At 43.8% G+C, this 269,277-nt stretch overlaps 3 protein-coding genes and 1 long non-coding RNA gene across 15 annotated transcripts; 1 reads left to right on the top strand and 3 right to left on the bottom strand.

Annotated features, from left to right (window-relative positions):
- The first annotated feature begins 18,802 nt into the window (after positions 1 to 18,802).
- Positions 18,803 to 23,449, top strand: LOC737732 (zinc finger protein 532-like). The gene is given in 6 exon segments (XM_054677588.2): positions 18,803 to 19,898; positions 19,900 to 20,179; positions 20,182 to 20,679; positions 20,682 to 20,806; positions 20,808 to 21,403; positions 21,405 to 23,449. Coding segments are annotated over 6 exon segments (2,772 nt in total). The 5' UTR covers positions 18,803 to 18,890; the 3' UTR covers positions 21,670 to 23,449.
- Positions 23,450 to 68,955: 45,506 nt separating this feature from the next.
- MALL (mal, T cell differentiation protein like) lies at positions 68,956 to 102,436 on the bottom strand. Of its 2 annotated transcripts, none has more exons than XM_515683.6 (4): positions 102,279 to 102,436; positions 76,676 to 76,843; positions 72,673 to 72,798; positions 68,956 to 70,852 (listed from the first exon to the last, which is right to left on the bottom strand). In XM_515683.6, exons 1-4 carry the CDS (start codon positions 102,381 to 102,383, stop codon positions 70,790 to 70,792), a joined length of 462 nt encoding a protein of 153 aa, XP_515683.1. In that variant the 5' UTR covers positions 102,384 to 102,436; the 3' UTR covers positions 68,956 to 70,789. The 2 variants fall into 2 exon arrangements, with proteins under 2 accessions (XP_515683.1, XP_054534127.1); XM_054678152.2 differs by lacking the exon at positions 102,279 to 102,436 and adding an exon at positions 90,071 to 90,475.
- A 7,808-nt stretch (positions 102,437 to 110,244) lies between these two features.
- Positions 110,245 to 191,524, bottom strand: NPHP1 (nephrocystin 1). Of its 11 annotated transcripts, none has more exons than XM_003309183.4 (20): positions 191,358 to 191,524; positions 187,886 to 187,959; positions 165,962 to 166,022; positions 164,761 to 164,885; positions 156,152 to 156,344; positions 154,802 to 154,903; positions 151,402 to 151,505; positions 151,038 to 151,080; positions 149,391 to 149,478; positions 147,946 to 148,040; positions 146,471 to 146,599; positions 136,514 to 136,588; positions 134,252 to 134,362; positions 133,089 to 133,171; positions 130,828 to 130,904; positions 129,877 to 129,976; positions 118,240 to 118,352; positions 115,745 to 115,818; positions 112,187 to 112,231; positions 110,245 to 110,617 (listed from the first exon to the last, which is right to left on the bottom strand). In XM_003309183.4, exons 1-20 carry the CDS (start codon positions 191,424 to 191,426, stop codon positions 110,345 to 110,347), a joined length of 2,034 nt encoding a protein of 677 aa, XP_003309231.2. In that variant the 5' UTR covers positions 191,427 to 191,524; the 3' UTR covers positions 110,245 to 110,344. The 11 variants fall into 11 exon arrangements, with proteins under 11 accessions (XP_003309231.2, XP_009441358.2, XP_003949927.2 ...); XM_009443083.5 differs by having other exon boundaries at positions 149,391 to 149,475; XM_054678158.2 differs by lacking the exon at positions 110,245 to 110,617 and adding an exon at positions 111,664 to 111,875.
- Positions 191,525 to 197,992: 6,468 nt separating this feature from the next.
- Positions 197,993 to 199,342, bottom strand: MTLN (mitoregulin). The gene is made up of 2 exons (NR_132745.2): positions 198,679 to 199,342; positions 197,993 to 198,086 (listed from the first exon to the last, which is right to left on the bottom strand). It is a non-coding gene; the product is annotated as a mitoregulin (long non-coding RNA).
- Positions 199,343 to 269,277: the final 69,935 nt, after the last annotated feature.

Here is a 269,277-nt window from a genome sequence, read left to right as displayed (position 1 = left end):
ACACCATATTTTATCTATCTCTTCTGCAGTTTATGGGATTTAGGTCGTTTCCACGTTTTGGCTGTTCTAAATAATGCTGCTCTGAGCATTCACATACAAGCTTTTCACATGATTTCATTTCTCCAGATCTAGGAGTGCAATTGCTGTATTATATGGCAACTCCGTGTTTCACTTTTTGACAAAGTGCCAGACTGCTTTTCAAAGGACAGCATCATTTTATATTCCTGCCAGCAATGTCGAGGGGTCCAGTTTCCACACATTCTCACAAACACTTACTGTTATCTGTCTCTCTAGGTATTGCCTTCCTGATGGATGTGGAGTGCTTTCTCATTGGTTTTGATTTGCATTGTTTAAATGAGTTATAAGATTGAGCATGTTTTCATGTTTATTGGCTGCTTGTATATCTTCTTTGGAGAAATGTCTATTCAGATTGTCTCCCCATTTTAAAATTGTGTTATTTTCTTTTTTACTATTGACTTGTGAATGTTCAAACATGTATATATATATATATATATATATATATTTTTTTTTTTTTTTTTTTTTTTTTTTTTTGAGACGGAGTCTTACTCTGTTGCCAGGCTGGAGTGCAGTGGCACGATCTTGGCTCACTGCAATCTCTGCGTCACGGGTTTAAGTGATTCTCCTGCCTCAGCCTCCTGAGTAGCTGGGACTACAGGCGTGCACCACCACGCCCGGCTAATTTTTGTATTTTTAGTAGAGACGGGGTTTCACCATGTTGGCCAAGATGGTCTCAATCTCCTGACCTCGTAATCCACCCACGTTGTTCTCCCAAAGTGCTGGGATTACAAGGTGTGAGCCACCGCGCCCGGCCCAAACATTCTTATACAATTCTCTTCTTAGATATAGGGTTTGCAAACATTTTATCTCACATTGTAATTATTTTTTCATTTTCTTGAAAGTCTACTTTGATACAGGAATATTTGTGAATTTTATAAAGTACAGCTTATCTATATTTTCTATTATACTTGTGGTTTTGGTATGATATCTATAAAATCATTGCCTAACCCAAGGTCACAAAGCCTCAGTCCCATATTTTCTCCTACGTGTACTAAACTTTTGGCTCTTATATTTAGGTCTTTGATCCATTTAGGGTTAACTTTTGTAAATGGTGTGAGGGAGGGGACTAACTTCAGTCTGTACATGTGAACATCAATCTGTCCCAGGACATTTTTGAAAAGACTATTCACTCCCCATTGAATTGCCTTGTCTCCCTTGTCAAAGTCACAACAATTACTGTCCTCATTTTTGTATCTGGTCACATGTTCCTAGTTAGTAACTATAACTACCTTCTTCTACTACCCATTCTGTATTCCCTTAGCTTTCAGCAAGCAACTCAGTTGGTCTTGATTCTTTATATGGGGCAATGACCCAAACTTTCCTTCCTGAAGGAATTGGGCCATTGGCAGCTGTGCCTGAATTGGGTTGTTGTAGTTTTCCATTAACTTAATCACAGGGCATGGTAGTAGGTAGCACTGAAGACACCCAGGAGATCCCATGTATTCCAGAAGTATTATTTCTTAGTTCTGTGGAGTAGAAGCAATTAACCCTTGGTAGTCAGGATCAACCACCTCTGCCAGCACGGTAGCTCCCTTCTTTGCCTGTCTATTCAGAGGCATGAGGAGCTCAGAGTGGACAGGGACTATCTTAACTTCCAGTTCAGTAGAATCATTTCTTTGTATCGTGGGGGATGCATTCCTCCTTTTGGGACCAAGACTTCTAGACTAGCAGAGCATAAGATTGAGGGACAGGAAATGAAAATTTTGCTGGTGTGTCACTAGGGGTAATAGTGATGATGAGAACCAATTGGTGTGGGAGACCATGAGGTGGATAAGGCGCTCTGTAAGTCCAGACAGTAGTGTGATTTTTATGAAGTACAATTTATCAGTCGTGATAGGAACATTGAGGGTAGGAGGGGAAATTCTCATACATAGTGTCTGTTTCAGTGAGAACAAGACACTGCCTCTTCTATGATGGAGGTGGTTCAGAGTCACAGCCAGGTTACCTTGGGAGTGGAAGTCCATGTTGCAGAGCCCAGGCATCACCTCCACCCCTGCCACCATGGCCACTGTATTCATGAGCCCATTGAGCAATGACAGGGGTGGCTGGGGAAAGAGGCTGAGTGGTGTCCACAGAACAGGTCATCCTATCTGCTTGATTATTGAAATCCTTCTCTACCAAGGCCACCCTTTGGAGAGCATTTACATAGCACTCAATGCACTCTTGCTTTTGGTTTACTCTTTTACTAGGCGAAACCAGTCCTAGTGGCTCATAATTGGGTTTTCCTATCATACTTGTCCTCAGTCCATAGGTGAAACAACAAATGTAGGGATGCTGAAAGTTGCTGAGTATGTGTCTGTTCCAACCACAGGGTGGGTTCAGGGACACATTGGATCCACTGTGAAACAGACATGAGCTCACACTCCATCCACCAGCTAACCTCCATAAGTCCCTACTCTGGTGGACCACAGTGATGTTTTTGGTCTCTGGGAATTCCTGTCAAATCAGAGCCAGTGTCCAGTAATTCCCCAAATATCTGAGAATTTTCTTTTCTCTAAGTCACAGTCATCCTGGCAGAAGGCTGTAGGCCCCTTTGGGGAAGACTGGGAAAAAGATTAACTATGTAAGTTTTTGGCAATGTAGCAGCATATTTCCCCAAGATCACCCAGCCTCCCCTTCACTTAGGGGTTGTGGGCCTGTGAACTGGCTCAAGTCTGGGAATTGATTGAGGGTTTAGATCTGTGTTTCATTAATTTGAGTTAGTCTTTTATTCAGTTGACCTAGAATTCTTCATTTTTTAAACAACAACTAAGACTTTGGTACAGCTCATTAGCTCTCCCTGTGGATACCATGGACTACACAATGCCGTGGGTGTCTGTGAGTCAAACCATTCTGACTGCTGCTTTGACACTGCTTTCCACTGTAGTGACCACACCCACCTCATCTTTGGTGATTAAGGACAGCCCATGTTCCCTGCCACCCCAGGATTCAATTATCCTCATTTTACTTAAAGATCCCAGTCCAGTGGCTGCAGTTCCTGCTGTAACATTTTGCCTACTGAGAGCACAAGCTCAAAGCTCTTCCAGGATACTGGGCTCCTCTCACAATATTCTTTCTCATGATCGTTGTGAGGAGTATGTTCTGTAGACCCTCCAGTGTGAGTGAGCAGGTCTGACATAATAAATCCAGTCTCCCTGAGTTTTTGCATACCTTCCTGTACACATAAACCAAGGAAGTTGTGACATCTCAACTTTATGTACTTTAGGTAAACTCTGATTCTGTTTCAGCCAACCAACCAAGTAACAAAACAAATAAGCAAACAGCCAACCAATCAACCAACAAGCAAGCAAGCAACAAACCAACCAAACAAGCAAGCAAGCAAGCAAGCACCAACCAACCAAGCAAGCAACCAACCAAGTAACCGATCAAACCAACCCTTGGAGCCCTTTCTAAAGCTTTGACCTACAACCCTGAATCCAGAATCTCTGTTTAGTGGGCCAACATTAATAAATTTAGCCTAATCCAACTTTATGTTACTTCCACCATGGTGCCACACACTTAATATCCATTCCCACGTATATTCTCCAGATTTCTTTCTGTATAAATTGTGTGTGTGTGTGTGTGTGTGTGTAGAAAGAGAGCATCAACTGAAAAATCACACAATTTTATAAATTTAGAAAAGAGAGCTTTATTTCTTATAAAGGTTTGCAGCCTGCAAGGTGGCCATTATGACAGGCTGGGAAGTGTGGCCTACAGCCAAGGCCAGAGGCAGGCCCTTCCAGGGAGGGAAGGAGAGGACAGGAATTTGAGCCGAATGAGTTGACTACATATACATACTCAATAGGATATCAGAGGAGCTATATCATTTTATGAGAATACTCATAAAAGAGGTCCTAACACATGCATATTGAATAAACATGCATGTTCATTCTGGGGTGGAGACTTGACATTTAAATGTGTTATAATTAGGCCCTACACATCAAAAAGTGAAGCAGGGAATGAAGGTACTCAGCCTCTGTAAAGGCACAGCCTCTAAAACTGGCCAGAACCAGTCCATGGAGGATGGTCTCTTATCAGGAGAAAGTTACTGAAATCAGTCCCTTGTCCAGTGAAAGCTGTCGTTAAGGTCGGTGGGGCAGGAGATCAGTTACTCAGTGTCTGTGAACTGGGTGAGTTGTAATTGTTTTAATCTTGCTTCTCTCATAGCCAGTGCTTGCTTGGCTGCTAGAGAAAAATAAAAACTATGTGGTAGTTAGAATCTAGTTTATTCTTTAAGAGTAGGGTACAAGACTTAACCCTTGCCTGGCATGGCCCTAGGTCCTGTTTATAATTTGGGGTCTTATTGCCACAAAGAATCTGTTCTGTCAGTCTCATGATCTCTATTTTAATGTTAATGCTGTTCAGTTGTTGGGTCTAAACCATAAGAGGGAGGGAGGTACAGGGAGGTATGTCTGACCTCCTGTCCTGTCATGGCCAAGAACTGAATTTTAAGATGTATTTGAGGTTCCGTTGGCCAACAGGGGGTCTGTTAAGTCGGGTGGGGGGCTTAGGGTTTTATTTTAGTTCTCAAGGGAGATAAAATAATTTAATCCATTGGCCCCTGTGACTGTGGGACTAACATGGCTATGATCTGTCAGAGAGACTTCAGGCTGGCACCCAGGCAAAATTCTATACTGTAGTAAATGCATCATGCACATTTGTAACAACATGTACATAACAATGTCACAAAATACTTTCACGGTGACACCTAGATTAGTGTTTTATTGAATAGCTGATGATATAAACTGGCTCATTTGATGCCAAGACTGACCATCACCACCATACCAAGGTCATCACTGATCAGAGGCCTAACCCAAGGAGGGGGTCATGTGCAGACCCAGCTGTGGGGAGGAAAGATGCTGCAGAGGAGACGGATGCCCACAGAGGCCCCTGAGTGGATACAATGCTCACTAAGTGGTAAGTATAGACTCAACATAGGCTGTCAGGTCTCCCCCTGTGCAAGTGGGACATCCACTTGAGAGTCAAGGGTCTGTTTGGGTGGCAGGGATAGCCACTTCTGAAGGTAGAAAGGAAAATAAGCCACCAAATTGGTATCTTTCTGTGAAATGGACATCGTGCTTAGAGTCTCCATTTTCCCCACAACCTGGAGGAATAAGTATTGTCATCTGCATTTTATAGCTGAGGAACCTGACTCAACAAAATTAAATTACTCACCTAAGCAATTAGCAATTAACCAAGTCTTTCTGATTCAGAAACCCAGCTGTTGCCTGTTCATATCCAGCCCCTGTATTGGGATCAAGATCTGCCCTATTCTCAGTGCAGCAAGATCCAGGCAGATCACACTGGACTCCCAGCACTGAATCTGGCTCAAGGGGACATGAAATTTGACTGGGTCATGGGGCTCAGGAGCATCATTCTCAAAAATAGCAGTACAGGAAGAGGCGATGGCCCTAAACAGCATTTGCAGGCAGATCCCATGTTAATCATAAGGGCCAGGACTCTCTCACTGTCTGTCTCTCTCTCTGTCTCTCCTCTAGGGCTGACCCCACATTGGACACCGCTGCATCCATGTCCATCACACAACACAGCTGCCGTTTCTTCTGCCTGCTTATGGGAAAGTCCCCTCTTCTCCGTTTTCTTCTCTTCCTGCCCTATCACACCGTGCACTTCTCCCTTTCCTTAAAGAACCACCGTCAACTTTAGGAGGAGGGAAAGGGGTGGCTCTGGCAGGAAAAGCCAGAATCCCCTCTAGCCAGCAGAGAGAGAGGAATGGCTGCATGTTTTCTCCCCCAGTCCAAGGCACTGGGTCTTGGCTGGGTTGAAGGTTCAGAGCTGCTCTCCTGCTGTGTCGGTGAGTTCTGGTCAACCTGCAACCTCCTGATGTGGCCATTGCAGTTCATCGAGTCTTCAGGGACTCCCCATGGCCTGGAGTACTTTGCCTTGCTTACACGGGAGAGGAGAATGGATTTATAGAGAACATCAACTAAATCCAACTTGAGCATTGTGTGGCCACACTTGCTAGATTGCTATAGTCTAAATCTAGCATTGTAGAAAGACGGGGGAGCTTGGAGCCGCACAAACCCAGGTCTGGAACTGGCTCCTTACCTTGAAAGGTGAATGATCCTGGCAGGACTCTTAGCCTCCCTGGGTCTCAATTTCTTTATCTGTTTCATGGGAATGAGGATCTCTGCTGGGTGGTTGGGTGATGCGGGGGCTGTGTGAAAACAGCTTGTCAATACAAGCCAAAATAGAAATATTTCTCCACAGAGTATGAAGGTCAAATGAGAGAATACATTTAAATTAAATGGAAAATTAAAATGGTAAAAAATGCAAAGCTGTATTGAAAGTTCCGAGCTTCTCTATAAGGAGCTTTTTGACTATGTAGGAATCCTGTACTCGTTCCCCCTAAATATAAAAAAAAAGTTGAAGGAGGCAGAAGGGAGAGTGATGCACGATGGGCAAGGACTTCACCTGCTGTTGCTGGCTTTGAGGATGGAGGAAGGAGGCCACAAACCTAGAAGCTGGAGCCCCTAGAATCTAGAAAAGGCAGGGACCCGATTCTTTCCTTGAGCCTCCAGAAGGGACACAGCCCCGCCAGCACCTTGACTTTAGCCTGGTGAGATCCTCTTAGGACTTTTGGCAACCAGAACTATAAGACAGAAATGGAAGCCACTGAGTCTGTAGCTGTTTGTTGCAGCAGCAATAGAAAACTAATGCAGAGCCCAAGAAATCACTGGTGATGAGGTCGGGAAAGTGGGCTCAGGAGGTCTGGATCTGTGATGAGATCGGGAAAGTGGCCTCAAGAGGTCTGGATCTGTGATGAGATGGGGGAAGTGGGCTCAGGAGGTCTGGATCTGTGATGAGATGGGGGAAGTGGGCTCAGGAGGTCTGGATCTGTGATGAGATGGGGAAAGTGGGCTCAGGAGGTCTGGATCTGTGATGAGATGGGGAAAGTGGGCTCAGGAGGTCTGGATCTGTGATGAGATGGGGGAAGTGGGCTCAGGAGGTCTGGATCTGTGGTGGGGATCTGGAGTGGAAGGGGAATTCATTTGTTCATTGTCTATCCTTTTGCATTGATTGAATTTTTTTCTATATATATGTGAATTTTCACAATAAAATTTTTTTCCAAAATAAAATAAACAAAAGGGGCTTTTTGCAACCCAATTCCTATCTATGTCTGAGTCCACTTGTATTGAATGAGTCTTTCTGCTAACGTCCTTATATTTGGGTGACAATCTGAATGTCAGCGACCAATCAGAGCAGAGGCAGACTTTGGAGTGGGCAGGGCATCCTGAGGGCCCTGATTCCTGCCATGAGACGTAACCCTTTAGGTGCCAGACCATGGGGAGGTCCAGGGGTTGCAGGGGAGGGCTGTGCATCTGCAATGGCTCTCAGGGGGCTCCCGGTGGTGGCAATTGGTGAATCTGCACAGTGGTGCTTCAATATTATCACAACCCTGCTGTCTCTCATGCTCTCAAAAAGCATTTCTCTTACCTGTGACAGACTTCCTATACCTAACAGCTTGCAAAAATGTTTCAGGTTAATGAGAATAATCTCTTGGAGCCATACCTCCCTGCTTGGGGTCTCAGTTTCCCCAGCTGTCTCCAGACAAGTTAGGCTAGAAGGCCCCTGAGCCTCAGCCCCTCTATCCCCCTCCTGTCACCCAGACCTGATCTGGGTCTTGCACCCTGGGTGCAGCATGACAGGGGTGGGCAGGGGCTGGCTCTGGGCCAGAGGACCCTTTCTGATGGACTTCAGCTGTTGGCCTTCCAGGGGAGACTGATCAACCTCACAAGAGTCATAAGGTGAGTAGCGGTGGGCAAATCCATCCCCCTCATCTTAGATTTATGGGGAGACAGAGAGAAAGAGGAGACACTCCAGGAAGACCTGCAGGTGGGAGTACCAGGTTGAAACCAAGGACACCTTCCTGGAGGAGCTGCTGTTTGAGCCAGCTCTGAGAACAGGTGGGGACAGGACTGGAGAGGAGGAGGGGGTCCCCTATGAGCAAAGACTGGCCACCACCCCATCTAACACCCCCACAGGGCCCCTGTGGCATCCCTGTCCAGTCCCTGTCACCACCCACTTTTTCCCTCTGGACCCAGGAATTCAAAGTAAGCAAGGAGGTCCGCTGCTCCAGTTGGCTGCAAATAATTACAACCTTGAGCCCAAGCAGCACTTTGGGTCCTGGTTTGGGACGATGAAGCGGCTCGGTGAGACAAGAGGGAAGGCCAGGGCAGGAATTGGGACAGTAGGATTGAACTCTCCCTGGGGGCCAGCCTCAGAAAGCCTGTGGCCATGGCCTCTTGGTCAACATCAGATCCTGTGGTCTGGCAATGCCTGGGGTACCCAGACCTCACTCTGGACAGGCCCTGGGAGGGGGCCCTGGTGAGATTCCTGGCAGCCTCACAGCCACTCTTCTGTCTGTAGCTACAACCTGTCATGCCAGCTGGAGGCTCCATCCCAGTTGGCTGGGAGCACAAAGGCCAGGAAGGTAGACATCACGCACCACAGGGGCCAGTTGGGGCCTGAACCAGGGCAGGCAGAGGTTGGCTGCCTTGGGCTATGGGTGGGCTCAGGGAGTCAGAGAGCAAGGGACTAGCCTCCCATCCTACTGCTGACCAGCCCTGTGACTGGGGAGAGTCACCTTACTTCTCTGGGCCTCAGTTTCCCCCTCTGTGGAGTGACGCTAAATGATCTCTCTGGAGACTGGGATCAATGGGGCACTGGTGATTGACCGGGCACTCAGCACATGCCTGGAGCATACAGTGCAGGGCTGTGGTGGGGAGGTGGCCTGGGTCCCTGAGGAGGCACCCATGTGTGCCTGCCCTTCCGACCAGCCACCAGGCCCTCAGGGCAGAGCCCACTACCAGCAGCAGCTCACACCCCGAGACCAGCTCAGAGGCGGCCCCTACCTCAGCAGCAGGGACATCACGGACACTTTGAGCTGGTACTAGGGCAGCTTCTCCGGCTCCCACGTGGAGAGGGGTCCCAGCTGAGTCCCACTCACGTGAAGTCTCATGCCCCTGAAAGTGCCATTCACCACTGGCCAGGCTCATGAGGCCACATGAGGGGGAGGGTCACTAGGGAGGAGATATGGGGGGAAAGAGGGGTGGTTGAATTTTTGTATAATAGGCAGTGCAAGTGTTTACCATTTGGGAGGGGAAAGGTTTGTTATTATTAGCAATGCTACACTTGAATATTATACTAAAATCCAGTTTCTCTATAACCTGGGAGTTGCTCTTTTGTTCTTTCTTTTCCTGTCTTAATTAAAATGAGATGCAGACTCTCACGGTCCACAGTCGATTAAGAAATCTTGCAGGGCCATCAGTTATGTCTTGGAGAGCAGGGTTTCAGTACCATCAGCCTGGCAAGGAGCTGGATCTGCCCCTCAGAGCTCCCGGGACTGCGAGATTTGGCACATTCACAGGGCACTGTCACAGCCTCTGAAACGCTGTCTTTAAAGACATTTGCAGGCTGGACGCGGTGGCTCACTCCTGTAATCCCAGCACTTTGGGAGGCAGAAGCGGATGGCTCACTTGAGGTCAGGAGTTCGAGACCAACATGGCCAACATGGCAAAACCCCATCTCTACTAAAAATACAAAAATCAGCCAGGTGTGGTGGCAGGTGCCTGTAATTCCAGCTACTCGGGAGGCTGAGGTAGGAGAATTGCTTGAACCCAGGAGGCGGAGGTTGCAGTGAGCAGAGATCGCACTACTGCACTCCAGTCTGGGCAACAAGAGCAAAACTTCATCTCAAAATAAAATAAAAAAAAAACATAAAAAAGACATTTGCAAGGACCATGTCCTCACCCAGAATGGTGCCTGCCTTTCTACAGTTTTTCAGGAAGAGGAAACATTTTCTGCTTCTCTCGCTGAGGTTTTTTTTAACCACCCATTAGGAACCTATAGATTTCAGGATCAAACACTGGGATTCCCTCAGCACTAAAGGAGGAAAATTGCAAACAGAGCTGAAAGTGCAATGTGGAAAGGTCAGGCTGAGGAAGGTTCTTAGCCAGTAGACCAATGGCAGGAAGGACACTGCCTCCTCAGTCTCCCACTAGGGAACTTGTGGTTCTTGTCCCCTGACCTCAGAATTCCTTGTCATGTTTGTTTTGTCTCCAAGGGAAGGGTTTGCATTACAGAATTTAAGGCTAGCGTGGGCCTCGTGCAGTTAACATTAACCCTCTCTCTCCTTTGCTGGCTGAGGTGAAGTCTGGGACCATATAGTTCTGACATCCACTCTCTCGGGGGATCACCAGTTCACCCACCTCACCTGGCAAGCTGGGCCCTAGTTTGGTGACAGGCATCTTCCACCCACCTGGGAGGCAGGGTTCAACACTCTGCCTCTGACCTTGTTTCCTTCCTCTGCCACCTGCTTAGGCAGCCAGAAGGGGTTGTCTAGCCAGCACCTGGGCTTTGGCGCTCCTCAGGCAGGTGGAGGAAGTTTCAGGCACCTGGCTCCTCAGGTGTGTGCCATCCAGGTGCTCTTCAGGCCTGCCCAGCAGGGCTCTCTTGATCCAGCTAGAACTGGCCAGAACTGACTCACTCAGGAATGTGTAGACTTTGGCATCAGGGGCTGCTTTAATTTGCACAATTTCCAAATACCTCTTTTTTCTTCTTTTTCTGATGAGTCATCTCCCTAGACTTGCATTTTAAAGCGATAGATAGTTATCAGGTTCCAGAGAAGACATGGTAGAACATTTATATCTCAAAGACACAGAGCTGAGACTTCAGGTTTAGACACTATCATTTGCCTAAACCAAAAAGGAGGGTGTAGGTAAAGTTCTAGTCAAGACAGGATGGCCAGGAAAAACACCTTAAACCAAGGGACGGCTTGCTTTGCTGATTTAAGCCAATGGCTTCTTTATCATAAGACTTCCCAGTGATTTAGCCCTCCCTCTCTTCCAGTGCACAGAGACATACCCCTCCTTACAAATAAAAATGTTCTTTATAGACGTAAATTTATTTTACAAAAATGTTTCAAAATAACCAGATGAAAATCATCCTTATGCCAGAAAGACTTGTTTTTTTTTTTTTTCTCATTAATAGAAATGAAACAGTATTTGTTGTATTGACGTACTTAGGCTCAGACCTATGTTTAACAAGAAAGCCTAATAAGAGCACTGTGGTTAGACTCTAGCCTATTTTCCAAACCATCATTTAATTATTTAGGAAATAAAGGATCAAATACCTTTCATTCATCTGATATGATTCTTTAAAACACATTCCACTAATAAGTCCCATTTGGAACAGCTGAAAATCTTTTAGTAAAAGCTTTCTAAAGATGAGCTCGTGGTTTAGTGTAAATTTCACAAGCTTAATTAGGTCAAATGGAAGGAACTCAGATGAGTAGTTGCCCAATCAGAGCCCATTATTTGTAAGTCATCAGCCCCCTTCATGACCTTAAAACTCTACTCTGACCTAATTATTGCAAACCTATATACAACAAAGTGAAAGGATTAATTTTCATTCATCAACCTCTCAATCCTAGATTTTCAAAGAAAAAACCTATCTAAGGAATACTTACAAAAACCAGACAGGAAAATTAGAGCCTGCATACTTAAGAGTCAAATTTGTTCCACTACAGCCAGGTCGCATACAATTACATCATTTGGTTCTTCATACACTCTAGAACTGACCAGGACAGAGTTTAGCATAGAAAAACTGTAAGAAATAGGTTCCTACACATAGAAATTGCAAAGTTCAGAAGGGTATGAAGAAAACTAATATAAATGAGAGACTCCCCTCCGTTTTAAAGAAATACACATTCTCTAAAAATATACGCAATTTTTACAAATACATTTATAAGTTGTTTTTACCTTAAAAATTGGGGATATTTCACATTTATAACTAATTATTGAGACTTAAGTTTTCTTGGCCATTTCTAGGCTAATAAACTAAGAATCATTTAAACGAAGCCAAAGTAGAATAGATATAAAAGTCCTGAACACTTCAACTTCCTACTCTTCAAGAAGTATACCTGGCAAAGCTCATTTGAGAGAGGAAATGCTTTCCTCCACCCTCTGTTTTACAGCGCTGAGGCTTCTTATCACAGTTCTACGACTTGTAGCTTAAATCCATGTTACATGGTCACTGACATTGTTGGTGCTTCTAACACTGTAGGAATTAATTCGGTGGCATATTTAATTAATTTTATCACTAGCCTGGCTACTGGCCACCCTTCTCAACAAGGAAATTAAGTCAGAAAGGCTTATTTTCACTAAGTAAGACTTCGGGAACATAGCAAAGTTCATGACAATAAGAAAGAAGTGGCAGCAAGGGTTTGAAAAGAGTGGTTTCAGTCAACTGAGAGGTTCCCATGGGAGAAGCAGGGTCAAAGAGAGAGAGAGAGAAAACAGGGAGGACTAATTAGATTAGTCGACAGTTGTCCCAAGAGTGATGCCTTTGAGGGCTTCCGTTAGTGGGGAAACAGTCCAGGCCAAAGGGATGACCCGTGAGATGGCTGCTGTAAAAGTGGACAATTCTTTTTCCAGTGGCCTGCTATTTGCAAAAAAGGCAGACATCTTAGGGCACAGGGGTGTTTAGTTTGCACGCACAAGTACAAGTACTCTCAATCCCTGCAGTTGTTGTAACTGGGAAGACATGCACCTATTTACGTTTGTAAGGGTTTCCCCACTGTCACCACTGTAACTCTAGGTTATCTTGAGGGAGGCCAAACTTATCTATCTACTGAACCCAGTCCAGTTTCCATCTGATCATCAGACTGAGTGGCCTCCTACCTCGATCCAATGCAGTTCACAATCAAATCCAATTTGATGCTGGACTCAGTCAAGTTTTTGCCAATGACTCATCAGCTACCCAAACCTCAGAAGGCCGTATATTATCTCACAGCAGAAACTGGCCATTGGCACCCATCCCAAGATAATTTGCCCTCTCACAGCACAAAACCCTGGATTTGAAACCCAAAAGGATCAAGGTTCAGTGCAAAAAGAACAGAGTCTGGCCTAAGAGGAATGTACAACCTCAGAAGGAGGGCAAAGGGGCCAGCAGTGTCTTTCCTGCTTTCCTCAAGGGGTCTTGGGAGGTGGATCCCATTCAGCTTGCCAGAACTCTCAAAAGACAAAATTACAACAAATTTAGTTTAAAGATCTTATTTAGCTTTTATTTATTATTTCAGAATCAACTTCGAAACCCAGTCTGGATAAAAAAAAATGGCTTAAACAAATGCATAGCTCAAAACACAAATTCTTGGAGCTTCAAAATTTGAGAGAGAACTTGCCCAGGACCCCTGCTGCTGTCAGAGATCTGTGTGCACAATGGGCCTGGTGGGTCGCTGTGCTTGGGCACTCCATGCTTCTGGGGTTTGATGGAAGTTCTACTTCAGATTGCATTTCCTACACGAATCTGTTAAAAAAAAAAAACAAAAAAAAACCTTTACATACATTAAATTTAGCAGAGTTTATTTGAGCAAAGAAACAATTTAGGAATCAGGCATCAGTTTGCACCAAAAATGGCTCAGAACACTCCGTGCCACCGTATGTGCAGGTTATATTTACAGCTAGAGAAAAAGAAGTGCATGGAAACAGCCTGATTGGCTGCTGTTGGCATTTACCTTATATAGTCATGTTTTGGCAGCTTTCAGCCTCTGATTGGCTGAAGGCTCAGCTGTTTTCATTGGCTGAGACATGGTTACATGTTATAAGACTACAGTCTTGGGTTAAGTTACAGTTATTTTTACACATTAAGTTAGGTTTCAACTAGCTATGTATAGAGAACTCATTAGGCCAAACTTAAAATAAGTATGGAGGCAGCTTTAGGACAAAGATAATTCAATTTAACAATACCCTTATGTATATATTTATGCTTTTTATGTATTTCTATATATATTAATAAATATAAGTAGCTGTATGTACATATATAAAAACATACCTATGTGTGTGCATACACATGTATGTGAGTATATATGTTTGCTTCTACCCTGTATGAGCGAAGTATGCCAGAGTGGCAGAGTGCTACATATATATGTGTAAATTTCTATATTAAATATATTTATGTATGTTACCTATATATTTATATGCTCATAAATATATATGTTTCCTCGAATAGTCACCTATGTTCTATATTTCTAAATTTATAAATATGCATATTCATGTGTGTGTGTATATGTACATATATGTATATTTAATTTTTATGTGTTGCTTCTGCCTTATTTGTAAGGTAGCCCAAAATGGCAGAGAGATTACATATGTATGCTATAAATGTTTATACTATATATATTATGTTTATGTATATATTTATATATGTTACATAGTTCTTTTTTTCAAGAATTTGAAAAAGTTTCTAAATTGAGGAAAAATTTACATAAGATTAAGCACTTTAAAGTGTATCATTCGGTGACATTTAGGACATTCTTAACACTCTCTAGTTCCAGAATTTTTTTTCTTTTTTGAGAGGGGTCTCATTCTGTCCCTTATGCTGGAGTGTGGTGATGAGATTTTGACTCACTGCAATCTCCACCTCCCAGGCTCAAACAATCTTCCCACCTCAGCCTTCTGAATAGCTGGGACCACAGGCACGTGTGCCACCATGCCCAGCTAATTCTTCGTATTTTTTTTGGTAAACATGGGGTTTCGCCATGTTGCCCAGGCTGGTCTTGAACTCCTTAGCTCAGGTGATCCACCTGCCTTGGCCTCCCAAAGTGCTGGGAGTTTTTACAGTTCGAAGTCTTACATTTAAGTCTTTAATCCCTCTTGAGTTAATTTTTGTATATGGTGATAAGTAGGGGTCTAGTTTCATTCTGGCATCTAGATAGCCAGTTATCCTGGAATCATTTATTGAATAGGAAGCCCTTTTCCTATTGCTTATTTTTGTCACCTTTGCCAAAGATCAGTTACTTGTAGACGTGTGGCTTCATTTCTGGGTTCTTTATCCTGTTCTAATGGTCTATGTGTCTGTTTTTGTACCAATACTGTGCTGTTTTGGTTACTGTAGCCTCGTAGTATAGTTTGAAGTGAGGTAGTGTGATGCCTCCCGCTTTGTTCTTTTTGCTTAGGATTGCTTTGGTGATTTGTGCTCCTTTTTAGTTCCTTATAAATTTTAGAATAGGTTTTTTTTCTAATTCTGTGAAAAATGACATTGGTAGTTTGATAGGAATAACATTGAATCTAGAGATTGCTTTTGATAGTATATGGCAATTTTAACAATATTGATTCTTCCTATCCTTGAGCATGGAATGTTTTTCGATTTGTTTGGGTCAGCTCTGATTTCTTTCAGCAGTGCTTTGTAATTCTTGTTTTCTTGTTGTAGAGATCTTTCACCTCCCTGGTTCCCTTTATTCCTTGGTATTTGTGTGTGTGTGTGTGTGTGTCTATTGTGAATTAAATGGCATTCTTGATTTGGCACTCAGCTTGGATATTGTTGGTGTATAGAAATACTGCTGATTTGTGTACCTTGATTTTGTATCCTGAAACTTTGCTGAAGTTGTTTATTAGATCTAGGAGCTTTTAGGCAGGGACTATGGGGTTTTCTAGGTATAAAATAATGTTATCTGCAAACAGAGATAGTTTGACTTCCTGTCTTCCTATTCAGATGCCTTTACTTCTTTCTCTTGCCTGATTGTCCTGGCTAGGATTTCTAGTACTGTGTTAAATAGGAGTGATGGGAGTGGGTATCCTTGTCTTGTTCTCAAGGGGAATGATCCCAGCTTCTGCCTGTTCAGTGTGATGTTGGCCGTGGGTTTGTCATAAATGGCTCTCATTATTTTGAGGTATGTTCCCTCAATACCTAGTTTATTAAGGGTTTTTAATATAAAGGGATGTTGAATTTTATCAGAAGTCTTTTTTGCATCTATTGAGATGATTATGTGGTTTTTGTTTTCAGTTCTGTTTATGTGATAAGTCACATTTATTGATTTGCATATGTTGAACCAACCTTGCATCCCAGGGATAAACCCTGCTTGATTATGGTGGATTAGCTTTTTGATGTGCTGGTAGATTCAGTTTGCTAGTATTTTGTTGAGGATTTTTGCATCTGTGTTCATCAAGAATATTGGCCTGTAGTTTTTTCTTTGCTGTGTCTCTGCCAGGCTTTGGTATCAGAATGATGCTTGCCTCATAGAATGAGTTAGGGAGGAGTCTCTGGTCCTCAATTGTTTGGAATAGTTTCAAGCAGGGATGGTAGCAGCTCTTCTTTATACGTCTGGTAGAATTTGGCTGTGAATTCATCTGATCCTGGGCTTTTTCTTGCTCAAAATCATAAAATTAGATGGAAATTATTTTATTACTAATTCAATTTCAGAACTCATTATTAGTCTGTTCAGGGTTTCAGTTTCTTCCTGGTTCAATTTTGGGCAGTTGTGTTTTCAGGAATTTTTCCACATTTTGTAGGTTTTCTAGTTTGTGTGCCTAGAGGCGTTCATAATGGTCTCAGAGTCTTTTGTATTTCTGTAGGGTCATTGATAATGTCTCCTTTGTCAATTTTGATTGTGTTTATTTGGATTTTCTCTCTTTCTTCTGCTGTTAGTCTAGTTAGCGTTCTATCTATCTTATTTAGTCTTTTAAAAAAACTTCTGGTTTTATTGATCTTTTGTATGTTTTTTCATGCATCACTTTATTTCAGTTCGGCTCTGATTTCAGTTATTTCTTGTCTTCTTCTAGTTTTAGGGTTGGTTTGATCTTGTTTTTCTAGTTCTTCTAGGTGTGATGCTATGTTGTTAATTGGAGATCTTTCTAACTTTTTGACATGAGCATTTAATGCTATAAACTTTCCTCTTAACAGTGCTTTAGCTGTGTCACACAGATTCTGGTATGTCTTATCTTTTTTTTCTTTGGTTTTGAAGCTTTATTTCTGCCTTAATTTCATTATTTACCTAGCAGTCATTCAAGAGCAGGTTGTTCAATTTCCATGTAATTTTATAGTTTTGAGCAATCTTCTTAGTATTTGCTTCTATTTTTATTGTGCTATGGTTTGAGAGTGTAATTGGTATGATTTCAATTTTTAAAAATTTGTTGAGAATTGTTTTTTGTCTGATTGTGTGGTCGGTTTTAGAGTATGCACCATGTGGTGATGAGAAGAATATATATTCTGTTGTTTTGGGGTGGAGAATTCTGTAGATGTCTGTTAGTTCCATTTGGTCAAGTGTTGAGTTCAGGTCACACATATATTTTTTAGTTTTCTGCCTTGATGACCTGTCTAATACTGTCAGTGGAGGGTTGAAGTCTCCCACTATGATTGTGTGGAAATTTAAGTCTCCTCACAGGTCTCTAAGAACTTGTTTTTATGAATCTGGGTGCTCCCTGGGTGCACACATAATTCTTGTGTTGGATGCATATATATTTAGAAGAGTTAAGTCTTCTTGTTGAATTGAACACTTTACCATTACGTAATGCTCTTCTTTGTATTTTTTGATTGTTGTTGACTTAAAGTCTGTTTTGTCTGAAATTAGAATAGCAGCCCCTGCTATTTTTTTGTTTGTTTTGTTTTTGTTTTCTGTTTACTTGGTAGATTTTCCTCCATCCCGTTACTTTGAGCCTATCTGTGTCATTGCATGTGTGAGATGGGTCTCTTGAAGACGGCATACAGTTGGGTCTTGTTTGTTTGTTTCTTTTTTTTAATTTTTTGAGACCGATCTGTCTCTTTCACCCATGCTGGAATGCAGTGGCACAATTATGGCTTACTGCAGCCTCGATCTCCTGAGTTCAGGTGATCTTTACACTTCAACTTCTGAAGTAGCTGGGACTACAAGCGCAGGCCACCCTGCCTGACTAATTTTATATTTTTTATAGAGATGAGGTTTTCCCATGTTTCCCAGGCTGGTCTTGAACACCTGGGCTCAAGTGATCTGCCCACCTTGGTCTCCCAAAGTGCTGGGATTACAGACATGAGCCATTGCACCCAAGTGGGTCTCGCTTCTTTATTCAACTTGCCACTCTGTGCATTTCAATTGGGACGTTTAGCCCATTTACATTCAAAGTTAATAATTCTATGTATGGAATTGATCCTGTCCTTATATATATTTTTTAGCTGGTTATTATGCAGACTAGACTTGATTTTGTAGTTGCTTTGTAGCGTTAATGGTCTATGTATTTAAGTGTGTTTTTGTGATGACTGGTAATGGTCTTTTGTTTTCATATTTATTTTATTTTATTTTGAGACAGGATCTCACTCTGCTGCCCAGGCAGAGTGCAATGGTATGATCTGGGCTCACTGCAACCTCTGCTTCCTGGGCTCAAGCCATCCTCCTGCCTTAGTCTCCTGAGTGGTTGGGACCACAGGCGCATACCACCATTCCTAGCTAGTTTTTATATTTTTTGTAGAGACGGGGTTTCACCATGTTGCCCAGTCTGGTTTTGAACTCCTGGGCTCAAGTGATCCGCCTGCCTCAGCCTCCCAAAGTGCTGGGATTACAGGCATGAGCCACTGCGCCTGGCTTGTTTCTGTATTTAACACTCCCTTAAAGATCTCTTTTAAGGCAGGTCTGGTGGTAATAAATTCCCTTAACATTTGCTTGTCTGAAAAGTATCTTCTTTGCTTATGAAGTTTGTTTGACTGTATATGAAATTCTTGGCCTCCCCGGCATTGCGCCATCAAAGACAAAGTCGTCCTCCAACTTCTTGTCCTGCATCGCTGCCATCGCAGCCCTCAGCACTAAAAAGGTGGCTTCAGACTCCTCCAAAGAACAAGTGGCCAATTCGAGGGAATCCTCCTCGTTACCAAAAGAAGTAAACGACAGTCCGAGAGCCGCCGACAAGTCTCCTGAATCCCAGAATCTCATCGACGGGACCAAAAAAACATCCCTAAAGCAACTGGATAGTCCCAGAAACATCTCAAGTGAGAACAGCAGCAAAGGAACCCCGGCTTCTCCCTCAGGGTCCACACCACCAATCCCCAAAGTCCGCATAAAAACCACTAAGATGTCTTCTGGGGAAATCAAGAGAACAGTGACCAGGGTATTGCCAGAAGTGGATCTTGACTCTGGGAAGAAACCTTCCGAGCAGACGGTGTCTGTGATGGCCTCTGTGACATCCCTTCTGTCGTCTCCAGCATCAGCTGCCACCCTTTCCCCTCCCGCCAGGGTGCCTCTCCAGTCTGCGGTGGTGACCAATGCAGTTTCCTCTGCAGAGCCCACCACTAAACAGGTCACAATCAAGCCTGTGGCTACTGCTTTCCTCCCAGTGTCTGCTGTGAAGACAGCAGGATCCCAAGTCATTAATTTGAAGCTCGCTAACAACACCACGGTGAAAGCCACGGTCATACCTGCTGCCTCTGTCCAGAGTGCCAGCAGCACCATCATTAAAGCCGCCAATGCCATCCAGCAGCAAACTGTCATGATGCCAGCATCCAGCCTGGCCAATGCCAAACTTGTGCCAAAGGCTGTGCATCTTGCCAACCTTCTGCCTCAGGTTGCCCAGGCCACCTCTGAACTCTGCCAAGTGTCAACCAAAACTCAGCAACAAATAAAGAAGGCAATAATCAATGCAGCAGCCTCACAAGCCCCCAGAAAGGTGTCTCGAGTCCAGGTGGTGTTGTCCTTGCAGAGTTCTGTGGTGGAAACTTTCAACAAGGTGCTGAGCAGTGTCAATCCAGTCCCTGTTTACATCCCAAACCTCAGTCCTCCTGCCAATGCAGGGATCACATTACTGATGCCTTGGTACAAGTGCTTGGAGTGTAGGGACTCCTTTGAACTTGAAAAGAGTCTGACCCAGCACTATGACAGATGGAGCGTGTGCATCGAAGTAACATGCAACCTTTGTACAAAGAACCTCGTTTTTTACAACAAATGCAGCCTCCTTTCCCATGCCCGTGGGCATAAGGAGAAAGGGGTGGTAATGCAATGTTCCTACTCAATTTTAAAGCCAGTCCTAGCAGGTCAAACGATAGTTTCTCCATCAAGCAATACTTCTTCTTCATCAGAGGAAAAAATCCACTCTTCAGAGCCCTGTGGGAGCTGGCATACACACTGTCACAAAAATTCAGTCTGGCATAACTGGGACAGTCATACCATCTCCTTCAAGCACTCCCATCACCACAGCCATGCCCCTAGATGAAGACCCCTCCAAGCTGTGTAGACATAATCTAAAATGTTTGGAGTGTAATGAAATCTTCCAGGACAAGACATCGCTGGCTACACCTTTCCAGCAGGCTGCAGATATGAGTGGACAAAAGACTTGTACTATCTGCCAGATGCTGCTTCCTAACCAATGCAGAGAATCCATCAGCACAAATCTCCATACACCTGCCCTGAGTGCAGGGCCATCTGCAGGTTGGTGCACTTCCAGACCCACGTCACCAAGAACTGTCTGCACTACACAAGGAGAGTTGGTTTTCGACATGTATGTTGCAATGTTGTGTACTCTGATGTGGCTGCTCTGAAGTCTCGCATTCAAGGTTCTCACTGTGAAGTCTTCTACAAGTGTCCTATTTGTCCAATGACGTTTAAGTCTGCCCCAAGCACACATTCCCACACCTACACACAGCATCCTAGCATCAAGATAGGAGAACCAAAAATAATATATAAGTGTTCCATGTGCAACACTGTGTTCACCCTGCAAACCTTGCTGTATCGCCACTTTGACCAACACATTGAAAACCAGAAGGTGTCTGTTTTCAGGTGTCCAGACTGTTCTCTTTTATATGCACAGAAGCAACTTATGGTGGACCATATCAAGTCTATGCATGGGACATTGATAAGCATTGAAGGGCCAACTTGGGTGTAAACTTGCCTTTGAGCATTAAGCCTGCAACTTATAATTCAGCATATCAGAACAAAGAGGACAGCATATCCATGAATGGGAAAGAGAAATTGGAAAAGAAATCTCCATCTCCTTTGAAAAAAATCAGTGGAAACCAAGAAAGTGGCCAGTCCTGGGTGGGCATGTTGGGAGTGTGACCGCCTGTTCATGCAGAGAGATGTGTACATATCCCACGTCAGGAAGGAGCATGGGAAACAAATGAAGAAACAACCCTGCTGCCAGCGTGACAAGCCTTTCAGCTCGTCCCACAGCCTGTGCTGGCACAACCGGATCAAGCACAAAGTCATCAGGAAAGTGTACACCTGCTCACACTGCCCAGACTCTAGAGGTACCTTTACCAAACAGTTGATGTTGGAGAAGCATGTCCAGCTGACGCATGGCATCAAGGACCCTGACCTGAAAGAAATGACAGACGCTACCAATGAGGAGGAAACAGAAATAAAAGAAGACCCCAAGGTCCCCAGTCCCAAGTGGAAGTTGAAAGAACCGGTTCTGGAGTTCAGGCCTCCCAGAGGAGCAATCACTCAACCAAAGCTGAAAATCAATGTTTTTAAGGTTCACAAGTGTGCCATGTGTGGCTTCACCACCGAAAACCTGCTGCAGTTCCATGAACACATCCCTCAGCACAAATCAGATGGTTCTTCCTACCAGTGCCGGGAGTGTGGCCTCTGCTACATGTCACGTCTCTCTGTCCAGGCACCTCTTTGTTGTACACAAGTTAAAGGAACCTCAGCCAGTGTCCAAGCAAAATGGGGCTGGGGAAGATAACCAACAGAACAAACCCAGTCACGAGGATGAATCTCCCAATGGCGCCATGTCAGACAGAAAGTGCAAAGTGTGCACAAAAACTTTTGAAACTGAAGCTGCCTTAAACACTCACATACAGACACATGGTATGGCCTTCATCAAATCCAAAAGGATGAGCTCAGACGAGAAATAGCCACAGACGCTCCATGAGGAAAATCCCTGTCCACATTGGCATAAGACACTTTCGTTACACAAAGTTTGCAGTATAATAGAGTTAACAGTACTGTCTAGGCTGTTGCAATATATTCTCTTTCAACGTGCCTTCCTTCTTCATCTTGTCATATATATCCTCATTAAGTATTAAAACAGAATTTGAGTTTAAAAGAGTTTGTATATATTTAAATGAATAACTTTTTATACTCTTTGTTACATGTTTGTATCAGTATTCAGTGGAAAACGTTTTGAGTTGTTTTGGGTTAGAATTTTTCTTTTTGTACTGTTTCTTTAAAACAGAGTTCTTAGTAACAGGGGCAGTTCCTGAATTCAAATAAATCATTTTGTATGTTTCGAATTTGAATGGGTTAACTAATTACAGGCTAAAATAACACCTTTTTTAGTGTTTTTAATTTTTAGAATTCACTACATAAATTGGAAGTAATTGTGGGTCTCAAAAACACTAGGAACTTTTAAGTGTCTTAGCACCTCCTCCATGTGCCTGCCCTGAGGGAGTGAGTACACGTTTGAGACAACTGCACTCCAGTGTGGGCGTGTCTTTGTCTTCAGGCCACGCCGAAGGGTGTCTAAAGCAGCCTTGCAGGTCGCTCCTTTCCCAGCCGTGGATGAAAACTGAAGCCAGGAATCTAATAAGGAATGCTGATTTCCTCAATTCCATTTTGAGGAATGGGGAAGGCTATTCTAAAGAAAAAAAAAAATGGGACAGGTTTTCTGGGTAGATCTGCAAGGCTGGCTTTAAGAGCACAAGGAGGGAAAGTAACGAAAGGGCTGGACTACTATAAAAGTTACAAACACGTAGTTAGACCAATAGATCTATATAGTCAGGTTTTTGTCATGTAATTTATTAACTATTACAGAAACACAACTAAGAATATCAAGTATTTCTCTGGCTCTTGATAGAAAAAAAAATCAGCTGACTTAATCCTTTGCTGTCAAAAGAGTTGGCGTTTCCCGTTGTGGGTGCTACTGCCAAACGTTCTGGTGCTTAGAGGTGGGATGCACGACGTCAACCACCAACTTATCAATGCAGCCGGCTGTGTGTCACAATTGGCCGTTACCTTAAGCACTGAGCCACACGGGATTAGTTCAGCCATTTCAAGAGGTATATTTAACGTCGGCAGTTCTGCTTTACTAAAATGCAGTAGAGGTACTCTTCTGTCCCTTCCGTTTATAGTTCTCTGAGAGAGTTATATTTTTTGGTTTCGTTTTGTGTTTTCTTTTGAATTTTATATCTTGTATTTATTCCTGAACATGTTTTGTACTTTTTTTTTTTAAGAAAAGGAATTATTTTGTGTATATATAGATACTTGCATGATATACTGTAGTCAATGTTCGGTTCCTCGAAAGGTCTTGCTGCTGTCAGGTGTTATACACTCCATCCATCATAACTGTATGAAACACATTTCATATGTAAATAAACGTGGGACATTTGAAAAAAAAAGTTTGTTCTATGTAGTTGAAAATCATTGGCTAAGTTCATTATAACCTCCTTTCTGCATCTTACCCTCATCCACACCCTTACAGCCTTTCATTAATTGTAAATTCTTATGTCTGTATTTTCCATATCTACTTAGTACTACCTTTTGGAATGAATCTTTTATGCTCTGCTCTGGTCAATAATCTTGGGTGAAATGAGAACACAAATCCAGAGAGACCAGGTTTCTGTAGTTCTCTAACATCGGATGCTGATACAAATTCTGCTGTGCAGTGCCCAGGCATTGCCACCCCTCTGGAGAGAATTCTATGGCTACATCCCTGAATGTCAACAGTTCCATTTCTAGGCTTGCAGCAGGTTCTGATGTCTTAGCTATGGATCTCCCAATACCTGCTGGTCCATAGAGACTGGGCTTCTAGGAACAGAAGACACAGAGCAGTGAACAGGAGCCAGTTTCATTCTGCCTATGGATAGTTATCCCAGCACTATTTATTGGATACAGAGTCCTTTCCCTATTGCTTATTTTTGTCAGCTTCATTGATGTTCACTTGGTTGTAGGTGTGTGACTTTATTTCTAGGTTCTCTATTCTGTCCCACTGGTCTATGTATCTGTTTTTGTACCAGTACTGTAGTGTTTTGGTTATGTAGCCTTCTAATATAGTTTAAAGTTGGATAGTGTGATGTCTCTGGCTTTTTTCTTTTTTCTTCTTCTTTTTTTTTTTTTTGGCTTAGGATTGCTTTGGTGATTCCTGCTCTTTTTTTCATTCCATATGGATTTTAGAGTAGTGTTTTTCCTAATTCTGTGAAAAACAACATTGGTAATTTAATAGGAATAGTGTTAAATCTAGAGATTGCTTTGGGCAGTATGGCCATTTTAATGACACTCATTCTTCCCATCCATGAACATGGAATGTTTTTCCATTTGTTTGTGTCATCTGTGATTTTATTTAGCAGAAATTTTTGTTATTCTTGTGGAGTTCTTTCACCTCCTTGGTTAGATATATTCCTAGGTATTTTTTTTGTGTGGCCATAATAAATGGGATAGCATTCTTGATTTGGCTCTCAGCTTGGACGTTATTGGTGTATACAACTGCTACTGACTTTTGTACATTGATTATATATTCTGAAATTTTACTGAAGTTATTTATCAGTTGTTGGAATTTTTGGTAGTCTTTTAAGGTTTTCTAGGTATTGAGTAATATCATCTATGAAGAGAGATAATTTGACTTATTCTTTTCCTGTTTGAATTTCCTCTTTTTCTTTCTCTTGCATAACTGCTCTGCTATGACTACCAGTACTATGTTGAGTCAGAATAGTGAGAATGGGCAACATTGTCTTGTTCTGATGCTTAAGGGGAATGAATCCAGCTTTTGCCAGTTCAGCATGAGCTTGGCTGCGAGTTTGTCATAGGTAACTCATTATTTTGAGGTATACTCCTTTGATGTCTAATTTGTTGAGGGTTTTTATCATGAAGAGATGTTGGGTTTCATTTAAAACTTTTTCTGCATCTATTGATGATCATGAAGTTTTTATTTGTGTTCATGTTTTTTGTAAATTTTATTTATTTGGTGAATCACATTTATTTATTTGCATATGTTGAACCAACCTTGCCTCCCATGAATAAAGCCTATTCAATCATGGTGAATTAACTTTTTGATGTGTTGCTGGATTCAGTTTGCTAGTATTTTGTTGAGGATTTTTGTGTCTGTTCATCAGGAATATTGGCCTGTAGTTTCCTTTTTTTGTTGTGCCTCTGTCAGATTTTGGTATCAGGATGATGCTGGTTTTATAGAATGAGTTAGGGAGGAGTTCCTTCTCCTCAATTTTTTGGGGAATGTTTCAGTGGGATTGGCACCAGCTCTTCTTTGCATGTCTGGCAGAATTTGGCTGTGAACTAATTGGTCTAGGACATTTCTTGGTTAGTAGGTTTTTTATTACTGGTTTATATTTTTCGAACTTGCTGTTGGTCTGTTCAGGATCTCAATTTCTTCCTAATTCTCCCTTGGGAGGTTTTGTGTTTCTAGGAATCTATTCATTTCCTCTAGATTTCTAGTTTGTGTGCACAGAGGTGTACATAATAGTCTCTGAGGCTTTTTTGTATTTCCGTGGGTATCAGTTCTGATTGTATTAATTTGAATCTTCTTTCTTTGTTAGTTTACCTAGCATTCTATCAATCTCACATATTCTTTGAAAGAACCAACTTTTAATTTCATTAATCTTTTATATGGCTTTTTGGTTCTCAATTTTATTTCTGCTGTGATTTTTGTTATTTATTTTATTCTGGTAGCTTTGGATTAGTTTGTTCTTGTTTTTTTTAGGTCCTTTAGGTGTGATGTTAGATTGATAATTTGGTATCATTCTAGCTTTTTGAGGTAGGCAAACCACTTAAGCACTATAAACTTTCTTCTTAATACTGCTTTTTCTACATTCCAGAGATTTTGGTAAATTGTGTCTGTTTTCATTTATTTTAAATAATTATTTGATTTCTGCTTTAATTTTGTTAACTCAAAAGTTATTAAGAAACAAGTTCTTTAGTTTCCATTTTATTGTGTGATTTTGAAGTATCTTCTTGATATTGCCTTCTATTTTTATTCTCTGTGGTCCAAAAATATGCTTGGTGTTGTTTCTTCATTAAAAAAGTTATTGAGACTTGCTTTATGGCCAAATATGTGATTGATCTTAGAGTATATGCCACGTGCAAATGAAAAGAATGTATCTTCTGTGGTTGTTGGGTGGAACATTTTGTCAATTTTTATTAGGTCCAATTGGTGAAGTGTTGAATTTAAGTCAGAATTTCCTTGTTAGTTTTCTGCCTCACTCATCTGTTTTTCTAATTAGTATGATTCAGTTTTTTTTTCTGACATTGCAGTTTTCTGCACCTATCATAACACTTCAAGAAGACTATTACAAGAATACTACAAATTTTACACATAATATCATCAAAGTAGTGACACATTGGAGAAAAATCATGATATTCAACAAAACTAGAACATACATTTGTATATTCTTTCATTAATTGTATTAGTTTTTTCCTCTTTTTGTGCCCGTACTTATTAGAATCTTTTTCATAAAAAAGAAGTTTTCTTTCTTTATTTTTTTGAGACAGGATCTTGTTCTGCAACCCAGGCTGGTGTGCAGTAGTGTGATTATGGCTCATTGCAGCCTTGAATTCCTAGGCTGAAGCAAATCCTCCCACCTCAGCCTCCCAAGTATCTGGAACCACAAGTTTGTGCCACTAGACCCAACTAATTTTATTTTATTTTTGTAGAGTCAGGGTCTTGGTATATTGCTCAGGCTGGTCTTAAACTCCTGGGTTCAAGTGATCCTCCCACCTTGGCCCCCCAAAGTGCTGGGATTATAGGTGTTAGCCACCATACACGGCAGCAATTTTTGGCTAGAGCTGATTGCAAATGTTTGTAGAGAAGAATTGAGAATGGTAACACTGGATGACCAAAATTCGGTGTAGCTATGGTTAAGATTTGATGAAACTTCCCAATAGACAAGGAAATTTTGTTATTTCTATTATTTGCAGCATTTTAAGATAACAACCAGAATCATTATGACAGTGTCATGTTAGAGACATCAGGCTTTCATAAATTTTATATCATCTTTAGAATATTCACATTAATAACATACCCCTACAAATATAACTTAAGATTTAATATAGTAATCAAAGTTATGACTGATAACAAATTAGCTTTTTGTAAATTTATATAAGTTTTGGAACATTTATGTCAATAATGTACCCATAATTATAACAGAAAGATCTAGTATCAATTATCATTTGATAATACTTTACAAATAATCTGCCAAATAAGTCTAATTATTTAATACAAAGAGACTTAATTTAGGATTTTCATCCTGGGGGAACATGACAAAGATGTCAAAAGTTTCAAAAAACTAGATCAAAATAAAACCATAGGTCACTGGAAAATAAAAGTTATTCACACAAGTAGAGTGGTAATCAAAATACTTCAAAAGAAATACAGAAATTTTTATGAATGTAAAATCCTTAACCCTTTTAAATTTCAGTTTTCCTAAGTAATATGAAACCTAATAAGAATAGTGCAGAAATTGTTTTAATAAAACATAAAATCTTTGCTTTTTAGACCAGCTACTGTAAAGGTAAACAAACAAACAAAAATCCCCACAAAGCCTCCTATAGTGTTGATTTAGTTTGGATGTGTGTCCCCTCCAAATCTCATGTTGAAATGTTACCTCTAGTGTTGGAGATGGCCTAGTAGGAGGTGTTTGGGCCATAGAGGCAGATACTTTATGAATGACTCATTGCCATCCCCATGGCAATGTGTGAGTTCTTGCTCTGGTAGTTCATGCGAGAGCTGGTTGTTTAAAGGAGCTTGGCACCTCCTCCTCTCTCTTGCTCCCTCTCTTGCCATGTGACATGCCTGCTCCTCATTCACCTTCCACCATAAATGTAATTGTAATCTTCCTGAGGCCCTCACCAGAATCAGATGCTGGCACTGTTCTTCTTGTACAGTCTGCAGAACTGTGAGCCAAAATAAATGTCTTTATAATTAACCCAGTCTCAGGTATTTCTTTATAGCAATGCAAAATGGACTAACACAAATATGACTAATTCTCCTTATGGGAAGCCCATTTAGATATCCCGGAAGTCAAGCCTGATAAAAAGGGTAGTTGAGCTTAATCAGATGTAAGAACAGTGTGTTCAGGGTTATATGTGTACACGATAGTATAAAGGAATGTAAACAAGAAAACTCACACCTTGAGCACAGAAATACATGGCTCTCAGCAACAGCATGAGAATTCCCCTCTACTGAAGAAAAGCCAAGACTACAGAATCAAATTATTCTAGAGGAAAACACTGCTATTCTAGATAAACATTTTAGTGTCCAGCCACAACATCAGAGGTAGAGTAGAAGAAAATAATTATGGGAGTTAATAAAAAGATTGAAGAAGAGACTTATCCCAGGTAAGCAAACAGATTTACCTTTTAAGGGAGTAAAGAACAGAAGGCAATGATATATAAACTGCAAATCACATTTAGTGAGAGAGAGCAGAATTTGAACTTCTGAGACATAAATTTGAGAAATTTCAAAAAGAAACAGATAAAACCTCTTGTAATTTTATTAAGAACAAATAAATACTTTCAGAAGATCTTATTCTAACATAGGGGACCAATTTTTAGTGTATTTTTAATATCAAAGCTCCATATTTAGAGAGATAAATATTTGTGTTACAGCAAACTTAATCACACACAAACTTCCTTTAATAAGTTCTCTTTTCATTTTAGATCAATATCCTTGATGAATATTGATGCAAAAATCCTCAATAAAATACTGGCAAACCGAATCCAGCAGTACATCAAAAAGCTTATCCACCATGATCAAGTGGGCTTCATCCCTGGGATGCAAGGCTGGTTCAATATATGCAAATCAATAAATGTAATCCAGCATATAAACAGAACCAAAGACAAAAACCACATGATTATCTCAATAGATGCAGAAAAGGCCTTTGACAAAATTCAACAACGCTTCATGCTAAAAACTCTCAAGAAATTAGGTACTGATGGGACTTATCTCAAAATAATAAGAGCTATCTATGACAAACCCACAGCCAATATCATACTGAATGGGCAAAAACTGGAAGCATCCCCTTTGAAAACTGGCACAAGACAGGGATGCCCTCTCTCACCACTCCTATTCAACATAGTGTTGGAAGTTCTGGCCAGGGCAATTAGGCAGGAGAAGGAAATAAAGGGTATTCAATTAGGAAAAGAGGAAGTCAAATTGTCCCTGTTTGCAGATGATATGATTGTATATCTAGAAAACCCCATTGTCTCAGCCCATAATCTCCTTAAGCTGATAAGCAACTTCAGCAAAGTCTCAGGATACAAAATCAATGTACAAAAATCACAACCATTCTTATACACCAATAACAGACAAACAGAGAGCCAAATCATGAGTGAACTCCCATTCACAATTGCTTCAAAGAGAATAAAATACCTAGGAATCCAACTTACAAGGGACATGAAGGACCTCTTCAAGGAGAACTACAAACCACTGCTCAGTGAAATAAAAGAGGATACAAAGAAATGGAAGAACATTCCATGTTCCTGGGTAGGAAGAACCAATATTGTGAAAATGGCCATACTGCCCAAGGTAATTTATAGATTCAATGCCACCCCCATCAAGCTACCAATGACTTTCTTCACAGAATTGGAAAAAACTACTTTAAAGTTCATATGGAACCAAAAAAGAGCCGGCATCACCAAGTCAATCCTAAGCCAAAAGAACAAAGCTGGAGGCATCAAGCTACCTGACTTCAAACTATACTACAAGGCTACAGTAACCAAAACAGCATGGTACTGGTACCAAAACAGAGACATAGATCAATGGAACAGAACAGAGCCCTCAGAAATAATGCCGCATATCTACAACTATCTGATCTTTGACAAACCTGAGAAAAACAAGCAATGGGGAAAGGATTCCCTATTTAATAAATGGTGCTGGGAAAACTGGCTAGCCGTATGTAAAAAGCTGAAACTGGATCCCTTCCTTACACATTATACAAAAATTAATTCAAGATGGATTAAAGACTTAAACGTTAGACCTAAAACCATAAAAACCCTAGAAGAAAACCTAGGCATTACCATTCAGGACATAGGCATGGGCAAGGACTTCATGTCTAAAACACCAAAAGCAATGGCAACAAAAGCCAAAATTGACAAATGGAATCTAATTAAACTAAAGAGCTTCTGCACAGCAAAAGAAACTACCATCAGAGTGAACAGGCAACCTACAAAATGGGAGAAAATTTTCGCAACCTACTCATCTGACAAAGGGCTAATATCCAGAATCTACAAAGAACTCAAACAAATTTACAAGAAAAAAACAAACAACCCCATCAAAAAGTGGGCAAAGGACATGAACAGACACTTCTCAAAAGGAGACATTTATGCAGCCAAAAGACATATGAAAAAATGCTCATCATCACTGGCCATCAGAGAAATGCAAATCAAAACCACAATGAGATACCATCTCACACCAGTTAGAATGGCAATCATTAAAAAGTCAGGAAACAACAGGTGCCGGAGAACATGTGGAGAAATAGGAACACTTTTACACTGTTGGTGGGACTGTAAACTAGTTCAACCATTGTGGAAGTCAGTGTGGCGATTCCTCAGGGATCTAGAACTAGAAATACTATTTGACCCAGTCATCCCATTACTGGGTATATACCCAAAAGACTATAAATCATGCTGCTATAAAGACACATGCACACGTATGTTTATTGCGGCACTATTCACAATAGCAAAGACTTGGAACCAAGCCAAATGTCCAACAATGATAGACTGGATTAAGAAAATGTGGCACATATACACCATGGAATACTATGCAGCCATAAAAAAATGATGAGTTCATGTCCTTTGTAGGGACATAGATGAAACTGCAAATCATCATTCTCAGTAAACTATCGCAAGGACAAAAAACCAAACACCGTATATTCTCACTCATAGGTGGGAATTGAACAATGAGAACACATGGACACAGGAAGGGGAACATCAAACTCTGGGGACTGTTGTGGGGTGGGGGGAGGGGGGAGGGATAGCATTAGGAGATATACCTAATGCTAAATGAGGAGTTAATGGGTGCAGCACACCAGCATGGCACATGTATACATATGTAACTAACCTGCACATTGTGCACATGTACCCTAAAACTTAAAGTATAATAATAATAAAAAAAGAATAAAGCTGAAAAAACACACCTTTCAGACAAACAAAACATTACTAGATAAAGATTTAAAAACCTAATAGCATTTACAACATAAAAAGTCCAATAATAAATCTAACGAGATACACACCATCTCTACCCCCCCAAAAAAACCCACAAAAATCTGTTTAGAAAAATAAAAGAAGACATAAATGGGAGGATAAGCCATGTTCAAGAACTAGAAGACTCAAAATAGTAATAATGTCATTTCTCTGCCAATGGATCAATTGTTTCTATGAAATCCCAATAGAAATCCTAGCAGGTTCCTTTGTAGATGTTAATAATCTGATTATATGGAAATGCAAAGACCACAAATAGCCATTGTTGTTGAAAAGAACAAAGTTGCAAGACAGACTACTCATTTAAGACTTATGTAGCTACAGTGATTAGGACAGGGTGATATCTATACAAGAATAGAGTACAACACCTGCGGAACAGACATGAGATTCCCAAACAGACCTGCATGTTTATGAAATGTTTGATTAATGACAAACCTGGGTAATAATTCATGTTAGGTTCCATGCCAATTGGATATCTATTTGGGAAAAATTTATTTTGAACCTTAACTCATACCCTGTATATATAACAAATCAACAAAGTTTGCAGGAAATAAAAAAGGAGAGTATATCAACTGGAGTGGGATTTATTGTAGACGCAAAGAAGCATAATTGGGACACAGCCTGAGGAGAACATTGTTTGTTCCGGTGCTGAGCCCAGAGGCGATTAGGGTCCCCGTTTTGGGCTGAATTGTGTTTCCTTAGATTCACACACAGAAGCCCTATCCCCCAGTACCTCAGAATGTGACAGTCTCTGGAGGTGGGGCCTCTTGAGAGATAACTGGGTCAAAATGAAGATGTGGGAGGGGGCTCTACTCCAATGTGACTGTTGCCCTTATTAGAAGAGGACATTTGGACACACACAGAGACACCAGATGGAGGCACAGAGAAAAGAACATGTGGGAACACAGGGAGAAGGTGACCAGCTGCAAGCCAAGGAGAGAGGCCTTGGGAGAAACCAACCCTGCTGACACCTCGATCTTGGACTTGTAGCCTCTAGAACTCTGAGGAGGTAAGTTTCTGTTGTTCAAGCCCCGCCATCTGTGGGATTAAGCTATGGCAGACAGAGCAGACAAACACAGCCTAGAGAGTTCCATGTCACCGAGAATGGCTGCAATAATATTAGCCTGGAAAAGGTTTTAGTGTTATCTAAGGGTCATTTCACTACCAATATTACGATCACGTGTCCAACCCAGTTAAAAATATACCCCTCAATAATGGAAAAGCGCACAAATGGCTGTACGTGATTGTTACGAACCCACCAGTGAAATGTAATTTGGACACAACCACCTCTGGGACCCACTTTACTCAGCCCCTGGTCTCCAGGTAAATGGGTGGGGGGTCACAAGATTCAGGGGTTGGTCACCTCAGAGACAGAATACCTCAGCTGGAAGATAAGAAACGATGGCAGATCCCTGGGCACCTCAAATCACACCATCTGAAGGTGTCATGGTGTGGCGGTTGACCGCAGGAACCTGGGAGTCAGCCAGACTGGGTTCAAATCCTGGTTCTGCCATCACTAACCATCTGATGTGGGCAAGTTATTTAAAGTCTCTGTGCCTCAGTTTACATACTCCTAACACAGGGATAATAATAACTGTGTCTGGTTCATAGAGTTGTCATGAGGATCACATAAGCTGACATTAGATAGCATTACAACATGCCTGGCATGTGGTAAGCACTCCCATTGCTTTAAGAGAGAAAGCTTGCCAACGCCATCAGCAGAGATCTGGGGTCAGCCCTCAGTTGGAGCCCCCACTGAGGCTAACTATGTATGACGCATGTAACTTTTGGATTATCTATCGCAAGATTATCTGGTTACTTCTGTTTGTACAGTGGACTGCCTACAAATGGGTGCCACAACGAAGACCATGAGAAGACCACACCTCAAAATGGGGAGAAGTGGAGATATCAGCAGCACTGTTGGCTCAAAGCTGGGAGCTGCGCTTGCAGCTCTGCCCTTGGCCCTATGACCGGGGACTAACTTGGGTGAGCAGAACGAGGGTGTTCCCCGGAGGGTGACGCAGCATTGCAGCCTGTTAGACGGCCTCAGAGCGGTGCTGGCCCCATCCATCGAGCCACCTTGAGCAAGTGGCTGAGGCTGGTCTGAGCTGCTTCCCTCACACCCACCCCTTTGCCTGCTGGACTCCTTGCATACACACTTGCTCCATCCACACACCCAACCCAGTGCATGGGAGTCACCGAGAGGCTCCTGCCCTCACCTGCAGCTTTCCTAGAACAGCTCCACTCAGCCATAGGTGGCTGTTTCCTGAAACCTTACATCTTGGGCCCTCAAAGCTGCAGGCCCCAGACAGGGCATTTGGAGCAGGCAGACCTGACACTCGCCTGGTGGAGAGAAAGTGGCGCTCCGGCAGGTGAGGCAGCCCACCTGTCCAGGCAGGGCACTGAAGGTGTCTGCAGGGCACAGCCGGCAGTCTTCAGCTGCCCTGGCCCCGCTGCTGCTTCTGAAGGTCCCTGCTGGGCAGGGCCTTGGGCTGCGAGTCCCTGCAGGGCAGTAGTGGCCCACCGGACAGGAATGGCCCTGGTAGCTCTCTGACCCTGGAGGAACACAGAGGGGAAATTCTGCCCCAGCCAAGGCAGGGACTGAGAGTGGACTGGGGGTGTCCAGGGTAGGGATGTGCCTGCTGAGGGAGGGGGGAAACAATGCAGTAAATGGGGGAAGAATCTAGATTGTGGGGGCAGTAGAGGGCTCTGTACCCTGTAACCCCTCACCCCCCCCACAGCCCCTTGGTCTCCCTCTCAGTCAGGTGCGGGGCGCTGGGCAGTGGCTTTCCTACTCTCCAGAGTGCCTGGGCCACTGGCTCCGACGCATCTGTGTGCGTGCTGCTCTGCCCTGTGTCTAGAGGACTTTTAAACCTGACACGGAGGCAGCTGACACTCACCTGCTCTGTGTCCCCATCCTCCACATGTTCTTGGGTCTGTGTCTTGGGCTGTCCCCAGGCTCTGAGGGTCCCTCCCTGCCTGCACCTCCACCCGCCTCACTGATCTCCACTCTGGGTCACCTCCAGTCCCGGTCCCCCTGCTCCTGCCCAGGCCTCCCAGGGACTCACCCTGGGGGCAGCTGAATCCAGGCGGGCAGGGCTGGAAGGGTAGAGCATCCAGGGCCCAGCTGCGGTAGGTGCCCGCTTCACAGAGGCGGCAGGCAGCATATCTCCTCAGAGACCCTGAGGCTGGTCCCATTCAGGGCTTCGGAGCCCCCAGGGCAGGCACGAGGTTGGGCACTGCCCGGGGGGCAGTAATGGGGAAAGACACAGCTGCAGAGACAGAGCCCGGCTGGTTCATGCTGCCGGAACCTGTGTGTGCGGTGGATTCTCCTCTCGCTAGCAGGGGCCGACTTTCCCTGGCCTGGGGCCTCAGCTGCTAGGGGACGGGGACTCTGCTACTGTCCCAGTCAGGGCTCCTGGGGTTGCCTTGTGTCTGGTGGGGCCACGGCACCAAGCTGCCTTTCTGGTGGTGGATGAGCCATGCCCAGTTAACCAGGCCGGCACTGCCTGCCCATTCCACCCTGGGCAGAGGGGTGTTGTGGAGTGGATCTGATGTCAGGGTGTTAGTCCCAGACACGGGATGGGGCTTACCAGATGAAATACTCCATGCCCAGTCCTATTCGTATTTCAAATAAACAATGAGCATGATTTTAGTAGAAGTGCACCCCCAATATTGCATGGGCCATACTTATAGTAAAAATGTATTGTCTTTTACCGGCAATTCAAATGTAACTAGGCGTGCTGTATTTTTGTGAGCTCCATCTGGCTGCCCCACCAGGATGAGCCTGCACTCTGATGGGGCATCCCAGGGCAATGTGCTTCCTCACCCCACCTTCCCTGGGGCAGAGGCAGGGGCTGGCCCTAGCTGGGAAGCCCAGGCAGAGGGTCACCAGGGCTTGCTTTTGGGCCCTGCCCTTTGGCTGGATTTCTGAGGCACACACGCTTGTCATGGTGGGGCCTCACATAGGGTGCTGACAGCAGTTCCAGGGCTGGGGTTGGGGCTCAGACCCTTGGGGGGTGGGGGGAAGGAACTCACCGCTGCCCCAGGCCACTGTAGGTGGAGGAGCTGACAGGGCAGGCATAGCCCCCCGGGGCAGAGGGGGGGCAGCCCCGTCTGAGGCCCGCAGTAGGAGCCGGGCCTACAAGGGACCTCAGCCACAGCACCTGAAGAGACAGGGCCAGGGATGCGGGAGAGCAGGCCACAATGTGGGCATCGTTTGGAGGACACCCCAAGTCCCTTCTTCACCCATCAATGGCACTTGGAAGCCAGGAGAGGTCCAGAGCTGGAGGAGAACTCAGGAGGGCCCCCAGGCTCCCCAGGTGAGGCCTGGGCAGGGAGGACAGCAGTAGGGTGAGGCCTCTGAGGTGGTGGGGAACAGTGTGGGAACCAGGAAGGAGTGGGGAGCTTGCAGGTGAAGGGAGATCTCGTGTGGTCAGGAAGGGTGACTCGTGCGGGTGGTGGTGTCATGAACAGAGATCAATGGCAGGAAGTTCCCGTGTCTTTGTGCAGCCAGCAGCCGCGGTGGGGAAGGAGGATGCATTTCATGAGGTGGAGGTGGGAGCTCTGATGAGGACGCACAGGGCAGTGGCACTGAGGCCACAGCTCACCTGAGGGCAGCCAACAGGAGGGTGCTTTTGGTTGTGCCTTGAGGTGTGGCAGGTACTGGACACTTTGTACGGGGCATGCTATTTCTAGTTAAACCTCTGGCCGGCCTCCTCCTTGACCCAGACGGGGAGGAAGAGGTGGCTTGAAGGCACCTTGGTCTGGGGACATCCAGGTGGTGTGGATGCCACCAGAGACTGGGTGTGCCTTGTGGGGGCTGGTCAGGTGTGGCTGTGCCACCTCTGTGGCCTGAGCTCAATCAGGGCTTCCTGCAGAGCTCAGGCATGACCCTCAGGGATGAGGGAAGGGATGGGAAGGGGCTGGGGTCATCCCGCAGCCTCGCCTGCTGGGCACTCAGATCCGGCTGGGCAGGGGATGGCAAACACATTTGCATGACCCTGAAGCTCAGGGTCTGGGCAGTGGTAGCCAGGAGGGCAGAGCTCACAGTCTTCCTGTGCTGATGCCCCTGGCTCTGACCTAAAGGTGCCAGGTGGGCGGAAAAAGGCACCCTGGTCACCTAGACACCAGTGGCCCGGAGGACATGCGTGGTCTTCAAAGGAAGAGAGACCTGGGGGCAAAAGCATCAGGCTAAGAAGGGTTGCCCGAGGGGCTCCTGACAGCCTCTTCCCTCTCCTCCCCAAGGCCCCCACATCCAGCCTGCAGACAGGCTCTTACCTGGCCATGGGCAGTGGTACACAGCAGGGCAGGGGAGGCACTCCGCCTGACTATGGCCTCCATCTGTTGCCAGGTAGGTATGCTCAGGGCAGGCCTGGGGAGCTCCCGAGTGGGTCTCACTTCCTCCAGGGCAGTAGTGGCCAGAGGGGCAGGCCTGGGTGGCCGGGGTGCCTGCAGAGCAAGGGCTGCCCTCACTTTTCTCCCCAGATGTGGGGCTGGAAGGTTCCAATCTCACAGGCCCTTGGCTGGGGTGATCCCTCAGCCAAGGTGATCCCTCAGCCGTCCCCACCAAACAACTCAAGCCACAGCAAATGCCCAAAATGTACTCTAACCACAACCACAACCCTCTGCAAGCCTTCTTGCCTCAGGCCTGATCTAGCGGGGCACCTCTCCTCTGGCTTCCTCCCACCTGCTCAGGGGCACAGGTGCAAGCCAGAGGAATCAGATCTGTCTGCAGTCCTGGGACAGGAGGGCGAGTTGGGCTGAGAGCGGAGCCCAAGGATACAGTCACGGCAGAAGGATCCCGGGGGGCAGGGAGCCCCTGTCACCCCGTCCTTTGGAGAAGGGGATGATGCACCTTCTGCACAGAAGTAGCCAGGCTGGCAGGGCCTGCTGGGGGTGGAGAGGCCTGGAGGTGGAGGGGAACTGGGTTAAATGCTGAGTAGACTCACTACAAAAGACGTTGGCCTTTGGAGCCAACTGGGATCCCTGTGGGCATCAGTCCTCGGAGGACTCGGGGTGTGACTAGAGTACTCAGCTAGAACTGAGAGTTACACTAGTGGTTATGCCTTTGCTGGGCCTGCATTGAGCCTGTGTTGAGCCTCTGCTGAGTCTGTGCTGAGTCTCTGCTGAGCCCTGTGCTGAGCCTGTGCCGAGTCTGTGCTGAGTATATGCTGAGCCTGGCCTGAGTCCTTGTCCTGAGCTTGCATTGAGCGTGTGCTGATCCTGTGCTGGTTCTGTCCTGAGCCTGGGCTGAGCCTCTGCTGAGTCTGTGCTAAGCCCTGTGCTGGGCCTGTGCTGAGCGTAGGCTGAGTTGTGCTGAGCCCTGAGGCTGAGGCTGTGCTGAGCCCTGAGGCTGAGGCTGTGCTGAGCCCTGAGGCTGAGTTGTGCTGAGCCCTGAGGCTGAGGCTGTGCTGAGCCCTGATTCTGAGTCTGAGCTGAGCCTGTGCTAAGCCCTGTGCTGAGGCCTGAGACAGAGTTTGGGCTGAGTCTGTGCTGCACCTTTGTGGAGCCTGTACTGATCCTGGGCTGAGCCTGGGCTGAGCCTGAGCTAAGTGTGCCATCTGCTCCTGCCCAACCCTGTGACATGGGTACTACTCTCATTCACAAAGAGCCTCAGGTCATCGTCAGTAAGGTGCAGAGCTGACATTAGAGTACAAGTTTAGCCAACGCAGCCTAAGGTCTTGACCTCAGGGGCTGTAGAGCTGAGAGCCTCCCAAGGCAGAAGGAGCCTGGTGCATGCCTGGGTGCTCAGTGCCCAGCAGGGTTGTCCACAGCAGGTGCTTGGGAAGTGCAGGCAATCAGACATGGGGAGTACAGAGAGGGATCAGGGAGGTGCCACTGAGCCCCTCCCTGGGCATAGAGACCTGCTGGCCTGGCCACTCCTCCCTACCTTGCTGTTCTGTGGTGGCTGGCCTGTGTTCACCCAGAGTGACAGCAACAGTGACAGTTTATGAAGCACAGTCCTGCCAGGAAGCATGCCAGGCACAGCCCCCTGAGGTAGGCAGGCAGTGCTTCTCATTGGACAGGGAAAGATGGCGGTTACATGTTCACCCTCACATTGGTTCTCCCACCAGCCACAGCCTGGGCCACAGCACGATAGGTCCTTACCAGAGGTGCCACAGAAAGAGCCTGGTGGGCAGGGCATGGGCTCTGGGCTGCCCTCTGGACAGTAGGAGCCAGCAGGGCACTTTCCCCCTGTGGCCGTGGCTGGGCACAGGCAATTGGTGCTGGTGTAGTTGTCCAGGTCGAAGGGGCGGGCGGTCCATGCCGCAGACACACAGAACCATCCTGGGGTAGAAACCAGTGGGGAGGAGTGGGTGGTGGGCCAAGGAGTCCAAGGCCAGGCTTACCAGGCTGCAGGCCCACCCATCCCTCCCAGTAGCTGCTCCAGGAGATAATCTGGATGACCCCAGTTCCAGGGGCAGAAATGGGAAGTGCAGAGATGGACAGGGGGCTTCTTAGGGCAAGGGAGGAGACTCACCTGCCGCACAAGGCCCAGAAGCCCGGGTCAGGTTCTCCTACCCGCAGTAGCGGCCTGGGGGACAGGGCAGGCAGCTGTCCAGGCTCTGGGTCAGTGGGTCTGGGTCATAGTAGCTCCGAGGGCAGGGGAACTGGGTGGCGTACTTCGTGCCTGAGAAGCAAAGTTCAGAGGAGGGGAGCCCAGCTTGCTGGTTCCTGAAGGCGCCCTCTGCTCCAGGGCCTGGGGCAGGGGAGGCTCAATGTGGCCAGCTGCTCCCTGCACCCCTCCTCCTGCAGGGCTGGTCCTTGGCAGACTCCCCACCTCAGCCCCACGACTCACTCACTCCTGGCCTTCCAGGCCGGAGAGTTCAGCCCCTGGGCTGGGTGGCCCTAGACCCAGGCTCCACAAAGCCAGAGCATGTGCACTACTCCCCTTCCTGGTGCTCAACTTCACTGAAAGGCACGGGACCCAAACTTTCTATGTTTTGCTAAAGTAATTTCACATATTTGTTTTTTAGCCAACACGGATATGCTATGGAATACAGTGTAAAACCTTCGGGCATTTTAAAACACAGCTGGAGACTTGGATGGAACTCATACTTGTCACCAGCTGCTTAGAGCTCATCCTTGGAGTGCCCTTATATCCCTGGCCTTCAGGATGGGTGGTGGGAAGGCCCGGAAGCAGAGGACACACCTATGCATGTGTCTGTTGCCACAGAGTTTGCATTGCTGTGAGCCCCCAAGTCCCCAGCTGAGCCTAGAGCGGCTGTACAACTCTGCCCAGCCTCGCCCCGGGAAGTTGTGGCCTAGGCGCTCACCTCGGGGCAGTAGAAGCCAGCGGGACAGGGGTGCCTGCTGTAGTTGGTGACATTCTCGGGGCAGTAGTAGCCAGTGGGGCAAGGGAAGCAGGAGGCCTGGCCAGTCAGGTAGCTGTAGGAGCCGGCAGGGCAGGGCTGTGGGAGGCTGGTTCCCCTGGGGCAGAAGTGGCCTCGGGGACAGGGGCCTGAGGGGAGGAAGGAAGCTGAGTGAGGAGTGCACACCCCAGTCCCAGCAGAGAGTGCCAGAGCTGGGGGAGGCTTGTGCCCCGGCACCAGAACCAAATGTGGACTCCAGTTTAGGTCAGAGGTTTGTTTTTGAGAGGAGCCATGCTTGTGACTGGCATTTGTACCACACCTTACAGATCAAAAAGCATGTGTTTTACACAAATGTCACATTATTCGGGCCTCAGAAAAATCCCTGTTTGGTAGGTGGACAAGAGCAATGATTGGTTTTTACTGAGGATGAAGTCCTAAGACGTTAGTGGGCGAGCCCGGATCTCCCTGGACTCTGCCTTGGCTCAGAGCCGGTTTTCCAGACATCCCTCCCAGTGCTCTTTCTAGGACACACCATGATTGTGCACTTTTCAGTAAAACAGGCGGACAGACCAGGGCTTTCCCACTGAGTTGTACTAAGCCAGGCCGGCTGCTTCTGTTTTGGTCTTTTGTCCAGGTTCAGCAGCCTGAGCGGGGGCTTGGCTCTGGCTCTCCAGCCCTCATCCATGATGCCCCAGAACTCAACCTTCCATCTGAGAGCTGAACTCGCGCCTCCAATGTTCTCTGAATAATGGAAGTGTCAGAGCAGAGGGATTCAAGGGTCCTGGCCAAGGATCAGCTGCCCTATCTGCCTTCACATGTTCCTGAGGACCCAGAGACTCCAGGCTGCCCCCTGACCACTGGAGATGGCTGCAAAGGGGGCGTCCTCTGGAAGATGGTCAGCAGCCTCTAGAGGGAGCAGGCATCCTGGATGCTGACCTCCAGGGCCTAATGCTCTGCCGCCTCTCCTGACCTGCACCTCGAGGGGGATGTGTAGAGGGTCTGCTCTGGGAGTCTTGGCTGTGGCCCCCACCTACCCAAGAAAGCCAATGCCTACGATCAGCTCAGCTTCTGGGTGGCCCATGGGGCACCATTTCAGTGTCCACTGACTGCAACCCCCTCCCCCCAACACCCGTCTTCTCTGTCCACCTCCCGGCAAACCTGTGGTGGATTCGGCAGGTCTGAGTGAGACAGAGGTGGGCTGGGAGGCTGCAGGTGTGACCGTAAGTGGGCAGGGCAGCCAGACCACAGCACACCTCAGCCATCTGACTCCAGCCCCTCTTACATACGTCCCCTCCATCCTCAAACCACCCACAGCCCATCGGTGCCAAACCATGAGAGCCCCCACCTCAGGGCGTTGGGTGGTACAGGGCTCACCCGCTCCCAGGGGGCTCCACACCTGTTGGGGTTGGGGAGGAGGCTCCTGCCAGACAGAAGTAGCCGGGGGAGCAGGGGCCGGAGGCGCAACCAGGCCAGAGGCACCGCAGAAATGGCCAGGGGGACAGGACAGGCCCTCAGAGACCATGGAGAGAAACATTCTGGGGAGACAGAAAGAAACCCAGGAGATGAGCCAGGGAGGGGAGCAGGCGGGAGGAAGAGGCTGTGGGACCAGGCCTCTCTGAAAGGGTGGACCCAGGCGCACCCTGGCAGGGACCACCTTTCCGTGATTTCCTTTTCATCTCTCCTCTCTCAGGCTCCCTGTGACTCCTGCCTACACTGGCTCCAGGTAGCGTTTCCGGCAGGTGCCTGAGGGAAAGTGTGGCAGGGCTCTTCTCTCTGTCTCTCTTTCCCCTCTGAGATATGCACCTGGTTATAATTCTTCTCTGTCTTAATCCCAATTCAAGCTCAGGCCGTCCAGGGCCACAGACCTCTGTGATCTGGCAGCTACAATCAGAACATCTAACAGTGCCCCACACTACCCCCCGCCCTCCCCTGAGCCATCAGCTCCACGACTGGCCCTTGCTTTGGGCTGTCTTCTCTTGGGAGCTGGGAGGGTCCTAAAGATGAGGAGATGGGTCTGGTCTCGAAAGAGATATCGGCAGACACAAATTCCTAATGGCTTTGCTTTCTTGAGTATGACGTGTTCTCAAGCCCCTCGAAGCCCGCATGGCCTGCCCTCGATCTGGCCCCTCCAACCGACACTCCCCAAGGCTTTCTGCCCTCGCAGCCCAGGTGGAAGTCCTGCTCTCCAAGCCTCACCCTCTCCCATGGCTGGGGGATGTTGTTGCTCAGCTGTTAAGTGGAAAGGACCGAGAGGAGGTCTGGGCTCAGCCCCTGGGACCAGGGCAGTGGCACTCATACTCACTAACCTGAGAAGGTGCCCATAGGGCAGGGCAGTGGCACTCATACTCACTAACCTGAGAAGGTGCCCATAGGGCAGGGCAGTGGCACTCATACTCACTAACCTGAGAAGGTGCCCATAGGGCAGGGCAGGGGCACCCCTGTGCCCACTGGACAGAAGTGACCTGGAGGGCAGGGCCCTCCCGCAGTCACATGGATGCCTTTATTGGGATGAGTGACCTCAGCTCCTGCCCAGAGAATCAGAAGCGGCTGAGATTGCAGAGCAGCCCTCCCTGGCCCCCAGTCAGGCTCTCGACGACCCCCAGCTCACACACCCCTGCAGTGGGACATTTCCCAGAATAAGGGAGCAGAGCTTGCGAGCTGGAGTGACAGTGCCCTCCACTGCCAGGGTGGCTCTCAAGCCCAGGGACGGCAGTGGGCCCTGAGATGCGGCCCCTTCTGAATTAATTCTTGGCTATCTGGGCCAGACCCTGCTTAGGAGCCCAAAGCTGGGGAGAAAGCATGGGGGTTCCAGGACTTGCCCATCCTGTGGAAAGGTGAGTGTGGTGCCTTCAGCCCCACTCTTGGTGTGGAGGGCACTGCAAGGCACTGAAGAGTTGGGGCTCCAGACCCCACTCAGGGAGCCTCCAGATGAGTGTTCTAGAAACCTGCTTCCACTCCAGCTAAGCTTGTTTTCATTTACATATTCATTATGTCATCACTTATGGTTTGCTCAAACCCTTTCTGAATGAGATGGACCTAATTTAATAAAAATTACACTGACATGTACTCTAAGGAGAAGGGGCCCTTATATTTCTATGGGAAGAGAAAAGAAACAGTAATGTGTGACTGTCCCTAAAGCCAACAGCTTTGTGTGAAGACATGTCTTATATGGGAGGGTAGGGACACCTGTGGAAGACGACACCTCACCCTCCCCACACAGGTGGCCAAAGGTGCAAAAAGAAGGTGGAGGAGCTCAGGTGAAAGCACTGGTGGCCTCACAGCATGCATGAGAGTTATCTCCACAACCACCAGCCCTCAGGTGACTCGGTAGCGGGAGAGGTCACCTCACCTCATGAGCTGTCTCAGGGAGAGGGAGGGTGGGGCTGGGGTTCGGGCCAGGGGTGGTTTTATTAGCCTCTCCACCCTGAGGTGTCCCTGGACCCTGTCCTGGAGCCACTGCCTGTGAAGCCAAAGCGTCACTTGGCTTGCTGGGTGGATGTTAATCCCACAAGATAGTCCTCAGAGCCCTGCCTGTGGGCTGGGGGCCACCAAGGTCATGCTGGGACCATGCCAGGGTTGAAGGCTGGGCCTGCCGCTCAAGGGCCTCGGGGAACACAGGTCCAGGCTGCCTCTTGTGGCTGCAAGGACCTGTGGGAAGTCCTGCTCCTAAAGCTCCTCCAGCCCAGCGCCCTCCGACTGACCTTTTCATGATCCTCCTTCTTTAGCTCAGCCCTTAACTTCTCCGGGAAAGCTGTCCTGATGCTGCTCTCATCTTTTGGGCAGCGTGGAAGCCTTGGCCAGGCACCAGCAGAGATGGGACATTTCCTGCATTTCAGAGACCCTGCAGAGACCGGATCCTACCTTTCTCTGTTACGCCCTCCGTCCCTGCCGCTCGCCTGCCCTGCGGGAGGGGCCATCGCGGCGGTGGGGTCCACGCCCAGCCCTGCCTCTCCTCAGGCTTATTCTCCTCTGCAGCCTCCTTCAGGACAGGTGTTTCTTTACTGCCCTTCCTGAGCTCAGTCTTATTTAATGCTCATCTCAGCTCTCATCTGAGGGGAGAACTCAGGATTCCCGAGTTAAGGGATTTCCCACAGTCAGGAAGTGGGTTCTGACTCCGCCCAAAGGCCCTGCCCTCAACCTCGCATCACAGACCTCTGGGCCCTGGGACAGCAAAAGAGGTTTCCCAGGAGCTGAGTCCCTTGGGCCCCACCGCACAGCCTTGCCCCCACTCCTCACCTGCAGGACATGGCGGGCAGCCGTGGGCCTGGCTTCGGTCCTCCCAGGGACTGGACACGCCTGGAGGACAGGGCCTAGGGAGGTGGCTAGTGCCCTGGGGGCAGTAATGACCTGGGGAGCAGGTCCTCCCCTGGTGGGTCTCTCAGCCTGGAAAAAGGTGACCTCAGTCATCCCAAGGCCTCGCCCGTCCAGTGTGTAGGTGTCCTCCTGTGCTTTCTGAGCAGGCCGAGTACCTGTGCCATAGCTGTGCTCCCCGTCTTGCCGAGGTGTGGCCGCCAGGGAGCCCTCGAAGTGTCCCCACAGCCCACCAAGGGGTGTCGGGGTCTGCGCCCCTCCTGGGCAGTGGAATCCTGGAGGAGGGAAGCACCAGGCCGGCCTGCTCTCCGGAGAGGCCTGGCTCCCGCCTTCCCATGCACGAGGCTCCCGCTGTACCCGTGACTGCTGTGGTGGGATCGGGCTCTGGAGGTGCCCCAGTAAGCTCATAATGTGGGACCCTCTCAAATCCACATCTTCAAATCTGTGTCTCCCACATGGCCAAGTGAAGGTGGCAGTGTGGGCAGCAGCATAGTGGAGGACGGTGCCCACCTCTCGTCTGTCTGGACCCAAACTTTGCCCCTCACTAAACCCATGGATAGCCTGCTGTGCATGGGGACCCCAAGCCCAGAGGCTCTTGAGGAAACTTCAGCCCATTTCTCAGAGGCTGGTCCAAGTGTTGTCCCAGGGACAGATGGGCAGTGCTCTCTGGAGAGGTGGCAGGCCTCCCTGGGCCAAGCAGAAAGAACCCTCCCCTCACCCTCCAGGACACTCCCCCCATCCCCTTCGCCTCCCCCAACACCCGGGCCTCAAGCTGGGAGGATGTGAGCAGCTTGGGAGCAGCTGGATGCTGCCGTCTGAGACCCCGCCCCACCATGTTCGGTATCTGCCTCTGCCCAGTCTCCAGCCTGCCTCCTCCTCATTCACACAAGCCTGGCCACACCGCCCAGGCACACCTGCCCTGGGCTCTCTCCAGCGTGCCTCTCCCCCAGGAACTGAGGCTCCCAGGGTGGCAGGTCCCAGCCGTGCTCTGCTTCATGCTCAGAGGGATGTAGGAGTCCTTACCTGGTGCACACGGGCCCCCAGGGGCAGCCTGGCCTGTGGTGGCACAGAAAAGCCCAGGTGGGCAAGGCAGGCACCAGCTTATGTCCTGTGCCCCTCTCTCTGCATTCCAGGTGCCAGCCGGGCAGAACCACTGCCTGGGGTCCTTGGTGCCAGCAGGGCAGAAATGACCCGGGGGACAGAGGTCACCAAAGGGGAGTCCCTTCTAGAGGAAGAGGGGGCTGAGAGCAAGTGGGTTCTCTCCACTGGCTTCCCTCCTCTTCCTCCCTGAGCCCCTCTCTAGGGAAGCCTGCCCAGCTCAGCCCAGCCACACCTGTTCTGCACCGCCAGGAACCCTCTGGGAAACACTCAGGAATTTAACTTCAGAAAAAGAAAGTAAATTTTGATTGTTAAGTTGTTAAATAACCTAACCAATTCCAACTGTCTGCTAATATCACCAACACACAGCTTTAATTGTGATGAGGTGCAACTATCATCTATCAATTAATCAATCTATATTTATCATTTCTCAAATAATCAATCAATTATCTATCATCTATCAATCATCTATGCATCAAACGATGTACTTACAACAATTATTCATGCTTACCTAGTATCCCTCTAGGTTGATAAGCCATATCTCTGTCTAGATTTTTTTTTATTGTTGGGCCTTTATGGTGTTTTGTTGTTGCTTTGAACGTTTTTTCACAAATGACTTTTTTCCCATTTCAGATTCTTTCCCACATTGGAATTACTGGATCAATTCCAATAATTCCAAGCTGCCCTAGGCTCTCGTTAGGTATTGCAAGACTGCAGCAGCCCTGGGCCCAGGCTGCAGCGGAGAGCATGAGAGCATGGACTCTCCCACATGGACGTCTTATGAGGCCTTCAGCACTTGCTTTACTATCAGTAGTTAGTAGATGCGTCGGGTACTGAAGTGGCATTGCTTCATGTGCCCTTAATGTCAGCCCACTGAGCCTTTTCCTGGCTGAAGACATGTTTGTATTTGGTGCCTTTTGCAGTGGGTGCTGGATGCTAGCCTCTTGGGCCCTTCCTCACTGGTTACATGTTTTCACGGGCCATGTATAATGGCTGCAGTTCTACCCGCTCTGCAGTGATTTCATTCTATCTTCTCAGGGCTACTCTGCCCCTCACGGGGTAGGCAGGTGCTGGGCCTTTGCCCTGTGGTGTCCCTGACCCCCGCCCTGGGAAGGCCTGATGAGGACCGCACTCACCAGGGACGAGGTGTTGGAGCCAGGCCCGCAGTGATGCCCAGGGTGGCACAGGCCCTGGGGCTCGGCCAGGCCAGCTTTGCCACAGAAAGCCCCCGGGTGGCATGGCTGGCAGTATTCCACGCGGGTGGCCCCAGGGGCCTTTCGGAAAGTGCCCTGGGCAGATAGAGGGACGTCACCAGGGTCAAGGTTCTGGAAGCCACAGTGGGGCCAGGGAGGAAGCAGAGCAGGGCCCTCCACCCTCTCTCCTTGGGCACACAGAACCAGGGAGAAGACAATCGGTCCTCACCAAAGACAGAGCCCTCAGGACCCATCCACTAGTGTGTGAGATTGAGGTTTCCATAGATTGAAGTCTGGCTGCAAAACAGAGGGGAGGCTGCCCCCACGGGGAGTGCCACCTGCACCTAACTCCCCAGCTCCCTCCCCATCCCCTCCTCCTCCCCACCTCCTGCTCCCTGGGCCTGGGTTACTCCGTCCCTCGTGACCTTCTGGTCTGGCACCGTAGGGAAACTAGCTGTGGGAATGTGAGCAGCCCAGCCCTTATCTGAGTGGTGGGGGAGGCAGGGGCTGGGTGTGGCCATGTCATGCTGAAGGGACGTTGTCCCTCTTAACCACCAGTATGGGGCCAGTGGCTCCAGAGCCTTCCCATGCAGAATCAGAAACACCGGCCGGGGATCCCAGGGGAGAGGCTCACCATGGGGCAGGGAACGGATAGCAGGCCCTGGGCTGGGCAGTAGTGCCCAGGGGGACACATCATGGGGCCAGGCAGCTTTGTCTGGTTGCAGAGTTTTCCTCCTGAGCACTCCTGGCACCAGAGATGACCTGGACCCTGGAAAGGGGTGTGGACAATAAGGTCGAGGTTCCATCCACAGCTGGAATGCGTAGGTGGGCCTGGTGCACGACAGGGACTGAGGAAAGGTATGTGGGGCTGCTGTTGGCCAGGCCTGGCTCAGTGCATACCTCCCCTATGAGGAAGGCGGATACCACAGAACCAGGGAGCTCTCCAAGCACATGGCTGCAGGATTGGCAATGCCCGGAGGAGGAGGGCCCAGGCTGGAGGCTCCTTCTATCTTCTCAGGGCTACTGATCCTTGGGGAGGCCTCTGCATGAGTCAGGAGAGGCCGATGTGGCCCTGCAGGGCTGCACTCATGAGTGGTCTGGGCAGGGCAGTCACGATGGCTGCACAGTGGGCCATACTGTGGGTTCTGGGTCATCCACCCTGCCACCTTCCCATGCCTGTCAGCACTCTCGAGGTGTCCACATAGAGGCCTGGGCTCACTGGGAAGACTCAGTTCAGAAGGTTGGGGGCTGCCATGCCAGATGAGTATTGGTGCTGGAGCTCTGCTGGGTTTGCCTCCCAGCTGTGCCATCTGCAGACCCCTCCTCATCTTAAAGGGGAAAGCTATGCTGGGGGTGTGGGCATCCCTGAGCTGACACAGTGAGTGCTGTGTAGATGGTAGAGCTCCAGGTAACTGTAAGGGGGGATGACGGTGCTTCCTGAGAAGGAGGGAAAGATTGTGTCTGAAACACAATTTGCTGTAGATGGTAGAGCTCCAGGTAACTGTAAGGGGCGATGACGGTGCTTCCTGAGAAGGAGGGGAAGATTTTGTGTCTGAAACACAATTTGGGCTCTTTGGGCTGCAGCGACTGGCCACAGTTGCCCTGTGTGGAAAGCTGCGAGATACTGAATAAACTGCACATTCTTTGACTCTGCACAACTCCCCAGGGCCACCTGTGGCTTCCCTAAGCTTGACATCATTTCTTGGAATAATCACCAAGCTTCACTGAAGAAGCCTGCAAAGATGGCATTAGCAGAACAGTGAGGGACTCGTGCAATGCCACCCCCTTCCTGACACTTGAGTGCACATGGCAGGCGGTGGGAAGGAGGGTGCCGATAGCTCCTCTGGGTCTGGAAGGCCAATGTCATGCAATGTCCCAGGCTCCTGCTCATTGCTTACCTGGGTGGTGGGAGAAGAGGAGGTAAAATGGAAGTGTGCTGCCTTCATCACCCATAGCTCCCTGCAGAGGGAACTAAATGCAGACACCTACCCCAGTGGGCTCAGGGCAATGACTCTGTCCCCCCATCTCCCTCCCTCTGCTTCTTCCCCTTCCCCTTCCCCAACAGGCGCCAGGCTGGCCCACAGAACAAGGGCCCAGGCCTGCCCCCTCTGCCCTAGAAGAAGCACCTGGAGGCCTGCCCAGCTCCCAAGCCCACATTGGAGCAGAGGATTCTCCCTGCGGTTGCGTGTTTCCCTTGCCTGAGAGGAGCTCTGGGGAGTCACCATCAGGGCAGGCTGGGGCAGGCACCTCCCAACTTTAGGATCCCCCACTCTTCAGAGCCCTCTGAGGATGGAGTCTGTTCTGGGAACACTTACAGAGAAGCTGCCAGTGCTGCACGGCCATAGCGTGGGGGTGCCTCTCTCAGGGCAGTGGTGACCGGCAAGGCAAGGCACACAGGCCAAAGCCAGCTTGGCTGTTGGACCTTGGTGGTAGGTTCCCCTAGAGGGGGTAGAGAGAGCTGAAGGTGGATGCCCACAGCCTTCCTGGGGAAGAGTCCCCACCCATGAAGTCATCATTTCTCCAAGGCCAGATCCCTCCACTGTCCCCCAGCTTCCCCTCAGAGTGTAAGAGCAGAACTCCCAGCCCGCCTGAGCCTTAGGAGGCCCTGTAGGGGAGGCTGAGGGTGTGGCCTCAGCTGGAGAAGGCAGGGCAGGAGATTTAAAAAGCAGGCTAATTGTGCTTCTTTCTAAAGTTGTCTGTGAGATGCAGCAGGGACCCCTCTTAGGATCCTGCTACCCCCGACCCTCCCAGCATGGAAATAAAGACAAATCTTGAGTTCCTTCAAGGGAAAGTCCAGCACCTCACTAGCCCTGAGGAGTAAATGAGCAGCCCGATAAGCAAGAAGGTAACTGCAGCTTTGAACAGTGGCCAAGGAAGTCAGAGCCACGAGAGGTTTGGTTTTCTCTGGAAGCTAAAGATGCCATCTTAGCATATGTCCCTGATTGCTTTTCAGAAACCAGGACCCCCAGCAAATGGACCCGCTGGCAGGCAGACCTCAGATAAGGGGGTAGTGAGGGCTGAACTCTGACTGCCTCAGCGCTTTGTTCTAAATTTCTGCCTGGGGGCTCCTGGCACGCCCGCAGGCCAGACCTTAACATCCCTTTCTGCTGACCCTAAAAGTTTAGACACAGCTTCAATTCCTTAACCAAACGGGGAATCTTTGACTCCACCTATGACGCGGAAGTGCCTGCTTCAAGACAGACTGCCCTTTTAGGCCAGTGTGTAACCTTCATGTCTTGATTTACAATTTTGCCTGTATAAGGGTAAATTTCTCTCCTGACATTTACCCCTGCCTCTATAAACCCTTGCTTGTAAGCTGCCAGGGAGGTCGGCTCATTTTTTTTTTTTTTTTTTTGAGACGGAGTTTCACTTTTGTTGCCCAGGCTTAGATTTTCCACATTCTCTCAAGTTTTATAAATATCTATTTATGCTTTGTGATTTTGTGATTTTGGCTTTTTAAAATTGAAATCTGCATTTATCTGAAATTTGTTTTGATCAATGTCATTTCCACTTTTTACATGAAGAATGTGTATTGCTTGTTTTTAGTAAGACAAACCCTAAGTTTTCTTTTTGACCAGAGGAATAAAAGGCACATTTTAATAAAACAGTAAAATCCACAGATAATCCCACAGCTTGGGCCAAATGATCTCTGCTGAGATCTCTGCAGCAATTAGCTTTAGGAGGGGTTTGGCCTTTAGAGTGGGCAGCTCTGAAACAGCTTCTTTTTTCAGGATGGTGGGCTGGTGCGCGGCTGCTTCAGCAGGGATACCTTCACATCCCTCCTTGGACTCTGCTCATCTTTTAAATAAGTTTTTTATAATTTTAGAGATGAGGTCTTGCTCTGTAGCCCAGGCTGGGGTACCATGGCATGATCATAGCTCACTGCATCCTGGAACTTTTGGGCTCAAGCAATCTTCCCGTCTCAGCTTCCTGAGTAGCTGGGACTACAGGCTACCATGCCTGGCTAATTCTTATATTTTTTTAGAGACGGGGTTTCACCATGTTGCCCAGGCTGGTCTCAAACTCCTGGCCCCAAGTAATCTTCCTGCCTCAGCACACACTCCTTGCTCATGGTCAATCCAAGCCAGTTACTCCAGTCAGTACAGACACAAGCCATCATGCCCGGCACTCTGCCCATCTTTTAAGGCTGAATCGAGTCACCACAAGCTGATGGCTTCTCCACTGACTGTAACCCAGAGTGATTCTCTCTTGTTCAACTTCCTGGCTGTAGGGGTGCCCCTGACCTGGGGCACCTATAGCCCTGGGTCCAGCTCATCCTGTTCCTGTGTGTCCTGTTTCAACAAGGTGGCCAGGTCCTGAGGGCAGGCTGGGCCCTCCTCTCCCTTGGTACCAGTGTCCAGGGCTGGGCTCCAGCAGGCACACAATGAATGTGGCGATTTGGCCTCAATAACAACCACACATGCGGCCTCCTTACCGTTGGCAGAGCTCCGGCTCAGGGACCCCACTGGGGCAGAAGGCCCCTGGGGGGTAGGGCAGACAGTCCTCGAGCTGGCCGTTGCCTGCCTGGGAGCTGTAGGTGCCTGCTGGGCAGGGGAACTGTGTCCCCCACTTCGTCCCTGTTTCAGAGAGAAGAGGGGTTCAGAGGAAGAAAGAGGGGTCGGACCTGTGTCATCACTGGCACACCAGCTCCTCACCTGCTGCCTGGAGACAGTTCCCAGGGGAGGCCACTGGGGATGGGGCAGGGAGAGGGGGTGTCACTCTCCAGGACACAGTCTTTAGGAAGCTGTGCTTTGGGCTGAGACACCTGGGAACCCCCATTTAGGAGGCTCTGAGGCTTATCAATCCCTTCCAGCCCCCAGCCTGCCGGTGGCTTCTGTCCCCACAGCCTCCCCGAGCTTCCTGCTGCTCCCAGCCCTCCTCTCGGGAAGGTGGTCCTGAAATGGAACCTTCACCTCTCCCGTTGCACACCAGGCTTCTCCTGCTGCATCTGCTCCAGAGGAGGTGCACAGGCCAGCCCATGGCACCCTCTCCTGGCATTTGCCTGCAACCTTGCCAGGGCAGAGTCTGGCCCCACTCACCTCATGGGCAGTAATGCCCGGCCCTGCATGTCCCTGAGGGCACCTGAGCTCCACTGACACAGAACCAGCCCCTGGGGCAGGGCATACACTCCTCGCTCATGGTCAATCCAGTCTGGTTACTCCAGATGCCGGGAGGACACTGGAACTGGGTTGGCTTTTTGGTGCCGGGAGGGCAATAATGGCCAGCTGAGCAGGGGATGGGGGGCCGGTCTGGGCCCCCGGTTCCTGCAAACACAGTACTGAACTAGACCTGAAGGGCTGCTGCCCCTCTCCAGCCACAACCCCTGGCAGGCGTCAGGGACACGGGCTGGGGCTTTGCCTCGGGGCAGGGGGTATCTGGATTAACAACCTCCAAGGCCACCGTACCCGAGGCAGCAGGGTCGGGACTCAGGCTGCTTTTAATGGCCCAATCCTTTGGGCTCCCCATGGAGGGGTGCGCAATGCTCTTTGTGAGGAACAAAGGGGCTGTGGGTCAGGCTCTGTTGTCCTGGCCTCCCTGTCCCGGGGTGGAACTGGTTTTTCACCCAAAGGCAGGGTCCTGAGGTGGTGAGGCCACTGTCCCCCTCCTCACTTGCCCCCAGGACAGGCTAGTCCCTCGGGGCAGACCTCACACTGCGACGGGTGGGAGAGGTCATTGCGGTTGCTAAAGGTCCCAGGAGGGCAGGCATGGGAGGGAGCGTGGGGACTGGAGGAGCCTGAAGGGCACACGTACCTACAGCAGCAGGGGAGTTGGCACCTGGTGCCCACCACGCAGAGCCCGGCATCTTGGAGAGTCATGGCCAGATCCCGCCGTGCCCCTGGCCTGCTCTGTGAGTCTGCACGGTAACCTGGCCTCTCTGAGCTGCTTTCTCCGTGGACAAAGCCAGGAAGACAGCTCCCTAGATGCCTCCTGAGCATGGATGGACCTGAGACAGTGCTGGGCCTCGGTGCTCGGGGGCAAGTCCTGGAGCCCTGGGCTGGCTGAGACAGAGCTTTGATCTGAAGGCACAGCCCTCTCTGAACTCTGAGAGGGTCAGAGGCTGGGAGAAGTCTGGCCTTGACCTGGGACTGATTCTCTAAGGGTGTTAGGGGGATGGCTCTGGCCCCCATCGGGACACTCATCATTGAGAAATGGCGGGCACTTACCCCGGTGAGCACGCTGCGTCGGGCTGTGTCAGCCCAGCCTGGGTACAGGCCCTGCCTGCTGGGCAAGGGGTGCAGTCTGTGGCTTCATCCTGGCCTAAGCGGGGGCCAAATGTACCCGGCTGGCATGGGATGGGGCGGGTGGCTCTGTTGGGGCAGAAGTGTCCCGCAGGGCACCGAAGACACAGGCTGAGAACTGGGGAGACAGCAGTTTTCTCTCTTAAGGGAAGCAGTGACAAGAAAAGCAGCCAAAGCTCTACAGGCCTTGGCCACACCTGACCCTCCCATGGGCCTGGGAGTGCAGGAGCTGCCACCATCCCTGGTTACCAGGAAAGGGGTATCACTGCCTCTAGTGTAAAGATGAGGCTCAGAGAGGTGAAGGACCTTGCTGATATCACACAGCCTGTGCATACCAGATCTGGGCCATCCCTGGCCTGGCATTTTCTAGGCCCAGTCTTTTGTCCGCTCCCAAGAAAGGCCTCCTATGTACCTACTGACACTCTCACTTTTTACTTTAAAACTTCTCATTTCTTTTTCTCCTGTCCTCAGCACTGGTGATTCCCAGTCCCGTCAACCCTCTGTCTTTACTGGCAGCTCTGGGTTGAACAATCCAGGCTGCCTTTGAACTTTCTATACAGGTCCCGATTTCCCCAGCTGAACCCAGAGAACATGGAGTTCCCAGAGCTGGAGCCTGATGAGGCCTGGCTGCACCCCGGGTGTGGCTTTCCTGGGGCTCACCCCTTGACTGGTGCCTGGACTCACTGCCCGGGCTGCTGTCAGTCCCTTAACATCAGCCTCTGTTAGCGTTTGATAAGCACCCAATCAGCAAGGTCAGAGTCAAGGCCACTCTTCCTGTCTTGCAAGCAGAAGGCAGAATCCAGAACTGACCTGCTGAGCAGAAGCTGGTGTCCTGGTGGGGCACCTCTCTCCTGTCCTTGAAGTTTCCGGCATGGCGTGGCGCAAAGGCAGCACCACGTGGGTGGAAGTAGCCTGTGAGGGGGCCTCATGGGGTGGGTCCCACCAGGGCTTGGGGTCCTCATTCCCTGGGGAGTCTGCTGGCTGTGGAGGGTGAGCTGGAAGCCTGGCACCTGGAGTGGCTTCGGGGGGGTCTGCACCATGCAGGGTGAGGCTGGGTCCCACCCCGGGCCCATGTGCCATCACTGCCAGGGAGCAGGGTAGAGCAGCACAGGCTCTACTCTCTGCTTCTGCACAGTGCTGCTTCCTCTGTGGGGAGCTCTCCCAGCCTGGAAGAAGCCTCCTGGGCTCCTCCCTGAGCAGACAGACTCTCAGGGGTGCCTCGTCTGAGCCTCAAGGGCCCTGTCTCCACCCTGATTCAATACTTCCCAGGTCGCAGCTTTAGGGAAGCTCTGGCGTCTGCCTCTCCCCTGGATGGGGAGCACCTGGACCCTCAGCGCTGCCCCAGGGCCTGGCACATGAGACAGAAGTGGGGGTGCACAGAGGGCCGGAAGGATGCTGGGACCCCTGTCAGCTCTGCTTCTCTTCCCCTTCTGCCCCTTCAGCCCCTCCTTGTCACTGCAGTGTAACCTGTGGTCCCCTGCAAGACCACCAGACACTTAGCTGAGGCCCCCACTTCTTATTGACAGGCAAAGCAGCACCAGGGCCTGTTCTTTCCCATGGAGCAGCTCTGTAGCCCATGCCCCCTCCTCTGCAGGGGCCCCCTCCCAGCCCTGGCACCTGGCCTGTCCCCAACACACACCAGAGTGGGTGGGCAAAGGGAAAGCCAAGGGCCTCAAGGTGGGGGCGGTGATGCCTTGCAGAAGTGGAGGTGAGTTGATGAGAGAACCTTGATCATATGGTGTCTGAGCCGCTTCCCTCCTGCCCTCCTGTGCTGGGCTCCCCTCCGTGCCCTCGCCGCTGCTGCCCTGTGGCCAGAGCACTGGGAATGAATGACACATTTCATTTCCACCCTGAACAAAACTGAGGAGGTAAATCTTTTGCCGTTGTGGGGGTGTTGGGGGGAACCTACACAGTCTTAAAGTTAACAATAATGAAAATAACGAATGTTTTGAGATGCCCTTCCCCTCCCCCACCCTTCCTAATCCTCAGGATCTGGAAGGATTTTCTCCATGGCTCACATCCTCAGAGCTAGTGATTTCCAGCCACATCGTTCCTCTGTCTTGGCTAAAACTCTAAGTTGAATAATCCAGGCTGCCTTTAAACTTGTACGGGTCCTGATTTTCCTAGCTGAGCCCAGAGAACATGGAATTCCTAGGGCTGGGGCCTGCCAGACCCTGGCTGCACCCCTGAGTGTGACTTTCCTGGCATTCAGCAGCACTGCTGATGGTCAGCAGGGGTGCCTGGAAGCCCAGCTCCTGGGCTGCTCTCTTCCAGCCACCCCTCTGAGCCTGGGGAGCCCTGGTTATCAGAATCCGGCAGTCTCAGGTGTCCGCATTTTCTCCATAACATCGCCTCCCACAGGCTTCAGTGTCCCCCATGGTCCTTGTCACTGCACACCCAGCTCTGCACAGCAGTGCTGTCGTCTGTGCACCTCTGGGTGAGCTGGGATGCCCAACATCCTCCCTGAGAAGGTGCTTACTTCACATCCACGGTGGCTGGTGAGGCGACCACTCATCTTTCCTGCCTGTCATCTGTGGGTTGGGAATGAAGACTGACCCAACCTGGCCTCTCCCCAGCTTGCTGCTGTCTGGGTTACCTACACCCACTTCTAAGAACACAGGCAACGGTGGGGCCATGGAACACTCAGGAGCTGGAGAGGTGGGAAGAACAGGGGCTGCATGTGTTGGGGGCTGCAGGGTCGGCCAAGGGGCTCCTTACCTATGAGAAATGACAAAGCTCTTGTCTCCGAGGTGAGGTGCTCCATGCCTGTTATTTTCTTTAGATGCAGAGGTCCAGCCCCAACTGGGAGCTCTGCATTTAAATTGGTAGCTACTAACCAGTCTGGCTCTAACTGCAGTAGCTACCATTTACTGAGTGTTGACTTTGAGCTTTCTATGTAGGACTTCACCTAATAGAAGTATTCAGGCACTGTTATGATCAATTCCACTTTAGAGATAAGGAAAGGGAGGCCTGAGGAGAGTTAAATACCTTCCAAACTCACACAGTTTGCCATAAGGAAAGTCTTGATAAATTTCAAGAGATTGAAATATTAGAGAGTACGTTTTCTGATCATAATAGAGTTCAGTTAGAAATCAAAGACACCCAGAAAAGCCCCAAACACTTAGAAATTAAACAACACACACCAAAACAATCCATTAGACAAAAAATCACAGGGAAATTAGATAGCATTTTAACTCAAAGGGTAATAATAGAAACACACCATCATAAAGTGTGTGGGATGTAACTAAAGCAGTGCATAGATTCAAATTTACAGGATTCAATGCCTAATCAGAAAACAAAGAAGATGTAAAATCAACTATCTACTTTCACCTTGGGAAGCTGAAAAGAGGAGAGCAAATGTAAATCAGGATTAATAAAACAGAAAAATCAATAAGGACAATCAATAAAACCAAAAGCTAGTTCTTTGAAAAGATAAATAACATTGATAAAGCCCTAACTAGACTAATAAAGAGAAAAAGAGAAAAAAATGTACCAATATCAGGTATGAAAAAGAGCTCTCACTGCAGATGACACACTGAAAGGGTAGTAAACATATGGCCTGAACCCTCTGACAATCAACCTTATACCTAACAGAAAATGAACAGATTCCTTGAAAGACACAAATTCCCAAACTGTTGCAAGAAGAAATAGAAAATCTGAATAGCCTTAAACGTGTCAAAGACATTTAATTCGTAAAGATCTTTCCACCAAGAAATCTCTAAGCCCTATGGCTTTACTAAGCTCTATACAATACTCAAGAGAGAACTCACACCAGATAGACATGAACTCCTCCAGAAAAAGAGAAGAGCAGGGACTACTTTGCAACTAATTTCCTGGGAAAATTAGTTGAGCCAGTGTTTCTTTGATACCACAGAGACTAGAAAAAACTACAGAACAATATCTCTCATACACATAAGATTAAAAGAAACTTACAAAAATATTAGCAAATCAAATTCAATGATATGTAAAAATGATAACATCATAACCACATGAAGTCCAGGAATGCAAGATTGGTTTAACATCCAAAAAACAATGATACTCACCATCTTATCAGAGCAAAGGAGAGAAAATCCATATGCTTACCCCTATAGGTTCAGGAAAACACAGGACAAAATTAGATATCTATCCCTGATAAAACTCAGCAAGAAATAGAAGAGAATGTCCTCAACCTGATTAAAGGCACCTGTAAACTACAGCTAACAGCATACGCTGTGATTAGAGACTGAATGCTTTTTCCCTAAGATCAAGAAGAAGCCAAGGATGTTCGTTTCTATTCAAAACAGTAGTGGAGTCCCTAGACAGTATAATAAGGCAAGGAAAAGTAACAAAAGGTGAATGGATTGAAAAAGTAGAAGTTGGTCAGGCGTGGTGGCTCACGCCTGTAATCCCAAGACTTTGGGAGGCTGAGGTGGGCAAATCACCTGAGGTCAGGAGTTCCGGACCAGCCTGACTACATGGAGAAGCCCCATCTCTACTAAAAATACAAAATTAGCCAAACATGGTGGCGCATGCCTGTAATCCCAGCTACTCAGGAAGCTGAGGCAGGAGAATCGCTTGAACTCGGGAAGCAGAGGTTGCGGTGAGCTGGGATTGCACCATTGCACTCTAGCCTGGGCGACAAGAGTGAAACTCCGTCTCAAAAAAAAAAAAAAAAAAAGGGAAAAGTAGAATTTAAACCATCTTTATTCACAGATAACATGATTACCGGCAGAGAAGACCCTTAAAAATCTACACAAAAACTACCATAACAAATAAATGAAGTAAGCAAGGTTGAGGGATACAAGGTCAATACACACAAATCACTACCAGCAATGAACAACTGGAAATGGAAATAAAAAATACAGTTCCACTTACAACATCATCCAGAAACATGAACTACTTGGGGATAAATTTAACAGGACCTGTACACTGAGAACTGCAACAGTCTGCCAAGATTACACCCTAGCCAGGAGCAGAACAGGACTCCAGCCATCCTCCAATGCCCCGTTCCCCAACACTCTGCATACTTCTTTCTTCTGCATCATCTCATTTCATTTGTGCCACTTCCTGTGTTGATAGTTCTTTGTGTGTTTGGGCCCAGGGCTAGCTGGGCTCTACCCCTCAGAGGCCACCTGGGCTCCTGGGGTATGGACAGGCTAGTCCAAACACAGGAGACCCAAGGACCCTCCCAGCTCACTCCAGGGTCTGGTGCCTCCCGAATGTCATTGGGGAAGCCCAGTCACACCTACCTGAGGGGCAGGGCTGGCAGCTGGGGCTTCTGCCTGTGAAGTAGTGCAGAGAGCAGAAAATGCAGCTGGAGCACTGTGGGCCTGGCTCCTGTTCAGGTGGGCACTGCTGAGGGACAACAGGGCCCGGGGTGAGAAGGCAGCGGGATGGTGACTGATACCCAAACCTGCACATAGCTGAGTCAGGGCCTCAGCTTAGGTGTTCACTCTGCCGAGACTCTTTGTGGATCCCCCAAGCTCTCTGTCCCTCCAACTTCCTCTGAAAAAGAAAATTCCCTGCACATGGAAGTGAGCAGGAATTAGTCCACGTGGTCTGTGGAGCTTTGGGGCTAAGGAAAGGCTCTCGCCTTCTCCTCCACCTCTCTGTGGCTCTGCAGTCCCAACAGTTGCAGCTGTTCTAGGACACCGCAGGGGCATAGCCAGCTCCCAGGAGGCCTGCCTGGTCCTCCTCTGCACCTGTACTGCACACACGGGGCACCTGGCAACACATGGCATGTGTGGGAATGGCTGGGTCACGAGGCGGCTGCCACGAGTGTGCATATCACTGTGCACCCCACATCTCCATGGCTTCTCTCCTGAGTGTTGTGTGGGCATGGTCGCTCTGAGCCTCTTCACACTTCCCTGTGCATCCTCCCATTCCATCCCCACAGCAGCCCTGGAGGTGGGTTAAGCTCATTTCCAGGTTAGGCAAGTCCCGCGGTGCAAGGTCAGAATGGGCAGGAGGTGTTGACTGCTCCCCAAGGACAGCATGGACACCTCATGCATACCTCATAAGTGAGGCATGGAGAATGAGGCTTAGTTCTGATTCCCAGAGATTTAGCCTCTTCTGGGGACTTCCCCATAACCTCCTTGCTTCTCTCCCCAGCAAAGAATGGTTGAGACAGAGCTGCCCTCCCACTGGGGTCACCTGGCAGTCCTCGCTGTCTGTGAGTTCTGGGAGCCGACTGCAGGTGCTGTTGGGGCCCAGCCACAAAGCCATCACTCCATTCCAGCAGCTGCAGAGACCAGAGAAAACAAAGTGGCTGAGGAGAAGCCTTGTGTGCCGAGGAGGTGCCCAGCCAGGGCAGCAAAGATGGCATGGAGGCCCGTCACATAAACTGGCATGTACAGTTGCCTGCCCCACTGCCTGGCTGAATGTTTGCCTGTCCCAACTGGATGGGCTGAGATGGAGAAAGGAGGGTGTCCCCAACTGGATGACTCAGAGCTGGTGTCAATGCCGAAAGGCCTGAGGACAGGGTCTTTCCACACAGACCTTGGGGTGTCAGTGCAGGCTCCAGACCAGTGTGATCAATCTGGACTCACCGTGGGGGCCCAGGTGGAGGGGTCGGAGCAGTGGGGTCATGGGCAGAGGGATGAACTCCTTCATCTGGTCCAAGGGTGGAGGCCACAGCAGCAGGAACTGCTGATGGTGAGTGGGGAGAGAATGTCCTTTGGAAGCGGCACCTCTGACCGCCAGCCCCACTTCCCAGGTGAGGAGTCGCCCAGGTCACAGGACAGGTGAGAGGCAGAGCCAGGCCACAGCTCACTTCTGGCATAGCACCCACCCTCCATCAAGGTCAGAAGTCTCAGGGGCTATATCCTGGGGTGGGCCCTGGTGGCTTCGGGCACCAGACTCCTGGCACGCATCTCCAGGCAGTGTTCATCCCCCTGGGAGCCCTTTGCACTCAGGTCCATTGTGGAACGAACCTGCCTAGGCAGTGCTGCCCCTCCCTCCCTCCCCTCCTATCTTCCTGGAACACCGGGATGTCTGCTCCTTACTAAAAGCCCATGGGGCACTGCAGGTTGCTCCCAGCCATGGAGTGCTGGCCTGCCGGGCAGACAACAAGGCACAGGCAGTGGCTGTCAGCTCTACCTTGGGGGAAGGGGATAGCCGTTCCTGCAAAGAGTGAAGAGCCTGTATGACAGCCCTGCTTCCCGTTCATCTCTGCAGATGGCCCCTCTGAGCTGGCCATCTCCATTGGTGTGACTTCAGCCCAACACTGCAATTCCTGACAGCTGTAACAGCAAGCCTGCGCTGAGGACACGGGACGTGGTGGCTGGTGCCGAGGTCGGCTGCTCAGGACACAGCTGGCATGAATTGCAGGGAGAGAAAAGCAGAGAGGTCATGTAACACAGGCCACAGGCTGGCTGTGAGGCCCAGGAGCCTGGTAACCTAAGCTGGGAGGAAGCCACAGGGGCTCAGTTATCATCATCACCTCCTAGAGTTTCCAGGAGCTCAGGGTGCCTTGCAATCAACATCATAGAATAGTGGAGCTGACATTTCATCTCCTGGCACAGAAACACTCTCATTTACACCTGTGGAGGCTGAGACCCAAAGCAGTTGAGTGACCTCACAAAGCTACCCTGAAGCCCTGGAGGGAGGGCTGGCCTGGGTGTGGGTGCAGTGCATCCAAGCCCCTGTCTGTGCCCTTGGCAAGTCAGGAAGCTTGGTGTGGGCTCCTGCCTCATCCTCAGCCACTCACGCAAACCAAACCTGTGCTGGGCACGAAGGCAGCTTGTGGCCTCCTTCGGGACTGAAGACCAAGCGAGGGCTGACTGAGCTTTATCTTGAAACTGCTCAGCAAATCCTTCTGGAGGCCTTGAGAGGCTCCAGGTTCCAGTGGGGAAGCCACAGGCTTTGGGGACAGACAGACAGATCTGGCTGAAATCCCAGCTCTACCACCCACTTGCAGTGTGACCTTGGGCAAGTTAGCAACTTCTCTCAGACTGATTTATCACTTGCAAAATTGGGACACGATACCTACCTCTGAATTATAGGCAATAAGTGGAAAATACTATATACACACACACACACACACACACACACACATAAATCATATGCATTCCTTTGACAAAGCAAAATCCTAGTACTTGTGTCATGTGAAGCCCAGCCTTGCTCCCTCCCAAGGAAAGGAGACAGACAATTCACAGAGAAAAGCTAACATCCATTAGGGCATCAGGAACCTCTTGAGGCTGCATGGGATTCAGGGGCTCCAGAAAAGGTGCAGAGTGGGTGGAGGGAGGGCGCCATCCCTGAGAGCCCCGGAAGGGAGGAAAGCTGTGTGGGAAATGCCTCCCTTGGGTCAGGGATGAGAGCTGAAGCCTGAAGACGAGGAACAGAGGGTGGGTCAGAGAAACCCAGAAAGGGGAGGCTGGTGAGCATGTGCCCCCTCCCGCCCCATCCTCAGGCACCTCCCCAGCAGCAGTGAAGGCTATGTCTTGGTTTCCTACCTGGACCTGATCCTTACTGGAGGCATGCCCTCAGCCAAGCAATTTACCTCTCTCAGCCTCGCGTCCTCACTGCATAGAGCTGATGAGGCTGACAGAGAACGCAGGTGTAGGCTCTAGGCCCTGTGCAGGGTGTTACTGTGTTGTCTCGCTGTTGACTCACCTGCAGTGGCGGCAACCAGGAGAGGGACCAGGCCCACCCAGAGCCCAGGCTGTGACATGCTACAGTGGTGGCCAGGAAGGGCCGGGCCAGTGGATGGGCCAGATCCTGGGCCTGTCTAGGCTGGAGCAGGTGACCTGTGCTGCTGTAATCTGACCCAGGATTCTCCCAGGGCCCCAGGGAAATGTGACCTCCCTGAGAGCATCAGAAGAGAGAGGGGAGACGTGTTCTGTGTTCTGCTCTCCTGCCCTGTCCTTCCAGAAGAGCCAGACTGCCAGGCTCCAGTCCCCTGGGAACTTGCCGGCTATGGGGTCTGGGAAATAACTTACTGTTTTGCTGTCTCAATTTCCTTGCCTGGCAAGCAGCGGTGCTGGGACAGCCCACCTGCTAGACTGTGAGCTAAAGGAGGAGTCCTCTGAGTGGGGCCCGCCTGCACAGGCACACTCGGCATCATTACTAATTCACCTTTCAATGCCCTGGGCATTTATTGGGCACCTGCTGTTTGCCTGCAGAATAGAGGGGCTGTGAGGGGGAGGCAGAGATGCCAAAGTCTGACTCATGTCCCTAAGGGCTTGACTTAAAGGGCTTGACTTAAAGGTCCCAGACTAGCCCCCAGGAAGCAATGATGAACACCTGTATCCCAGCCAAGTTACCTGCCAGAACCTCAAAGCCAGGGGCGGTTTCAGGCCCGTTTCTGAAACTCAGACCTGACCTGATACTCAGACCTCTCCCAGATTCCAAGGGAGGGCAGCTAGGGCTGCAGGCGAGCAATTATGTGGCCCCACTGTGGGCCAGGCCCTGTTCAGGGCCTGATAGACTGGATTAAGAAAATGTGGCACATATACACCACGGAATACTATGCAGCCATAAAAAATGATGAGTTCATGTCCTTTGTAGGGACATAGATGAAACTGCAAATCATCATTCTCAGTAAACTATCGCAAGGACAAAAAACCAAACACCGCATATTCTCACTCATAGGTGGGAATTGAACAATGAGAACACATGGACACAGGAAGGGGAACATCAAACTCTGGGGACTGTTGTGGGGTGGGGGGAGGGGGGAGGGATAGCATTAGGAGATATACCTAATGCTAAATGAGGAGTTAATGGGTGCAGCACACCAGCATGGCACACGTATACATATGTAACTAACCTGCACATTGCGCACATGTACCCTAAAACTTAAAGTATAAAAATAATAAAATTTAAAAAAGGGCCTTAACTCTGCAGTGAGTAATAACTCCACGATCTTAATGTAAAAGCGGCAAGATTGTTTCCTCTCATGGCTGAGGGAATGTCACCGGGTAGGTTCCTGCCAGGTGTGATGATGCAAATCAGTAATGATCCTTCATAGGCTTTCAAACCTACTTCAGGCATACTTGCACATGTACCTCTCACCTGCACCTTGGCATAACCTTACCGTCTTGGACAGCTTGGGCCATCATAACAAAACACCAGATGACTTAAACAACAACATTTTATTTCTCACAGTTCTGCAGGCTAGAAGTCCAGGATCAAAGTGCCAGGGGATTCCATTCCTGGTGAGGGCTCTGTCCCTGGCTTGCAGGTGGCAGCCTTGTCACTGTGTCCTCACATGGCAGAGAGTGCGAGTTCTCTTCCTTTTCTTTTAAGGACACCAGCCCTATTGAATGAGGGTCCCATCATTATGACCTCACTTAAACTTAATTGTCTCCTAAAAACTCTGTCTCCAAATACAGTTGCATTGGGGGTTAGGGCTTCAACATATGAATTTGGGGGCTGGCGGTGGGGACACAATTCAGTCCATAACCCCCACCTTGACATAACTACAACTTAACATGATGGCGCCTTGACATAACTGCCTCTTGCCATATCTAAACCTTGAAGTAAATGCACCTTGATGTTGCTACACCTTGTTGTAATTACACCTAACCTAACTGCACCTTGACTTAACCTAACCTTGGAATAACCCCTTGACAGGATGGCATTAGCCACCCTGATGTAACTATACCTTGACATACGGTGTAGGAATCCCTACGCATCCCAATTTATGAACAAAAATTTGAGTCTTTCAGCAGTGGCATGACTTTCCTGAGTTGGCAAAGCCAGAAAGAAGCAGAAGTGGCCTCCTTCATGTTCTCCTTCCTGCTTCCCTGATCTCTAAATTTGGAGCCTGGGTCAGGTAGCGTGTGGGAGTTGACCCTGAGAGAGTCATTCCCCATGCTCCCTTCTTCCTAAAAGTGACAGCATGTTTCTGAGATGTAAATCCTGTTTCCTTCCTACTGCTGCTCTCAATGCTTCACTTCTGATACCAGAAGTGTGGGCATTTTCCCCACACTAACCACTTCTCCAATTCTTGGAACACCAATTAGGTGTCCTATAATTTAACTCAGTTCTGATACTATCTACCTGGAGTTAGTATCAGATCCCACACATTACAGGCTCAGTCCCACAAGACCACCCCCATTTCAGATGCCAAATTCTAGTCCAGGTTGGCACCTGTGCTTCTGACCAACTATAAACTTGAGGTTTCCACAACCCCCTCTTTATACTGGATAGTTTGCTAGAATGGCCCAGAGAACTCATGGGAACAGTTTAGTTATAAATGATACAACTCAGGGATGCAAAGGCATAAGAATGATGGGTGCATCAAAATCTCAGAAATCGCCACTATAGCACTTATCCATGTATCCAAATGCTGCCTGTTCCCCCTAGACTACTGAAATAATAATAATAATAATAAGGATAAAACTCAGGGACAGCCAGTGGAAGAGATGTATGGAGCCAGGTATGGGGAAGGGGCATGGAGCTTGCATGCCCTCTCCAGACACACCACCTTCCCATCACCTCCACGTGTTCACCAACCCGGAAGCTCTCCCAACACCATCCTTTTGGAGGTGTTCATTATGTTGGCATTTTTCAATGGAGGCTTCATTTTGTAGGCATGATTGATTAAATCATTGGCCACTGGTGATTAACTCCATCCCCAGCTCCTCTCCCAAACCAGAAGTCGGCAGTCAGTAGGGCTGAGTATTTCAACCGTCTAATCACACAGTTGGTTTCCCTCGCAACCAGCACCATCCCGAGGCCACCCAGGAGCCCCCACCCTCCTAGTCATCTCATTAGTTACAAAAAGCCATATATGACTTTGGAGATCCCAAGGGTTTTAGGAGCTCCATTTCTTATTATATGTCACAATGTCAGTCTTCACATAAGAAGCAAAGGCAGAGGAAGGAGATGCCCTGAGCAGAGCTGCTCCAGCCAGCTCCAGCTTCCTCCAGGGGGAAAGTGAAGACCCCTGCTCCATCTCACTCAAAGGCCACAATCGCTACTCCTGGCCCCCAGATCCTGCTGCTTCTCCAGTTCAGCTCTGGCATTTTTAAAGCCATTGTTCTAGCAGTTCCCTCAGAACAGGTCCTCACACACAGGTCCTTGGGGCTCTGGGGGCACTTAACACATTTTTATCAGCACTACGAAGAAAGAAAAGAACTTTTACCCGAGGTATGAGAGTCCATTTAAATTATCAGGCCCAGAGAGACAATAAAATGAGATAGTAATCAACCTTGAGCTATGTATTCAGCTCTTGAAACTGCTTGCCAAGGATAAGGAGCCATAAATTAACCTAATAAAGCCACACCAGGCACTAAACCACGTAGTATGGCCTCACAATGTAGAGCCAATCACGAATCAATGTTATTTCTTTCTTTTTTTTTTTTTTTGCGATGGAGTTTCACTCTTTCACCCAGGCTGGAGTGCAGTGGCGCAATCTTGGCTTACTGCAACCTCTGCCTCCCTGGTTCAAGTGATTCTCCTGCCTCAGCCTCCTGAGTAGCTGGGAAAGGCACCCACCACCACGCCCTGCTAATTTTTTTGTATTTTTAGTAGAGACAGGATTTCGGCATGTTGGCCAGGCTGGTCTCAAACTCCTGACCTCAAGTGATCCGCCCGACTCGGCCTCCCAAAGTGCTGGCATTACAGGTGTGAGCCACCGTACTCAGCCTCAAGGTTATTTCTATAAACTAATGAGGAATTCCTGATGGATTTATATCAGCCCACTTGTTGTCCCCGCTTTTTGCCTTTAAAAAACTTCTTATAACAAAGACCCAATGAAGCTCATTTCCAAGCTTACTTGGGTCTGAGTCTTCCAGGCAGCTGTCCTTACTTTGGCTCAAGTAAACTCTTTATATTTTATGCCTCAAACTCTTCCTTTTAAGTCAACACCTACTAGTGCTGGGCCCAGAGCCAGGGGTGGCCTGGAATCAAGCTGGGCCCTTCCTCAGCTGGCCAGCCTTCCCTACAGCCGAGACATCCTTGGCTGTGCATGATTCATGGCCCTGTAGGGCCACCAAAGCTGGACTGGGTCCTGGCAGTGGCAGGCCAGTCTCTTCCTCTTTGTACAGATGGGAAGCTAGAGTGAAAGAAACTAATTCACCATAGTGCAGGCCAAGGAGAAAAGGAAAGAAGCAGAGAACATCCCTTTTCCCCTGAGATGTAGACCGTGGGTTGGGGGTGAGGACTAGGAGGGCTTAAGAGCCAGCCATGTCATCTGTCCCTGTAGCCTGGCTGTGGCTTTTGCAAGTCCCCATTCCTGTGAACAGTGTGAGCAGAGCACTCAGAGCTGAGGTTGGTGGGGTCAGGGGTGGGTGCTGGGCATAGGGAAGGGCAAAGATGATAAAAACATCCAAGAACCAAATTCCTGCTCATGGAATCTCCTAGTCTTGTGAGGGAGACCAGCACTGAATGAGTGGGTAACGCAGCACAGCACAGCACAGCACAGCACAGCACAGCACAGCACGCACCCCGGGTGCAGAGGTGTCCAAGGAGCCAATGATTGATTAGCTGCACAGAAGGGCTGGGGGCGTTGAGGAAGACTTTGAGATTAAAAGATAACAAGAGTTTTTCATATAGACAAGAAGAGGGCTTCATGTTCCCAGGGAGAGGGAATAGAATGTCCACCGTGTGCACGGATGCAACAGCAGGGCTGAGCTGGCTGCAGCTGCCATGCTGACACTGGACCATCAGGGCTGGGCGATGCGGGTAGCAAGAGCTGCAGCTGTACATAAGGCAAGGTCATACCTGTCATTAAGGCATGGGAGGTCATTTTCCAAAAGGTTCGAACTTTATCCTGAGGGCAGGGAAGAATTGGGGGCCAGAGATGGGCAGAATCTGACCATGGCTGAGAGACTGGCCCAAGTCTTTGGAGATGCTGCCTGACTCTGGGATGTAGGTTCTGCAGTACCCAGTGGTGAAGGTGTGGGCAGGCTGGGAGGTAGGAGGAGGAAGACCAATTCCAGGTCCATTCTGGAGGTAGAGTCTCTGGATCAGGCCTGAGGGAGGACCATGCTTTGGAGGGAAGGCCCTGGTGGGCCTTTGGAGGAAGTGGAAGGTGGGAAAGAGTACTTCTACCAGGCTGCAGTGCATTCAGCTGCATGTATCGTGAGCTGACCACGGTGGGAAACGGATTTTGTCATCTTGGACTTCTTACAAAGTTCAAGCAAAGAGGTGGCTGGTGTTGGTCGAACAGCTGCCAGCATCTGGGATTCTATTTTTGCCATCTCTTTGGCCATGAAGTCCTTGTCCAAGGCAGGAAGAGGAGGTGGCAGTGTAGTGGATGTGGTGGTATCCTGCCCAGGTCACCTGTTCAAGCCAAGGCATTCCCTACAGCTGCTGGGGAGAGCAGCTGCTACAGATGCCTTCACCCCTGCCTGGGAACTACCGGCTGACGTGAGAGACAAAGGCTCTGCCCACTTTACTCAAGGCAGGGCAGCTGCAGGGCCAACCAGCTCCAGAACTCCCTGCAGTGTCAGCCACAGCCTCAGTTGCAACCTCATTGCCAGCCAGCTTTTCCCACTGCCCCCTCATTTGTCCCAGGTGCATCTTCCAAAAGCCCCCGCAGTAAACTTCCTGCATGCACCTGTGCACATGCAGCACTGGAGATGACTGATGGAGGGAGAGAGGCTCTGGAGCAAGGGAGTTTATCACCTGCTGGTGTGCCAAGGAGGACCAGATCCAACTGAGTGAATCTAGCAGCACAAATTGGGATCTGAGCTCTGCAGATTTGGGGGAGGAACTGGCAATGCTCCCTCACAGTCCCTCCCTTTGAACAAGAGCTGGCCTTTGACTCTCAAGTCCAGCATCTAGTTATTACTGAGATGTGCTTCCCTGCAGATTCCTTCTGGGGAGGGAAGTAGGGCTGCCAGTTTCGCTGGGGCCAACCATAGAGATTAGGATATTGTTTGTTTTTCAAATTTTAACATTTTATTGTGCTTTTCCCTCTATCTTTTAAAGATCATGGCCCAGTTATTGGCCAAAGCAGAGGCTCTGGCTGTCTTGGGACAAAGCTGCCAGTCAGAGCTGCTTGCTCAGTGTGGGGCATCTGGTGTGGCTGGTGGGACCCTGTGTCTCAAGGTACTGCACCCCAGTGCCCAGCACATGCTGGGGCCTCAGGAGTTGGTTGTGTCTGGGTCTAAGTTTCCCCGTAGCCAGCCAGCCCTGAGACAAGATGGGTGCAGGATCCTGGGAAACCCAGGGGAAAAGACGAGTGAAGAACCTGGAAAGGAGAAAGCCTGTGAAGCTCACACCAGAGCCCACTGTTATGGGAAGTCAGGGACCCCAAATGGAGGGACCAGCTGAAGCCATGGCAGAACGTGGATTGTGAAGATTTCGTGGACATTTATTAGTTCCCCAAATTAATACTTTTATAATTTCTTATGCCTGTCTTTACTGCAATCTCTAAGCATAAATTGTGAAGATTTCATGGACACTTACCACTTCCCCAATCAACACCCTTGTGATTTCCTATGCCTGTCTTTACTTTAATCTCTTAATCCTGTCATCTCATAAGCCGAGGAGGATGTATGTCGCCTCAGGACCGTGTGATAATTGCGTTAACTGCACAAATTGTAGAGCATGTGTGTTTGAACAATATGAAATCTGGGCACCTTGAAAAAAGAACAGGATAACAGCAATGTTTAGGGAACAAGAGAGATAACCTTAAACTCTGACCACTGGTGAGCCGGGCAGAACAGAGCCATATTTCTTTTCTTTCAAAAGCAAATGGGAGAAATATCACTGAATTCTTTTTCTCAGCAAGGAACATCCCTGGGAAAGAGAATACACACCTGGGGGGTAAGTCTATAGAAGGCCCCCCTGGGCGTGGCTGTCTTCTATGGTCGAGGCTGTAGGGGTGAAATAGACTCCAGTCTCCCACAGCGCTCCCAGGCTTATTAGGAAGAGGAAATTCCTGCCTAATAAATTTTGGTCAGACCGGTTGCTCTCAAAACCCTGTCTCCTGATAAGATGTTATCAATGACAATCCCGAAACTTCATTAGCAATTTTAATTTCGCCTCCATCCTGTGGTCCTGTGATCTTGCCCTGCCTCCATTTGCCTTCTGATATTCTATTACCTTGTGAAGTACATGATCTCTGTGACCCACACCTATTCGCACACTCCCTCCCCTTTTGAAACTCCCTAATAAAAACTTGCTGGTTTTACGGCTTGTGGGGCATCACGGAACCTACTGACATGTGGTGTCTCCCCTGGACGCCCAGCTTTAAAATTTTTCTTTTGTACCCTGTCCCTTTATTTCTCAAGCCAGCCGACACTTAGGAAAAATAGAAAAGAACCTACGTGACTATCGGGGCAGGTTCCCTGATAGCCCACTTCTGCTGGGGCCTCTGAGAAGCCTGCCAAGAGCCTCGGGGTGTTCCCTCCAGAAGACAAGAGCCTGGGGAGACCCCTACACTGAGAGGAGGGCTGCCCCTCAAGGCAGAAAGCAGCACTGCAACAGCTGTGGGTGGATGGACTCTGGGGGTCCAGGCTGAGCCTCTAGTGTCTGCACGTGGGATGGGAGGCCGGTGTTTGTTGAGACTTGGACAAGTCTTGCAGTGTGGCAAGAGACGATGGCCAGTGTGCAGCAGAGAGCCATGCGGGGGTCAGCTCTCCTCCTACTGAGCCCTCTTCACCTCTCCCAGCCCCTACTGGTGCACTCCCATTTTTGCCTAAGCTGTATGAGTTTGGTTTCTGGAACTTGCACCCAAACTGTCCTTACTGAAGTACAAATGACATTATAAACCCAAAGCCCTGGAGACAAATGTGACCTCCCTTCGCTCTTGCTCTAGAAGCAAGGCCGGGTGGGCTGGGATCCCACCCTCAGAGAACTTAGGTTGTGAAATGCTCCAAGGGGTGCTTTTCTTGAAATTACTGACAGCACCTAGTACCTGATGGCCAGTTCCAGATGCTAACAAGATGAAGTCGACCAACTGCTCCTTTTTACCAAACAACTTTTATTTGCATGTGGCTACGTAGTAAATATTAATCAGTGATCATCCTAGACAGCTGCCAGACAACAAAAGGAGAGACCCATAGAAGCTTTTCAAGGTATCAGGTTGCAAAAAAAAAAAAAAAAAGTATCAGAGTGATCAGAAAGTGAGCAGTGAGCAGTAGTGAAGCCAGAATTTTCTTTCCCATGACTCCTGTAGTTCTGTCCCTGTCCCCGCAAACCCCAGGAGGGGAAAAATGTAGATACAAAACTGTAAGGCCTCAAACCAGTTAGGACAAGTCCCTTTCTCGTAATAATTTATTTCATTCCCAATGACAGAAGGCACGTGCAGTTACAGGGCTGTGCCCTACTCGTCTGGGTCAGCAGAAGAGCACAGCTTTCTTTAGAAAAACATTTACTTTAAAACCAAGCACCTTGATTTGATATTTTAGTGTGCACAACTTTGCCCGTTGAGGTCCTGGTGAGCCCTTGCCCAACCCCGTGGGCACCACCATTCCGCCAGGCCTCGGAGGGCCACCGGGTGCTTAAGAGAATGTGAGGGGGGTGAGTGCAGGTGGCGCAGCGCGGTTCCTGGGACATGGGTCCTTCACTCCTCGCTGAGATGTTGCGGCAGCCTTTTCTTCCAATGTGGTTGTGGCAGGAGAATCCACGGATGTAATGTTTTCACCTTTTTCCCTGAGGGGGTTTTCTGAGGAACCAGTCCTTAAGAGGTGGGGTCTTGGATTCCTGACCCAGGCGTCCGGCAGCTGCTCAGTTTCCGAGATGTCAGACTCATGGAGGAGCAGGCTATGCCCTTCCCTCCCCATTCCCCACCCCTCAAGCCCCAGGTCTTACTGTATAATGATTTATTTTCCCCACACGTCTACCCTCAAAATTGGCTTCATGCAGATTTCCCTTGAATCCTAATGCTGGAGAGGAAAGGGGAGGGGAAGTCGGAGGGTGGTGGGCAGGGTGGCTTGACCCTGTCAGCCTCCCAGGGAACTCGGGACCACGGCTCCCCAGCACAGGCTGAACAAGTACCAGGAACAAGGTCTATGCATCTGCGTTAGATCTGAAGGCCTTGGCAGCACCTCTTCAATTTTAAGAGAATCAGGCCGGGCACGGTGGCTCACGCCTGTAATCCCAGCATTTGGGAGGCCGAGGTGGGAGGATCACGAGGTCAGGAGATCGAGACCGTCCTGGCTAATATGGTGAAACCCCATCTCTACTAAAAATACAACAAAATTAGCCGGGCATGGTGGTGGGTGCCTGTAGTCCCAGCTACTCGGGAGGCTGAGGCAGGAAAATGGTGGGAACCCGGGAGGCGGAGCTTGCAGTGAGTGGAGATCGCGCCACTGCACTCCATCCTTGGAGGAAGAGCGAGACTCCATCTCAAAAAAAACAAAACAAAAAACAAAAAAAAAAAAAAAAAAAAAGAGAGATCAGACTGAGTATTCCCCTGGACCTACTCTAGGGAAGCCCATAGCTGAGGCAAAATCCCCAAACAGACTTGGCATTAGTGGGGCTAGGATTCTCCATTAGTGGAGTGAGGGCTTTGATGTGAGTTGTCTAGAAGAGCAAGTTCATGGTCAGATAATTCCAAGAGACAGTTGTTTTCCCAGGAAAAAGAAAAGCTTCCTCCTATTCAGCAGAGTGAATTTAAATGTCCAAACAAAGTGTGGTGTCATCGCTCGGTCTGCAAGGACGTTCTGTTAATCCCGTGGACGTTTTAGTGGATCTTCCGTTTGTCATCCAGATGGCAAACGTTGGAAGCTGCTTTTGGGGACCAATAATTGGAGCTTTCAAAGAGCATTTCCCCCTTGGCCTGGCGCCTGTGCATCAGTGGTAATAGATGCTGAAGGCATGGAGAATGTAGAGCAGAGTGGCGATGAAGGCGAAGAACTGGAAGGAGGTGGAGGGTGACTGTTAGAGACAGCAGCGCCAGCTCCTGCCCACCCCTCAGGTACCCTCAGCCCCACTGCCCAGGAGGCCACGCATGATCCTGCCTCCTCGCCTCCTGCCTGGCCTGAGGGCAGCAACCCCTGGCCAACAACTCCCTCTTCTGGAAACTCTCCATCAGGGCCTCCCTGGGGCCATCCTGGTGTCCTGCCCCGACTGCAGTCTCCATCTCATCTGCACCTGGCTGTGAAGCAGGCTCACCTCCACCACAGCTCTGGGCCCATATCCCACGCTGACCTCCTGCCCGAGGCCCGCTCTCCTCTGCCCACCTCCAGCAAATCTGTGTTCTGAACACTCCTACAGCTCCCCTCGCTGGTCCAGAACTCTGCCCTGAGCGGCTGCTTATCAGCTCCTTGTGAATGTTCAGACCTCCTCCAGCTCTTCCTGGCTCACACTGAGCCCCTGACGTTTCCTCACAAGCCTGACAAGCCCAATGGGCCCCAGGGTCCTCCTCTCACCCCACTCCCTGAGCCTGACCCCTGTGGCCCCTGGCTCCTCCTGCCTCCCTTGCCAGCCATATGCAAAGCCACCCCAAAGGCTACTGATTTCCCTGCCTAGCTCTCGGGACATTCATTTTTCCCTTGTCTCAGCCACCGGCATCCCTCGGCAGGACTCCTCATGGCCTCACTTGTCCACTTCTTCCTGCCCTGCCCCTCGAATCTGCTCCACCATTTGGGCAGGGCAGGCAGAAGTGGACAAGTGAGGACACTTCTCACTCATGGGGAGAACACAATCATGCTGCCCCACGTTGAAGCTGTATGATGGCTCTGCTCTTTTCTCAGGGTAGGGCCGTCACCTTCAATACCTTTCAGGCCCTGCCAAACATCCCAACCCCACTCTGCCCCACTGTCCACTCACACGCTCCTCATTCAGTCAGTCAGTCAACAAATATCTTTTAAGGACCTGCTTTCCTTCAAGAGCAACTGTGGGTATAACAGTGAAGAAAATATTCGAAAATTCCTGCCCTCATGGAGCTTACATTTGAGAGATAAGAAGCAGATAGCAGCAAGATAGATGAGTAGCACATACATGGGTTAGATGGAGGTAAATGCCACCCACTGTGGAGTGCACTGTGACCCTCTGGGGTGGCCACAAGATATTTCAGCTGCCTTCCGGCCTGTCTGCCTCCCTTCCCTCCTCATCAGGTGAGTTTAACTTCCTAAACTTGCAAGACCAGCAACAGCCCCTGCAGCCCTCCATGGCCAGCTGTCCCAGCTACACCACCCTCCTGGCTGCCCTTGAGCACACAGAGGGTCCTTGGCACGGGTAACTGCCTGGTGGGACCTTAGCAGGGGTAACTGCCTGGTGGCCCCTGCCTCCTTCTGTCCTCTTGACAGGGCCTTCCCTGATGCCTCCTCCCCTGAGACCTTGACATTCCACTTTCCCCTTCCCTGCTTCATCTCTCAATAGTTCAGCCATGCCGAGGGATGCGGGCCCCATTCCAAAGGCAGTGGGTGCCATTGAAGGATTTTCAGTAGGAGAGAGACATCTGTTCCAATTTGTGTTTTGGAAAAATAAAATTCTGCAGACAGCGTGGGGGGGGTGGGTGTCTAAGAGAGAGGAAAGCTGGAGTGGGAACAATAGAAGGTAAAAGAGGACCCCTGAACGTGGGTGCACATGTTTACAGGGACACACATCCCTATCCCCTGCCCCCGTGGCTCCTTCCACTTGAGGGCTCAGGGTCTATACAGCACAAACAAAGTTAGGCCTCCTGCACGAAACATCCTCCAGGCAAGACTGCTGTCCTTGGCCAGCCCACTCACCGAGGCTGCCGAATTAATGTAGTAAATTCTTGGGTCCAGCAGTTTCTCAGAAACAATCGTGGCATGTACTTGTAGGACGGCAGCGCTCATGTACAGGATGCCAGTGGTCCCGTGGTACAGGCTGTCCTGGAAATGCAGAGCAGAGCCATGCATGGCCACATCAATCAGGTGAACATTTTCCTCTCTGGCTACATAGCAGTAAAGAATGAGCAAATGAGGCAGGCCAGCCCCCTAGACTCCTGCCTTTTTTTTTTTTTGCAGTGTGATTTGGTTTGGCTCTGTGTCCCTGCCCAAATCTCATCTCGAATTGTAATCCCCACATGTTGGGGGAGGGACCTGGTGGGAGATGACTGGATTATGGGGGCAGTTTCCCCATGCTGTTCTCGTGATAGTGAGGGAGTTCTCATAAGATCTGATGGTTTAAAAGTGTGACACTTCCCTCTCTCACTCCTGCTGCCATGTAAGGTGTGCCTTGCTTCCCCTTCGCCTTCCACCATGATTGTAAGATTCCTGAGACCTCCCTAGCCATGCAGAACTGTGAGCCAATTAAACCTCTTTTCCTTATAAATTACCCAGTCTCAGGTAGTTCTTTACAGCAGTGTAAGAACAGACTAATACAGAAAATTGGTACCAGGAGTCAGGCACTGCTATAAAGATACCTGAAAATGTGGAAGCAACTTTGGAACTGGATAATGGGCAGAGGTTGGAACAGTTTGGGGTACCCAGAAGAAGACAGGAAGATGTAGGAAAGTTTGGAACTTTCTAGAGACTTGTTGAATGATTCTGACCAAAATGCTGATGGTGATATGGACAATGAAATCCAGGCTGAGGTGGTCTCAGATGGAGATGAGGAACTTATTGGGAACTGGAATAAAGGTCACTCTTGCTATGCTTTAGCAAAGAGACTGGTGGCATTTTACCCCTGTCCTAGAGATCTGTGGCACTCTGAACTTAAAAGAGATGATTTGGGGTATCTGGCAGAAGAAATTTCTAAGCATTGAAGCATTCAAGATGTGACCTGACTTTTCCTGAAAATGTACAATCATATGCATTCACAAAGAGATGGTCCAAAATTGGAATTTATGTTTAAAAGGGAAGCAGAACATAAAAGTTTGGAAAATTTGCAACCTGATCATGTGTTAGAAAAGAAAAACATATTTTCTGGGGAGAAATTCAAGCTGTCAGCTGCAGAAATTTTCATGAGTAATGAGGGTCCCCAAGACAAAGGGGAAGATATCTCCAGGGCATTTCAGAGATCTTCACAGTAGCCCCTCCCATCACAGGCTCAGAGACCTAGGAGGGAAAAATGGTTTTGTGGACCAGGCTCAGGGCCCTGTTGCTCTGCACAGTCCTGGAACATAGCACTCTGCAACCCGGCTGCCCCAGCTCCAGCAGTTGGGGGCCAAGGTACAGCTTGGGCCATTGCTTCAGAGTGTGTAAGCCCCAAGCCTTGGCAGCTTACACATGGTGTTGGACCTACAGGCATGCAGAAGGCAAGAATTGAGGTTTAGGAACCTCTGCCGTGATTTCAGAGGATGTATGGAAATGACTGGATGTACAGGCAGAGTCTGCTGCAGGGGTGGAGCCCTTATGAAGAACCTCTACTAGGGCAGTGCAGAAGGGACATGTGGGGTCGGACCCCCCACAGAGAGTCCCCACTGTGACACTGGCTAGTACAGCTGTGAGAAGAGCTGTCCTGTAGACCCCAGAATGGTAGGTTCACTGACAGTTTGCACTGGTCACCTTGAAAAAGCACAGACACTCAATGCCAGTTTGTGAAAGCAGCTGCAGGGGCTGTACTGTGAAGAGCCACAAAGGTGGAGCTGCCCAAGGTCTTGGGTGCCCACCCTTTGCAACAGGGTGACTTGAATCTGAGACATGAAGTCAAAGGAGATTTTGGAATGTCGACATTTAATGGCTGCCCAGCTGGGTTTAGGACTTGCATGGGGCCTGTAGCCCCTTTGTTTTGACCAATTTCTCCCATTTGGAATGGGAGCATTTACCCAATGCCTGTACCCTTATTGTGTCTTGGAAGTAACTAACTTGCTTTTTGATTTTACGGGCTCATAGGCAGAAGAGACTTCTCTTGTCTTAGATGAGACTTTGGACTTAGACTTTTGGGTTAATGCTGGAATAAGTTGAAACTTTGGGGGACTGTTGAGAAGGCATGATTGTATTTTTAAATGTGAGAAGGACGAGATTTGGGAGGGGCCAGTGGTATAATGATATGGTTTGGCTCTTTGTCCCCACCCAAATCTCATCTCCTATTGTAATCCACATGTATCAAGGGAGGGACCTGGTGGGAGGTGATTGGATCATGGGGGCAGTTTCCCCTATGCTGTTCTCATGGTAGTGAATGAGTTCTCATGGGAGCTGATGGTTTAAAAGTATGGCACTTCCCCCTCCCCCATCTCTCCTGCTGCCATGCAAGGCATGCCTTGCTTAGCCTTCACCTTCCACCATGATTGTAAGTTTCCTGAGGCCTCCCTAACCATGAGGAACTAGTCAATTAAACCTCTTTTCTTTATAATTTACCCAGTCTCTGGTTGTTTATAGCAATGTGAGAATAGACTAATACACAGTGTTTTTAATGTAATATCTATGTCGTAAGCAATGGCAGATTAATAAAGATCAGTATATTTCAGTTACGCAAAGTCAATCTTGGTCTGAAATATTAAATGAAAAATTCCAGAAATTAACAATTAAATGTGTGCCTTTCTGAGTACAATGATGAAATCTTGCACTGTCCCGCCCTGTTCCACCTGGGATGTGAATCAGACATTTGTCTAGCATGTCTACACTGTCTGTGCCACCCATGTTAGTCGCTTTGTACTCATCTGGGCTATCAGATCAACTGTTGTGGCACTGCAGTGCTTGCATTCAAAGAATCCTTATTTTACTTCATAATGGCCCCAAATTGCAAGAGTAGTGATGCTGGCAATTTGGATATGCCAAAGAGAAGTCATAGGGTGCTTTCTTTAAGTTAAAAAGTATAAGTTTTCAGCTTAATAAGGAAAGAAAAAAATATGCTGAGGTTGTTAAGATCTACAGTAAGAATGAATTGTCTATCTGAAATTGTGAAGAAGAAAAAAGAAGTGCATGCATAGCAAATTCGGAGTTCAGTACTCTCTGAGGATTCAGGCATCCCCTAGGGGTCTTGGGACTTATCCTCCGGAGATGGGGGACCACTGTATACTGTCTTAGGTATGCTGAGGAATTGTTTACTTCGTATACATGTGATAATGTGAGAAAGTTTGCGGAGTTTTTTTGGAAACATACTGAAGTGTGTGGAATAGAATGGCATGATGTTTGGGGTTTGCTTTAAAATTCCTTAGTGGGGACAAAGGCTAGATGAAACAAATGTGGTAAGGTCTTGATAATGCTGGAATCTGGGTTATGGCTACATGAGGGCCTATAATACAATATTCTGTACTTTTAAATATGTCTCCAATTGTTCAGTGTGGAACAGTTTTAAATGGTTTTTTGAGATGACGTGATAAATAAAAATTAGTGATGTAATATTAAATGAAAGCATCTACATCCAAAATTATTTGTAGAGTACAATTAAAGTATATATATACATATATATACATATATATGTGTATATACTTTGCATATAATTCATGTGGGATATGGAAGAAATACCCTGTTGCAGGGATTGTGTTAGCCTTGAGAATGGAGTGATTTTTTTCCTACTAGCTTTTTCTTCAGTGTTGCTCCAAGGATTTTACCAGGAAGAAAATTTAGGGGAAACACATCAGAATATGCTTGATCACAGGTCATTGTGTATTCTCCTAACAGGGAAGCCAGTGAAGGGGAATACCAGGAATTATTTACTCTTGCGGATAAATGTCTTCATTTTAGCGTGGTAGTAAAAATGGTAAGATAAAAAGTCTTGGTTCCATAGGAGCCTAGCCCAGGATCCCTCCCTGCCCAGAAAGGCCAATTGTCCTCACCCAACCCAGAACGTCCACCCAGGAAGAGCCATGCTGCTGGTTCTTACCAGAACTCTCCAGGATTCAAATCTTTTGTAAAATCCAAACAAGTAAGACAACAGGAACATCAAGGAGATGAGAAATGAGGTGAGCGAGACATACATCACCCATCCTTGCAGCAAGGGGTATACTATGTGGGTGGCGGCTACCATGGTCCAGACCAAGAACCCAAATATCTGGAAGATAAAAGCATAAAAGAAGGGGCTTCATTAGCTAGTGTGGAGTATGTTTCCCTTTGCAGGGTGTCTCTTTTCTGTCTCTAGTTACAAGTTCAGGTGAAGTTAGGAGGGAACCAAGAGGAAAATGGGGAAGGAAGGCTGGCCCCGCTGAGTCACGGTAAAGTCAGGTCTGATTGTTAGAAAATTCAAGGGGTTAATGCAGAGGTCATGAACAGAGGGACTCTCAGCCAAGTCTAGCTTGTGAATGTGTCTTTTGGCTCAAGCAGTATTGGCATATACACTTTTTAAACAATTCTGAATAAGTTCCCAATATTCAAAACAGGATATTTCACATGGAAAATCCAGATTTGGGACATTTCTTAAGAAATCCATGGTTCTGGCCACAGTGTACCCATTTCTCAGGCCAGAGTAGGCTGAAATGAGTAGTGACTATCTCTTTAAAAAGGACCTGGAGTCCTCAGTGGACCACATCCCCTCACCCCACTAACCTCACGCCATGCTATGGGACATTCCCACAGTGTTGCTCACTGACACTGTGTAATTGTTTACTAATGAGATACAGCTTATTTTTATATATTTGTTAGCCATTAATATTTCCTCCTCTGTAAAGTTTTTTATTTTTTAATCAGTTAAATATTTTAAAATTGATTTTTCTTTTTCTTATTGATTCATAGGAATTCTTGCTAATGGTGTGGATTTCATGGACAGTCATAAACATTGCAAATATCTTCTGCTAGCATTCACATACTTTCTGGTTTCCTTTGATTAACTAAGCCCGCAATTTTAATGCAGTTGAATATGTCAATCTTTTCCTCTATTGACTATGTTTTTTATCAAGTTTAAGAAATTCTTCTCACGCACACCAACATGGCACATGTATACATATGTAACAAACATGCACATTGTGCACATGTACCCTAAAACTTAAAGTATATAATAATAATAATAATTAATAATAAAGAAATGCTTCTCTATTTTGAGTCATGAAGATATTCTTGCATTCCAGTTTTCCTCCTGAGATAATTTTCCTTCTTCCTGGAGTGCAACCTTTAGTAGTCTCTTTAGTGAAGGTCAGAGGGTAGTAGTCTGTTTGGTTTATTAGAAAATGTCCTTAAATTTCCCCTGACAATTATTTTCTCTCCGCAATTCCAAGATATATTTCCACTGTGTTGTATATTTTTCCATAATATTCTGTTGTATTCTGGCTTCCATTGTTGCCATTGAAAGGTCAGCCGTCAGTTGAACTCTTGCTTTGTAGGAATCTGTCTTCCTTATTTGGCTATATTTAGTCTTCACTCTGTTTTTGGCATTCTGCAGTTTGTGAAACACTGATACCATGTGTCAAGATGTGGATATCTTTTTATTACTCCTGCTTAGTATTCATTCTACATTTAATATCTGAAAATTCCATTCACTTGGCCTTAATAGCTTGATTCTGCAGTTTGTGGCTTCCATTAACTTCTATTCTTGTTCACTTGTTTCCTCTTATGTTTAGTGAATTTTGATTGGAAGCTCATGTCCGTGGAGGTAGCTCAGTTCTGAATGATGTATTAGAAACTTTCTAGACCAAACAACTTCACTCACTTTTTTTTCTTGAGAGAGTCTCTCTCTGTCACTCAGGCTGGAGTGCAGAGGTGCAATCATGGCTCATTGCAGCCTCCAACTCCTGAGATCAAATGATCCTCCCACCTCAGCCTCCTAAGTAGCTAGGACTACAGGTACATACTACCACACCTGGCCAATTTTTATTTTATTTTTTGTAGAGACAGGGTCTTGCTGTGTTGCCCAGGTTGGTCTTAAACCCTTGGCCTCAAGCAATCCTCCTAGCTTGGCCTCCCAAAGTGCTGAGATTACAGGCATGAGCCACTGTGCCCTGCCTTCACACCCTTCTGTATAGCTCAGCCAAAAGATATACAACTTCAGTTCTGCTTTCCGAACTATATCCTTAGCTTTCTGGGACCAGCAGTTCTTATCTTACAACTGGCCAATACATAGACATAGATATGTCACCCTTTCCCTTCTGAGGTTTCCACATGCAGTTGTCTGGCAGTTGTCTTTGGATTTATGGAATATTCACAGTCTTTTAAGGAGAAAAAAGAAAAGGGAGATGAGAAGCCAGAAGAGAACAGGAAGTTGACCACAAGGCAGAGACTCCTCAGCAAGGAGTACAGTCATAGCTTTATGGGGCCGGAAAACAACTCCAGCAGCGTGGCCACCTCTTAAAGCACCAGTTCTGGTAGCAAATTCCTCCTTAACAATCAATATCCAAGTGAATTTTGGAAGTACTAGGCTGGTCTGAGACTGCCGGAGAATGAGTCAAGGCCGGCTTGTCCTAGGGAGGGGGTGGTGAGGAACAGAAGCCGCTGTCCTCTGGCTCCCCGTCAACTGTGCTGTTGCATGTCAATCCCAGTGACAAGGGCTGCTGATGCTTCAGAAAGGTACCAGGGCTCAGCTTTAAGGCGCTTGCCAAGAAGCCATGAGAAGTGCATTAAGATGCTGGCATATGAACAGCACCCAAACAATGCTAGTTATTAGTGGTTCACCAGGTACTTTACAGTTGATAAAATGCATTCGCTCAGACTGCCTCATTTAGACCACACAACAATTCTAACTCCCTTGGAAAGACCAGAGAACTACCATTCAACACCTTCCACTGCTTACTGCCAGCTCACCTGTGCCAGGCATGGGGACAGCAAGGGAACCTCAGCCCCATCTTGCCAGTCAGTGCCTGCAGTGGGGTCCCGGTGCCCCTCTTGCCATCAGAAGCTTCCCTGGCCAGACACAGCCATATGCACGTTACTTACATTTGCACATTTAATCTTTGCCACAGTCCATGAGGTAATACTGTACCGGAGGGGATTAGGGCCTGAGGTCACACAGGCAGTGCGTGGTGAGACTCGGACATGGTGTAGGACACTTGTGGTTCTTGCCCTAAAAACCAGGTTTCAAGGCCAAGGGCAGGGCCAGGTAGAGGCTCCTAGAATATGCCAGAGGGTGGCCTGCTACAGTCCTAGCCAAGGTCTGCCTGGGGCATTAGAGGCCTTGATGGGGACATCACACCTGGAGTCTCAGGGAGCCCATCAGCGGCCTCCTCTCTCCGGGTTCCAGCTATAGCTTAGGGATCCTTGTCCTACCTTTCACAACAGGCCAGGGGCCTCTGAGCATTTGGGAATCTGCTCAAACGTCATGGGAACCTTCCTGCAATGGCTTCAGTGTTGCAGAATCAATGTTCTGCAGAAGAAAGTCACTCACTTCTTATTTCCACACCCCTCTACCTCCTAAACAGGAGGAGGGACCAGAGCCAAGGGCTGCAGGTGGATTGAAACCCAGTAGAGTTCGTGATCTCATTTCTGTCTCAAGTAGTCTAGGTTGGATTCCTTATAGTTGTGAAAACTTTGAGTATTTGTTTTTACTTTTTCTTAAAGCTCATATTTGGCTTTCCAAATTTCCTGGTGGCCTAAACTGCTTTCCCATTTTAATGCTTATTTTTGTATTTCCTCAGAGCAGGAGATATTTTTCAATGGTTGGGGCTGGCCCTCAAAGTGGAGAAATATTTGATTACAGCGAGCCATTTAGAGCAAGTAGATTTCAAGCACAACTTTGGCAGATCCTTTTCTTATAAGCAAACACACACAGTCATATACAAATTTTCCAAGAGGCTGAACTGAAACTTGAAAGGACGTCTTAAGGAAAGATGGAGCTGAACAATAAGTTTTTAAAACCTATTCTTCTCTAGAACGTGAAGAGCTCCTTCATGTTTAGAAAGTTGGTTAAGAACTAGAATATAATAAAATAAAATTTCCAACTAAAAAAAAATATTGTCAAATTACCATCTTATAACCTGCATTTTAAATTTAACGATCTAGTGTGAACTTTATTTTAACCAATAAATCTAATCACGTCATCATTAAAAAAAAAAAAAAGAACTAGAATATAAGAACTGGGGTAAAAACACCCAGATTGGTGTCCAGGAAGAAAGGGCTGATGCCAGGTTTGGAGAGGGAGGTTGAGCCTGGATGTTACCACACCAGATAGTGAGAAAATTTCCAAAGGCTCCTGAGGTCCAGTCGAAAGGACTCAGCAGACTCCTGCTGCCCAAAGATGGGACCGCTTGAGCTTCTTACAGCTATGATGGATTGGAATGCATCAACTAAGGTAAAATCCATGAGTTCAAAATGATACTTAAAACAAAAACTTATTTGGTCACTTTTGGAGGATGCTTATTATTTTGAAAACTGCTTTAAAAGAAAGAGAAGCCGGCAAAAAACGTGGTGTGGGGGCAAAGAGCTTCTCAAATATACGCATACCTGAGCACTACCCTCCGGGTGGCACTCCAAGTCCTGCTACTCCTAGAACCCTTTGGGGACTTCAAGAAAGCCCCAGGGTCTGGGGTCCTGCCCCAGAGAGTCTGCTTGAACAGGTAAGGGAGGCTGCGTTGTTCCCCAGGTGGGGTGGCCAGGGCCGAGAAAGCTTGAGGCCAGCTCTCTGCTTCTACTCTCACCTCCAGTCCATGCACCATGCAGCGTCTTTCCTCCTGGGTTTGAATCCCAGCTCTGCCTGGTGGGTAGGTCATTTAGCTTGTCTGTGCCTCTGTGTGCCTATCTATCAAATAGAAGAGGTGGGGGTCTCACTGGCCCCTCTATCATCTGGCCCTTGTGAGGGTTTGGTGAGTCTGCTGGCACATGGTGAATGTTGGCTGTAGTAGCCATAACCATTTGGAACGGCACAGAGGGCAGGAAGGGACATTCCATGAGAAAGATACAGAGGAGGGAATGTCCAAGAGAGGCCTCTCTAAAGGATGGGAAATCCACTTTTGGAAAGGAGAGATGGGAGATCAATCAGCTGGTGGGTGAGATAACATTTAGAGGGCACAGACCCTTCTTATGAGTTGATGATAGATTTGGTCACCAAGAAAAATGTACACACACACACACACACACACACACACACACACAATTTTTGCCTACGAATCTGGGGACTCACAGACCCCCAGTGTCCGTCTGCAACCTCCCAGTTGAAGTCCACTGCCACCTGCAGGTTAAATAACTGTGCCATCAACGACTCTATTATTTTGGCAATATTGATCAAAACATTAAATGCCCATACTGTTCAACTCAGTAATTTCACTTGATGGAATTTGTCCTACAAATGATGCATGTGAGCAAAATGACAAATATAAAAGTTGTTTATTGCAGCCTGTTGATTACAGAAAAGCTAGGAAATGACCCCTTTATCCAGAGGGGACCAGTTAAATCAATTATGTCTGCAAAGTGAAACACTCTGCAATCTTCAAAAACAAAACAAAACAAGAAAAAAAAAGAGAGAGAGAAAATTCTATATCCCAAAATGGAACAAACTCCAAGAATTTGTAAAGGCACAGACCAGTGTACCCAGGGTGCTACGATTTGTGCAGAAAAATAAGAAAATGCATGTGCGAGTGTCTGTATATATGTGCGTTTGCTGTGGGTGAACAGAATATTTCCAGAATGAGACCCAATCAGCCAGTCAGTGCCTTGGTCTCGGGGAAGCAGAACCTCTTGGCTTGGAGACAGTTTTGAATGTAGGACCCTGTTCACGTTTAAACTAACCCCAAACAAATAATATGTAAATTTAAAAAGAAAAGAAAGTCGCGTGGGCACTGGAGTCTCACGGAGAATTCTGAATGGGAAGAGATAAGGAGGATGGCCTTTGGGGAGAGTGGATCTGCTCACCTGCACAGAGCAGCTGGAAGCCCCTCATGGGTGGGAGACGGGCTGCTGCAGGGGCCGGGATCACACACTGAGGTTCTGAGACAGACACTGCCTGAGTAATGACGCCCTGGGAACCGTGAAGGATATGTCAAAAAGATACATGGTCTCAGGTCTGTGTGGCCAGGGCTCTGGGCTGTGGCTGGGAGGTGTGGGTTTGGGGTGGGGCAGACAAGGAGCTGAGAAGGAGGGAGGAGTGCCAGGGGTGGGTACCCGGTGGCAGGTTTTTCTGCATAGCTGGGCATTGCTTCAGCATGGCAGGTTTCACGTACTGCCAACCCCAAATTCCTTTTCTTAATGCGTCTCTTAATTTTTATGACAGCTTTGCCTCTCCTTCTCTTCCCTGGCACTCAGGTGACCACAGGCTTCATAAAGCCTAAAAAACTTCAGGCTGAGAGGAAAAGACCCCAGTCAAAATGGGTGCGGCTCTTGTCATCAGCACACAGGTGAGCCGGGGTCTCCTGGTCCCACCATGGGCCAGGCAGGAATGGGCTCTGCAAAGGACACATGCGGGCGTTGCCCACGGCGGGAACCTGGATGTCCCGAAGGCTCCCTCTGCCATTGTGATATTTCAGGATGAAGGAAAGGATCGTCCCTCGCATTCACGTATGCAGAGTGCATGCTGTTTAAGTCCAGGCTCTCTCGCCTACTAGATACCTCTCTCTCTTTTTAAAAATTGTGGTTAAATACATATAACAAAATCCACCATCTTAACCATTTTTAAGTGTACAGTTCAGTGGCATTCATGTTCATTCACACTGTTGTGCACCCATCACCACCATCCATCTCCAGAGTGCTTTCCATCTTGCAGATTTGAAACTCTGTACCCATTAAACAACAACTCCCCACTCTTCCCTCCCCGCAGTCCCTGGCAACCACCATTCTACTTTCCGTCTACTCTGGGTACCTGATATGAATGGAATCATGCCGTATTTGTCCTTTTGTGACTGCCTTTCTTGCTTAGCATAATGTCCTCAAAGTTCATCTGTGTTGTAGCATGTGTCAGAATTTCCTTCTTTTTCAAGGCTGAATAATATTCCATTGCATATGTGTGTCACAGTTGGTTTATCCACTCATTTGCTTATACACATTTGGGTTACTTCCACCTTTTGGCTATTGTGAATAATGCTGCTATGACCACGAGTGTCCAAATAGCTCTTTGATGCACACTCCTGAAAAGGAAAAAACAGCTGGGTGCAGTGGCTCACACCTGTAATCCCAGCACTTTGGGAGGCCAAGGTGGAGATCACTTGAGCCCAAGTGTTCAAAAGCAGCCTGGGCAACATGGCAAAACCCTGTCTCTAAAAAAATACAAACATTAGCCAGACACGGTGGCACATGCCTGTAGTCTCAGCTACTCGGGGGGCTGAGATGGGAGGATCACTTGAGCCCGGGAGGCAGACAGCCTTGATTGTGCCACTGCACTTCAGCATGGGTGACAGAGAAAGACCCTGTCTCAAAAAAAAAAGGAAAAACAAGACAAGGCCTACCCTAGGGCTGTGCTTCAGACCCCATCAGGCAGTTGCCATGCAAAATGCCTCAAGAGTCACAGCTCTGTCAAACAGTTGTGCGCATGTTCCTGCCACCGTAGCATCCCTTGGGAGTTTGGTTCTGTTCACGCAAAATGAGTGGGAGTTTGGTTCTGAACATGGAGCACTAAGCGGATCTCGAAAAGGACACCTTACAGCACAAGAACTCAAACAGGAAGGCAGAGCGTCACCTTGCTTGACCTCAGCTGGGAATGTGTGTGCGTGCCTGGCAACTCAAGTTTTTAGCTGCTCTGAGCATGTCAATGACTGTGAAAGTGCCAAGTGTATTAATTTGGGGGTTACAAATACATCTTAGCAAGTAGGTGGATTTGCAAATACAGAATCCAGGAGTTATGAGGGTCCACTGTGTTTTCAGTGTCAAAATTATCTTCCATCAAGTTGATAAAACCTCATTTACTCAATTAGGCCCTAGTCAGGGTATGTAGAGTGTTCTAGCTTTTTCCTGTTACAAATGATGCTGCAGCAAATACCTTGTTGCAGAGAGAGTTCTCTCATTATAAACTGTTTCTGTGGAGTGAGCTCCCCAACTGGGATCTCACCAGTAAGGGGATGTCACTGCTCATGCCATTAGGCTCATCACATTCCCTACTAGGGATACATACTTGACTTAGTCCTGGTCAACGAGACAGAGGGAAAGTCTACCTGGTGCCTAAGAAGGAAGGGGGCACAGGGCACAATGGTCCCTTTCTTGCTCTGGCCATTACTGTGCAGTGGTGAACCTGGAGCTATGAAATGGAGGAGGAGAAAGAGGAAAGGAGCCTGCATCCCAGATGACACGACCGAGCTGCTGACCCAGATCGCAGGACACGAGATAGTGCATTTCCCTTCTGTTAAGGCCAGTCCCAGCCAGCGACAGCCCTTTCACAGCACTGCTGAGGAGCCCCTGGGATTCAAGTCTGTGCGGGTCGCCCATACCCCTCACCCTCTCTTCAAACACTCCACTGCCTCACCTGACTCCCAGGCCAAACTCAGGACACCCACCCTCACCTTTATGCCAGGCTCCCCAAGCCTCCACCACTTCCCCCAGTCCTGGGACTGGCAAACTATGAGTGAGACTCATTCATGGATTGTGACTCCATTTAGTGGATTATCAACCAGCATTAAGAACTGAAGCCGACAGGGCATAATGGCTCACACCTGTAATCCCAGCACTTTGGGAAGCTGAGGTGGGAGGATTGCTTGAGGCTAGGCATTTGAGGCCAGCCTAGGCAACAAAATGAGATCCTGTCTCTAGAAAACGTTTCAAAAAATTAACCGATCACACCTGTAGTCCTAGCTACTTGGAAGGCTGAGTGCGGGGAGGATCCTTTGGGCTTGGGAGTTCGAGGCTGCAGTGAACTATACTTGTACCACTGTACTCCAGCCTGGGTGACAGAGCAAGACTCTGTACCCCCCCCCCCAAAAAAAAAGAACTTAAGCAGACTAGGATGTAAAGTTTAGGAGCGTATTGTGTACAGGAAAGGGAAATACTGTTTCCTGGATCTTTTGTTTCACTTACACACACACCCACACCCGCCTGTAGTGTACCAGGTTGCGATGGAAATCTCTCTCTTTTTGTGGATGAGTTTGTGGAAGCCCTTGCTCCAGCGTGCCTTCCTTCCTGCCCACCCCTGGACCATTCCTCCCCTTCACAGCACTGTCCCATGGGTAGGCCACAGCCCAGCACAGGCCCCAGCCGGGCGGCTGCAGCAGGAGCCCCATCCCAGGGCCTGAGGGGCCATGCGGGGGTCTGGGTGGGAGTGGGAGCCGCTGAGGAAGGTGAAGGGAAATGTGGTGAGATGACAGGCCCGCTGTCAGGGAGAGTGGGAGGAGCCCTGGAGTGCCCTACCTCTGTGGGGCTGGAACTCCCTGTACCCGAGCTAGGGTCTTCCACACGCATGCTCCTACCCCAAGTGCCACAGCTGGAGGTCAGGGACCCAGCCAGGCTGCGCTGGGTGCTCCTGGGCAGGGCTCACCTGACTGCAAGTCTCCCTGTGGGTGGCTCAGAGACCCAGAGTCCACCTGGGTGCTGCTTACAGCCCATGAGGCAGCTCCCACCCCCGTGTCACTGGCCCTGCAGCCTCATGAAGCCTGAGCAGCCATCCTTATCTCCTTTGTGCTTTGAATACAGGAGGATGCTGGCTTTAAAAGGCAGAGGGGCATCCTCAGTTACTCAGTAGGGGTGTGGCAGGTCTGTCTCCAGCACCCCAAGAGCACCCTGAAAACAAGTAGCATTGCACGAAAGTTCCACACTCTGCAGTTCAACCTAGCACACTTCCAAACCCTGAGTCACTGCGTCCTGACTCATGGAGGGAGAATTTTCTTTTTCTGTGGCTTTAAGGCTAGCAGGAAATTGCCAGCCCAGGCCCCTAAGGCCTCCAGTGAGGGCCAGGTCTCATCTCCCACTGGATAACAGTGTTGGCAGGAACTTCCATCCAGCACTGGTGGGAACTCGCGTCTGCAGCTGCTCCTGGCTGAGTGAGTCATGTAAGGGTGTCCTTGGTACTCATAAGCACTCACTGAATGGGGCTGGCAGCGGGCCCGGCCTCCCTGGGATGGGTGCACCAGAGTGGCAGGAAGTGCAGTCTGGGAGGGGCCCTGAGTCAGGGCCAGGCATCCCCATTCCTGCTTCCTCCTCCCCCAGCACCACGTCCGCCCATTCAGACTGACTGCCTTCACTTTTTACTGACCAAACAGCACAGATTTGCAATGTCACATAAAATTGACTAATGAGAACATTCTTTTCCATCCAAAGTCTAAAGCCCTTTTCCTTCTTGTCTCTTAAAAAAAAGGAAGAGGACAAAATTAAACACAGCATTTGGGGGGCGTATTTTCCCTTTTGACTACCTGTGTACCTTAGAAAAGCACAGAAATGCTGTAAAGCAGCAAGGGGAAGGCATCTTGCTTCCACCGCGGCCCGGTGGCTGGGCTTCCCCACTCTCCCTGGCCCCCTGCCCCAGTGTCCTCTTTCTCACTCTCCCTGTACATTGATTAACTTCATGTTCCTGCCCATGTTCCCCCCAAGAAGTTGCCTGATGATCCCTGGACTCAGGCTAAGGGGAAGTCCCCATACCCTCCTTTCTCCTCAGGAGCCCACAGACATTTTGTGACTAATAACCTGCCCTTCATTAGGCACCGGGTCACTTAGTTCTGGTTGATGGATTGCCTGCTTGGCTCTCCCCAGCTGATCCCCAGTCTATCTATGACTAGACCCTGAAAGGCAGGGACCAGACCATGTCACCTCCTCCAGGAAGCCACCCTTGACTACCAAGCCCCCCAGCATACCTCCCCTAGGATCACTCTCCACTGTCATTGTCTCTCTTCTCTTCCCTGCCTCCTGTTGAAACTCTGAGCTCCTGGAGGCAGGACTGTGTGCCCTGAGGTCTCTGTCCCTGGAGTACAGCATGGAGCCTGGCATAAAGCAAGTGCTTGGTACATGTCACTGACTCACTTGAGAAAGGAGGAGGGGGCTGCTGGACACACCACTCACTAGCTGCTCACAGCCTCAGGTTCCTGGGACAGACGCCCATGAAAGTGGCATCGCCTGCCACCTTCTGGGCCTTCCACTGTGGCCCAGCCACAGACCGGCATTCCTGCCAGGAGCCTGAACCAAATGGAGACAGACGTGTACTTGTTTCATCCTCACCTATTTCCTGCTCCATCACCTCCCAGGCCCCAGAAATTCTCCCAGTAGGGTAGGGAGCAACCGTCCCTCAGGATTCCCTGGGAAGGCTTTTCCCACCACCCTGCCTCCTCCCTGACCCCACCGGCACCCCTTGTCATCCTGAGATGCCCCACCGCCCTGGTACGTAGGACAGACTACTAAAAAATGTGCTGTCAGAGAGGATGGTGCTCAAATAAATACACATCCCCCTCCATACCTCCCCCAACATCACTGGGGCAGAAAGAGTCCAGATGGGCAGTGTTGGAGGGAGGCTGGTGGGGGTATCTGTGAATAGTGCTGAAGTAGAAAAGCGAAGCTCAAAGAATCCAGTCTTCTTTGAAAGAGGTCCAAAGACTCTGGAGTCCCAGACTCATGACATCCGGCCCCTCTGGATGGGGATCCCACTGAGACTGTACTCTGGGACCCCGCTGGTATCTTCTAGGGACAGTTTGTGGCCAGGGGACAGGAAGTGGTGCCATGGGGAGTTAGTGCTGTGGAACGTGGTACGAGGGCTGGCCCTGTCCGATGGGGTGGGGCCTGTGTGGGGCCTGAGCAGCCATCCATTCTGGCTGAGATGGGGGAGCTTGACCAGGTGGTGACTGAGGGACAGGCTGGTCTCTTCAGCAGGTAAAGAGGGCCCGAGGCTAGGGGCTGGCTGGCAGGGATGGACGAGGCAGGGGAGGGGCTGGAAAGAGATGAGGGGGCAAAGGCCAGGGTCCTGGAGCTCCTCCGCACTAGGGCCCTTTGCCCTGAGTGTTGCCAATCTGGACAACACTCTAGGAGCCTCTCCTGACTCCCACAGATCTGCCCCGCCCAGGGGAAAGTTCTCCAGGGAGACAGCTCCTGGGAATGGCGCGGAGACAGCCAGCACTTCTACTGGCAAGGCTCCTTATCTAGGGCTCGCCCTGGGTCCAGTGGGTCAGACTGCCCGGGGCCTCTCTGTTAGACTCCATGCCAGCAGCCGGTGGCTCCTTCAGGGCAGCCGTCAATTCTGTGGACCCCTCCGGGTGGGCTGGCCTTCTGACAGTGTGCTTGGTTGCCTGTCTTGGCCAAGTTGAAAGAGACCACTGGTTCAGGGACGGCTGCTCATGGTCCTGCTGGACGGCCAGGGAAAGACCAGGGCTGGAAGTTCAGACGGGGGCCGGAGTGGCCAGGGATGCGGGGCCAGGCCAGGTGGTTCCCAGCATCTCTCTGCTGTGTGGTTTGGGCTCCCTCGGTGGCTGATTCCTTGCTAGGTTCTGGCAGGGGAGGACTTGGAGGGAGGCTGGGATGTTAGGAGAGAAGTGGGGGCTTCCTGCTGCCTTTTCCAGGCCTTGCCATTGTCTCTCCAGAATCAGCAGCAGCAGCTGGAGATGAGGGTCCCAGTGCCCTTTCTTTAGGGTGACCACTGTCTCCCAGCACCCCCACACTGGTCTGAGCACTGGCAAGACAGAGACAGCTTCATCTATAGGTTTGAGCATCAGCATCGCTGCCCCTCTGTCCCTGATTCTGGGGGTGGGCAGCAGCCACTGTGAGCACTTATTATTCTCTGGATTGTTCAGTGGCCCCTTTCTGTTCATCAAGCCTTCCAATGACTGTGTCAACAAGTCCTTGTATTGAATCCCCTCTGTGTGAAGCACCTATCATGCTTTCTGTTTCCTACTGGACCGTGACAGGCACAGATTTCCTTGGCTGTTCCCCATCGCCCTCATTACGCATCAGGCTCCATAGGCAGGGGCCATGTCTGTCTTGTTTATTTTGTATCGCCAGTGCTTGGCAGAGAGAGAGTAGGTGCTCAGCTTGAATGAATACTTGGAATTTCAGTGGGAGATTTAAGTCTTTCTTGTACCCTGACTTTATATATTTGTTAACTTCCTGGTCCTAGGCAGTCCTAATCTGAACAAGAAAATGCGTCACCCATCAATCCAAGCCCTCCAAGAATGTCAAGCTCCTCCGTGAATCATCTTGTCCTGACACCACCTGGCTCCCAGGGCCTCTGGGCAGCTGTGGCTGTGCAGCCCCTGCTTTTCACCTGTCTCCTGTCCTGGAGTGCTCGTTGCATCTTCAGTGTGTTAGTTGCACCACTCCTTTAAGAGAGGCTCATGCCTTACCTTATCCCCTCAATGACTGTCTTATTTTTGTATGCCCCTAAGAGCAGAGCATGGGGCTAGAGTGGCAGTAGTGTTTCAATAAACACTTGTTGACTTACAATTGTTACTTGTCTTACAATGCGCTTTCTAGTAAGAGGTCCAATGACCGCCAACGCTAAAGTAGTATGGGCTGGCATTATGGAGCACTCACTCACCATGTCCTGACATTTCCTATGAAGTCCACATTCAAACCCCACAGCTGTCTTATAGGATCCTTGTTTCTCTTTATTGTTACTCTTTCCATTGTTGGCGAAACTGCGGCTGAGAGTGATGAAGTAATCTGCCCAGGGTCTCACAGCAATGAAGAAGCAGAGCCAGACTTTAGGCCCCATCCTGACTGACTCTATTTTACTGAACCTGAATACACAGTGGCCTCCCAGAGTAGGGGCTGGGCCTGGCCAAGGGGCCAAGGTGGCCACAGGCAGTGTGGGGAGGTTCACATCCAACTCCTGTCGCATGGCCCTTTTCATCTTCTCTCCTGGGAGGCCTTGCTCTTCCCCAGCCCAAGGCCTTCCCTTTCCTCATGTTCTCCCATCCTTGTTTTCCAGGGGACATCCTTGGCCATTATTCCAACGGGACCCCATGGTCCCACGGGCACAGAGGTTGGTGGCTCCCATGTCCTGCAGGAGAACAGAAGAGAAGGGTGCTGCCCTGTGGGAGCTAGACCAAGGACAGGAAGAGGCCACATGGCAGTGAGGGGAGTGAAGGGACAGAGACAGAAAGGCTGAAGCATGAAAAGAAAATTATAAAATAAACTGGGGCAAATTGAGTTAACTTTGCTGCTCCTGGAAGTATGGAGAACTGACAGGGGAGCAGAGGAAAGCGAGGGAGATGATTTCTCCTCCTGGAAAACTCAACTTCTAAGGCACAGTTAGAAGGAAGGGGAAGATGCCTGCCCTAAGGTCAGGCCTAAGAGGAGCCCTAATTTCTTCTCCCAGCCCCACCCATTCACTTTCAGTCCACACAGAGTTGGCCCTAGGGGGCTCCCGGGAGGCCCCTGGCTTCAGTGAGCTTCAGACAGGCTCTTCCATATAAACAGAGTAGAAGCAGCAGCAGGTTGGAATGAAGGTGGTACTGGCCATTTGGGTAAGACATACAATGAACTTGCCGAACTGGAAGAGCTCAGGATGAACTTCTAAGGGCTCAGAGGATTTATCTCTGACTAATGTGCTGGCGAGTTAAGCAGCTGAAAGGAAAACATCTAACATCAAACAAAGAGTTTGCATGGTCTCCCCTTTTAACTTTCTGAACCTCTAGAAATCTTAGCTGTTTGTTTTAAACTAGTCAAAAATCTCATAAGTCAACTAGTGACAAGGTTGACAGTTAAAATAATTTATTGGAGTCATATTCATAAAGCATTTCCTTGTTCACAGTCACCCTGGGTGAGCTTGCAGCTTCCACCCTTCGGCTTATAAAATTCAGCTTATAAAAAAGCTGATGAGTCACCTCGTATCATACAGGTAATGGCATGGTCAGCCCCCAGCACCCGCAGACAGCTGGCTCCAGAGCAGGGCATGGGTGTGAGCCGCACCCACCCCAGGCTCCCCCGAGGCACACACACTTGCTACATGAAGGAGAGAGAAAATAAATGGATGTCTGTTCTCATCTTAAAATTCACCCATTCAAACCTTTTTTGCACTTGGAGATTATGTTTCAAAATTAATATTGTCTTTAAATAAGAAATCTAAATTCACCAGTAAACTACATAAAACATGAACTTTACTGATAAAGTTTCATCAATCACTAGTGGGGATGTAAAACACAGAAGTTATTCTCCAGCCACTCTGGAAAATAGTTTGTCAGTTTCTTAATAAAGCGTACACTTACTACACCACCCAGCAATCATACGGGGGCATTTTCCCTGGAGAACTGAGCATTACCCCCACACAAAAGCCTGCACACAAGTTTTCACAGCAGCTTTATTTGGAATAGCCAAGAACTGGAAACAGGCAAACTGTTTCTCAATAGGTGGATGGTTAAACAAATGACGGCAAAGCCAGACCACGGAACGCTACTTAGCAGTAAGAAGGAAGGAGCTATTGACATAGGCCACAGCTTGGATGGTGCTCAAGAGCATTAGGCTGAGTGGAAGAAGCCAACCTCAAAGACCCATATACTGTGTGATTTCATGTATTTATATAACTTTCTGGAAATAACAAAATTGTAGGAATGAAATTTGTGGTTTTCAGGGGTTTGTTCAGGAGGGGGTGAGGGAGGGCAGGGTAGGAGGTGCACTCTGAAAGGGTAGCACGAGGGAGCTCTTTGTGGTGAGTGGCAGCCCTGTGCCTTGATGCAGTGGTGATTCCCTGAATCCACACACGTGAGAAAAGTGGAGCCCCCAAGTACCAAGGGCAGCTTCTGGGCTCTGATACTGTACTACTGTTAGGAAAGATGCAGCCACCGGGGGAAGCTGGGGACCGGGACAGGAGGCCTCTCTGAACTATCGTTGCAACTTCCTATGAATCTATAATTACTACAAAATAAGTTTAAAAATGTGAACTTTACTGGCAAAGACTTGAAAATAAACCATTTCAGGCAATGATCCATGAGAGCAAGCTCAGGGGAGCAGAGGTGGTAGAGAAACTGCAGACTCCCCAGGGCCTGGCCCATCCCTGTCTGTCATCACCAAGAAACAGGGGATCTGGACTGGCCAGCAGGGTGGCTTGGGGCCTAGGGAAGCTGGGAGAGGAGCCGGGGCCTTGTCTGAGCCCATCTGACTATGCTTTCCTGGCACATCTGACCTCTTGTTCATATGGAAAGTCTGCAGCACGGGCCTGCTCTCAAGTCCTTGGGGTATCTCGTCAGCAGCAGCTGGAGGGAAAGGTCCTCCCTGGGCTGCCCCCACCGTGGATAGCATCAGAATCCCATTACTGGATTTCGAGTTCTTTGTCCCTTTGCTGGCCTGGTTTTACAACCCACTCTCTGTACTCACATCCTTAGAAAAACAGGCCTGTCCGTGAGGTCTTAGGCCCTGAGACAGAATCTGCTGGGCCCCCAAGGCCTGGTGCTCTGGGGTCAGCCCCAGTGGGCAGCAGCAGCTGCACCCCCAAGAGACCAAGGCAGAAGAGGAGCCTGTGCTAGGCTGATTCTGTACTCACCTCTCCAGCCAGCATGTCTTCTGTTCAATGGGATCAGAATCACCCACCCACCTCAACATTCTCCCTCTCTCCCATTTACCTCCCATTCCTCACCCCACATATAAGGCACATGTGATTCTAGTTCTGTGCTAGGAATGCTTATTTAAGGGAAAACCAGGTACAGAACAGCAGGTACAGAATAACCCCATTAAATAGGCGTGTACACATATATGAGTATGTGCACACATATGGATCATATTTATTTCTGAACTTTCTCAGTTATCAATAATGAATAGGATTACTCCTGAATTAAAAATAAATGAAGTTATAATGAGGAAACATCAGAGAAGATCAAATTAAAAGACCTTGTACAAAAATAACTAATCAGAAGGCAGATGGGATCATGGCGGATGGGCAGCAGGATTAGATTGCAGCTCCAGACAGAGCAGCATGCGAAGGCTTGCATTGTGAATTTTAGCTACAGATCGACTGCAAGAACAGACCAGTAATGAGCCCCACAGACCCTCTGAAGGAAGCAGACTGCTCCTGCAGGACCCAGGAGACACCTCGAATACTGTGAGTGACCCAAATGAGGAAGTAGGAAAGTGAGACCCTCCTCTTCCAAACGCACCCCACCACTGGAGAAGCTGAAGGTCTGTTTGCAGGAGAAATTTCCAACTTTACCTGGAGCTGAGTCAAGTTGGAGAGCCGAGCAAAATACAGGGTAGAGGAAGCAGCAGAAAGGCCCTGGGAGCTCATTGGGCCCCCAAGCAGCCCATTCCTGCCTGGCACCACAGGGATTCATTGGGAGGGTGGCCAGAGGAGCAGGGGTAAAACTCCACAGGGAGAAGGACTTCTCTAGCTGAACTTTGTAACAATTTGAATGGGGAGAGATGCCTCCTGGCCAGAACTCAGGGGACCTGGCCAGAACTCAGGGGAGGTCACGAATCGAGTGTGCAGACTTTACAGGTGGGGGAAGAACTAAAGCCCTTTTCTCTTGCTTTGGGAGGAGGATAGCCTGGGGCAAGTTTTCAAACCCATCTTGCCCTCCACCTAGAAACAGACTTGGGGCTGCTGGGGGGTACACAGAGGGAGTGAGACTGGCCATTTGGTTTGTGTGGGAGCTGGGTGAGGCCTGTGACTGCCAGCTTTCCCCCACTTCCCTGACAACCTGCATGACCCAGCAGAAGCAGCCATAATCTTCCTAAGTGCACAACTCCAGTAACTTGGGAATCTCACCTTCACCCCTCACAGCAGCAACAGCAAGACCCACCCAAGGAAGTCTGAGCTCAGACATGCCTGGCCCTGCCCCTATCTGATGGTCCTTCCCTATCCACTCTGGTGGAAGACAAAGGGCATATAATCTTGGGAGTTCTAGGGCTCCACCCAACACTGGTCCCTCTCCATACTACTACAGCTGCTGCTTTGTGGAAAGTGTCACCTCCTGGCAGGGGGCCAACCAGCACAAATATAGACCATTAAACCACCAAAGCTAAGGACCCTCACAGAGTCCACTGCACCCTCTGCCACCTCCACCAGAACAGGCACTGGTATCCATGGCCGAGAGACCCATAGACAGTCCACATCACAGTACTCTGTGCAGACAATCCAGAGTACCAGCCCAGAGCCAGGTAAATTCGCTGGGTGGCTAGATCCAGAAGAGAGACAACAATCACTGCAGTTTGGCTCACAGGAAGCCACATCCATAGGAAAAGGGGAAGAATACTACATCAAGGGAACACCCTGTAGGACAAAAGAATCTGAACAGCCTTCAGCCCTAGACCTTCACTCTGACAGAGCCTATGCAAATGAGAAGGAACCAGAAAACCAGCCCTGGTAATATGATGAAACAAGGCTCTTCAATACCCCCCAAAATCACACTAGTTCACCAGTAATGGATCCAAACCAAGAAGAAATCCCTGATTCACCTGAAAAAGAATTCAAGAGATTACTTATTAAGCTAATCAGGGAGGGACCAGAAAAATGTGAAGCCCAATGCAAAGGAAGTCCAAAAAATGATACAAGAAGTGAAGGGAGAAATATTCATGGAAATAGATAGCTTAAAGAAAAAACAGTCAAAAATTCAGGAAACTTTGGACACACTTTTAGAAATGTGAAATACTCTGGGAAATCTCAGCAATTGAATTTAACAAGTGGAAGAAAGAAATTCAGAGCTCAAAGACAAGGTCTTTGAATTATTAACCCAATCCAACAAAGACAAAGAAAAAAAAAAAAAAGAAAATATGAGCAAAGCCTCCAAGAAGTCTGGGTTTATGTTAAACGACCAAGCCTAAGAATAATTGGCGTACCTGAGGAAGAAGAAAATTCTAAAAGCCTGGAAAATATATTTGGAGGAATGATCAAGGAAAACTTTCCTGACCTTGTGAGAGACCTAGACAGCCAAATATAAGAAGCACAAAGAACATCTGGGAAATTCATCACAAAAAGATCTTTGCCTAGGCACATTGTCATCAGGTTATCCAAAGTTAAGACGAAGAAAAGTCTCTTAAGAGCTGGGAGACAAAAGCACCAGGTAATCTATAAAGGAAAAGCTATCAGATTAGCAGCAGATTTCTCAGCAGAAACCCTACAACCTAGAAGAGACTGTGGACCTATCTTCAGCCTCCTCAAACAAAACAATTATCAGCCAAGAATTTCATATCTAGCAAAACTAAGCATCATATATGGAGGAAGGATATAGTCGTTTTCAGACAAACAAATGCTGAGAGAATTTGCCATTACCAAAACACCACTACAACAACTGCTAAAAGAAGCTCTAAGTCTTGAAACAAATCCTGGAAACACATCAAAACAGAACCTCTTTAAAGCATAAATCACAAAGGACCTATAAAACAAAAATACAAGTTAAAAAGCAAAAACAAAACCAAAGTAGACAGGCAACAAAGAGCGTGATGAATGCAATGGTACCTCACATTCCAATACTACCATTGAATGTAAATGGCCTAAATGATCCACTTAAAAGACACAAAACCACAGAATGGATAAGAACTCACCAACCATCTGCTGCCTTCAGGAGACTCACCTAACACATAAGGACTCAAATAAACTTAAAGTAAAAGGGTGGGAAAAGGTACTTCATGCAAATGGACACCAAAAGCAAGCAGGGGTAGCTATTCTTATATCAGATAAAACAAACTTTAAAGCATTATCAGTTAAAAGAGACAAAGAGGGACAGTATATAACGGTAAAAGGCCTTGTCCAACGGAAAAATTACACAATCCTAAACATATATGCTGCTAACACTGGAGCTCCCAAATTTATAAAACAATTACTAATAGACCTAAGAAATGAGATAGACAGCAACACAATAATAGTGGGGGACTTCAATACTCCACTGACAGCACTAGACAGGCCATCATGACAGAAAGTCAATGAAGAAACAATGGATTTAAACTACCTTGGAACAAACGGACTTAACAGAAATGAAACAGGAGATATTACAACTGACAGAACATTTCATCCAACAACTGCAGAATACACATTCTATACAACAGCACATGGGACTTTCTCCAAGATAGACCATATGATAGACCATAAAATGAGACTTGATAAATTTAAGACAATTGAAATTATATCAAGCACTCTGTCAGACCACAGTAGAATAAAACTGGAAATCAACTCCAAAAGGAATCTTCAAAACCATTCAAATACATGGAAATTAAATAACCTGCTTCTGAAAGCATTGAGTCAAAAACAAAATCAAGAAGGAAATTTAAAAATTCTTCAAACTGAATGACAATAATGACACAACTTATCAAAACCTCTGGTATATAGCAAAGGCAGTGTTAAGAGGAAAGTTCATAGCCCTAAACACCTACATCAAAAAGTCTGAAAGAGCACAAACAGAAAATCTAAGGTCACACCTCAAGGAACTAGAGAATCAAGAACAAACCAAATCCTAACCCGCAGAAGAAAGGAAATAACCAAGATCAGAGCAGAACTAAATGAAATTGAAACCAAAAAAACCCATGAAAGATAAATGAAATAAAAAGCTGTTTCTTTGAAAAGATAAATAAAATTAATAGACCATTAGCAAGATTAACCAAGAAGAGAGAAAATCCAAATAACCTCACTAAGAAACGAAACAGGAGATATTACAACTGACACCACCAAAATGCAAAAGATCATTCAAGGCTGCTAGGAACACCTTTACACACATAAACTAGAAAACCTAGAGGAGATGGATAAATTCCTGGAAAAATACAACCCTCCTAGCTTAAATCAGGAAGAATTAGATACACTAAACAGATCAATAACAAGCTGCAAGATTGAAATGGTAATTTAAAAATTACCAATACAAAAAGTCCAAGAACGGATGGATTCGCACCAGAATTCTACCAGACATTCAAAAAAGAATTGGTACCAATCCTTTTGACATTATTCCACAAGATAGAGAATGAAGGAACCCTCCCTAATTCATTCTATGAAGCCAGCATCACCCTAATATCAAAACCAGGAAAGGACGTAACCAAAAAAGAAAACTACAGACTGATATCTTTGATGAACATAGATGCTAAAATCCTTAACAAAATACTAGCTAACTGAATCCAACAATGTATCAAAAAGATAACCCACCATGATCAAGTGAGTTTCATACCAGAGATGCAAGGATGGTTTAACATATGCAAGTCAATAAATGTGATACACCACATAAACAGAATTTAAAACAAAAATCACATGATCATTTCAATAGATGCAGAAAAAGCATTTGACAAAATCCAGCATTGCTTTATTGTCAAAACTCTCAGCAAAATCGGCATACAAGGGACATACCTTAATGTAATAAAAGCCATGTATGACAAACCCACAGCCAACGTAATACTGAATGGCGAAAAGTTGAAAGCATTCCCTCTGAGAACTGGAACGAGACAAGGATGCCCACTCTCACCACTCCTCTTCAACATAGTACTGGAAGTCCTAGCCAGAGCAATCAGACAAGAGAAAGAAATAAAGGGCATCCAAATCAGTAAAGAGGAAGTCAAACTGTCACTGTTCGCTGACGATATGATCGTTTAACTTGAAAACTCTAAGGACTCTTCCAGAAAGCTCCTAGAACTGATAAAAGAATTCAGCAAAAGTTTCTGGATACAAGATTAACATACACAAATCAGTAGCTTTTCTATACACCAACAGCGACCAAGCAGAGAATCAAATCAAGAGCTCAACCCCTTTCATGATAGCTGCAAAAAATAATAATAGTAATAATAAAATACTTAGGAATATACCTAACAAAGGAGTTGAAATACCTCTACAAGGAAAACTATAAAACACTGCTGAAAGAAATCACAGATGACACAAACAAAGGGAAACACATCTCATGCTCATGGATGGGTAGAATCAATGATGTGAAAATAACCATATTGCCAAAAGCAATCTAAAAATTCAATGCAATCCCCATCAGAATACCACCATCATTCTTCACAGAATTAGAAAAAAAAATTCTAAAATTCATATGGAACAAAAAAGAGCCCACATAGCCAAAGCAAGACTAAGCAAAAAGAACAAATCTGGAGGCATCACACTACCTGATTTCAAACCATACTATAAGGCCATAGTCACCAAAACAGCATGATACTGGTATAAAAATAGGCACATAGACCAACGGAACAGAATAGAGAACCCAGAAATAAATCCGAATACTTACAGCCAACTGATCTTTGACAAAGCAAACAAAAACATAATGTGGGGAAAGGACATCCTTTTCCATAAATGGTGCTGGGATAATTGGCTACCCACAAGTAGGGGATTGAAACTGGATCCTCGTCTCTCACCTTATACAAAAACCAACTCAAGATGGATTAAGGACTTAAACTTAAGACCTGAAATTACAAAAATTCTAGAAGATAACATTGGCAAAACCCTTCTAGACATTGGCTTAGGCAAGGATTTCATGACCAAGAACCCAAGAGCAAATGCAATGAAAGCAAAGATAAATAGCTGAGACCTAATTAAACTACAGAGCTTTTGCACAGCAAAAGGAACAGACAGCAGAGTAAACAGATAACCCACAGAGTGGGAGAAAATCTTCGCAATCTGTACATCTGACAAAGGGCTAATATTCAGAATCTACAAGCAAGTCAAACAAATCAGTAAGAAAAAACAAACAATCCCATCAAAAAGTGGGCCAAGGACATGAATAGACAATTCTCAAAAGAAGATATACAAATGGCCAACAAACATGAAAAAATGCTCAACATCACTAATGATCAGGGAAATGGAAATTAAAACCACATTGTGAAACCACCTTACTCCTGCAAGAATGGCCATAATCAAAAAATCAAAAAACAGTAGACGTTGGTGTGGATGTGGTGAAAGGAAACACTTCTACCCTTCTGGTGGGAATGTAAACTAGTACATCCACTATGGAAAACATTGTGGAGTTTCCTTAAAGAACTAAAAGTAGAACTACCATTTGATCCAGCAATCACACTACTCGGTATCAATCCAGAGGAAAAGAAGTCATTATTCAAAAAAGATACTTGCACACACATGTTTATAGCAGCACAATTCACAATTGCAAAATTGTGTAACCAACCCAAATGCCCATCAATCAATGGGTAGATAAAGAAACTGTGAGATATATATATGTATATATATATATATAAATATATACATATATATGATGGAATACTATGCAGCCACAAAAAGGAATGAATTAACAGCATTCGCACTGACCTGGATGAGCTCGGAGACTATTATTCTAAGTGATGTAACTCAGGAATGGAAAACCAAACATCATATGTTCTCACTGATATGTGGGAGCTAAGCTATAAGGACACAAAGGCATAAGAATGATACAATGGACTTTGGGGACTTGGGGAGAAGAGTGGGAGAGGAGTGAGGGATAAAAGACTACAAATATGGGCCAGGCACGGTGGCTTATGCCTGTAATCTCAGCACTTTGGGAGGCCGAGGCAGGCGGATCACGAGGTCAGGAGATCGAGACCATCCTGGCTAACACAGTGAAACCCCGTCTCTACTAAAAATACAAAAAAAAATTAGCTGGGCATGGTGGCGGGCACCTGTAGTCCCAGCTACTCGGGAGGCTGAGGCAGGAGAATGGCATGAACCCGGGAGGTGGAGCTTGCAGCGAGCCAAGATCGCGCCACTGCACTCCAGCCTGGATGACAGCGAGACTCTGTCTCAAAAAAAAAAAAAAAAAAAAAAAGACTACAAATGTAGTGCAGTGTATACATGGATGATGAGTGCACCAAAATCTTACAAATCACCACTAAAGAACTTACTAATGTAACCAAATACCACCTGTACCCCAATAATTTATGGAAAAATAAATTTTTCAAAAGCACAAAAAAAGAAAAAAACCTAATCAGTACTCTTCAGAAGTGTCAAGATAAGGACCCAGATTTTCCCAAATTAAAGGAGATGAAGGAGATATGGCAACTAAGTGCCATGTGGGATCCTGGACCAGAAAAAGGACATTAGTGAGAAAATTAGCAAAACTGGAGTAAGGTTTATAGAGTACTTGATAGCACAGTATCAGTGTTAGTTTCCTGATTTCAAGAGTTGTACCATGGAAGATGCAGGCATTACCAGCAGCTGAGGGAAGAGTACACAGAACTTTCTCTACTATTATTGCAGCTTTACTGTAAATCTCACGTTACTTAACAGTACAAATAAATGAAGAAAATTGGGCCAATGTCAATTTTGATTGTCATTGAGCCCCTCACCCCCCACAACACGTAAGGCCCCAGAGCCCAACACCAGCGTGCACTTTGCTCTTCCAGGAGTTTCACTGGCAGGAGCAGGGCAGGTGCGGCCAACATGACCTCTCATGGTTCTCACCCTGGGTGCTGTCCTGGTTCCAGAAACTCCGTGCCTCTAGCCTCCTTCCAGGACTTCTCCCCTGGCCTCTAGGCCTTTCCCTCTCTTTCCCCCCAGCCTGTAAATGCCTGTTCTTTGAGGTCCAACTCTTGGTGGCGGGCCTGGACCCCTCCTTGGCCTGGAGAGTTCAGATGGTCCCTCCTTGCTGAGGCCACCATCCAATTGTTGGGAGGAAATGCTCATGAGTCTCTCCCCAGCAGACAGGAAACCACCAGGAGGCAGTGCCCTGTCACCAGGGGCTTGCAGGACTGACATGAACCACAGGCTCAATAAAAAGAGGCAGAGTCAACCAGTACCCCAGCCACCCATGCAGCTGCTCCAAGGTGAGGGGCACACCCAGGGCCTGGCACGTAGGACTCATCAGAGCACGGTTATGTCATCAGTCTGGCAGGATGCCCACGCTATGCTGGGGATGGTAGCCTTGGCAGAAACCTGCCTCTTAGGTGGGGTTTCAGCTGGAGCCACTCAGATCCTAGGCCCACCCTGCCTGATTCTCTTTCTGGTCGCCATCAATGGCTACCCGTTCGCCAGTTTGCCTAAAAGTGGCTTGAGGGGGCCCAACTTTGCAAGCAGAAGACGAGAATGAGAAGGGCTAAAAAGTAGATGCACTTTCTATCTTTTCCCCCCTGCTCAGGGACAGCACTGCCAAATTCAGGGCAGGTAAGAAAATATCACCCACAAGCTAGATATTTCAGAAGGTGCTGGAAAAAGAAAACACTCCTTTGCCTTGACTGGACCCCAGACTTGAGTGTGCTCCTCTGTGAAGAGGATGTGGTACCAGCCAGTTCCGAGGGGACTTGTGCAGTGCGGAACACTGCATACGCACAGCTCTGCAGATGGGAGCAGGCAGGATCCCCAGGGATCAGGGCCACGACTCAGTCGTAGGGCGCCCCAGAGAGTAACACAGCGACAGGTTCTCATTTGCAACCAGGGTGCCTCACACGGCTGTTTTATGGCAGATGTTGCCACAGCTACCTTGTGTGGGAGACCCCACAAAAGTCAAAGTTCAAAGTCGGCGGACATGACAATTAAGAAAACACTGGAAGACCTGCTCTCAGAGGGAAACACAGTCTCCTCACTTCAAACCAGAAAGGCACAAATAGTCGGACAAAAGAAGCCATGTCATTAAAATTCATTTCCAACATCTTCCTGGGAATCCTGGATATTTCAGCAACGTCCCCCCAGGCCTCCACACTCAAGTGGGTTTTATTTTGGAGGGAGGAGCCCCCTTGGCGGCATAAGACGGGGCACAGAGTGGGATCTGCCTCTTGAGTACAGCTGCACCCCGCTGTGCGCCCGGTGGGAGACTGGCAGCCACCGCAGCCCCTGTGCTTGCTCCCCCTTCTCTCGGCGCGGTCCGGTCTGGGTCCGAGGCCGGTTTCCCCCTCCCTCTCTGCAGGTGGCCGGGGGGTGCCGCACTCACCAGCTCGGGCAGGAAGAAGGCGAAAGGGATGGTGAGGAACAGCGCGACCCCCGAGGGCACGTCGGACGGGGCGTAGCTGGTGACGGGCGGGTCGGGCGAGGCCATGCTGTCAGCCCCTGCTGGGTACTCCGCGGCAGCTCGCCCGCGCGCAGCCTGTCAAATATCACCTCCTGCCCGACACACCCATCGGACGTCGCCTGGGAGGGGAAAAAAAAAAAAAAAACGTTCCAGCCGAGCAGGTCCTTCCACTCGCTGCAGCCAACAGATCCTCAGTGAGCGGCCCAGCGGCATCGGATGGCTCTGCCTGGCCGGCGGGGGGCACAGCGCTGGTGCAGGAGGGAGCAGAGCGGGAGTCTCTTCCTAGACCTTTCCAACTAAGGAATCTTTGACCCCTGGAGCATGTTATTCCAGGGGATGCCAGCGACAGCCACTCCCCTGGGCCCAGAGTGTAGGCTCAAGCTGCTTGGCTACGAGGGCTGTGTACTGAGGACCAACAATGAGCCAAGCTATCTGCAGACAGCCCGGGTGCCCACCACGGCCTGCACGTGGCTGTTTTGCCCTTTTCCAAGTGAGGAGACTGAGAATCAGTGAGGTCAAGTCAAGGCCACAGAGCTGGTTACTAACAACGCTGGGTCTTGCCCAGCTCCCTCCTTTTCCACTCTTGGGGACAGCTCTCAGTCCCCAGCCTCCCCTGGGAGGAGCAGCCCTCCCTTCCAGCTCATGCCCCTGGGACTTGGTGTTTCCTTCTTTTTCTGGATCCCTTTCCATGGTCCTCCACTCCTCTTTTCCTCATGGGGCAGATGAAGGCCCCCCAGTCTCTGGGAGAGGACCACACCAGCAGGCACCAGAGAAGGGCTGGGCTGGCTGGCTGCTGCGTCTGGTGGACAACCTCCTTCCTTCCCTGGCCTTCCTTCCAGCCAGTGCCTTGCCCCTAACTGGGCTTGAGGCCAAGAAGTTTCTTCCTGACTCCTAGGCAAGTAGGGGAGCTGAATGCAGGGCTGTGACCCAGAGGCAAGCAACTCCTTTCACACCAAATACAAGTCCCAAAGGCTGAACCATTTTCCCCTCCACCTTTGAATTGGTGAACCTTCATTTTCCCGACCCGCCCTGAAAGAGTCTGCTCAGGATGCTCCGGGTTAGGGTCCCTTCTTCCTGCCCCCTGCTGCTCCCTGGTGTGGAGAGCATGTGGGGAAGATTGTGTGAGGGCTGGAGTAATTAGAAGAGGCCATGTCTTGATTTCATTAGCAGAAACGGTGAATGCCAGGTCCTGCCCTCAGGGCCACAGGTGGGGAGACCAGCCAGCTTGGCCTTTGCCTGGTCTGGGGAGAGCCAAGGGAGAGAGGAGTTTGGACAAATGAAGCTAAGACCAAAGGCATTGCAAAGAAAGGCAATGAACCCCCCAGTGGATCTCAAACCAGACTCATCATCCCTTTTTCCCAGGCTATGGAAACTAGGAAGTAAGGGAGACCCTAATCCCACCTGCCAACCCCAGTCTCACCTACACCACCTTGTTTACAGGATTAATCCAAGCAAAGGAGGGATTTCTCCATGAATCCCACATCTTGCCACCTCTCTTAAAGGTTGCAAATAAGCACTGTGCCACTCTTACAGGCTGTAGGATACCTTTGACTTGCCCATGGACAACATGGCATAGTAGGAAAAGTTTAAGAAGAAAAACAACCTTCTTAGGCTCATATCTATGAAATGGAGAAAATAATACAACCCATAACGCCTTAGTCTCTTAAGTTGAGAGGCCCTGAGCCATTTCCACCTTCTGAAGCAATTAGTATATTAAGAAATGAAGATATGCCTTGGTCTTCTGGCTAAAGACCAGGGTTTTCATTTTCCTTCTCTGCTGTGCATTTCTTCTGACTGGGTCTATCTTCAGGACCAAAGCAATGTGTGTGTGTGTGTGTGTGTGTGTGTGTGAAACACAAATGTGAAAATTATTCCCCCTATGCTTTTAGGATCATAGTTCCTCTGGTCAGAGACAAAGGTTCCCCTTTCTCAGAGTTCCAGGTACCTGCCTGGCTGCTACTTCCATTGCCACCACCACTGTCACGAGATTGCACAGGGGCTAAGGAAGGAAAGAATAAACAAACAAACAAACAAAAAACAGAGATTTTCTACACTCTCTCTGACTGTTTGGGGCTCTCTTTCCCATTCCTCAGACCAGAAACATGGATTCTTTTGGAGATGTCTTTGTCTGCATCCTGTGTACAGTTCTGGGTTTCAGGTGGTCTCTGACGCTGGCTGACAGGTACCAGGGGAAAGAAAATGGGAAACTCACCAACAGCTTAGTAGTGTTTTGAATTCTGGTTTCCTTCCCAAATATTCCTGCTCCTTTTTTTTTTTTTTAGAATCCTCAGTTAGCTTCTCCATGCATTCTGTCCAGGGCTGTTAATTGCATTTCATGAAAGGAAGAGGAGGAGTATCCTTCTCTACTTGACCAGAGCCCAAATAGCAACATCCTGCTTAACTCTGCAAGCACTTTTCACTACCCAAGATTTCCCTGATTGATTAATTTGCCTATTGTTTGTCTCCCTGCCCCTGTCCCTCTCTAGGATGTGGGCTTAAGGAGAGCCAAAACTTTGTTCATGTGGTGAACCACAGCCATGTCCACCATCTTGAATACTGTCTGATACACAAAAGGTACTCAATAAATGTTTTTAAATGATTGAAACAGTCATGAAAACAGTCATAAAGACTTTGGAGACAACTGCTTATCTCTTTTTTTTGACTCCTCTTTATTAAACTCTTTTCCCACTAAGAAATTGCTTTATCTATATTTCAGAAACAATTTACTAGTTGCATGAAAAAGAAGAGACAAGCCAGAAGAAATCCAGAGATACTTGGGGGAAAGAATAGACAGTTGTATCCATTGGGATTCTTTCAATAACAAAAGTTAGAAAAACCCATTCCAACTGGCTTTAGTGATGAAAGGAACGTATTACCTTAGGAAGTGAGAAGCTAAGAGGTAATAATGGCTTCGGGTGAGACTTCATCCAGTGACTTGAACAATGCCACTCAAGGTGGAGGTGACGTTACCAAGAGAGAAGTATATGGAGGCTGAGCAGCAGAAACACCAGATGTCCACTATAGTAGCCTCCCACTGTAGAAATAGGAGCAGAGCTCTCCCCTTTTCTGCTGCAAGAACACACATGTCCCACTGGCTCTCGCCTGCTAGACACAACTAGATTGCAACTATTATTTCTACAAATCAAGGTCTCTTTAACTCTCAAATGGGGTAGATAGAATGCACACACTGATAGACTCAGGAAGATGCTGTGATTAATGTTCGTAGCCATGAGGCAGAATTGAGTCTGGCTTCTTGTGTCTCTGGAGTTGGGCAAGTACAGAACAGTTGCCCGGAAAGAGGAAGGACTCAATGGGATAATGTCTGGGTCATCCAGAGATTCCTACCTGGAGAAGAGCTCAGAAAGCATGGAGACCTTTTTATTCCCCAAAATGGCCTCTTCGAAAGGACACAGTTCTGCAAAGTTAATCTTTGCTGGCAAAGTCAGATGCAAATGAGCAGGTTAAGGTCCAGTCTGTCTTACAGAGTATCAGAAAAGGGCTAAATGACAGGCACACTATCAAAGTCCCAAATGTGAGCTGTATTCCATTAATGAGTTCTGTTTTATATTGCTGCACACAGACCTGCACGCCTCATTCAGTATCAGTCATCACTGAGCAGAACATCCTCAACCTCCATTTTCCTGCCTATGAGACAGTATAGCCTAGAGCCTTTCACTTGCCATTCACTTACTATTTTTCTGAGACAAGGTTTCCCTGTTGCCCAGGCTGGAGTGCAGTGGCATGATCACAGCTCACTGCAGGCTTAACCTCCTGGGCTCAAGTCATCCTCCAACTCAGCCTCCTGAGTAGCTGGAACTACAGACCTGCACCACCATACCCGGCTAATTTTTGTATAGATGGGGTCTCATCATGTTGCCTAGGCTAGTCTTGCATGCCAGGGCTCAAGCACCCTGCCTGCCTTGGCCTCCCAAAGGTGTGAGCAACTGTGCCTGGCCCATTCACTCATCTTTATACCCATCCCTCTTTATCCAAATTGACTTGGTTACTGCATTCAAATATCAGAATTCAGAGAGCAAGTTTGAGTTTTGAGGGATACAGTATTACCAAATCCATGTGTCCTTGAGTTTCAGAGAGTAAATGTGGGAGTTCAAATAGTGAGGGATTCATTTGAAAATGTATTTGAATCTAACTGGTCCCCAACAACAGACAGTGGGGTTGGGAGAGGGAGAGTGAGGATAGGAAGGAATGCCTGTACACTTACCATTGACTTCATGCCTGCCACGGGGCCACTAACAGCCCCAACCATTGTACTGTTGGAATTAATTTTTGTGTTTGGCTGATTACTGTCCACCTCATGCATTGTAAGGACAGAGATCTTGCCAGGACTGTTCTCACTGTATCTTCAAAGCCCAGTGCTGTGCCTGGAACATGGCAGGTGCTCAACACTTGTTGAGTAAATGATGAATGGATAATTGTAACACTTAGATGCAAAGTGCCCTAAGTAAGGTTCTTTCTCTGCCTCTTTGTTTTGAGGAAACAGATCACAGCAGCTAGGTGACAGCTGTCTTTGATCACCTCCACACCCCAAGAAAGCCTCCCAACTTAGAATGCTTCACGCAAGAGGAAGCTGAGGCAGTTCACAGCAAAGGATATCCTATAATACTGTAAACTGACAAAGCCCTCAACTGGCAGAGGACACTGCTGGCTTCCTCTGTTAAACTGATAGTTTCCCAACTGCTACTGGGTTGGCAAGTCAAACTTGCTCCATTTGTACACAGGGTTATGTATGTCAACTGGTTTTATGTGAGTTGCTCTGGCCTTGCGCATTAGATCACAAACACTGAAGACAGAGACTATACCTGCTCTTTAATATCTGCCTCTGCCCCTAGACTTTCATTCCAAGCACCCAGGCAAGCGAGTTGCAACATTTTTCACCTCTGCAGACCTGATGGATATGACACTCAACCAATTGAGAGGTTGGGAGGGTGGGGAGGAGTGGGCCATGTAGTTCACAGTTCAGACTCCCCGCCCCGGCCGCCCTCCCACGGTTCGGGTGTGGTGAGTCCCCCCGGCCTTGGAGGTAGGCACCACACGTGTGGTCACTCGGCAAAGGCCTGCCGTTCACCCTGCTGCTGCCCGCCCCCCACCACCACGACTCTTACAATTAATTCAGTGAGTTGCTAAAGTCACACTCCTTGAGACAGACCCACGAGGACTCATTTCCAGGATGTTTTTGGCTCCTTGACAACCTTTTCCGTTGTGGAAGCCAGTAAGTGGCATTTAAAGTCACAGAGATTTTGTTGTTTGAAAAAAAAAAAAAAAAAGATTCCACTGATTGAAGAGAAGGTGGAGTCTCTTAATGGCAGAAATGCCCACACCCCTGGGTCTCTCCCTTCCGTTATGTACCTCACTTTCTGGCCTAAGCTTCACTTAAGCTTTTTCTCTGGTGTCCCTATGATTTCCTAATGTGTCAGAAACTATGAAGTTGTCCATATTTGTCAGCTCATGACACATTCTCAAGTGAACGTGGAAGACAGTCTTGGAAAATGCATTCTAATAAAAAGCCTTCTCTTCCTTCATGTTGTACATGCACTGAAAGAAATTCACTAGCATTTTCTTTCACTCAAAATGCCCCACCCCTGGCTTAACGCTAAGAATAAGCCAAGTGGTTAAAATAAATAAATAAAAAGATGGCCAAGCATGGTGGCTCTGAAATCCCAGCACTTTGGGAGACTGAGGCAGGAGAATTGCTTGAGTCCAAGAGTTCGAGACCACCCTGGGCAACATAGTGAGACCCTGTTTCTACAATAAAAAACACAAAAATTAGCCAAGCATGATGGCACGTGTGTGTGCTCTCAGCTACTCAGGAGGCTGAGGTAGGAGATCACCTAAGCCCGGGGAAGTTGAGGCTGTAGTGAACTGTGACTGCACCACTGCACTACAGCCTAGGTGACAGAAATAAATAAATAAATAAAAATAAGTAAATAATAAAAAATAATAAATAAATGCCTCAAAAATAAATAAATAAAAATAAAATAAAAAGGTGGAGCTTAGAAATTATAAATCAATAATAAATAAATGCCTCAATAAATAAATAAAAATAAAAAATAAAAAGGTGGAGCTTAGAAATTAAAAGTCATTTCTACAGAGAAATGACTTTCACAGTGAGGAGTGATATGGGCTCATGTTCTTTCAAAAACAGGACTGCAGGGGACTAAGAGTAAGAGGAGGCAACTCAGTAACAGAGTAGGAAAAAGTCTCTGTGCACACTTACCGCCTCCATTTGAAAGGCAAAGCCCTCTCCCTGGGAGCAGGAGCTGGGGAGGGCCGCGGTGCTGGAGAAGTGGGGGCACCACTTTGTAAGTGTGCCCAGGCAGCTGATGGGCAAAAGGAAGGTGTTTGCCACACTCAGCCTTGTATTGTGTGGTTGAGGGCAGAAGGGCACGCACAGGGAGAGATCTCCTGAAATGAGTTACTGGAGAATGAAATCTCTTTTCCAAGGCCCAGTTCTCACTTGTCACATTTGTGGCTGGGAACACTTTCTTTCTTTCTTTTTTTTTTTTTTTGAGATGGAGTTTCACTCTTGTTGCCTAGGCTGGAGTGCAATGGCGCGATCTTGGCTCACTGCAACCTCCACCTCCCAGGTTCAAACAATTCTTCTACCTCAGCCTCCCAAGTAGCTGGGATTACAGGCACGCACTACCACGCCCAGCTAATTTTGTGTTTTTAGTAGAGATAGTGTTGGCCAGGCTGGTCTCAAACTCCTGACCTCAGGTGATCCACCCACCTCGGCCTCCCAAAGTGTTCGGATTACAGGCGTGAGGCACCGCGCCTGGCCTGGAAACACTTTCATACCATGTTAATTTCTAAGACGGGGGCTCAAGTTAAATTTAGGTTAAGGGTTTAGGATAAGTTAGCTAAGATAGCCCAGAACTTTCATAATATGACAGATCTCTAAAAATAAATGGCTCTTTTAAGGCAGCATGCCATCAAAAAAAAAGTACCTCTAATGGGATTCTAATTATTTAGGTTAAACTTTTCCTCATATTTTATTTTCACATGGAATCCTAAAAGGTTCACACCGATAAGGCAGAACATCTTAGGTTGTAGAAAATTATACATGGTATCTTTACTTGGAATATTAGCTGTGCCACTTATTAGCTGTGACCTTAGGCAAATTACTTCACTTATCTGGCCTGTTTCTTCGGCAGTAATAAAAAAAAACAGTACCTATCTCCTACAGTAGGTGTGAGGATTAACTGGGCTAATGAGAAATGCTCAGACACACAGTAGGTGCTCAATTAACGCAGGCTGCTACTATTTATCACTAAAAGGAAAGGCTTGGGACATTTTACCAGCAGTCACAAGTTTATCTGAAATGCAACAAAACCTGAAAGGGTGAATCAACTCCACTCTCCAGTGCCTGAAAGTTTCTTTTTGTTCTTTTGACAGAGCACTTATTTTCTTGATTTGAAAAGGCAAAAGCGACTCTGTTTTTGTACTTAATTAGGGGTAAATCACATTCAAGTATCAGACTGAATTAAGTGATACAACTTTCTCAAATGGATCACTTTAACTTCCTCTTCATTGAACAAGATAAATTTTATTAACACTCATAAATTTAAATATTTTGGATACTAGACCTTTATCAGTTAGATGATTTGCAAATATGTTTTCCCATTCTGTAGGTTGTTTTTTTTCACTTTCTTGAATAATCATAAATTTAGTTTTTGACAAAATCTTGCTTTTATAGAAATCTATACCATTAACTTAAGTAGCTGTTTTTGAAAAAATAAATACTGTTTAAATTTAGATATAACAGTATTCCTTATAAAAATTTATTTTATGGTTTTAAAAAATATTTAAATTATTGTATAAACATTTCTTTAAAAATATGGTCTGTAGAAAGAAAAGAGTAAAACCTAAGTTGTAAAGTGACAGTGATTTTTGGTTCCATCATTTTATTCACGTAATCGTGGAGGATCCATCTGATTCCGTGGGAAGCTGAGGGCTAGAGGCCGCCACTGTCACACTGCATTCTTTCTCATTTCACCCAAGAAGTCATAGGTCTGCTCTGAAACGTCAAAAGGTTCATGAACTCCGTCTGGTGACAGCAGAGCTTGGAGGGCGCCCTGGTTTTCTTGGTTTTGCTTAAGGAAGTCAGTGATAACTCTCCACCGTGCAGTCTCAGTCTCTTCTTCTGCCCACCTGAATGGGGGTAGGCGTGTGGAGTGGAGAAGTGGGAGCACGCAGTCATGGTAAACCAGGAGAAACGTGGACTTCAGGAACTCTTTGTCTCTCTGGGGAAACACCACCCCCACAAATAACATTGTTATTTTTAAAGTGTTAAATTCTGTGAACTCTATTAACTAAAAGCCACCTAAGAGGTAGGATGGAGGGTGCCATTAGTGCCTGGCAGGTATCGGCTCTGAGCCAGCTGCTCAGGCAGGACATGGCACTTCAGAAGTGGAAGTGAGCAGAGTTACACAGAGTACAGTGGAGCAGTTCTCCCTGAGAGCCTCTACGTGGCTCCATGACACCAGGGTGTCTCCTAAGCTCCATGGAGGGTGTCTCACACATTCTGTCAAGGTATTGCAGTCTAATTTTGGTGACACCAGTGTGGTTAGGGGTAAATATAACTAAAACAATGCCAAGTCAGCTGAACCTACTTACTGACAGCATATCAGAGGTAACTGTCATGTTATCTAAGATAATTGTAGCAGGTGTTCTGCATAGGATCCAGAGTTGTTGGCTTATTTCCAGCAATGCCTGGGATGGAGGTCGAGGGGTCCTTTGGTGAAGAGGATGTCAGACCCTTCCCAGATAAGAATGGTGCAGTATCAGCTGTACCCATGTCAAGCCCCGAGGCCCACAGGCCATGGTGGGAATCTCAGAGAGCACAGCAAGTTGAGGGCAGAGCTGTCCACAGGCAGCAGAGTCTACACAGAGATATCACCCATCCCACCACACATGTCCACATAAGGGCAATGTCTACAGGCCCAAGGCTGCTGTACTAGAATAGCACTAAGCCTGGCAGTTTTGGCAAAGTCACATGTATGTAGATGGTACTGATCAAATGGAGGCTGAAATAAGGATACAATGTATAAATTGTTTCCTAATTTTTAGGGTTTTCAGCTCATTTGTTACTTCATTTTCCTTGTAGATAATGAATACTTTAGATCAGGACTGGTAAAGTATGGACTGTGGGCCAAATGTGGACTCTCACCTCTTTTCATAAATAAAGTTTTATAGGAAAACTGTCACATTTGGTCATTTACATATTGTCTGTGGCTGCTTTTGTGTTACAACACCAGAGCTGAGTAGTGTGACAGAGACCATAAGACCTGAAAAGCCAAGAAGATTTTCCATCTAGCCCTTCCCATTTGCCAAATCCTGGATGAGAGCAGTCAAACCACTACTCACTGATTAAAGCAAGTTCGGATTGGTAATTACCATGATTTTATAGCAATGTAAGCAGGAGCAATGCATTGTTTTCAATATATGGTACAGCTCAGGCCATTTTTTTCCCCCTTCTCTTTGTGATACAGGCTTTGAGAGCTAGAGAAGTTTTTTAAAAATAAAAGAAATTTGATACACAACTGAGAGACTTTGGCTTAGAAACTTCCCCTTTATTTAAATAAAACTCAGTAATCTGAAATGGCTGTCTTGAACAAGTGTTCCTTCTCACATTAGCTAACGATCATGCGTGACCCTCTTAGAATGTGTTTTTGCAGCCATAATGAAACAGCTTCCCTGGTTAAGAGGGATTATGACTATGGCTACTTTTGCTAAAAAAGAGACATTATTAGAATAGGCAAGCAAACACCAGGTACTGCAAATATGAAGTTCAGTGTGGAAAATCATATTACCTTCTCTGATCTTTTTAATGTACTTTCTTTTTCAGCCCACGAACTCTAAAGAGCCAACAGAAATATTATGTTAGTCCAAGTAGTAACAAGTCCTTGCAACACTTATGCAAATTTACTCTGTAAATAAACCTATGGACAGGGTTAAAAATGCTGTACAGATTCTATACAAGCAAGAAGTGAATCTGTAATTAGGAATCTATTGCAAATGACCCAGCACCAGAATGACCAGGCAGATGTATCTGTGAAAAATGCCGTAGAAGCCCATGATAATTATAAATCAAAACTAACTTAAGAATAGAATCAGTGAAACACTAACACATCCATGAAAACTATACAACCACAGCACCTGAATAATAAAATAGTATTAAGCTTTCCAAGTAAGACAGTAATGAAAATAGAAAACACTGCCAAATACCAAACTTTTCTACAATTCTCTCTGTCATGATGACGACAATGGTCAGAATGAGACAGACTGAAGTACGATTTTGTAAGTAAATATTTCTAATCTGTCCACAAGGCTTCACAGAAATTTCCTCAAATAAATAAAAACCCCAGAGTTCAATTAGTCCCACAGAAGTATGAATTTAAGACTTTCACTGTGCCATTTCCTGGCAAACTGAACGCGTGGGTGGAATATGACCAGTCTCACGGCTGCCTGTTCCAGGGTCTGGGTTCTGCGCATGTCAGTAGATATCCTCCTGTTGGCACCTGATATCATGAGTAACCTGAAAGCATCAGACCTTTCTCAGCAGGGAGGCCCTGGGATGAATATAACATATGGCACCAATAAAGAGATTCTCCATAAAATAAATGATGCATTGATAGAGCGTTTCTCAGCAGGAGATAACAGACTATGCCACTCATGAGAACATTTTGGAATGTTCATACCTATTACCACGTGAGGGGACTATGGTCCTCCACCCTATTAACTGCTGTGCTATGGGTCCTTAGGAGTTTGAAGAGGACCCTTACAGAACCAGAGTGTTTTACTAAACAGGCCAAGTGCCATTCTTCTTATTATTAAAATGTCATCCACAAACTGAACTGTGCTAGGTAAGTAAACTCTAGGAGGCTCACACGCTGTACATTTTAAATTTTATTCAGTTGGTGCAAAAGTAATTGTGGTTTTTGCTACTACTTTTATGGCAAAAACCACAGTTCTCTTGCACCAACCTAATAATATGGTTTAACGTGAGTATCACTTAGCAAATGTAGACTTCGTGTCTGGTAAAATTTGTCTATTTTTGTTAGTCACATGTCAGTGTCCCACCTTATTTTTCATTCAGCCACCAGCAAATAGTAGGATGTTTCACTTAGAGTAACTCACTTGGGAATAGCAAAGGTGCTAAAGGTCACTATTACCTCACCAAGATCCACTTCCTTTCTTCCGGAACAAAAAGAAGACTATACCTCCTTTGAAGTTAAATGGACCGTGGGACTGGTTTTGGCCAATGCAATGTGAGCAGAAGTGGCCCAGGCCCCTTTGAAGCAAAGGCAGTGAAAGCCCAAGAACAATTCTCCATTCTCCCTCTTCTGCAGGGAAACTGGCAACAGAGGCAGCTACTTGTTCCAGACGGTGCTGTGAGACAGTGGAGGCTCCACCAGCCTGTACCCTTGGGTGACTGTGGAGCAGCATCTTCCACTGATCCATGCTGGATACATACCATGGGTAAGAAATAAACCTGTGCTAACCACCACAGCACAGCCAAGCTTCTCCTAAGTAATACACTATGCCACGGAGAGAAGAAGGCTCATGAGCGTAGAAACAACCACCACTTTCTTTTTTAAAATTATCATTACACAAATAATTCAATGTGAAAAAATTAAGAAAATGTAGATAAAATAATCCAGGATCCAGAGATATTCACCAATACCTCTCTGGAATATATTCTTCCAGATCTTTTCACAGGCAGGTATATAAATGTATATATATTTATACTTATTATGGCTCAAATGGGGTCTTTTTGCTAAATAACATATGTGCACAACTTTACCCTCATGCTTTCAAGCAGCCCGTGGCACATTCTGGGTGCACCCAGAGCTGACCCGCAGGGACAGCCCCGGCTGGGTCATGGCTGAGCTCCATGGCCGGCCAGGTCACTGCACATCTCCAAGCTGTCTGCTCATCAGGGAAATGCAGATTTTAGACTAGATTAGGGATCCTAAGTTTCCTCCTAAGAACAAGGTGCAGATTCCTGTTACACACCTAGGGAAATATTCCTGTGGCCAGCACAGTGCCTTATATTAATACATAGTAGGCTCCTGTGGAATCTTTGTTGAAGAATCAGTGTATATATGTTCTGTGTAATGAATAATTATTATGATACTAGTGACTTTATAGGAGAAGAAAGAGAAATTCTGCATTATCTAGCTATAGTGCCAGACGAACTTATCTAAAATTACAGGAGATCATATGTACCATGAACATTTTCTTAAACATCTCTGTTGAAAATGTCATTATTACTATTGACACCCCCCAACCCAGCCAAGCTAGCATATGAATTGGTTTCAAAGTCTAATAAGAATCTTTGTAGATGACTGAGTCCTCCTTCTGTTTCTGCTGTCAGGTGCATATGGCCTAGTTTTTATCAGCAGGAGTCACCCCCTAATATGCTCACCTCCCTCCTGCACATGTTCTGCCTCTTTGCACTTGGCAGAGTTTGCCTAAAGAAGAAACCTTCCTGGGTTACCCACCACCTACCACCGCCCTCAGCCCCACACCGAGACTCAGGCTTACCTTGCCCATCTACCAACCACTCCCTTACTTGCATCTGACATGCCAAGCTGGACTGTCAGCTCTATTCCTTCCTGCCTCAAACGTCCGCTCATGCTAACCCTTCTACCTGCAACGTCTTCACCCCCATCTCAGCAGGTCAAAATCCTCTTGGCCCTGGCCTTTATTAGGCTCTCTCATGCAGGACCTCTCTAATGAAACAGAATTTGGATCCTTCTTTGCTGCCTTCTTTAAATCTTCAAGGTCCTGGGTTATACCTCCCCCATGGCACTTGTGATGTTACCTGTGTATCTGCCTTGCACGCATGCAGCTCTTCTACTTATTGACCCTGATGTATTAGGCTAAACCATATGAAACTGCCACTTAGGCCAAAAATGGCTGAAAATTGGAGATTTCATATGATTTAACGTAATACTCAACAGTTATTTCAGACAGCAAACAGCACACATGGAATTAAAGATGATGTGCATGCCCTGATTCTCCCCTGGAAATTCAATTGATTTATCTTACAGACCATTTTGGATTTTTGCTCTTAGGACACAATCAGTGGCCATCCTAAGTCAAGGAGAAAATGGGCAAAGATTGCAATAGTGTACATAGCAGGCACTCCACCTGCTCCCTGGGTCAGGGAAGGCAGCCCTTGGGAATTTATGCTAAGATGGGAAAGATGAGGACTGAGTTACCTAGAAAATGGATAGGGATTGGGAGACATCATCCTAGTAACAAAAAAAAAGGGCCTAGACCAGATGACAGAATTCATTAACACAGAGTGTGTAACTGCTTCCATAAGCCAGCAGGTTTCCATTGCAATGCATGCTACCCACCCTGAGAGCATCCATCACATCAGGCTGCTCCAAGAGCATGGGGAAGGTGGCCAGCATGGGATGGCTAATTAAATCTGAAATGCAAAACAACGGAAAGAATTTTATGCAAACTTCACTCAATGGATTTTATTGCAATAGACACAAAAATATTCAGATGAAAATTATTGTGCCAAATGATTTGTTGATAACACATTCTACACACTTTGACTTCTAGGAGAGCTCAAAGCTGTCCCTTCAACCTTCATTTGCCCCTATACCCATATCCTGGTGAGTTCCTGTAGCAAATTAATGGAGCTTTTAGAGTAAGGGCAAGGAGGCTCTGAACAGAATAAGACTAGAAAATTTTGTTCTGTGTTTTTCTTCAACTTCTCTTTCTTCCTTATGGCTGTGGCATGGTAAAAGGAATCTTCCCCTTACAGGTAGCCCTGCTCTTGGGAGACTGAGCAGAAACTAGGAAGCATTGGGGGGAAAGGAGGCAGAGGGCCTGCTGCTCAGGTCTGATTCCAGGCCACCAGTGCTCAGGGAAGGACCCAAACTTGTGTCTGGAGCCAGCAGACAGTGGTAGGTGAAACTGGAAGAATTAGGAATTGAGGATTCTGGCCATATGACCAAACACAGTGGGGGAGAATATTGACATTTCACAATAGATAACAGCACATGAAAAATCTGTGCAAAGAAGCACATCAGGAAAGACATGTCTTAGTCTGTTTGCACTGCTGTAGTGGAATACCTGAGACTGGGTAACATAAACAAAATAAAATTATTTCTCCAAGTTCTAGAGGCTGGGAAATCCAAGATCAAGGTAATGGCATTTAGTGTCTGGTAAGGGCCTTCTTACAACATCCTCCAGAGGGGAGGAACACTGTGCCATCATGTGGCTGAAGGCAAAAGGGTGAGACAAATTCCCTTGTCAAGCCCTTCTGTAAGAGTCTCTAATCCCATTCATAAGGCAACAGCCCTCATGGCCTAATCACCACTCAAAGGCCCCACTTTTCAATACCATTACATTGGTAACATATGAATTTTAGGTGGGACACACTGAAACCATAGCAGACACTTTTGAAATGGCAAGGGCAAGGTATTCTGTAATCTGGTGTCCTCAGTAGAGAAAAATTCATTCTTTAGATATTATTAGGATATTTTATTCTAATGATTAAACTCAAATGAAGTCAACAATTCTGAGTAAACTTCTTACCTATTGGGAAAACTAACAAGCCTTATCCTCTTTAAGAGGTCACATCATTCAGGAAGTTTCTCAAGAGTCATGAAAATGAATTCAAAGGCAATGGTGATTAAAAGGCTTACCCGTCCTCCCCCTTAGAGTTATAATGATTCCTTGAGAACTTTCTGCGCTTCTCTGCCTTTGAGTTCCACTTCTACCTATCTATCCAGGTGATAAGTCCCTAGGAGAGGACTCCTGCCTATGAATGTTATTTGTCCACAAGTGCTAAGCCTCTCACTCACTCTGCTCCATCCATACTGGCCTGCCTCAATTTCAAGCCCTCCAACACATGCATGTCTTCTTTCCTTGGGTCTTCAGACATGCTGGCCCCTCTACCCAGAAAGAATCCTTCCCCACACACTTCCCTCATAGGTCTAATTCCTCTCTCACATCTTTTGTTAAATATTACTCACTCAAAGAAGCCTTTCCTTACCCTACACATTAATCAAGTCTTCCCAGTGCATGTTCTCGTTGTGTATTTTCCTTCACAGCACTTATTTCAAAAGGGTGGAAAGGATTATTCATGAAATTATGTGTTTGAGGCCTGGGACGCCTATGCCTGTCTCATTCATCACTGGGCCTAGCATAATATCTGGCACATACCAGGTACTCAGTACATATCTGGTTACTGATTTATTGAACTGAAAGAAGAGCCAATAAAATTAAACTGCTTTTCTTTTTGAAGGCAATTACTATAACACATGCATTTATCTTTGCAGGTTCAATCATGTATGGTGACTCATTGATTTTTAAACTTATTTTTTAACATTTTACTTGGTAAAAATTTCAAACGTACAAAAAAGTTGCAAGAATAAAGACAGTACATAGGACACCCAAATACTCCATATCTGGATTCACCAATTTAAACTAATCCATTTGATACTTATACTTCATGCACTAAGAACCAGCTATTTTGGTTGATTTTGGTTTCTCTTCAAAATGATTATGTGCATACCAAACACATGGGAAAAAACAGATTACTCAGAGACATTAAGGGAAAATATGACTATATCTGACTCTTGGGATCTCAAAACTCTAGAATTTGAAATGTGAAAATACATATGTTTGAAAGAACTGAATATGTGTTGAGTTCACAAAGCTCAATGCTTTGGATCTGAAGATGTCCCATAAGTAATGTATTAACATCAATGCTGTTCTAAATATTTTATTCCAAAAGTCACAACCAGAAACAGAAGATACAAGATGGTATAGGTTACCTTTACTCAGAGTATGAAGCATTACTGCACATAAGGAAGTGGCAAAGCCCACTTACCAGTACTTTGCAAGCTCATCCTGTCTTTCAGGAGCACATCTCCAAGAATTTGTCGATAAAATATCAACAAGTGAATAGAACACATATTTCCAATTAATGTTTCTGGCAGTAGACTATTAAAGAAGAAAAAAATGTATTCATTAGACAATCCCCTACAATCCAACTTATAATGTTTTGATGTATATTACTTTAATAAACAGTCCCAAATTTTGCTTCATTACTGGAACACATTTTTAACTATTTAAAGAAAAATTTCTACTACAAGTAGGCCACATTAAATTTCAGATAACTTTTTATATTTGTTTACACTTTCGAGTCTCAACCCTGTGTTGCCATTTTTATGCTTCCATGTTAGCATATATACCTATGTTAAATGTCAAATAAAAAAGGGAAGCCACTAATTATGTTTTGGAAAGAAGGGGACTAGTCAGCTACAAGCTTTAACAAAGGCATGTGGCTGCCATGCCTGATTTGGTGAATGCAGAAGAAATAATTCAGGCTGTTCACAGTACTGGGTGGAACATGGGAGGGTGTGACAGACCTGGAATAAGTCCTGACTTTGTCACTTCTTAGCTATGTGACTTTAAATTAATTAATTCATCTCCTTGTGCTTTGGTTTCCTCATTTATTGGATACCAATAGTAATACTTGCATTTCAGAAGGTTACTAAAAGGATTAAAATGAAGTAAGTGTGGGCTGGGCATGGTGGCTCACACCTGTAATCCTAACACTTTGGGAGGCCGAGACAGGTGAATCACTTGAGGTCAGGAGTTTGAGACCAGCCTGGCCAACATGGTGAAACCATATCTCTGCTGAAAATACAAAAATTAGCCAGGTGTGGTGGCGGGCACCTGTAATCCCAGCTACTCAGAGGCCAAGGCAGAAGAATCCCTTGAGCCTGGGCGGTGGATGTTGCCATGAGCCGAGATTGTGCCACTGCACTCCAACCTGGGTGACACAGCAAGACTCTGTCTCAAAACAAAACAACAACAACAAATGAAATAAGTATGGAGTGCTTAATGTAGTGTCTGGTATACAGTAAGGGCTAAAAAACAGAAAATAATTCAACATCGAAGTTAAATTGGTATCAGTTTAAGATAGACTGCTATAACCTTAGGATGTTGTATGCAATACCAAGTTAAGTTGGTATTAGTTTAAAATAGATTGTTATAACTTTAGGATGTTATATGTAATACCATGGTAACCACAAAGAAAATAACTATAGAATATTTTCAAATGGAAAGTAAAAGGGAATCAAAATTTGTCACTATGAAAAATCAAACACAAAGAAAATCAGTGAGGGAGGAAATTAAGAACAAAAAAAGCTATAAGATAAGCAGCAAATGAGTAATAAAATGGCAAAAGTAAGTCCTTCTCTATTAGTAATCACTTTAAATGTAAATAAATTAGACTCCTCAATCAAAAGATACAGATTGGCAGGATGCACTAAAAAAACACGATTTAATTATATGTTATCTATAAGAGACTCACGGTAGACTTAGGACACTCATGGGTAGAAAGTGAAAGAACAGAAAAAAAATTTCATGCAAATAGCAACTAAAAGAGAACATGTTTAGCCATACTAATATCAGACAAAATAGACTTCAAGCCCCTCAAAAGTTACAAGAGACAAAGGATATTGTACAATCATAAAACAGTCAATTCAGAATATATAACAATTATAAACATATATGCACCAAACATCAGTGCTCCTAAATATATGAAGCAAACACTGACAGAATTGAAGGGAGCAATACATAGATCTATAATAATAGAGAAGATTTCAATATCCTACTTTCGATAAGGTATAGAACAATGAAACAGAAGATCAATAACACTGTAGACTAATTGGATCTAGCTGACATTTACAAAACACTCTACCCAGCAACAGCAGAATACACATTTTTCTCAAGTGCGCATGAGATATTCTCCAGGAAAGACCATATGTTGAGTCACAAAGTAAGTCTTAATAAATTTAAAAAGATTGAAATCATACAAAATATCTTTTTTCAATCATAATGAAATGAAACTAGAAATCAAAAGCAGAAGGAAAACTGGAAAACACATAAATATGTGGAAATTAAACAACATACTCAAACAACCAATGGCTCAAAGAAGAAATCTCAAGAGAAACTAGAAAATATCTTGAGAAATGAAATGAAAACACAACATACCAAAATTTACAAGATACAGTGAAAACAGTCCTAAGAGGGAAACTTATAGCTATAAATACTTAACATTAAAAAAGAAGGAAGAGCTCAAGTCAACAACCTAACTTTATGCCCTAAGGAACTAGAAGAACAAAACTAGCAGAAGGAAGAAATAATAAAGATTAGGTCAGATACAGACAAAATAAAGAATAGAAAAACAATAGAGAAAATCAATGAAAGCAAGACTCTGTTCTTTGAAAAGATGAACAAAATTGAAAAACCTTTAGTGAGAATGACTAAGGAACACTCAACTAAAATCAGAAATGAAAGAGGGGATATTACTATTGATTTTACAGAAATAAAAAATGTGTAAGAGAGTACTATAAATAGTTGTATGCCAACAAGTTGGATGACCTAAATGAAACAGGCACATTTCTAGAAATACACAACCTACTAAGGCTGAATCACAAAGAAATAGAAAATCTCAATAACAAGTAAGGAGATTGAATCAGTAATTTAAAAAATCTCCTGATAAAGAAAAGCCCAGCATCAGATGGCTTCACTGGAGAATTCTACCAAACCTTTAAAGAAGAATTAACACCAATTTTCCTCAAACTTTTCCAAAAAATGAAGAGGAAAAAACACTATCAAACTCATTATGAGGTCAGAATTACCCTAGTAAAAAAGCCAACAATACTACAAGAAAAAAAAAAAACAAAAAAAAAAACTACAGGCCAATATTCCTGAATATTGATGCAAAATCCTCAACAAAATACTAGCAAAGTGAATTCAACAGCACATTAAAAAGCTTGTACACTATGACCAAGTCAAATTTATTAATGAAATGCAAGGATGGCTCAACATCCAAAAATCAATCAACATAATGTGCTACATTAACAGAATTAAGGGGAAAAACCCACATTATTTTCTCAATTGATGCTGAAAAAGCATAAAATTTGACACCCTTTCATGATAAAAACACTCAACAAACTAGGAATAGAAAGAAACTACTGCAACATAATAAAGGCCATATATGAAAAGCCCACAGCTAACATCATACTCAATGGTGAAACACTGAAAGCTTTTCCTCTAAGACAAGGAACAAGACAAGGATCCTGCTCCTGCCACTTTTACTCAACACAGTAATGGAAATATTTTTCTAAAAAAAGAAAAATGTCTTTGTTTGCAGACAAAATGATGTAGAAATATGTAGAATATATGTAGAAAACCCTAAATACTCCATGAAAAATACCTTCAGAATAAATGACTAGCAAAGTTGCAGAATACAAAATCAACACGTAAAAATCATACTTCTATACACTAACAATGCACAATTTGAGAAGGAAACCAACAAAACAATTTACAATAGCATCAAAAAATAGTCAGAAACTTAAAAATATAAAAAATTTCAAAATTTAGATTTCAAAATAATAATCTGGAAACATGAAAAGTGAGTTCTTTAAGACCCTCACACATGATGTATAGTAAATACTGGGAATGTATCATGCACAAGATTTAACCTTTGAAAGTACTCAAGAAAATATCTTAGATCATTCTAATATATATTTCTAATACTATTTTTAGAAATATATAAACTCTGTCATTAAGCATGAGGAAGGACCATATAGAAAATCTCAAAAACCTTACAAATGATATGTTGTCTTCTATCAAAAGGAAGACGTCTTTGGGCTGAGAAAAATCACCAAAGATTTAAAAAGAGATCTTACTTTTTGTAAATTAATCCTTTATCTTAATTCCTAAGATTAGATTTTTAGAAGGGAAAATTATCACAGAGGTAATATTCAGGCTTCCAGCCTGTTGGAAGAGAACAGAATGAATGTGACCACTGTGATGAGGTGACAGCAATGGATTCCACGAGTAATTAACCTTCATGGAATGCAACAAAAAGCTTATCCACCATGATCAAGTGGGCTTCATCCCTGGGATGCAAGACTGGTTCAACATATGCAAATCAATAAATGTAATCCAGCATATAAACAGAACCAATGACAAAAACCACATGATTATCTCAATAGATGCAGAAAAGGCCTTTGACAAAATTCAACATCCCTTCATGCTAAAAACTCTCAATAAATTAGGTACTGATGGGACGTATCTCAAAATAATAAGAGCTATCTATGACAAACCCACAGCCAATATCATAATGAATGGACAAAAACTGGAAGCATTCCCTTTGAAAACTGGCACAAGACAGGGATGTCCTCTCTCACCACTCCTATTCAACATAGTGTTGGAAGTTCCGGCCAGGGCAATCAGGCAGGAGAAGGAAATAAAGGGTATTCAATTAGGAAAAGAGGAAGTCAAATTGTCCCTGTTTGCAGATGACATGATTGTATATTTAGAAAACCCCACTGTCTCAGCCCAAAATCTCCTTAAGCTGATAGGCAACTTCAGCAAAGTCTTAGGGTACAAAATCCACGTGCAAAAATCACAAGCATTCTTATACACCAATAACAGACAAACAGAGAGCCAAATCATGAGTGAACTCCCATTCACAATTGCTTCAAAGAGAATAAAATACCTAGGAATCCAACTTACAAGGGATGTGAAGGACCTCTTCAAGGAGAAATACAAACCACTGCTCAATGAAATAAAAGAGGATACAAACAAATGGAAGAACATTCCATGCTCATGGGTAGGAAGAATCAATATTGTGAAAATGACTATACCGCCCAAGGTAATTTATAGATTCAATGCCATCCCCATCAAGCTACCAATGACTTTCTTCACAGAATTAGAAAAAACTACTTTAAAGTTCACATGGAACCAAAAAAGAGCCCGCATTGCCAAGTCAATCCTAAGCCAAAAGAACAAAGCTGGAGGCATCATGCTACCTGACTTCAAACTATACTACAAGGCTACAGTAACCAAAACAGCATGGTACTGGTACCAAAACAGAGATATAGACCAATGGAACAGAACAGAGCCCTCAGAAATAATGCCGCATATCTACAACCATCTGATCTTTGACAAACCTGACAAAAACAAGAAATGGGGAAAGGATTCCCTATTTAATAAATGGTGCTGGGAAAACTGGCTAGCCATATGTAGAAAGCTGAAACTGGATGCCTTCCTTACACCTTATACAAAAATTAATTCAAGATGGATTAAAGACTTAAATGTTAGACCTAAAACCATAAAAACCCTAGAAGAAAACCTAGGCAATCTCATTCAGGACATAGGCATGGGCAAGGACTTCATGTCTAAAACACCAAAAGCAATGGCAACAAAAGCCAAAATTAACAAATGGGATCTAATTAAACTAAAGAGCTCCTGCACAGCAAAAGAAACTACCATCAGAGTGAACAGGCAACCTACAGAATGGGAGAAAATTGTTGCAATCTACTCATCTGACAAAGGGCTAATATACAGAATCTACAGTGAACTCAAACAAATTTACAAGAAAAAAACAAACAACCCCATCAAAAAGTGGGTGAAGGATATGAACAGACACTTCTCAAAAGAAGACATTTATGCAGCCAAAAGACACATGAAAAAATGCTCATCATCACTGGCCATCAGAGAAATGCAAATCAAAACCACAATGAGATACCATCTCACACCAGGTAGAACAGTCATCATTAAAAAGTCAGGAAACAACAGGTGCTGGAGAGGATGTGGAGAAATAGGAACACTTTTACACTGTTGGTGGGACTGTAAACTAGTTCAACCATTGTGGAAGTCAGTGTGGTGATTCCTCAGGGATCTAGAACTAGAAATACCATTTGACCCAGCCATCCCATTACTGGGTATATACCCAAAGGATTATAAATCATGCTGCTATAAAGACACATGCATACGTATGTTTATTGCGGCACTATTCACAATAGCAAAGACTTGGAACCAACCCAAATGTCCAACAATGATAGACTGGATTAAGAAAATGTGGCACATATACACCATGCAATACTATGCAGCCATAAAAAATGATGAGTTCATGTCCTTTGTAGGGACATGGATGAAGCTGGAAACCATCATTCTCAGCAAACTATCGCAAGACAAAAAACCAAACACCGCATGTTCTCACTCATAGGTGGGAATTGAACAATGAGAACACATGGACACAGGACGGGGAACATCATACACCGGGGCCTGTTGTGGGGTGGGGTGGGGGAGGGATAGCATTAGGAGATATACCTAATGCTAAATGATGAGTTAATGGGTGCAGCACACCAACATGGCACACGTATACATATGTAACAAACCTGCACGTTCTGCACATGTACCCTAAAACTTATAATAAAAAAAAAGAAAAAAAGTTTCATGGAATTAAAGAAGTATCCTTGACCACTCTTTAAATCCTGAATTTCTAGAAACATCTAAAAATATAATACAGGTTCTCTTAGCACAGTTATCTTGATATACAGCATGTGATACATAAGGTTAGAAACTGTCTTTTTTAAACTGTCTTTTTTCAACCTGGCTAAATTCTGATCTTGTATACATTTGACCTACATTTTAAAGACGGGATGCAGGGGACCATTTCAGCTGCCTCAGCGTCACCACATGCTTTCTCAGGGATCAGGCTCTGATTCTGGGTTGTTCTGGGACCATGGACATGTTCATGAGCAAGGGGCAGAACGACCTGAGCATGAACAACATGCTCATGTTCTGCCCTTTGGTCCACGGTCCCATTGCACAGTGTTTCAGCTGCATGCCCAAACTCAGGGCTCATGATGAAGAACAGCCAAGGTTTTGCCAGGGAAAGGGGTGGGAACTTCCTTCCTTCTGCTTGGCCCTCTCCTTTTCTCGTAGACCTGCCTGCTTTGCCTGGCAGGCATGGGTCCACCCAGTGTGGGCACTCCTTTCCTTCTGGCACTTTCTCACAACATGAAGCAATGCTGCTTGCCCTTTATTAGATCTTCTTTAGAGAAAGCATCTGATTTTCCCAAACTTAAGACGAATAGAAAGTTCTGGGCTGCTAAAGGTTAGCTGAATTAAGTAAGTAAAAATATACTTCCTCCTGAATTCACATGTAGACCAGCAAACTCTGGCAATGAACACAATGAATGGGTCTCAAGCATTCAAGCAACTAACATTATTACCTTATTTATTTTTAGCAACGATATAATGAAAGTAAAGGAGAAAAAAGATGGAATGCATAAAAAAAAAAGGATAATGAATTTATAGCAAATTTACACACACACACACACACACACACACGCAACCTACTTCTCCAGATCAGGGTTTCTTGATATTTAGAACTCATGCACTGAAAATCTGAAGTCAAATTCAGGGCTTTCCCTCCTCAGGGGTTTATACACATGCTTTTGGTCAAATCACATCAAGTTAAACCCTTTTGAAAAACAGCTCCAAAAGACAAATCTTGGTGAAACTGAAGCATCTATTTGCTCTCTTTTTCTTATGTTGACAAGGTCGCCATGATCACAACCTACTCCACAAAAGAAGACTGCCAAGCCCCGTGAGCAGGACTCTGGTGCCAGTGGTCTACACCAAATAATTCACATTTTCACAGGATTCCTGATATCCAAAAGATATACATGTGTAGGACTGCTGGCTGAGTCAGAGAGGGCAGTGTAAAGCCAAACAGCAAGGGCACTGGGTAAAAATGGGCACTAATGCAAACTCTAACTAGGCTTTCTGCCCTTGGCCTTGTCTCCACTGTCTCATGTCCTTTGGCATAATGGAAAGAGCCCCTGTCCTTTCTCCTTTGAGCTGAGAAGTTTGCATAAACAAAGGTGAAGTTTGTAAAGAAGGGAGGGTGAGGATAGAGGCGGGGCGTGCCTTTGAAGGAGAGGAGGAGAAGGACTATTGGTGACATTACCCGTCTTGTTCTCCCACCTACCGAAGGTTTCGGGTCAGGGGAGGAGAGAGGATGTTGAAATGGATCAGTCCTGCTTCAGTCTCCACCTCCAGGATGCACAGGCTCAGTGACGTCCAAAAGGGCCCAGGCTGGTGCCTAGTCTCTTACCTTGAACCCACAGCACAGCCCCACCCCGCCCCCTGACTACGGCCCCCAGCCCTGCTGCAAGGCCCAGGTTTCACTGCCCATAAGCTGGTTTCTGTGCGAGCCAGCCTGGAGTTGCACCAGCAGTGTGTCCCAACTCACGTTTGAAATTCCCAGGAATGTATATTTTGGGGTCATGCAAAGTGGAGAGGCAATTTCAAGCCAGCACTCAAGTCTCTCTGTGGAAGAGCACACACCAAGACAAGGCAGAGGGAGGCCAGGGACAGGTGGAAGCTGAGCGGAAGTCCTGAGGAGTATACTTTCACACTAGCAGGGAGAGCTCTGCTTTGAAATTATTTCACAAACATTTTTCGGGTGCCTATTCTGTACTGTAATGAAACAAATGACGCAGTCCTGAGGTATGGAGCACAAGGACACAGGACCTTTAAGAACCCAGCATACAGTAGAGCATTCACTGCTTAAGAAGAAGGGGCTGCCTTGCTAACTTCTGCACCACACAGTCCAATTTGATCTTGAGGTCATACAAAGTGTCTGAAAACCAGTATTTGGGGGCCAAAGAAACACTATTAAGAGCTGTACTTAAAATATACACATGGGAGTGCTTCTGACTCTTGGAAGCTTATCAACAAGATGAGGAGTGGGGAGGCCAAAGATGTAGGAAGAATGAGGCCAAACAAGATTTGGGTTTTCTTTCACAAAGACTACTACTGTGCTGCTTTCTTTCTAATCTTGAAAAATAACAATTTTCCAAGGAAAGGCTGGACAAAAAAAAAGAGGATTTACAGGCTCTATGAACATCCAAGGGGGAAAAAAGCTAAGAGAGTAAATAATACCCATGAACACATTATTAATGGCTATTGAAAGATTGAACTGTTAACACTATAATTATAAAATAAATTTCAGTAGTAGTGGTAAGAACAAGGGATATTTAAGCTAAGACTATGATCTGGAATGAGAAAAACCATTCACAGGAGCATGCCAAGTCTTCACTGACTTCCCTACTTCTTAATAATCTGTGAGCAATGAGCAGGTCATGGTGGGACAGTTCAGCTGCAACAGTCTCTGTCCCATGCCATGCTCTTCCTTCCCCCTCTTGGCCTTGTGCCTCCTCTGTGGAGCTCCTTTCCTCTGCATCTTCCCAATCCTTCAAAGGTGATTTCAAATGCCCCCTGATTTTACCAGCTACACATCTTCATTTGAACAAATTTTATGATATAGCACCATCTACCTGGCTTTATGTTTACATTTATCTATATATAAGATAATTATAGTAGTAAATAATTATAGCTAACACTATTGTGTTAGTTACCATGTGCCACACACTGTAAATACTGGCTGTTTTATATATTTTCTTTCCATTAAACCTCATTACACCTTTATGGGGTTGATATTATTATTATTATGTCCATTTTAAAGATGTAGACATTAAGACCCTGACAGAGATGTTAAATGACTAGTCTAGGAGGGTACTGAATGAGAAACTGATAGATCTGAGATTTTATTAGTTTACAAACTCCCTGAGGAAAATGTATATTTAAAACACCATGAGAAACCACTATTCTCATTTATTAGAATGGCCAAAACAGAAAAACTGATCATATCAAGTGCTGTCAAGAATATAGAGTAACTGGAACTCTCATACATTGCTAATGAGAGTGCAAAGTGGTACAGTCATTTTGAAAACAGTTTGGTAGGGCCGGATGCGGTGGCTCAAGCCTGTAATCCTAGCACTTTGGGAGGCCGAGGTGGGTGGATCACGAGGTCAGGAGTTCGAGACCATCCTGGCCAACATGGTGAAACCCTGTCTCTACTAAAAATACAAAAAAATTAGCAGGGCGTGGTGGCGGGCACCTGTAGTCTCAGCTACTCGGGAGGCTGAGGCAGGAAAATGGCGTGAACCCGGGAGGCGGAGCTTGCAGTGAGCCGAGATGGTGCCACTGCACTCCAGCCTGGGGGACAGAGCCAGACTCTGTCTCAAAAAAAAAAAAAAAGAAAAAGAAAAATGAAAACAGTTTGGTAGTTTCTTATAAAGTTAAACTCCATATGTCCCAGTAATCTCACTCCTAGGTATTTATACCCATGAGAGATGAAGACATATATCCACATGCAGAAAATTTGTACACAAATGTTTAAAGCAGCTTTATTTATAATTGCCCAAACCTAGAAAGAACCCAAATGCCCATCAGTTTGTGAATGAATAAACACATTGTAGTATATCTATCAAAGGGAATTCAGATGCTCCTCAACTTATGGTGGGTTGTAGCCCCAGAAACCCATCATAAATTGAAAATGTCATAAGTTGAAGATAATATCATAAGTTGAAAATGCATTTAATACACTTAGACTTTTTTTTTTTTTAATCAGGGTCTCACTCTGCTGCCCAGGCTGGGGTGCAGTGGCACCATCACAGCTCACTGCAGCCTCAACCTCTTGGGCTCAAGCAATCCTCAAGCAATCCTCCCACCTAAGCCTCCCAAGTAGCTGGGACTACAGGTGTGCATCACCATGCCCAGCTAATTTTTTTTTTGGTAGAGATGGGGTCTTGCCATGTTGCCCAGGCTGGTCTTGAACTCCTGGCCTCAAGCGATTCTACCACCTCCACCTCCCTAAGAGCTGCAATTATAGGTGTGAGCCACCATGCCCAGCCTACAACTAGTCTACTGAACATCAGAGCTTAGACAGGCCTACCTTAAACATGCTCATAACACATTAACCTACAGTTGGGCAAAATCATCTAATACAAAGCCTATTTTGTAATAAAGTATAAATATCTCATGTAATTCATTGAATCTGTACTGAAGTATAGTGTCTACTGAACAGGTTTTGCTTTTGCACCATGGTAAAGTTGAAAAATCTTGAGTAAGTCAGGGACAGTCTGTACTATTTAGAACAAAAAGGAACAAATTACTGGCACATGCAATGGCATGGGTAAGTCTCAAATGCACTAGGCTAAGTGAAAGAAGCCAGACTCAAAAGGCTCCCGAGTGTTATGATTCCATTTGTATGACATTTTGGACAAAGCAAAACTGCTGAGAAAGAAAATAGGTGTGACTGCCTGAGGCTGGGGCTACAGAGCTGACTACAAAGGGGCATGAGATAACTTTTTAGAGTGAGGGAAAGTTCTCTATCTTGATTGTAGTGGTAATTACATGACAGTATACATTTGTCAAAACACAAAGAATTATAAACTAAAAAGAGTAAATTTTACTGCATGTAAATTATATCTCAATAAACTTGACATTTAAAAAAGTTCCCTGAGGGTAGAATCATGCATTGGTAAGCCCCATTTAGTCAAGTCTTCTATTTACTACTTAGCTCAAATAACAGATTTGGTTAGAAGAGCTAACTAGTAAATAGAAGAGTAAGCTAATTTCAGCTTTGTTACCCATTTCCCTACTGACCTTTGGGGGAAGAATTAAAGAGGACAAAAATATTATAACAAAAGATGACTAAATATGAGGAAAAGCCAAAAGCAGAGATGGTCTCCAAGTGCTGAATGATCCCAAATTCACTGGACAGGTAAAAGCAGGTACCAACCTTAGTACATTTCTTGATCTTCTGTTCAAGGATCTCAATTTCACTAGAAGTTGAGGCTGCCTTCTCATTGTCATCATCTGGTAGAAAACACTGCCGTGTGCTTTTAAGAAAAATCAAAAGTAACTCACGAAACTTTAAGTACTTGAGACAGTGAGTATAATAAAACAAGTATTTCATGAAAATATACCACCCAGTAGTGCTGAATTGAATGAAAGGCAAGAGTCATCCATATACCCTAAATGAGCTGAGAGACCTCCCTAAGGGCACAGGATTGTTTGCTAAATCAGATGAGTTACAGCATTATTGCTGCCAGATTACAAAGGAAAACAGCATGTCTGACTCCAGGTAGAACCAACTGCATCCCAGACCCCAAACTCCTTTCTGTTCCAAGAAGGCAGGACTGGCGTTGTGGGGTCAGCAGAGGTGGCATGTCTTGAATCACCAAAAAAATAGAGGGGTGGCTGAGGAGTGGAAATGGAATTCCAAATCTGTCAGGCTCTGAGCCCCATGAGGCAATGACCTATCTGTCTTGCTCTTCATTCTCCCATTATCTAGCACAGTGCCTGGTTAATGAACATAGTAAAAGATGCTCAATATTTCTAGAGGGCAATTTGGCATGCATATTACTGTTTCAAATGTCTGCATCCTTTGACCCAGCAATAGGCAGTCTCTGTATTAGTCACAAGTATCAGTTCAGTGGTCAATGAAAAGGAACTAATGCATTAGTTCTCATTCTTCATGATTTCATTCTTCATGATTTCTTAAGAGTCTCATATGTGTTACCAAGAAAATAAGTACTTAAAAATGATTAAAATTTTTATATCAAATGACATATTTTTAAAAGTGTGAATTCAAGTAAAAAGCACTATGCTTATTAGAATGTAGCTACCTCTCAGATGCTTCTATTTGTTTAATCTTTAAGGAAAGGAAGACAACACATGAGAGCCATACCTCTTCTGGATATTGAAGGGTCCACTTCAATACCTTTTTCATAAGGAGTACCACCATTCAAGAAAAGCTCATAAGTTCTATAAAAGAATAACATACAATGACAGATATAAGCTGTGGGCATGTAGAAAACACTGGAGTCAGTAGTTAAGTATTTTTTAGCACTAATATACTCAGACATTTCATTTATGCCTCGTTGGTAAATGAAAAGAATAATTGTTGATCCCTCCATGAGGTACTATCTGGGCAAATAAACAGTCTTTCTTTCCTAATTATAAGCTGCAGAAAATTATCTTTCCTAACTATACACTGTAGAAAATACATTTTTCCTTGAAAATGAGAAAAATTAATTCAAGTCATTAACGTGTTCAGACCTTAATGACTTACATTAATGACAAGTGATTGTTTTTTAATGTATTTTTCAAATGTGTTAAATCATTATTTGAAATGAGGCCACTATGAACTTATATTATTTTTAAAATATAAAAGTAACGTGTAGATTATTATAAAAAGTTTGAATGGCAGAGGAATGATAAGTAAAAAGTGAAAAATCCCTCCCCATGCCGCCTTCTCTGGTTTGGTTAATCTCCTGCCCTATCTTTTCTATGCAAATGCAAACAAATGTATAAACACGGTGAATTTCAAAACTAACACATGCTTCAAAACTAACACTCTACATGCTTTTCTTTTGAAGTCACATACTAAGTGTAGAAAGAAGAAGGTAAAAGAGCCCTTTAATTGTAATGCACCACCTCCTCAATTCTGCTCCTCAGAGGCAACTTCTGGGAACAGTTTTGCTTTGTTTTGTTTTTGCTTTTTGGAGACAGAATCTCGCTCTGTCACCCAGGCTAGAGCGCAGTGGCATGAAAACTGCTCACTGCAGTCTCGACCTCTCAGCCTCAAGCAATCCTCCCAGCTCAGCCTCCTGAGTAGCTGGGATTACAGGCGTGTGCCACCATGCTTGGCTAATTTTTTTATTTTTGTAGAGACAGGGTCTCACCATGTTGCCCAGGCTGGTCTATAACTCCTAGGCTCAGGTGATCCTCCCGCCAAGGCCTCCCAAAGTGCTGAGATTACAGGCATTGTGAGCCACCTCACCTGGCCCACAAATAGTTTTTAATGAACAAAAGTGGAGTCACAGTATTCAAAATATTCTGCAACTTTTTCCATATACTAATACACTGAAAATGTGTCTATATTAATACACAGAGCTCTACCTCATTTAAAAAAATAGCTGTGACTTCACTTTCAGAAAGATGGAATAGATATACAATTCCTTATTTCTTCCACTAAGCACAACTAAAAACCCTGAGCATATTAAAAGACAAAAACAAAAAAGCAAATAACAATCACAAGAAACCTGGCACCCCAGGTAATGCACCCTCTAGGATGATGTCAAAGGACTTGTAGAGTCAGGACTTCTACCTCTGCCAATGTGGCAGGAGGCTACATAAGGCGCATTATCTAAATTAATCCTCACAACAAGCCTTTGGAGTAGGAATTATTACAATCTTCCAGATTAAAGATAGGTGAAATTCAGACTTGGAGATGTTAAGAAATCCACCTACAGTTACATGGGTAGAGCTGGGACTGGAGCCCAAAATTTTATAATCCAAATTTGGGATCTTAATCACCATCCTACTGCCTGCCCATTTGTGTCCCTTCTTGAATTTCTTGTTTATATCCTAGATTTAGATCTTTCTTTTCCTCCATTTTAAAATTTAGATGATCTTTTTCTTATTAATTTTTGAGAGTTCCTTTTATATTAGGGATAATGGTCTTCTAACTCTTCTGTACATATTGCAGTATTTGCTTCCAGTCTGCCTTTTCATCTTAAAGTTTAAATCATTTACCGTGGTTGCCACTGTGATTTCAATGTCCCACCTACAGAGGAAGGGTAGAGACTCACAGAGGACCTCTGGACTCTGGACTTAACTTTCCCACTCTTTGAAGACAACTAGGCTCTGTTTTCAGCATGGTGAAATGTGTTAATACCATAGGAAATTACTGAAAGAATATTCTCAGCAGACGGCTAGTGCAAACATCTTTTAAAACACCTCTTCTCTAGGAGTCATTTCTTCCTCCTTAGGATGAGACTGTGCATGCTGTTTTCATACACTGCCTAAACAACACTAAAGTCAACATAAAAAGCCCTCTCCCCAAAAGTTATTGGCATTCTCATAGAACAAACCTGAGGTATCAAGAGTCTAAAAAATGAATTTTTACAGAAGTATTCATTCGTTAGGAATATATAGCCAACTTACTTTGCTGGAATAGGAACTCCACTGGCATCGAAAAGTTTAAGAAACACCCAGCCACAGCTTAACTCTCCTCTTTCACCAGTTGACTAGGAAATAAGACAAGTATATGAAACTTAAGGTCTGAACTAGTCAAATTTATAAGCACATACCAAGTCCTTTTAAAGGAACAAAATTAGTATTCACCTTTAGAACTAAAAAGTTCTTCACAAGAAAATAAAATGAAACACAGTAGAATCTCATTTTGCCTGCGGGTCAGATATTAAAGGTAGTATATCAAGTGATAATCATATTTTGTCAAAATTGCTCTCGAAAATCCCTTAAACCAATGATGTGGCAACTGCTGCCATTGTCTCTTGACTGATATAAGCATTCTGTGGAGTGATCTCAAATCATATCAGTACTACATGGGATGATGAACTTTTGTTTCACTGAGAGATAGAATGCAGATATTAATCATTCAAGGGCTTTTCTGCTTGGAATTTTACCCCCACTGTCAGTTGCTAGAGGCCCCTAAGGCTTCCTTTGGGGGGCCTGCTCCTTTCCCCAGTCCTACCCCCTCCACAATACATATGGATGAATTTGCCTTAAACAAATGAATGGACAGTGTAATACCATTAATGTAACATCTCTGTAATGCTCTCTGGGTTACCATGAGGTCAACTATATATACTATACCTATCAAGCTATTATTAGTATGTGGAAACATTTAATTACTAGCACAGAGCCCCACCCACTGGTTCAGTAGTTTATATGACATAAGTTAAACTCACTTTATAAAAGTCACTACTCTGCTAAGTCCCTTAATTAGAAACCTCAGTTACAAGGCTAAGTATACTCTGCCCCTGGAAGACAGAGGTGAACCATGGCGCTGGGATGCCAGTGAGCATCTTTTATCACTTTCTGCAAAGTCCCATCCTTTTTGAATTTTTATTCTTTAAAAGCACTGGAGTTCACTCAAGCTATAAATGTGAATAAGTACTATTATTTTAAATGCTACGAAAACAAATCAGCACACATAAAATTAGAATCACTGGCATTCTCATTCCTCAAGGGATTAAAATTCAATTACACATAAAGACTTCAAGGATTTCCTTGTCAATAGACACATTTTTTAACCTTCCCTTTTAACTGATACATTAGAAAGCCTTATCTTTCAACGGACATACATTGCGAATATAAGAAATTCCAAGTTCAAATAATATTCCAAGATCTGGAGATGCAGAATTAGACCTGATAAAGCAATCACCATCAAGCAAACATGGCAAGATGCGAGTAACCTGAAATGATAAAGAAATTAAAGTTATTGATAAAAATAAAAAATGGGAAGGGGTTTTGATATGGTTTGAATAAATGTCTCCACCAAATTTCATGTTGAATTGTAATCCCAGTGTTGAAGGTGAGGCCTGGTGGGAGGTGTTTGGGTCATGAGGGCAGATCCCTCATGGTTTGGTACTGTCCTCACCACAGTGAGTTCGTTCTCAGGAGATCAGTTTTTTTAAAAGTGTGTGGCACCTCCTTCCTCCTTCTTGCTCCTGCACTGTCACGTGAGATGCCTGCTCTCCCTTCACCTTCTGCCATGATTGGAAGCTTCCTGAGGCCTCCCTAGAAGCTGAGCAGATGCCTGTGCCATGCTTCCTGTACAGTCTGCAGAACCAGGGGCCAATTAAACCTCTTTTCTTTATAAATTAACCAGCCTCATGCATTTCTTTATAGCAATGCAAGAACGGCCTAACACAGGGTTTCAGCCCTATTTGTTAGTAAATAGTTTACGCCTTTGCATTATAATAAAAGCCTTTTAAGAAAAACAAAAAGCAGACGGACTGAATTCATCAATGCCAATGATTACAAATTTTAAAAATTTAACTTCACTTTTAAAGGGAAAATACCTTTACCTTTGCTTATTTTTTGCTTAGAGTAGAGGCTAATAGTACTGTGCCTAGGTCTCCAGAGGTGTTACAAATAATAGTTTATAGACATTATAAGATATTTATATTAACCACTGTTCTTCATAAACAGAACAAAAATTAAAGACTGAATACACATATTTGCTCAACTTTCCTAATGTGTGCCTTGTGAATTTTCATTTCTCTTCTCTTTCATTCAATTCACTCTCCCTCGACAACTGTATCCCTCCCTTCTTGACTGTAAAATCTATCCAACCTTCAAGATCTAGTTTCTCTTCTAGAAAACTTTCCCTGAGCCAAAGGACTAGAATTAACTTTACCCTCCTGTGTGCTTCCAAAGCACTTGGAGCTCCAAAGCCATTACAATCTGCCTGAGTGGTAGTTACCAACAGTACTTGCCCCACATGGCTACTCTGATTAAATAAGGTAATGTACATAAGAGTCTGGCACAGGGCCTAGCACACAGTTAGGGTTCCATAAGTAGACGATATTGTTATTCTTCATGTATGTATTTTCCCCTACTAATTTTGCTGGAATAGGAACTTCACTGGCATGAAAAAGTTTCCACATGCCTAGGAAAAAATGCTTGCACATAACTGATGTTTAATTTCATTCAACAGAATAACACATACTCCCAACAGTTCTTCCTTCTACCCCAGGAAAAACATTAAAAAATTCTACCCTAAACTCTTCACATACACAGAGACGCAATAACAGAATTGTGAAGTACTGTGCCAAAAGAGAGGCCATGCTTCTCACCAGGGGAGGGGTGCTAAGAAGATCAAGATGGACTTTTAGGAGGTGTGCTCTCGACAAGTCTGGACAGGCACAGCACACAGTTAAGGTGGCTGGCCTCATCCACACCCTGAGCCCTCTCACTGAACCTCCATCTTGCCTTAAGATCTTTTGATGCAATAAGAGGAAAGGTAACTAAGGGTTTTCAGGATGCAGTTATACAAGGGAGTTAGCTGTGGGAAGGAAGTAAATACTAAATTAATGAGACCTTGGCGGTAGACGAAAGTAATGTAAAATAAAATATAGACAATTGATACTATAAAAACAACACGAAGACATCTCTGTCCTCCCTACGTCTATGCAATGCTGACTCAGTGGTTTAAACCCACCTAATGCCATTCCAGTCTTGACAGTATGTGGGTGTAATGTAGCAGTCCCTTAGGCGTCATCCCTGACTTTATCTGAAGAAAGCACAGCTTTTATTAGCACAGTTGGAAGATTTCATCTTTGAAAAACACCCCACTTCCTAAATGTTATCTTTATGTTTTCATTTTTCATCAAATGAGAATTTTCTAAAAATGAACCCTGAAACTGATTGAATGGGATGATTCATAGGAATTACTAACATTGGTGAGTCAGAAACATGAGTAATTTTTATCAATGTCCTCAAAGAACACCAAAGAATCTAAAGATTTATATCTGTTCCCACATACTCTGTGCTATTTATAGAAATATGAATATGTTCTACTTTGAAATTCACTCACTCCACTCATTCAGCAGATTACTTACCTGGGGAGAAAAGGTCCATGTTTTGGGCTTTTTAGGCTGCCATGTGGCTCTGACTGTATGAATGTTGCTCAGAACCTGAAATGAGATTTTCCCTTTTGAAATCATGTAAAAAGCTCTTTGAAACGTCACCATTTCCATGTCCCAAAGAGTTAACAGTGGCTACACTAAGTGAGGAAGATGGCAAGGGGAGAACTTTCACTTTTTACTTTATGCAATTCTGTAATGTTTTTCTTTTTATATCAGGTATGACATAAATGAATTCAGAGTTGGAGTCCTATGCTAGTAATAAATTATATTAAGTGAATTCCTTAATATCTGAGATAGGTTTGCCAGAAAAGTAATTGAAATTTTAGGTGAAAATGGCCTTTTATTTATTTATTGGTTTAGAGAAGGAGTCTCGCTCTGTCGCCCAGGCTGGAATGCAGTGGCATGATCTAGGCTCACTGCAACCTCCGCCTCCCAGGTACAAGTGATTCTCCTGCCTCAGCCTCCCAAGTAGCTGAGATTACAGGTCCCTGTCACCACGCCCAGCTAATTTTTGTATTTTTAGTAGAGACGGGGTTTCACCATGTTGGCCAGGCTGGTCTCGAACTCCTGACCTGAGGTGATCTGCCTGCCTCGGCCTCCCAAAGTGCTGGGATTACAGGTGTGAGCCATCGCACCCAGCAAAAAAATGGTCTTTTAAAAGAAAAGATGTGACCCAGTTGAGCACAGTGGCTCACGACTGTAATCCCAGCACTTTGGGAGGTTGAGGCAGGTGGATTACATGAATTTGGGAGTTTGAGACCAGCCTGGCCAACATGATGAAACTCTGTCTGTACTAAAAACACAAAAATCAGCTGGGTGTGGTGGTGTGTGCCTGTAATTCCAGCTACTCAGGAGGCTGAGGCAGGAGAATCGCTGGAACCTGGGAGATAGAGGTTGCAGTGAGCTGATACCACACCACTGCACTCCAGCCTGAGCCATGGAGTAAGATTCAGTCTCAAGAAAAAAAAAAAAAAAAAAAAAAGATGTGACCCATACAAGCATTTCACATGCAGTTCATTACTCTGTCACTAAGACAGACAGTCCTAATAGTTCAGATACAGTTATATTTTTCCTCAAGATCTCTAGGCCCATAAATTATATTTTTCTTGAAATTCAATCTCTTATAAAATGCTCTATGCAAGAAGTTCATCATAAAACTTACATAAAACAATGAAATACAAAGGGATTTATGGAATGAAGAATTCAAATTCTAAAATGTTATGGCCAAAATTGACATCTTCCAAAGGAATGGATAATAGTTAATTTTTATTTTAGATGAAAATATTTTATTATAACACTTCCAAAACAAAGCTTTAAAATAATAATTTAAAATAATCCCAAATGTGTTATATTAGGTCAAATTCCACTCACTGTATTCCACATCCCTAGTAGTAGGAATATAGGAGTATTTTATGGGCAGCTGGATTGTTTTCCACATTAACAAAATCCCACTTCCTTCGATTACTAATACATACATGTTTAAACTTTTCCTGAAATTATGTATATTTACCACCTGGACTCTTGGAATACAAACTCCTTATAATTACCACCTTGTGATTACTGTAAGACTGCATGTTATTCTAAGGTTCTTCTTCGTTTTTCAAGAAATGTTTTCTACTTCTAATGGCCAAGAAGTCCTTTGCTATAATCAAAATTGAAATCCTATACTACCTCTGCTTTTATCTTTTCAATTTGGAGAATCCTAATTTTGAAGTTTGGAATCAAGAGTAACTTCTTCTGTTTGATAATTTTATATCTTTCCTGACATATTGACTCTAAGAACTAAAAAGGACTTAGTCCAACCATCTCACTATGCATTTCAGAAAACTGCAGCCACAGAGGGTGAATGACTGGCTTAGACTCACACTGCTTTCTGTGCAAAACCAGACCCAAAGAATGAAGAACTGAAGAGTCAAAATAATTTACAGAGATTTCGTTCAGCAAACTGCATTAAAAACGCAAGAGGGGCTGGGTGCAGTGGCTCGTGCCTGTAGTCTAACTACTTGGGAGGCTACGGCAGGGAGATTGCTTGAGCTCAGGAGTTCGGGACCAGCTTGGGCAGTATAGTGAAACCTTGGCTCTATTTTTTTTTTTTAAGAATGTACAAGAACTTCTCAACCAGTTTATGCTTCAACACAACCATTCTGCTCCATATATGAAGCAATGAAGCAGTGATAGTTAAAAAGACAGAGTAATACCCAAAAGTAAGATAAATATGTCAATGGACCACAAATAGAAGATAGAAGAGTAAAGTGAGACAAAAACTAGAGGTTTCCTGGGCTCTGAGTCCAGAAGGAGCATGGGGTAGCAAGGGGCTGGATTTGTATGCTATATATCACCCCATGATAGAGAAATAGATATTGCTTTATTGTTGCTGGAAGCCAGTAGGGTTAAAAAAAAAAAAAAAAAAAAAAGGTTGCCCCTGCTTCTCATAAAAAGTAGTGAGCCTAAGCAAGTAGGAGGACAAAGACATAGCCATGACACCAGAAGCAGAACCATGTGAACAAGTGGGCCTTTTAATGGATCAGTGACATATCTGACATCATCTTAGATCAAGAACTCTAAACTCTACGTCAAGATCTGGTTCTGAACTGGGGTTGGGAGAGGAGGGTGATGTACTGTTAATAAAAACCACAACACTACTAGATAGAGGGAAACGGCACTGGAAGAAATAATTGGAGTTGCAAAGGTATTTGAGAAAATAATGGCTGAAAAAAATCCCCAAATTTGGCAAAAGACATAAACCTATAGATTGAAGAAGCTGAGCAAACCCCAAGCAGGGTAAACCAAAGAAATTCATGCCAGATACACCGTAAACTTCTGAAAACTGAAACACAACGAAAATACCTTGAAAACAGTAAGAAACAGCATTTAGGTTAGCCAACAGGAAAAAAACAATTTGAATGACGATGAATTTCTCATTAGAAGCCACGGAGAACAGAAGGAAATGACACAATAGTTTTCAAGTGTCAAACAAAAATAACTGTCAACTCAGAATTCTCTATCTAATTAAAATATCCTTTTGGAATGAAGAGGAAACAGGGACAATCTCAGATAAAGTCTAAAAATCTGTCACCAGCAGACCTACCCTAAAAGAATGGTTAAAGGAGATTCTCTAAATAGGACATGATAAAAAGAAGACTCTTAGAGCATCAGGAAGAAAGAATCAACAATGGAAATAGTAAAAATATAGGTAAATACTATGGATCTTCTTTCAGGTTTTCCAAATTATGTTTGGTGCTGTGTGATAAGATTCTTAATGTATGTAGAGGAAATATTTAAGACAACTATATTACAAGCTAGGGAAAGTAAAGAACTAAAGGAAGGTAAGGTTTTATACATCACTCCAACTGGAATGTTAACACTAGTAGACTGTGGTAAGCTATGCATGTATAAACTTAATACCTAGAAGCAACCACTAAGGAAACTAGCCAAAAAGATACACTCATCAACACTACAGATAACTCAGAATGGAGTTCTAAAAAATGTTCAAGTGGGGCGGGTGCGGTAGCTCACAACTGTAATCTCAGCACTTTGGGAGGCCAAGGCAGGTGGATCACCTGAGGTCAGTAGTTCAAGACTAGCCTGGCCAACATGGTGAAACCCCATCTCTACTAAAAATACAAAAAAATTAGCTGGGTGTGGTAGTGAGCACCTGTAATCTCAGCTACTAGAGAGGGTGAGGCAGGAGAAGTGCTTAAACACAGGAGGCAGAGGTTGCAGTGAACTGAGATTGCGCCATTGCACTCCAGCCTGGGTGACAAAAGCAAAACTCCATCTCAAAAAAAAAAAAAAAATGCTCAAGTGACACACAGGAAGTGATAGGTTTCACTGTATCCCCACCCAAATCTCATCTTGAATTGTAACTCCCACAATTCTCACATGTCATGGGAGAATCCAGTGGGTGGTGATTGAATTATGGGGATGGGTCTTTCCTGTGCTGTTCTCGTGATAGTGAATGAGTCTCATGAGATCTGATGATTTTAAAAATGGGAGTTTTCCCTGCACAAGCACTCTTCTCTTGTCTGCCACCATTTGAGAGGTGCCATTCACCTTCTGCCATGATTGTGAGGCCTCCTCAGACACGTGGAACTGTAAGTCCAGTAAACCTCTTTCTTTTGTAAATTGCCCAGTCTCAGGTATGTCTTTATCAGCAGCATGAGAATGAACTAATACAGTAAATTGGGACCAGGAGTAGGGTGTTGCTGAAAAGATATCCAAAAATATGGAAGCAACTTTGGAACTGGGTAACAGGCAGAGGTTGGAACAGTTTGGAGGGCTCAGAAGAAGATAGGAAAATGTGGGAAAGTTTGGAATCCCCTAGAAACTTGCTGAATGGCTTTTTGACAAAAATGCTGATAGTGATATGAACAATAAGGTCTGGGCTGAGGTAGTCTCTGATGGAGATGAGGAACTTGTTGGGCACTGGAGAAAAGGTGACTCTTGTTATGTTTTAGTGAAGAAACTGGTGGCATTTTGCCCCTGCCCTAGAGATTTGTGGAACTCTGAACTTCAGAGAGATGATTTAGGGTATCTGTTGGAAGAAATTTCTAAGTAGCAAAGCACTCAAGACATGACTTGGGTGCTGTTAAAGGCATTGTTTCATAAGGGAAGTGGAGCATAAAGGTTTGGAAAGTTTGCAACCTGACAATGCGATAGAAAAGAAAATCACATTTTCTGAGGAGAAATTCAAGCCAGCTGCAGAAATTCGCATAGGTAACAAGAAGCCAAATGTTACTCCCCAAGACAATGTGAAAAATGTCTCCAGAGGATGTCAGAGGTCTTCACAGCAGCCCCTCCCGTCACAGGCCAGGAGGCCTAGGAGGAAAAAATGGTTTCATGGGCCAGGCCGAGGGTCCCCATGCTGTGTGTAGTCTAGGGACTTGGTGCCCTGTGTCCCAGCCACTCCAGCTGTGACTAAAAGGGGCCAAGATAAGCTCAGGCTGTGGCTTCAGAGGGTGCAAGCCCAAACTCTTGGCAGCTTCCATGTGGTATTGAGCCTGCAGGTGCCCAGAAGTCAAGAATTGAGGTTTGGGAACCTCTGCCTAGATTTCAAGAGGATGTATGATATGTCTGAATGTCCAGGCCTAAGTTTGCTGCAGGGGCGGGGCTCTCATGGAGAATCTCTGCTAGGGAAGTGCGAAAGGGAAATGTGGGGTTGGAGCTCCCTCACACAGAGTCCCTCCTGGGGCACCACCTAGTGGAGCTGTGAGAAGAGGGCCACCATCTTCCAGAACCCAGAACAGTAGCTCCACCAACAGCTTGCACCGTGCTGCTGGAAAAGCTGCAGACACTCAGCGCCAGCCCATGAAAGCAGCCAGGAGTGGGGTTATACCCTGCAAAACAACAGGGGCTGAGCTGCCCAAGACCATGTGAACCCACCTCTTACATCAGCGTGACCTGGATGTGAGACATGGAGTCAAAGGAGATCATTTTGGAGCTTTAAAATTTGACTGTCCAGCTGGATTTTGGACTTGCATGGGGCCTGTAGCCTCTTTGTTTGGGCCAGTTTACCCCATTTGGAATGGCTGCATTTACCCAATGCCTGTACCTCCATTGTATCTGGAAAATAACTAGCTTTCTTTTGATTTTACAGGCTCATAGGCAGAAGAGACTTGCCTTATCTTAGATGAGATGTTGGGACTGTGAACTTTGAGTTAATGCTGAAATGAGTTAAGACTTTGGGGGACTGTTGAGAAGGCATGATAGGTTTGGAAATGTGAGGACATGAGATTTGGGAGGGACTAGGGGAGGAATGATATGGTTTGGCTGTGTCCCCACCCAGATCTCATCTTGACTTGTAACTCCCTCAATTCTCACATGTCGTGGGAGGAAACCAGTAGGAAGTGATTGAATTATGGGGGCAGGTCTTTCTTTTTTTTGTTTTTTGAGACAAGAGTCTCAGTCTGTAGTCCAGGCTGGAGTGTAGTGACATGATCTCGGCTCACTGCAACCTCCACCTCCCAGGTCCCGGTTCAAGCAATTCTCCTGCCTCAGCCTCCTGAGTAGCTGGGATTACAGGCACATGCCACCATGGGGGCAGGTCTTTCTTGCACTGTTCTCATGATGGTGAATGATTCTCATGAGATCTGATGGTTTTAAAAATGGGAGTTTTCCCTGCACAATCTCTGTTCTCTTGCCTGCCACCATGTGAGATGTGCCTTTCACCTTCTGCCATGATTGTGAGGCCTCCTCAGCCAGGCGGAACTGTAAGTCCAATAAACCTTTCTTTTGTAAATTGCCCTTTCTTGGGTATGTCTTTATCAGCAGCGTGAGAACAAACTAATACAGGAAGATAGGAAAAAGAAAAGAGACAAACAAAAAAGAGAGAAAACAAAGAGAAAAAAAATAAATCAGTGGACTAAAGGCTTGAGGCTCCTCTCCAGTGTCTGCCTGCTTCTGAATGCTCTGCAGTGCCTTCAGGTAGTTGCTTTTTACTTTGCCCAGAGTTTACAATTACCCTCTCTGGGTGGGGTGGTCCAAGAGGAGCTGACTCAAACATTACTGGAAGTTGTGTCTCATTAGTTAGTTTTGGCAACAATGCCTTTGGTTTTGTGTGTGTGTATGTGTTTTGGTTTTTGGTTTTTTTTTTTTTTGAGACAGAGTTTCGCTCTGTCGCCAGGCTGGAGTGCAGTGGCGCAATCTTGGCTCACTGCAACCTCTGCCTCCTGGGTTCAAGTGATTCTCCTGCCTCAGCCTCCCAAGTAGCTGGGACTACAGGCACACGCCACCACGTCCAGCTAATTTTTGTATTTTTAGTAGAGACGCGGTTTCATCATGTTGGCCAGGATGGTCTAGATCTCTTGACCATGTGCTCTGCCCGCCTCGGCCTCCCAAAGTGCGGGGATTACAGGCGTGAGCCACTGCGCCCAGCCCAATGCTTTTTATTCATAACTAGGTTTAGATTTATTAAAGAAGCACTCTTACATAAATAGCACGAGTATCTGTGCAGCTATTAAATATGTTCCATAACTCTCAATTTGGAAATCTCACATAAATTTCTTTCATAAAGTAAATTTCATTATTTTGATATATTATTGAAAATAAAATTCCATTCCTTTTTATGTTCTTATATATGAGAACACAGAGAGGTACAGGAAAAAGTATCAAACCAGATGTATGAAACAGAAACCAATTCAGCTCTTGGTCACTGAGGACACCTACTGGCTCATTTGTGGCAGTGATTTTGTGCAGAATGTATTATGGAAGTGAGGGAGGATTACCGTCATAACATAAGTTCATTTCTTTACCCCAAGTTCAGATGAAATAAAGGCATTTTCTTCATGCTGGGGGTTAGCAGTATACTCAGCATGTGCAAAACCAAGCCCATGTCAACTCCTCCAAACGTGGTCCTCTTCCAGTGTTCCCCATCTCACTGAATGTTGCCACCATCCATCCAGATGCGGAAGTCAGAGACTAGGTGTCATGCCTATACCCCACTCCTCCTCTCTCCTCCATATCCAGTCCATCACCAAGCTTCGTTGATTTTTACTCCCAGGTATCTCTATCCACATCTCTCATCTCCACCTCCACCTCTCTAAGTTATCATCACCACCTCTCATCCAGACACTCTTTGAAAGAACTATGTTCTTTCCATGTATAACATCATTCTGATAACTTCCCTTACATTAACTCATTTAATTTCACATTGACCGTTATCAGCTCAAGCAGCACTGTCTTCTCAGGAAGGAGCTTTGACTGTAGATTTGAGAATTCTTTTCTAACATAAGCATCTAGTGCTATAAATGTCCCTCTAAGCAATGCTTTAGCTAACATTCCACAAATTATGATATGTTGCATTTTCATTTTTTGTTCAGTTCAAAATATTTTCTAATTTCCCATGAAATTTCCTTTTAACCCTTTTGATTATTTAGAAGTAGTTTTTAAATTTCCAAGTATTTAAGTATTTTTCCATTTATCTTCCTGTTACTGATTTCAAATTTAATTCCATGTAATTAAGGACCATATATTGTATGATTCCAATTCTTTTCAATTTGTCTAGGTTTGTTTTCTGACCCAGGACTGTCTATATTGGTGACTATTCCATATGTACTTAAGAGAAAGTATATTTTACTATTTTGAGGTGAAGTGTTATGTGAATATCAATCTAATCCAGTTTGTTGATATGTTATACAGTTCTCTTACATCCTTACTAATTTTCTGTCTGCTTGTCCTATATTACTGAGAGAGAAGTGTTAAACTCCCCAACTATAATAGAGGCCCCAACTATAATTGTGACTTTGTCAGTTTCTCTTTTCAGTTCTAACCATTTTTATTTCTTGTATGTTAAATTTCAGATGTTAGGTATGTACCCATTTAGGATTACTATGTCTTCTTGGTGAATGATCTCTTTTATCATTATGTAGTGCCTGAAGTCTACTTTGAATGGCATATCTTTTCCCATCCTTTTTTTCTCTTAAGCTACCTATAGCATAATATTTAAGGTGGGCTTCTTATATATAACATATAGGTCAGTCTCTCTCACTGTGGTTTTCATTTGCATTTCCCTGATGACTTCTTACATGTTGACTATCTTTTTATACTTCTAGTGGTTTTTGATACTTCTTTTTTGAAGAGGCTATTCAAGTCTTTTGTCCCTTTAGAAAACTGAGTTATCTTTTTATTTCTTGGATATCTTTGACTTGTTCCTGGTCTTAGGAAAAAAGTGTTCAGTATTTCACTGTTAAGTAAGATAATGCTAGTTTTAGGTTTTTTCTTGTTGCATTTTGTCAATTTGAGGACTCTCCCTTCTATTCCTAGTTTGTAGATAATTTTTTAAACATCATAAATGGGTGTTGAAATTTGTCAAATGTTTTTTCCTTACCTCTTAAGATGATCGTATGATGTTTCTTATGGCAAATTATAATGATTGATTTTCAAATGTTAAATGTGATTACCCAGGAATGTACATTTGAATTCCTGAAATAAACCCCAATTGGTTATGACATAATGTCCTTTTTATATATTGCTAGATTCAATTTAATAATATTTTGTTTAGAATTTTACTTTCTATATCTATGAAGGATACTGTCTGGTAATTTTCCTTTCTTGTAATGTCTTGTCATATTCTGGGGTCATGTTTTTTCTGGCCTTATGAAATAAGTTGGGAAGCATTTCTCCTTCATCTGTTCCTTGGAAGAATTTGTATAAGATTGGTATTATTTCTTCTTTAAATGTTTGAAGAAATTCACAGGTGAAGCCACCTAGGCCTGAAGTTTTCTTTGTGGCAAGATTTTTTTTTAATTATAGGTTTAATATCTTTACCAGAGGTTATTCACATTTTCTATTTCTTCTTATGGCAGTTTCAGTAAATTATGGTTCTCCAGGAATTTATCTATTTCATCAATGTTGTCAAATTTACTGGTATAAAGCTGTTTATAATATCTCCTTATTGGCCTCTTAATGTCTGAAGGATCTGTGATAATGTCTCTATTTCCATGTCAGATGTTAATAGTTTGTTTTCTTTTACTTTTTAAAAAAAGTCTTAATAGTCTCACTATGCATCTTTCAGTTTTATTAATGTTTTCAAAGAATCAACTTTTGTCTTTTTTTAAATTTTCTCTTTGGTTCATCTGTTTTCTATTTCATTAATTTCTACTCTTATCTGTATTATTTCCCACTTTCTACTTTCTTCAGGTTTAACTCACTCTTCTTTTTCTAGCCTCTTGATTTGCTAGCTTAGATCACTGACTTTAAATCTTTTATCTTTTTTTTAATATACACAATTAAAACTATAAATTTCCATCTAAGTACTGTTTAACCTGTATCTCATTTAAAAAATGAATTTTTCAAAGAGTCATTCAAATTTTTCTTTGGTACTAGGTAAAAAATACTCACTTGGGAATTGGGGAGGAGTTGAATGGAAAAGAATCTAAGGGAATGTTTCTCCATAATCCTAGTATGAATTGATTTACTTCTCAGTAAGCTTACCTTATTACCATCAAATAGACAGAGGCGTACATGTCTGCTGAGAACCTGTATGCTCATTCCTGGAAGAGGAATCATTTTACAGCTCCATAATGTCAGAATCAATGAAATACGACTTGGTCTCGACCTAATCTGAAAGAAAAATTAGTTATAAAAAAGTTTATTTTTATGATTTCTAACACAAATCTGTCTTTTGTGAATTCGGCTTATGAAAATATATACAGAATTTTTAAAAAAGAAAAAATTTACACATATACAATAAAAGTTTCAATACTCTGTTCAATGAAAATTAAATCAGTCATTTTAGGTAAATTTTTCATAGAGTTACATTTGAATTGTTTGCATTTTTCTTAAATACTTAAAAGCTGTGATGAAAGGAACAATAAATATTGGCAGGCAAAATGTATATGATCTATGACTATAGAATCACTGTATTCCAGTCCTGGTTCACTCCTACAGAATGTGGGTAAGTGCAGAAGGCTAACGCAGCATAAAACCAATGCCACCTGGCATTAAGATTATCCCACTATTTTTTATTCCAAGCAATTATCTACATAGTTCCTTAGTTTCTTAATAGGTGTTTTAACAGAGAGAATGCACTATCTGATATATTTATTCAGATCTGCTTCATAGGTATAATTCAGATTGTGAGTAAATAAATTGGCATTCTGATTTTTTATTTTTTAAGAACAGCTTCAGTTCATTAAACTTTACATTCTGCTTTACGGTCATAAGCCTTTTCATTTAAATAACTTATATTAGACTGGGACTGGTGGCTCACACTTGTAATCCTAGCACTTTGGGAGGGATAGAGGGCAGATTGCTTGAGCTCAGGAGTTTGAGACCAGCCTGGCAACGTGGCAAAACCCCATCTTTACAAAAAATACAAAAATTACCTGGGCATGGTGGTGTAGGCCTGTGGCCCCAGCTACTCAGGAAGCTGAAGTGGGAGGGTCGCTTGAGCCCAGGAATTTGAGGTTACAGTGAGCCATGATCACACCACTGCCCTCTAGCCTGGGTGACAGAGGGAGACCCTGTCTCAGAAATACTACTACTACTGCTACTACTACTATAAATGATAATAATGGCTAACATCTATTGAGTTCTTTTCATATGCCAGGCATTATTCAAAACCCTTCACACACGTAATTATCAAAATAACTTTATGTTGGAAGCATTACTATTACTCCATCTTTACAGATGAAGAAATTGAGGCAAAGAATGATTAAGATAGAAACCTAGTATTATTTCCTTTCTAACAATGAGAGAAGAGTGCAATGGAGAAGAGAAACAAGATAAAGTCAAGGTAGCAAGTCCAAATTCTGCCTTAGTTATAAAAATATTGCTATTTTCAAAATTATCATAAACAATTTTTTTGTTTTTTATAATTCATTAGTCAATTAACATGTTGTTTGTCTAATTGCAACTATGACAAAATCTGGAAGAGTTACACTTTTACTGATAGTAACTATACTTACAGTGCCTTCTGTAGCATCCCACATCAGATCTCTGAAGGCCAGTTGTGACGGCATGAGCTCTGGTTGTAAGAAGTAATTTGCTCGAAATTGATTCCCTGAAAAAATCATTTTTGCTTCATTTTCTTACAAAGAAAGAAACTCCAAATCAAAAATCCATAATGTTATGCTATGAACTAGAGTACAGGCACTTCCAAAATGCCACGCTGCTTACTAAGAACTTGCTTTCCAAAATAGAAGCACCAATATAGACTTATGGATAAAAACAGCAGTACAAAACTTACAGATACAAACACATAAAAGATCATCTTAAAGCACCTTTAAGAAAGACTTTTAGGCCAATAATATGCCCCATGATGACAAGGATTCATTCAAATATTTTTGTAAAATGCAGAAATCTATGAGCACTTTTTGGAGACTTCAGAAAAAACACAGTCGTTAGTTTTACTTCTTAACACAAAAGCATTTTATGCTCTTCCTCCATGCTTTAGTCATGAATAATACTTTTAATAACATCATTTATCCATTCGAGAAATAATTTTTGAGTTTCTACTCTTGCCAGATACTACACCAGGTTCTAGAAATACAAAGATAAATCAGAGATATGTCCCCTGCCCTCCATAGTTTACAGTTGAATGAGAGGAAAATTTTCTTAGAAAATAAGTAGACAAGCAAATAAATAAAACAATTATTAGGGGACATAGAGCTATAAAGGGCGTTCACATGAATGGGAGTAAGGGAAACCCACATTACTCAAGGAAGGCATCTCTGGGAAGGCAGAATTTACCGCGAGACCTGAAGGATGAAAAGATGGGAATTTAGGGAGTACTGGGAAGAACCTTCCCAGCAAAGGCATCCTCAAAGCAGCCCTACCATGACAACTCAACAACTCAGGGTATACAGGACACCCCTTGTCCCCCAGCATGAATCCTCTTTAAAATGAGCTTATAGACAAAAGTTGCCAAACACAGGGAAAGCCAAGAATGAGTAAGGAAAATGAAAATTCCAAATGGAGATAATTCTTTGGAAAAGCCTTGCTTGGAAGAAGATCAGAGAAAAGGAGGTTTTGGCTAGAATGGGATAGGATTCAAGGGGCTGATCCTTAAAGGTGGGGAGAATTAGGTGTGCTGATAGCACAGATGAGGGAATGAACCAGTGTGGGGAAGGTGGGCCAGCTAAAGACACAGGAAAGGGCTGAAAATTAAAGGAGTCACATTTTTGAAAAAAAGAAAGGGGCTGGAACCCGGAGCACTGGTAAACAGGCTGGCCTCTGATAGGATCAGGGATCTTTCCTCACTGTCATAGGAAGGATGAGGAAAAGATGAGCACCAAAGAGATGTGAGATTCAACATCTTCTTCAACAATGTGTTTTGCCTGTGATAGAAAAATTAGACGTGGATCTTGACTGCTTTGCTGAAAGAGTGCAGTGGCTGATAGGCACGCATTACCTTCCTCCAGAAGCTGTGAGAGCGTGGAAGGCCTGAACCCTGCAGGAATAGCTCCCATCGTAGTTAACACATCAACAGTGTTTATCTGCTGAAGACAGTAACATCAAAATGGATTTGTTTTCAGTCATGTTTCTGCATCTCTATAATACTTTATCACTAGAGTAACTCTAACCCAAAAAAGAAAAATATAAACATACAGACTTTAGTGGAAGAATAATACGATTTGGCCCCAAATTCCTGAGAGGATGCCATCACAGCACCCTGGCCTCTCCTAAGGACCTAAGCCCCATACAGTGCCCAGCGTGCAGAGCTGTGTGTTCCGGAGCAGCTGCTTCAAGTATACCCTTATCAAAATGTCCCTGCTCCTGTCCTGCTCCACCCTGCGCTTCCATTTCACAGGTAAGTTAATGTCTATTGGCAAATCACATGCACTCAAGAATTAATGGATTTTTTTTGTATACACATACACACTACTCATAGACACACACCCTCACACATACAAGGATGTACTTATAAGTAATAAATAACGAAAAAGGTCAGGAAGGACACGTACTAAATTGTTAATGGTGATTACTTATGAGTTTGAGGAGGAGAATTTTCATTTGGCTATGTAATTATTTTTTTGTTTTTTGAGACGGAGTCTCACTCTGTCGCCCAGGCTGGAGTACAGTGGAGTATTCTCGGCTCACTGCAACCTCCGCCTCCCAGGTTCAAGCAATTCTCCTGCCTCAGCCTCCCCAGGAGCTGGGACTACAGACATGCGCTACCACGCCCAGCTAATTTTTGTATTTTTAGTCGAGGTGAGGTTTCGCTGTGTTGACTAGGCTGGTCTTGAACTCTTGACCCCAGGTGATCCACCCGCCTTGGCCTCCCAAAGTGCTGGGATTACAGGTGTGAGCCACTGTGCCCATGAGCCACTGTGCCCGGCCTGTAATTTTTTTTTTAATGACAGAATTATGGATCATTTCTCCTTTAAAAAAATGTAATTAATTACTTTTTTTTTTTAAGACAGGGTCTTGCCCTGTCACTCATGCTCTGGAGTGCAGTGGCACAATCACAGCTCACTACAGCCTTGACTTCCCAAACTCATGCAATCCTCCCACCTCAGCCTCCCGAGTAGCTGGGACTACAGGCATGAGCCACCACACCTGGCTAATTTTTCTTATTTTTTGTAGGATAGGGTCTCACTATGTTGCTCAAGCTGGTCTTGAATTCCTGGCCTCAAGTGATCCTCCTGCTTCAGCTTCCCAAAATGTTGGGATTACCAGTGTGAATCACCATGCCTGGCCAATTTCTTACTTTTTATTAAAGGCTTTCAGGATTTTTCGAATAGTAAATAAAATTTAACATCTGTTTCCACTCAAATGATAGGAAAGCAGGATCAATGAGAATGTTTCCAAGTCTCAAGTGACACCATGAATTATCTATTCTTTTTGTACAAAAAAAAAAAAAAAAAAAAAAACTAATGAGAAATGTTACTTGGAGCACAGGCTTAGAAACCAGAAATATACGTCCTCTGCTCTGTACATTCCATGCCCTGAACCCTGTTTCAGATCCATTGCTATCTTCCACAGTCTCCATCCTATTTCGCATCAGAACTATTAGGTAACAAAACAAGACATCATTAATAAGACAGAAGATACCCACCTCTGAAATCGCTTTTTGAACAGCACTCCAGTGGGAATCAGTTCTGGGGAGACAAAATAGCAAAGTGCGTCAGGTCAGGTTATGCCTATTCACTCAATTAGGGAACTTCTTTAATCACAGTTTATAATCATCAGTAAGTTTTGAAAATCTAACAGTTTCCAGATGAAAACAAGGTAGAACTAAATGTATTAAAAATAATTACAAAATTAAAATAGTAATGATCTTTAAGCAGACAATAGTATGAAAAGCTCTCCAGGTACAAGTTGTCTCCATTTCAAGAAAGTATTGAATTAGTTATAATAATAAAAATAAACAAATAAAATGTTTCCTAAACCTACTTTGATATCCTTTCCCACTTTTGTACCTTTGCTTAACTTCTGCTCCATCTGCTGTTTCATCCACCGCCTCTACATCTTCTTCACTGCCCTCTTCACTTGATTCTTGGCCTTCTTCTTCTTCACTATAAGGCTAAAAAACCATTGAAATGTGAGGTGCTTTTTAACTAATGCAAAAAACAACCAATAAAAATACCAGTACTGCCACCTAACCCTCCAGTAAAAACAAAAACAAGCTTTTCTGTTTAAAAACAAAAAACAAAAGCATCAGTACTTTCAGAAAATCTTGAGCATAGATGGGAATTTAGTATATATGATGAGCATATAAAACTCAGTGGGAAATAAATTTTCAACACATGGTTAATAACTTTGCTATTTGAAAAAATAAGAACTGAGATAGACAGCAAGTTTAATCAAAATAAATTCCAGATGGAATTTACTTAAATAAAAAAGAAAAGACGTAAAGATAAAAATAAAAGAAATATAAAAGCATTAGAAGAAAATAATCTAGAGATGGGGAAGCCCTTTCCAATCATGATACAAAATCAAAAATCATAAGTGGAAACACTGACAGATTTAGCTACATAATAAACAAACATGACCTAAAGTCAACAAAGAAAATATCTAACACATAACTTAAGCATATCCTGAGGGGAAAAAAAGAAAATAGCTCACACAAATATCTAAGGATTAATATCCTGATTATTAAAATATTACAAAAGCTCTTAGAAATCAATGAAAGAGTTTTTTAAATCCCTTAGAAAAAAATATCCAAAAGAACTGAAAAGGTACCAACACATAAAAATGATAAGCACTCAAGGTGATGGAAATCTCAAATACCCTGACTTGATTATTACACACTCCATACAAGTAAAAAGCACTCACACAAATACATAAAATATTATGTATCAATAAAGAAAACCGAAAGTGCCATTCGCAAAGAAGATATACAAATGGTCATAAAGCATATGAGATGATGCTTAACCTCATTAGGAGTACAGTAAATGCACATTAAACCACTAATGACACTTTTTTTGCTGGTCATATTGGCAAAAATTTCAAAGATTGCTAACAGCCATCACTGGCAATTGTGTGAGGAAACAGCACTCACTGATTGTTAGAGGTGGGAGTACAAATTGGCATAACTTTTCTAAAAGGCAAATTGGAAAAATAAATCAAAATATAAAGCTATAAACCCTTTGAACCAGTGATGAACATCTAGGAATTTATCTAAGGGGATAATCGGGCAAGTGTGCAAAGATGCACGCAGGCTTGATGACAACACAAGTTGCTGGCTGGCTACCACCTATTCCTCACCTCCTTTTTCAAACAAAATCCCTGATTTAACAATGATCCAGTTAAAAGACTACATTTCCCAAGACTTCCTTGCAGCTAACTGTTGCCAGAGAACTAAATGCTGGTCAATGAGCAACAGTTGAAAGTTTTTTTGTGTAACTTCCAAGAAACCTTCTTAAAAAGGCAGCAGCTTATGCCTTTTGAATTCTTTCCCCTTTTGCTCCTTGGAATCCTTAAAAGATCCAGCAGCTGACTTAAAACTAAAGAGATAACTCTAGGCAGAGCAGCCTCACATCAGAAACAGGATAAAATATTGGATAGGATCTTAACCAATTATTGATTGCTTTTCTCCACACTTTTATGCTTGAGAGAAATAGGCTTCTACCTTATTTAAGCTACTTTTTGGGGGGATCTTTTTGAAACTGACAGCGGATGCTAATCCCATGTTCTTTGCAACATAATCGATAGTGATTATAGGTTGGAAACAACTTAAATGACCATCTAAATGAGATTAGAAGACTTGCTGCCATTGAAAAAGATGATCTAGACCTGCCCTATGTAATACAATAGCCCTTTGGCCACATGTAGCTAGTGAGCTCTTGAAATTAATCCAAACTGAGAAGTGCTGTAAATGTAAAACACACATTGGATTTTGAACTTAATGTTAAAAAAGCAAAACAACTCAATATTTTAAAATATTGATATGTCAAAATAGTATTTTTGATATACTGGATAATATAAAATATATTATTAAAAATAATTCTACCTGTTTCTTTTTACTTTTTAAAAATGTGTGTAATGAAAAACATGTATTTGTTCTTTGTCACTGATTCCTGGCACAGAGCTCCTGAAACCCTTGGAATTTCCTGAATGATAGGAGTATGTTTTCTTACTCATCAAGAGTCCCCTTCAGTCACTCCTGAGTTTATGCTAATGAGGTAATTCTAGGTGGGCACCTAAACAGCTTCAGGAAGGGGACAGGTTACCAGAAAAACCAACCCAGGTATTAGAGGTTAGAACTTTCAGCCCCACCCTCCAACCTTCAAAGAGGGGAGAGGAGCTGGAGACTGAGTTAATCACCAATTGCTAATGATTTAGTTAAACACGGCTAATGAAACCTTCAGAAAAACCCCTAAATGATGGGGTTCCAGGAACTTACAGGATGGTGAACACAGCGAAGTGCTGGGAAGGTGGAAGGCCCAGAGAGTGCATGCCAGCCACCCCCAACCAATACCTCACTCTATGGCTGTTCCTGAGTTGTATCCTTTATAATAAACTGGTAAATGCAAGGAAAGTGTTTTCCTGAGTTCTGTGAATCATTCTAGTAAATTACTGAACCCCTGAGGTGATGGTATGGGAACTCGTGAATGTATAGCCAGTCAGTCAGAAGTATGGGTGGCTCTTGGGACTTGTGACTGGCAACGGAAGTGAGCAGCAATCTTGTGGGACTGAGCCTTTAACCTGTGGGGGTCTGTGCTAGCTCCAGGCATTAGCATCAGAATCGAATTGAATTGCTGACACCGGTTGGTGTAGAAGAACTGATGTAATAACACATATTTGGTGTCAAAGAAAAACCACATACTTGGTGTCAGAAGTGGCATCAGCAAAAAGATATCTCAATGTGGCTACTGAAAAATTTAAATTACATGTGTGGTTTGCATCATAGTTCTACTGGACAGTGCTGATCCAGACAGAAATCTATATATCTTGGCACACAAAATTACCATGTTATTTTATGAAATAAGAAAATACAAGCTACAAACACACATGTATAGTATGTTCACATTTTAGTAAGGGGATCACATATTTGTGGAAGTTAACACAAAGTTAACTGCAGTTATGTTTTACAATAAACAATAGACACCTATTATTTGTTATGATCAGCATTAATCCACAAAGCATCCCCTCACTGTGAGATCACGTTCCAGGGCTCACATGCGTAAGAGCACTTCACAGGTCCCCAGGACCATTAATACACAATGTTTTTCCCAGGTCCTGTCCCTCCAAAATTAAAGCAAATTCTATATCTCAAGTCATTCACTAGTCAACTGACAAAAGAACACAGCTAAATGTTTTATTAAAAGCGAAAAAAAAAAAAAGTCTTAGAAAAGGAAGGCATAAACCAAGACTAACCTCTAGGTAGGTTCTGGGAACAAGACCTTCATTTCCTTTGGCATCCTTAGCTATCCACCAACCATCAGGTTTTTTTTCAATTACAAGGAGAATTTCCCCTTTCTTAAAGCAAAACAAAGTAAACCATTTTAAATAAAATTCAATAATCATGAGTATATATCAATACCAATGATTCGAAATATGTGCTGAAAAAAAGGCAAAATCTTTTTTTAATCCAATATTTATCCTAAGGTTTATCAAAAGCTTCCCTATCACCCGACCCCTATGTATTCTGCCTAACTCACCTAAAACCATAAATGTGACATAGTTTAATGAATCATTCCTTTTGGTTACCTAACATACACTTGAGCCATTTATGCAAATGGGAACCATTTTTCACAATCATTTTTAAGGCCCCATACTTATTCCAAAAATTCAATTACTGCGTAAAATATTTTTGAATGTTTTAATATCTCTGGAAAAGTGTCTTTCAGAAGCAGCATATAAATTCCCAAAGAATATCAATTCCATTAAAGTTAAACCCTGTTTTTGAGCAAAAATAGTATTACTGAATACAATTACCCACTTAATTCACCAGATATGTTTTGAATAACACTCACTCATTTATAAAAATAAAATTCATCTTTGAAGACAAAAGCATTTCCACCACTAAGGACACTACAAAAGCAAACACTTAATTAAAATATACATTATTGTCTAATATTGATACCATTTTCCAGGAGAATTTGAAAAAAAAATCTATAAATCAAACCATATAATTATTTGCATAATATTATGTATTTTATTATTAATCAGTTACTAAACTTTGAAGTTTAATATAAGAACTAAAATTCATATATTCACTTAAATTTCTTTGGCTCATTTCTCTAGCAGAAAACACAGGCTCAAAATCACAACTTTAAAAATCACAACTTTATTGTTCTGTCCCACCTGCCACTTATTTATGCCCAGGCCAAGCAAGCATGGATGTAAGCCCCTCTCACATCTAAGCTAACAGGAAAGACTGCTACAAAACAGCAGGAAGTGCTCCCTTCTACCTCCACCTATGGACATTGCCTAACTCACTTGAATGAATTTATACATGACATTCAATAACAAATTATAAAATTTTACCCCTAAATTAGGAATTCTCAACATTAAAGCTACTTTCAAAAATCTTTAGAAGAGGTAACTTTAGTAACACAATCTCATATTACTACTGCTTGTAAATCGTAATTATTACTTATTTAAATAGATTGTTATAAAACTTCATTTTAAGAATCTGTAATACAGGCGTACAGGCAGACTTTTCTTATTCTGTTAGGTATGGACATCGACCCTTAGATTAGGTTTCAGTCTTATTCTACCTACCTTAAATGTAAGATCTCCAACTTGCTGAGCAGTAAAATCTCCAACAGCGATGTGTTCTTCACTGGTTGACCGTTTGTGAGATTCATTTTCCTCTTTCTCTTCCTCTTCCTCCTCTGCATCTTCTTCCTCCCCACCACTGTCTTCACTATCTTCACTTTCACTTTCTTCCTCTTCTTCAGTAGGTGCCCCAACTCTACAAAAAGTGTTTCTGAGTATGACTACTTGAAATAATATACAAGAACAGACCAGCCATGAGTGTAACTTCTATATATACATGAATATCCCATATTTGGAGCTGGCAAATAAAAGAAATAAGGGAAAATACAAAGAACAGTTTCTACCATCTAGCTAAGACGGTGTGCCTGGAGAGACTGAGGCGGAGAGGGAGCTGAGTCATGTATGTGAGATGGCAGAGCATCACTGGACTTGAGGCCAGGAGACTCCGAATTCAAGTCTTGGATTCATCCATTCAGAAAATGCTGTTGAAGCATTATTATGAAGTACTTAGAGCATAGGCTCTGCTAAATTTAAATTCTGGCTCTATTCCCTCTTTGCTGGGTGACCTTGAGTAGGCTTCTTTTAAGCTCTCCATTTCTCACTGGTAAAGTGGAGATAATAATAGAACCTGCCTTCTAAGATTGTCATGAGGATTAAGATGAGTTACTACTTGCAAAGTGTTTAGAACAGTGCTTGCCCATAGCAAGCTTTCCATAAAAGTCAGTTATGATGATGACACTGATGCTGTAGGTCAAGTTCCGTGTCAGAGAGATACACAGTGGACACAAAGGTAAACCAGACATGATTCCCCATCCTCAAGGAGCTTGCAGTGAGACAATCTAGAAAATGGAGAATTATAAAATAGTGCAATAGGTACTAGAGTAGAGGTATACACAGGATACTAAGAAATCAATCACACAAGAGGGACACCTAACCCAGGTTGCATGAATGGGAATCATAAAAGGCTATAATTAGGTCTTGAGAGATGATATGGAATTAATCAGGTAAAATGGGAGTAGAAAGGAAGGGCAGGGAGAGGAGAAAGGAGATTTAAGATTAGGAAACATCAAGTAGCTCATGAATGGTAGGGCAAGGCTTGAGGAAAATGAGTGAGAGTTGAGGCTGAAAAGAGGTACACAGAAAGTAGCCCAGGTAAGCTTTACCTTTAAAGTCGTCCCTAAAAATGAGTAGGGGAAGGACATGATATGATTCCCACTTTAGAAAGGAGACAAAGATATAATGTGGGGAACAGATTAGAAGAAAGGCTAAAGGTGAGGGTGGCTGTTGAAAGTGAGAAGTGACAACACTATGAACTAAGAAAACAGCATAGGGATGAAGAGATGGAGGTGAATCTGAGGGTGAGGAAGAGAGAAATGCCAAATAATGTTAGCTTGGGCACGTCACTAAATCTTTCTGAATTTTATTTATTCATTCAACATTCAGCAAAGTTTAAATTTTGGGGGGCACCTACTGTGTGACAGACACTATGTGCTTGGGCTATAACAATGAACAAAACCAAGATCTTTGCCCTCCTAAAGCTTACATGAGAGAAGCTTATCTTTAAAATGGGAAAACAATACTTAGACTAATGCAAATGAACATCATTAACTATAAAACTAGTCAAATACAAGATTTTCTCTGGAATAAAAAGGAATATTAGCTGAACTTTGTTTAAAATAATGGTAGGACACTCTTATACCACAATGATCTAAAACATAAACAGGGATGTAACAACCATTTTTATACCACAAGACTAAAAAATCCATAAAATGTCATATTGATTTTCAACGTGTCTCTTTCCTTCTTTAGGAGATATTTTGCACATATTTTATATGGGTCAATTATTCTAAAATGTTGCCGAAAATAATGTGAATTTGATACGGTTTTTCCCCTTCATTAATGTAGTGAATTTCAATGATTGATTTTTTTAATGTTAAGCCAACCTCACACTCTGGAACAAATTCCACTTGGTCATGATGTATTACCCTTTTGAAATGCCTCTAGATTTTACTTGCTAATATTTTATACTGAGTTTGTGCATGTGTTCATGAGGGCCTTGCAATTTTCTTCTAGTGTTCTTGTCATGTTTTGATATCAGTGTTATTGAAAGCTTATAAAATGATTTGAAAGTGTTTCTTCTTTGTTCTCTGGAATGATTTTTTAATATTGGCACTATTTCTTTCTTAAATGTTTACAATAAATTCACCAGTAAAGCCACCTGAGAGTTTAATCTGTGGAAAGGCTTTTAATTACAGATTCAACTTCTTTAGTGAATATTTTAGTAGAACTTTTAAGATTTTCTATTCATCTTGTGTCAATTTTAGTACATTTTCTTTTTAAAGAAACTAATTTTATCTAAATTTCAAACTTATTCACATAAGTTGTTCATAGTCTTTTCATAGTATCTTTTTAATGCTTGTGGAATCTGTATTGATTTTTTTTCTCTCTCTCTTTTCTTGATCAGTAATGCTAGCAGCTTATCCATTTAATTAATTTTCCAAAAACCAGTTTGGCTTTGTTGATATTGCCTACTGTATGTCTGTTTATTGTTCGCTGTTTTCTGCTTTTATTTTTATTATTTCCTTCCTGCTCTCCTTGGGTTTGTTGTCCTTTTTCTGGCCCCTAAAGTTGGATGTTTTAGTAATTGATTTTCAACTTTTTTTTCAAACTATACATTTAAAGATATAAATTTCTGGCCAGGTGTGGCGGCTCACACTTGTAATCCCAGAACTTTGGGAGGCTGAGGTGGGAGGATTGCATGAGCCCATGAGTTCAAGACCAGCCTGAGCAATATAGTGAGACCCTGCCTCTACAAAAAATTTAAAAAATTTGCCAAGCGTAGTGGCACACGCCTGTAGTCTCAGCTACTCAGGGAGGCGGAGGTGGAGAGGATCACTAGAGCCTGGGAGGTGGACGTTGCAGTGAGCCAAGATTGCACCACTATACTCCAGTCTGGGTAACGGAGACCCTGTCTCCAAAACAAACAAACAAAAGATAGAAATTTTCCCTTTAAGCACTATGCTGGTTGCAACCCAGTCATTTTATTATCATTCCAAATATTTTCTAATTGCCACTGTTATATTTTCTTTGACTCACAGTTTATATAGAAGTGTGTGACAATTTGCAAACATGTAGTAATTTCTTTTTTTTCTTTTTCTTTTTTTTTTTTTGAGACGGTGTCTCATTCTGTCACCAGGCTGGAGTGCAGTGGTGTGATCTTGGCTCACTGCAATCTCCGCCTCCCGGGTTCAAGCGATTCTCCTGCCTCCGACTCCCGAGTAGCTGGGACTACAGGTGTGCACCACCATGCCCAGCTCATTTTTGTATTTTTAGTAGAGATGGGGTTTCACCATGTTGGCCAGATGGTCTCTATCTCTTGACCTCGTGATTCGCCCACCTCAGCACAGGCGTGAGCCACCGCACCTGGCCACATGCAGTGATTTCTAATTATTTTTCTGTCATTGGGTTTTAATGTCATTCCAAGTCATCAAAGAAAATATATATATATTCTACATAATTTCAAACTTTTGAAATTTGGTGACAATTACTTTATGGTCCAATATGGTTCATTTTGGTTAATGTTACAGATGCACTGAAAAGAATATGTATTTACATAATACATACTTAGGTGCTGTGTTCTACACATATATAGTCATGTGCTGCACAACAATGTTTCAGTCAACAATGGGCCACATATACAATGATGGTCCCATACATATAATACCATATTTTTACTGTACATTTCCTATTTTTGGATATGTTTAGATACACAAATACACCATTGTGTTACAATTGTGTACAGTATTAAGCACAGTAACATGCTGTACAGGTTTGTAGCCTAGGAGCAACATGCTATACTATAACTATATAACCCAAGTGTATGGTAACCTACACCTTCTAGGTTTGTGCAAGTACATTCTATGATGTTTGTACAATGATGAAATCACTTAATGACTCATTTCTCAGAACATATCCCTATCACTAAGAAAGGCTTGACTATACATGTAATTAGATCAAGGTGGCTAAGGATTGTGAATTATCTAGCTCTGTTTTAGTTCTGGCAACTTTTGCTTTTACATTTGAACCCATATTATTAAATGCATACTCATTTAGGAAGATTTTTTTTCCTACTGAATCGACCCTTTCTTTTATCATTATGAAATGTCCTTTCTTAAATAGTAAATTACTTTTAGCCTTAAATATCTGATATTATTGTAACCGTATCACCTTTGTTTTGGTTATAAAACAAATATCATCTTTGTTGTAGAACATGGAATACCTTTTTCCAGTTCTTTACTTTCACTCTCTCTATAACTGCATACTAAAGTCTATCTCTTCTAAATAGTATATATTTGGGTTAAAAAAATTCAATCTGACAATCTTTGTTGTAATTGGAGTGTTACTCCATTTACATTTAATGTAACTATTCAAATGGCTGCATTGAAACCACATTACTATTTGGTTTCTATTTGTCTCATCTGTTTATTTCTCCTTTCTTGCCTTTTTTGGGTTAATCAAATCACGTTTAGTATTCCATTTTATTGTGTTGTTTCACAAGCTACACTTCTTTGTATTATTTTGTTAGTGATTGTTTTAGGTATTACAATATGCATCCCTAACTTATCATAGTCTAATTTAAATATCACATTTCACCAAAGATAAAATAACTTTAAGATAAATAATTCCATTTACCTGCCAGCCTTTGTGCTATGCTGTGCTACTGTCACATTTTCCTTCTACATATAGTCAGTACTTGTAACATGCAGATTCTGTATTTATGAATTCATTGGCTCACTAAACTTTATTTGTAACCTCCTAATTAATACTCACAGTGCTTTTGTGGTCATTTGTGGACATACACAAAGCAGCAAAAAATTTGAGTTGTCTGGCATACACATTCCCAACTGAAGTTGAACATGGTGACACCTGCCTTTTTTTTTCAGCTCTCATACAGGAAAGTGTCCCTTTTTTGCAGTCTATTTAGTGCCACAGTTTTTGCATTTTTGTGCTTTTTTTTTTTTTTTTTTTGGTGATTTTGTTGTTTAAAATGGCTCCCAAACATAGCGCTGAAGAGCCATGTGGTATTCCTAAGCACAAGAAGGCTATAATGTACCTCTGGAGAAAATAAGTGTGTTAGATAAGACTTGTTCATGCATCAGTGATAGTGCTGTTGGTGTGAATTCAATGTTAATGAATCAATAAAATATATGAAATAAGGTGTCTTTAAACAGTAACACAAGGTTGTATGTTACTCAGTTGACAAAAACATTGTGACCAGAGGCTCACAGGAGTCTTAAGTCTGCATTTCCCCAGGAGCAATGGTTTAGCATTTACTAATCGAGTGTTCCTGGCAACTTTATAGAACATAACTACTGTAAATAATGAGAATCAACTGGATATTATAAATCCCCAAATATATCTTTTGCTTTACATAATTGAGTGTCTTTCAAAGGCACATAGAAAAGAAAAAATAGGCTTTTATATGTACCCACGTACATATATTCTTCAATCCTTTTTGAAGATCCAAATTTCAATGTGGGATCATTGTCTGCTAGCCTGAAGAACTTCCTTTAACATTTCTTATACTGCAGATCAGTTGACAAATTTTCTCAGCTTTTGTTTGCCTGAAAATGTCTTTATTTCACTTTAATTTTTTATACTTTTGCTGGATACAGAATTCTGAGTTGATGGTTTCTTCTTTCAACGTTTTCAAGATGTTACTGTTACTGCATTGTCTTCTGACCTGTATTTTTTCTCATAAGATGTCAACTGTAATTCTGTCATTTGTCTCTACATGTTTCCTTTTTTCCCTTGGCAGCTTTTAAGATTTCCTATTTATCTTTGGTTTTCGGTAGTTTGAGGTACCTGTGTGTGGGTTTCTTTATATTGATTCTGTTTGGGGTTCCCTGAGATTCTTGGATCAGTGGATTGATATCTCTCTTAGATCATAATTTTTAAATGTTTTCAGTCACTATCTCTTTAAATATTTCTTGTGCTTCATTCTCTCTCTTATTCTGAGACTTCAATTACAAATCTGTTACAACTTTTAACAGTGTCCCACCTCTCTCTTACATTCTGTTTTGTTCTTTGCATTTTTTTATTTTTGTGTATCAATTTGAAAAACTTTTAAGCTGTCTTTGGGTTCACTGATCCCTTCTTCTGTTGTATCCAATCTTCTATTAAACCACTCAGCAATTTTATTTCACATACTGTATTTTTTTAGTTCCAGAATTTTCATTTTGGTCTTTATTAGTTCCCATTTCTCTGCTTAAGATTTCGCTCTATTCATCTTATCAATCTTTTCCTATAAATTATTTAACATATTAAAAATTGTTGTTTTATGGTTATTTGCTAATTCTCACATCTCCGAGCTACTGATTATTTATTCTCTTGATTTTAATATATTTCCCAGATTTTTGAGTCTATACGTTGAATCAGATTTTGGAAGTTCTCAGTCATTACTTTATCAAATATTGTATTTTTTAGTTATAGAATGTTCATTTGATTTTTCTATATTTGAATTAAATACACCCATTTCCCATTTCATTCATCTTTTCTTCTATTTTCTTTACTGTATTAATCATTTTATTTAGAAGTCCTTGTCAGCTAACTCTATATCTGGATCATATCTGGGTCTGTTTTTAGTGACCATCTTGTCACTTATTGATCATGTATTTTCCCCTGCTTTTTTGCATTTCTGATTTTTTTTATACTGGTTGCTGTGATGGACACATTACACGACTCACTTACAGACTTTGGATTATGTTATATTCCTCTAAGAAATTTTAAATTATTTTAATGTTACACAGTTAAATTATCTTGTTCCTGATAAGGTCTGCTTTTAGGCTCTTTTAGAGAAGACCTACTTCAGCTTTGTCTTTATTCCTAGATCATGGTTGTTACTCTCAGGGTGTTTTCTTTACTCCCAGGGCCTGGGCCTTCTGTGTCCTCTACTAAATGCCTGAAACATTTCCCAAGTCTCTTTCCTAGAACTAGGTACAAACTCCAGTGTTTTTCCAGGACTATATGATTACCAGAATCCATTAAGCTCTCAGTCTCCCAGCAGGTACTTTCTGCCAGGCCTTGCAGGCATCATGCCCTATACAGCCCAGGAGACCTTTCAGATTGCTGGAGTTGTTTCTGTGCAGCTCCCTTCTCTCTATGGCACCTTGCTCCACAACTCTCAGTGAACTGAGCAGCTCCAAAGTGTGATCTCTGTCTCCTCAGTCGAGTAAGACTACTATTCCCTGCTTGGAATCTACCTTCCTCCACCACAGCTCATAAATTATTCCCAGGGAAAAGGTCTAGGTGAACGTAGGATTTGCTTCATGTGTCTCCCTATATCAAGAATATCAACCCTGCTTGGTAGATGCTCAATGGCTTCAAACAGATGCTTTGTATATTTTGTCCAGACTTTATAGTCATTTATGGTGGGAAGGTAAGTCCAATACCAACTACTCTGCCATTCTCAGTACTAAGAATCGGTGGAAATTCTAGATCCTTGCATCTACCACCTTCAGCATTTTTTCCCAGGATACAGTATAAAGGTTGGAGAACAACATTGAAATAGTCTGAATAACTGATTTTTTTCTTTTGCTTCCCACAAATTGGGTTTGTTCGTACAGGTTGGGTATCCCTAATCAGAAAATCCAAAATCCAAAATACTCCTAAATCTGAAACTTTTGGAGCATCAAAATAACACTCCAAGGAAATGCTCATTGGAGTCTTTCAAAATGTAGATTTCCAGATTAGGGATGCTCAACAAGTAAGTACAATGCAAATATTCCAAAATCCAAAACAATCCAAAACTGAAGATACTTCTGATCCCAAGCATTTCAGATAAGGAATACTCAACTTGTATATGTAAGTCTTCTTTACAACTTTCAGAAGCTATTATTAACATACACTCTGGCAGACAAACAATGCATGTCCCTACTTCAATTTTTTTTTTTTTTAATAGAGACAGTGTCTCACTCCGTTGCCCAGGCTGTGCACTGAGGTGATTATAGCTCACTGCAGCCTGGAACTTCTGGGCTCAAGCAATCCTCCTTGCCTCAGCCTCCCAAGTAGCTAGGACTATAGGTACGTGCCACCAAGCCTGACTAGTTTGGGTTTTTTTGTAGAGATGGGGTCCACTGTATTGCCCAGGCTGGTCTTGAACTCCTGGCCTCAAGTGATCCTCCTGCCTCAGCCTTCCAAAATGCTGGGATTACAGGTATGAGTCACCACACTCAGTCTTTGCTTCAAATTTTTAAAGAATGTTTATGAAAGGGAGAACAATGCAAGTAGACATTCCAAATCATTTCCCTTTTACACATCAACATTGACATTAAATATATCATCTTTATTTTCTAACATTTGTTCATTTAGCTTTTCAGATCTCTGTTTTGTTTCAACTAAATTATAAATTGCCTGAGGGCAGAGACTATGACTTACACTTCTTTCCATCTCTCATGGGATCTAACACCTTCTATTATACACAATAAATAAATGTTGACTGATTCTATTGTTAGTGTCATTTGTTTATATCTATACTGCTATACGTCTTTGAGTTAAACATTAAAGCTATTGGTGATATATCTTTAAAAAAGAAAGGTAGAAAGGAAGCATACTCAGTTATATTTTCTCTGCTTATTGTCACAGCAAGACCCTGCAGTTGTTGGGTAAGCTTGTCCAAAAGAGTATGCTCCTCTTCTTTTCTCTGATTGTAGTTTGCAACAGGTGCAGATTCATCAGCCTATGAGAGAATATAGGTCTATTTCACTAAAAAATTAATTTCAGTTTCCTAATTTCAAAAGAACAACACAAAATTCCAATAAGTGCTATTTAACAAAGTAAATATCAGTGTGACATTACACCTATCTTAGGGAAATAAATTAGATTTAAAAGAAACAGGCAATTGTGTTGGAATGCAAACCAAATGAAAAAATAAAATTATACCACTTGTTTTAGGTTTCTCTTTTATTTTCTTGCTAAGTATTATAGACCTTCCATAGTCAGTAAGAGATATGTTCTGACAGAAGATTGGCTTTAAAGTCAATGAGACAGGCACCAATCCCAAGTTCTGCCACTTATTGACAGAAGAGGCATGGATGCTTCACCACTGAGAGCTTCAATTTCCTCACCTGTGAAACAGGAATAATTAGGTTTTCAAACAGTCTAAGTTGAAAAGTTTTGTGTCACTGGAGAAATTTGGATGAGCTCTTCAGTGACCACATATCTCAGATGCAGTAAAGGGGAGTAATATACAGCTGGAGAGCTGACTTTCAGGTACCTTCCACTTTAAAGACTCCATGAGTCTCTGGACCTGGACATCTAGCTGTAGCCAAGGCTCATGTGGAAAAAAAAAAAAAATCCTGAAGGGACTGTCAAGGTTAAATTCCTGTTCCTCTTGTTTCTGCAGAGACATTGATATCAGAGCTGCCATTTGATACAAGAAGCTTCTTTACCACTTACCCTCAGGGCCAGATTATGCATTATTTCCCCACAAAGAAATTAAAATAAAAATAATTCTAAACTGTAAAACAACTCACAAAATGCAAAAATAAAAATAGCTCCTTCCAGGATTGTCTGAATCCTTAATAGCAGGTGAGTTCATCAAAGCTGAACATTTTTCGGTAGTTGGAGCCCTGGATTTTGCTTTGCTCCCAAGCACAGACTTAGCAAGCCTGTTCGGCAAGCCAGCACTGGCTGCAGTTAGACTATATCACTAACGTAAACCCAGGAACTTACCAACTTGAATTAACTTCCACTTAATAAAAATACTTGTATAGGAAGAGATGTTTTAATAATGTGATTAACCTCAATACTTACTTTGCTTAATTTTTGAAGAGCATTTTTATTTTCATCTATTGCCTGCTTTAACTGGATACATCTAAATTAAGAAAAAAAAGAAAATATATTGATTTTTCTATTATCAGAACCAGAAAGCTATTTTATAAAATCATTCAGTCGTTGAGCAGGCAAGGCAATTAGCCACTGTATGAACAATACTAAAAAACTGACATATAAATGCTTTTCCACCTATTAGCTCAGATGATCCTCATAGCCAAGCTGTAAAACACATAGACATGATAACCAAGCCTCAGAAACCTTCAGTGTCTCTGGGCATCAGTTTCCTCTCTCTAAAATAAGGAAGAACGCTGGACTTTAAAATGCTTCTCCAGCTCTACAACTCCATAAACCTAGGAACTAGCCTCAGAGACAAAACTGATAATAGTACCTAAAGTTTACTGTGTGCCAACCATGTTAAGCAGTTTACAAACATTACCTCATTTAAGCCTCATAACAACCCTCACTCCACTTAAAGAAAGAGAAGTTCTACATAGCTTCTCAAGCTATGTGTACCAAGTCCACATAGCTGCTCAATGGTACAGCAACAATATGAAGGCAGTTTAGGATTCCACAGTTGGCCTATTCCCACCACAGCACACTCCTGCTTTGAGCTTGGCTTGTCCAGACAGGTCCAGAGTTTTATTTATTCCACAGATGCCTCAATTCAGCATTAAGTCTTAGATACCCAAATGAGAAGTACAAAAAATGACCAAATATGAGCTATAGCTCATGATGAGATTTTTTAAATTCAAATGCTTTACTAAACAATAACCTACAAAAGTTACTTTTTTATGCCGTTTGAGTCTTTTTTTTTTTTTTTTTTTTTTGCTTACAGATGTGAGTGAAATGAAATAAGCAGTGAAAAAGGGAATAACAACGTTGATCCAAGATGGCCAATTAGAAGCAGCTGTGGTCTATGGCACTCACTGAGAGGAATGAAGAAGGGCAAGTGAATTCAGCACTTTAAACTGAAATATCCAGGTTCTCACATTGAGACTGACAAGGCAAACACCTTGACCCATGAGAATGTAGAAAAGCCGGGGAACAAGGGGAACAAGAGCCAACCTTGGAGTGGCATGCAGCCAAAGGAACCCCCATCCCCAACCAAGAGAAGTGGTGAGTGACCATGCAACCCTGCCCAGAAAACCATGTTTCTCCCACGGATCTCTGCAACCCACAGATCAGGAGATCTCCTGAGTTCATGCCACCAGGGCCTTGGGTCCAATACACAGAACTGTGTGGTGTCTCGGCAGAGCAGCTGCTCAGGCACATACAGTGACCCAGGAATTTTATATACTCTGGCCCCAAGATCCCCAGCAAGGGGGGATATCCATCTGTATATATCCCTAGAAAGGGAGCTGAATCCAGGGAGCCAAGCAGCATTGTTCCGTGGGCCCCACTTCCATGGCCCCCACTTCCATGGCAACTCACAAGTTAAGACCCACTGGCTTGGAATTCCAGCCAGCCAACCAAAGCAGTCTGGAATCTTTCTGAGGCAGTTCCAAGTTACCGGGGCAGGGGTGGCTGCTATCTCTGGGGTTCAGTAGACTTAGCCATTCTAGCCTGCTGGCTTTGGAGAATACAAATGGTCCAGAAGAAAGAGTCCCCTCCTAATGCATCATATGTGCTCTACCAAAAAGCAGCCAGACTGCTTCTTTAAGTGGGTCTGTAATCCCATTCCACCTGACTGGGTGAGACCTCCCAAAAGGGGTTTCCAGCCACCTCCTACAAAGTGCATTTGGGCTGGCAACAAATCAGTACTCTCCTGGGACAGAGCTTCCAGAGGAAGAAGCTGGCTGCCATATTTGCTGTTTTGCAGCCTTCACTGGTGATACTTCCAGGTATGGGAAAAACTGAGGCAATTAGGGTCTGGGGTACAGCAAACCACAGCAACACTACAGTAGAGTGTCCTGACTGTTAAAAGAAAAACAAACAGAAAACAACAACAACAACATCAACAATAAAAACCCAACAAAAATCCTATTTAAAGGTCAGCAACCTCAAAGATCAAAGGCAAATAAGCCCACAAAGATGAGAAATAATTGACACAAAACGCTGAAAACTCAAAAAGCCAGAGTGCCTCTTCTGCTCCAAATGACCACAACACCACTCCAGCAAGGGCACAGAAGTGGGATGATGCTGAGATGGCTGAACTTACAGAAGGAGGCTTCAGAAAGTGGGTAATAAAAAACTTTGTTGAGTTAAAGGAGTATGTTGAAACCCACTGCAAAGAAGCTAAGAATCATGATAAACCAATACAGGAGCTGATAGCCAGAACAGCCAATTAGGAGAGGAACATAACTGACCTGATGGAGCTGAAAAACACAAGAACTTTATAATGCAATCACAAGTATCAATAGCAGAATAGACAAGGCAGAGGAAAGAATCTCAGAGCTTGAAGATTATGTTTCTGAATTAAGACAGGCAGACAAGAATAGGGAAAAAAGAATGAAAATGAATGAACAAAACCTTAGAGAAATATGGGATTATGTATAGAGACCAAACCTATGACTTATTGGGGTACCTAAAAAAGACAGGAAAAATGGAACCACATTGAAAAACATACTTTAGAATATCATACAGAAGAATTCCCCCAACCTAGCAAGACAAGCCAACATTCAAATTCAGGAAATCCAGAGAACCCCAGTAAGGTACTCCATGAGAAGATCAACCCCAACACACATAATCATGATTCTTCAAGGTCAAAATGAAAAAAAAAAAAGTTAAAGGCAGCCAGAGAGAAAGGCCAGCTCACCTACAAAAGGAAGCTCATCAGACTAACAGCATACCTCTCAGTGGAAACCCAAACCCTATAAGCCAGCAGAGACTGGGGACCAATATTCATCATTCTTAAAGAAAAGAAATTTCCAACCCAGAATTTCATATCCGGCCAAACTAAGCTTCATACGTGAAAGAGAAATAAGATCCTTTTCAGACCAAGCAAATGCTTAGGGAATTTGTCACCACCAGGCCTGCCCTGCAAGAGCTCCTGAAGGAAGGACTAAATATGGAAAGGAGAAATTGATACCACCCACTATAAAAACACACTGAAGTACACAGACCAGTGACACTATGAAGCAACCACATAAACAAATCTGCAAAATAACCAGCTAGAATAATGATGATAGGATCAAACTCACACAAAACAATACTAACCTTAAATGTAAGTGGGTTAAATGCCCCCATTAAAAAGACACAGAATGGCAAGCTGGATAAAGAGTCAAGATCCATCGGTATGCTGTCTTTAAGAGATCCACGTCATTTGCAAAGACCACATAGGTTCAAAATAAAGGGATGGAGGAAAATTTACCAAGCAAATGGAAAACAGAAAAAAGCAGGGGTTGCAATTCTAGCTTCTGACAAAACAGACTTTAAGCCAATAAAGATAAAAAAAAGACAAAGAAGGGCATTACACAATGGTAAAAGGTTCAATTCAACAAGAAGAGCTATCCTAAATACATATGCACCCAAAAAAAGAGCACCCATGTTGGGAAGAGACCCCCAAATCTGGCCATAAACTGGCCCCAAAACTGGCCATAAACAAAATCTCTGCAGCACTGTGACATGTTCATGATGGCCATGATGCCCATGGTGAAGGTTGTGGGTTTACCAGAATGAGGGCAAGGAACACCTGGCCCACCCAGGGCAGAAAACTGCTTAAAGGCGTTCCTGAACCACAAACAATAGCATGAGCGATCTGTGCCTTAAGGACATGTTCCTGTTGCAGATAACTAGCCAGAACCTCCCCTTTATTTTGGCCCATCCCTTTATTTCCCGTAAGGAATACTTTTAGTAAATCTATAATCTATAGAAACAATGCTTATCACTGGCTTGCTGTCAATAAATATGTGGGTAAATCTCTGTTCAACGCTCTCAGCTCTGAAAGCTGTGAGACCCCTGATTTCCCACTCCACACACTATATTTCTGTGTGTGTGTCTTTAATTCCTCTAGCGCCGCTGGGTTAGGGTCTCCATGACCAAGCTGGTCTCGGCAACCCAGATTCATACAGCAAGTTCTTATGATTTTCAAAGTGACTTGGACTCCCATACAATAATAGTGGGAGACTTTAATACCCCACTGACAATATTAGGCAGGTCATCCACACAGAAGATTGATAAAGATATTCAGGACCTGAACTCAGCTCTGGATCAAGTGAACCTAATAGATATCTACAGAACTCTCCACCCAAAAACAACAAAATATGCATTCTACTCATCACCACATGGCACTTACTCTAAAATTGATCAAGTAATCGGAAATAAAATATTCCTCAGCAAATGAAAAAGAACTGAAATTATAACAAACAGACCAAAATGCAATCAAATTAGAACTCAAGATTAAGAAATTCATGAATGGCACTAGCGGCAGACCCAACTGGTAGTTCCTTCCCCAGGAGAGATTCCTCTGCCGTGGAGTCTTACGATACAATCACCAACCAGCCTGTCATGATCGACAATGAATCTGGTGTGATTAAAGCTGGTTTTGCTGGTGATCAGATCCACAAATACTGCTTTCCAAAGTATGTGGGCCTACCCATGCATATTCGTATCATGGCAGGAGCCCTTGAAGGTGACATCTTCATTGGCTTCAAAGCCAAGGAGCACCAAGGGCTGCTCTCGATCTGCTATCTCACGGAGCATGGCATTGTCAAGGACTGGAATGACATGGAACACATCTGGCAATATGTCTATTCTAAGGACCAGCTGCAGACTTTCTCAGAGGAGCATCTCGTGCTCCTCACTGAGGCACCTTTAAACCCACAAAGACACCAGGAATGAGCTGCCAACGTTTTCTTCAAGAGCTTCAATGTGCCTGCTATTTTCATCTCCATGTAAGCTGTGCTCAGCCTTTATGCCACAGGCAGGACCACGGGGGTGGTGCTGGATTCTGGGGATGGCATCACCCATGCTGTGCCCATCTATCAGGGCTTTGCCATGCCCCACTCCATCATGCGAATTGACATCGCAAGCCGGAACATCTCTCGCTTCCTGCACCTCTACCTGCATAAGGAGGGCTATGATTTCCACTCATCGTTTGAGATTTCCACTCATCCTTTGAGTTTGAGATTGTCAAGGCCATAAAAGAAAGACCCTCCCACCTATCCATAAACCCCCAGAAGGAAGAGACACTAGAGACAGAGAAGGCTCAGTACTACCTGCCTGATGGCAGCACCATTGAGATTGGTCCTTCCCAATTCCGGGCCCCTGAGCTGCTCTTCAGGCCAGACTTGATCAGGGAGGAGAGTGAAGGCATCCACAAGGTCCTGGTGTTCGCCATCCAGAAGTCAGACATGGACCTGCAGTTCACGCTTTTCTCCAACATCGTCCTCTTGGGAGGCTCTACCTTGTTCAAAGGTTTTGGTGACAGGCTACTGAGTGAAGTGAAGATCAGGATATTTGCACCTCAGGAGAGACTGTATTCCACGTGGATTGGGGGCTCTATCCTTGCCTCCATGGACACCTTTAAGAAGACGTGGGTCTCCAAGAAGGAATATGAGGAAGACGGTGCCTGATCTATCCACAGGAAAACCTTCTAATGTTGGGATATCATCTTCACCTCTCTCTGAAGTTAACTCCACTTTAAAACTCGCTTTCTTGAGTCAGAGTGTTTGTGAGGAATTGCCTGTGTGTGTGAGTGCATGTGTGTATACAAGTGTGTGAGCACATGCAAGTGCCATGTGGCCCAGGGACCCCAGGCCCAGAAAGGATGAGGAACTACCCACGATGGTGACGGCCTGAGGCCTGGGGGTGACCATTAACTGGCTCCTGACAGGGAAGAACACTGGCAGAGGCCGCACTCCCTCCTCAGGTGGGCCTCTGACTGGCTGCAGGGAACTCCGTTTACTACCACGGGGAGACAGAGGGAGATAAACCACCCCCTGGGAGACCTTGCTGCTGCCCATCCTAGGCTGGACTGGCCCCACCCTCACTCCCACCCACCAGGGTGCCCTGAGGCCCCAGGCAGCTGCTGCCTCCCCTTGCTGGTCACTCCGCTATCAATGCCCCCTGACTGGGCACTGAGGACTGGGGCTGGGGTTGAGCTCTGTCTGGTTTTGTTGCCATTTTGGTTTGGGAGGCTAGAAAAGCATCCCAAGAGCTAATACAGAGACTGGAAAGTCAGGAGAGAGCAGGAAGCCCTCATGTTCACCAGGGAACAGGACCACACCAGCCACTGGAGGAGGGCAGGAGTAGTACTCCCCCTGAATGGCTGCAGAGATAATGTTCCCAGCCCATTCCCCTTCCAGGGGCCTTGGGAGAGTTTAAGGTGCCTGCTGATTCCAGGTCCTTGCTTTCCATCCGTTCTTGTTGCAATGCCATCTTCAAACAGTTTTATTTATTTAAGTGTTTGTTCAGTAAGGGGATGGAGAGAGGGAGCTCACTGCCTCCTGCCCTGCCACACTAATGTTTATAGCACCTAAGCTTAGCCTAGCCTCCAGGGCCCCGCCTCTCCCTGCTGATGGTAAGCGGACAGTGTCCACAGGTTGCAGGACCATTTGAAATTGGAAGCTATACTCAAAGACACTCCCACCAGCCTCTTTCTCCCTCTTTCTCTTGCTCACTGCCATAGAATCAACAGGCTGGTTGCTGGTTAGATTTTCTGAAACAGGAGGTAGAATTTTTCTTTGGCAGAGGCCCCTAAACAAGAAAGGGGTGTTGGAGAGCCAGTGTCCTTAGGACTGGAGAAAGCTGCAATTAACCATGTTGCCTTTTGCCACTATAGCTGACCAGGCAACTAAGCTGTAGAGGTGGGATGGCCCCCTCTTGGCTGATCTTGGGCCACTCTTGACCTTGGACCTGCTTGGTTAAGGAGGGAGAGGGCCAGACCAGAGTGCCAGGAGCTAATGGAACCAGGCCTGACTCCTAGGAGTAGTCCAAAGGCCTTTAGCCCAGGTAGTGCAAAGCTGGGGCCAGCCTGTCTTCACCGGCACCCTCACCTGTGACACCATGACCCACCCCAATCCCAGACTCCATGCAGTAGTCTCCCCCATGCTGTCCTATGACCAAAGGCCCCTGCCAGGTATGGGCCAAAGCAGCAGGTGTGTGTGAAAGCGATGTAGCACCCCACAGACTGCAGTGCACTTAACAACTCACCTCCCTTCTCTTAGCCCAAGCCTGTCCCTCGCACAGCCTTGCACAAACCACACTGCCTGATGGGGCTCAGTGTACTGAAATAAAGTCATTCTGATAAACACATTTAAAAAGAAAGAAAGAAAGAAAGAAAGAAAGAAATTCAGTCAAAATCACACAACTACAAGGAAAATAACCACCTGTCCCTGAATGACTGAGGTAAATAATGAAATTAAAGCAGAAATCAAGAAGTTCTTTGAAACTAATGAGAACAAAGAGACAACGTATCAGAATCTCTGAAATGCAGCTAAAGCAGTGTTAAGAGGAAAATTTATATCACTAAATGCCCACATCAAAAAGCTAGAAAGATCTCAAGTTAACCTAACATCTCAACTAAAAGAACTAGAGAACCAAGAGCAAACAAACCCTAAAGCTAGCAGAAGACAAGAAATAACCAAGATCAGAGCTGAACTGAAGGAGATAGAGACATGAAAAACCCTACAAAGAACAAATTCAGGAGCTGGTTTTTTGAAAAAAATTAATAAAATAGATACACCACTAGCTAGACTAATAAAGAAAAGAGAGAAGAATCAAATAAACACAATCAGAAATTGTAAGGGGGATATCACCACTGACCCCACAGAAATACAAACAATCAGCAGAGAATACTATAAACACCTCTATGCACATGAACTAGAAAATCTAGAAGAAATGGATGAGTTCTTGGACACATACACCCTCCCAAGACTGAACCAGGAAGAAATTGAATCCCTGAACAGATCAATAATGAGTTCTAAAATGGAGGCAGTTTTACCAAATAGCTTACCAACCAAAACACTCCCAGGACCAGATGAATTCACAGCTGAATTGTACCAAAGGTAAAAAGAAGAGTGGGAACCATTTCTACTGAAATTATTCCAAACAACTGAAAAGGAGGGACTCCTCCCTAACTGATTGTATCCAGCATCCTCCCGATACCAAAACCTGGCAGAGATACAGCAAAAACAGAAAACTTAAAGCCAATATCCTTCATGAACATCGATACAAAAATCCGCAACAAAATACTGGCAAACCGAATCCAGCAGCACATCAAAAAGCTTATCTACCATGATCAAGTTGGCTTCATCCCCAGGATGAAAGTTTGGTTCAACATATACAAATCAATAAATGTGATTCATCACATAAACAGAACTTAAGACAAAAAAAAATGACTATCTCAATAAATGCAGAAAAGGCTTTCAATAAAATTCAACATCTTTTCATGTTAAGAACTTTCAATAAACTAGATATTGAAGGAATATACCTCAAAATAATCAGAGCCATATATGACAAACCGACAGCCAATATCATACTGAATGGGCAAATGCTTGAAGCATTCCCTTTGAAAACAGGCACAAGACAAGGATGCCCTCCCTCATTGCTCCTATTCAATGCAGTGTTGGAAGTTCTGGCCTAGGAAGTCAGGCAAGAGAAAGAAATAAGGAGTATTCAAATAGGAAGAGAGGAACTCAAATTATCCCTGTTTGCAGATGACATGATCCTATATCTAGAAAACCCATTGTCTTGGCCCAGAAACTTCTTAAGCTGATAAGCAACCTCAGCAAAGTCTCAGGATACAAAATCAATGTGCAAAAATTGCTAGCATTCCTATATACCAACAACAGGCAGGCAGAGAGCTAAATCCTGAACTCACATTCACAACTGCTACAAAAAGAATAAAATACCTAGGAATACAGCTAACAAAGAAAGTGAGAGGGACCTTCTCAAGGATAACTACAAACACCGCTCCAGAAATCAGAGATGACACAAAAAAATGGAGAAACATTCCATGCTTGTGGACAGGAAGAATCATATCGTGAAAATGGACATACTGCCCCAAATAATGTATAGATTCAATGCTATTCCCATTAAACTTCCATTGACATTCTTCACAGAATTAGAAAAAACTATTTTAAAATTTATATGGAACAAAAGAAGAGCCCAAATAGCCAATACAACCCTAAGCAAAAAGAACAAAGCTGGAGGCATCACACCACCTAACTTCAAACTATATTACAAGGCTACAGTAACTAAAACAGCATGGTACTGGTACAAGAACAGACACATAGGCCAATGGAACAGAATAGAGAACTCAGAAATAAGACTTGCACACCTACAACCATCTGATCTTTGACAAACCTGACAAAAACAAGCAATGGGGAAAGGGCCCCCTATTTAATAAATGATGCTGGAAGAGCTGGCTAGCTATACGCAGAAAATTGAAACTAGAACCCCTTCCATACATCATATACAAAAATTAATTCAAGATGGATTAAAGACTTAAATGTAAAACCCAAAACTATAAAAACTCTAGAAGAAAATCCAAGCAATAGCATTCAGGACATAGGCACAGGCAAATATTTCATGACAACAAAAAGCCAAAAGCAATTGCAACAAAAGCAAAACTTGACAAATAGGATCTCATCAAACTAAAGAACTTTTGCACAGCAAAAGAAACTATTGTGTCCAGAATTGGTGGGTTCTTGGTCTCACTGACTTCAAGAATGAAGCCGTGGACCCTCGCAGTGAGTGTTATAGTTCTTAAAGGCGGCGTGTCCAGAGTTTTTTCCTTCTGACGTTCAGATGTGTTTGGAGTTTCTTCCTTCTGGTGGGTTCGTGGTCTCGCTGGCTCAGGAGTGAAGCTGCAGACCTTCACGGTGAGTGTTACAGCTCTTAAGGCGGCACGTCTGGAGTTGTTCGTTCCTCCCAGTGGGCTCATGGTCTCGCTGACTTCAGGAGTGAAGCTGCAGACCTTCGCGGTGAGTGTTACAGCTCATAAAGGCAGTGTGGACCCAAAGAGTGAGCAGTAGCAAGATTTATTGCAAACAGCCTAAGAACAAAGCTTCCACAGTGTGGAAGGGGACCCAAGCGGGTTGCCATTGCTGGCTCCGGCAGCCTGCTTTTATTCTCTTATCTGGCCCCACCTACATCCTGCTGATTGGTCCATTTTACAGAGAGCCGAGTGGTCTGTTCTGACAGGTTGCTGACTGGTGCGTTTACAATCCCTGAGCTAGACACAAAGGTTCTCCAGGTCCCCACTAGATTAGCTAGATACAGAGTGTCCACACAAAGGTTCTCCAAGTCCCCACCAGAGTAGCTAGATATAGAGTGTCGATGGGTGCATTCACAAACCCTGAGCTAGACACAGGGTGCTGATTGGTGTGTTTACAAACCTTGAGCTAGATACGGAGTGCCGATTGGTGTGTTTACAATCCCTGAGCTAGACATAAAGGTTCTCCAAGGCTCCACCAGAGTAGCTAGATACAGAGTGTCAATTGGTGCATTCACAAACACTGAGCTAGACACAGGGGGCTGATTGGTGTGTTTACAAACCTTGAGCTAGATACAGAGTGCTGATTGGTGTATGTACAATCCCTTAGCTAGACATAAAGGTTCTCCACATCCCCACCAGACTCAGGAGCCCAGCTGGCTTCACCCAGCGGATCCCGCACGAGGGCTGCAGGTGGAGCTGCCTGCCAGTCCCGCACCGTGCGCCCGCACTCCTCAGCCCTTGGGTGGTCGATGGGACTGGGCACTGTGGAGCAGGGGGCGGCACTTGTCAGGGAGGCTCGGGCCACACAGGAGCCCACAGAGGGCGGGGAGGCTCAGGCATGGCGGGCTGAAGGTCCCGAGCCCTGCCCCACGGGAAGGCAGCTAAGGCCGGGTGAGAAATTGAGCACAGCAGCTGCTGGCCCAGGTGCTAAGCCCCTCACTGCCCAGGGCCGGTGGGGCTGGCCGGCTGGCCGCTCCAAGTGCAGAGTCCATGGAGCCCACGCCCACCTGGAACTCACGCTGGCCCACAAGCACCATGTGCAGGCCCGGTTCCCACCCGCGCCTCTCCCTCCACACCTCCTCGCAAGCTGAGGGAGCTGGCTCCGGCCTTGGCCAGCCCAGAAAGGGGCTCCCACAGGGCAGCGGCAGGCTGAAGGGCTCCTCAAGTACTGCCAAAGTGGGAGCCCAGGCAGAGGAGGCGCCAAGAGTGAGCGAGGGCTGTGAGGACTGCCAGCATGCTGTCACCTCTCACTATCATCAGAATGAACAGACAACCTACAGAATGGGGGAAAATGTTTACAATCTATCCATCTGATGAATGTCTAATATCCAGAGTCTAAAAATAAGCAAATTTATAAGAAAAAAACAACCCCATTAAAAAGTGAGCAAAGGACATGAAGTGACACTTCTCAAAAGACACACATTCAGCCAAGAAACATGAAAAAAAGTTCAACATCACTGATCATTAGAGAAATGCAAATCAAAATCACAGTGAAGTACCATCTCATGCCAGTCAGAATGGTGATTATTAAAAAGTCAAAAAAACAGATGTTGGCAAAATTGCAGAGAAAAAGGAACACTTGGGGCGGTTCCAAGATGGCCGAATACGAACAACTCCAGTCTACAGCTCCCAGGGTGAGCGACGCAGAAGATGAATGATTTCTGCATTTCCAACTGAGGTGCTGGGTTCATCTCACTAGGGACTGTCAGACAGTGGGTGCAGGAAAGTGGGTGCAGCACACCGAGCATGAGCTGAAGCAGGGCGAGGCATTGCCTCACCCAGGAAGCACAAGGGACAAGGGAATTCCCTTTCCTAGCCAAGGAAAGGGATGACAGACAGCACCTGGAAAATCGGGTCACCCCCACCCTAATACTGCGCTTTTCCCACAGTCTTAGCAAACGGCACACCAGGAGATTATATCGCGCACATGGCTCAGAGGGTCCTACGCCCAGAGAGCCTCGCTAATTGCTAGCACAGCAGTCTGAGATCAAACTGCAAGGCAGCAGCGAGGCTGGGGGAGGGGCGCCAGCCATTGCCGAGGCTTGAGTAGGTAAACAAAGCAGCCTGGAAGCTCAAACTGGGTGGAGCCTACCGCAGCTCAAGGAGGCCTGCCTGCCTCTTTAGATTCCACCTCTGGGGACAGGGCATAGCCAAACAAAAGGCAGCAGAAACCTCTGCAGACTTAAATGTCCCTGTCTGACAGCTTGGAAGACAGTAGTGGTTCTCCCAGCATGCAGCTTGACATCTGAGAACGGACAGACTGCCTCCTCAAGTGGGTCCCTGACCCCCGAGTAGCCTAACTGGGAGGCACCCCCCAGTAGGGGCAGACTGAAACCTCATACAGCCGGGTACTCCTCTGAGACAAAACTTCCGGAGGAATGATCAGGCAGCAACATTTGCTGTTCACCAATATTCGCTGTTCTGCAGCCTCTGCTGCTGATACCCAGGCAAACAGCGTCTGGAGTGGACCTCCGGCAAACTCCAACAGACCTGCAGCTGAGGGTCCTGACTGTTAGAAGGAAAACTAACAAACAGAAAGGACATCCACACCAAAACCCCATCTGTACATCACCATCATCAAAGACCAAAGGTAGATAAAACCACAAAGATGGGGAAAAAACAGAGCAGAAAAACTGAAATTCTAAAAATCAGAGCGCCTCTCCTCCTTCAAAGGATTGCAGCTCCTCACCAGCAACAGAACAAAGCTGGACGGAGAATGACTTTCATGAGTTGAGAGAAGAAGGCTTCAGACGATCAAACTTCTCCGAGCTAAAGGAGGAAGTTCGAACCCGTGGAAAACAAGTTAAAAACCTTGAAAAAAGATTAGACGAATGGCTAACTAGAATAACCAATGCAGAGAAGTCCTTAAAGGACCTGATGGAGCTGAAAACCATGGCACAAGAACTACGTGACGAATGCACAAGCTTCAGTAGCTGATTCGATCAACTGGAAGAAAGGGTATCAGTGATGGAAGATCAAATGAATGAAATAAAGCAAGTAGAGAAGTTTAGAGAAAAAAGAATAAAAAGAAACAAACAAAGCCTCCAAGAAATATGGGACTATGTGAAAAGACCAAATCTACATCTGACTGGTGTACCTGAAAGTGACGGGGAGAATTGAACCAAGTTGGAAAACACTCTGCAAGATATTATCCAGGAGAACTTCCCCAATCTAGCAAGGCAGGCCAACATTCAAATTCAGGAAATACAGAAAACGCCACAAAGATACTCCTCGAGAAGAGCAACTCCAAGACACATAATTGTCAGATTCACGAAAGTTGAAATGAAGGAAAAAATGTTAAGGGCAGCCAGAGAGAAAGCTCAGGTTACCCACAAAGGGAAGCCCATCAGACTAACAGCTGACCTCTCAGCAGAAACTCTACAAGCCAGAAGAGAATGGCGGCCAATATTCAACATTCTTAAAGAAAAGAATTTTCAACCCCAAATTTCATATCCAGCCAAAATAAGCTTCATACGTGAAGGAGAAATAAAATCCTTTACAGACAAGCAGATGCTGAGAGATTTTGTCACCACCAGGCCTGCCCTAAAAGAGCTCCTGAAGGAAGCACTAAACATGGAAAGGAACAACTGGTACCAGCCACTGCAAAAACATGCCAGATTGTAAAGACCATCGAGGCTAGGAAGAAACTGCATCAACTAATGAGCAAAATAACCAGCTAACATCATAATGACAGGATCAAATTCACACATGACAATATTAACCTTAAATGTAAATGGGCTAAATGCTCCAATTAAAAGACACAGATTGGAAAATTGGATAAAGAGTCAAGGCCCATCAGTGTGTTGTATTCAGGAAACCCATCTCATGTACAGAGACACACATAGGCTCAAAATAAAGGGATGGAGGAAGATCTACCAAGCAAATGGAAAACAAAAAAAAGGCAGGGGTTGCAATCCTAGTCTCTGATAAAACAGACTTTAAACCAACAAAGATCAAAAGAGACAAAGAAGGCCATTACATAATGGTAAAGGGATCAATTCAACAAGAAGAGGTAACTATCCTAAATATATATGCACCCAATACAGGAGAACCCAGATTCATAAAGCAAGTCCTTAGAGACCTAGAAAGAGACTTAGACTCCCACACAATAATAATGGGAGACTTTAACACCCCACTGTCAACATTAGACAGATCGACGGGACAGAAAGTTAATGAGGATATCCAGGAATTGAACTCAGCTCTGCACCAAGCGGACCTAATAGACATCTACAGAACTCTCCAACCCAAATCAACAGAATATACATTCTTCTCAGCACCACACCACACCTATTCCAAAATTGACCACATAGTTGGAAGTAAAGCACTCCTCAGCAAATGTAAAAGAACAGAAATTATAACAAACTGTCTCTCAGACCACAGTGCAATCAAACTAGAACTCAGGATTAAGAAACTCACTCAAAACCACTAAACCACATGGAAACTGAACAACCTGCTCCGGAATGACTACTGAATACGTAACGAAATGAAGGCAGAAATAAAGATGTTCTTTGAAACCAACGAGAACAAAGACACAACATACCAGAATCACTGGGACACATTTAAAGCTGTGTGTAGAAGGAAATTTATAGCACTAAATGCCCACAAGAGAAAGCAGGAAAGAAATAAAATTGACACCCTAATATCACAATTAAAAGAACTGGAGAACCAAGAGGAAACACATTCAAAAGCTAGCAGAAGGCAAGAAATAACTAAGATCAGAGCAGAACTGAAGGAGATAGAGACAAAAAAACCCTTCAAAAAATTAGTGAATCCAGGAGCTGGTTTTTTGAAAAGATCAACAAAATTGATAAACCACTAGCAAGACTAATAAAGAAGAAAAGAGAGAAAAATCAAATAGACGCAATAAAAAATGATAAAGGGGATATCACCACCGATCCCACAGAAATACAAACTACCATCAGAGAATACTATAAACACCTCTATGCAAATAAACTAGAAAATCTAGAAGAAATGGATAAATTCCTCGACAAATACACCCTCCCAAGACTAAACCAGGAAGAAGCTGAATCTCTGAATAGACCAATAACAGGCTCTGAAATTGAGGCAATAATTAATAGCTTACCAACCAAAAAAAGTCCAGGACCAGATGGATTCACAGCCAAATTCTACCAGAGGTACAAGGAGGAGCTGGTACCATTCCTTCTGAAACTATTCCAATCAATAGAAAAAGAGGGAATCCTCCCTAACTCATTTTATGAGGCCAGCATCATCCTGATACCAAAGCCTGGCAGAGACACAACAAAAAAAGAGAATTTTAGACCAGTATCCCTGATGAACCTCGATGCAAAAATCCTCAATAAAATACTGGCAAACCGAATCCAGCAGCACATCAAAAAGCCTATCCACCATGATCAAGTGGGCTTCATCCCTGGGATGCAAGGCTGGTTCAACATACGCAAGTCAATAAACATAATCCAGCATATAAACAGAACCAACGACAAAAACCACATGATTATCTCAATAGATGCAGAAAAGGCCTTTGACAAAATTTAACAACCCTTCATGCTAAAAACTCTCAAGAAATTAGGTATTGATGGGACGTATCTCAAAATAATAACAGCTATCTAAGACAAACCCACAGCCAATATCATACTGAATGGGCAAAAACTGGAAGCATTCCCTTTGAAAACTGGCACAAGACAGGGATGCCCTCTCTCACCACTCCTATTCAACATAGTGTTGGAAGTTCTGGCCAGGGCAATCAGGCAGGAGAAGGAAATAAAGGGTATTCAATTAGGAAAACAGGAAGTCAAATTGTCCCTGTTTGCAGATGACATGATTGTATATCTAGAAAACCCCATTGTCTCAGCCTATAATCTCCTTAAGCTGATAGGCAACTTCAGCAAAGTCTCAGGATACAAAGTCAATGTGCAAAAATCACAAGCATTCTTATATACCAATAACAGACAGAGAGCCAAATCATGAGTGAACTCCCATTCACAATTGCTTCAAAGAGAATAAAATACCTAGGAATCCAACTTACAAGGGATATGAAGGTCCTCTTCAAGGAGAACTACAAACCACTGCTCAATGAAATAAAAGAGGATACAAACAAATGGAAGAACATTCCATGCTCATGGGTAGGAAGTATCAATATCGTGAAAATGACCATACTGCCCAAGGTAATTTATAGATTCAATGCCATCCCCATCAAGCTACCAATGACTTTCTTTACAGAATTGGAAAAAACTACTTTAAGTTCATATGGAACCAAAAAAGAGCCCACATTACCAAGTCAATCCTAAGCCAAAAGAACAAAGCTGGAGGCATCACGCTACCTAACTTCAAACTGTACTACAAGGCTACAGTAACCAAAACAGCATGGTACTGGTACCAAAACAGAGATATAGACCTATGGAATAGAACAGAGGCCTCAGAAATAATGCCATATATCTGCAACTATCTGATCTTTGACAAACCTGACAAAAACAAGAAATGGGGAAAGGATTCCCTATTTAATAAATGGTGCTGGGAAAACCGGCTAGCCATATGTAGAAAGTTGAAACTGGATGCCTTCCTTACACCTTATACAAAAATTAATTCAAGATGGATTAAAGACTTAAATGTTAGACCTAAAACCATAAAAACCCTAGAAGAAAACCTAGGCATTACCATTCAGGACATAGGCATGGGCAAGGACTTCATGTCTAAAACACCAAAAGCAATGGCAACAAAAGCCAAAATTGACAAATGGGATCTAATTAAACTAAAGAGCTTCTGCACAGCAAAAGAAACTACCATCAGAGTGAACAGGCAACCTACAGAATGGGAGAAAATTGTTGCAATCTACTCATCTGACAAAGGGCTAATATACAGAATCTACAATGAACTCAAACAAATTTACAAGAAAAAAACAAACAACCCCATCAAAAAGTGGGCGAAGGATATGAACAGACACTTCTCAAAAGAAGACATTTATGCAGCCAAAAAAACACATGAAAAAATGCTCATCATCACTGGCCATCAGGGAAATGCAAATCAAAACCACAATGAGATACCATCTCACACCAGTTAGAATGGCGATCATTAAAAAGTCAGGAAACAACAAGTGCTGGAGAGGATGTGGAGAAATAGGAAACTTTTACACTGTTGGTGGGACTGTAAACTAGTTCAACCATTGTGGAAGTCAGTGTGGCGATTCCTCAGGAATCTAGAACTAGAAATACCATTTGACCCAACCGTCCCATTACTGGGTATATACCCAAAGGATTATAAATCATGCTGCTATAAAGACCCATGCACACATATGTTTATTGTGGCACTATTCACAATAGCAAAGACTTGGAACCAACCCAAATGTCCAACAATGATAGACTGGATTAAGAAAATGTGGCACATATACACCATGGAATACTATGCAGCCATAAAAAATGATGAGTTCATGTCCTTTGAAGGGACATGGATGAAGCTGGAAACCATCATTCTGAGCAAATTATCACAAGGACAGAAAACCAAACACTGCATGTTCTCACTCATAGAATACTGTGCAGCCATAAAAAGGAACAAAATCATGTCCTTTGGAGGGACATGGTTACAGTTGGAAGTCATTATCCTCAGCAAACTAATGCAGGAACAGAAAACCAAACTCCGCATGTTCTCACTTATAAGTGGGAGCTGAATGATGAGAACACATGGACACAAGGAGGGTAACAACATACACTGGGGCCTGTAGGAAGGAGGTATTAGAGGAGGGAGAGCATCAGGAAGAATAATTAATGGATGCAGGGCTTAATACCTAGGTGATGGGATGATCTGTCCAGTAAACCAGTATGGCACATGTTTACCTATGTAACAAACCTGCACAATGCCATACATGTATCCCTGAACTTAAAGAAAAAAATAAAAAACAGTAATAAATAAAAAAACGTTTTAAAGGGAACAAAAGTCCTTTGTCAAAAGGGTAGCAAAAGAGAAGGGGAAACATCAAACTGGGGCTGACCCTACTAGCAACCTCCCCAAAAGCCCCTTTCCCACCCTTCCTCTTTGCTGGCTGTCAGCTTCCCACTGGCACCTATGTTCTCAGCCTCCACTGCAGGCAGGGTGAGCAGGGGGCCCAGGGCTGCCAGTGTGACATAAAACACGTATATTGGGATTGCCTCCCATTTTATCCTCCCTTACCAGGCATGAAAAGAATCTCTCCTACATCTGCTCTTTGATACTGAGGGTATGGACTTTGTAACCATGAGGAGAGACTGAGGGTATGGACTTTGTAACCATGAGGAGAGACATCACCAACAAGCAAAGGATGGCAGAGTGGAATGACATCAAAGGCTGGTCTTTGAGGATATCACAAGCCATGAATCCACCCTGAGAGAACCTAGCTGCAGGCTTTTGTCAAATGAGACTGACAGTAAAGCCGCTTATTTTGGCAGGTGTCATGTTACTTGACCAAAAAAATCTCTACTGAAACTTAGACTCAGAAATTTCGCTTAAAGCCCAGAGTGGAAAACTATTTTAATATAATGTACCAAGAAAATAAATTACTTATTACAATTACCTCCTTTATAACTATGTAATTATTAAAATCCTCAAACAGTTGATATTTTAAGACTCCTGGTTCAGGATAAAAACTAAGCACACAATCATCTTCACTGGCTCCTGAAACCCCACAAAAAATGATTAAAACGTTTGAAAAGGTAACAAACTCTGAACACTGCAAAGAAGGAAAGAGGGACAACTAGCCAGCAAGAGATTTCAACAAATTTCTGCTCCATGGAAAAAGGCTGGAAGCATGTTCTCCTATAAAGGGTGGAAGACGCAACACAAGCATAAGAGGGAGATAATCTGCCAGGCCGAAAACTCCAGGACTTGAGTCAGCAGACATAAAGGACCAAAGGTTAACTAAACTAAATCATAGAGGGACACATTATGAAATTCTGCTGATGAAAAGACATGCACAGTGGCTGGGGTTTACTTTATACATTATCTAATATTATTGTGTTATATTGTGTAAATTAAATCATATGCATACATCTAAGCTTTGAGGAGGGAAATCAATGTTAAAGCAATCTAAGGTCTTTATATTAGTCAAGGGAAGAGTAATGATACTGATTACGTTTAGATTTAGTTGGGGCTCTTTCTTTTAAGTCTATTTACAGAAAACCTGAGCCAGTTAGCTCCCTTTTCCCCTCTCTGCTCTCCCTCCTTACCAGGGGATTCTTCCCTAAAAACAAAAAAACAAACAAAAACAATTAACAAATGACCTGAAGAGAATCATGACTGCTAAAGAAGTTTCCCATACACCAGGGTTAGAGCCCGCCCTATTCTGGCACTGGGGGCTCCTCAGACTAAAAGCTACTTCCCAGCCTCTGATAAGCCCTATCAACATACAGAATTTCATTCTTATTCAGGGGATGGTACTAGCAGGAAGGACCCCTCTCTATCTAACAGTAGAAAAGCCCATGAGAGCTCTCTGGAATAATCAACCTAGTCCCTCATTGTTCAATAAAAATAGATAAGCCAGACCTAATAAAGAAAACCGGCAACGTGAAGATAAAATTTAAGAATAACCAAATATAAATTAATTAATTAACTAATTAAAAGGAATCTGAGCCCAGAGAAAGCAAAGACAATTCAGAGAACAGAAGAGAACTTAAGGAAAAAAAAAAAGCCTCCTAGTCATGGAAGTAGTAAGAAGGCAATCAATATGAAAACAGGAACATGATGCTATGAAAAAAGAACAATTCGAGAACAAGAGAAAACACTTGTAAATTAACAACATGACTGATGATGGCCAGGCACGGTGGCTCACGTAATCCCAGCACTTTGGGAGGCCATGATGGGTGGATCACCTGAGGTCAGGAGTTTGAGAGCAGCCTGGCCAACATGGTGAAACTCCGTCTCTACTAAAAATACATAAAATTAGCCGAGTGTGATGGCGTGAGCCTGTAATCCCAGCTACTCAGAAGGCTAAGGCAGGAGAATCGCTTGAACCCAGGAGGCAGAGGTTGCAGTGAGCCAAGATCATGACAGAGTGAGACTCCATCTTAAAAAAACAAAAAACCAATACGACTGCTGAAATAAAACAATATGGCTGTTGAAATAGGTAATAAAGAAAAGTGTTAAAGTCAAGAGAATTGCTAGCATGGTAGCTCATGGCGGGGGAGAGGGGCATCCCTTGAGCCTGGGAGGCAGAAGGTGCAGTGAGCCATGATTGTGCCACTTCATTACAGCCTGGACGACAGAGTGAGACCCCCCACATCCCCCCAAAAAAACATCTCCCATACAAACAGATAAAGAAACAGAAACTATTAACAGGAAGTTATGGGATATAGAGGATCAGTCCAGGATATTCAATACCTGACTCAAAGGTGTTTCAGGAAGAAACAGACAAATGGAATTAACGAAATAATCTTTTTGTAAAATAAAATCTCCCAGAGCTCATGAGACATGAGTTTTCAAACTGAAAAGACTCAGAGCACTGAGCAGATAAAAATGATACCTAAATGACATTTTCAGATATGCAAATGTCAAAGTGAGTTTTTAAATGACAGTAACAATCTTCTTTTCATGCACAGAGAAGACTATGGTTACTTGGGCTTAAAAATAATTATTAGGGGCCGGGCGTGGTGGCTCACGCCTATAATCCCAGCACTTTGGGAGGCCAAAGCAGGGGGCATGAGGTCAGGAGATTGAGACCATCCTGGCTAGCACGGTGAAACCCCGTCTCTACTAAAAATACAAAAAATTAGCCAGGCATGGTGGCACACACCTGTAATCCCAGCTACTTGGGAGGCTGAGGCAGGAGAATTGCTTGAACCTGGGAGGTGGAGCTTGCAGTGAGCCGAGATCACGCCACTGCACTCCAGCCTGGGCGACAGAGAGAGACTCTATCTCAAAAAAAATAAAACATAACAATTATTAGGCTGGGCACAGTGGCTCACACCTATAATCCCAGCACTTTGGGAGGCCAAGGCTGGGGGATCCCTTGAGGTCAGGAGTTCAAAACCAGCCTGGCCAACGTGATGAAACCCATCTCTACTCAAAATACAAAATCCAGCCAGGTGTGGTGGGGCACGACTGTAATCCCAACTACTCAAGAGCCTGAGGCGGAAGAATCGCTTGAACCTGGGAGGTGCAGGTTGCAATGAGCCGAGATTGCGCCACTGCACTCCAGCCTGGGTGACAGAGTGAAATTTAGTCTCAAAAAATAAAATAATAATAATTATGATTTTTAGTTTACTAACATAAAATTTAAAAACGTAGTTTTCCCTCGGCCTTCAAATTCAGTCTATAAATCTTACTCTGTTTTTAAATCTAGTAAAGCAAGAACAATAACCTTTGCTTTTCTTTCATTACTGTTAATTCAACTTGAACTAAATCGCTTAATCAATCCTACTATTATAAATTAAATTCATTTGACATTTCAAAATTCATTTGTTTTGCCTTTAAGCACTCTGAATGCCTGACTTAAGTAAAACTTCTCCAAACAATTACAATTCACTTAAATTAATAGAATGAATCTCATGTTCTTTGGAATGTAATAAAATCCTTAAATATCTCAAAAACAAAGATTATCTTAATGATGTCCTAAACTTAATACAAATGTTATGAATTAATAGTCTAAATTTGATGTAGTTCATCACGTCTATTTAAACTCTCCCAAGGATTTTTTTTTAAGTAAAAACAAATACAAAACAAAAAACACCCACCTAGAAAACAGTGTTGTCTTCTCATGGGAGTTAAAGTTGACATCCCAATGAAGTACTAATTGCTTATAGACAGAGGTTTCTGACCAGGTCGCAGGATCTGGGCTACATAGGCTAAGGATTTAGGGTAATCCTGCCCACGTCACCTATGTTTACATTAAGCAGTTTTTATAGTTGCTGTCACAATAGCAAGTCCGCAACCATCAGGTTTAGGTTGGTTTCTTCTACATTCAACTTACAACACTATGTGATTCTTCCATTTGATTCCAAAGGACCAATCTCTATGCCTTAAATACTATGCATTGAAATGTAAGTGCGGTTCCTGTAAAGCTTATATAATTTAGCATACTTTACCTTTGATAAATATGTTGTCTTTTATTGGGTTCTAGAGCTTCTTTCAGTTGGCTCTCAGAAAGCAAACTATCAACCTATGGAGACCATTTAAAATATCACATTATTAAATACCATATCGCCTTAGGAAAGAAAACTTCTTTTTTTATCCAATATTTTATAATGAACACTTTTAAACATACAACAAAGTTTTAAAAATTTTACAGTGAAAACCCATATACCCGCTACCTAGAAAAAACATTAACATTATACTACACTTATTTGATCTATCCATCAACCCACCTTATGCCTTTCAAAGTAAGTTGCAGTTATCAATACATTTCTCCCTAAATAATGGACTATGGATGTCACTAACTAAAGTTCAATAGTTGATGTAAAATATGTATATAGTGAAATGCACAAATACGAGGCATATATTTGCTGAGTTTCGACAAATGCATACATCTGTGTAACCAAAATTCTTATCAAGATGTAGAAAACTACCATCACCCTAGTAAGTTCCCTCATGCCCTTGCCAGTAAATCCCCTCCTTATTCCTCCACAGACAAACCTGTTTTGATATTTTTCCAACATAAATTAGTTTTGCCTGTTCTTGAAATTTTATATAAATGGACTCATACAGTAAGCACTCTTCTGTAACCTTTCCACAAAGCATGTTTTTGAGATACTTCCATATTGTTGTGTGTACCATTAGTTCATTCCTTCTCATTACTGAGTGGTATCCATTGTATTGAATGTATCATGACTCTGTTTCTCTTGACTTAGTAGTTTGTTTACTAACACTATATGTAACTTTGTCAATATACTCTCCAAAAAGGCACATACTTCTTTGGTCTGTTTTCTATAGATTACGTAGAGAAGATAAAGTGGATGAAAAAAGAGAAAATTCCATTAGTTTCTTCTCTACTCTTGCAATTTGGCATCCATCTGAGTGTTATTTACAAAATTCACACACCTAGTGATAGAGCCAGTCATCACAGGCCTGACTCAGAGGGGCTGTTGATTACTTGTCCTACAGACACCGAATAGAAAATCTGTTCCATATTCAGCTTCAGGTGTCCTCTGTGAAGACAGGGAAGAATTAGCTAATACTATCAAAACAAACTTTCCAGATAGTCAAGGTATCAAAAGGCTCCAGAGCCAATATTTCTCCAGGGAGAATAATCTTTCTAATGGTTTGTTTTAATAATCATTTTTATAGTTTCCTTCTAAAACTTTTCCTGGTTCTCCTAATGTCCCACTAAATTTAAAATTAACTCATCATGACTAATCATCAGAGAAATGCAAATTAAAACTACAATGAGGTACCATCTCACACTGGTCAAAATGGCTATTATTAAAAAATCAAGAAATGACAGATTCTGGTGAGGCTGACAAGAAAAGAGTACACATATACACTGTTGGTGGGCATGAAAATTAGTTCAGCCACTGTGGAAAGCAGTTTGGAGATTTCCCAAACAACGTAAAACAGAACTACCATTTGACCCAGAAATCCCATTTCCGTGTATATACCCCCAAAAAAGAAATGATTCTACCAAAATGTCACATGCATGTGTATGTTCCCTACAGCACTATTCACAATAGCAAAGACATGGAATCAACATAGATGCCCACCAATGGTGGACTGGATAAAGAAAATGTGGTACATATACACCATGAAAAATATGCAACCACAAAAAAGAATGAAATCATGTCCTTTGCAGCAACATGGATGGAGCTGGAGGCCATTGTCCTAAGTGAATTAGCATAGGAACAGAAAACCAAATACCATATGTTCTCACTCGTTGAGTACACATGGACATAAAGATGGGAGCAATGGACACTGGTGACTGCTGGAGTGGGGTGGGGGAGGGAAGAGGAATGAAGACTGAAAGACTGCCTATTGGGTACTATGCTCACTGCTTGTGTGATAGGCTCATCTGTACCCCAAACCTCAGCATAACACAGTGTTCCCATGTGACAGACCTGCACATGTACCCCCTGAATCTAAAATAAAAGTTGAAATTTAAAAATAAGACACAGAACCATATTAAGATCCACCGAAGTTCAGCATAAGTCAATGCCCCATCAAGTTTTATTTTTTATTTCTACCAGAAGAGTATTTAGCTTTTGTTGCACCACTGTGATTCCAATACACAGTCACCTAAATATTTACCTTCCAAATCCTTTTTACTTTAAACAAGAGAACAAAAATGGATAAAATATGAGCATCAGTGAATCTCTTACCGGCCTCAGATTATAAAATAATTTTACTCAGTGGAAAAATACTTGGTAATAGATCACATGAAAAAAATTAAAGTGAAATTAAAATGTCAGAAAATAAACCCACTGGTTGCTATTTACTTTTTTCTTATTTTTAATGAGAACTCAGTGTATTTTTAAAAAGTTTTTTTTTTTTTTTGAGACCAAGTCTTGTTATGTTGCCCAGGCTAGTCTCGAACTCCTGGGCTCAGGTGATCCTCCTGTCTCAGCCTCCCAAGTAGCTGGTACTACTAGCATGAGCCACCACACCTGGCCTAAAAATTTTTATAAATATGAAAAAGAATAAAGAAAATCATAATAATCATCAGCATCCTGTCACACAGAAATACCATATTAGCCTGTTCCCTTCTATGCTGTTCTGTGTATAAGTAACAATGTGATGAATACTTTTATACATCAATCTCTGTCCTACTTTCTAATTATTACACATAGTAGATCCCTGGAAATGTAATTTTTGAGCCTAGGTGCATACACATATGTTACACCTTGTCAAGCTGCTTTCCTGAAATGCTGTACAAGCACCTTATACACGGGAGCAGTGAATGTGCCTGCTTCATCACACCTTCCTCAAGACAGAGTGTTGTGATTTTTAAAATTTTTGTGATACCTTATGTGCTTTGCAATTACTTGAGTATCTTTGAAGTTAACATTCCTCGTATGTTTATGAGTTACTTGTATTTCCTCTCTCGTTCACCTCCTTTGCTCATTCATCAGATCTTAATGTTCTTGCATATTAAGACTATTCCTTGACACCTATTTCGCTTGAGTTCACGGAGGCAATAATAATCTCCACTTGAGGAAGGCTGAAAGGAAATGGGCTTGGAAAGTGGAGGAGAGGAGCTAGGCTCAGAGTTGGGTTGGAAATGGTTACACCACTAAGTTTAGATTGGGAGATAAGGTGGGTTAGTGAGTTGTTAGGGTAGGAGGTTGAGACGTTAGGTGGGAGTGAGGGTCGGAGGAGGGGGCGCTTAGTTGATGGTCATGAATTTTGGGAGGTTTCGCCTTTGGCTGGGGGTTGAGTTGGGATCAGGAGGGGTTTGAATCGGGGTTGGGTGCTGGAATGTTATGGGTAAGGGGGCGTTACAACCTGGGAAGGTAAGTAGGTTGGGGGCAAGCTCCCAGGATTAGGTGGGGTCACGGTGGGAAGGCGCAGTGCGCGCAGCTGCGTCCGCCTGTCGCCCGCCCCAGGGCCCTCTGCACAGCCTGACCATACCTGTTGCTTCAGCTCCTGATTGCGGCGCCGCAGGGCCTGGAGAGGATCTCGCTGTCGTCTCGCCAGCATCTCCCTCGCTGCGGTGCTCTGATTGCTCCAGTTGCCAGGGAAACCAACCGGCGGCGCCAGAAGGTGACGCCATCGATGTGCGCCCGCCTCCCAGCCCCGCCCCGCCCGGGCCGGTCCCGGGAAGGGTCAAAATGTTCTCTTGCGGTGGTCATCCCACGCCACCAGGCAGGTCACAGCCGGGGGAGTCACTTTTCCTCGGCAATTCCTAAGGATAGGGGAACGTCCCCCGGCGTCTGAAACTACATTCCCCACAATACATCAATAATAACACCACCTTCTTGCTGGGATACCTGTTTTATGGCATTTGCTTTCTGATACCAATTTTGTAAGCTAATGTTAAGATACAATTTTAGTATCTTAAACTCTTTCATTAACTCCAAGGATAGCTTTCCTATGGAATATATGGTTCTGTTCCATACTGTCACTTCAAAAGGCAGTTTTTAATTCTTTGCCATTTAGGCTACTGAAGTTTCATTTCATTCTAATATTGCACGTTGTCAATTCTGAATTCTGTAAGGATGGTAATTGTTCTACAGCAAATCTATGAGCAAATTATTAGTTCTCATTATGATTCCCAGTTTACATCAACTCTCAGGAAGGTTGTCATGTTTCCCCCATATGGGACTGCATCCCATGAATCCAATTCCAAAACTCCACTACACCAAAATTGAACTTGAATAAGAATGATGATGCTTGGGGCTCACCTTCCAAATGATGGACCCCATTAATACAAATGAATGTTCTTCAGAACAGCCACAGGCCAGGATGAACCATTATTTATGTACTTTTTTCTTCAAGTATAATACATACAGAGAAAAGTCTACAGACTTTGTGTGCAGCTCTGAAAACCCTCCACCCCATAACAGCACCCAGATTATGAAACAGAACATTATCTGCCCACTCACACTCTTCCTGTCTTTCTAGTCCCTGCCTACCCCCAACCTCTCAACCCTCTCACTTCTCCACCACACACCAAAGGTGAACAATATCCTAACTTATAAGAGCACAAACTTGTGTTGCCTTTTTTTGTACTATACAATGAAATTATGCACTGTGTGGTGGCTTCTCCTGTCCTTTAAATATCACATTTGTGAGATGCATCTATACTGTGTGTGTCTGTAGTCTGTTCATTCTCATTGCTGATATTTCACATATGATATACCCTAACATACTCATTGATTCTACTGTTGCTGGGTAAGTGGGCAGTTTCCAGCTTAGGGCTAGTATAAATAGCGCTGCTAAGAACATCCTGGTGCGAGTCTTCTGGCAAACACATAACACTGCTGAGTCACAGGCATGTTATACGTCAGCTTTAGTAGATACTACTACCTGGTTTCCCAAAATGGTTGTACTAATTTATACCCTATCAGCAGTGTATGAGTTTTTGTTCTTTATGTCCTTGGCAAGATTTGGTATTGTCTGTTTTGTTGTAATTCATGTCTTATTTTGAATTAATTTCTCTATTATGGCTCATGATAATTAGTTCACTTAAATAGCCAAACATAGGATTTCCATTAAAAATCTTTACAACAAATGAGAAAATGCTATAAAATATTTCTAAGTGGATCATTAAATCAATATAAATGCTATAAAATATTTCTAAGTGGATCATTAAATCAATAATTACAGGTGATGAGATGAGCAAAACGAAAAAAATTGCTCTAAAATACAGCTATTACTTATGAAATTCTCAGTCTATAAATAAATTAGAAAAAATTATTCTGCATCTACTTATTTATAGGGATTTCCACATTTTAAATGGAAAAGTTAATAGCATCATGGATACAGTTTAATTCTGTTGGTAAAAATAAACTAATAAACCCCCCTAAATATGTGTGAATATATGAACAATAAGGAAAGGTGCAAAAAAAGTGTATTACTCATTCACCTCAGGTGTGAAGATGTTTGACTTTATACATTTTTGCACCATATTGTTTCGGTTACAAGTATTCATTACTTGCGATTCCTAGATCAGCATCATCACCACCTGGGACCTTGTTAGAAATGCACATTTTCACATTTTCAGCCCCACCACAGTCCTAGGAGAATCAGAATCTGTATTTCAACAATATCCCAGTGTTTCATGTGCACATTCCAGTTTGAGAAGTAGCACTGAGGTATTCAGTGTGCTATAAATGATATGATTACTCAGCTAATGATTTTTCACTAATAACTGTCATATTCAGGACAGTCACATTAATACTAGTCATTGCTCCTCTGTAGTTATACCTTGATGCCATTATAAAAAAACAACATAACCTAAAACAAGAGAGATCTGCAGTGAGGTAGCCAAAAGAAACTAAAGCAAACCATGGCCAATGTTTCTCCTGAGAGCAAGCTACTTCATAAAACTCATCATGATTTCTATCAGTGTGTTAAAATGAGTAACAATTTTGAATTGCTTCCTCACAGGTGATACTGAAAAAGAATTTAACAGCTTCCAAGAGACTCATAATGTAGACAGAACCAGTAGAACAAGATGACTTGGAATCAATAAAAAGATTATAGCAAAGAGAATAGAGAAAGTGTGCAGTTTTAGGGCCTTAAAAGAAAATTCAGGCTGGGCACGGTGGCTCACACCTATAATCCCAACACTTTGGGGAGCCGAGGTGGGTGGATCACCTGCGGTCAGGAGTTTGAGACCAGCCTGGCCAACATGGCGAAACCCTGTCTCTACTAAAAATACAAAAATTAGCCAAGTGTGGTGGCACATGCCTATAATCCCAGCTACTCAGGAGGCTGAGGCAGGAGAATCACTTGAACCTGGGAGGTGAAGGTTCCAGTGAGCTGAGATACGCCAGTGCACTCCAGCCTGGGCAACAGAGTGAGACTGTGTCTCAAAAAAAAAAAAAAAAGAAAGAAAGAAAGAAAAGAAAAGAAAACAATCCACCTCAAATAAAAATGACAAATATATACCTTGGTGCAAGGCACTGTTTAGGCCTGTGGTACAAGATGTTTAATACTGCTCTCAAAGAGCTTCCAAGCTACAGTAATAGACTAGAAACATGAAAATTGTACCAACCACTTACCACAGAAGTGCTACCTGGTGTACAGAATTCCCCGCCAAATGAACAGCTTATGATTAAATACACTGAGCTCTACAGTAAGGTCATGCATTGAATATGTCCACTAGACAGCTGAAAGAGTGAAGCTGGAATTGAAGGAAAGGATCAGAGGGAGGGGGCTCTGCTTGGATGTGCTAGTTAAGCCAAGAGAATGGCTAGGGTAATCACAGGAGAGGACAGGGCAGAGAACCAAGGCAAAAGTTTGAGGAACTTGAGAAAGGCAGCAATAGTAGCAGTTTGGAAACTCAATAAACTTTTGTATTAGAGAAGCAAGGGAAGGAGAATTTCAAGGGACAAAGTGGCCTCATCAAATACCCTCAAGGTAAAATGTGAGGATTCAGAAGAGCCATAGATATTAATGTTTCTGGAAGGTGCAGAGGGCAGATCACAGCAGACCAATGGGCAAAATATTTGGAAAGAAAATATTGGCAAATGATAACATCAACTAAAATAAATTTTAAGTCAAAATCCATGCATTTGTTAGCCAGGCATGGTGGCAGGCACCTGTAATCCCAGCTACTCGGGGAGGCTGAGGCACAAGAATCACTTGAACCCGGGAGGCACAGGTTGCAGTGAGCCAACATCACACCACTGCACTCCAGCCTGGGGGACAGAGTGAGACTCCGTCTCAAAAAAAAAAAAAAAAAAACAAAACAAAAAGAAAAAATATGCATTTGTAAATAGAAAGCAGGCAGAGACTGCAGACACAAGAGAGATGATGTACTGGAGAACAAGGAAGGTCCTGAGGGAGATGCAGAATTCTGCAGAGGCCAAAGACGAGACAGCCTTGGAAAGGGCCCGTGTGTCTTCTCTCCTGGTAAAGGAAACCTAATGAGACAGAGCTTCAAAAACAGTAGTTTTCAACCTCAGGTGACCATCACAATCACCTGAAGAACTAAAAATTCTAATACCCAGGCCATATTCCAAATGACATGAATCAAAATGTCTGGACAGTGGCATGCAAGAATTAGTATTTTTAAAGCTCCCTAGATGATTATAATGTGTAGCCCTGTTGAAAACTACTGCTCTAGACAAAACTATTGAGAAAGACGAAGGAATTCCCAGCTAACATCCTTTATCTTCTCATATGGTTGATCTACTAGGAATGAAAGGCATCAAGAAAACTGGGAGTTTCAGGAACTCAGGTGCTAAGAAATGAGACAGATGCAGTCACAATAGAACAAATTTGTAGTGAGCCAAGTGAGAAAGGTGAAGTCTTTCTTTCAAGTTCAGTGGCTCAAAAGAGCAAAAGCCGTGGTGAAGGTAAATGTACAAGCAGGGATGGAGTCTAATCTGACCAGGGAGCCCAGGATGACTTATGAGGTTAACTGGAAGGGTGAGACAACTAATAGTCTCCAGAGTGGGCAGTTCTATAGGAGATGTAGAGGATGTAAGCTGTCCTAATGAGGTGGGGTTACCCTGAGACTAAACAGACAAGTACAATATAAAAAAGTCCAAGCCTGTTGACGATAAGGTCCGGAGTATGGCTGAAGCAATGTGGAATAGAACAGGTGGTCTGGGAAGCCCATATTGGGGGAGAAAAGGAGGCAGGGTAGGGTAGTAAAAGTGGGCCAAGACATGTAGATGCCATGACTAAATGGCAGTGAAAAATGGAGGTGGGGGAATATAGATTCAAGGAGTCAACAGTGTGTCATTTCCAAGTTATGACTGGCACTGACTCCTGGCTCCCAACTTTCCATTTCCAGTTTTGGCTAACGTAGGAAAAGTACTATCTCCACAGTATTTTGGGAGGGGGGAAACTACCACATTTAAGTAGAGCAAAGGTAGAAAAAGTGACAGAGGTAACGTCAAAGGTAACTGCCCACTACAGAACTGGGGAGTACAGTCACAGTGTAAAAAGGTAGTAAGCAGAAAACTAGAAAATTAGGAGCAGCACAGAGTGGCTAAAAATCCCATAAGGATATGGACAGGACTCGGAAGTAGCACATGCCCAGAGGCAGGGATACCTAGAGGAGAGACAGGAGAGGGGCATGACTGTGTCAGGGTGCTGTACATAAGCAATGAGAAAGAAAGAATCAACATTGGAAGGACCAGGTCCACCAGGAACATGGCACAAGAATGGGTCCAAACAGGCAGAACTAGGCCAGTCACAATCCAGATGCTTAACCAGGCACATTCCAACAGTTTGGGGGTAATATGTCCCTCAAGAAACCTACCTTGTCTCAAAGAGTCTCAACTCTTGGAGCCTCAATTAGGGGCGGACACTAGGAAGCTTCAGCAAACTGTGGCCCAGATGGGACTGAGCTCCAGGAACCATTTCAGTCCTTGACTACTACATTCGCAGAATGAAAACAAAGTTGGAGGTAATAAGGCATAATAGCCCCACTAAAATGGGGGGACGGTGGTGGGTGCTTCATGTGGAAACAACTTTCCTATGTTAACATGAGGTTGAGACACGGAATTAATCTTTGTAGGAATGAGCAAGGGTGGTGTTCTAGAAACACTCCTTGCAAATCAAAGGAACCAGGCACTCACTCTTATCACTAAGCTCTGTTCAGGAGGGTTTCTCCTTCATGTGTATTCCATAATGACACGTAAAAGAGATTTTTGCCAATAAAAACTTATACACTGGCCATGCACAGTGGCTCATGCCTGTAATCCCAGCACTTTCAGAGGCCAAGGCCGGTAGATCACCTGAGGTCAGGAGTTCGAGACCAGCCTGACCAGCATGATGAAACCCCATCTCTACTAAAAATACAAAAATTAGCCAGGCATAGTGGCACATGCCTGTAGTCCCAGCTACTTGGGAGGCTGAGACAGGAGAATTGCCTGAACCGAGGAGGCAGAGGTTGCAGTGAGCCGAGATTGTGCCATTGCACTCCAGCCTGGACAACAAGAGTGAAATTCTGTCTCGAAGAAAAAAGAAAAAAGAAAAAACTTATACTCTGTACTTGGAACACACTGTTTCGTTTTGGGTTGAGACAGGGTCTCGCTCTGTCATCCAGGCTGGAGTGCAGTGGTGAGATCACAGCTCACTGCAATCTTAACCTCCTAGGCTCAGGTGATCCTCCTGCCTCAGCCTCTGGTTTACAAATTAGCTGGACTCACAGGTGTGTGCCATCACGGCCAGCTAATTTGTAAGTTATTTGTAGAGACTGGGTCTCCCCATGTTGCCCTGGCTGGTCTCCAACTCCTGGGCTCAAGTGGTCCTCCCACCTCAACCTCCTAAAGTGCTGGGATTATAGGCCTGAGCAGGGCCAAGGAATACACTGTTACTCTTGGAAGTTCAAAGGTCTTACATATAGCACCCTTACCTCAGTTATGTTTACACAGCCCCCTGCTTTCCAAAAAGTTCGGTAAAAGAACCCATAATGGTCCCACGGCCAAGTCTGCTTTGTGCCTATACCAAAGAAGGGGCACGAGTTACATAACACATCTGCTCAAAAACACTAGTAAGTCAGTTTTGAAAATGCGGATCTCTTGATGCAGTAAGGTGCATGAAAAACATACTTCCCCTTATGAAAAAATAAAAGGTTCAAAGATGTTTAATTTTTTTATTTTAAAAATAAAATTGATTCATAAAGTGCAAGAAGAAGTCATTTCTTTCCGGTAGTCTATATGCATCTTCAACAAGCTGTTAGAAACAGAAAAGAGAAAAAAATTAGAAATACACAATCTGAAACTTCAAGCCGTACTGTGGTATTAAACCATGAACCATAAGATCTGGTTTACGACAAGAAAACTGAGGTCCTGAAAATTTATCATGCACAGCTCTTCTGAAGAGCTAAGACCGGATGCAAGGTTCCTGACTTCCAGGCCACTGCTCTTTCCACTTTACCAGGCTGCCAACAACCTAAGAATTCAGTTTGGAGTTTACAATCGCCAAGGCGAAGATGTGCTAACAAGGATGTTACTGAAAAGAATTGGGGGTGGCAAGATCACCTCCCTGGTTCTTTTTTTCTTTTGTTCTTTCCAGTATTTTCTATACTGATGTTTAATGTTGTCAGGATGAACGACGACATAGCACGTTGGTAAGACATTCTCATTAAACACCCAGTGAACCAAACCAAGATACCGAAGAGCAAGTTATCAGGGAAGACAAAACTTCCACCTTCTGGTGTCTGTGGGAACAAGTCCTGTCTTCTGCGACCTAGCCAGAGTTGATCCTAAGATATCCGCCCGACCCCAAAGTCTCCCTTTGCAATGTCACTATGTGTACTGCTCACCAACACTCCAGGAAGAGCCGGCCATGGCAGGCGGGGACTGTGTGGCAAGCCTGGTTCTGGGCGCCGGCGGACCGGGGCTCCGGCGCGGACATGGCAAGGTGGCCATGAGGGGGATAGAATGGGGCGGAAGGCGCAGAGTCTCAGGCCAGGTCCAGCTTCTTCTGCGTCGCCGCCAGCTTGTCCTGCAGCCTCCTTTTCCTCCAGTCCAAGTAGCGCCTCCGCAGTCGGTTCGCCTGCCAGCCCAGGAGTACTCCAGAAGCGAAGGCTACTAGCACGGACAACTGCAGTGTCCTCTCTGACACATCCGCCATGGCTGCCGCCGGCGTGCAGCGCGGTCTACGGCGCGGCGGCGGGGTCAAAAGGCGCCGCGCGTTCAAGGGTCGGGCGTGAGACAAAAATGAAGCGAAGGCGGCGAGGCGTTGGTTCTCTCGAAACTCACTAATAGTCCCATCTGTCTCGCCTTCAACTGAAGACTTTCCCAGCCTTTGGACGACCCCACCTTCCACTTTCCTGAACCCCCACAACATTTCTTGTTGATGCCTTACATCATTAGCTAACATTGGGGGCGTATCTTGCTCACCCGACTGTAAGCTCTTCACCGCTCTGTATTTTCTCTCAGCAATAGAATGGGAGTGACTGGCGTAACTTTAAATTTTCTGGTAACCTGTTTTTTAAAAAATAAAAACAAAAACATGGAATTGTTTTTAATAATACATTTACTTATCCCAACATATAGGGGATGTTATCATTTCAACATGTAACTCGTTTTTAAATTATTAAGGAGCTGCTTTATTTTTTTCATACCAAGTCTTTGAAAACTGGTCTGTATTTTACAGCGAAAGGCACATCTCAATTTGAACACTGAATTTTCAATGGAGATACCTATCAGTGTCTAGATTTCATAAAATGTACAGTTGAAAAAGTAGATTCATATACCCAAGCTGTTCTAAAAACACAAACATTTTTCCAATAACCGAATGGAGTACCAATTTTTAGATTAAATTTAAATTCATTAAAATTTTTAAAAAATTATAAACTCAGTTCTTCAGTCACACTAGCCATATATGGGACCAGTGGCTACCACATTGGACAACCCAGGTCTGGGGGCCATGCTGTACCAGAACTAACGTAGGGTCAAAATTGTTGGGATAGGAAACAAACAAACACATTTCTAATGATGAAAGTCATTTTGACACCCCCCCACCATGACTTCCACCTCCTAGTGTTCAGGCCTTTGTGTAATCCCCTCCCCTTGAGTGTGGGTGTGACCTGTGACTTGCTTCTAACTAATATAATAAAGTAAAGGGGATGAGGATGTCACTCCTGTGATTACTACGTATATTAATCTGTTCTCACACTGCTCATAAAGACATACATGAGACTGAGTAATTTATAAAGGAAAGAAGTTTAATTGACTCACAGTTCCACATGGCTGGGGAGGCCTCACGATCATGGCAGAAGGCAAAGGAGGGGCAAAGGCACATCTTACATGGCAGCAGGCAAGAGAGCCTGTGCAGGGGAACTTCCCTTTATAAAACCATCAGATCTCATGGGACATATTCACTACCACGAGAACAGCACGGGAAAGACCCACCCTCATGATTCAATTACCTCCCACTGGGTCCCTCCCATGACATGTGGGAATTATGGGAGCTACAATTCAAGATTTGGGTGGGCACACAGCCAAAACATGTCACTGTGTATATAACATTTTTTAGCAAGTTAAAGACTCTCCTGTGGCTTGATGAAGCGGACGTGCTGGAGAAGCTCACAGAACAAAGAACTGCAGTGGCCTCTAGGAAAAGCCTCCAGCCAACAGCCAGCAAAAATCTGGAACCCTCAGTCCCAAAACCACAAGGAAATGAACTCTGCCCACAACCTGAATGAGCTTGGAAGCAGATTCTTCCCCATTTGAGCCTCCAGATGAAAACACAGCCTTACACATTGATTGCAGTCTTGTGAGATTATAACAGAGGACCCAGCTTAATTGTGCTTGGATTCCCGATCCATGGAAAATGTGAGATAATAAATGTGTATTGTTTTAAGTGACTACATTTGTGGTAATCTGTTCCATGGTGTAAGATATGGGACAAAACAGAGTGTTTTTCCCACCTTAACTCTCAATACAGACCACCTCTGTTCACTAAACAATACATTCAATACTCTGACACCAGAGTTGGGGTGAGGGAGACCTTTTTCCTATACACCAATGAATTCTGCAGCAGACAACAACTGGGTGTCCTCTAATTCAATTTAATTTTGACACTTACCTACCTGGATGTAGCATCAGCCTCCATAGGTTGAGGGCTCAGTCCCATAAGACTTCTTCCTACTTCCAATGCCAGTCACAAATAGCAGGTTGTCACCTATACCTCTGAAGAACTGGCTATAAATCAGAAATTCCAACAACCCCCTCCTTAGGCTTGATTAATTTTCTAGAACTGCTCAGAGAACTCAGATAAACACTTTACTTACTTTTACCCACTTATTATAAAGGATATTACAAAGGATACAGTTAAACAGCCAGGTGGAATAGATGGATAGTGTAAGGCATATAGGAAAGGGCATGGAGCTTCCATACCCTGTTTAGGACCACCATCCTCCAGGAACTTCCACATGTTTAGCTATCCAGAAGCTCAATCAAACCCAATCCTTTTGGTTTTTACGGAAGCTTCATTACATAGGCATAACTGATTACATCATTGGCCATTGGTGATCAAATTAACCTTCAGGCCCTTTCTCCTCCCTGGAAGCTGGAGAGTAGGGCTGAAAGTCTAATCATGCCCTGGCATTTCCTGTGGCCAGTCCCTGTCCTAGGGACCTGCAGTCATCTCATTAGCATACAAAAGTCATTCTTATCAGTCACTTGAGATTCCAAGGATTTTAGGAGCTGTATGCCAGGAAACAAGAATGAAGACCATACACACACACACACACACACACACACACACACACACACACACACGTATATTCACAATATCACACACAGTAATAGAAAATGAATAAAGTCCTGAAAGGAAGGTCAGCAAGTGGAGCCTGAACTCAGCCTCTCTGCAGAGATCAGCAAATGGACTTTCATACTTGAGGCAAAACGTATCTTAGGAGGGAGATGATAAGGACAGTGTTGGGTCCAATGTGAATTCACATCTGCCACACTTAATGTTCATTTACTCAACAAATATTTATTGAACGCTGCAGTAGGCATTGGGAATGTAAAGGTGAATACAACACAAGGTCTGCCCTTAGCTTAGCACAAAGTAGAAGAGGTAGAAAAGAAATTTATGACACAGTGTGATGACTTGGAATGTGTGTAAGCATGTTGCTTAGACTTAAAAAAAGAAAAAAAAATCCTCATCATTTTAGTTTGTGAAAGCAAAACAAAACAAAACCCTCAGAGACATTCTTTCTCTTAAAATCCATCCAATCTCTCAGCCAATCCTATTAGTTCTATTTTTAAAACATAGCCAGAATGAAATCGCTTCTTACCACTCTACTGCTACCAACAGGTCCAAGCTGCCATCGCCTCTTTTCTGAGTGATTGCAATAGCCCTATCAGGTTTCCATGCTTCTATATCTGTCCACCACATTCTCTTCTCAATACAGCAGCCAGAATGGGCCTTTGAAATCAGAAAAAGTTGAATCATGTCACTTGTGAAAGTTGATCATACCATTTGGGTCATTCTTGTCATACCCAATTAAAATAGATTTGAGAGGGCAGAGGGTAAGGCACTTAGGACACGAAACATTGCTCCAAGAATGTAAAAATTCTCTGCAAGCCTGGCTGCTGAAACTACCTGCTATAACCTGAAACCAGTCCTATCTATAGCTACTGAAACAATCTCCCAAAACTCTAAGAATAGTTTAACCCATTGCTGTCACTTACCAATCAAAACTTGTCAGCTCCTCAAAACCTTACTAGTGCCAATGAACTTCCTGAGAGCAAAACATAACATTTCTCTTTTTACAATGAAACCTCTAAGCTTCTCTTTGTTCTGCAGACATACCGAAGACCACCCAGTCTGCATGTATGTCCCAAGTTGCAATTCTTTCTTTCCAAATAAGATTTCCAAATTTCAGAGATTTGTCTCCATGTTTTGACTTTGACACACTCTTCTGCTAGAACTCTGCAGTGGTCAAAGCCCCTATGGTCATCCCAAGTGTTCTGCAAGCCTGTTTCCCTTCCACCCCTGAAGCTGTCGTTTGCTCACTGTGTCTTGAACTCCCCAGGCATGGTTCTGCGTAATAGCATTTGCATGTGTGGTCCTCCTGCTTGGCATACTCTTCCCCAGATCCTTGCATGGATAACTTCCTCACCTCCTTTAAGTTTGTGCCAAATGTCACCTTCTCAACGAAGCCTACTCAACTATTTAAAAATCACAAACTCAACCATCTCCCACTCAGGCACTCCTGATCCCCATGACCCTGTTCTGTTCTCCTCCAGAACTTACTGCCTTCAACATTTATTATACTCACTGTTTACTGCCTGTTTCCCATGCTAGAATGTAAGCTGCTCCAGGGCAGGGATTTTTGTCTCCATTGTATACTGGTGAATCCCAAGTGCCTAGAACAAGGGCTGGCATATAACAGACACTCAGTAAATATTTGGTGTTGATGACAGTGGAGAGTGGTCAGGGAAGGCTTCTGAGTGGATGGCTGAAATGTATCTTGAAAGATAAGTCACAAATTGAGAAGAGACTAAATTTCTCTGTGTCTCACTTGACTCATTTGTAAAATAAGGAGTTTAGTGTTACTCAACAGCTCTAAGACATTTTAAAGAGCCACTTTTGGCAGCCTCAAGATGCATACTTGGGCCACTGGTGTTACTGCAAATTTGAACCTCACTTGGAATTCTGGCCTCATCCCTAAGATGTCTTTAGACTAAAAATAAGGTAGATCATGTATACCAGAGTCTTGAGTATGGGAAAACCTTAGACACACAGAACTGGAAGAGACTATAGACATGACTTTGTTGAAGCAGAAGGAAACTCTGGCCACTGGGGAGAATACAGCTACTGGGGAGAAGGCAGGGACATAAATGCTAAAATCCCTCTTAAAGAGCCACTGTGTCCCCAGCTTGCCACTTTGTGTTTTTCCCCTGAGTGAATTGTTTCAATGGAGCATTTTAGTGGACTTCACAATGGTAAACCAGCTTTGAGGTAATGCTTAAATTTGGATTAACAGGCTGAATAGTCAAGCATAGTAAGTTAATTGATTGCAAGAATGCCTTTTGAAAGATACATTAGCTGCTACTGTTGAGTTTGCTGTTTGAAGGGCTTGCCAAGGGGAAAGATTTTATCATTTATAGTGTTAGATCTTTATTGATTGTAAATAAGTTCATTTAAAGTGTATAAAAGAAATCAGTTTCCTCTGCAACTCCCAGACCATAAACAACAAAATGATCACTTTATATTTTTAATTTAGCCCCCATAAAAGGTATAGCTTTGCCATGACTAAAATGGAGCACTCACCTCAATAAATTCTTGAGTTCTGGCCCTAAAGACTCTCGCTGGGCCTGTTCCACCCGAGACACAAGCAGACAGCCCAGTGTCTTGGGGGTCTAGTCACCAGGTCCTTTGTCTCCCATTCTCTTCCTCTGAGCTGTTGGGAATGGGAAGGGAAATCCCTGCAGGGTTGGGTGATATGCTCAAGTTCTTCACCTGCCCCCACAAGTACCAGCAAACACACACCCCACAAGGCTGAGACTTAGAGGAAGTAGGCAGGAATACTAAGTAGATGGGCTAGGTGTGTGATTTCCAAATGTGGATAATTTTCTCCCAGTGCAGGGCAAGAACACAAAGGGCTCCATAAGGGAAGGCTGAGCCTCGAGCTTTGATCCTTCTTTTTCACAGGAACAAGCACTTCAAGTCTGCCTCTCCATTCTGTAATTCTGAAGACACAGTGTACAATAGCCTTCTATAACCCTTTCAGGAAGAACAGGAAAATCCTTCTAAGTAACACACCCACCAGTCTCATAATTAATTCCAAGGTTAAGTTTTCATCTATGATTCACTGATTATTCCAACAAGTATTTCCTCAGTGCATACTGTGTGCCAGATGTTCCATGCTGAGCCAGTCTCAAGGATCTTACTCTCTAGGAGAGAGAATGACAACAATCAAATACTCACACAAATAAACACAGTGGTACAAACACTGAAGAGTGTTCTGATAAAAAGTACTGTGTGCCATGTCTGTGTACCATGAGGGTGCACAGAGGAACCTAACTGAGACTGGGAGGGTGGAAATGGTCAGGGGAGGCCTCCTATAGCTAAGACCTTAAGTGAGAAACAGAAATAGAAATGAGAGGGAAGGGATTTTTGTGGGCTGAGAGAATGCATTTGTGAATATTCTGTGGCTGCAAAAAGCTGAATCAGGCTGGGTGCAGTGGCTTACACTGGTAATCTCAGCACTTTGAGTGGCCCAGGCAGGAAAACCACTTGCCTCCAGGAGTTTGAAACAAGGCTGGACAACATAGTGAGACCCTGTCTCTACAAAAAATAAAAAAATTAGCCAAGTGTGGTGGTGCATGTCTGTATTCCTAGCTATGTGAGAGGCTGAGGTGGGAGGATTGCTTGAGATTGGGAGGTCGAGGCTGCAGTGAGCCATGATCTCATCAGTGCATTCCAGCCTGGGTGACAGTAAAACCCTGTCTCAAACAAAATTATATGTTTAAAAAATGCGGAATCAGCAAGAGTTAGAAGAATAGGAGTGGAAGAAAGGTAGAACAAGTAGACAGAGGCTTGCAGGCCATGTCAATGGCTTTGGATTTTATTCACAGTGAAATCAGCAGCCTTTTTTTTTCTTAAGCAGGAGAATTGCATAATCCTGTTTACATAGTAAAAACATTAATTTGATTTCAGCTGGAGAATGGATTGGAAGTCACCAAGGATGGAAGCAGGGAGGCCAGTTGGGACACCATTCCAGTAGTTCACATAAGAGACAATAGTAGTATAGCCTGTGGTAGGTGATGTTGGGTAGATTTCGAGTTGTTCTGTGTGGGAAACACGTGAGGGGAGAAGAAAAGACACATGCACAATACCTTTAATGGTAAACAACCTTTATCCCATATAAATGGCAATGCAGATATAATAAGCAAATGATATAATAAGCAAATTGATATAATAAGCAAATTGCAATGGGAAGGGGAGAAGGAAAATGATACATATATATATATATATGTATATATACACTCACCAGACTATGGAGGATTCATTGCCAGACTGAGAAGCAACAGCCTGGGCCCCAGAGTTGGACACTACACTCACCAGACTATGGAGGATTCACCACCAGACCAGGAAGCAACAGCCTGGGCTCCAAAGTCGGCCACTCATCCATGCACAGATGAGGAGAGGTCTCATGAAGCTAAGGCACGGTCTGAGACCCTAGCTCTTTTTGTAACAAGTCACGAGGGCCCTTCATGACTGGGCTCAAGGAACACAAAAAGGTCAACTTGGTTTTATGATTGTCTATTGTTTTTCAATAACTAACGTATAGGAACAGATTGAAATAGATATTTCTCTGAAACAGCACTGGATGAATGCCTCAAGGGGCTCACACAACCTGTTCTAGGACTTGGTGACCATTGTTTGTGTCCATGTTCAATTGAGTTCAAATTTAATATTTAACTTTTCCTCCACAGGTGTAGATGATAAAGCAACTCCATCTTGGACGCTACTCTACCATACTGACTTCTGATTAACCCTTGTTCTGGGAATGCCTCTGAGATTTCTACTTTTTCTACTGTTCATTCTTGCCTCTCTCTGAGGGGTTGATTTCAATTGTTACACATTCCTTCCCTGTGGTATATAATCCCTGGACCTGGGGGATAAGGGCTCAGGGATCCACTATCCCTTCTCATGGCTGCCAAAGGATATCACTTCTGTTTGTAAGTCCCCCTTAAATATTTCTTTCTGATAAGCCGGATATGTCAGCCTTCTTCTTTCACCTCTCAGCTTCCTGGGCTTTGGGGTTAAGTTTGCATAGACTTGCTCACCATGGAACATTTATGGTTGATAGTTTTTTTCTTTTAGCACTTTAAAGATGTTCCATTGTTCTGGCTTATGTAGTTTTGGAAAAGAAGTCTGTTGAAATTCTTATCTGTATATAATGTATCTTTTTCCCAATAGCTGTTTTTAAGACTTTATAAGGATGTGTGAGCAATTGGTCATGATATATTTTAGTATGGTTTTACGAAGTTTATTCTGTTTCAGATTTGTTGAGTCTCCTATATCCATGGGCTTATAGTTTTTACCAAATTTAGAAAACTTTTGGCCATCATTCCTTCAAATATTTTATGTCTCCCTTTTTTCTCTGACTTCAATTACGTGCATCTTAGACTGATATCCCACAGGTCACTGAGGCATTATTCTCTCTCTGTTCGGCAACTTTATTTCCTATACTTTGCCTGTAAATTCTAGCCACCTGTGCCTCCCAGGGTGCCAATCTCCATCTCCTCCACTCAGTGGGGCTCTGTTTGCTTTTGCTGTCCCTGCACGGTGGCCTGGAAACTCTCTCCAGGCAGTAAACCAGAGCAATCACAGGACTGAATTCATTTGTTTTCTTTCCTTTGGGGATCATAGTTCTGTGCTACCTGTTGCACCATGTCTGAAATTAGTTGTTCAATGAAGTTTGTGAATTCTTAAATAGTTATTTATGGTGGGCAGGCAGTTCCTATAGCTTATAATCTTTCATGGGTGGACACAGTTATACATTTTATATATTTTGGTATGCCTATTTGATTAATGTCTGCCCTTCTCCACTAGACTGTAAATTTCATGAGAGCAGGGACCATTTTTGTTTCTGTTTAACATGTTTCCTTATAGTATGTGCTCAATAAGTACTTGTACAATAAGACAATTATTTTTAGACCAAAAATACTTATTTAGAATGAGGAATCACAAAAATCATATTTTTAAAAAATTTAACAAATACCATCAATAATACAATGTCCAGACAAATGATATAAAATTGTAATTATGTTGAAGGAAGAGGCCACTTCTTAATATCAGAAATAAAAAAGCTGAATTGATTACTTTGTAAGCAAAGTTACAGCTGTACCTGTAAAGCACAGTCTCTCTCAGCAATGCAGAGTTGGTCTTGTAATACAGAGTTCAGGGATTGGAGGATTTTCAAAAACAGGAATGTTGGCTGAGTGCGACAGCTCATGCCTGTAATCCCAGCACTTTGGGAGGCCAAGGTAGGCCGATCACTTGAGGTCAGGAATTCAAGACCAGACTGGTTAACATGGTGAAACCCTGTCTCTACAAAAAAAAAAAAATACAAAAATCAGCAGGGCATGGTGGTGCATGCCTGTAACCCCAGCTACTTGGGAGGCTGAGGCATGAGAATCGCTTGAACCTGGGAGGCAGAGGTCGCAGTGAGTTGAGATCCCGCCACTGCACTCCAGCCTGGGTGACGGAGTGAGACGCTGTCTCAAAACAAAAAACAAAAAACCCAGGAGTGTTTAGGGTGTTTTTTGTTGTTGTTGTTTTTTAATGCTTAACTGTGAAAGCAAGTAACACCATTGATGGCTGGCTAACTTTCAGAAGCTTGTTCACTGAATAGAGTGAAAAACTGTTGCTAATTGGCTGATTTCAGGAAGTGTATTTACTGATGTGAAGTTGTCATGATTGATTAGGATGGGTTTAAAACTGGCTTTGGTCGTTATTTGTTGCCATGGTCAGATAATAATAATTCCTTTCTAGGAGGATAGAATTTTTTTTTCTCAATCCCCCTTTATAATCCTCCATCAGTCAGAGTTGCAGAAAATAATCTAGGAATTCTCCAGAGCTTTACCACTCTTCCTGATTCTTCTTAAAGATGGTTTTTATTTTCAGTGGTTTGATTTTCTGTTACGTATCAATCAACATATTCATCTTGTTTTGTCTTTGATCAATAAACATTTGTAACACTAGATAACAGACACTGAGCTATGAGAGACAAAAATAACTAATAATAAGATGGGACTAGTGGGCACTTAGAAACCAATCACCCAATGTGTTTTCTCAGGCTTGAAGACAAGTCTCAGATTTGTTGAGTCAACAACTTCCTAAGTCTACCTAAGGTGGACAGGTTGCCTTTTCTCTTAGTTGTCCCAGCACCATTTGTTGAAAAGACTATCCTTTCACCATTGGATGGGTTTTGGTAGCCTTGTCAAAAGTAAGTTGACCATTATGTCTGTCTTTACACCAATAGCATACTGCCCTGATTGGAGCAGCTTTGTAGTAAGTTGAAATTAGATACCATGATTCCTCAACCTCAGTCTTCTTTTCCATAATTGTTTTAGCTACTCTAGATCCTTTGCTTTTATGTATAAGCTTTAGAATTATTTATTAAATCATCAATTTCTATTTCAAAAAGCCTGCTGAGATTTTGATTATAATTGTATTGAATTTACAGATAAATTGGGGGAGAACTGATATCGTAATGATACTGAGTGTTCTGATCCATAAACAAAGTATCTTTCTATATTTATTTATTTACTTATTTTTCTTCATTAATGTTCTGTAGTGTTCTTCATAAAAAATTTTCACTTAGATTTTCTCTAAATATGTAATGATTTTTGATGCCACCATAAATGGTAGTGTTTTTTACATTGTAATTTGTAATTTATAATTTTTATTGCTAGCATATAGAAATACATTTAATTTTTGTATATTGCTTTTATATACTCTGATATTGCTAAACTTCTGGTATTGTTTCTCTAGATTCTTTGGAGCATTCTATGTAGACAATCATGTTGTCTATGAATAAAGACAGTTTTGTTTCTTCCTTTCTAATCTGTAAAATGTTTTCCTCTCTCACCTTATCGCACTTGCTAAGCCTCCAGTACAATGTGGAGTGAGTGGAAATCCTTGCCTTGTTCTCAATCTTAGGGGGAAAGCATTACACTTTTTCCCTTTTTTATCAGAATTAAATTTTATTTCACATTGAAATAAACTGTGAAAAGGATTTACATTTTCCCGTATTACAGCACAACATCTTAATGAACTATTTCTTGCCGTAAATAAGATCTTGTTAGTTTGAATAACTGAAACAACAGTTTATGTTCTTCAAGGTAAAGCAAAATGACTTAGCAAATAATAGTTTAAAAGTTTTAAATCCAGACATAAACATATGGCTTCATTATTAACATCCTTTATAGTCCATTACAAAATTATTCCTATTATCAATTAGCACCCATTTACAAAGTTGCATTCCTAACATCATTTTGGTCAGTTGGAAAACAGCAGAAAAATTAGCAAAGTTCAGAAATCTCAAGCATACATTTTTGCTGCATAATAAACTGTGTGGTAACTACACCATACAGTCACAGTTCTAGCTAATTTTTATTATCCACAAATTTGTTTTCAAATAATTTTTACTAATCTGAAAAGTTTGACTATTTAGAAGCAAATGATTGTAATTTTATGGTTGCACAAAATACTAATTTTTAAGTCATTTATGCTAATATTTTAGAAAATAAAGAAAAAAATTAAAAATACGTTCAGAATGTCAATTCTAGTATTTAAAAAATAAAAAATAAAGAAAAATTAAAAATTAAATATTATTTATTCAAAAAGTGAAATTTTCAAATAAGTTCATTAGCAAATAAAATAATGAAATTTTCTAATAGATTGCTGATTTTCTACAGTAGTTGGCTTCAAAAATACATACAAAATAAGTAAATGTAAACTTTTACTTATTTAGTAACAAGGAGAATCATCTTAGAAATTAGTTTTGAGATCAGTCTTAAATATTTCAGAAAATACTAGAATATGACCTATTTATTCTTTGAGTTAATTACAGAAAGATAAAACCACAGAATTATTCCTATTAACTGGATTGAAAATTTTAATTACTAAATAGTTCTAAATTTGGACTAAAGTATAGTTTTTTGAAATAAGTAATGTAGAAAGTTTTGAGTAACATCTACTCTCTTTATAAAGTATACATGCACTTTAAATACCATGTGTCTGTAATTCAGGATGTCAAATTATAGCATGCATTGACAGTACATGTCTATGGCAGGGAGATAGTATTTGGTCTGTTAGGGACAGTAAAGGAAGAAAGAATATTTCTTGAGAGAAAAAAAGAATATTAAATAGAAACATCAGGGAAAAGAAAAGCCTGGTCCTCAAAATAAAAGGGCCATTAACTGAGGAGAGCAATATTACTCTTTACTGACACTTAAAAGCATTATCTCTGTTATTAGGAATCATGTAATACTACCTCATTCTTATTACATATTACAATCATGTATATTTGTGCTGTGTGTGTATATACATCTACACACACTCAACATATATATTTATGTATATTTATCTATGTGTACACAAACTACATATAGTATAGTATATATACTGTGTGTGTATATATGTAGTATAATATATATAGTGTGATTGTGTGTGTGTGTGTATATATTCTGACACTGCATGACACGGTGATATTTTAGCAATTTTTAAAAAATTTTTTATTTTATTTTACTTTAAGTTCCAGATACATGTGCAGAATGTGCAGGTTTGTTACATAGGTATACATATGCCATGGTGGTTTGCTGTACCTATCAACCTGTCATCTAGGTTTTAAGCCGTGCATGCATTATGTATTTGTCCTAATACTTTCCCTCCTCTTGCCCTCCACCCCTCAACAGGCCCTGGTGTGTGATGTTCTCCTCCCTGTGTCCATGTGTTCTCATTGTTCAACTCCCACTTATGAGTGAGAACATGTGGTGTTTGATTTTCCATTCCTGTGTTAGTTTGCTAAGGATGATGGTTTCCAGCTTCATCCATGTCTCTGCAAAAGACAAGAACTCATTCTTTTTATGGCTGCATAGTATTCCATGGTGTATATGTACCATATTTTCTTTATCCAGTCTATCACTGATGGGCATTTGAGTTGGTTCCATGTCTTTGCTATTGTAAATAATGCTACAATAAACATACGTATGCATGTGTCTTTATAGTAGAATGATTTATATTCCTTTGGGTTTACACCCAGTAATGGGATTGCTGGGTCAAATGGTATTTCTGGTTCTAGATCCTTGAGGAATCACCACAATGTCTTCCACAATGGTTAAACTAATTTACATTTCCACCAACAGTGTAAAAGCATTCTTATTTTTCCACAGCCTCGCCAGCATCTATTGTTTCTTGACTTTTTAATAATTGCCATTCTGACTGGAGTGAGATGTTATCTCATTGTGGTTTTGATTTGCATTTCTCTAATGATCAGTGATGACAAGTTTTTTTTTTCATATGTTTGTCGGCTGCATAAATGTCTTCTGAGAAGTGTTCACATCCTTTGCCAACTTTCTGATGGGGTTGTTTTTTTCTTGTAAATTTAAGAATGTTTGTAGATTCTGGATATTAGACCTTTGTCAGATGGGTAGATTTCAAAATTTTTCTCCTGTTCTGTAGGTTGCCTGTTCACTCTGATGGTAGTTTCTTTTTTTATGCTGTGCAGAAGCTCTTTAGTTTAATTAGATCCCATTTGTCAATTTAGGCTTTTGTTGCCACTGCTTTTGGTGTTTTCATCATGAAGCCTTTGGCCATGCCTATGTCCTGAATGGTATAGCCTAGGTTTTCTTTAAGGGTTTTTATGGTTGTGGATTTTACATTTAAGTCTTTAATCTATCTTGAGGTAATTTTTGTATAAGTTTAAGGAAGGGATCCAGTTTCAGTTTTCTGCATATGGCTAGCCAGTTTTCCCAGCACCATTTATCAAACAGGGAATCTTTTCCTCATTGATTGTTTTTGTCAGGTTTGTCAAAGATCAGATGGTTGTAGATGCGTGGTGCTACTTCTGAGTTCTCTGTTCTGTTCCATTGGTCTATATGCCTGTTTTGGGTACCAGTATTATGCTGTTTTGGTTACTGCAGCCTTGTAGTATAGTTTGAAGTCAGGTAGCATGATGCCTCCAGCTTTGTTCTTTTTGTTTAGGATTGTCTTGGCTATAAGGGCTCTTTTTTGGTTCCATATGAAATTTAAAGTCGTGTTTTTCTAATTCTGTGAAGAAAGTCAATGGTAGCTTGATGGGAATAGCATTGAATCTATAAATTACTTTGGGCAGTATGGCCATTTTCACAATATTAATTCTTCCTATCCATGAGCGTGAAATGTTTTTCCATTTGTTTGTGTCCTCTCTTATTTCCTTGAGCAGTGGTTTGTATTTCTCCTTGAAAAGGTCCTTCAGGTCCCTTGTGAGCTGTATTCCTAGGTATTTTATTCCCTTTGCAGCAGTTGTTAATGGGAATTCATTCATAATTTGGCTCTCTGCTTATCTATTGTTGGTGTGTAGGAATGCTTGTGATTTTTGGACATTGATTTTGTATCATCAGACTTTGCTGAACTTGCTTATCAGCTTAAGGAGTTTTGGGGCTGAGACGATGGAGTTTTCTATATATAGAATCATGTCATCTGCAAATGGAGACAATCTGACTTCTTCTCTTTCTATGTGAATACCCTTTATTTCTTTCTCTTGCCTGATTGCCCTGGCCAGAACTTCCAATACTATGTTGAATAGGAGTGGTAAGAGAGGGCATCCTTGCCTTGTGGTGGTTTGTAAAGGGAATGCTTCCAGCTTTTGCCCATTTAGTATAATATTGGCTATGGGTTTGTCATAAATAGCTCTTATTATTTTGAGATATGTTCCATCAATACCTAGTTTATTGAGAGTTTTTAACATGAAGTGATGTTGAATTTTATCAAAGGCCTTTTCTACATCTATTGAGATAATCATGTGGTTTTTGTCATTGATTCCGTTTATGTGATGGATTACATTTATTGATTTACATATGTTGAACCAACCTTGCATCCAAGGGATGAAGCCAACTTGATCATAGTGAATAAACTTTTTAATGTGCTACTGGATTCAGTTTGCCAGTATTTTATTGAGGATTTTCACATCAATGTTCATCAGGGATATTGGCTTGAAGTTTTCTTTTTTTGTTGTGTCTGTGCCAGGTATGGGTATCAGGATGATGCTGGCCTCACAAGATGAGTTAGGGAGGAGTCCCTCCTTTTCAATTGTTTGGAATAGTTACAGGATAAATGGTACCAGCTCCTCTTTGTACCTCTGGTAGAATTTGGCTGTGAATCCATCTGGTCCTAGGCTTTTTTTGGTTGGTAGGCTATTAATTACTGCCTTAATTTCAGAACTTCTTATTAGTGTATTCAGGGATTCAATTTCTTCCTGATTTAGTCTCGGGAGGGTGTTTGTTTCCAGGAATTTATTCATTTCTTCTAGATTTTCTAGTTTATTTGCGTAGAGGTGTTTACAGTATTTTCTGAGAGTAGTTTGTATTTCTATGGGATCAATGGTGATATCTCCTTCATCATTTTTTATTGTGTCAATTTGGTTATTCTGTCTTTTCTTCCTTATTTGTCCAGCTAGCAGACTATTTATTTTGTTAATTTTTTCAAAAAAACAGCTCCTGGATTCATTGATTTTTTGAAGGGTTTTTCATGGTCACTACATGGTGACATTTTAGCAATTTTAGAATAAATCCATAGACTAAATCACAGCATGCATAAATCATTTATATCTTAATGGCTCGTTTAATTATTTTATTTTATTTTACTTTTTTTAGAGACAGGGTCTTGCTCTGTTGCCCAGGTTGATAGGCAGTGGCAATTATAAGTCACTATAGCCTTGGACTCCTGGGCTCAAGTGATCCTTCTGTCTCAGCCTCTTGGGTAGTTGAGACTACAGGTGTACACCACCACACCCTGCTAAATTTTTAATTTTTTGTAGAGACAGGGTCATACTGTGTTGCCCAGGCTAGTCTTAAACTCCTGGCCTCAAGTGATCCTCCCCCTTTGACCTCTCAAAGCACTGGGATTATAGGCTTGAACCACCACGCCTGGCCTTAACTGCTCATTTAAACCTGAACAAATCTTCATTAAGCATACTAGTAATTTTTTTTCTTTTTCTGAGCTCTTTCGCCCAGGCTGGAGTGCAGTGGCTCCATCTCAGCTCACTGCAACCTCTGCCTCCCAGGTTCAAGCAATTATCCTGCCTCAGTCTCCCAAAAAGCTGAGACTTAAAATGAATGGTTGGGAAAGAATAAGGCTAAGCAGTATGGATTGAGATGCAGGGTGGGGCCCATAGACATCTTTGAGGGTCTGCACTGTCCCCTAAGATATGCACTATCCCCATGCCAGAGGGAAGAGGGACTGTAACATTAAATAGCAAATAAATAGCAACGTGACAAGGAGAGAGGAAGAGAAAAGGATAAAAGAGAAAAAGGAGAGGGGAGAAGTGGGGAGACTTACCTGAGGAACAACAAAAAAATTTATGCTTTAATGTCACGTTTTGCCTGCTTTTTGGACAGAAGGGCTCACATTTTCACTTTGCACTTGCCCCTCTGAGGGCAGTGTCTCTCCATACTCCCTTCTCCTCCAGGCAGGAGTTGCTCCTCCCCCTTCTCCCTGGGGCCTGAGGACAGGGCTGAGAGGGTGGTGCTAGCTCTGCCTCCCCAGCCCTAGAGATTGTTCTGGACCCGCTACATTTCACCCCCCACCCCCACCTTTGTAAGTAGTCCTTTGATTAAACTCTCCTCATATCCTCCTAATTTGAGTGTCACATGTTTTTACTGCTTGAATGCACAGCAATACATCCTCCCACCTCCACCCCAAAGACCTGATTGTTGTCCTGTATTTCACACGAAGTTGAGCTGCATAATTTAGAGCTCTGCGTCGGTTAATTTGGCACATAAAACAACGTTGTATATTGACTGATTGATGAAAATACTGTGACCAGAGACTTGCAGGAACCCAAACCTGTATGTCCTCTAGGAGCAATGGTTCAGTATTTGCTAATTCACTGTTTGTGGTCACTTTATAACCAGAATAATGAGAATCAAATGTACTTCAACTTTTGAGTTTCAATACACTTCTAAAAATCTAATTCCCTGCTCACCAGGGCTTTATTTTTCTAGTCTTTTTTCCCATGCTGAGGTAATGGATTTTGAAAACACCAGGTTTGAAGACTACAGCCACTGTAAGCCCCCCAGAAACCCTGGTGAATTGTTTGTAATTAGCAGTGCAGATCAGTGGCTCCCCCACTCTACCAGGAATGGAAACCACCTGTGGACTTGTTTCAAAATACAGCGCAGAGGACCCAACACCAGACCTAAGTCAGCATTTTCAGAGACAGGATTTGGGCATCTAAACTTTAAACAAGTGCTGCAAATGATTCTACCTGGCAGCCAGGTTTGGGAAACGCTGATGTAACTCTTACTTATTATGTATCCGTATGTTTATGTTGTTTGTTTCTTTTTGCTCTTCTCCTTTTCTGCCTCCTGACAGCCCCATTATGGTGTCATTGGCTTTATTGTATGTCTCCTATTATTTTACCCCTCTCTCTCCAGTTTCTAGAAAATTTCTCCACAAACTGAGAGCTCCAGAATTGATGACTCAGAGTGAACCGAGGAGATCACTACTGTGCACAAGTTTGCCTCCAAACAACTGGGTGATGCCTCCAAACAGGTCAGATGTTTTTCACCATATTTTAGAGACAGGAACATGTAGCTATTGGGTACCTGATGTGTGACCATGAAAATCCCAGGAATTTTAGGGGATATCTTAAAGTAACTCTCAATATTAATGCTGCTAAATTTAAAGAGTCAAATTGGAAAGAGTTGTACATTTTAAAAATATATTATGGATAATTTAAAATATATACAAAAGTAGAAAGAAAAATATAATAAACTCTCATGCCACTGTCATACAGCTTCACACTGATTAACTCATAGTCAACCATGTTCCATTTGTATGCCCCCTCACTCCTCATCATTTTATGCATAAACATCTCTAAAAAGATATGATCATCTCTAAAAAGTAAGACTTCTTTATAAAATGTAATAACAACATCATTATCACATCTAAAAATGTGATAATCCTTTAAAATTATCAAATATCCAGTTAGTTCAATTTTCTCTGTCACATAATTTTTTTAACAATTTTTTTGTTCAAACTAGGATCCAAATTGAAATTGGCCAATTGGCCAATATGTCTTTTAAGTCTCTTTTGAGGCTGGCTCATGCTTGTAATCCAAGCACTTTGGGAGGCTGAGGCAGGAGGATTACTTGAGGCCAGGAATTCAAGATGAGCCTGGGCAACAGAGTGAAACTCCGTCTCTACAAAAAAAATTTAAAAAACTAGCCGGGCATGGTGGCACATGCCTGTAGTCCCAGCTACTCTGGAGGCTGAGGTGCGAGGATGGCTTGAGCCTAGGAGTTCGAAGTTGCAGTGAGCTATGACTGGACCATTGCACTCCATTCTGGGTGACAGAGTGAGACCCTGTCTCAAAAAATTTTTTAAAAATTTCTTTTGATCTATAGATTTCTCTCCACTCCCCTTTGTTTCTTTGTTTGTTGAAAATAGATGGTTTGTCCTCTAGAGTTTTCTGCAATCTGGATTTTATTAATTACATCCCTCTGGTGTCATTTAGCACATTCCTTGGTTGCCTGTATTCCTCAAAACTCAGCATTAGAACTGGAGACCTGGACACATTCAAGTTCTAATTTTTGGCAAAAGTGCGTCTTAGGTGTTAGTGTGTTCTCGCATTGGGAGAAAAAGACATTTTTCTTTTTTGTGTGATGTTAGTAGTCACTGATGGTCATTGCCCATATCCACTAACTCATCAGGGATTGCTTGTGGTTATATTTTAATTGGACATTTCTTTTTCATTTCTCAGCTGGAATACTTCAATAAAGAGAAGCTTTCCATTATCTACAGTTTGGTTACCCTGAATATAGTTTGACTCAGAAAAGCAGTATCCCACCTTTCAAGATGCTTGAATCTTCCCCTCTGCTTACCAGTTTTCTAAATAATGAAGTGATTTTCTAAGCATTCTCTAGTTATATATCTGTATCATTAGAAATGCACAGACTTTTAGCATACTTAATGTGTTTCAATGTTTTGCCATTATTATCCTTATTGGTGGAGAAATGGCCTTATTCTGGCTAGCAGAAGCTCTTTAATTTTGTCCCTGAGCCCTTCGGACATGCTGCTAGCAGTCTCAGACAGCCTCCTTGGTTCCTGGTATGACAAGATGTTTTAGGTTTATTTGTGTATTTCCTTCTCCAGACCTGGAATCATCCATTTCTCCAAGGATCTCTGCTTCTTCTTGTAAAATAGGCTATTTAAGGACTACAATCTGAGCATTAAGGGTGAGTCCTTTTCCTCATTCTTCCAAAGATAACTTTGAAAGAAGTTTCTAGTATGTCCTGCCTTTGTTATTTTAATATAAGCAAATATGTTCATATATTCATATTCTCTCTTAGATGAATAGCAATATGCTATACACATTTATCTCTACCTTGCTTTTTCACTGAATATATCCTGGCCATCACTTCATAGTATCCAGAGACAGACTCCATTTCTTTTTATGGCTGAACAGTACTCCATTATGTGAAGGTTCCACTTTTTCCCACCAGTCCCCTCTTAATGGAAACCATTCCACACCACTTACAGAAAGTCTCATTCAACAAACAGTTTTTGAAAACCTTCTGTTTTCTGGACACTATTTTAGGTGCTTGGGAAATACCTGTGCACAAATTAAAGATCTCCACCCTTGTGGAGATTGTGTTCTATCAGGAGTACACAGATAGTTAAGAATAAATGGAAGATATAAAGAATCATATCATGTGGCAGAAGGTGATAAGGGCAATGCAAGGAAGTAAAAGATCAAGGGGGAGGGGAGCAGGAGGGCAGCGGTGGGCTGAAGAGTTCAGTAGGGTGGGGATCAGGGTCTGCCTCCCTAAGAAGGTACGATCTGAGCAAACACTTGGGTGTCTGGGGAATGCATCATCCAGGCTAAGGGAATAGCTAGAGCAAAGGCCCTGGGGAATGTTTGAGGAGCATAAAGGAAGCCATTGAGGCTGGAGTGGAGTGGAGTGAGTGAGGGGAAGGGGAAGGAGATGGAGCCAAAGACAGCAGGGCTCCTGCGTGCCCTGCCTTGTGAAGGCATTGGAGAAGGTTTGGCCTCTATTTTCAACCACCACTGTTGTCTTTGCCCCTACCTCTTGATTGTCACATTGCAGTGTTTTAAAAAGAATTCCACAAAATCCTGTGGAATCTAGGGGATAACTGGCAAATAGAATTGGGTGGAATTCTCAGGCTGAATATGGACTTTGTTCATTTTCCCAGCTGAAACTACCTAGTAGCTGCAGAGTAGAGTGGAGATGCCTCTGTGCTAGTAGGTCTGGGTTTGCAATCCCAGTGCTGCCATTTTCAAGCTGTGTGCTTGAAATTTCAATGCTCCTCTCTGAGCCTGCATTTCCTAAGCTCTAATGTGGATGTTGTAATCAGTACTTGTTATGGGCTGAATTGTATCTCCTCAAAATTCATATGTTGAAGTCCTAACCCCCAGTATCACAGAATATGGTAGGGTCTTTAAAGAGGTAATCCAAGTAAAATGAGGTCCTTAGAGCAGGCCCTGATCCAATAGGACTGTCCTTATTAGAAGAGGAAACTTGGACACAGATACACACAGAGGGAGCACCGTGTGAAGACACAGAGAGGAGATGGCCAGCTACCAGCCAAGCAGAGAGCCCTTACTGTAAACCAACCCTGCCGCATCCTGATCTCAGAATTTTGGCTTCCAGAACTGTAAGGAAACACATTTCTACTGTTTAAGCCACTTGGCCGGGAGTACTTGGTTATGGCAGCCTGAGCAGACTAAACCAGCACCTCAAAGAGTTGTTATAAGGTATGCTTAGTGGTAACTGGTTCCTAAAGGCCTTGCTTTCTAAGGCTGACTCCTCACCCTGCAAGGATGCATTCTCCCCACTGGCAGATATGCAACCAGGAACAGGCATTAACACGCTTTATTCCCAGAGTTTTAATATTTTCCATTGCATAAAATATTTGTTCATGAAAATGACAAAATTGCTATTAGATTCTATCACCACATCTCTGTTGATTTTACTTTCTGCAAACACATAAAAGTAATGTAGGCATACAGTTAAAAATGAAACCTTATCCTGTAGTTCCAGCTACTAGGGAGGCTGAAGCAAGAGAATGGCATGAACCTGGGAGGCGGAGCTTGCCGTGAGCCCAGATCGGGCCACTGCACTCCAGCCGGGGCAACAGAGCGCAACTCCGTCTCAAAACAAACAAACAAAACAAAACAAAACAAAAAAAACTTATAGACAAGTACAAAATGAGAAGAAAAAGTCCCTTTCCCTTCATGCCTCTACTTCCTGCTGTATTCTCAAAGGTAAGCACTGATTACAGTTTACTTATGGATCTTTCCAGGAAAATATTTTATGCATTTATCAGAAAATGTAAGTATATGCATCCTTTAAAATTCTGCATAAATCAAACTCTGCAGGGTACTATCTTCCCATCCTCATTTGATATTTTGTAGATCTTTTCCTATTGGCTGTACAGATCACCTCATTCTGTCTCCTGGGTCATACAATATAGCTCACATAATTCTAAGTCTGAAGGTTGGTCCAAATGGTTCCAAGAATGCAGGTACCAAAAAGTAGTCTCTCGAAGAGGCCATCAGAGACCTGGCTGTTTGTATCTTCCTCCTCTGCCATCCACAGTGTCATCTTCACCCAAGGTGGCTGGAGAAGCTGTTAGGAATATGTGGTTTTTTAAAAATTACATTCATAGGAAAAGGGGAGGGAAGAGAAGAAGAAAACCTCTCTCCCTAAGCTCATGGCTCTTTTTAGTCAGGCTGAGCCAACTAAAGTCATGTACTTCCCTTAGATAGGTAACTGTTGCCAGGAAAATGCCCTGTGTGGATTGGCCTGGACTAAGCAGGATCCTCCTCTAAAGAGAGAGATGAGATGAATGCCTGACCCAAGTCTGGGGTCTTGGGTGGGAAGGGTGTGGATAGTAGGTCAGAGGTCAGCAGTGTCTGTGGTGTAGGATGTAATCCCATCTCCACAGAGCTGCATACAAGTGTGTTTAAGTGTGTGCAAGTGATTAACTTTGATTAGTAGTTTCAACTCTTTACAATGAACATATTTATCTTTTTTAAAAAATAAAGCCATTTTAAAAGATCTTGCCATAAAACAATCATTCCTTAAGTCACCACTTAGGATAGACCTAGAATATTTGTCCTTTCTCAAGAGCACCAGAGAGTTTTCTGGTAATCCACGCAATAAACAGTTATAAAAGGTAATTGTTGAGATCAGGGGAAGATGGCAGATAGGAGGCAGTGCTAATGTGTAGCTCCCACATGGATGGACAAAACACCATGTGGAGACTCACACTGTGACCCTGTTGTGCTCCAAGAACTATCATAGGAACGTACTGGGAAAACCAAAAGAATTCACGGATCCTTTGAAAGAAGATGTACACCACTGTAAATTCTGTGGAACAGGAGAAAAACTGTGAGTTCCCAAAGTGTAAGAAGGGGGGAACCTACCTTTGAACACACATCCCCACTGGGGAATCTAAAAATCCAGATCATAGGAGAAGGATTTAACCTTAACCAGAGATGAAATGAGTTTAGGGAGATGTAAGAAAAATAAAAGTATGAGAGTAGTAGTGGGAAGTGCCTTGAATGGACTCCCAGTCTCCAGCTTGAGCCCTGGGAAGCCATCCCTGACTGTATCTCACACAGCCACTCAGGGAAGGCAGCCAGTGGAACTGGAGAGGAGTTGCAGGGCAAAGGAAGCTCTAACTGAAATTGGTAGTGGTTTTGACCGGGCACAAACTTTCTCGAGCAGAGTCTGGAGGATGAGCGAGAGCTGCTGTGGATACAAGCAAGCGAGTGCAGGAGTGCAGGAGCTGCTGCTGGCAGAGTGGGTAGACAGGGAGGGGTGAGGTCCTTAAGCCACGCTTGCTTTCTCAGCAGGGTAGCTCACGGCCTGAGCAGGAGCACTGTGAGAGTGAGACCGACCTCGCCAACTGCTTGGGAACTGGGCGAGGCCTCGTATTAAGGGCTATCCAATGCTTTCCTGGCAAACTATATAACACAGCAGAGGGCCAAGATCCACTCTAGAACAGTACTCCATTAGCCTAAGAACCACTCCTTCATTCCCCACAGTGGCTACTGCAAGCCCTGTCCAAGGAGAGTCTGACCCCAGACCCACCTAACCCTGCCCCCACTTGATGGTATTTCCCTAGCCACCCTGGTAGCCCAGCACAAAACACAGAACCTCTTGGGAGCTTTATGGCCATGCCCATCACCTGAGAAACCAAAATGCTTACCCTGGCCACCTTAGGACAAGCTTAGAGCCCCCTACTACTATGGCAGCTGGTGCTCTCTTGAAAGTGCCACCTCGTCGCTGGAGGCCAACCAACTCAAGCCATTACAGCAACTCATGACAGAATAATGCTGATCTTAGGAAGGAGAAGACAACACCTAATTCTACTGCCTGCAACATCCTGGCTAAACAGAGGTCCTGAAGATGTCCACGTGACAATTTCACTGTTATGACAACCAGCATTCAAGAAAGCCAGCACACTAAACCTATCTATAACCAAGGACTCTCACAGAGTCTACTTCACTTCCCTGCCACCTCTACCAGAGCAGGTGCTGGTATCCATGGCTTGGAGACCTGAAGACAGATCACATCACAGGAATCTTTGCAGACATCCCCCAGGACCAGTCCAGAGCCTGGTATCCTCACTGGTAGCTAGACCCAGAAGAGAAATAACAATCACTGCAGTCCAGCTCTCAGGAAGCCCCATTCCTAGAAGAAAGGGGAGAGCACTACATCAAGGGGTTACCCAGTGGGACAAGAGAATCTGAACAGCAGGCCTTGACTTTCAGATCTCCCCACTGTATTAGTCTACCCAATTGAGAGGGAAGAAAAGTAATTCTGGTAATATGACAAAACAGCGTTCTAGAACACCCTCAAAAGATCATACTGGCTCGCCAGCAATGGATCCAAACCAAGAAGAAATCTTTAAATTGTCAGATAAATAATTCAGAAGGTCAATTATTAAGCTATTCAAAGAGATACTAGAGAAAGGTGAAAACAAACATAAAGAAATTGAAGGCCAGGTGTGGTGGCTCGAGCCTGTCATCCCAGCACTTTTGGAGGCCGAGGTGGGTGGATCACAAGATCAGGAGATCAAGACCATCCTGGCTAACACGGTGAAACCCCGTCTCTACTAAAAATACAAAAATTAGCCGGGTGTGGTGGTGGGCACCTGTAATCCCAGCTACTCGAGAGGCTGAGGCAGGAGAATTGCTTGAATCCAGGAGGTGGAGGTTGCAGTGAGCCGAGGTTGCACCACTGCACTCCAGCCTGGGTGACAGAGTGACCCAAAATAAATAAATAAATAAATAAAATAAAGAAATAAAAAAATACAGGATATGAATTAAAATTTATCCAGAAAAATAGATATCATAAAGAAAAAACAATCACAATTTCTGGAAATGAAAGACACCTAGAGAAACACAAAATGCAATGGAACATTTTAACTATAGACTTGAACAAGTATAAAAAAGAACTTCAGGGCTCAAAGACAAAGCTTTCAAATTAACCCAATCAGACAAAGACAAAGGAAAAATAATTTTAAAAAATGAACAAAGCCTCCGTGAAACTTGGGATTATGTTAAATGGCCAAACCTAAGAATGATTGGTGTTCCTGAGGAAGAAGAGAAATCTAAAATTTTGGAAAACTAATTTGAGGGAATAATTGAGGAAAACTTCCCTAGCATTGACACAGATCTAGACATCCAAATACAAGAAGCTCAAAGAACACCTGGGAAATTCATTGCAAAAAGACCATAACCTAGGCACATAGTCATCAGGTTATCTAAAGCCAAGACAGAGGAAACAATCTTAAGAGCTGTGAGACAATAGCACCAGATAACCTATAAAGGAAAACCTATCAGATTAACAGAAGACTTCTCAGCAGAAACCTTACAACCCAGAAGAGATTGGGGTCCCACCTTTAGCCTCCTGAAACAAAATAATTGTCAGTCAAGAATTTTGTATCCAGCAAAACTAAACATCATAAATGAAAAAAGAAAAGTATTTTTCAGCCAAACAAATGCTGAGAGAATTTGCCACTACTAAGCCAGCACTACCAGAAATGCTAAAAGGAGTTCTAAACCTTGAAACAAGACATTGAAATACATCAAAATAGAACCTCCTTAAAGCATAAATCTCACAGGGCCTATATAACACGATGAAAAAAAATTATTAAGGCAACAACTAGCATGATGAATAGAACAGTACCTCACATCTCAATACTAATGTTGAATGTAAATGGCCTAAATGCTCCACTTAAAAGACACAGAATGGCAGAATGAATAAAAATCCACCAACTAAGTGTGTGCTGTCTTTGAGAGACTCACTTAAATGTATAAGGACTCACATAAACTTAAGGTAAAGAGGTGGGAAAAGATATTCCACGCAAATGGAAACCAAAAGTGAGCAGGAGTATCTATTCTTATATCAGACAAAACACACTTCAAAGCAACAACAGTAAAAAAAAGACAATAGGCACATTATATAATGATAAAAGAAATAGTTAAATGGGAAAATATTACAATCATAAATACATATGCACCGAACACTGAAGCTCCCAAATTTATAAAATAATTACTAGTAGACCTAAGAAATGAAATAGAAGGCAACATAGTAATAGTGGGGGACTTCAATACTCCATTGACAGTGCTAGACAGGTCATCAAGACAGAAAGTCAATAAAGAAACAATGGACTTTAACTAACTCTGGATCAAATGGACTTAACAAATATTTACAGAAGATTCTACCCAACAACTGCAAAATATACACTCTTTTCTTCAGCACATAGAAAATTTTCCAAAATAGACCATATGATAGGTCACAAAGCAAGTCAGTTAACTTAAGGAAATTGAAATTATATAAAGTATTCTCTCAGACCACAGTGGAATAAAACTGGAAACGACTCCAAAAGGAACCCCCTAAAACTATACAAATACATGGAAATTAAATAATTTGCTCTTGAATGATGTTTGGGTCAACAATGAAATCAGGATGGAAATTTAAAAATTCTTTGAGTTGAACAATGACAGTGAAACAACTTATCAAAACCTCTGGGATACAGCAAAAGTGGTGCTAAGAGGAAAGTTTAAAGCATTAAATGCTTACATCAAAAAGCCTGAAAGAGCACAAGTAGGCAATTTAACATCATACTTCAAGGAACTAGAGAAACAAAAATAAACCAAATCCAAACTCAGCAGAAAAAAAGTAAATAACAAAGATCAGAGCAGAACGAAATGAAATTAAAATTAAAAACACAAAACATAAATGAAACAAAAAGCAGTTTCTTTGAAAAGATAAAACACAATTGATAGACCATTACTGAGATTAACCAAGAAGACAGAAGATCCAAATAAGCTCAATTAGAAATGAAACTGGAGATATTACAGCCAATACCCCAGAAATACAAAAGATCATTCAAGGCTACTATGAACACTTTTATGCACACAAATTAGAAAATCTGGAAGAGATGGATAAATTCCTCCCATATTAAATCACGAAAAAATAGAAACTCTGAACAGACCAATAATTAGCAAGATTGAAACAATAATAAAAAAAATTGCCAACAAAAAAATGTCCAGAACCAGATGGACTCACAGGTGAATTCTATTAGACATTCAAAGAAGAATTGATACCAATCTTACTGAAACTATTCCAAAAGATAGAAAAAGAGGGACTCCTCCATAAATCATTCTATGAAGCCAGTATCATCCTAATTCCAAAACTGGGAAAGGACATAACAATAAAAGAAAACTACAGACTAAGATCCCTGATGAACACAGATGCAAAAATACTCAATAAAATACTAGCTAACTGAATCCAACAGCATATCAAAAAGGTAATACAATAGGATCAAGTGGGTTTCATACCAGAAATGCAAGGATGGTTTAACATTCACAAGTCAATAAATGTGACACATCACATCAACAGCATTAAAAACAAAAATCATATGATCATCTCAATCAATGCAGAAAAAGCATTTGATAAAATCCAGCAAAACTGGTATACAAGAGACATACCTCAAGGTAATAAAAGCCATCTATGACAAACCCACAGCCAACATGATACTGAATGGGGAAAAGTTGAAAGCTTTCTTCCTGAGAACTGGAACAAGACAAAGATGCCCACTTTCACAACTTTTATCCAACGTAGTGCTGGAAGTTCTAGCCAAAGCAGTCAGACAACAGAAAGAAATAAAGGGCGTCTAAATTAGTAAAGAGGACGTCAAACTGTTGCTGTTCACCGATGATATAATTATATGCCTAGAAAAGCCTAAAGACTCACCCAAAAAGCTCATAGATCTGATAAATGAATTCAATAAAGTTTTAGGATACAAAATCAATGTACACAAATCAGTAGCACTGCTATACACCAACAACAAGACTGAGAAACAAATCAAGAACTCAATCCCTTTTACAACAGCTGCAAAAAATAAAATAAAATACTTTGGAATATACTGAACCAAGGAGGCGAAATATCTCTACAAGGAAAACTGCAAGACAGAAAGAAATAACTGACAACACAAACAAATGGAAGCACATTCCATGCTCATGGATGGGTAGACTCGATACTGTGAAAATGATCATGGTGCCAAAAGCAGTCGATGGATTTGATGCAATTCCCATCAAAATACCATCAGCATTTTTCATGGAGCTTTAAAAAGCAATCCTAAAATTCAAATGGAACCAAAAAAGACCCTACATAGCCAAAGCAAGACTAAGCAAAAAGAACACATCTGGAGGCATCACATCACCTGACTTTATACTACAAGGCTGTAGTTACCAAAACAGTACGGTACTGGTATAAAAACAGGCAAGTAGACCAATGGAACAGAATAGAGAACCCAGAAATAAAGCCAAATACTTACAGTTAACTGATCTTTGACAAAGCAAACAAAAACATAAAGTGGGGAAAGGACACCGTATTCAACAAATGGTGCAGGGATAACTGGGAAGCCACATGTAGAAGAGTAAAACTGAATCCTCATCTCTCAACTTATACAAAAATCAACTCAAGATGGATCAAAGACTTAAATCTAGGCCGAGCATGGGGGATCACAACTGTAATCCCAGCACTTTGGGAGGCCAAGGTGGCCAGATCACATGAGGTCAGGAGTTCAAGACCAGCCTGGCCAACATGGTGAAATCCTGTCTCTACCACAAATACAAAAAATTAGTCAGGCATGGTGATGGGTGCCTGTAATCCCAGCTACTAGGGAGGCTCAGGCATGAGAACCTGAGAGTTGGGAGTTGCAGTGAGCGGAGATTGCTCTACTGCACTGCAGCCTGGGTGACAGAGTGAGATTCTGTCTCAAAAAAAAAAAAAGAAAAGAAAAGAAAAGAAAAAAGACTTAAAATCTAAGACCCAAAATCATAAACATTCCAGAAGATAACATCAGTAAAACTCCCCTAGACATTGGTTTAGGCAAAGAGTTCGTTAACTACCAAGAACCCAAAAGCAAATGCAACAAAAACAAAAATAAATACATTGGACCTAATCAAGTTACAAGTTTCTGCATAGCAAAAGAAATAATCAGCAGAGTAAACAGACAACCCACAGAGAGGGAGAAAATATTCTCAAACTATGCATCTCACAAAGGACTAATATTTAGAATCTACAAGGAACTCAAACAAATCAGCAAGAAAAAAACAAATAATCCCATCAAAAAGTGGGCAAAGGAAATTAATAGACAATTCTCGAAAGAAGATATACAAATGGCCAACACACACATGAAAAAATGCTCAGCATCACTATCAGGGAAATGCAAATTACAACCACAATGAGATACCACCTACTCTTGCAAGAATGGCCATAATTTAAAAATCAAAAAACAATAGATGTTGATGTGGATGTGGTGGAAAGCGAACACTTTTACACTGCTGTTGGGAATGTAAACTAGTACAACCACTATAGAAAACACTGTGGAGATTTTTTAAAGAACTAAAAGTACAACTACCATTTGATCCAGTAATCCCACCACTGGGTATCTATCCAGAGGAAAAGAAGTCATTATATGAAATAGATATTGCACACTCATGTTTATAGCAGCACAACTCACAATTGCAACAATTTGGAACCAGCCTAAATGCCCATCCACCAATGAGTGGAAAAAGAAAACGTGGTGTATATATGTACATATATATACATATACACCATGGAATACTACTCAGTGATAAGAATGAATGAAATAATGGCATTCACAGCAACCTCATGGAGTTCGAAACCATTATTCTAAGTGTAGTAACTCAGGAATGGAAAACCAAATATTGTATATTCTCACTTATAAGTGGAAGCTAAGCTACGAGGATTCAAAGGCATAAGAATTACATATTGGACTTTGGGGACACCGGAGAAATGGGGGAAGGGTGGTTAAGGATAAAAAACTACGTATTGGGCACAACGTACACTGCTCGGATGATGTGTGCACCAAAATCTCAGATATCACCACTAAAGAACTTATCTATGTAACAAAAACCACCAGTTCCCCCACAACTACTGAATTTCTTTTTTAAAAAAGGTAATTAAGATACCTTGTAGACAAGGACCTTTGATTACACACTGGTAGAAATTTCACTTTACCATTTCAGCCACCATATGCCTGCTGTCTGCCCGGGGCTTGGGATTCAAAGACAAATGTTTCCAGTTCCCTTCCTCCCACAGGTGCTTGTGGCCTGGTGGGAAGCAGGCAACATGTGCACATAGATCAAAGGAAGCACCAAGTAACTGTTTTCATGAAGGGTGTGGTGAGCACAGAAAGGAAGCCACCTGTTGGCCTGGAGAAGTTGAGGAAGGGCTCTCAGGGGATGTTAGAACTGAGTGGTAACAGTCAGAGGAGAGGGGTGAAGTGCCATGCCTGGCATGCCCGCCGAGAAACTGTGGCCACATGCAGTTCTTATTGCAGGCCAGCCTCCAGCTAGGACACAATTCTGGTGTTGCAATGCAGGTCAGTGTCCTGTATTAGTTTTCTATGCTGCATAACACATTACCACATGGATTCTCTGCTCGGTGTCTCACAAGGTGGGAATAAAGGTGTCAGCAAATTGTGTTCCTTTCTGGAAGGCCCTGGGGAAGAATTCATTTTCAAGCTCATTCAAATTGTCCGCAGAACTTAGTTCCTTGCAGTTCCCTTCATCCTCAAGGCAACAGCATCCCATCCGGGCACACTGAGTCTTTCATAAGCTTCAAACGTCTCCTCTCCCCTCTGTCTTGCTCTTTAGATTTTAAGGGTGATTCCATCAGGCCAACCCAGATAAACCCACGATAACCTCCCTATTTTAAAGTCAACTGATTAGAAACCTGTCCACAAGGCTCTTTTGCCTTGTAAAGTAACAGATTCATAGTCCCAGAAATTAGAGTTTCAATTCTCTTAGAGGACTATAATTCTGCCTGCCAGTCTCCCACCTGGAACTTGCCAGAAATCAGCACCTAGCCCTAAGTCTTTAATTTTTTATGTTTAGAGAGCAGTATTGCTGTTGCCCAGGCTGGATTACAGTGGTGCAATCACCACTCACTGCAGCCTCAACCTCCTAAGCTCAAGCCATCCTTCATCTCTGCCTAGGGTAGCCAACTATAGGTTTGCCACCATACCCAGCTCTTTTTTTTTTTTTTTAAGAGATCCGGTCTGGATATGTTGCCTAGGCAGGTATCAAACTCTTGGGCTTGAACAATCCTCTTGTGTCTGGAGTTGGTTCCTTCCGGTGGGTTCCTGGTCTTCAAGAATGAAGCCACGGACCTTGCTGGTGAGTGTTACAGCTCTTAAAGATGGCAGGGACCCCACAGTAGCAAGGATTATTGTGAAGACAGAAAGAAAAAAGCTTCCGCAAGGTACACTGGGACCCAAGCAGTTGCAGCTGCCGGCTGGCGTGGTGGCCAGCTTTTATTCCCTTATTGGCCCCTCCCATGTTCCGTTTCTGTCCTATCAGAGTGCCCTTTTTTCAATCCTCCCCGCAATTGGCTACTTTTAGAATACCGCTGATTGGTGCATTTTACAGAGCACTGATTGGTGCGTTTTACAATTTTCTTGTAAGACAGAAAAGTTCCTGATTGGTGCATTTTACAATCCTCTTGTAAGAAAAGTTCCCCAAGTCCCCACTGCACCCAGGAAGTCCAGCTGGCTTCACTTGTCACTCCCGCCTTGGCCTCCCAGAATGCTGGGATTACAGGCATGAGCCACTGGCTTGGCCTAGCACCAAGTCTTGATGAACCACCCAGAAGGACATCACACCTCATGCCAGGTGACAAGGATTGTCACAGTCCCTCCAGGCCTCTCCCTCCTCTGGGAGGAGTCAGTGAAGTTGGTTGGTACAGGAGCCCAGGACCACCTGCTTTGCCCGCCAGGGCTTACCTGACAGTTGGCCGGCAAGTACTTACCATTATTATTGTTTTAACTTCATGATCAACGTTTTAAAAAATCAGGAGCGGTCTCATTAAAACTCAGATTTCCGCTTTCTCTTGAAAATTCAGCAGCTCTGGCAACCCTGAGTTCCAGGTCAGGCTGGAACTGGGGGCGCCCCATGGGAAGAGGGGAGGGCGCGCGCCCCCTCTCGGGAGGTATTTGCCTCGAGAGGCCCCACTAGGAGCCCACACTACGCTCTCCTGGGGGGTCCCCTAGGACGGGGGGGTAACTAATAATTACTGGGCCCTCCCCAGCGGCAGCCGTGGCTCCTACATTAGCTGGTTTGATTCTCCAAACAGGTCTTGGAGGAAGGCATCCTTCTATTCTACTGATCAGAAAGCTGGACATAGTCCCACTGCCAGGCTACACAGTTGGTGCCATTTGCGGAGGTGACCTTTGACCTTTAACCCACGCGGCCACCCGCCCGAGCTCTTACCCCTGCTGCCTCTCGCGCGTCCCACTCCCCGTCCCTGCCGGATCCGCTTCCCTGCCCTGGGCCCAGCGCGCCGCCAGGGAAGGGGCCGGAGCCTGGGAGCCCGCCCCGCCGTCGCCCGTCCTCCGCCCGCAGGCCCACCCGCAGCGGTCACGTGAAGGACCGAGCGCCGCGCGCCCAGGCGGGGCCTCCGGCCTGCACGAGGAGGGCAGAGTCCGTTGCGGCTGCCGCCCCGACGCCAGCGCATCCCCGCTCGCCGCGCCCGCCGCCGCGATGTCCGGGGCCGGCCTAGCCGCGGTGGTGAGCTGCCTGCGCCCGCAGCCCGGCGAGGAGCCGCAGACCCATGAGGTAAGGAGGACTTCCTGGCTGTGCTCGGAGGGCGCCCGGACGGCAGCGCCTCCTGCCCCTTCGTTGCCCTCCTGGTGCCGGGCGCCTCCGGGGCTCCCAGGGAGAAAGCGAACCCGCTGGAAGCCACGGCCGGCTGCAGAGAATGAGGGCCCTTGGGGGTCAGCGGGACTAGGAACCCCTCTGCTTTCGGTCTTTCTCGGTTCCCTGCTCATTGGGCTGCTCAGCTGGGAGGCGCACCGCCAGCTAGAGCGCAGCCCGCACGTTGTAGTCAAGCGACCCGACAAGCCTCCCACTCTCCGGGGCTGAGCAGGGATCGGCGCTGGGGCTCCAGATTAGGGGCCATTCTCACTCAGTGAGGCGCGCACCCTTGTTTGGTGACCAATGCGCGTCCCCACAGAACTCCAAGGCAGCAGGAAAACAACCAAGGGTCCTGCTGCAGGAAAACGCCCGGAAACAAGGCTGCAGGATGTGGGCCCCGGGAGTGCTGATGCAGCCCCGGGTCTTCCGATGCCTGCGGGACACAGCAGAAGGGCTGCGCAGCCGCTCAGGGTCTGTTTCGCTGCGATAGCCTGAGCTTCTTCGAAAGAGTTTGAGCTTCCAAGCGACCCTTCTTGATCTATTTTCTTGCACTGGACAAGAACTAAGACAGTGGAGAGGGAGGCAGGACTTCAATGGCAGGAGCCCCTGCTCTGATTCAGGAAATCTGAGGCCTGAATTACAATATGATGGGCCGTCAGAAGTCATGAAGACCATGGGTGACAACGTCGGTCAGGCCCTGGCACAGTGCCTGGCACAGTCATGACAGCCAATCTTTAGACCCCTCAGGGTCCATGCTGCATCTCCTTTGCGTTGTGCAAGTGTGTGGGAGGTGGAGAGCGTTTTGGTTCAGTCTCCCTCTTAGTCTTGAACTGGCCCCCTTCAGCTCTGGGCTGCTGCATTATCACCCCTGCCGCTTCCCACTGGGCTCTTGAAGCCTGCTGGAGAGGGTCCACAGGGCAGGCTTGTGTGTGGAGTTGAAAAGCTCTGCCAGTCGGGGTGAGGTGGCTCAAGGCTGTAATCCTAGCTGCTCCACAGACTGAGATGGGAAGATTGCTTGAGGCCAGGAGGTTGAGGTTGCAGTGAGCTATCACTGTGCCACTGCACTCCAGCCTGGGCAAAAGAGCAAGACCCCATCTAAAAAAAAAAAAAAAAAAAAAAAAAAAGCTCTGGTGCATACGTCTCCCTCTCTGGCCTGCAGGTCAGAGAGGTTTTGATGGAAAAACCTCCACACCAAAGGGGCTTGACCACATCCAACAGATGCATTCTACCATATGTCCTATCCCTCGAGAGAGCAGGTAAAGGAAAGGAGGGGGAAGTTCCTTTGTCCCCAGCTTTGGCCTTGCTTCTGCCATCTGAGATAACATCATTGATTGAGTCATTAAATCAGAGAAGGCATCTAGATCTTCTTCCCACCCCAGGTTCTGACCTCGGGCACTCAATGGCCAATATAACTGGGTTAACCTTATTTAAGAATTAGTTTGGATTCATGTAACTAGAACCTGCCTAGTCACCTGAAATGCATTAACCCCCTCTCCTTTCAAATAGTTATTTTTAAGACTCTTTTGTGATTGGAGTTTCTTTTTTTTGGCTACTAAGATGGCAATCTACTTCTTTGGGGGAATTTACCAACACTTTGAACTTTGAAATAGAAAGAACCCAATGCTAGTGATTCTCAATTTTGCCATTGGTTAGCATTAGCTAAGGAGCTTTTAGGACTGTATCCAGTTCAGCCTCTACCCCTGAGATTCTGATGTAATTGATATGGATGCGTCCTGGGCAGTAGTAAGTTTCAGGCTACTGAGTGATTCAAAAGTGCCACCAGGGTTGAGAGCCTGTGTCTTATGCCATTCCTTTGTGACAGTTCTATGTTAACCTCTTGATACTTTTATATGCTTCTTTTTGAATGTTCTTGTTCTTAAACCTGTTTGTGCAGATCCTGCATTACCCTGCTTTGCGGTCTTAATCCACTGGTGCTCCCTTTTAGCAATTTGCAGAGCTGTTGTTCGCAGTAACCAGGAGGGCTTGAGAAAGTGTTCCACTCAGGTGGTCCAAGGAGCAACATAAAGCCAGTGGGCTAGGTAGCAATGATTCAGTGAGGGAGAGGAGTGGGGTTTGTGATGACCTGATGGCATGTCCCCTGCCCAAAGAAGACCACAGCTACCCACCTCCAGTTGACCACGGCTATCATAGATTGCAAACATGGCCAGAAAGTCTTCCCATCCCTGAATACATACCCTTTTTGCAATGTGCCTTTGCAACTCCTTATATCAAGAGGTGGGATCTGTTTCTCCAGCGCTTGAATCTGGGTTTGGCCATGAGACTTGCTTTGGCTGATGGGACATTAGTAGATGGGATACAGGCAGAGGTGTGAAAGGCACTCAGACATTGGTGCTTGCTCTCCTGATGCGCTTCGGAAACTTTGACCACGACCCGTGGAAGAGCCCTGGCTAGCCTGCTGCAGGACGCACATGGCCAAGATATGTGAGCAAGGCTGTTCTAGACCATCCAGTCCCAGATGACCACAGAGATCAACTAAGTTGGCCCAGACCAGGACTGCCCAGCTGACCCACAGAATTGGGGAAAATAATAAGTGTTTATTCAGGTGACCAAGAATCAGGGTGGGTAGCAAAAACTTATTGAAATACAGCGCAGCATGGCTGAATGTTATAATCTTTTAAAGAGAAGCCAGAAGTTCAAATTTTTGTGTAAGCTCCAGCTTTTAAAAAATTGGAATGAGTAACCAGCATCTAAAAACACTCTCTGGGCCAAACAAAACACAACTTTAGGCTGCACTTGGCCTGTCAGTTGTTGGTTTGCTACTTTCTTTATAGAGGAACATAAGGTCTTTACCCTAACACCTCATTGCCACCTACTCAGTCACCCTTCTCCCACAACTGCTGTGCCCTGTCCTATCCCCCGCAGCTGTTTCTTTGTATAAAATGTCCACAATGTGTGTCAAGACCCCAGCTTTCCCAGGCAGTCTTTTTGTATGGAAATAGAAGCTGCTGGGATTGCCAATCTTCATGGAGAAAGTGAAATTTGAGACAGGTGTCCAGTGAAGGAAACTGGAAAAAATACTCCTGGTTTTAAGTGAGCGTGAGATCAGGCACAGAGGTGGGTTCATAGAGGGACAGTGGACAAGTCCACCAATTTTGGCCAGAGAAAAGTGTTCCTATAGGGGAAGTGAGGGAGATTAAATTGGAGACAGGAGTAGAGGAGAGATTATGGAGCCCCCAAATGCTAAGCCAAGGGTTTTGCACTCGATTGGACAAAGAGAAATCGCTTTAGGCAGAGAGAAATCACCTGATGCTTTTGAATGGGGGGGTCTCATGAGGAAAGCAGTAATCTATTCTATCAGTATGCAGGAAGAGCTTGTGGGAGGACACGGTGTACTGAGGGAGACAGAAGGTACAGTAACCTCTCTTATCCATGGTTTTTTTGGTTTTGTTTTCTGTGGTTCCAGTTACTCTAGGTCAACTGCAGTCCAAAAATATCCAATAAAAATTTACAGAAATAAACAATTCATAAGTTTTCAATTGTGCACTGTTCTGAGTAGCATGGTGAAATCTCCAGATGTCCTGCTCTGTCCACCTGGGACGTGAATCATCTCTTTGTCCCACGTATCTATGCAGTAGACACTACCTGCCCACTAGACACTTAGTAGCTGTTGGGTTATCAGATTGAAAAGACATAGTATATACAGGGTTTGGTACTATGCTCAGTTTCAGGAACTAACTGGGGGTCTTGGAACCTATTCTTCTCAATTAAGGGGGGACTACTGTGTAGTGTTTTTAGTAAGGAAAGGAGCATTGGAATTGGAAAGAAAAATGGAGAAGTGGAAGAATTTAACTTAAAATTTATGGGAACTTCTCTTTACCTTAAGTTATAGTTAATTATGTTAATGTTCTTACCTGTATAACCAAGACATATTGGCTGTTTTCAAAACACTTCTTCTTCTTCTTTTTTTTTTTTTTTTTGTTGTTGTTGTTGTTTTGAGACGGAGTCTCGCTCTGTCGCCCAGGCTGGAGGGCAGTGGCAGATCTCGGCTCACTGCAAGCTCCGCCTCCCGGGTTCACGCCATTCTCCTGCCTCAGCCTCCTGAGTAGCTGGGACTACAGGCGCCCGCCACCACGCCTGGCTAATTTTTTGTATTTTTAGTAGAGATGGGGTTTCACTGGGTTAGCCAGGATGGTCTCGATCTCCTGAGCTCGTGATCCGCCCACTTTGGCCTCCCAAAATGCTAGGATTATAGGCGTGAGCCACCACACCTGACCTCAAAACACTTCTATCAACAACTTTGCATTTTGCCTAGGTTATTTTTGACTGACTTAAAGGTATTTGGGGGCTTACAATGGTTTATTACTACCACAGTTAATACTGAAGGAGGCGTTTGCTGGGTTCATAGAGAAGGAACTTTCTTGCTCTCTCCACTGAGAGCCTCTGGAATCTATCTTTCCCTCCTTCCTGCATTCTTTTCACCCTCTAAGGGATTCCAAGGGATTCATCTTCCCCAGAATGAAGGCTTACTGAGTTGAGGGGCGGGGATGGAAGAGAAAACACAAAATCCTTAACAACATTTTTAAGTCTTGGGAGGAGGAAAATAAATATCACAGCTCTGAGAAGAAGAGAAAGAGAAAATCAAGAGAAGGCAATTATTGTCACGGTGCAATTAAAATAGAAAACAGGAGGGGTGCAGTGGTTGTTACCTGTGATCCCAGCACTTGGGGAGGCCAAGCTGGATGGATTGCTTGAGCCCAGGAGATTTTGAACAGCCAGGACAACATGGCAAAACCTGTCTCTACAACAAAAATTAGCTGGGCATGGTGGCATGCACCTATAGCTCCAGCTACTCAGGAGGCTGAGGCAGGAGAATCGCTTGAGCTTGGAGGTGGAGGCTGCAGTAAGCCATGATCACGCCACTGCACTCTAGCCTGGGCAACAGAGTAAGACCCTGCCTCAGAAAAAAAAAAAAAAAGAAAGAAAGGAAAGGAAAATAGAAGAAATACTAGGAAAATGGCTATATTTACATCAGTGGTTTTCAGTCTTGACTGCATGTTCAAATCATTTGTGAACTTTAAAAGATTAATCGTGGGAGGGTCCATTCCAAGATGGCCAAATAGGAACAGCTCCAGTCTGCAGCTCCCAGTGTGATCGATGCAGAAGACGGGTGATTTCTGCATTTCCAACTGAGGTACATGGTTCATCTCATTGGGACTGGTTGGACAGTGGGTGCAGCCCATGGAGGGCGAGCTGAAGCAGGGCAGGGCATCACCTCACCTGGGAAGTGCAAGGGGTCAGGGGATTTCCCTTTCCTAGCTGAGGGAAGCTGTGAAAACTGTACCTGGAAAAACAGGACATGCCCACCCAAATACTGTGCTTTTCCAATGGTCTTAGCAAATGGCATACCAGGAGATTATATCCCGCCCCTGGCTCAGTGGGTCCCACACCCATGGAGCCTTGCTCACTGCTAGCGCAGCAGTCCAAGATCGAACTGCGAGGCTGCAGCCTGTCTGGGGGACGGGCATTCACCATTGCTGACGCTTGAGTAGGTAAACAAAGCATCCAGGAAGCTTGAACTGGGTGGAGCCCACCACAGCTCAACAAGGCCTGCCTGCCTCTGTAGACTCCACCTCTGGGGGAAGGGCATAGCTGAACAAAAGGCAGCAGAAACTTCTGCAGATTTAAAACATCACTGTCTGAAGAGAGCAGTGGTTCTCCGAGCACAATGTTTGAGCTCTGAGAATGGACAGACTGCCTCCTCAAGTGGGTCCCTGACCCCCGTGTTGCCTAACTTGGAGACACCTCCCAGTAGGGGCCGACTGACACCTCATACAGCCAGGTGCCCCTCTGAGAGAAAGCTTCCAGAGGAAGGATCAGGCAGCAATATCTGCTGTTTTGCAATATTTGCTGTTCTGCAGCCTCCGCTGGTGATACCCAGGCAAACAGGGTCTGGAGTGGACCTCCAGCAAACTCCAACAGACCTGCAGCTGAGGGACCTGACTGTTAGAAGGAAAACTAACAAACAGAAAGAAATAGCATCAACATCAACAAAAAGGTCATCCACACCAAAAACCCATCTGTAGGTCACCATCATCAAAAACCAAGGGTAGATAAAACCACAAAGATGGGGAGAAACCAGAGCAGAAAATCTGAAAATTGTAAAATCCAGAGCACCGCTTCTCCTCCAAAGGATTGCAGCTCCTCACCAGCAATGGAACAAAGCTGGACAGAGAATGACTTTGACGAGTTGACAGAAATAGGCTTCAGAAGGTCGGTAATAACAAACTTCTCTGAGCTAAAGGAGGATGTTTGAACCCATCGCAAGGAAGCTAAAAACCTTGAAAAAAGATTAGACGAATGGCTAACTAGAATAAACAGCGTAGAGAAGACCTTAAATGACCTGATGGAGCTGAAAACCATGGCACAATAACTATGTGACGCATGAAGAAGCTTCAGTAGCCAATTCGATCAAGTGGAAGAAGGGTATCAGTGATTAAAAATCAAATTAATGAAATGAAGTGAGAAGAGAAGTTTAGAGAAAAAAGAGTAAAAAGAAATGAACAAAGCCTCCAAGAAATATGGGACTATGTGAAAAGACCAAATCTATGTTTGATTGGTGTACCTCAAAGTGATGGGGAGAATGGAACCAAGCTGGAAAACACTTGTCAGGATGTTATCCAGAAGAACTTCCCCAACCTAGCAAGGCAGGCCAACATTCAAATTCAGGAAATACAGAGAACACCACAAAGATACTCCTCGAGAAGAGCAACCGCAAGATACATAATTGTCAGATTCACCAAAGTTGAAATGAAGGAAAAAATGTTAAGGGCAGCCAGAGAGAAAGGCCGGGTTACCCACAAAGGGAAGCCCATCAGACTAACAGCGGATCTCTCAGCAGAAACTACAAGCTAGAAGAGAGTGGGGGCCAATATTCAACATTCTTAAAGAAAAGAATTTTCAACCCAGAATTTCATATCCAGCCAAACTAAGCTTCATAAATGAAGGATAAATAAAATCCTTAACAGACAAACAAATGCTGAGAGATTTTGTCACCACCAGGCCTGCCTTACAAGAGCTCCTGAAGGAAGCACTAAACATGGAAAGGAACAACCGGTACCAGCCACTGCAAAAACATGCCAAATTGTAAAGACCGTCGATGCTAGGAAGAAACTGCATCAACTAACAGGCAAAATAACCAGCTAACATCATAATTACAGGATCAAATTCACACATAACAATATTAACCTTAAAGGTAAATGGGCTAAATGCCCCAATTAAAAGACACAGACTGGCAAATTGGATAAAGAGTCAAGACCCATCAGTGTGCTGTATTCAGGATACCCATCTCACATGCAGAGACACACATAGGCTCAAAATAAAGGGATGGAGGAAGATCTGCCAAGCAAATGGAAAGCGAAAAAAAAGCAGGGGTTGCAATCCTAGTCTCTGATAAAACAGACTTTAAACCAACAAAGATCAAAAGAGAAAGAAGGCCATTACATAATGGTAAAGGGATCAATTCAACAAGAAGAGCTAACTATCCTAAATATATATGCACCCAATACAGGAGCATCCAGATTCATAAAGCAAGTCCTTAGAGATCTAGAAAGAGACTTATACTCCCACACAATAATAATGGGAGACTTTAACAACCCCCTGTCAATTTTAGACAGATCAACGAGACAGAAGGTTAACAAGGATATCCAGGACTTGAACTCAGCTCTGCACCAAGTAGACCTAATAGACATCTACAGAACTCTCACCCCAAATCAACAGAATCTACATTCTTCTCAGCACCACATCGCACTTACTCCAAAATTGACCACTTAGTTGGAAGTAAAGCACTCCTCAGCAAATGTAAAAGAACAGAAATTACAACAAACTGTCTCACAGACCACAGCGCAATCAAATTAGATCTCATGACTAAGAAACTCACTGAAAACCACACAACTACATGGAAACCGAACAACCTGCTCCTGAATGACTACTGGGTAAATAACGAAATTAAGGCTGAAACAAAGATGTTCTTTGAAACCAACGAGAACAAAGACACAATGTACCAGAATCTCTGGGACACTTTTAAAGCAGCATGTGAGGGGAATTTATAGCACTAAATGCCCACAAGAGAAAGCAGGGAAGTTCTAAAATCGACACCCTAACATCACAATTAAAAGAACTAGAGAAGCAAGAGCAAACACATTCAAAAGCTAGCAGAAGACAAGAAATAACTAAGGTCAGAGCCAAACTGAAGAAGATAGAGACAGAAAAAAAACCTCGAAAAAATCATTGAATCCAGGAGCTGGTTTTTTGAAAAGATTAACAAAATTGATAGACCGCTAGCAAGACTAATAAAGAAGAAAAGAGAGAAGAATCAAATAGATGCAATAAAAAATGATAAAGAGGATATCACCACCGATCCCACAGAAATACAAACTGCCATCAGAGAATACTATCAACACGTCTACACAAATAAACTAGAAAATCTAGAAGAAATGGATAAATTCCTGGATGCATACACCCTCCTAAGACTAAACCAGGAAGAAATCGAATCCCTGAATAGACCAATAACAGGCTCAGAAATTGAGGCAGTAATTAATAGCCTACCAACCGAAAAAAGTCCAGGACCAGACGGATTCACAGCTGAATTCCACCAGAGGTACAAAGAGGAGCTGGTACCATTCCTTCTGAAACTATTCCAATCAATAGAAAAAGAGGCAATCCTCCATAACTCATTTTATGAGGCCAGCATCATCCTGATACCAAAGCCTGGCAGAGACACAACAAAAAAAGAGAATTTTAGACCAATATCCCTGATGAACATCGGTGCGAAAATCCTCAATAAAATACTGGCAAACTGAATCCAGCAGCACATCAAAAAGCTTATCCACCAAGATCAAGTTGGCTTCATCCCTGGGATGCAAGGCTGGTTCAACATACACAAATTAATAAATGTAATCTATCACATAAACAGAACCAAAGACAAAAAACACACAATTATCTCAATAGATGCAGAAAAGGCCTTTGACAAAATTCAACATCCCTTCATGCTAAAATCTCTCAATAAACTAGGTATTGATGAAATGTATCTCTAAATAATAAGAGCTATTTATGACAAACCCACAGCCAATATCATACTGAATGGGCAAAAACTGGAAGCATTCCCTTTGAAAACTGGCACAAGACAGGGATGTCCTCTCTCGCCACTCCTATTCAACATAGTGTTGGAAGTTCTGACCAGGGCAATCAGGCAAGAGAAAGAAATAAGGGGTATTCAATTAGGAAAAGAGGAAGTCAAATTGTCTCTGTTTGCAGATGACATGATTGTATATTTAGAAAACCCCATCATCTCAGCCCAAAATCTCTTTAAGCTGATAAGCAACTTCAGCAAAGTCTCAGGATACAAAATCAATGTGCAAAAATCACAAGCATTTCTATACACCAATAACAGACAGAGAGCCAAATCATGAGTGAACTCCCATTCACAATTGCTACAAAGAGAAAAAAATACCTAGGAATCCAACTTACAAGGGACGTGAAGGACCTCTTCAAGGAGAACAGCAAACCACTGCTCAATGAAATAAAAGAGGATACAAACAAATGGAAGAACATTCCATGCTCATGGACAGGAAGAATCAATATTGTGAAAATGGCCATACTGCCCAAGGTAATTTATAGATTCAATGCCATCCCCATCAAGCTACCAATGACTTTCTTCACAGAATTAGAAAAAACTACTTTAAAGTTCATATGGAACCAAAAAAGAGCCCTCATTGCCAAGACAATCCCAAGCAAAAAGAACAAAGCTGGAGGCATCACGCTACCTGACTTCAAACTATACTACAAGGCTACAGTAACCAAAACAGCATGGTACTGGTACCAAAACAGAGATATAGACCAATGGAACAGAACAGAGGCCTCAGGATTAACACCACACATCTACAACCATCTGATCTTTGACAAACCTGAGAAAAACAAGCAATGGGGAAAGGATTCCCTATTTAATAAATGGTGCTGGGAAAACTGCCTAGCCGTATGTAGAAAGCTGAAACTGGATCCCTTCCTTATGCCTCATACAAAAATTAATTCAAGGTGGATTAAAGGCTTAAATGTTAGACCTAAAACCATAAAAACCCTAGAAGAAAACCTAGGCAATACCATTCAGGACATAGACATGGGCAAGGACTTCATGTCTAAAACACCAAAAGCAATGGCAACAAAAGCCGAAAGAGACAAATGGGATCTAATTAAACTAAAGAGCTTCTGCACAACAAAAGAAAATGCCATCAGAGTGAAAAGGCAACCTACAGAATGGGAGAAAATTTTTGCAATCTACCCATCTGACAAAGGGCTAATGTCCAGAATCTACAAATAACTTAAACAAATTTACAAGAAAAAATCAAACAACCCCATCAAAAGGTGGGCAAAGGATATGAACAGACACTTCTCAAAAGAAGACATTTATGCAACCAACGGACACATGAAAAAATGCTCATCATCACTGGTCGTCAGAAAAATGCAAATCCAAACCACAGTGAGATTCCATCTCACACCAGTTAGAATGGCAATCATTAAAAAGTCAGGAAACAACAGGTGCTGGAGAGGATGGGGAGAATAGGAATGCTTTTACACTGTTGGTGGGAGTGTAAATTAGTTCTACCATTGTGGAAGACAGTGTGGCGATTCCTCAAGGATCTAGAACTAGAAATACCATTTGACCCAGCAATCCCATTACTGGGTATATACCCAAAGGATTATAAATCATGCTACTATAAGGACACATGCACACATATGTTTGTTGTGGCACTATTCAGAATAGCAAAGACTTGGAACCAATCCAAATGTCCATCAGTGATAGACTGGATTAAGAAAATGTGGCACAAATGCACAATGGAATACTATGCAGCCACAAAAAAGGATGAGTTCATGTCCTTTGTAGGGACATGGATGAAGCTGGAAACCATCATTCTGAGCAAACTATCGCAAGGACAGAGCACCAAACACCATATGTTCTCACTCATAGGTGGGAGTTGAACAATGAGAACACTTGGACACAAGATGGAGAACGTCACACACTGGGGCCTGTCATGGGTTGGGGGGATGGGGGAGGGATAGCATTAGGAGAAATACCTAATGTAAATGACGAGTTAATGAGTGCAGCAAAACAACACGGCACATGTATACATGTGTAACCTGCGCGTTGTGCACATGTACCCTAGAACTTATAATAGTAATAATAATTAAAGATTAATCCTGGGTTCTACCTCCCAGAGGTTCTGATGCAGTTGGGGTCTGCATGTGACCTGGACTTCAGTAGGATCTTTAAAAGCTGTTAAGATGATTGTCATATGCTGTGGGGATTGAGAATCACCACTCCCACAGTTGCCAATGCCTCCCATAGTTGGGATGCTGTTTTGAGGTTTGCAGCCACATTTAAGCTGCATCTGGGGAAACATCTGCTATTTGGTCTTTGCTATTTTCATGGTAGATATGGACAGTGGTTCGCATGTAAACTTGAAAAGTATGTGAAGTTGTGGAATGGGGTGTCTAACATAATCCACATTCTTGGGTTGGGTAAAAACAGTTTGTTTTATGGGAAAATACAAATGGCCTTAGTTCAAATAAACATGCTTATTACAGTAAAGTCTGTCTTCTAAGAGTACCGCTTCCCACACGGAACGCAGGACACTTAGAAGTTGCGCACAAATGGGAGGGAGGAGGAGAAGGAAGACAATTAGAACCAAAGCATAAAGGAGATGCGATTTTAAAAGGAGACAGATGTCAGAAATGTAATACCAGTTAAGAATGGGAAAGCTTTGAAACGTTAGTGTGAGGGTGAAGTGGCTATTATGATAGAATCAGCAGATTTTAAAACAGCAAGGATGAGTTCAGATGGCAGTTGGTGGGGGTGATGAGGTGCTGGTCATTCAATGTCTGGGGTCTGGGATCTGTCTCATGGAGATGACCCCGAGGGCCTGACTGGCTGAGGCATTGCTGGTGAGTGTTTTTTTCCTTTCTCTACCTGGAGGGCATATGAAGGATGCATCTCAAATCCGTGAGTGTTGAACTGCTTATGTTTGTGGACAAATGGCCTCACTGGGACTGTAAGGATGTTTGTAGCATCACTGGGGACAACAGTGGCCTTAAAAGATCTTTGCCAGAAATATTTTTTTAAAAGCCTCAATGTCAGAACTCTTCAAGTATGATCTTTTTGAGGCTTAATGGAATTTTCTTAAAGTTGGTGTGTGTTCATTAAAAAAAAAAAATCAACTCTTGCTGATGCGATATACTCTCTATATTTAGGTAGAAAAAATATAGAGAAATATATTTTCTACCTAAAATATATTTCTAAGCATGTCCTGGGAACTGTATTCTTCCTCAGTGTTAAAGATTTTCAATGAAAAAAATAATTGATATTAATGGTTTTCCTACTAGAATTTTTTTAAATATGTAAAAGAAAAATGTTTGGCTGGGCATTGTGGGTCACGCCTGTAATCTCAGCACTTTGGGAGGCCGAGGTAGGCGGATCACTTGAGGTTAGGAGTTTGAGACCAGCCTGGCCAACATGGTGAAACACTGTCTCTACTAAAATTAGAGAAACTAGACTGGCATGGTGGCGCGTGCCTGTAATCCCAGCTACTCAGGAGGCTGAGGCAGGAGAATCGCTTGAAACCGGGAGGTGGAGGTTGCAGTGAGCCGAGATTGTGCCACTGCACTCCAGCCTGTGTGACAAAGTGAAACTCTATCTCGAAAAGGAAAAAAAAAAGAAAAATGTGTGATAAGTGTTAAACACATTTACATGGTGCTTCTTAGATTTTAATAAACTGCCTGTAAGAATTGCCATACCAACCCTGAGCATACCTGTTACTCAAAAAGCGATCGGCTCTTACGGCAGTTAATTCATCTATGAGATTATTGTTCTACATCAACTTTTTTAATCCAAGTATTTGTCTTTCATTTTGGGCATTTTAACAGCTTTTTTAGATTATAATAGACATACACTAAACTACATTTATTTGAAGTATGCAGCTTGATGAGTTTTGGTGTATGAATGCCCTTGTGATAGTAATGCCATGATAAGAATAATGAACATATCAGTCACCCCTATATGTTTTCTTATGCCTATTTGTAATCTCTCTCTCTCTCAGTTCTCTTTGTTCCACTCTTTTTTTTTTTTTTTTTTTTTGAGACGGAATCTCTCTCTGTCACCCAGGCTAGAGTGCAATGGCACAATCTCGGCTCGCTGCAACCTCCGCCTCCCGAGTTCAAGCTATTCTCCTGCCTCAGCCTCTCAAGTAGCTGGGATTACAGGTGCATGGCACCATGCCCGGCTAGTTTTTGTATTTTTAATAGAGACGGGGTTTCATCTTGTTGGCCAGGCTAGTTTCAAACTCCCGACCTCAAGTGATCTGCCCACCTCAGCCTCCCAAAGTGCTGGGATTATAGGCATGAGCCACCATGCCCAGCCTGTTCCCATCTTCCTCCCCCTGCCAACACACGACCACTGATGCGGGTTCTGTCACTGTAGGTTAGTTTTCATTTTCCAGAATTTTATGCAGATGGAATCATACAGTGAGTACTCTTTTGGGGGGTGGTTGGCTTCTTTCACTCGGCACAGTTATTTTGAGATTCATCCATTTTGTTGCATCTATTAGTTACTCATTCCTTTTTATTGCTGAGTAGTATTCCATTGTAGAGATACAGTACACTTTGTTTATCCACTCACCTGTCTGTGGCCATTTTGGTTTCTAGTTTTGGGCTGTTAAGCTGGGATGAACGTATGTGTATGTGTGCAGCTTTGGGATGAGGTGTCTAACATGAGCCACATACTTGGGTTGGATGTACTAGTCTTTGTGTGGACATATGCTGTCTTTCCTTTTGGAAAACACTTCAAAGTAGCATGGCTGGGTCATACTTTTTAACGTTTTAAGAAACTACCAAACTGTCTTCCAAAGTAAATGTGCCATTTTCTATTCCAACCAGCAACGTATGAGAGTTCCAGTTGCTCCACATCTTTGGCAAAACTTGCAAATATAAAAGGAATTTTGTGTTTTGTGTTTATATGTATATAAATATATAATGTAGTGTAAATACACATAGTATATAATTTTGTGTTACAGATTTGTTTGTATGTATATGTATATATACAGTAATGCGTCACTTAACAACAGGGATATATTCTGAGAAATGGATCACTGGGGGATTTCATCATTGTGCAAATATCATACAATGTACTTACACAAACTTAAATGGCATAACTTACTAGACACCTAGGCTGTAGACTATTTTTCTAGGCTACAAACCTGTAGAGCATATTACTGTACTGAATATGGCAGGTAACTGTAACACAATGGTGTATTCGTGTATCTCAACATAGAAAAGGTACAGTAAAAATATGGTATAAAAGGTAAAAGATGAATAGGGCACTTCCCATGAATGGAGCTTGCGGGACTGGCAGTTGCCCTGGGTAAGTCAGTGAATGAGTGGTGAGTAAATGTGAAGGTCTAGGAATCACTGCACACTACTGTAGACTTTAGAAACACTGTACAGTTGACTACAGTGTTTTATAAAAAATATTTTTCTTTCTTCAATAACAAATTAACCTTAGCTTACTATAAATTTTCAACTCCATAAACGTTTTGATTCTTTTGCAATAGCAGCTTAAAACACATTGCATAGCTATACTAAATATTTTCTTTCTTTATATCCTTATCCTATAAGCTTTTTTCTATTTTTAAACTTAAAAAATGTTAACTTCATAAACTCTTTATTAAAAACTAAGACACAAACGTATGCATTGGCCTAGGCCTACACAGGGTCAGGACCCTCAATATCACTGTCTTCCACTTCTGCATCTCGTCCCACTGGAAGGTCTTCAGGGGCCATAACACTTATGGAGCTGTCACCTCCTGGAATAACAATGCCTTCTTCTGGAATCCTCCTGAAGGACTTGCCTGAGGCTGTTTTACAGTTAACTTTTTTTTTTAATAAGTAGGAGTGCAATCTAAAATAACCATAAAAAGTATAGTGTAGTAAATACATAAACCAGTAACATAATCATTTATTATCATTATCAAATATTATGTACCATACATAATTGTATGTGCTAGAATTTTATACGACTGGCCGTGGAGGTTTGTTGACACCAGCATCACCACAATTTTGTATTTTGTTGTGCTATGACCTCACTAGGTGGTAGGAATTTTTCAGCTCATTATAATCTTATGGGAACCCTGTTATATATGTGGTTCATTGTTGACCAGAATGTTACGGGGCACATGACCGTATATATATTTGTATATACATGTGTACCTAACCATATATTAATATATGTATGTATGAATATACCATTTAGGTACAAATACATGCTCTAGTCAATGCTTATTTACATTTCCTCTGAGAGCCTATATTTGAATTCAAGAAAGTGGAGTGTGTCTGGACCTGGTCCCACTGCAGGATTCTCAGTGCTCAAAGAGACATTGGAGGTGTGGAGACAACACTGTTTAGATGTTGGCTACCTCTGGGAGAGTGGGTCTGGGGAGAGGCGAAGGGGAGCTTCCTTTTATACTCAGTGCATACTTAACAAAGGAAAAAGAAAAGTATCCTCTCCTCCTCTGACTTGGTCTCCCTTACTCTGTCTCAATGGGGAACAGGACCTTCTCCTGGCAGCTGCCTATGTTTTGGATGCCCAGTACAACAGAAATGTTCCATTTGAAACTCACCTCAGGCCATCAGGTAACTAACATGTTAAACCATCATGTAGAACCACCTGTCCTTCAGCACTTGATACTCTTGAACTTGAACCCAAACTGAAGGCATTGTTTACACAGATATTTTAAGAAGTATATAGGGTACAGCACATAGATTTGGACGTAATCCAATACTTTTTTTTTTTTTTTGAGACAGGGTCTTGCTTTGTTGCCTGGGCTGGAGTTCAGTGGTGTGATCATGGCTCACTGCAGCCTTGAACTCCGGGGCTCAAGTGATCCTCCCACCAAGGCCTGGGATTAGATATGTGAGCCACCATGCCTGGCTGAATTTTTTTTTTTTTTTTTGAGTTATAAGAGCATGGGCCTCACACGCAGGGAAGCATTCAATAAATAGATTAAGATCAGACAAATGAGTAAAATGAGCAATACCCAGCATAGAAGCTAGGGCATTCAAGGGAAGAACTTGCCATTGTCTTTTCCTTTTATGTCATCCTCTTAGAGTTACCTCAAGTGAAAAGGCTTTTTTGTCCTGTCCATTGTTTTGTGATGCAATCCATATGTTTGCTGTTCTCATGGGAATTCAGCTTTTTCTCTATCACCCCCTACAGGTGCTCAGCCTGTTTATCACTAGGGCTCAGCCTCAGGGCCTCCCAAGGCAGCCAATACCTCATCCCTGGATGTTGCCGAGCATGTTTGGGGTACTGTCCCCACCTGGGGAGAGACTGGCATGACCTTTTGCCAGATCTCTTCTGAGTCTATCATGTTAAGATGGGATGATGTACATTTTAAAATTGGATTAGGCCACCATGCCACATCATAATAGGCCCCTTTAACTGAGGGTTTAATCTGTGTCCGTCACTGTTCAAGTCCTCTGCAAGTATTCTCTTATTACTATCACAACAACCCCATGGGAAGGTATAATCTTAGCTTGAGACTGTTAAGAAAATGTGCTTTGAGATATGATGATATGCTTGATTTTTTTGTGTTAGTGTTTGTAGTATATGATCATTAAATACTGCCTCCTGCTCCCTAGAATTTAAAGGAAACATGACTAAGCCTTAACTTTCTTATTTTACCCAGCATTAGTTCTTTAAAGAGATGTTTGGGTGCTGTGTAGCTCCTGTTCGTTGTTTATAATCACTTTTGTCTTTTTCTTCTCCAGACGTTACTATTTTTATAACCACTAGACAACGCAGGTTGCCGCATACTTCTTTATTTGTGTAGACCTCGCTCTTGCCCTGTTTGAAGAGCCTGAGTTGCTTCCCCTGCCTTTCTTGGTAAGCAAGCCATAGCAGATGGCTAGCCAGATTTGGTCATAGATGATTGGGCCTTGTGCCTCTTCTTTTTTTCCCCTCAAATTTCAACAAATATGAATTAGATGTTATTTATTTTTTTTGCTGGGGGATTAGAGAAGTTCTGTCTACTCACCAAACACATGCTTCCTTCATAACGCATTTTAAGTGCAGTGGGAGATTTTGGTCTTCTGTGCACACACACACAAAATCAGAGATGGTTCAATGATGTTTTCAAAGCCAATTTACTTACTGCCAAGTAGATGATGTTCTCATATAGTGTAATATGCAACTTGTACATGCCAAATTTTCAGCTTTTTTTCATAGTCATAAATTATTAGAGTATTTATTGGTGCTTAGGGGCTGATCACATTTGATTTTGAGTAATGTATCAAATTCACCAGCCAATCCAGAGAGGTCTAAATAGTAGACCAGTGCCCTGCCCATGTTGATTTCTGATTCGTCATTACTCTTACCTCTGTCTTAATAGCTGTCATTTGCTCCCTGCTTGCTATCTGCTGGGTGATCTCAATGCTTTCTCTGTATTCTCCTTAAGCCTTACAGGGACTCAATGGGATGTGCCTGCTGTTATTATACCCATTTTAACAGATAAGGAAGCTGAGCCTAGAAAGATTGTATAACTTGTCCAAGGTTACTAGGCAACAAAGGCAGAACTAGGCTTCAAGCCTAAGCCTGATTTCAAAGCTTTTGCTTTTTAACAACCACACAGACCCTTTTTTATTCTTCCTTATTTCAGTTATCAATTGCACAAACATATTTACAAACCATCCTAAAACTCAAACACTTAAAACAAGGGTTGGGAAACCATGGCCTGTGGGACAAATTCAGCTGCTGCTTATTTTTGTACAGCCTATGAGCTAAGAATGGTGCTACAAATGGAATGTTTGTGTGTTCCCAAAATTCGTATTTCAAAACCTAGTCCCAGTGTGGAGGTATTTGGAGGTGATCAGATCATGAGGGCAGAGCCCATCTCATGAATGGGATTAGTCCCCTCATAAAAGATGCTTCAAGGAGCTCCCTTGCCCCTTCTGTCAAGTGAGAACGCCACAAAAAAATGGCTGTCTGTGAACCAGAAAGTGGGCCCTCATCAGACACCAAATTTGACAGTGCTTTGATCTTGGACTTCCCAGCCTCCAGAGCTGTGAGAAATAAATTTCTGTTGTTTATGAGCCACCCAGTCTATGGTATTCTGTTATAGCAGCCTGATCAGACTAAGACAAATAGTTTTTACATTTTAAAATGACTAGGAAAAAGGACACTGAAGATTAATATTTTGTGACACATGGAAGTGATATGAAATACAAATTTTGCTGTCTGCAAATAATGTTTTATGGGAACATAGCCACACTTATTCATTTATGTGTTGTCTTTGGCTGCTTTGGAGCTACATCAACAGTTTAGTGGTTGTGACAGAGACTGTAAGACTTGCAAAGCTTCACATGTTTACTTTAACAGAAAGAGTTCACTAACCCCTAGCTTTAGAGAACAACAGCCTTTTATTATCTCCCATGACTCTGTGGGACATTGGCTCAGGTGGTGTGGCTGGGGTGGTAGATGTCTGGAAGCTCTTAGATCTCTGGAGGCTGGAACATCCAAGGTAGCTCTCTCACGTGGCTGGCAGGAGCTGCTGGCTGTAGCTGTGGCCCCGGCCCTCTTCTATGTAGCTGCTCCACGTGGCTTAGGCTTTTCCCAGTGGGTGGCTGGGTCCAGGAAGGAGCATCCCAGTGTGCTGCACCATCAAACCTCTGCTTGCATCACACTTGCTGATGTCCTGTTGTCAATCACATGCCAAAACCTGAGTCAACTTGGGAGGCCACTGCAAAGGGGGTGAAAACTGTAAGTGTGGCTCACTGGGGCTGCCCAAGTGACATCCACCAACTGTCTTACAATAAAGATCCGGCAATTAATGAATTCTCTGGATAGAAGACTTTTATCCCAATAACAGTCAACACAAACACAAAATCTGAAGAAACAGAGCTGTGCATTCACAAACCTGGACAGAGTGTTGTCTGTCCCTCCTTAGCACTGGTCCACTCTGGCCAAGGTAGGAATCCCACAGAGCGGTCTTAGCCATTTGCCTCTTTTCCTGAGTCCTCATCCCCTGTCTGTTATTGGTCATGTATAACTTTGGGTTGGCTGCCTGAGTTTCAGAGTGTTCCTTCAGCCAGCCCTTGTACTGTAAATCTCCAAAGTCCAGTGTGTTCTGAGGGCTTTGGCCCCCATCCAGCATTACCACGCAAGTCTTGTTTTAAGCAAGGATGTCCTGAAATTGCCTAAGGCCCTTTTGCAAAGCTGGACTTGACATTGGGTCTCTATAGCTCTTCAAGAGTCAACAGACTGAGAGCTAGAACATTTGCAAGGGGCTGCAGCCCAGTCTGTGCACAGACCCATGAGGGCTGGAACTAGGGGGCAATGATAGTGTCCCCTGCTGCTTTCAGGCCCACAGCCAGCCCCTTCCTCCTGTCTCTAGCTCTCACTCAAGACTTTTCCCTCTTTTTAGCCTAAGTCAAGTTGTCCCTTTCTCCATCTCTTCCTATCTTCCACCTGTCTCTCCCCATTGATGGAGGAACGTGCCCTTGTTAGGAAGTTGTTACTGCATCCCAACAGCCTCAGGCAAACCTTGGGCTGCAGTCATGGGCTTCAAGTCTAGCAGGTACAAGAGTCTGGAGTTGGCACCCGTAATCTACAGAGGGAGGCCCATCAGGACTTCGGTCTTGATCTCAGTGGGCTCCATCCTCGTCTCTAACCAGCCTCATATAGGCAGCAGGGCTGCAGTGGCAGTGATGTTTATGGAAGGACCCATTATTCCCAAACACATCTTTGGGGAATTCCCTTACCGTTAGAGAAATGGGACTTCTAGGTGTCTGGAATTTGAACATGGGGAATTTGAGAGCATAGACGATCTCTGCCTCTGACCTCCCTCTTTTCTGGGGAAATGTGTTCTTTGTCCTCAGCCTGCTGGTGCAGCCCCTCCCAGGAATCCCTGCCAGTGTGGGTCATGGAGATTGTGACTCAGTGGCATATTTCCCTTTCAGAGGAAGAAGCCATTCTAACCGGCAGAAAATGTTGCTGCAATTTTCAGTAAAATTAAGGGACATGGCAAATTCTCAGAGGGTGCCAGGCAGGAAAGGTAGGGTAGTGGCAGGGGACAGGGGGTGGTACTGGATAACTAAAGCTGAGCCTCCCCATGGCAAGCCCTCGTGCTCAGCCTCTGTTTTCTCCTTGCAGGCCACCTCAATAGCAGAAGTACTCTGCCTGACTGCATACTTTGGCAGACTGGTACATTTTGCAAAAGTCACTCCTCAAATGGTTTTCTGGAAGGATACAAAAGACATCTGCACCATGGTAACCATAGTGGCGAGTGTTCATTGTAGTACCTGTAAGAGTTTATGACCGAAGGCAGGAGCCATGAAGAAAAAAGACTCAATAGATTTGCTTTTGATGAAACAACAACACTTCCATACGGTGAACGCCATAAGCACAACTGCAAGCAAACCACAAACTGAAGAACAAATAGGGCAAAATGTGGCAGTGCAGACATTTCTGCATATCAAGAGCACTTCCAAATTACAGGAAAAAAAAGATATCTCAATAGATAATTTTGCTGAAGATAAGTGAAGGCAACTCATAAGGAAAAAATATGTAAAATGGCCGATAGGAAAGATGTTTAACGTCACTAATTAAAAATTATAGAATAAAACAACAATAAAATACCATGTGTTTGCCTATAAAACAATCTTAGCAAGATTGAAAACAAACTTTTTGTAATTTCAATTTTTAGTTTAGATTCAGGTGGTACATGTGCAGGTTTGTTACATGGGTATATTTCGTGATGGTGAGGTTTGGGGTACAACTGATCCCATCACTCAGGTAGTGAGCCTAGAATCCAGCAGGTAGTTTTTCAACCCTTCCCCTCCTCTGTCCCTTCCCCTCAGGAGTCCCCAGTGTCTACTGTTGCCATCTTTGTGTCCATGAGTACCCAGTGTTTAGCTCCTACTTATAAGTGACAACATGCAGTATTTGGTTTTCTGTTCTCTGTTAATTCACTTAGGATGATGGCCTCTGGCTGCATCCATACTACTGCAAAGGACATAATTTCATTCTTTTTAAATGACTGCATAGTATTCCATGGTGTATATGTACCACATTTTCTTTGCCTAACCCGCCATTGATGAGCACCTAAGTTGCTTCCATGTCTTTGCCATAAAACAAATGTTCTTACACCCTACAGGAGAGAGGAATAAAACTGTCTTTCTGGAAGGCTCTTTGGCAGCTCCTTTCAAAAGCCTTGAAGGTGAATATATTTTAACCCTGGACTTCCATTCCTGGGAATTTATCTGTAGGAAAGAAGGATGCATTCAGAGATTTAGCCACAAAACTGGTGGTGGCTGACTGTTTATAATATTGAAAAATTGGAAACAACCTGATTTCCAGACAAAAATTATAAGACATATGTCTTAAGTAGAATGTGATATATTCATGCGGCCTCCTGTGCTGTCCTCTCACTCCTCTGCTCCATCTGTTATTGGAAAGGCCCTGGGAATGAGACCTGCCTTTTTAGCCTGGCCTGCAAAGCCACCTTCCATAGGTCCTCATCACTTTCTGCTGCTTCCCTTTGCCCCCACTCCCAGGACCCTCTGCTTCCCAACATGCCAGCCCAGTACTTCCTCAAGAGTCCTTTTATTCTATCTTCTTGTCTAGCTCTTGACCTTCCTGAGTTTTTATTAAAGCTCTGCTGTGCTGTAGGTTACATCAGAGAGTGCCTCCTCCATGAAGCCCCTCAAATATCTTAACCCTTGGTGATCCACCTGTCCTCGCTCCCCTGGGACAGCCACACTGGTTTCCTCCAGTGCGGCAGTTGTGAACAGCCTCATTTCTTAGCTGTTTCCCCCGCCTGTGGGCGGCAAGCCACTCAGGTGCCAAGGCAAGAGACTGAAGGCAAAAACTGTTCCAGTATAATAAAGAAAATATACAGAATAAGAACAGTTATACTAGAAATAGATTATAGATATGATTATATATGAATATCATTAATCATTAGTTTGTTAACATTACTCTTTATTCCAACATTATAATAATCTTTGTTCTACAATTATAACTTAGGAAAAACCAGGCCATACAGAGATAGGAGCTGAAGGGACACGGTGAGAAGTGACTGGAAGACAAGAGCGTGAGCCCTCTGTTACGCCTGGAAAAGGCCACTAGAGGGCTCCCTAGTCTAGCGGTAACGCCAGCACCTGGGAAGACGCCCCTTACGTAGTGGACCTCGGTCTAGCGGTAGCGTCAGTGCCAATGGAAGGCACTATGGAGTCTCCCTTTCCTTGGGGGAGTTAGAGAAGACTGCTGTACCACCTCTTGTGGAAGGCCTGACATCAGTCAGCCCCGCCCACAGCCATCTGGAGCCCGGAACGTCTCCCGGTGATGCTGTGCTTCAGCGGTCACGCTCCTGGTCCACTTTCATGTTCCACCCTGTACACCTGGCTCTGCCTTCTAGATAGCAGTAGCAGAATTAGTGAAAGTACTAAAAGTCTTTGAAATGCATAGAAGAAATAATGGAATAAGCTGTCCTCTCTCTCCGCCTCACTGCCAAACAGGGAGGGCCCCCTGTCCGGTGGACACGTGACTCGTGACCTTATCAATCATTGGAGATGACTCACACTCCTTACCCTGCCCCTTTTGCCTTGTGTCCAGTAAATACCAGCACAGCCAGGTATTTGGGGCCACTATAGGTCTCCGCGTCTAGGTGGTAGTGGTCTCCCGGGCCCAGCTGTCTTTTCTTCTCTTTGTCTTGTGTCTTTATTTCTACGATCTCTCATCTCTGCACACGAGGAGAAAAATCCACAGACCCTGTAGGGCTGGACCCTACACCCGTCCCGTGCGGCGTGCCCTTTGAGGGGAAGGAGCTCACTAGATCCTCTGTGCCTTACCACCAAAGGGGCTAAATTCAAGTTTTTTTGATGATGGTACGTTGTTCTTTTCTACTTATATTTTTCTAAAATACACTAGGTTCTTCTTTTGGCCATCTTCACCTTAATCTCTTGCCCATAAACCTGACATTAATAAAGATTAATAGGGGTTGTCTGTATTCTAGATATTCTCATCTCTGCTACTAGGCTACACCTCCTTTCTTTTACATGTCAAATTGAAGAGAAGGTCAATAGGGTGTAGTGTGGAAGGATGTCCCAGTGTGATTAATAGCAAGGGCTCAGCCCTCAGACTGTCTGGGTTCCAGTCCCAGCTCTGCCCTGGATAGCTGTGTGATCAGGGGCTACATGCTTACCCTCTCTGTGCCTCAAGCTCCTCCTCCAGCAATAGTGCCCACCTAATTGGTGTGATGAGTCTAAAATCATCTACAAGAGGTGCTTGTTATAGTACATGGAACACAGTAAAACGTCAAACATTAGTTATTATTAATGTCATATTACAAAAGTGGTACTATGCTGTCTATGAAACGTGCTTTTTCACATAACATTGTACCTCTCCTGGGTTGGTGAACACCCATCCACTGTCCTTGGACAGTGTAATACTGACATCTCTGGCCTGTGTCTCTCACAGCTGACCTTGATCGATCTGATTATCTGTGGGTCCCTGGAAGCTATTAACATCCGCAGCATCAGATGTTCAAGGGCCTTAAGGCCAGTCTTCCTAATTAACTTCCCTGAAAGTCATCAGGTAAGCATATGATTTAGGATACGTGATGGTTTGTTTTTGCAGAAAGTTAGCTGGTTTCTTGTAAATAAAGTAACATTTTGTCTCCATAGATCTGAAGGGCTTTCCAAAGCCTCCAGAACACCCTGCCCGATATCCTCTACGTCTTCTATTGTTCATGTTCAGTGTGCTGATGTTCTGCCTGATGGCCTTGAAGCTTTTTGGGAATCGATGAGCACACTTCTCTGGAAGTTTCTGCCTGGGAATTCTCCCATATTTAGGTTGAGCCTGTTGGCGGCACAATCTGTCACCAAACACAATCTTCCGTGTTCAAACACTGCAGGAGTGCTCTTGAAAGGGAAAAAGTGTATCAATGTATTAATTTACGTGTGTGGTTTTCACTTTATGTTTTTGGTTCCTCTTTAGTGGTCTGAAAACAGCAGAGGGATCGCCTTAGTTTGAAAACATTCTGGAGATAGCATTTGAGCTCTACGTGCTGGTCACTACAGCGAACAGCCCTGACATCATGTCCGCGCATCCTTGATCCGTGTTCATGAACATCTTTTACCATAACAGAATTCACACTATTCAAAGCGGCTGTCTCCTGACTCTAGTAGGGCTGTGAGAGGACAAAGAGTGATTTTCTGTTTAGTCCTATTCACTGTAAAAGTTTTGAAGAATATAAAATTTTACACCACTAGTAGCCTATCCTCTCTACTTAACACTAAATTTAAATGAATTCTTTCAAAATGGAAAGGAACAGGAGACATCTCTTGAGATACAATTCTTAATATTTGAGCCCACTTTCTATTCTGGAATCTTCTTTGAGTCTTGAATTTAAAGACATAAGCCATCTTTGTAAAGGAATCATGTCTGGTTCTCCTAAGCATTGATGCAGTTTTTTGGCTACATCAAACAGGAAATAAATGTAAACATCACTAATTGTTGGGGTGATCAGACCCAACACCAGGTTGTGGGGGTGACAAAGTCCGGTGGAGTCAAAGGATTGAGAAAAGACAGTTTGAGAGACAGAAGTGGGACCAAGGGGCCATCGCAATCATGGAGGCTGCAAAGGCCCCAAGCTCTGGGAGCCCAGTGCTATTTATTGGTAATCCAGCAAAGAAACAGGTGGTGAGAATGTGGAGGTTGAAAGGGCGCATTGCATTAAGCACATGATTTACACCTGTGATGGTTTAGCATTTGCTCTGCTACTTGAGATAATGGAGAGCATGTTCTTTTAACTCAAGATACAGTCGATCCTGGGAGAGCAAGGAGCATGGAGCCAGCAAGTGTAGACACATTCCAGAGCCACGAGCCCTGGATTCTATCCAAGTCACGAGGGGTTTTATGCCCTGGGCTTAGATTATGGTGCATCAGGGTAGCCTTCCACCCTTTAGCACAGAGCTTGGTGTTCCAAAGGCCACAAGGGGTTTTAGACCCTGGACCCCAGACATGTTCCAAGACTCTTTTACCTTATGTCAGACTTGCAAGCCCTGCCTCAGCTTCTCCCAACACTCAGCTTTTTCCCAACAGTAATTGCCACCTTGCTTGCAAAATGCCAATTCTCCACACGTGTGGAAATTACTTAGGAGAAAATCCTCATGGTTTTTTCTAATGACTTCTTGTTATGGATTTACCTCATGCATAAGGGTAAAGTTATTAAGTGGTACTGCACAGAGTAGCTAGCTCTCCAGCTCTAGAGAGTGGGCAGAGCCTCACTGCAAACGTCAGTCCACATCTGCTCCAATAGTGACCTCAGAGAGGCAGGTTTTCTGTCATCTTGTGATGTGTAGTTTCATCAGATCAACTTGTTCTTGGTTGTTGCTCACTCTTGGGCCTGGCCTTGGCCCTGGCCCTGCTTATGTTCTCTTGGGTCTTTCCTCAGACCCCTGGCTGACAGCCTAGCCAGCACCCCTTGACGTCCCCTCCTGTAGGAAATTAAGTTTCCATTAAAGGTAGAGTGAGCACCTGTCACAACTTGCCCTTCCACAGTTATCACCGGGTACCTTTCATGCATCGTCCCTGGGTGGTTAGAATATGATCTGGCCCCAGCCAAGGCAGTTGGGTGTTCCACAAGCAAGGATTACCTGACTTTGCAGTGCACAGCCCTCTTCCCAGCCATGCTTCTTATTCTCTTTGTAATTCCTAGCAAGTCACTGTCCTTTCTAGGCCTCAATTTTCTCACTGTGAAGGGAGAAAACTGAATTGGGAGATCACTAAGGTCCTGCCACTGTGAAAATTGGTGCCTCTGTAAGGTACTAAGAATTTGAGAAGGGCAGGTGTGAAGCAAGCTGTTCAGCATTAGGGATGGTGATGGCTCTGAGGCCCCATCACACCCTATGGGGGAGAGCGAATGTTACAGGAGGCTTTCTGGTGCCTCGTGCACATGGACTGTGCATGTGGGATTTTGCCTAAGGTCAGCCTTATATGCATTGTGGAACTAGGGTATGGAAAACCATGAAACATGATTATTTTCTTCTAGCATGCCTGTCTATGACTTCAACTGGTGGTATTCTTTGTACTTTATAATCTACATTATCATTAATACCTACATCTTCAAGTCTGTCTTTCTGGCCATGGTGTACAGCAATTATAGGAAGCATTTTCACATACTGTGTGTGTGTGTATGTGTTTTATAATGATGAACAGAACTTGTTATTTACCCAATTCTATTATCTATCATAATAGTAAATTAGCTACTATAATAGACAAAAGTATGACTCTCAGTTAAATAAGAGATTTTTTAAAAATCTTGTTACAAAAGAAAAAAATAAAAAAAAAAACATATGTGTTTATACCCTTAGATAACTTCCCTCCTCCCCGAGTCAATTTAAATCTTTATCCCACCTCAAAAACAGCCCAGATTGACCCCTGGGAACATCCAGGAAAGCAATGAAGAGAGGGGTGAAATGCTCTAGGCCAAGAACTCCCAGCCTGCAGGCCTCAAAACCCTTGGAGGCTGCAGTTTTGGTCACATCCGTGAGTCTTTTTGAGAGTACGCTGCTCCTGATACTCGGACCGCTGCACTCCAAATGACCCCACAGCCAACCCCATGCTTTATGACAATGGCAGTGGAGGAGGAGAACAGACCACTTGATTCTCCTGATGGAGATTTTCTCTTTTCTCCCCATCAAGTCTGGATTTTCATCTCCAGGGTAACAAGGTACAGGAAGAGCAATCAATTGCTGCTGCAGCCAGTAATAACCAACCCAAGCCAGTTTATGGAAGCCCACAGGAAGCTTCTCTGAGCAGTATAGGTAAATCAATGTAGACCCACAACAGTGTTTTCCCCACTGGACCTGGTGATGCCACTTGGAGGGAAAACAGGTGGGCCCAGCCCGAACTCAAACACTGTCTGCCCTGAACCCTCAGCAATCCACACCTAAGTGGCTGAAGTCAGGGGACTTCATGCTGCTAATGTCAGGGGACTTCGTGCTGCTCAGATCAGTGGCTCTCAAGTCGACCTCCATTCTGAACATGGCATTGGGAAGGGGTCTCTCTGCCAAATCGGCTCCTGCTGTATATTTGGGAGTCACACAGACACATCTACTACCTCTAGCGTCCCTCAAGAGTTTGCTGCTGCACAAATACAAAATCAAGTCGTCCTGGTTTCTCAGTGTCTTTCCTGATGCTGTTGTAGATGAGTAATGCCTGCTTGCTTTGCCTAGGCTCAGGGCACTGTGCTCCTAGGACTAGTGGCCACAACCTTGTCCTGCTGAAGGCCCGCAGGAAGCCCTTGGGACACGAGCACTTCCACTGTCTGGTGCCCTTGAACTGGTTATTTTAGGGAGATAGGGTGTGTCCAGCTATGGGCTGGTCTCTGTGGGGCTGTGACAATTCAAAGTGACAGTAAAGGGACTCAGTGTTAAAAGGTTCTCTGTGCCAGGGGTGCCTGGTGGCAGAGGCTGAGATGGATGGGTCCCAACACATCTGCCCTGCCTTACCTGTGCTCTCTAGCTACGCCCTCATCCATCTGAAGCATGTGGGTTGAAGGGGGAGGCAAGTAAGGCTATCCATGCACAAGGCTGCCCCACCCTGTGGTCTGGCAGTAGTGCATGTCTCTTTATTTTTATTTCTTTTTAAGCTCTGGGATACATGTGCAGAATGTGCAGGTTTGTTACATAGGTATATATGTGCCATGGTGGTTTACTGCACCCATCAACCCGTCATCTAGGTTTTAAGCCCCGAATGCATAAGGTATTTCTCCTAATGCTATCCCTCCCCTTGCCCCCACTCCCCGACAGGCCCCAGTGTGGATGTTCCCCTCCCTAGGTCCGTGTGTTCTCATTGTTCAACTCCCACTTATGAGTGAGAGCATGCAGTGATTGGTTTTCTGTTCCTGTGTTAGTTTGCTGAGAATGATGGTTTCCAGCTTCATCCATGTCCCTACAAAGGACATGAACTCATCCTTTTTATGGCTGCATAGTATTCCATGGTGTATTTGTGCCACATTTTCTTAATCCAGTCTATCACTGATGGACATTTGGGTTGGTTCCAAGTCTTTGCTATTGTGAATAGTGCCGCAATAAACATACGTGTGCATGTGTCCTTATGGTAGCATGATTTATAATCCTTTGGGTATATACCCAGGAATGGGATTGCTGGGTCAAATGGTATTTCTAGTTCTAGATCCTTGAGGAATCGCCACACTGTCTTCCACAATGGTTGAACTAATTTACACTCCCACCAACGTGTAAAAGCATTCCTATTTCTCCACATCCTCTCCAGCATCTGTTTCCTGCTGTAGACACTCGAGGGAATCTCCTGGTGTGTGGGTTGCAAAAACTGTGAGAAAAGCGTAGTATCTGGGCTGGATAGTACCGTCCCTCATGGCACAGTCCCTCGTGGCTTCCCTTGGCTAGGGGAGGGAGTTCCCCAGCCCCTTGCGCTTCCCTGGTGAGGTAACGCCCCACCCTGCTTCTAATCACCCTCCGTGGGCTGCACCCACTGTCTAACCAGTCCCAGTGAGATGAACCGAGTACCTCAGTTGGAAATACAGAAATCACTCACCTTCTGCATTGGACTTGCTGGCAGCTGCAGACTGGAGCTGCTCCTATTCAGCCATCTTGCCAGATCCCCTTTATTTCTATTTCTATTTCTTTTTTTCTTGCCCACTCTCTTGTCTCCTTTATCTGGCACTCCACTTGCCACAAAAGAACCATGCCTTCTCCACACGATCCTAGTAGAAATATCTCTCAGTGTCTCACCTGCCCTTAACACATCGTCTTTTCAATATAAACATAGGAAAGAGAATCTCTCTTTCTCTTTCTGGGCTCCTGTACTCAAAGGCCCATGAATTCCACCATCTCCTTGAAACTAAGCAGAGCTGGGGCTAGGAGGAGACACAGTGCTGCAGTGCTAGTGGCATTGTTTAAAGCCCTGAGGTCCAGCTGAGTTGCAAGCCAGCTGATCCCTTGGGAAGTCTAGCTGTATGAATCAATAAATGTTCCATTTTTACTTCAAAGAAAAAAGTTGACAGAGGGAGAACGAAAGGAAACAGGCCCTTTATAACAATACAGCCATCACTATGTAGAGACTACAATCCTCTAAAGAAGTCCTGCCTTAGGGGGCCCGGTCTAGGGACCTTTTGCCACTCATCAATCCAGAGGGAGCTGACTGAGTGACAGCTCTCCAGTGGGAGCAGGGTTGGGGGTGCTGACTGGGACCACAGTGGGGGCCTGGCAGCATGATGAAGCAAGAAAGCAAAGCTGGGCTCTAGTACCAAATCCACGTCCTAGGAAGGAACTCCACTTCTGGGACTAATGGCAGAAGCTCAGACTAAGACGTAATACGTGTTTGTCCAGAGTTGACAGCAGACTCCAAACAAGTTATCAGAAATGTGGAAGTAGGAAAGTATAGTTGAAGATGATGAAGGATTAGGATGCTCCCCTACCCATAAATGCATCAAGACCCCGAAAGCAGAATCCAGGGAAGGGTACTTGGAAAGAATGGCAGCCACAAGCTCTGCTTCCAGGGACCACAGCTCTGGGTTAGGAATTAGAACAGGATTCTGGGTCCATAAAGGTAAGCATCTAAGAGCAAGAAAGGGTTCCATGCTTTGGAGAAAGACCTGGGAATGAGAAAGGATGCAATATAGAAACAGCAAGTGGAGACCAAAGCAGGAGTCCAGTTCTGAATCTGGCACCACTGGGAGAAGAGTGACTTGACTCTGCAAGTGGGGTCCAGTTCAGATAAAGAATGAGGGTGGTTCACTCCAAGAGCAGAGACACTTTGGAAATCGCATGCCAGGACCACTCAGGTCGGGTTTAAAATATGAGTTTGTCCGGGTCAGCCTTGCTCCTTTTAGCTGGCTTAACATACCCCCTCTCTGGCCAGCACACCACTGAGCTGCCAGCCCGACTCTGTCAATGACATCACTCAACAGAGCCTTCTTGACTTGCTCCCCAAATGCTCCTATGTCAGTTTAGTTCCCACCCCATTGCTGCTTCCTGGTTCCATCCCCTATCCTGAACAATTCAAGATTTGCTCTTTCCTCCATGAAGCCCTGGCCCCTTGGCTGCTTCCTTGACTTGGATCTTCTCTTCCATTTCTCTCTGCACCAAGTGTTTCCTGTGGTGACTAAACACACAGATGTGGGAGGTGTAATAATTAAAGAAAGAGGAAAGAAACACGAAGGGTGGCTTGATGGTTAACAAGGACAGGTTTATTTTAGAAAACAAACCTAGGAGGGGGTTTTGGCCAAGTTAGGTTAGAGCCCCACTTTCTTACAGGCTAAGAGTTTTTAAGGATTCAGGGTGGGAGAGTTTACTAGAGGCTTGGACTGTTTTTGTGTCTCTTTGTTGTGCTTGTTTGGGAGGGAGAGTTGTGTGTTTTCATACACCTTTCTGCAACTGCAGGCAGACCCCCGAGTCTGCTTTTAGCTTCCCTATCTTAGTGGACCTGAAGGGAAAGGAATGTGCTTATTCAGGCCTACTGTTTTACTGGGGCCCATTGTATGACAGTGAAGTTTGGCAGTTACCCAAGAGAATTCCCCCCACCTGCCTCTGTGCCCGAGCTGTTTTATCTGTGTTTTACCATCTGCTCTTTCTGGCTGCTTGTAGTTAGAAGAGAAGTGATTCCCTTGAGATGCATGAGGCTAGAAAGGGAGCTAGAACTTAAAGCGGTGGTGTTTGTCCAAGATGACAGTGTTCCTGCTCTGTCAGGGGGATCAATGGGCCCAGACTTAGCGGGGGGTGTTGGAAGGCAGAGAATGGGATGTAGCAGGGTCTGAAGAGTTCCTTCCACTATGCGGCCATTCTCCTGGCTTAGGGATTCCCGGGTACCGTCGGGAAGGGGAAACATTGAAGGAAGTAAGGTTTCTAAACTTGTCATCGGGATAGAACTCGGGAAATACTCTCTCCCGACTGATCTTTCTTGGTTATATAGGCTGCCCTACAAATCTGTATACAGTTAAACACAAAGGATGCACAGGGAGTGGGTTCTGATAGCATATCTCTGATTTTTCCTAAGGAAGTGGTGCTCTTAGTAGTGAGTCTGAAGGAATAGTTTAGGTAGGATTATTTTCTGTGTTCCCTGCTGCCAAGGTGCTACCTGGAGGTTTTCTCTTTTGCTTGGAGACCTTTATGGCTGAGTTCTTCTCCACCCCACTCCCACTTTTCCTCTTCCTCTTGCTTCTAATTCTGCATTTGCTCAAAAAGTTTAATAACTATTAAACTGTTTACTCCGCCCTGTTTTTCATACCTCCTCCTTTACCCACCTCTGCCTTCTCCCAAGCAAACCAACCAGTGTTAAAATAATAATAATAATCTTTCTTATCTTTCTCCTAATCACATGGAAATGTGAATTTTTGACCTTTGTTTTTACAGTGTTGGGATTATTTTTTCACTTCCGCCTCTTGCTTTTCACATGTAATTGAACAGAGGAGAAGTGCTTCCAAGTCATTGCTGTAAACCAGACTCAATTTTTTAATGTGTAAAATATTTTGGGGTAAGAGTGTTTCAGAACTTCACTGCTGCCTGCTTGTTTGAGCACACACTTTGTTTCCCGCATGGAGTCACTGCCCGGGGGTGGCAGAACACCTTTTGCACACCCCTCGCCTGCCATTGAGCTTCATTCCTTGGATTCTGTCCCTGGGAGAGGGCTGGCTGAGTTTGTTTTTGTTTGGTTTTGTAGATAGATATGGACATTACTTTCCAAAACCGCTGTAGCAATTGTCAATCCCAGCGGCAACATTTGGGAGTATAATTTTTTCCCGGATGGGACCATGAGCCTAGTTTTGCAGCACTTGGGTTGATGGGGCCTGATAAAAATGGGTTACACAAAAATGGCTCGTTCATTAGGATTTCACAGAAAACCCTAAAGGGCATCCAGAATGCCGTTTAAACCAACCCATACCAGCATTACCTTGGGAATAAGGCATGAAGCACATTCTTGACCTATTCGTAGGTGGGAGGATCGCATTCATTCCACTCTCATAAGCAGCTAAATAAACTCACTATACAGTTAAACTTTACCCTTAAACAACTCTTATCATAACTTATAGCTATTTTTTTTTCTTTTTCTTTTTTTTTAGAGACAAGGTCTCACTCTGACACCCAGGCTGGAGTGCAGTGGTGTGATCACAGCTCACTATAACCTCGACAGTGAGATCCTGAGCTCAAGTGATCGTCTCCCCTCAGCCTCCCAAAGTGATGGAATTATAGGCGTGAGCTACTGTACCCGGCCACTGTTGCGGTTTTCAAAGGGAGCCCTCCTCTCCCCTACCACATTCTATATTAAGAAATTCCAAATTAAATGAAGAGATAAAAAATTCAAGGTTAATAAGTTAGTAACTGTTCATGTAATGATAATAAAAATAAGAGTCAATGTTGTAAGAGGTGTATTAAACCGTATAAATTGTCCTGGCTGAAGTGTGGGGGGCGAGGGTACCCCATTGACTGATGTATATGTAAAATAAAGTCAAAACTCTTGTTAATGTCTCAAAGACAACTACGAACAGAGTTAGGGTTCATTGGCTCACTGCCTCAAGGGAGCCAGCATGCTATGGGAAACATGTCTCCCTGAGAAAGCACTAGAAGGACTGGTTGTAGGATTCGGGTTTGTGTTAGGTCATTATATGGGCCAGGGTGTGGGGGTTCCAAGAAGCAGGCATTTGTTGTGGATTGGGTGCTGTCAGGAAGCAGGTATACATTTGTGAGTGGCCTTGTTTCATGAGAACATTCTGTGAAGTTGTTTATGTTCAACGAGACACGACCGCAGCCTAGTGACAGGCCAACTCTTGACTGTGAGGAGTTGCATTTCTCTTTCTCCCATGGAAGAAATTGAGTTCACAGAGGACAGATGATTTGACCAGCAGACCTGCGTCCCCCTCAACAGCTGGGTAACTCCCATTAGGTGTCCTGCCCTGTCAGACCCTCTTCACCCACCTTGAATGGTTGGTGTCAAGAAAACAACTGGCACTTAGAAATTAGTCCCTAGAGGTAAGGGAAATATGGCCAAACTGAAGAGTTATTTGGGACCTGTATTCATTTGCTAGGGCCACCATAAGAAATTACCCCAAACTGAGGGGCTTAAACAACAGAAATTTCTTTTTTCACAGCTCTGGAGGCTGAAGTCTGAGCTCAAGGTGTTGACAGGGTGGCCTCCTTCTGAGGGCCATGAAGTAAGAGTGTGTTCCAGGCCTCTCTCCTTGGCTTGCAGGTGGCTGTCTTCTCCTTGCCTCTCCACATTGTCTTCCCTCATACGTGCCTGTGTCCAGGTTTCCTTTTCCTGTAAGGACACTAGTCGTATTGAATTAGGGCCCACCCTAATCACCTCATTTTAACTTAATTACTTCTTTAAATACTCCATCTCCAAAATAAGGTTACATCCTGAGGTATTGGGGTTAGGACTTCAATATATATGAATTTGAGGGGAGGGACAGGGTAGATCAGAGGATCTAGCTCTGTGAAGATGGAGGCTTCCCTCCCACCAGGAGCGAAACTGCAAGAAAAGCTCATAGAAATACAACAGGTCATTATTGTCAAGCGCGTCCGTGTGAAGAGACCACCAAAACAGGCTTTGTGTGACCAAGAAGGCTGTTGGGTACTAGTGGGCTGAATCTGAAAAGAGAGTCAGAGAAGGGAGATAGGAGAGGGGCAGCTTTACGGGACTGGGGTAGGCAGTGGAAAGTTACCAGTTAGAGGTGGTTATCTCTATTGTTAGCAGGGGAGAGGGTCACAAGGTGCATGGTGGAGAGATCGTAAGTCTCATCGTCCAGAAGAACAATGTCATAAGGTCGACTGATCAGTTGGGGCAGGGCAGGAACAAGTCATAATGGTAGAATGTCATAAGGTGGGTTAATTAGTTAAGGCAGGTTTTTCGGCTGCTCCAGACTTCTTGGCTCCTGCAGGCCATATGGACATGTATGTGCAGGCCACAGGGGTTACAATGGCTGAACTTTGGCTCAGAGGCCTGACAATTATGCTTTCTGCAACTAATTCTTTTCTTTTTTGTTTTCGAATGCCATGAAAGTGCAGTGACCACACGAGAAACAAGATGGCACCCATGACTGGTGCATCTGGTAGTCATTCCAGCCTTGTCTCTGTTGGGCTTACAGGTAGGCCTGTTCTTTTTGTCATTCTTCTAAAAATGAGTCACAAGGAGGTTGTTCTTGGAAAGAACTAAAGAGGAATCACCAGTTAGTGACTGAAGCAGTTGAGGGTCAGTAGTTTGCAGTCCGCTAGAGTCACCCATTTATTTTCAGTGGTTTTTAAGTTTTCTTTTCAAAGTGACAGAGAACTATGCTAAGAACTTACTGCGCGGTTACCGTGTTGGTTGCCTCCCCAGGACATACTCCCCATTTCACTTCCCAAAGCCCCTGATTTCCTTAGGTCATATGCCCATGTGATTCCGAGCAGCCTTTAGAGGAAGGCAAGAAACTTAACCAGTTTAGAGTGACACAGTGCATTTGAGACTGTGGAGAAAACAGATGAGACCAAGAACTGCTGTAACCGTTTTGCTACCATGAAGAAAATCGGCATAAGGGCAAAGTGAATAGAGATAGCAGAGTTGAGGGAACGGCAGACAAAGGGAGCTAGAGTCTCAATGAAACTGTACCTGAAACCCACCTACCTCTGGACTTTTCAGTTAAATGAACCATTAAATTCACTTTATTGTTTAAACTAGCTTGAGTTGAGTTTTTTGTTGACTGCAACTCAAAATATCTGGATAGATTTATTAGCCTCCCTGAAATGTTACCAGTGTTCTTCCAAGTATGTACCAATGACTATATCATGACATATTAATTAATGTCCAGGATGAGAGATACTGATGAAGATGTACCTTGAATTTTAGAAAAATGAAGGAGACTATCATGTGGGAATAAAGGAAGGAAAATAGATTTCTGTGGGATTTGAATTGATTTCAAATTTTCAATGTCATCAAAATCCTTACCAAGCCAACTGGGTCTAGGCAGGCATAGCATACGTTCAATAAACATAGTATATATTCAATGATATGGAAGCAACTAAAGAATGAGAAAATGCTGACAATGGCAGAAGCAGCTAGAATGCAAGTCTGCTTTGAAGCTTTTAAGTGACTACTATAGAAAATATTTAATATGAATATAGAAAACAATCTCCACTGTTTCTTGGAGAGTTGATCTTCCTACCTCTTATTTCATTTGACCCCCAAATATGTGAACCAAATAACAAGTCCCTCCCACAATGCTGGTTGCAAAGTCCAAGTGGACACTGAGGTCCAAAGGTCAGAGATGATCAGAAAGATAAACTGGTCAAGGGAAGTTAATGGTTCAAATTGATTATCCATCAAGAAGTCAAAATGGGCAATAGGTCCAAAAACAGAAGCCCAAGAACTCAGAAAACCAGAAGCCCAAAGGCCTATCCAAAAGAGAAGCAGAAATAGAGAAACACTGCCCAGTGAACCAAGTATCCCAGGGAAACAGCCCTGTGCAGACTAATGCAGCACATGAATTGCAAAGAGCAACAAATGCAAAGACAATCTCATATTCAAAAGCGTCATGTCATGCACTAATATGCAAAAGGCAGGGGACTGCAAAGATTAACCAACGAAAGATGAAAATTTCAGAATACTAGCAGCAGCAGTAATTGCAACAGCAGCAGGCAAGGCAGAAAGTCCTGTCTAATAGAAAGGCAACTTACGTAAATGCTGACTGAGGCTGAGCAACCATTTTAAAGTAATGTACTTCATGTACGTCTGCTAACATTACTTCTGGATAAGACAACTCTCCGGCAGGGAAATTATAGACAGGAAGGCACAAAAGACTGGGATTGAAATGAACCAAGGCTATTACAACGTTGCCTCTAGTTACCTGTGGCTAGAAGCTTTTGTCATTCCCTGGAGGAAGAGAAATCAGCAGTTAAACATGAAGCACATCTGTGTAGTAGATATGATAATTAACCATATGAATGCCCAAACTAAGCATCTGATAAACTAATCTACAGGTAACTTATAGTCTCACTTCAGTTTTCCTCGTTATGACTTTGCTTCCAAAAAGACAAGCTAAAGAATGTTATTTAGACTTTGATACACACACAAGAAGTATATTAGTGCCCAGCTGTATAAACATCTGTGAGGGGCCGGGTGTGGTGGCTCATGCCTATAATTCCAGCACTTTGAGAAGCCAAGGTGAGAGGATTGCTCAAGCCCAGGAGTTCAAGACCAGCCTGGCCAACATAGGGAGACCCCATCTCTACAAATAATTTAAAAATTAGTGGGGTATGGTGGTACATGCTTGTGGTCCAAGCTACTTGGGAAGCTGAGGTAGGAGGATCACCTGAGCCTCAGAGGTCGAGGCTGCAGTGAACCATGATCAAGCTACTGCACTCCAGCCTGGGCCACAGAGCAAGACTTCGTCTCAAAAAATAATAACAAAATAAACTTCCATCAGGACTATCTCTGAGATTGGATGTTTTTAAGTAACCAGGTCTGAGACTTGCTCACCTCTCTTTTTCCAGATTAGTAAGTGTCCAGCTCTTTGAAGGGCCAGAAGCCAATACAAGCCGAGCAAGAATGATGATTACTTTCCAACTTGGTAAGAGGACAAGGTTGCTGTCCTGAGAATATGATTTTATAAAAGTAGAGATGCAGATCACCTCTGTGGTATAATAAAAAAAAAAAACTGCTGGTCATTTTCCTGGGTTCCTGGTTCAGAGCTTCAAAAACCCTTGGAATTTCCTGAGTGATAGGAGTGCCTTTGTTATGCTAATGAGGTGACCCCATCTGATGACTGGAGAAACACCATGATCCTTTGTCTCCCGCTGATTAGATAAACGACATGGATACAAGTGGGGTGGTTTTAAGGAGCGGGAAGTTTAATAGGCAAGAAAGAAGGAAAACACTCCCCCATAGAGAGACAGAGGGAGAGGGGCTCCTAACAGAGAGAAAAACCCCTGTGCGGCAGAAAAGTCATCAGTTATATTGGGAGGCTGGAGGAGGTGGTGTCTTATTTGCCTAGGGCCCAGGGGATTGGTTTGACCAGGTGTATCATTTATGTAGCCCACAAAAAACCTGGTCCTCCTACCCTAGCCTTTTAACATGCAAATGCAGGTCGCCACGATGTCCTGCACAGGTGGTGTTATCTGTAGGTGGCCATGACACTGTTGTACCCACTAGCGAGTTAAGAAAACGCCACACTTTGAGATGAATTAAGAGTCCTTTATTAAGCCGGCGGCCAAAGAGACAGCTAATGCTCAAAATTCTCTCGGCCACGAGGAAGGGGCTCGATTAACTTTTATACCTAGGTTTAGGAAGGGGAGGGGGACTCAAATGTAATAATTTTACAGAAGTAAAAACATGCAAGAATCAAAAGAAGCAAAATGGTTACAGAGTGATAAACAACTTAAAAGACAAATGGTTACAAGAAGAGCAAGGGTACCAGGAGCAAGGTTCTAAATCTTTCATTATAATTAGATATAGGGTCTATGCCGGACACGAACTCAAGGTTTTATGTTGTCATCTCTCGGAGAAAAATCCTGGGAACTTCACACATTATTGGTGTTAGTACCTTATCAGTTAATTGGGCTCCTTTGAAATGCTGAGGATCTGTTTACCCAGGCCAACTCCTTACGAAAGGGGGTTGGGTGAGGAGCCCTTAGTGTCTTGTAAATTAAGGGGTCAGTTGGAGTTTGTCCGGCCTTCCTAGCTAGAGAGAGTCTTATTTACATGAGAAGCAAGGCTAGGTGATTAAAGAGACAAGCAAGACAAAATTCAAAGTAACGAGTTAAAGTAAAAACAAGGTTAGGCATTTCAACACCTGGCACACATGGTGACAAAGAGAAGAGGGGAGGAATTGCCAATTGGATGGACCTAGTTTCTAATCGCTTCCATTTGCATATCAATACTTGCCGGCCTGGCTTTCCAAGCTGCTTTTCTATTAGGAAAGAAACGTTTTGGGAGTTGCTTTTATTAAAAGAAATTTCCACTGAGAACCCTCACCCTTTCTGCCTACCTAAAAATTATTTCGTAGTAAATCCTGTATTACCATGGTGGGGCCCCTAGACAGCTTCAGGATGGAAGCTGCTCAGCAGAAAGACCAAGCACCTGATAATAGTGTTGATTGAGGCTTTGAGCCCTGTGAGATCAGCTTGTTCTCCAGACCTCCAATATGCTGAAGACTGATTTTGATCAAGTAGCTAAGTATTTATTCAATCATGTTGATGTAATGAGACCTCAATAAAACCTCTGAACACCAAAGCTCAGTGGAGCTTTGTGGTTGGGGAACACATTGATGTGACAGCAGAGTGACATACCAAATTTCCCAGGGAGGGGGGCATGAAAGTTCCATGTCTAGGACCCTCCCAGACCTC

This window comes from Pan troglodytes, chromosome 12 (assembly GCF_028858775.2).
Source record: "Pan troglodytes isolate AG18354 chromosome 12, NHGRI_mPanTro3-v2.0_pri, whole genome shotgun sequence".
NCBI classification, from domain to species: Eukaryota; Metazoa; Chordata; class Mammalia; order Primates; family Hominidae; genus Pan; species Pan troglodytes.
This window is presented reverse-complemented; position numbering and strand designations above follow the sequence as displayed.

Excerpts from the sequence above, each read along its gene's own strand:
- MALL (XM_054678152.2), bottom strand. The coding sequence starts at position 90,385 with ATGAAAAGGGCCATGCGACAGGAGTTGGATGTGAACCTCCCCACACTG. Across the intron at positions 76,844-90,070 it reads ATAGGAAATGTCAGGACATG|ATATTTGGGTTCTTGGTCTG; the intron begins GTGAGTGAGTGC and ends TTTATCTTCCAG. Across the intron at positions 70,853-72,672 it reads ACATTAATTCGGCAGCCTCG|TTCTTCGCCTTCATCGCCAC; the intron begins GTGAGTGGGCTG and ends ACCTCCTTCCAG.
- NPHP1 (XM_009443080.5), bottom strand. The coding sequence starts at position 171,305 with ATGTTGGAGAAAAGCGTGAACTGCAGGTCCATGTCTGACTTCTGGATG. Across the intron at positions 151,081-151,401 it reads GGAGCAGAAGTTAAGCAAAG|AACTGATTCCCACTGGAGTG; the intron begins GTACAAAAGTGG and ends TTGTCTCCCCAG. Across the intron at positions 118,353-129,876 it reads AGATCAAGAAATGTACTAAG|TCTACTGCCAGAAACATTAA; the intron begins GTTGGTACCTGC and ends CTTCTTTAATAG.